The sequence below is a fragment of the Papaver somniferum genome, chromosome 5 (genome assembly GCF_003573695.1).
Source record: "Papaver somniferum cultivar HN1 chromosome 5, ASM357369v1, whole genome shotgun sequence".
NCBI lineage: Eukaryota > Viridiplantae > Streptophyta > Magnoliopsida > Ranunculales > Papaveraceae > Papaver > Papaver somniferum.
Window position 1 is genome coordinate 30,121,461 of NC_039362.1, and position 288,358 is coordinate 30,409,818.

General features: G+C 36.8%; 8 protein-coding genes and 1 long non-coding RNA gene across 10 annotated transcripts; 5 read left to right on the top strand and 4 right to left on the bottom strand.

The window, feature by feature from the left end:
* Window positions 1-30,307: 30,307 nt before the first annotated feature.
* On the top strand, window positions 30,308-33,195 carry LOC113277357. Of its 2 annotated transcripts, XM_026526479.1 has the most exons (3): window positions 30,308-30,943; window positions 31,199-31,440; window positions 31,581-33,195. In XM_026526479.1, the coding sequence occupies exons 2-3, from the start codon at window positions 31,406-31,408 to the stop codon at window positions 32,776-32,778; spliced, it is 1,233 nt and encodes a 410-aa protein (XP_026382264.1). In that variant the 5' UTR covers window positions 30,308-30,943; window positions 31,199-31,405; the 3' UTR covers window positions 32,779-33,195. The 2 variants fall into 2 exon arrangements, with proteins under 2 accessions (XP_026382264.1, XP_026382263.1); XM_026526478.1 differs by having other exon boundaries at window positions 31,199-33,195.
* A 35,310-nt stretch (window positions 33,196-68,505) lies between these two features.
* Window positions 68,506-73,559, top strand: LOC113281271. Its single transcript, XM_026529974.1, has 12 exons — window positions 68,506-68,693; window positions 68,858-68,986; window positions 69,099-69,228; window positions 69,526-69,656; window positions 69,763-69,907; window positions 69,981-70,159; window positions 70,448-70,691; window positions 70,879-70,977; window positions 71,088-71,233; window positions 71,322-71,429; window positions 71,842-71,930; window positions 72,507-73,559. Exons 1-12 carry the CDS (start codon window positions 68,625-68,627, stop codon window positions 73,282-73,284), a joined length of 2,247 nt encoding a protein of 748 aa, XP_026385759.1. The 5' UTR covers window positions 68,506-68,624; the 3' UTR covers window positions 73,285-73,559.
* Window positions 73,560-90,557: 16,998 nt separating this feature from the next.
* Window positions 90,558-95,162, bottom strand: LOC113281272 (respiratory burst oxidase homolog protein C-like). The gene is made up of 10 exons (XM_026529975.1): window positions 94,339-95,162; window positions 94,082-94,244; window positions 93,946-93,994; window positions 93,741-93,854; window positions 92,841-93,650; window positions 92,544-92,755; window positions 92,352-92,454; window positions 92,120-92,196; window positions 91,255-91,814; window positions 90,558-91,061 (listed from the first exon to the last, which is right to left on the bottom strand). The coding sequence occupies exons 1-10, from the start codon at window positions 94,961-94,963 to the stop codon at window positions 90,952-90,954; spliced, it is 2,823 nt and encodes a 940-aa protein (XP_026385760.1). The 5' UTR covers window positions 94,964-95,162; the 3' UTR covers window positions 90,558-90,951.
* A 2,985-nt stretch (window positions 95,163-98,147) lies between these two features.
* On the bottom strand, window positions 98,148-98,620 carry LOC113278910. Its single transcript, XM_026527632.1, has 2 exons — window positions 98,228-98,620; window positions 98,148-98,180 (listed from the first exon to the last, which is right to left on the bottom strand). Exons 1-2 carry the CDS (start codon window positions 98,618-98,620, stop codon window positions 98,148-98,150), a joined length of 426 nt encoding a protein of 141 aa, XP_026383417.1.
* A 14,336-nt stretch (window positions 98,621-112,956) lies between these two features.
* Window positions 112,957-188,155, bottom strand: LOC113278911 (uncharacterized mitochondrial protein AtMg00810-like). Its single transcript, XM_026527633.1, has 2 exons — window positions 187,892-188,155; window positions 112,957-113,700 (listed from the first exon to the last, which is right to left on the bottom strand). Exons 1-2 carry the CDS (start codon window positions 188,153-188,155, stop codon window positions 112,957-112,959), a joined length of 1,008 nt encoding a protein of 335 aa, XP_026383418.1.
* A 20,200-nt stretch (window positions 188,156-208,355) lies between these two features.
* Window positions 208,356-214,029, top strand: LOC113281273 (acetyl-coenzyme A synthetase, chloroplastic/glyoxysomal-like). Its single transcript, XM_026529976.1, has 18 exons — window positions 208,356-209,168; window positions 209,269-209,415; window positions 209,529-209,684; window positions 209,794-209,916; window positions 210,014-210,182; window positions 210,426-210,508; window positions 210,661-210,762; window positions 210,837-210,925; window positions 211,049-211,139; window positions 211,444-211,557; window positions 211,983-212,059; window positions 212,144-212,222; window positions 212,332-212,400; window positions 212,486-212,661; window positions 212,760-212,816; window positions 212,994-213,084; window positions 213,333-213,431; window positions 213,549-214,029. The coding sequence occupies exons 1-18, from the start codon at window positions 208,698-208,700 to the stop codon at window positions 213,732-213,734; spliced, it is 2,379 nt and encodes a 792-aa protein (XP_026385761.1). The 5' UTR covers window positions 208,356-208,697; the 3' UTR covers window positions 213,735-214,029.
* Window positions 214,030-219,028: 4,999 nt separating this feature from the next.
* LOC113281274 (heparan-alpha-glucosaminide N-acetyltransferase-like) lies at window positions 219,029-225,023 on the bottom strand. Its single transcript, XM_026529977.1, has 13 exons — window positions 224,414-225,023; window positions 221,941-222,078; window positions 221,737-221,818; window positions 221,517-221,593; window positions 221,251-221,357; window positions 220,990-221,092; window positions 220,740-220,856; window positions 220,543-220,634; window positions 220,356-220,422; window positions 220,160-220,238; window positions 219,964-220,055; window positions 219,559-219,702; window positions 219,029-219,429 (listed from the first exon to the last, which is right to left on the bottom strand). Exons 1-13 carry the CDS (start codon window positions 224,696-224,698, stop codon window positions 219,400-219,402), a joined length of 1,413 nt encoding a protein of 470 aa, XP_026385762.1. The 5' UTR covers window positions 224,699-225,023; the 3' UTR covers window positions 219,029-219,399.
* On the top strand, window positions 222,085-224,400 carry LOC113281275. The gene is made up of 2 exons (XR_003326004.1): window positions 222,085-223,944; window positions 224,104-224,400. It is a non-coding gene; the product is annotated as an uncharacterized LOC113281275 (long non-coding RNA).
* A 57,702-nt stretch (window positions 225,024-282,725) lies between the features above and the next one.
* LOC113278912 lies at window positions 282,726-283,202 on the top strand. The gene has a single exon (XM_026527634.1). The coding sequence runs from the start codon at window positions 282,726-282,728 to the stop codon at window positions 283,200-283,202; it is 477 nt and encodes a 158-aa protein (XP_026383419.1).
* The last annotated feature ends 5,156 nt before the right edge of the window (window positions 283,203-288,358 follow it).

Consider the following 288,358-nt stretch of genomic DNA (forward strand, 5'->3'; position numbering starts at 1 on the left):
TGAAGTCCGGGAACTATAGTATGCATACCCGTATGCATACTAATTCAACTGAGTTCGGTCATGAACGATAGTATGTGTACCCGTTTGCATACTGGCGAACAAGACCAATTCCGGGAACTTAAGTAAGCGTACCTGAAAAGCGGGGGTCTAACAACCACACCCAATATTTCGTTTTGCAATCTGAATAGACGAACTCCAATATACTTTCAAGAGAATCAACTAGACAGTCAGACTCAATCTATGTAAAAGTATATCAAAGAGTTTATATCTCTTTCTCTTAATTCACCGAAATCAGCAAATAGGAATTTGCGAGCCCGAATGAATATAAGAGAAATAACTTGAAAGGTACCCAAGACCAATGTTCAAGGATCAATCAATTTCAATCAACAACCAAAGGTTATATTTACCAATTGATCGATTCAACGCACAACCTATGGTATTTCAATTATATAACAAAATATAATGTGAAAAAGAAATAACACAGACACCCGAATTTTTTTAACAAGGAAAACCGCAAACGCAGAAAAACCCCGGGACCTAGTCGAGCTTTGAACACCACACTGTATTAAGCCGCTACAGACACTGGCTTACTAACAATGAACTTCAAACCGGAATGTAGTTGAGCCCTAATCAATCTCACACTGATCAAGGTACAGTTGCGCTCCTTACGTCTTTGAACCCCAGCAGGATTCTACGCACCTGATTCCCTTAGCTGATCTCACGCTCAACCAAGAGTTGCTACGACCCAAAGTCGAAGACTTGATAAAAAAATATGTCTTACACAGAAAAGTCTATTGGAATAGATAAATTTTTCCCCCATAAAAATACCTACTAGTATTGTTCCGTCTTTTGATAAATCAAAGTGCACAGGAACCAATTGATAAACCGGACTCATATTCCCAAAGAACAGCCTGGTATCATCAGTCACCTCACAATAATCTTAATCGTATGGTAGCGAAACAAGATATTGTGGAATCACAAACGATGAGACGAATATGTTTGTGACTACTTTTAATCTTACCTATCAGAGATAAATCTCAAGCAAATCTTAGCAAATATAGTACTCAATCACGATAGTAAAAGTAAGATCAGAACACGCAACTACAGAGAAAATAGTTGGGTCTGGCTTCACATTCCCAATGAAGTCTTCAAGTAGTTAACCTACAAGGTTTCGTGAAAAACCTAAGTTTAAAGGATAATCGACTCTAGTCGCAACTAATATCACACGGGAGGTGTGGGGATTAGGTTTCCCAGTTGTTATAGTTCTCCCTTATATAGTTTTCAAATCAGGGTTTGCAATCAACGTTACCTTGGTAACAAAGCATTCAATATTCACCGTTAGATGAAAACCTTATTAGATTCAAGCTAATATCTTTTAACTGTTAGATAGAACTTAGATTGTTATACACAAATGAAATGTACCCGCATTTAGGTTTATGTAATCGTGCCTAAACGTGTACACTATGTTGGCTCAACAATAGTTAACCGAGGTTAGCTATATGAACACTCTCATATCAACCTTATTCATCTTAACCATAACTAGTTCAAATGACTCAAATGAAACTAGTTAAGGAGTTGTTCAACTGCCATATTCTCATAGAAGTATACAAGAACACAATTGAAGCAAAATCGGTTTGATTCACTCGAACCAATTCATGAACATTATAGCCACGGTTTGCAAAGAATGAATTCCTTATTATATAAGTGTATTTGTTCATGTGACAACCGATTTTAGAACTTTAACCACTCAAGTATGCAAACGGGTACGCATACTTGAATAGCCGGACCAAGTTTGGTTTCCGCCAGTATGCGAACGGGTACGCATACCTCCAAACCCAGCAGAATTTTCCGGACATGAACCTTACACCAGTATGCGTACGGGTACGCGTACTTAGGCTCTCGTACTTCTCAAACCAATAGGTACGCATAGGGGTATGCATACTATGGTTCCCGGGATCACATATATGCAAGAGTGCATAACATGTCTATAATCAAATGTTGGTTAAGTGTTCCAAACTCTATTTCAATCATTGGAACTTTCTTAGAGGATGAAAATAGCCTTTTTCACACACTATTAGCATCAAAGAAATTTTCAAGTTATTGGAATAATCATAATGAAACATTCCAAGTCTACACCAAATGATTGTATCACACAAACCATGTAAGATGCTACTCGAAGATTTTCACATGATCATCTTTTGACTCTCGTCAAGAATATAAGATGAACTTGGTTGAAGTGAAAGCTTACCAACACATATTTCAAGAAATATGTAAGCGAGTTAATTAAGCTCGAAATCTCAAATGTGCATAACCGAAAACCATATAGTAATACGATTTATGTCTCAATATAGGAGATACAATAGATATAGACTTTCCAAGTGATAGATGAGTTTTAGTCTCCGCATACCTTTTGTTGATGAAGTTCCACAAGCTCTCCTTAGTAGTTCTTCGTCTTCAATTGATGAACGTCGTGAAGTCTAATGCTCAACTACACAATCTATCCTAGTCCGAGACATCACTGTAAGTAGACTAGAAATAAAGACTTATAGTTTTTATCACTAAAATTGACAAACAATCTTGACATAGCAACGCTTGCAAGTTCGGACGAGCAGTGCTCTAACAATCTCCCCCTTTGTCAATTTTAGTGAGAAAACTCTCAATACATATTGATTACAAAATAAATAAACTTTGTAGCTTCTCATTCAAATGCTTGATCTCCTTGGTTCTTCAACATTACTTGAAATCTTCATCGCTTCCAAGTACTCCAATGATTCCAAATGTGTTCAACTCAGCATCATAGTTGTTGAAGATCCATAGCTATAACAATGAGAAAACAGTTGCTCTCAACATTGTTATACAGTGTCATAGTATTATTACACAACATCAAAGTTCAATTGTATCACAACTTTGACAACAATACTATGGTGATATGTATCACTCCCCTTTAGTCAATACTTCATCTCACAATGAAAACCACTCCCCCTTACATAATGATTCGTAAACCATATGTATTTGTAGTGTGAACTACATATTAGTTCTCCCCCTTTTTATCAATATAAATTGGCAAAGGTACGAAAACTAGTGGGATCCTCATGAAATTTTCATAGAGATACTTCATGACCAAAAGATAATAACATATCAACTTGTTTAGATGTCATCATCTAGTCGAAACTAAATGCATTCATCAATGAGTTTATAAAGATACAAGTTAACCCCTACAATATTCCACAGCCGCACTCCCCACAGAGATTTGGCAATTAAGCACAAGTTCAATTAAGAACTCTCCCCCATAAAATGTCGTACCCGAAAGAACAACAAGAGAGACCTTACTTTCACAAGAAAAGAAGGATTTCTTTGGACGTTAACAAATCACATAAAACATGAGTTTGTATCCAAAAATCACAACTGAATCAACCACAAGGAAAATGATCAATTCAATCGGCCATGCTCAACATAAGAGAATTTATGGAGCAACACAGTACATACACAAAGATGTTGATCAAAGAAAGACCAATACTGCGGAATAATCAAAGATTCATTCTATTTTTCATCACTATTTGCACATTGACATATAATAGACTTAATCTTTGAAGAAAAAAAGTTCATCCTATCTTCCATCAATATTTTCATAATGACATAATAGGCTTAACTTTTGTAGTCAAAAGTTCATTTTATCTTTTACCAATACTTTCATATCGACATATAATAGAGTTAACTTTTGAACAAATATGGGACAGTCAGGGTTCACGGACGTAAACAACATATCCCATAAAAATTTGCAATATATCAAACCATAAAGATTAATACTGCAAAAATCATCTTCCAAATAAACTTTAGAATTTAAACAACTAAATCTAAAAACATTGCAAGATGAAAACGTTGGCAATAGCTTTGTGTACTCATAATAATGGCTATTCCAAACCCTAGTTATCCTTCTTAAAAACACAAGAATAAATTCTCATAAGAAGTTTACTAGACCTGAGACCTCTGAAAAATTCTTTATCGTCCCCGAACTCCTTGTCGTCAACAACCATGGGAAGATAAGGTTCATGAAGAAAGGAGTCAATTCCAACAAAGCTTTTGAACTGATGTCGAACCAGGGCCTTCTGAATTTCAAGAGTTCTTAAAACAATAGCCTTTATTTGTTGAATCTCCTTCCTTGTTTCCTTCAACTCTTCAAGAACATCAGAAAACTTCTGAGAATTTGAAGGAACAACTCTTGGCTTCCTCACATTCCTTTTTTTTCTTTTCAAAGTTGGAGGTAATGGAGATTTATCTTTTTCCTTCATGATTGATGGCTTAACAATCATATTAACATCTTTTCCATCAGAAGACATAATGCTTGGAGTATCCATACAAACGTAATTGTGAGAGGAGATCACAAGGTATACTCAACAAGCAGTCTTATGATAAAAACAGTTTTGAGGGAAGGAAAAAGGAATGTAGGGTTACAGAACCTTTAAACACACAAGTTCACATACGCGCAACTCTCAACCCTAAAGAGGGCAGAATTGTCGAGAATAACCCTCTTTTATTGATTAAACAGGAAAGTCCCTTCCAATATCAATTAGATATGAAAAGAGGAACGAATACCAGACTTGCACAGCAAAAACTAAAAAAAAAACAATCTAAAACAATTCTCTTTTCCTAAAGCCTGAGGTGTGCCCAATCTTCTCTCTTTTTATCAGGCACATGAGACAAGATGCACCAACCAACACAATCAAGTTGTGCTGGGGTGAACAATAATCTGTCCACCATAACCCTCTCGAAAGGAATTCATAGAACCCTGTTTCACATAATGTTTAGACCACAATTTTTCCTTTAGTGATCTAGTCTTTTCCTTGGAAACTAACTTCTTCGAAGAAGAGATGAGTTTACATACCTCTGATGATTTTTGAACAAGTTTGAGATTGTTTGCTAATCGATTCGCTCTTCATTGAAGTTTGTTCACATATCTTATTTTGTGTTTGTACTTGAAACACTTTGAAAGTTCATGACCTTTGAGAGAACAATAATAGCATGTCGACATGGAGGATGATTTATACGCCCGAGATGTGTAAGCTGCTAGACACATAGTGGAACCTGAAAAATCAGAAAAAAAGTTTCCAGTAGAAACATATAGATCCATTTTTTCTTCCAGGTTGGGATTTCTTCTGAAAGAATATCAGGATTGATGTATGTATAGCTACAATTATCAAAATCAATATTTTCACAAAGAAGTGCAACATTTGACTTTTTGTCTTCATTAGAATCATAGTTGTCAGATATTTCATCAAGAATTGTGAAAAAGCGGGGGTCTAACAACCTCACCCAATATTTCGATTAGCAATCTGTATGGACTAACTCTAATATACTTTTAAGAGAATCAACTAGATAGTCAGACTCAATCTTAATAAAAAGTATATCAAGGAGTTAATATCTCTACCTCTTGATTTAAATCTTACTCAAGCAATCTGCGAGTCTCGATCAAATACAAGAGAGATAAACTTGGATGGTACCAAAGACCAATATCTAAGGATCAATCAATTTCCAATCAACAACCAAAGGTTGGATTTCACAATTGATCGATACAATGCACAACCTGTGATATTTCAATTATATAACAAAATATAATGCGGAATAGAAATAACACAGACACCAAAATTTTTGTTAACGAGGAAACCGCAAATGCAGAAAAACCCCGGGACCTAGTCCAGATTGAACACCACACTGTATTAAGTCGCTACAGACACTACCCTACTACAAACTAACTTCAGTCTGGACTGTAGTTGAACCCTAATCAATCTCACACTGAGTCAAGGTACAGTTGCGCTCCTTACGTATCTGATCCCAGCGGGATACTACGCACTTGATTCCCTTAGCTGATCTCACCCACAACCAAGAGTTGCTACGACCCAAATTCGAATACTTTAGTAAACAAATTTGTATCACACAGAAAAGTCTACAAGGATAGATAAATCTGTCTCCCACAGATAAACCTAAAAGCTTTGTTCTGTCTTTTGATAAAAATCAAGGTGAACAAGAACCAATTGATAAACCAGACTTATATTCCCGAAGAACAGCCTAGTATTATCAATCACTTCACAATAATTTAAATCGTATGGTAGCGAAAGTAGATATTGTGGAATCACAAACGATGAGACGAAGATGTTTGTGATTTCTTTTTATCTTTCCCTATCGGAGATATAATCTCAAGTCAATTATTCAATTGAACTCGTACGATATAAAATGGAAAGATCAGATCGCTCAACTACAAAAGAAGTAGTTTCGTCTGGTTTCACAATCCCAATGAAGTCTTTAAGTCGTTAATCGACAGGGTATCGAGAAGAAACCTACGATTAAAGAAGAATCGACTCTAGCAAACCAACTAGTATCACACAGGAGGTGTGGGGATTAGTTTTGCACAGTTGCTAGACGTTTCCTTATATAGTTTTCAAATCAGGGTTTGCAATCTAAGTTACCTTGGTAATAAAGCATTCAATAGTCACCGTTAGATTAAAAACCTGATTTATCCAAGCTAATATATTTCAACCGTTAGATCGAAACTTGGCTTGTCACACACAAATGAAATGTATTCATTTAGGTTTGAGTAACTGTACCTAAACATGTACATTGATTGGTTCACAAATGGTTGACCAATGGTTACCTATATGAGTGCTTTCATATTAACCGTATTCATCTTTCTCATAACTAGTTCAAGTGACTCATAAGAACTAGTTCAAGAGTTGTTCAATTGCTTAGGTATTTATACATAGACACAATTGAAACAAAATCAGTTTGATTCATTTGAATAAATTCATGAACAATATACCCACGGTTTGCAAAGATTGCATTCCTTATAATTTATTGTTTTAAGTCCATGAACTACCGATTTGAGAAATAACTAGCTTGGGTACGCGTACGGGTATGCGTACCTTAACTACCGGATTTGAGTTGGTTTTAGTTTCCAAACTTAACAGACTTTTTCGGGTGAAAAAGTTCTGCCAGTACGCGTACCTAAGGTGACTGGTTTTTGAGTTTGTAAACTTCAAACTCAGCAGAATTTCACGGACGTGAACTTCCGCCAGTACGCGTACCCAGCCTGTCTCCTTCACCAATACCGCATGCACACATATGCACGCACTTGGTTTCCGGCACATGGATTTATACACTAATGTGTGAACACACTATATGCTTACATCCATATGTGATTACATATTCTCAACTCTACATTTCAATCACTGAAACATTCTTCTATAATGTTATAACAGTCGTTAGACATAAAGAGTCGACTATCGTCATCAAAGCTATTTTCAAGATTGAAACGTCATCATGAATTTCGTCACGGGTAAAGATGAAGATGCTTAAAGCAAAAGCTTACCAATACGTATTTCGAGAAAAAGATAGGCGAGTAAACTCAGCTCGAAATAACCAATGTGTATGTATGAAAACTATCATACTTATACGACTTTTGTCTCAAGAGTAGGAGATAGAGTAGATATACTTTTGAGTGACAAGATGAGTTCAAGTCTCCACATACCTTTTGGTCGGATGAAGTTCCACTGGTTCCTTGAGTAGTTCTTCGCTTTGCAAGATAATCGCCATGGAGTCTGGAGCTCAACTATTCCTAACTATCCTAGACCGAGACTTAGTCATAAGTATACTAGAAATCAATATATATAGTTTTGATCATTAACAATGACAAACATACTTGAGATAGCAACGCATGCGAGTTCGACCGAGCAATGCTCTAACAATCTCCCCCTTTGTCAATTTTAGCGACAAAACTATCAATACATATGGATTACAAAATAAATAAAACTTTGTAGCTTCTCGTCCACATGCTTGATCTCCTTGGTGCTTCAAAGTTACTTGAAAACTTCGTCTTTTCCAAGTACTCCCATGATTCCATATATGTTCAATTCAGCATCATAGTTGTTGAAGTTCCGTAGCCATAACAATGAGAAAATAAAAGCTCTCGATCATTGTTATACAGTGTCATAGTATTATTACAAAGCATCAAAGTTCTCATATCACAACTTCGACAACAATACTATGGTGATATGTATCACTCCCCCTTAGTTAATACTTTCGTCTTAACATGAAAACCACTCCCCCTTACATAATGACCCGTAAAGCACGTAAATCATATGTATTTGTAGTGTGAACTACACATTAATTCTCCCCCTTTTTGTCAATAAAATTGGCAAAGGTACGAAAACGGGATCCTAATGAAATTTCCACGAAGACGCTTCAAGACCAAAGAAAAGTACATATCAACTTGTTTAGATGCAATCATAAAGCCGAGGCTAAATGCATTCATCAAGGAGTTTATAAAGATACAAGATAACCCCTAAATAATTCCACAGCCGCACTCCGAACAAAGATATGGAAATTAAGCGCAAGTTCAAAAGAACTCTCCCCCATTTGATGTCATTCCCAAGAGAACAACAAGAACGACCTTACTTTTGCAAGAAAAGAAGGATTTTATTGGACACCAAAAATCATAAAGAAATGATTTTCTATATCCAAAATTCTCAATTAAACTAACCACAAGAAAACCCATGATTAATTTAATCGGAATACACAACCAAAATAACCACAAACGAATCTATGATTAATCTAGTTGGAAATGCTCGACATAAGAGAGCTTACGGAGCTACGACTAAGTTCTTCATAAAAGAATGATTAACTCAATCGTCTTATTCTCAATCACAAGAAAAACTTATGGAGCATTGCAGTATGCACATAAAATATGGATAGGGGAATGACAATACTGCGGCATATACAAGGATTCATTCTATTTTCCACCACTATTTGCACAATGACATACAATAGACATAATCCTTGTAAACAAAAGATTGTAACCTATCTTACATCAATAATTGACATAATAGGCTTAACTTTTGTTTATCAAAAGTTCATCGATCTTGTATCAATACTTGCATATCGACACGTAAAAGAGATAACTTTTGACATCATATGGGACAATAGTAGTTCACGGATGCAAACACACATATAGCATAACATATTGCAATATATAAAACCATAAAGATTAATACTGCAAAAATCATCTTCCAAACAATTTTTAAAATTTAAATAAATAAACCTAAAAAAATAAAGATGAAAAAACGATGGACATAACTATGTGTACTCACAATAATGACTATTCCAAAATCTAGTTATTCTTCCTAAAACATAAGAAATAAATTCTCATAAGAAAACTTTCTAAACATAATGAATAAAGTAAAACATCTACTTTAAAACCGATTACAAGCTAAATCAAAGTTCGCGTTCGGAAGCTTCGCGGGTTTCGAGGCTTTTGAGCTTGTGATTCATATTATCAACTGCGTCTTCGGAGAAGATATCCTTGTTGAGAAGTTCTTTAGCCTGTGACTTTATGAGACCAAGGTCAGTAGTAACCTTTTTCACCTCAGTTCTGATGACATCAAGATCCTTCATTGTATCAACAAGTTGCAGTTTTGCTTCCTCAAAGTACTTAAGAAAGTCATGAACCACTTCATCTGAAACCATATCCATATTCTCAACATCTTGGTGTGAGTAGGCATAGTAGCACGAAGCATTATGTGCACCTTCTTCTACAAGAGTTCTTTTCTTCCTCTCTTTTGATTCAACACCGAAACCTTTTTCAAGAAATCCCTTTGCAAAATCACCATAGCTAGATAAAGAGGAAGACATTCTTGATAACCCAGAAAATAACCTAGAGTATGCGTACGTGATACATACCTCAATAGGTCAGGTATTTAAAGGGTTTCTTAGGGAAGGAATTTTTAGGGTTTCCTTAATTGACTCGTGCCAGTTACACGAGAACCTGTACGAGAACAATCTCGACCCAAGACAAAAAGTCATGCGTACACAACCTTGTTGAAAGCTCTTGCAATCATAATGATTAAAAAAAGGTCTCATAGAGAAGCAACTTTTAGAGTACAAGAGTAGCACCTTGTTTAACCAAACAAACAAAAAGAAATTTTGATCATAACAAACAAATACTTGTGCAAGCATTTTTTGCAAGATACACATGCTAAAGACGATAAGAAGACATCATGGGAATCCGAAAAACACCATTGACAACAAGTATACCTGAGCATATCTCTCAACCAGGTTTTTTGTGTGGGAGATTTCAACCTTGTGACTAATTGGCACAAGTATGAGCTTTCAGCCCATCAAATGAAAATTGTTTATGGTTAAACCCCTTTCTTCTGTACTTTGGAAGAAGAATGTTATGATGTGACAAAATTATCATAGAATTTACTATCATCATAATATGACACATGGTGAGGATTTTACCTGAAGAGTGTTGTCTCGATAGAGTACACAATTTGTTGATAATATCCTTATATCCCTCAATAATCAACCTTAGGTTGTCATCCATCTGCTCATATCTGCACTCTTTACTAGATAAATGATTCACATCATGATTAATATTATCTCCATTTCTGATAGGAGAGAGAACATGAGTTCTTATTGTACGATAAACGTTAATAGGTTTATTATGGTTTTGTGCATTTGAGGAACTCATCGAACTGACCTTCCTGGTAGGGATCACAAGGTGTGTCCTAAAACCAATTGGTTTAGACATACGGATGTCAGTTACACCTTTAAGAATTAAATCTAAGGTGTGTTGAAGTTGAACCAACGATTTGTTTTTAAACTTCGGTTTCCTTTTTTACAGTGTGCCCTTTTGAATCACAAAAAAGGCACACTTTCTGATCACGGGAGTGATTAGAGGTTTCAGACCTAACATTATCGTTTGGAGATTTCTTTCTTCCTACTGATGTGTGAATCCCCTGCACATTAGTTTGAGTGGGAAGAGAATCTGAAGTTACTTCTGAAATTAGAGCTCTTTCAGTTTGGATAGAAGTAGATGGTATAGCAGACTTTTCTGAACATCCTTGAATGGAGAGTTTATTCAGAAGATGTTCAATATCCGAAGCATCCTTTTTAAGTTTTGCCTCGAGTAAGATACGAGTTGATCGCACTTCAGGATTTTCTTTAAAAGAAGCCTTTTCACTGGAGCCACAGTCTTTTACTACACCAAGTAGAACATTGACATGTTTTCTTAACTGTTTGAATCTATCAGCTTGAATTCTAACAAGGTTTAGAATTAGTTTACTCTCTCTAGTTGTTTCCTCTTCAATAACAGAGTCAGATTCATTAGAAAAACACATGTCAGTGTTAGTGTGTTTCATTTAAACAATGGGTTCGTCTATGATAGGTGTCTAAAACACCTTGATATTTATATATTTCTTATGCTTTCTTTACTAAGTTTTCTTGTAAATTATGTATCTTATGTTTGCTTTTGAGTGTTTAGGTACTTTGGAGTCATTTGGAACAAAAGAAGAAGAAACGTCGCTTAAAAGGCAAAAAGGTGCAACTGTTGTTGGAGACGAACTATTTCTCATTATTTGCTTTTATTTCTTCATCTCTGTCTGAAAAGCATGTCGGCTTTAGTGATGCAAATTCTGTCTGAAAAGCATGGCAGCTTTGGTGATGAAGAGACATTGAAGAGAATAAGTGAATCTGAGAAGTAAGAGACGGCTGCCGTTCGTGGAAGAATTCGAAGAAGAGCAAAAGCGGCATTTCTCACGTGCAAGTACTATTGGAAGCACAATGGAGGAAAAAGAGCTATCATTCTCTGGTGGCTCGTATCAACTCTTAGGGTGCCTAGAGTCATCTGGGTACCCCTTATCTACCTCACCAGGATGGCTATATCGACTAGCCTTATTCCTACACCCACTCTGGAAGAGAGGAAATCGTTTTTTCTCCTCTTCATTACACTCCACCTCAATTTCAAAGAACCGAGACAAGTCATGGCGGCTGTTATCTGAGATTTGGAGATGCAAAGAAGGAATTCAGGATTCACAGAGAGATGGAGATTCGAGAAGATTTTGCTGTTGCTGTTGGTCTAGTGAAGAACAGATCCCAGTTTGGATCGATTCTGGGTTCTTGACTGAAGAATCAGGTAGAAGGAGAAGAGATCGACGTAATTCAAGAAATTGGGGATGAAATCTGTAACAAGAAGAGCAGCTAGAAGATGGGTTTTAAGGGATTCAAGTCTACAACAGATGTGGATGATTTTCAAGGGTTTGTGATCGATTCAGTTATTAGGGTTTGAGAATAAATTGGGGGTTTCTCTCAATTTGAGTCTGTTGGAGCTACATGATGAATTTGATGCTGTAATAAGGTGGAAGTTCTGATGCTGTGTGAAATGATGATTGCAGGTGTTGTATGTTGACTAAATGAAACTCAATATTGCAGGGCTTGGTGAACTTGAGTTAGCAGGGAGTTATAGAGTTGAAATGGGTTTGCTGGATTGAAGTTGCAGCTGTTGCAGGTGAGCCTGGGGTTGTGAAAAGGAAAACAAGAAGTGGGTCTTGCTGTAGATGACCAGAAACAATTGGCTGTGTTGCCGTGGCCGACTCATGGATTGATGAGAAAGCAAAGAAGCTCGTTATGAAGCTGTGATTCAAACTTGTGTTGCAGCCGTGAAATGGAGGAGTTTGTTCGCGGTTAATGGATTGTGCAGGTGATGATAAGACTGCAAGAAGAAGCTACATGTATGGCTTCAGGTCGAGTGTTGGTCTGGTGCTGTGGCTTGACTTGTAGGTAGCAGAATGAAGAATAACACAGAGAGGTGGAGGTCTACACTGAGTTTGGTTAAATGGGGCTGTAGGATTTGAAGATGCAAGAATCGAAGTTGCAAACTATTGGTGCTATAATGTATATGAAATTGCAGTCAGGTGGAGTTCCAGGGTTTTCTGCAGCTATACAGGGTATTATTGTTGCAGATTTGTGTATCGAAACTGGAGATGCAGGTGTTGCAGAATAAGAAATGGCGACGACGAAAGACTTGAGACGAAGCTGTGAACTGATGGTTTGGAAGAGAGGGAAGCTTTGTGCTGTTTTGAAGCTACAGAATGGTGCTATATTTCAGTTGAGACGGTGCCAGTGATTGTTGCAGGAAAGAGTTGTTGTTGGTTCTTAAAATAATGAAGTTGTTGACGCCATATTGAGTTCTGTGGAACAGGGAAGAAGAACTGAAGCATTTGCAGTGAAGGCAGGGTCTGATGCACAAGGGTATGGAACTGTGAACTAATGCCGCAGTTTGCTGGTGATGGCAATCGAAGGATAAGCTGAACTAAAGTACTAATTTTATATTATTTTCATGATTTTAGGGAAATATCATGAAATCAAGGAGTTTGTTGAAACTAAGGGGTTTTCCTTGAAGTGAAGGAGTTTCCATGAGATGAAGGAAACAAATAATATTAATAATAATAAAATAAGGGTGTGTGGGACCGGCTTGGGCATGGTCGTCCGGTTAGGGCCCTGTCCCGTGAGTTATCCCTAATTTTATGTATTAGTTCCATGATTTGAAGTAAATATCATGAAATCAAGGAATTTCATGGGATGAAGGAAATAATAATAATAATAAAATAATAAGGAATGCAAGGTGTAGGACCGGCCACAACTAAGGCATGACCGTCCGGCTAGTAGGCTTGGTCCTGCACACCTTTCCTAGTTATTTATCATTTTCTTGATGTGAAGGAAACACCATCAAATTGAGGAGTTTCCTTGAAACGAAGAAATTTTGTTCAAATAAGGGAATTTTCATGAGATCAAGGAAAATAATAAAAATATGATAAAATATAAAATTGGGCGTGGGACTGGCCGCGACACGACCGGCCGGCCGGTGGGCCCAGTCCCCCAGCGCCTTGATTATCATTTTATTGTTTATTATTTTCTTCCTATTTTTGCATAGGTTCATCGTTCCTTCGTGTTTTGGAATGCTCGTTCGTGCATTCAGGTGCTCGTTAGTGTATTATTGCTAAGTGCACTTGCACCATTTTGGTCGGGGCTTACTCGATAGTGGTTCAGATGCCCGTGTGTTGAATATTTATTACTAACCCATGTAATTCTGCTGGGTAGAACCATGAATTGAAGTAACGAAATATTATGAAAAACCTAGAATATTTTCCAGGGATTCAGTTAACGAATCTAATGATTTAGGAATAATTAATTGAGGGCTCTATACTAGTACGATTGTCTAGGAGCATTAATTATTCAGGAATTGAGTAATATGAGCTTGTTGAAGCATGATATTTCTTTTATATAGTCAGGGAAAACATTGTTACATCCTGAAGACGTTATTGCTCTATACTAGCAGGCAAGTTGTCTAGGAGCCGTCCAATCTTTCGATTCTATATAGAAGTAATTACTGAAATTGCTCAATATTCATGAGATATGTCGTTGCCTCAGCTAAGAGACTACACATCTACATATACTCTGAGAGACAGTATTCTCAGTCAGAGATTCTTGTGGCATGAGCTTTCACGCTTTCGATAAGAGATATGAGCCTCAATACTCATCTGATTGCTGGATCAGGAGCACATACAATTATGGGTTTACGATTTTAGCCCTTGTCGAAAATCCACCATCTACATTAAGTCTCATGCTTAGTGAGGGACAGTCATGTTCCTCAGTCAGCACTGGATGGTGATTTTCCAGTTACAAACAAACTAAGTAATTGAACTTAGTCGTAAGATAAGATGTTACCAGATTTCGATTGCGCGAGCAAACCACGGCTTGAACGAAGATCCCAGTGGCACGAAAAAGCATCGTCTAATAAGCATAAATTGGTGTTGAACCGCTGATTTTGATGACGGGACCTTGATCTCTTTAGGATTCATGGGTCGGGCCCAAAAAGAAGATCCTTGTGAAATTAGGTTTTTGGAAATAAAATATTTGATATAAAAAGGAATTAATCCTTTTTTTTTTATTTCACCTTTACACGACCGACCACCACCTTCATCTCTTCATCACCCTCACATCCGAGCACAGGAGGGAGCAGGAAAAATTCTCGCCGGAGCTGTTGCTGTTGTTGATCGTCGGCGCCGTCCGATCACCGTCCGACCACATTCCGGCCGGCACCGACCATGCGAGTAAAATATTGTTTTTTTCAGAAGTTCATGAGTTGTTCATGCCTTGATCATGCTAAAATTATATACATGTGCATATATAAGTGTGAGTTTTGTAGAAAACCCTTGTTTTTTAGAAATTGTATGTTTGTTCGATCGTTAGTTTAAGAAACTAGTAATAATCCCTGACTTAGGAGAGATTTTTTTTTTATATATATAGACATGTGTCTAGTGATAAAATTTTGTTTATGAGATTTCATGGAAACCAAAACTTTATCTTAAAAGTATGAATTTTCACAAAACCGAAATAAACCCTCGTTTCGAAGACGGACTATCGTACGAAGGAAAAGTTTTTTTTAATGAAACCGTGGAATATCCACGATTTTTTTTTGTATGTAAAACTGTGACGTGTTCGCGGAGATTTTTTTTTTACGTGAGTTTTACTCACATAACAAAATTTATTTTTACGTGAATAATTCACGTTATATATATATATATATGAATATATATTATATTTTTTTTTTTGAAAAGAAAAATCTGAATTTTGAATAATGTTCAAAGGTAAACAATTATTTATGATGAAATATTGTTTAGTTTTCATGATTCTATGGTGAATGTTCGCACAGTAGAAGTGTTCACGATTTTATGAAAACCTGAGTTTTGCTCGTCTTTTGTAGATTTTGAAGAAACGAGCAAGTTTTGAAGTGTTAACTCTCGTATTACAATCACTACTGTTAGTGGAATCGTAAAAAGGTAAGAGTCAAGAATTACCATTTTTGCAGATACTAGTTGAGCATTTTGCCATTTGCATGATTCCATCATCTTGTCGAAGTTTGCATCTGGATGATATACTGAAGTAGGATGTTATGTGAATCTTACAGCTACTTCGCAAGGATATCTGATTCCCAAGCTAATGATGCCTCCAGAGATGATACATGTGTAGATAATGATGCCTCCATGGATGATACATGCATGGATGAGACTTCTATTGGCGAAGAGGAAGATGAAACACCTGGAATCAAGAATGTTCCAAATATAAAGGATGCGTTCTTTGTGGATCAAGGGTCTGAAAAGTGTCTCAGAACTCCAGCATTTCGTCTTCTGATAAATCCTAGAGAGGTTACTCAGAAAAAATTAGTGACTCCTCAGGTAACCATTCGCTTCTATCTCGAACGAGGATGTTTTTCTGCGTCAATCATTGAATTCAAGCTTTCTCGACGGCCTTTAGAGAATTTTTCTGGATGGGCGAGGTATATGCTGGGTTTTCCTCGCGTTCGAGCCAAGTTGCATGATGCACAGATAATACGGGCTATCCAAGCTTCTGGAGACTTGTTCATTTTTCACCACGCGCGAGGTATTGTAGCTCTACTTTCTCGTTGGTGTATTCCAACTCACTCCTTCATATGCATATGGGGAGAGTTTACTATTACTTTAGAAGATGTAGTTGCTCTGTTGCATCTTCCAATCACGGGTAACCTTGCTGAAGGTCTTTCTTCCTTAGAGGAAACTGCAATCTCTAACATCTTGACAGCTGCAATGGAGGAATCAATAAGGCATCCGACTACAAAGGTTGTTATGCTCATTGGTTAATACATTGGTGGCCGAGGGATACTCCTCTGGAGTGGCCTGTTGATGGTACGTTATCTATTGCTACTTTCTTGTGTTTATGGTTGTCCAGAGATGTATTTGAAGATACTGGAAATTTGTTGAAGCCGTTCATGATTCCTTTTGCAATTAAGATGGCTCAGGGTGAGCAACTCCCAATAGGTAGTTTGTTCTTGGGTTCTTTGTACTCTAACTTAGACTCCTTGATTATAGACTCCATCATCTCGAATGGTTTTATGAAGATTGAATACTATGCCAATACAATGTTTCTTCAAGCTTTGATGTGGGAACGTTTCAAGAATTATGCACCCATTCCACGTAACATCTTGCAAGGATTGAATGCTAATGCTCGTCATGTTTTCTATGAGAAGACTAATGCCAGGATCATGCGCTGGTCCACAAAGCAACCTCGACTCAAGACTCGCTTCATTGATGTGTTAGACCGTGAATCTTAATTCAAATTTCGCCCATGGGTGTCAGTTCCTTCTTATATTTCTCAGTTGACAATTTTCAATGCTGAAGAGAGTATGACTTTGAAATCTGGTGCTGATTTGAGTGACGACGAGAGGTCTTTTATGTTGAGTTGCACTCCTGGTCACCTGATATCAATAATACATGGCGAATTCTTGGTGGAAGAATACAATATTGATAAAGAAGCTCGGAAAATGGGTATGGATCAGTGTGTTCCGATTTTTCGAAGAAGGAAACCATCGGTTGGACAGCTCATGACCAGTTTAGACCGCACACATGTGGAAGGAAGTGAATACTGGTTCCCTAGCTCTGAGCGAATTACATATGTAACTCCAGGTTACATAAACTTTTGGGATCAACAACTCGGGCATTTACTCGATTTCGTGTCGGTTGATCAACCTTTGGTGAAGGAGCCTCCTTCTGCTGAGATGATTGATACTCGACCAAGACTGAAGCATTTCCCTGGTGGTGATAAACGGAAAACATCTCCAGGATGTTCACAAGTAAGTATTCTTTGTGTAATTTTCATAAAATTATGATAATTGTGTTTTGATTATTGCATAAAAAATTTCCACAGGACGGTCATAACGTAAGATCTCGAATTGATGTATACCTCTCAGAAACTGAAGCAACTATTCATGGTGAAGAAGGCAGGAATAAGAATTATAAGATGTTACCTAACACCATAAAGTCCCCAGTGATTTCTTTGGTGACTTGTCGATATTTCTTTCACCATGACTTCTTCTCATCCATGTAATTAGGATCGCAAAACCAATGTTTGTTACTTTGTTACAGAATTTTACTCCATCAAGTATTGACGGTCTTCAGTTCTCTGCCGCTGGGCAAACAGTTTCTGGTTTGAGTGAAGAAGAGGCCGTAAGTATTTCTTCATATATCCAATTATGATGCTTTGTAGACAAAATGCTAATTGTTGAGAATATGTCCAGGAGGATGTCTCCATGGATGTGGAGAGTACTGGTGATGTCGTCCATCCTCGGAAAATGGCGATTAAGAAAATTCTCAGAGCTCAAAACCGAATGAAAGTGACGGTGCTCTTGGTGTTGATGCGGGTAATTCGGGTTCTTCGAACGCTTCAGATACCACCCAAGTAAGTATTTCCCTTAAATTAAATCCATATGAGCATAAAATTCCTGATTTATGCATGGGTGAATGAGAATTCATGTAAATATACGAAAAGTTTTGCCGAAATACGTTACCAAAAATTTCAGATCTCAGCCCTTTAGCAAAAATGCTGTAGAATCTTCATACGATGTCGGATTTTCGCAATATACCCATGTATCCTTATGCCCAGGAAATTTCCAAGCTTTTTAAAAGAATATTTTAGAGATTTGAGCACTTTTAGAAGGTGAAATAAGCGAAATAGTAAACTTCCAGAAAATTTTCAGCTGTCATGTAGTCCGATGTTTTGACCACATCGTTTTTCTCGTTCATCCGATTGTTATGAAATTATTATATGTTGTAAATAACATCCATACGAAGAGAATGTTATATAACTCAGCCTTAGATTCTTCACCAATTGCTCCCAGTTCGTCGTTTTGTACAGGGCAGTGTAAAATCTTCTCAGACGAGCTTGTTGTAAAACGTGTTTTTGTGACTTTCACGTTATTTTCTGATGTCTAGCATGTAAAATGAAGAACTTAAGTATCATTAGTTCACTTTCATGCCAAACTTTATGGTTTCCTTTGGTTTCACGCTTGGATGATCCTAATCTCATGTAATCTTCGTATTAGGTGTCAAATACCGAAGTTGAGAATGAAGGAGCTAATAATGATGAATCGAGAAACCCTAGGGTTATTGATGGAGAGACAACCATCTCTGCACTTCAAGGCCATGAGAGGGTTATCACTGATGTTGAGACTTCAATAGTTATTGCCTCAGTGGCGAAAGAAGCTGAATCGCGAGTAGAAGAAACTGTTGCCATGACCGTGGAAGTTGCTCCAGTAATCGAGAATCGTATAGTAGTACATGAATACCCGAGTGCAGGGATTGATTTTGACCCTCCATTTGATGCATCACTCCCATATCACGAACTGGTTGGTGGATTCAGCGTTCCCATTGGATATGCCGGCTTGTACGAGAAGATATGGAAGAAATTTGGTCACATCATCGTTACCAGAGATCCCAAGCGTTCTTATTCTTTTAAAAATGCAAGTAAGTGTTATCTTGCGTGTTGTAAGTGACATATGCGCTAGCGCCAGAAATACTGTCACTCCAGATGTACTCTTTGATTGGGAGTTCAACTTGGAAAATTCTGAAAGACTTGGCTTCAACGTGAAGTGGCTTCGTAAGAAGATAAATGCTATCAATGACTCATGTGAGAAGAACATACCCTTTCCAAATGATGTTGTAATGGAGAAGGAAGGCAAGATTGCTAGGCTGACTGAAGAGCTGAACATGGAGAAGGCGACCTTACAAGTCTTGAAGGATGCAGAGGAGCAAAAGTCTTTCTTTGTTGATTTTCTTTGATTTCCTTTCATAATCTCTTGAACTTCTGAGAGATGTGAGGTTTTATTTTATTTTTTGGTTTTTGATTGGTTTTGGACAAGTGGATGATTGGAATTTTCTTTGGATTTGATAGAGATTTTCTTTTAAGTAATCTGAATTTTGATAAATTGTTGGATTTAAATTACTGAATGCAAGTATTGCAAACATTTTGGAGGAATTGAAACACAATGAAAGAAAATCCTAAATGTCAAATATTTTGGGCGTTCGTGCTTTGAACACCCGATACCCCAAACGTCTAAGACCTTTAGGCGTCAAAGGTCTTGAGCCAACTCTCGTGAATTACAACCACGTTCTCCTTGTTGTCCATGTTGGTTAATTTGTAGTATCCACCAGTGACTGATTTAGAGATCATAAAAGGTCCTTCCCAGTTAGAGTTCTTTGCATAATGAAAGTTATGCTTAGTCGCTTTAAGAACTAAGTCTCCTTCCTGGAACTTGTTAGACTTGATTGTCCGTGCCCTGAATATCTTCTGTTGGTTTGGAATTCTCCGTGCAATAGAATTCCATGTTGTTGAAGCCTTCCAATTTTGTGGCACGTATGGACATTCACACAAAGGAGAATACCTGGGATACTGCTTGTCTAATTCAGCCATTATTCCAGCAATGACTGTATTAGTGAGATGTTCGATTTGGAGAGGTTTTGCGTCTAACCACTTAGTGAAATATTTCTGAGGTGAGGTTATCCATTCATAGCATTTTTCAATAGCTAAGTTGTTGGTGGAGTAAAGCCCTCGAACCAGAGCAGCATGTTTGAAAACTGATAATATAGACACATGAGGAGGAATAAGACTTGCCTGAGCGCGGAACATTTTGATGAAAGCATTTGCATTTTCTGCAGGCTTTTGTGTCAGCTCTGTCAAGGCCTTGACCTCCTCCAGATACTCGAACGGTGAAATATCTTCTTTTTCTTCTTCTGAATTAGAAGTTTCTTCAACGGAGAAGTGTGCAATTGAAGGTGTTGGTGTTAACTTTCCAGCATGAATCCACGTACGCCCTAAGATCATATCATATCCTGGATCTTCTCGGATTATGTAAAACTTTGTTTCTGTCCAAACTGAGTTTATGTTCACCTTGAGGGTAATGTGTCCATAAGCCTCTCTGGGCATTCCTTCATGATCCATAATTGATGCTGGAGCATGAATGGCTTCTTTTCTTGTGATACCAGCAACTCTGAGAGTTTTCAGAGGGATAACATTATCAGCAGTGCCGACATCAATCAATGCTCATTTGAATTCATTTCCCTTGAGATGGACTGTGGTGAGAAGTCCCCAGTCGTACATTTCTTTGTTTGTTGTTGCTGAAGGCTCATGTGGCGTCTCCTGGATCGATAAACGCTTTCCTGACATAATGAGGTTCAATGCAGCAAACATGTCTCCCCTTTGAGCTTTTGATAAATACAACAATTCGCAAACATGCTCAATTAAGGATTGAACTGCTTCTTTGACAGGCGGTTCAGAAAAAGTGAAGGTTCTGACTGGGAGAGGATCCTTGTGGACTCCTTCAGTCCCCAAGTTAAGCTCTCCTGATCCAATCTTTTCTTTAAATATGCGCTTCAAAGTTCTGCAATCACTTGTGGGATGGTTGACGAACCTATGAAAGCGACAGTAACGAGGATTTTCCATGGCCTCTTCAGTTGGTTCTTTCTTGACATATGGAAACTTGATTGCGCCGTCTTGAACCCATGCATCTAGCAGTTCAATAACTTCTTCAATGGAAAAGGGGAATTCAGGTGCCTCTGGATCAACTTATGTGTGTTGAGCACGAACTTGCGTATTATCCTTCCTTTGCGCCTTTGAAGGAGTTGAGGAAGTATGCTTGCGTTGTGGCACGGCTTTTCGTTTTCCCCCTTCTGCAACAACGTTTGTGGAAGGTTGGAGGTTGTATTGTTTGTTGATCAAACGTCTGCTACCTCGAGTCTCCCGTGGTTCTTCGGTTTTTGTAGTTTTAGCCCTCTCCAGTAAAGCAGGTGAAATAGTTGCCGACCTCTTAGCCGCTTCATGAAGTTTAGAGAAAGTCTGGAACCTGAGATTTTCCAGTGAAGCCCTATAAACTGGAATCATTCCGCTGACGCACAAGTCCACAAGTTGTTGTTCTGTGACATTTGGATCATGGAAGTCCAAAGCTTGAACTCTGAACCTTTTCACATAATAGTTAGGATGTTCGTTGCTCCTTTGAAACATCCTTCCGAGATCAGAGAGGGTGATTTTCTCTGAAACGAAGAAATATTTTCTGTAGCAAGCGTTAACCATTTCTCCCCAACTCTTGATACTTCCTAGTGCGATGTTGTTGTACCAGGTATATGCTCTGCCTTTCAGAGACTTTGAAAATTTATTCAGTCGGACAGTATGGTTGTGCTCATGTTCACCCAATGCTTCCAAGAATCGATAGACATGTTCTCGAGCGTTTCCCGTTCCATCATAAAGGGTGAATGTTGGAGAGGTGTAACCTTTTGGCAGAGGAATCCTTTGCGTAGCAATAGGGTATGGAGGTTGGTGACGGTGGACAGAAGACGTCTTGTCTTTCCACGATCCTCCAAAAGGCGTTTCAGGTCTTCACGAGTGTGGATTGTCTGCAGCCTTAGGGATTTCTTCATCATCTACTACATGGATCAGAGTGACTTCGGGATCAGCGTCTGAAGACGTTTCTTTAGATTTTCCTTTCTCCTGAGTTTTCTCTGACATATTGTCTGTAAGAGTCTTGAGATAATTGCATAGTTCCTTCTGAGTAACATCCATGTCAGTCTTATTTTTGGCAAGAGTCTCCTGCACCTTCATGAGATCACCAATGGTAGGTGGATTTTCTCTGATTTCTTCAGGAGACCGACCAAATAGTGGATTGTTGATGGCGACAGTGCCGTCACTTGCAAGGGTGATCACCGGAGCACTTGGAGGAGTAGTAGTGGCAGGTTGCGCCGGAGGAGTGGTAGTGTAAGGTGGCACTGGAGGAGAGGTAGTGGCAGGTTGTGCCGGAGGAGTGGTATTGGAAGTACCACTAGAGCTTGCAATGTTGGGGTCGGGTATTGAACCAAGATTGGTAACTAATCCATACCTAAGACCGACCATTTTTGTGAGAATTGAGATTGCAACCAAGAGAATGATCTCCCACTGTGGTCGCCAATCTGTAGATGGGGAAAAACGAGTTGCTGGTTTTTACGGAAATGAGAAGACGACCGTGCGGAGAAAACTCCTTAAACCGAGTGAACTGTTAAACCTCACACAGATGCACTACAAGAAGGGGGTGCTTTGAATTCGAGAGATCAATCTGTAGGACTCCGACCTAAACCAAGAACAATGGTCGTTCCATAGTCAATTCGGTCACAAGAGAGGATGGGTCGATCTGTAGGAGGGAAGCTGAGAAATGTGTGAGATCAATGGTGATCGAAGATTGTAGGTGTATTATGTATTCTGTGTGAAGAAATAAAATTAGCTCTGATTGATTGAATTTGATCTGTTGAGAGTAATTGCTCAGACGTTGAGTTGTTAATCTCGTGTTGTCTGTTTGACAAAAGATTGTCTTGTTTTCAATCATGATTCAGAGACTTATTTATATTGCTAGAATTGTAAACACCTTGATCCCATGAAGTGTGACAGTTGCTCATCGTGCGGAGACTTGGTTGATTTTCCACCCACTACTTTGCTAACTCCTTCAACTAATTGCACGACTTGCTCACATTCTCATCGTGTGTATGAACACACGTGCCGTAGACCGCCAGACCAAAACCCTAGTTAATATCCCCCCATGTAACATGATTTATGTCTCGTGATTGTGGAGTATGCAAGGCAGACGTGTATTTAGTTAGTCAGTTGCTGACTTCATGGGACGATGAGTCCTTGTATCGCTGAGTCGAACGTGATTTGCAAATGTTCTGAGACTCATGAATCGAACGTGTCTTTTGAGACAGAAGTATAATTGTCGAATAAATGTTAATAGTTAAGGTGAACAAACATTGTTCACTTGATGAATTGTTGAATATTTATAGTTGAACCAATATTCTTTAGTATGAGAAAATATTGCTCATTTGAGCAAATGTTGCTCGTTTGATGAATTATTGGTAGCATGACTAAATAAAATATTATTTTAAGATACTGGCAACTGAACCGAGTATAATTAATAAAATGTTGATCATGGGATCGTCGTAAAATTATTAGTGTTCGAATCTGGAATTATGAATCTTGGACTCGAAACCCTAATTCGATCAATTGATGGTTCATTGAAAATTAACCACAGAGTGAAGGAGGTACCGGATACATGGGATGATGGATCGACCATGTAGCGCCCAGATGCTCGAGTGAAACAAAATACCAATGTATCTTGAAGACTAGTTGGTGGAAGGATGATTAAATGCTGGTCTAATCATTTATTAAAATAATGCTCATCTGAGCCTTAGGTGATAAAACCTAATTAATTATGAAGAGGTGAGGGACCGACCAAGAGGTCATGAAACCGGCCCTGGTTGGTCACGAGATCGACTGACGATCATTCCATGAAATTCCAAGTTGTTTGGAAGGATTCTGGACCTAATACGTGTGATTGTGCAAATTAGGTCAAGTTGTGAAAATGCGTGGGACCGGCTCCTTGTAAGCCAAATAACCAACCTTAGTCGGTCAAGGTAACATGCTCACGTCGCCAGAGTGTCCGTGTCTCAGTCCTGTGAATTTTGATATTTTCTGATGTGTGTTTGACCAACATTTTGAGAAAATATGAAGAAATCAAGGATTTTGCTGAAACTGAGGAAACTTCATAAGATGAAGGAAATAATAATAATAAAATGAAGGAATCATGAAGTGTGGTCCGGCTATGGCCAAGGCATGGACGGCCAGCCAATGAGCCAGGTCCCATGGCACTTTTTCTAATTTTATATTATTTTCATGATTTTAGGGAAATATCATGAAATCAAGGAGTTTGTTGAAACTAAGGAGTTTTCCTTGAAATGAAGGAGCTACCATGAGATGAAGGAAACAAATACTATTAATAATAATAAAATAAGGGCGTGTGGGACCGGCTTGGGCATGGTCGTCCGGCTAGGGCCCGATCCCGTGAGTTATCCCTAATTTTATGTATTAGTTCCATGATTTGAAGGAAATATCATGAAATCAAGGAATTTCATAGGATGAAGGAAATAATAATAATAAAATAATAAGGAATGCAAGGTGTGGGACCGATCATGACTAGAGCATGACCGTCCGGCTAGTAGGCTTGGTCCCGCACACCTTTCTTAATTATTTATCATTTCCTTGATGCGAAGGAAACACTATAAAATTGAGGAGTTTCCTTGAAACGGAGGAATTTTGTTCAAATGAGAGAATTTTCATGAGATCAAGGAAAATAATAAAAATATGATAAAATATAAAATTGGGCGTGAGACTGGCCGCGGCACGACAGGTCGGCCGTTGGGCCTAGTCCCCCGGCGCCTTGATTAATATTTTATTATTTATTATTTTCTTCCTATTTTTGCATGGGTTCATCGTTCCTTCGTGTTTTGGAATGGTCGTTCGTGCATTCAGGTGCTCGTTAGTGTATTATTGCTGAGTGCACTTGCACCATAGGTGTATTATTTCACGGACGTGAACTTCCGCCAGTACGCGTACGGGTACGTGCACCCAACCTGTCTCCTTCACCAATACCGCATGCACACATATGCACGCACTTGGTTTCCGACACATGGATTTATACACTAATGCGTGAACACACTATATGCTTACATCCATAGGTGGTTACATATTCTCAACTCTACATTTCAATCATTGAAACATTCTTCTATAATGTTATAACAGTTGTTAGACATAAAGAATCGACTATCATCATCAAAGCTATTTTAAAGATTGAAACGTCATCATGATTTTCGTCACGGGTAAAGATGAAGATGGTTAAAGCAAAAGGTTACCAACACGTATTTCGAGAAAAAGATAGGCGAGTAAATTCGGCTCGAAATAGCAAATGTGTATGTATGAAAACTATCAGACTTATACGACTTTTGTCTCAAGAGTTGGAGATAGAGTAAATAGAATTTTGAGTGACAAGATGAGTTCAAGTCTCCACATACCTTTTGGTCGGATGAAGTTCCACCGGTTCCTTGAGTAGTTCTTCGTCTTTGCAAGATAATCGCCATGGAGTCCGGAGATCAACTATTCCTAACTATCCTAGACGAGACTTAGTCATAAGTATACTAGAAATCAAGACATATAGTTTTGATCACTAACATTGACAAACATGCTTGAGATAGCAACGCATGCGAGTTCGACCGAGAAATGCTCTAGCAAGTTGCAGCTAGACCTTTGTTCCTAGTGTATTTTTTACGATTTGGACACTCATTTGCAAAATGACAAAAACCTTTACACTTAAAGCACTGTGGCATATCCTCGTCATCAGTTTCATCAACATCCCTGGTTTTAGGAGGAACAAGATTATGAAGTTTAACTGATGACCTAGGTTTATCTCTGGAGAACCGTTTACTTCTCTTCCAAAGAAGATCCCTAAACAGTCTTTTGATCAAGGAGACTGACTTGTCAAGATCTTCATCTGATGAATCATCCTCATAAAGATCATCTTCAGAGATGCAAACACTTTTACTTTTGTCAAGTAATTTAGTGTTCTTTTGTGCTTTGAAAGCAACATCCTTTACGGATTTGGATGTGTGCTCATGATCAAAGATCTTTAACTTCCCAACCAGAGTATTTCTGGAAAGAGTTGAAAGGTTATTTCCCTCAACGATGGCATGCTTCTTAGAGTCGTATCTAGATGGCAACAATCTGAGAATTTTCATCACAATGTCATTTTCAGGAATAGTCTTACCCAATGCAAAAGATGCATTAACAATTTCAGACACTTTGTGATTAAACTCATCAAAAGAATCTTCATCTGCCATACCAAGGTTTTCCCAATCAGAATTTAGGTTTTGAAGCCTAGCTTCCTTTTCACATGTATTCCCTTCAAATACGGTTTCTAAGATATCCCAAGCATCTTTAGACTTTGTGCAAGTAGTCTCATGATGCTGGAGCTCTAGGGTAATGGCATGAACAATAGCATTTAATCCGTCAGAATTTTGCTTTGCATCAAGAATCTCGGCAACATCATATTTACCAATATCCTTTGGAACTGTTACATCGCCTTATGTAACTTCCGGAGGATCATAGCCATTAACCACATAAACCCATGATTGAAAATCACACGCTTGAAGAAAGGCACGCATAGCGATTTTCTAAAATAAGAAATTTGAGCCATCGAAGACTTGTGGTACGTTTATAGAGATATCACTTCTGTCCATATTCAGATCGCTACAAACACAGACTTATGAGGTCTTAAATGTGTTTGCCTGCTCTGATACCAATTGAAAAGGCGGGGGTCTAACAACCACACCCAATATTTCGTTTGGCAATCTGAATAGACAAACTCCAATATACTTTCAAGAGAATCAACTAGACAGTCAGACTCAATCTATAGAAAAGTATATCAAAGAGTTTATATCTCTTTCTCTTAATTCAATCCGCAATTAGCAAATAGGAATTTGCGAGCCCGATTGTATATACGAGAAATAAATTGAACGGTACCAAAGACCAATGTTCAAGGATCAATTAATTTCAATCAACAACCAAAGGTTAGATTTACCAATTGATCGTTTCAACGCACAACCTGTGGTATTTCAATTATATAACAAAATAGAATGCGGAAAATAAATAACACAAACACCAGAATTTTGTTAACGAGGAAAACCACAAATGCAGAAAAACCCTGGGACCTAGTCCAGCTTTGAACACCACACTGTATTAATCCACCACAGACACTAGCCTACTAACAATGAACTTCATACTGGAATGTAGTTGAGCCCTAATCAAACTCACACTGATCAAGGTACAATTGCGCTCCTTACGTCTCTGAACCCCAGCAGGATTCTACGCACTTGATTCCCTTAGATGATCTCATCCTCAATCAAGAGTTGTTACGACCCAAAGTTGAAGACTTGATAAACAAATATGTCTCACATAGAAAAGTCTATTGGAATAGATAAATCTGTCTCCCACAAAAATACCTACGAGTTTTCTTCCATATTTTGATAAATCAAGGTGCACAGGAACCAATTGATAAACGGGACTTATATTCCCGAAGAACAGCCTAGTATTATCAATCACCTCATAATAATCTTAATCGTATGATAGCGAAACAAGATATTGTGGAATCACAAACGATGAGACGAAAATGTTTGTGACTACTTTTAATCTTACCTATCGGAGATAAATCTCAAGCAAATATTAGCAAAGATAATACTCAATCACGATAGTAAAAATAATGTCAGAACACGCAACTACAAAGAAAATAGTTGGGTCTGGATTCACAATCCCAATGAAGTCTTCAAGTCGTTAACTTACAATGTTTCGTGAAAAATCTAAGTTCAAAGGAGAATCGACTCTAGTCGCAACTAGAATCACGCAGGAGGTGTGGGGATTAGGTTTCCCAGTTGCTAGAGTTCTCCCTTATATAGTTTTCAAATCAGGGTTTGCAATCAATGTTACCTTGGTGACAAAGTATTCAATATTCACCGTTAGATGAAAACATTATTAGATTCAAGCTAATATCTTTCAACCACGTAGATCGAACTTAGATTTTTATACACAAATGAAATGTACCCTCATTTAGGTTTATGTAACTGTACCTAAACGTGTACACCATGTTGGCTCAACAGTAGTTAACCGAGGTTAGCTATATGAACACTCTCATATCTACCTTATTCATCTTAACCATAACTAGTTCAAATGACTCAAATGAAACTAGTTAAATAGTTGTTCAATTACTATATTCTCATAGAAGTATACAAGAACATAATTGAAGCAAAATCGGTTTGATTCACTCGAATCAATTCATGAACATTATAGACACGATTTGAAAAGAATGCATTCCTTATTATATAAATGTATTTGTTCATGTCACACCGATTTTAGAACTTTAACCACTCAAGTATGCAAATGGGTACGCATACTTGAATAGACGGAACAAGTTTGGTTTTCGCTAGTATGCGAACGGGTAAGCATACCTCCAAACCCAGCAGAATTTTCCGGACATGAACCTTATGCCAGTATGCGTACAGGTACGTGTACTTAGGTTCCCGGACTTCTCAAACCAACAGGTACGCATACGGGTATGTGAAAAAGCGGGGGGTACAACAACCTCACCCAATATTTCGATTATAAATCTGTATGGACAAACTCCAATATACTTTCAAGCGAATCAACTAGACTCAATCTTAATAAAGTATATCAAAGAGTTAATATCTCTCTTTCTCGATTCAATTCTTACTCAAGCAAATAGTAATCTGCGAGTCTAATTGAATATAAGAGAAATCACTTGAACGGTACCAAAGACCAATGTTCAAGTATCAATCAATTTCAATCAACAACCAAAGGTCGGATTTCCAATTGATTGATTCTAACGCACAACCTGTGATATTTCAATTATATAAAAACATATAATGTTGTATAGAAATAACACAGACACCAGAATTTTGTTAACGAGGAAACTGCAAATGCAGAAAACCCCGAGATCTAGTCCAGATTGAACACACACTGTATTAAGCCTCTACAGGCACTAGCCTACTACAAACTAACTTCGGTCTGGACTGTGGTTGAACCCAATCAATCTCACACTGATCCAAGGTACAGTTGCGCTCCTTACATCTCTGATCCCTGCAGGATACTACGCACTTGATTCCCTTAGTTGATCTCACCCACAACTAAGAGTTGCTACGACCCAAAGTCGAAGACTTTAATAAACAAATCTGTATCACACAGAAAAGTCTACGGTAATAGATAAATCTGTCTCTCACAGAAATACCTACGAGTTTTGTTCTGTCTTTTGATAAATCAAGGTGAACAGGAACCAATTGATAAACCGAACTTATATTCCCGTAGAACAGCCTAGTATTATCAATCGCCTCACAATAATCATAATCGACGCGGCGAAATAAGATATTGTGGAATCACAAACGATGAGACGAAGATATTTGTGACTACTTTTATATCTTGCCTATCGGAGATATTAATCTCAAACCAATCGTTACGATTGTACTCAAAACGATAGAATCAGCAAGATCAGATCACACAACTACAAGAAAGTAGTATCGGTATGGATTCACAATCCCAATGAAGTCTTTAAGTCGTTAACCTGGTTTACAAGAAGAAACCTAAGGTTAAAGGAGAATCGACTCTATCTAATACAACTAGTATCACACAGAAGGTGTGGGGATTAGGTTTCCCAGTTGCTAGAGTACTTCCTTATATAGTCTTTCAAATCAGGGTTTGCAATCAATGTTAGCTTGGTAACAAAGCATTCAATATTCACCGTTAGATGAAAACCTAATTAGATTCAAGCTAATATCTTTCAACCATTGGATCGAAAACTTAGCTTGTTACACACAAATGAAATGCACAATTTTAGGTTTGTATAACCATACCCAAACATGTACATTTGTTGGATCAACAATAGTTAACCAAATGGTTAGCCATATGAGCACTTTCATATCAACCATATGTCATGTAAAGGGCTTTTGGGAGGATGGTACCCCGTAGCCAGTCTAGTGTCTGCCGTTAGCTACTTGCTTTTATTAGTGATTAGTGATAGTTTAGTTAGCTTAATCATGTAATTAGTCGTTAATTCAGTTGTAATGAGGGGTGTGGGATGTAACCATCTGGGGCATTATTATCCGTAGGATCTATGGAGTGAGGTTGACCTTTATAAGCTCAATTCTGTAATAGTTAGGGTTAGGAATGAAAAAGAAAGTTAAGAAAAGAGCTGCTCTCTCAGGAATGAGGCAGTGACTGCTCTCTCAGGAATGAGACAGTTTTTGATTTATTGTTAGGGTTCCTATATCAACAATTTGTTTATCAGCGTAAGTCTCGATCCAATCTTGTTATTGTACACCTCAGTACATAACAATTGGTATCAGAGTAGACACGATCCATGGAGGGTTCGGTGGATGAGGAACTATTTTATGCATATGAGGAATTAAGTAATCTTAGATTGAAGTACAGCATTGAAGAACTGGGCAATTCTCCGTATCGGGACCAAAATCTCCTGAAGTGGTTGGTTCTCATCAATGAAGCAGAAAAGAAGCTGGAGTCTGCTTATTACTCCAATTTCAAAGCTTCTGAGGTTATAGAAACAACGGAGATTGAGGAGGAAATGAACATCGAAGAATTGGTGGAAGAAGACTCAACTAACTCAGAGTTGGTCACTGATTTCAGCCGTAATTCGTCAATACCATTGGAAGAACAAGGAAAACCCATCCCTTTTTCAGTCAATTGATTGATATTATGGGTTCCCAAATTGAAATTGTTGCCAGCAAGAGGGTAAGGAGCTCCGACAACCAGAATCCTGATACATCGTATGAGAGGTATTACGAGCACTTGAAGGATTCGATTACTCACCTCAAACTGAATTGTAAGAACAATCTTTTTCCCCATCTTGATTTTACTCATTCCATATTTGATCGTGGAAAATGGTTTGATGGGGTACCATCCTCCCAAAAGCCCGTTACATGACAATAGATGCCAAATCCCACCTATAGCTGTAACACCAATAAGAATACTGACATTCATATATACTGAATTCGGTTCATGCTCGTTAAGATTCAAGTTACCAATATAATTATGTTAGTGACAATTTTGAGATGGAAATACGAATTGTGCTCTACAGGTGGATGTGGTGTTGGTTTTGATAAACTTCTTACAGCGTATATGCCAGCAAAACAATTGGCTTACCAACGTATTGATGCCTCACCTTCAATTGGAAATTTGATATTGTTCCACTGTCTTTCTATGCTTCTCCCGTTAACTTGAAGTGATTTTATACTTTCAAGAAGGGGGTTAGTTTTACACTATCCAATACGTGCACAGTTTATCCATGGAGTTCTTATTATTCTTGAGGAAGTTAAAATGGTAATTCTATACTTTTTCATGTTCGATCTTATGTCTTTTTATTATGCTCTACATGAATCTGTATGCTTCTATCGACCAATGTGGGGTTTGGAATCTCAAACTGATGAGAATTATAATTGTCTTGACTGCGCCCTTGTAAGGATGGTGGGAAATCAGCTTATTTACACTATGATTCAAGTATTAAAGTTGTTGATCCTTGTGAGATGGGAGTTCAAATTGTTTCCTACAATCTTATGGGATGTTGCAAATGTTTGTGGAATGAAAGGGGATTCTACAACAGTTGAACAAATATTCCTGCTTCTTTCACGGATTCTCAAAATGGTGAAAATATTTGTTCATCTTTTGAGCTGGGTATGTCCAAGTAATTCACAAGACTTCAAAAAATCTATTCAGGCTCATGTTCAACAAGGAGGTACTAAGGTAATTCGATATCCTCCTTGGACTGTTTTTCCTACTTTCATATATTTTATGGCGTGCTGCCGCCAATTGTTGTGGGTTTTTAGAGTGTCAGACCACTTAGAGAGGAGCCTAGAGGTTGGACGTGATGAAGGTATTATGTTGCAAATCAATCCTAAGGAGTCTAAGTATCTTCCCATGATTATCTTCTCAGTTTCCTTAACTGATGGAGCTCAGTTTTACCTCTCAAAACATCTTATTTCTGACTGCAACCTGAGATGGGGTTCTTGGAATGAACTAAAGAAGTGTCTTCACTCGACTGGGGTAGAGTACTTGAGGTACAATTTCAGATTAGTCTCAGCAGAGTTGTGGAGTGCGCGAGATGACGGTGGTGTTATATGGATCCTCATTCTGTTACCTGGATCACCTTGTACTAAGGGTTGTAGTCGATGGTTGTTTGACAGAGGAAGAATGCATCAGCTATCATCATGGAATTCTCATTGGACAAGTTTCAATGCTATTTTTGTTTACAAATACCAAGAAGTGAACCGTTATGGGGAGATTTGTATGATTTCTAAAAAGTGTTTAACAGTGTGGAGATCGAAGAAATGCTTTGTAAATGGTGAACAGGGAAGCACGAATCCTGCCATGGTTGGTCTTAACTCATGTGTTTCCCAGTTGGCAGTCTTCCTGTGGTGGCAGTGGACAACAAATGGTGATGCCCAGTTTGGTGGTGTACTGGTACAAATTCCTGTAGGGATCATTACTGAAGTCTTCGTGCAGTTACCGGATACTAACTCTGTTTTTGAAGAAGCCATTATGAGTACTTACCAAGCTGTAAGTAGTGAAGGTTATGGACCGGTTTGCTGGTGGGCCTACAAACTCAAGTTATTTCTAAAATGTCAAATAAGCTTTTTACTGGGAAAGTTTGTGCTGTTGTGAAGAAGAAAAACACTTCAATCTCAAGATCAAATTTTGGTAAGAGGAACTGCTATTATAGCATGGCCATCTGCACCTGACAGGTTACAAGACAACTTGGACTGCATTCTTCATCCTTGAGGACAAGGATGTTTAAAAGGGGTAGGTATTGTCATGTAACGGGATTTTGGGAGGATGGTACCCCGTAGCCAGTCCAGTGTCTGCCGTTAGCTGCTTGCTTTTATTAGTGATTAGTGATAGTTTAGTTAACTTAATCATGTAATTAGTCGTTAATTCAGTTGTAATGAGGGGGTAGGATGTAAGCATCTGGGGCATTATTAGTCGTAGGATCTATGGAGTGAGGTTGAGCTTTATAAGCTCAATTCTATAATAGTTAGGGTTAGGAACGAAAAAGAAAGTTAAGAAAAGAGTTGCTCTCTCAGGAATGAGGCAGTGATTGTTCTCTCAGGAATGAGACAATTTTTGATTTATTGTTAGGGTTCCTATATCAACAAATTTTTTTATCAGCGTAAGTCTCGATCCAATCTTGTTATTGTACACCTCTGTACATAACACCATATTCTTCTTCACCATAACTAGTTCAAATGACTCAAATGAACTAGTTAGAGAGTTGTTCAATTGCAAGGAAATCTTATGTAACTACACAAGACACAACCGAAGCAAAAACGATTTGATTCACTCGAATCAGTTCATGAACTTTATAGCCACGGTTTGCATTTTGCATTCCTTAGTTAATATAAATATAAGTTCACAAACAATCGTCTTTAGATATAACCAACTTAAGTTCGCAGACTTAGTTCGCGGACTTAAGTTCCCGGAAGGAGTTCTCAAACTCCAGCAGATTTTCTCGGGTCGAGAACTTCCGCCAGTTCGCGGACTGAGTTCACAGCTCTTGTTCCGGTTCTCTTGATCAACAAAGTTCGCAAACTTCGGATCAAGGAAAAAAGAACTTATACATATATGTATTGCCACACAGTGCTTATATCCATAATTGGTTATATAATATGAACTCTCGTTTCAATCATTGAAACATTCTTAGAGGACGTTATTATATAGTTGTTATTCACAAACTATTTTTCGTCAAAGTAAGCAATTTTCAAAGTGATTGAAACATAACATGACTTTCGTCACTAGGCAAAGATGAACTTGGCCAAAGCAAAAGCTTACCAACACATATTTTGAGAAATAGATAGGCGAGATAAACTCGGCTCGAAATAACAAATGTGTATAATGAAAGTCTATATAACAAAACGACTTTTGTCTCAAAGATAAGAGATAGAGTAGATAGACTTTTGAGTGATAGTTCAAGTCTCCACATACCTTTTAGTCGATGAAGTTCCACCAGTTCCTTGATTAGTTCTTCGTCTTTTATGATGATTGTCATGGAGTTCTTGAGCTCAACTACACTTTATATCCTAGTCCGAGACTTAGCTATAGTAGACTAGAAATCAAGACTTATAGTTTTGATCACTAACATTGACAAACATGCTTGAGATAGCAACGCATGCGAGTTCGACCGAGCAATGCTCTAACAATCTCCCCCTTTGTCAATTTTAGTGACAAAACTATCAATACATATGGAATACAAAAATAAATGAATTAACTTTTGTAGCCCCTATTCCATATGCCTAATCTTCAACATTACTCGAAATCTTCGTCACTTCCAAGTACTCCAATGATCCCAAAGGTTGTAAGTTCAGCATCATCGTTGTTGAAAATCCGTAGCTATAACAATGAGAAAACAAGAGTTCTCAATCATTGTTATATAGTGTCATAGTATTATTAGACAACATCAAAGTTCAATTGTATCATAACTTCGACAACAATACTATGGTGATATGTATCACTCCCCCTTAATCAATACTCCATCTCACATGGAAACCACTCCCCCTTACATATTGATCCGAAAACCATATGTATTTGTAGTGTGAACTACATATTAATTCTCCCCCTTTTTGTCAATAAAATTGACAAAGGTACGAAAACGGGATCCTAATGAAATTTCCAAAAGAGACATTTCATGACCAAAAGAAAACATATATCAACTTGTTTAGATGCAATCATAAAGCTGAAGCTAAATGCATTCATCAAGTAGTTTATAAAGATACAAGATAACCCCTATAATATTCCACAGCCGCACTCCCCACAAAGATTTGGCGATTAAGCACAAGTTCAATTAAGAACTCTCCCCCATAAAATGTCATTCCCGAAGGAACAACAAGAGCGACTTAATTTCAAAATAAAAGAAGGATTTCTTTGGACATAACAAATCACATACAAGTACGAATTTGAATCCAAAATACTCAATTAAATTAACCATAAGAGAACTCATGATTAATTTAATCGGAAATGCTCAACATAAGTGAACTTATGGGGTCTCAAAAATACTCAATTAGATTAATCACAAGAGAACCCATAATTAATATAATCGAAATACACAACCAAATTAATCACAAAAAGTAATCAATTTAATTGGTCATGCTCAACATAAGAGAACTTACGAAGCAACAACTATATAATCAAACGAGGATGATTTATTTAGTTGATCATGCTCGACATAAAGTACCTCATGGAGCAACAACTAAGCTAATCATAAGAGAATGGATAACTCAGTCGATTGTTCTCAACATAAGACACCTTATATAACAACACAGTATATGCACAAAAATTGTAGACCGGAGGTCGACCAAATACTGTGGAATAAGCAAGGATTCATTCTATTTTCCATCACCATTTGCACAATAACATGCAATAGACATAATCCTTGTAAACAAAATATTTTAACCTATCTTCCATCAATAATTGACATAATAGGCTTAACTTTTGTATTGTCAAAAGTTCATTCCTTCTTTTATCAACACATGCATATTGACATATAAAGGACTTAACTTTTGACAAAGTATGAGACAATCACAGTTCACGGACGCAAATACACATATCCCATAACAAATTGCAATATATAAAACCATAAAGATTAATGCTGCAAAAATCATCTTCCAAACAATTTTAGAATTTAAACCAATAAATTTAAAAACATGAAGATGAACAAACGTTGGACATAACTATGTGTAATCACAATAATGTCTATCCCAAACTCTAGTTATTCTTCTAAAAAAACAAGAAAATAGAAGATTCACTAGAAAAACAAATCACTCTTCATCTTCATCATCGGAGACACTCCAAGATGCTTGAATCGTGTTCAATCCTTACTTGAGCTCGGGAAACTTAGTTGCAACCAATGACAATTGTTCTTGTACGCACTTCATTCTTGAATTTACCTTACACACACCTTTGTGAAATTTTTGAAGAAGACTCAAGGTGGTAGGGTCACAATCATCAAGGGAATTATCTCTTTGTCTTTTGCACACAATCTCCCTTATACGTTTGAAAGTACAGGGACGAACCAGTTTGGGAACCCCAAGTGAGTTGCCAATTGCATCAATACCACGTTCACGGTAAATTTTACCAATAAAGCATAGGTAACCTAACTTCTTGATGGGTGAAGTCATCAAGATCATTTTAGAAATGATGAAACCATAAATATCGAGACTCGGAACACCCAATTCAAGGAAATAGACCAATTCCGCAAACTCGTGACTCCACTTAGAATTCTCAATTGTGGAGGGACAAAGATTAGGGATACCAAGTTTACTAAAAGACATCAAAGAAACACTAAGAACATTAGTAGGAAACTTTCCTTGATTCCAAGCCACCTTCTTACCGCAAAGGCCAAGAGAGATGTCACCACGCGATGGTCGTTTATCACTTGATCTAGGTAGACGAACATTTCCCAATGGAATTTTGGTAATCTTCGAAATCAACTCTCTATTAACAAGAAATATTTCTATATTTATCATGTTTTTGAATTCCATTTTATCAAGATCAACATCATGAATGTTGGCATAGAAGATTCTTACGAAAGTATCAAATCCTTGACCAAGACCATCAAATAAGTTTCCAAGATTGAATTTTTCAAAGCATACCAAATCCTCTTTATGTCCACTAGAAGAATCCAATTTCTTTTCTAAAATAAAACCCATAGATGAAATCCTTTTAAAAACATTAGCACAAGAATCATTGACAAACCTAATTCTAATAGAATTTTGGTCTAAAGGAAGATCCATGCTAGAGGAACCCAAACTTTTTGAAGTTCTTTTTGAACCATTGAAATTCATCATGAGATCTAGAAATTGGAGAGGAACAAGGGGAAATTACTTACTTGGAATGAACTTTGACCACCTCCTTGTCTTGTTTTCCTCCAAGGAAGAATTAATGGAGAAAAAAGATGAACCCTAAAAAGTTCACGTACGCGGACAGTTGAGAGGAAAAAGAAGGTCCGCGTACTTCTTCTTTATAGGTTCACTAATGGGCTTGGACCCGTTTATGAACCGTGACCCACAAAAGGAATGTGGGATTTCTTTTGATGTGCAATCCGTAACAATACAAATTGTTGAGAGAAACCAGATGCCGTAGAAATCCTAAACTAAACTTAACCCAACTATACACAAATCAAACCATTTCTTGCCCCATCTTAAGATATATACAAATGGGGTAGTGCCAGGTATGTTACCAAGTGGCATGATGTGCAGAGATATTCTCATGCACCATTTCTGGTTGATATTTGTGAACAGTTCCAGTGATATAATCAAAGTAATGATGATAATCAGGGTTGTCTGAGCTTTCTATCTTCCTCTTTAGATGACTAGAAAGAAGATTCTTCCGATTTTTAGTCCGTACATTATTGTTTGATAGTTTTACATATACAGGACTTTTATCGGGTTGATTCTTAGACTTAACAAAATTAAGTTTTTCTAAGAATTTAAATACACTTTCGAAAGCTCTGAATAGATCTTTGTCAATTGATCCATTATGATAGTATTCCTCAAAGAGATTAAGAGTTAATCTACTGAGAGTCCATATCTTCGAGTGTGACGAATGTTTCCTCAATCTTCCCTTCCTTTTATTTTTTCCTTTAGATTGAATCTCATCATCTAAATTTTCCTTTTTAGATGAATTGAGATTATCATGAGAAACCTGAGTTTTTATCCATAATAATCTTTGAGCAATCTTTAAGGATTTCTGGCGTGCGTTACAGATGCCAAGAGCAAGTTTTCCAAAGAAATTTCCCATGAGAAAATTTTTAAGGACTGAACAAACACAAACTTATCAGGTTTAAGGTGTTTGCCTGTTATGATACCAATTGAAAAAGCGGGGGTACAACAGCCTCACCCAATATTTCGATTAGCAATCTGTATGGACAAACTCCAATATACTTTCAAGAGAATCAACTAGACTCAATCTTAATAAAATATATCAAAGAGTTAATATCTCTCTTTCTCGATTCAATTCTTATTCAAGCAAATAGTAATCGAGTCTAATTAAATACAAGAGAAATCACTTGAACGGTACCAAAGACCAATGTTCAAGTATCAATCAATTTCAATCAATAACCAAAGGTCGTATTTCCAATTGATTGATTCTAACACACAACCTGTGATATTTCAATTATATAGCAAAATATAATGCGGAATAGAAATAACACAGACACCATAATTTTGTTAACGAGGAAACCGCAAATGCAGAAAAACCCCGGGACCTAGTCCAGATTGAACACACACTATATTAAGCTGCTACATACACTAGCCTACTACAAACTAACTTCGGTCTGGACTGTAGTTGAACCACAATCAATCTCACACTGATCCAAGATACAGTTGCGCTCCTTACGTCTCTGATCCCAGTAGGATACTACGCACTTGATTCCCTTAGCTGATCTCACCCACAACTAAGAGTTGCTACGACCCAAAGTCGAAAACTTTAATAAACAAGTCTGTATCACACAGAAAAGTCTACGGTAATAGATAAATTTGTCTCCCACAGAATACCTACGAGTTTTGTTCAGTCTTTTGATAAATCAAGGTGAACAGGAACCAATTGATAAACCAGACTTATATTCCGGAAGAACAACCTAGTATTATCAATCACCTCACAATAATCTTAATCGACGCGGCGAAAGAAGATATTGTGGAATCACAAACGATGAGACGAAGATGTTTGTGACTACTTTTATATCTTTCCTATCGGAGATATTAATCTCAAGCCAATCGTTACGATTGTACTCAAAACAATAGAATCACCAAGATCAGATCACACAACTACGAGAAAGTAGTATCGGTATGGCTTCACAATCTCAATGAAGTCTTTAAGTCGTTAACCTGGTTTCCAAGAAGAAACCTAAGGTTAAAGGAGAATTGACTCTAGCTAATACAACTAGTATCACACAAAAGGTGTGAGGATTAGGTTTCCCAGTTGCTAGAGTTTTCCCTTATATAATCTTTCAAATCAAGGTTTGCAATCAATGTTAGCTTGGTAACAAAGCATTCAATATTCACCGTTAGATGAAAACCTAATTAGATTCAAGCTAATATCTTTCAACCGTTGGATCGAAAACTTAGCTTGTTACACACAAATGAAATGCACGATTTTAGGTTTGTGTAACCGTACCCAAACATGTACATTTTTTGGTTCAACAATAGTTAACCAAATGGTTAGCCATATGAGCACATTCATATCAACCATATTCTTCTTGACCATAACTAGTTTAAATGACTCAAATGAACTAGTTAGAGAGTTGTTCAATTGTAAGGAAATCTTATGTAACTACACAAGACACAATCGAAGAAAAAACGATTTGATTCACTCGAATCAGTTCATGAACTTTATAGCCACGGTTTGCATTCCTTAGTTAATATAAGTTCACAAACAATCATCTTTAGATATAACCAACTTAAGTTCGCAGACTTAGTTCGCGGACTTAAGTTCCCGGAAGGAGTTCTCAAACTCCAGCATATTTTCTCGGGTCGAGAACTTTCGCCAGTTCGTGGACTGGGTTCGAGGACTGAGTTCACAGCTCTTGTTCCGGTTCTCTTGATCAACAAAGTTCGCAAACTTCGTTTCTAGGAAAAAAGGACTTATACATATATGTGTTACCACACAATGCTTATATCCATCACTGGTTATATAATCTAAACTCTCATTTCAATCATTGAAACATTCTTAGAGGACGTTATTATATAGTTGTTATTCACAAATTATTTTTCGTCAAAGTAAGCAATTTTCAAAGTGATTGAAACATAACATGACTTTCGTCACTAGGTAAAGATGAACTTGGCCAAAGCAAAAGCTTATCAACACATATTTCGAGAAAAGATAGGCGAGATAAATTCGGCTCGAAATAGCAAATGTGTATAATCAAATTTTATATAGCAAGACGACTTTTGTCTCAAAGATAGGAGATAGAGTAGATAGACTTTTGAGTGATAGATAAGTTCACGTCTCCACATACTTTTTAGTCGATGAAGTTCCACCAGTTCCTTGAGTAGTTCTTCGTCTTGTATGATGATTTCCATGGAGTTCTTGAGCTCAACTACACTTTCTATCTTAGTCCGAGACTTAACTATAGTAGACTAGAAATCAAGACTTATAGTTTTGATCACTAACATTGACAAACATGCTTGAGATAACAACGCATGCGGGTTCGACCGATGATAGACACTTTTTGTGTCTAATTTGATCTCAATACTATATATTGTTGGCACTCGATTTTTGTACTAATATTTTGTTTTTATGTATTTTTGGAAATAAAATTTTTTGGAAAAATCGGCTCGAAAAGTTGTCTAAAGCACCGGGAGGAACGTGTTATTCGGACTCTCATTTTTGGATAAGGGGAACCTCAATTACTAAGGGGCACATTCTTTACTATTTGCACCCCATGGCGCAAGCTGCTATTCGCACCCCCGTAACTGTTAGGGGGAGGTCATCTTCTTCATTCAAATTCCAGTTTTGGCGGGAAGTTTTGTCAAGGTGAAGAACGGAATTAGGGTTCGTGTTTCGGAAGAGATTTAAGCAGACTCCATGGCTGAAATTGCATGGGATGACTTGATTAAGTTTGGAAGGCATAGTATGATCAATGGTTCGGGTTAAAATTGGCTGGAGCGACAGATGGAATAATCTAGGGAGTTGCGTGTTTTATTAACCCGATATTGCTGTTTTGGTTTTGGACGAATTCTAGTGAGATTAAAATGCTAGAATCAGTTGGACTGGGCCTGTTGCAGCTAAACAAGACAGCTAATTGCATCAAATTCGAAGAAATCGGGTTGGAGAATCATATTTGAGAAAAACAGGGAGGATATATCTTCTCGATTTTATTTCCGGGAAGTGTGTGCTGTAATTGGAGGTTTGCGTGTGGAAACTGGGGTTTCGGTGACCTTCGGAACGTGTTTGTAGCATGACAGCTAAGGAATAATGCGTGGGTTGATGAATCAGGGAAGAAAATCCGTGACCGACAGTGAAGAATACTATCGAGTAATTAAAGAATATATGGAGTTATGACGCTTGATTTCGGTACATGAAGGAGTATATAAGGGTGTGGTGGAGTAATAGAGAGGGTGTCGAGAGTCTGGGGGGGGGGGGGGGGTGAGGAGAGCCAGAGAAGAAGAAATTCGAGTTTTCCCAAACTCGGTTTCTGATGCTGCTGCTTCTGATGAACATGAAGAACACGAAGAACGGACCATCCAAGACCGTCGTTTTCCAACAGTAACAACGACTCACAGCCGTGGGTCGTACATCAGAGGCAGACTTATTTGCCAGCGTTTGCGACACAGAGCCGTGGGTCTTAGAGCAACAGTAACAGTGACACATCCTCTGTATCGCCTTTTTTTTTTTGGTTTGTAACAAATATAATTGTTACAAAACCCGATTTTGAATTATTTCTCCATTTTCATCATTTGTAAACACCCTTTGAGCAATAATAATGATTTTTGAGCGTGTTTTCAACATGATGAGCGGCTAATTCTCCCACAACCAAGGTAATGAGGAAGTTATTTACGCATGAATAATTGGTAACTATTTTATTTTCTCTAATATTTAATTATAATTCACTCAATCACTGCTTTTGCAGAGTTTTAAATTGTTTGCGTAATTTTCCTAATCAGTTGTGATTCAATTAGATAGGTTATGCTTTGTTTAGATAATCTATGCTTAAGGGAAAAAATTGATGTTTGAGAATTTGCTTGATTATTAGTGAGTTAATACAGGCGGGAATACTTACCACTATTTTTGGAAAAATCGGCTCGAAAAGTTGTCTAAAGCACCGGGAGGAACGTGTTATTCGGACTCTCACTTTTGGATAAGGGGCACATTCTTTACTATTTGCACCCCATGGCGCTAGCTGCTATTCGCACCCCCATCTCTGTTAGGGGGAGGTCATCTTCTTCATTCAAACTCCAGTTTTTGCGGGAAGTTTTGTCAAGGTGAAGAACAAAATTAGGGTTCGTGTTTCGGAAGAGATTTAAGCAGACTCAACGGATGAAATTGCATGGGACGACTTGATTAAGTTTGGAAGGCATAGTATGATCAATGGTTCGGGTTAAAATTGGCTGGAGCGCCAGATGGAATAATCCAGGGAGTTGCGTGTTTTATTAACCCGATATTGCTGTTTTGGTTTTGGACGAATTCTAGTGATATTAAAACGCTAGAGTCAGTTGGATTGGGCCTGTTGCAGCTAAACAAGACATCTAATTGCATCAAATTCGAAGAAATCGGGTTGGAGAATCATATTTGAGAAAAACAGGGAGGATATATCTTCTCGGGTTTATTTCCGGGAAGTGTGTGCTGTAATTGGAGGTTTGCGTGTGGAAACTAGGGTTTCGGTGACTTTTGGAATGTGTTTGTAGCATGACAGCTAAGGAATAATGCGTGGGATGATAAATCAGGGAAGAAAATCCGTGACCGGCAGTGAAGAATCTATCGAGTAATGAAAGAATATATGGAGTTATGACGCTTGATTTCGGTGCATGAAGGAGTATATAAGGGTGTGGTGGAGTAATAGAGAGGGTGTCGAGAGTCTGGGGCGATGAGGAGAGCCAGAGAAGAAGAAATTCGAGTTTTCCCAAACTCGGTTTCTGCTGCTGCTTCTGATGAACATGAAGAACACGAAGAACGGACCATCCAAGACCGTCGTTTTCCAACAGTAACGACGACTCACAACCGTGGTTCGTACATCAGAGGCAGACTTATTTTCCAGCATTTGCGACACAGAGCCGTGGGTCTTAGAGTAACAGTGACAGTGACACATCCTCTGTATCGTCTTTTTTTTTTTGTTTTTTTTTTTGGAAACAAAAATTACAAGACAACAATTTACATGGCCATGAGAGAAGGACCTTCAAAACTTGGATATTCGCAACTTCTGATGTCTTGGTATCATGGATTCTAACAACTTATATCATTTGCTTTTATAACTTCAACTTTGATTTTTGAATTATTCTTTTCTATTGTTGCTTCTAAACCTAAAACGTCTTCAACTTTCTTCATAGATTTTGATGTCGCCCCGCTTGTTGATGATGATAAGTTTCTACTGAGAGAGAGTCGCAATCCAGTAACTAAGACTACATTGTGAGGTTGCTTTGTCTTTATGGCATTTCCTGACCTACTTGCCTTTCCATCATGTATGGTTAGGTCCATCACGGTTACCCTCTAAAAGGAACAAGTTCTCTCCTGAATTTCAAGGATCTCAATGTCTTTTTCTCTAATGTCTCAAAAGGTTGTTATCCCTAGCATTCCAATTTCTATCTTTTCGGTGAGAAACAATATGTAAACTTAGCTAACCGGATACCATGTGACGCTAGAAGTTTCAAAAGTGCAACTAAAAAGTTCTTCCCACCCCCAAACTTAAATCTAACATTGTCCTCGATGTTCTAAAGATAAAATTAAAAGCATGAACAAGGAGAAACTGTTACCACTTGAAGAAAAATAGTTAAGGAAAGATATTACCATGTTGCATGATCATGGGTTACCTCTCAAGAAGTGCTAAGTTTAAAGTCTCCAGCCAGACCTAGGAAAGGATTAGTCAACTCGAACCATATAACAGTAGCCAGAATAACTGTGGGTCTTCAAAACCAAATAGAGCTGACCAAAGGAAACTGCAGTAAACCAAGAAAAAGAATAAGACTAGCATGCCCTTACCTAGTTTCCTGATTAAAACAACTACATATAATTGTGGTTCAGGTTCAGGTTCTATAAAAGGGTCTAAATATATTTATTAAGGCTGCAATTCCTCAAAAGTGAGATCCGAATTATTAGGTCCTAGAGTCTGTAAAAACTCAAATAAAAATTTAAAAGCACATAACAACAACCTGAATAATTGGGGATCCTCTAAGTCAATTAGATTTGACTCACAAAGTTGACCATAATAATGGTCATTCTTAAGAAAATGTGTCGACCCTAATATCCTAAAGTAATTAGGTTTAGTCTCAAAACTTAAATATCGACACATCTGAAAATCATATGTTACCACAATTAGAAGAAAAGTTTTTTGGGGGAAAACAAAGTCAATCTTGGTATCATAGCCTGGGTTAACCACATCAACCAGAGGACGGGTCTCTAACAACTGAGCTTCTTTCTGGACATCATTAGGTTCGATAAAACATGTATGAAGATACTCTTGTAAGATGGTTGAGGCATAAATGTCAAGTCATACACGAGGGAACTTTCTAAGAGTTAAAGAACACGGAGAATGATAATCACCCCCAAACTTAGAGTTTTCTGTGTCTCTATAAAGACTAGTCACAACTTCCCTAATTTCTAGGTCATCAGATTCCTGGAAATGGTCAATTGATTCTTCTAAGTTGGGTTCATCCTCACTCATTTCTACGAGTTTATCATCTTCTAAGACTAGTGTTTCTAAATTGCTAGATTCTAAAACATTATTCTCAGGGTAAACTCTTTCCTCTAAATCATTATCGGCTTTGTAAACAGGAAATACTACATCATCTAAAACGGGGGTATCTCTAGTCAAATCCTCATCCTTTTGAATAGGTTAATAATTATTAAAATTATTTGGATTTGTACTAGAAACAACACTATCATTATAAAGCTCAATCGGAGTAACAAATTCTTAGTGAATATAGGGTGGAAACTGGGGTTTCGGTGACTTTTGGAACGTGTTTGTAGCATGACAGCTAAGGAAAAATGCGTGGGTTGATAAATCAGGGAAGAAAATCTGTGACCGGAAGTGAAGAATACTATCGAGTAATGAAAGAATATATGGTGTTATGACGCTTGATTTCGGTGCATGAAGGAGTATATAATGGTGTGACGGAGTAATAGAGAGGGTGTCGAGAGTCTGGGGGGATGAGGAGAGCCAGAGAAGAAGAAATTCGAGTTTTCCCAAACTCGGTTTCTGATGCTGCTGCTTCTGATGAACATGAAGGACACGAAGAACGGACCATCCAAGACCGTCGTTTTCCAACAGTAACGACTCACAGTCGTGGGTCGTACATCAGAGGCATACTTATTTGCCAGCGTTTGCGACACAAAGCCGTGGGTCTTAGAGAAACAGTAACAGTGACACATCCTATGTATCGTCTTTTTTTTTTGGTTTGTAACAAATATAATTGTTACAAAACCCGGTTTTGAATTATTTCTCCATTTTCATCATTTGTAAACACCCTTTGAGCAATAATAATGATTTTTGAGCGTGTTTCCAACATGATGAGCGGCTAATTCTCCCGAAACCAAAGCAATGAGGAAGCTATTTACGCATGAATAATTGGTAACTATTTTATTTTCTCTAATATTTAATTATAATTCACTCAATCACTGCTTTTTCAGAGTTTTAAATTGTTTGCGTAATTTTCCTAATCAGTTGTGATTCAATTAGATAGGTTATGCTTTATTTAGATAATCTATGCTTAAGGGATAAAATTGATGTTTGAGAATTTGCTTGATTATTAGTGAGTTAAGATATAAAGGAATTAAAAGATAATTAGAGTTTTGGATTATTCACCATCATTAATTCATATGTAATAGTGGAATCAGTGTCTTGGTTATTTTCTCATACCACTCGCCCACTTTGTTAATATTTTTGTATATAATTTTATTAAATCTTTAAATTTAATCTTCACAAGTCCGAGAGTTTGAACCTCATTACTACAACAACAATCAAAAATATTATCAACCGAGCAATGCTCTAACAATATGCATACTATGGTTCCCGGACATGGATCACATATATGCAAGAGTGCATACCATGTCTATAATCCAATGTTGGTTAAGTGTTCTAAACTCTATTTAAATCATTGAAACTTTCTTAGAGGATGAAAATAGCCGTTTTCACACACTATTAGCATCAAAGCAATTTTCAAGTTATTGGAATAATCATACCGAAACATTCCAAGTCTACACCAAATGATTGTATCACACAAACCATGTAAGATGTTACTCGGTGATTTTCACATGATCATCTTTTGACTCTCGTCAAGAATATAAGATGAACTTGGTTGAAGCGAAAGCTTACCAACACATATTTCGAGAAATATGTAAGCGAGTTAACTCAGCTCAAAATTCTGAAATGTGCATAATCGAAAACCATATAGTAATACGACTTATGTCTCAATATAGGAGATAGAGTAGAAATAGACTTTCCCAGTGATAGACGCATTTATGTGTCTAATTTGTCCCAATTGTTTATATTGTTAGTACTATATTTTGTACTTATTTGGTTATTTTATGTCTTTGTAGGTGTTTTTGGAGAAATAAGCTTTTGCGGCGAAATTGGCTAAAAAGTGGTTTTTGCGCTCGTGGGAGAAAATTACTATACGGACTCTCACTTTGGATAAGGGGTAACCTAATTACTAAGGGGCACCCCATTTCAGGGCATGTACTAAAGGGACACCGGAACTGGATAGGGGGAGGTCATCTTCAAAGTTTCAAAACTGGATTTTGGCGGGAAAAAAGGCAGCAGCGTCAACAGTTTTGGATGAATGATTTGAGCGACCTAGGAGGCGATTAAATGGGCAAATTTGGTACCCACGGACTCTACAAGACATAAGGGACCTGTTAGAAGCGATTATACCCATCTAATTGGGCTGGATAAGTCAGAAAATCCACACAAAGTCAAGACAGTGCACACGGTTTCTGTTTAGGGTTTGAGATTAGTTTGAGAGATTTATGGGATATCTTGCGTGGGATATACATCAAAACAGTTGGGTAAAAGTCCTAGAAGATATTTGAGACGAGAGAATAGCTATAAACAGCCTGTAACGCAACAAGAAGAAGATTATTCTTCAAACAACCCGTAAAGAATAATGGAGATTTCCAAGGGGTTTGATCGAGTTTCAAGGGGATTTAAAGCCTATAAATAGTTGGTTTTATGTCAGAGAAGGGGCATGAAGAGTTTGGGGTCGATACAGAGCCAGGAGGAGCGAAGAAGAAGGAGAGAGTAGCAGCAATGTTCACCTGCTGCTGCTGCCATTAAAAAGCTTCAAGAACACGAAGAACAGACACTCCAGGACAGTCTTATTTTCAGCAGCTTCAGAACAGTCTTATTTTCAGCAGCTCAACACAGAAGAGAGGTGTCGCAGTTCGCTGCAGTTCTGTTGTCGTTCTTTCTGGACGTGTTTTGTGAGTCTCAGAACTACTATTTTATAACTTTTGACTCTTTTAATACACTTTGAGCTTTGAATTAATATGTTGAGTGCGTGATTGATATGAATAGCTAAACCCCAATACTGGGATGATGGAGGAAACCATTCTTTATGCATGAGTAATTTTATTTAATTCTTTTATGACTATTTGCACTATTATGAATGGAATTATTTTTTATTGATTATTTGTGATTTTGTCTGATGATGTATGCTTAATCCATGAGATTTGATGCATCATGCTTATGATTTACATATAATACTTACAAAATCTATTTTGGCAAAGTAAGAGTCGATATTTGTTATCAATATAAGCTTTAATTGTCTAGAATTAATAATTGAATCGCATGAGTATAAGAATTGGTGAAATCCTGAGTCCCAGTATCTCTTGATCCTGTGACAATTTTGTATATATTTTTGTTTTTAAATCTATTCAAGTCCGAGCATCGAATCCGTATTTACCGCAATAATATTACAACAAAATGGCGCCGCCGACGCGGACTTGTATATAGATTTGTTTTTAGGTTTATTATTTTATTTTATTTTTTTTACTATTATTTGTTCCTTTTTACGTTTCTTTTTGTGTCTTTGATTTACAGGTTCGAAGTGGAATACTAAGGACTTGGGAACAAAAAGCTTAAAGCTAAAAGTTAAAAGCTAAAAGAGAAGAAGAAAAAGACATAATTTTTTTTAGGATTTAATTTTTATTATTATTATTTTTTTGTATATAGCTTTTATTTATTTATTTTTAGAATTTGTAAATAGGCTTTATTTTTCATAATTTTTGTAATTTTGGACTTTTTATTTGGACTTTATTCTGGACTTTGGACATTATTTTTAAAACCCTACGGAAGGGTTATAAATTAAAAAAAAAATTAAATACAAACTGTTTGCAGGGAAGGACGACGATTACTATATCGTCTCGGCCCCTCGGGTTCGCACACGTCATAGGAGTCGTGGCCCGAGTCGACGACAACGGTTCATCGCCCGTCTGGTACGGGAGGTAAGTCCAATCGAAACACCCGCGAATCTCTGCAAGCGGGTTACTGTCTGCCTTAAGGTGATAATTGTTTGAGGACGAACCGGACTGTCTTTATTTTCCTAGTAAAGGGCAAGGCCTGGCCTAAACAAGATAAGGACTCGGATTTCATCACCGTTTCCTTCTTGCCCGCCTTAGGAAAACGAAACCAAACGCGAACCTAAGCCTAAAATTTTGAATAGAACGAGACCAATAGGGTAACGAGCTTAATAGGAAACTCGTTCGAAAAATATTGGTTGCTCTTTAAGCACATTTCAAAGTTCATGATGGTTTCTGTGAGTTGAATGCGTGACTGCGCCGCCTTGTGATAGCGGTGAGGCCTTGGGTATCAAAGCTCCACTGAGCTTCCCTCGCCTCGATTCAACTTACATTAGCTCGGATTGATTCCAGAGGGGTGTGCTCAAATTGTAACGAATTCCTTTTCGAAGGAATAGAAGCTGGTCTAGAAAACAATCTAAGTGGAGCCATCATGCTTTTTGTTTGCTAGATTCTATAGGTTTGATTTGGTCGAGTCGGACTTGTTTGTGATTGCGTAGAATTCCCCTGCAATTAAGAATGTCGAACTGGTATGATAGAAGCCAATACAATGAATATCGACCTGTTGAATATGGACATCATCAGTATTATGACCATAGTGAGAATAGTGACTGGGGACGCCAACCTTTTCAAGGTTATGGTTCATACCATGGTGAGCCCAATTACTATCCGCACGCGCATCAGTCATACGAGCAAGAAGAAGATTATAATACTAGTTCTTCGTCTTTAGAGGATACAATCAAACTTTTGAAAAGTAGTCCTTATTATGATCCTTCAGTTCCTATTCCTTCTCTAGAAGAGACTCTCAGGAATTTAGCTAAGTCATCACGTCAGTTAGCTGAATCGACGTATAAATTAGATGAGGTGAATAATGTAGTTATGGACGAAAGAACTGCAACAACAACTGAATCTGTAGAAGATATCCTCAATAGATTAACTCAAAACTTAGATCCTACACTAAGGGAACTTTCTTTGGAAGAGACCCTTGAGAGGATAGCTGAGTCGACACGTAGACTTGAGTTAGAGACGAATGAAAGTATTGCTCGAAATAACTTGAATTGCCAATATAGTGTATCCAATAATACCCTTGAGAATGAAGATACTTTTTCACATAATCAAGATAACGAGGTTATAATTGGTAACACTACTTATTTAGATAAGGTTCAATCATCTTCGTACTATTATGATGATGAGGATAGTAGTGATGAAGAATCTGAAACTGTAGGCATAGTAATCAGGAATCTAGTAATCCAATTGAGCTTTATAGTGATTATATTATTTCTACTTCAAATCCAAATAATTTTTATGATTATTCACCTATTCAAAAGGACGAGGATTTGATTAGGGATACCACCGTTTTAGACGATGTAGTTTTTCCTTTTGATTACGAAGCCGATAGTGGTTTAGAGGAACGGGTTCATTTCGAAAATACTGTTTTAGAGTCTAGCGACTTAGAAACAATAGTCTTGGAAGAAGAAGATAGACCCGTAGAGATGAGTAAAGATGCACTACCTGATAATAACTTAGAAGAATCTCTTGAATATTTTAAGGACTCTGAAGATACGGAAATTCAAGAAAAAATTAGAGGTCTATCTAGAGAAACTGAAAACTCTAAGTTTGGGGGTGATTATCACTTCCCTAGTGCCTTACCTTTAACTCTCAGAAAGTCCCCACACTTAGGACTTGACATCAATGCCTCAACCATTTTACAAGATTACTTTCATACTCGTTTTCCTGAACCTAGTGATGTCCATAAGGAAGTTCAGTTGTTAGAAACCCATCCTCTGGTTGATGAGGTTAGACCAGGCTATGATACTAAGATCGACTTTGTTTTCCCACCAAATATTTTTCAAACAATTGTGGGAACGTATAAATTTCAAATGTGTCAATTATTAAGTTCTGAGACTAAACCTAATTACTTTAGGATATTAGAATCGACACATTTCTTAAGAATGACCACTACTCTCACTGTGGTCAATTATGTAAGTCAAACCTGATTGACTTAGAGGATCCTCAATTATTTAGGTTATTATTTTGTGCTTCTAAGTTCTTATTTAAGTACTTACAGACTCTAGGACCTAATAATTCGGATCTCAATTTTGAGGAGTTGCAGCCTAAAGAAATATATTTAGACCCTTTTATAGAACCTGAACCTGAACCACAATTAGATATAGATATCTTAATCAGGAAACTAGGTAAGGGCATGCTAGTATTGTACATTTTCTTGGTTCACTGCAGTTTCCTTTTGTCAGCTTTTTGGTGTTAAAGACCCACAGTTATTCCGGCTATTATACGGTTCGAGTTGACTAATACTTTTCTTAGTCTGGCTGAAGACTTTAAACTTAGCACTTCTTGGGAGGTAACCCAATCTCATGCAACCAGGTAATATCCTTCCGTAACTCTTTCATTTCAAATGGTAACAGTTTCTCCTTGTTCATGCTTTTAATTTCATCTTTAGAACATTGAGGACAATGTTAGGTTTAAGTTTGGGGGTATGGGAGAAACTTTTTAGTATGAATAAATAAACTCCAGAGCTTAGAAATTTATGCCTATTGAGGATTGCACTAACTAATCTAAGTGGATGGAAGCATTTTGATTGTAGGAGTTTGAGGAACCAATCTGATTAGATGGAAACATCTAAAGAGTCTATTCATAAAAGCACAGAGCTCAGGTGTTAGAAATAACATGATAGTTTCACCATATCTCGTTGAGTCCTTTTCACTTCTATTTTTATTTTATTTTGTTTTTAAACTATGTTTCTCTAAGTGATAGGTGGGGCCCACGATTCAAGTTGTTACCAATGCTAGGGTGAATTAGAGTGATTGAGATACCATGAAAAAAAAAAAAGTTGAAAAAGAAAAAGAGATGAAAAAAAAAAATAAAAAAAAAATGGTAGTTACCAAAAAAAAAAAAAAAAAAAAAAAAAAAAAAAAATTGAGACCAGACCATTTGACCAAAAGGAATAAATTCAATAAAGTCGACCACTGGTACCCTTGTATATGCCAGTTGTGTTGACCTAGAGTTAGGTTATCGACCACTGGTACCCTTGTATATGCCAGTGTGTTGATATTAGTCAGACTAGTATCTCAATCCATTAGGATAGGTTCATTTTGGCGGAGGCCTTCAGACAGATATGGGAAACGTCGTTCACTTAGTAAACATCAAAACCATCTATGTTTTCTATATCCATCTTCTTGATCTATCCATGTGATTAGTTTAGACTCCGAATATGATGTCCATAGTGCAACTATCTGAGTAGAGCTCTGTCACTTTATATGAATTTTAGTATGCTTGAGTGCAAACTCGTGTACAGCAATTGGAATTTCGCATCAGGGTACTTCTTCCTGTAGTCAATAAGTATGCCAACCAAGGAGATTCTTTAGTGCCTTCCAAGGTTCTGCGTAGATAGCTAAGCTCTGGAGTATTAAGGTTTTGTGGGTACACCTCTGGTAAACCCCCCGGAGACAACACTCCGCCACTAGGGCCACCTAGTGGTTTAACGGCTTACTGCACGTGCTAAGTGTAGTCATTTTATTTTAGATTAGATTTGCTCGAGGACTAGCAAATAATAAGTTTGGGGGTATTTGATAGACGCATTTATGTGTCTAATTTGTCCCAATTGTTTATATTGTTAGTACTCTATTTTGTACTTATTTGGTTATTTTATGTCTTTGTAGGTGTTTTTGGAGAAATAAGCTTTTGCGGCGAAATTGGCTAAAAAGTGGTTTTTGCGCTCGTGGGAGAAAATTACTATACGGACTCTCACTTTGGATAAGGGGTAACCTAATTACTAAGGGGCACCCCATTTCAGGGCATGTACTAAAGGGACACCGGAACTGGATAGGGGGAGGTCATCTTCAAAGTTTCAAAACTGGATTTTGGCGGGAAAAAAGGCAGCAGCGTCAACAGTTTTGGATCAATGATTTGAGCGACCTAGGAGGCGATTAAATGGGCAAATTTGGTACCCACGGACTCTACAAGACATAAGGGACCTGTTAGAAGCGATTACCCATCTAATTGGGCTGGATAAGTCAGAAAATCCACACAAAGTCAAGACAGTGCACACGGTTTCTGTTTAGGGTTTGAGATTAGTTTGAGAGATTTATGGGATATCTTGCGTGGGATATACATCAAAACAGTTGGGTAAAAGTCCTAGAAGATGTTTGAGACGAGAGAATAGCTATAAACAGCCTGTAACGCAACAAGAAGAAGATTATTCTTCAAACAACCCGTAAAGAATAATGGAGATTTCCAAGGGGTTTGATCGAGTTTCAAGGGGATTTAAAGCCTATAAATAGTTGGTTTTATGTCAGAGAAGGGGCATGAAGAGTTTGGGGTCGATACAGAGCCAGGAGGAGCGAAGAAGAAGGAGTAGCAGCAATGTTCACCTGCTGCTGCTGCTGCCATTAAAAAGCTTCAAGAACACGAAGAACAGACACTCCAGGACAGTCTTATTTTCAGCAGCTTCAGAACAGTCTTATTTTCAGCAGCTCAACAACAGAAAAGAGGTGTCGCAGTTCGCTGCAGTTCTCTGTCGTCGTTCTTTTCTGGACGTGTTTTGTGAGTCTCAGAACTACTATTTTATAACTTTTGACTCTTTTAATTACACTTTGAGCTTTGAATTAATATGTTGAGTGCGTGATTGATATGAATAGCTAAACCCCAATACTGGGATGATGGAGGAAACCATTCTTTATGCATGAGTAATTTTATTTAATTCTTTTATGACTATTTGCACTATTATGAATGGAATTATGATTTTTATTGATTATTTGTGATTTTGTCTGATGATGTATGCTTAATCCATGAGATTATTGATGCATCATGCTTATGATTTACATATAATACTTACAAAATCTATGTTTGGCAAAGTAAGAGTCGATATTTGTTATCAATATAAGCTTTAATTGTCTAGAATTAATAATTGAATCGCATGAGTATAAGAATTGGTGAAATCCTGAGTCCCAGTATCTCTTGATCCTGTGACAATTTTGTATATATTTTTGTTTTTAAATCTATTCAAGTCCGAGCATCGAATCCTTATTTACCGCAATCTTAATATTACAACACCCAGTGATAGATGAGTTTTAGTCTCCACATACCTTTTGTTGATGAAGTTCCACAAGATCTACTTAGTAGTTCTCCGTCTTCAATTGATGAACGCCGTGAAGTAATGCTCCACTGCACAATCTATCCTAGTCCGAGACATCACTATAAGTAGACTAGAAATCAAGACTTATAGTTTTGATCACTAACATTGATAAACAAGCTTGAGATAGCAACGCTTGCGAGTTCGACCGAGCAGTGCTCTAACAGTACCTGAGTGGATTAAGTTCTAAAATCGTCTATGTATGTTTACATACTCATGAACAAAGACATTATATACTAAGGAATGCAATCTTTGCAAACCGTGGCTATAATGTTCATGAATCGATTCGAGTAAATCAAAACGATTTTGCTTCAATTGCGTCTTGTGTACTTTTATGAGAATATAACAATTGAACGACTCTATAACTAGTTTCATTTAAGTCATTTGAACTAGTTGTGATAAAGATGAACAAGGTTGATATGAAAGTGTTCATATGGCTAACTTCGGTTAACTATTGTTGAGCCAACCAAGTATACACGTTTTGGTACGGTTACCTATATCTAAATGAAAGCACATTTCATTTGTGTGTAACAAGCTAAGTCGATCTATCGGTTGAAAGTTATTAGCTTGACCCTAATTAGGTTTTCATCTAACGGTGAATATTGAATGCCTTGTTACCAAGGTAGCATTGATTTCAAACCCTGATTTGAAGACTAAATAAGGGAGAACTCTAGAAACTGGAAAACCTAATCCCCACACCTCTTGTGTGATACTAGTTGCGACTAGAGTCGACTCTCCTTTAACCTAGGTTTTTCCTAAAACCATTATAGGTTAACGACTTAAAGACTTCATTGGGATTCTGAAGCCAGACCCAACTATTTTCTCTGCAGTTGTGTGTTCTAATCTTACTTTGTTCGAATTGAGTATTATCTTCTCTAAGATTTGCTCGAGATTTAATCTCCGATAGGTAAGATAAAAAGTAGTCACAAAGCTCTTCGTCTCATTCTTTGTGATTCCACAATATCTTGTTTCGCTACCATATGATTAAGATTGTTGTGAGGTGATTGATATTACTAGGTTGTTCTCCGGGAATATAAGTCCGGTGTATCAATTGGTTCATGTTCACCTTGATTTATCAAAAGACGGAACAAAAACTCGTAGGTATTTCTGTGGAAGACAGATTTATCTATTCAATAGACTTTTCTGTGTGAGAAATATTTGTTTATCAGTCTTCGACTTTGAGTCGTAGCAACTCTTGGTTGTGGGTTAGATCAGCTAAGGGAATCAAGTGCATAGAGTCCTGCTGTGATTCAAAGGCGTAAGGAACGCAACTGTACCTTAATCAGTGGGATATTGGTTAGGGCTCAGTTACATTCCAGTCCGAAGTTAACTTGTAGTAGGCTAGAGTCTGTAGCGGCTTAATACAATGTGGTGTTCAAATCTGGACTAGGTCCCGGGGTTTTTCTGCATTTGCGATTTCCTCGTTAACAAAATTTCTGGTGTCTGTGTTATTTCTTTTCCGCATTATATTTTTATATAATTGAAATATCAAAGGTTGTGCGTAGTTCAATCAATTGGTGAATCCAATATTTGGTTTTTGATTGAAATTAATTGACGCTTGGATATTGGTCTTTGGTACCATCCAAGTTATTTCTCTTATTAATCCGGCTCACAGATTTTTATCAGTTCGATTGAAGATTGATTTGAGAAATTGAGATATAACTCTTGGATATGTTTTCCTTGATTGAGTCTGACTGTTTAGTTGATTCTTTTGGAATTATATCGGAGTTAGTCGATACAGATTGCCGAAAATAAATATTGGGTGTGGTTGTTAGACTCCCACTTTTCAATTGGTATCAGAGTAGTCAAACACATTTAAGACCTTATAAGTCTGTGTTTGTAACAAACTGACTCCACGGACAGAAACGCTATCTCTGAAAAACGCATCACCAGAGACAAAAGTTTTGTTTCTATGAAATCTATTAAAGAGAAAGACTTGTCAATCTTACATATAGATGAACATTCAGTTCCTAAGAAACAGACTTGTATTGATATGTATTACCATGATTATCTTACTGATGAATCTGATTATGAAGTAGAAAGGGAAGCATCCCAATAGAGTGCAACGATTCTAAAACTTGTTAAAATCCAGGCAGTTGAAATCAATAGGCTGAAACACAAAGTCAATACAATGGTTGGTATAGTAAAAGATCGTGATTCCCAATTAAGGATTTTTCGTGAGGAAAATACTGTAGTTTGTTCCTCCCGAATCTTACTCGAGGCCAAACTCAAGGAAGATTCCCTTGAAATAGAACGACTATTGAGTAATCTATCTATTCAAGATAAAGATTGTTTTGTGGAGTTAGTCATACCAATTACTTATGATTCTGTTATGATTTTAGAAAACATGGCTAGTTCTAATCATGTTTCTCTAATGAAACCAGCTTCAGAAGCTAAACTGCAAACTCTTCCTATCGCTAAGGAGGCGCTTGGCTCTTCCACTGATCAAGGAATTATCACATCTCATGGAAGGAAGAAATCTTCTAACGATGTTACTAATGCTACATTCTCTAATCACTCCGATGATCATAAAGTATGTCTTTTTTGTGATTCAAAAGGACATGTTCAACAGATTAGCAAACTGAAGCTGAATGACAATTACTTTGGTCGACTTCAGCATACCTTAGAATTAATTCTCAAAGGTGTAACTGACATTCGGATGTCTAAACCTATCGGTTTTAGTACTGACCCCGTGAATTGAAAGTCAGTTCAAGATGCTCATCGAACGTTCGAACTAATTGTAGTGTTAATACAAATCGGTCAAGGAGATTTCAGAAAAGTCCTCCTCAACCTAAAGCGAAGGATGATGTTCAAGATGTGAGAAAAGTACTAGTAGGTGGAAACAACAATAGAGATATGAAGGACAACCTTAATCTGATAATTGAAGAATACAGGGATCTTATCAAGAGGCTGTCAAAATCCTCCATACAAACTTCTTCTGGTAAGGATTCAAACTTGGTCTTTTATTTTGATGACAGTAAGTTTTATGATACTTTTTCACATAAAAAAGGGTTTCCTCCAAGAATTAGAAGGAAAAAAAGGATTAACCGTGAAGGATATTCATTTGATGAGCATAAAGCTCATACTTGTACTAATTAATCACAAGGGTTGAATGCTTACTCATAAAAATCCTATTGTGTAAGATTTTCTATTAATCAGGTATACTTATTGGTAAAATGCTCTCTGATTAGTTGAGTTATTTTCTTATCGTTCATAGCAAAACTATTGTCTACAAACAGCTTTGCATAAGTATTGTTTTGGTTGGAGTGTTTACTTTTTAATCTTGAATAGTATTTTTGGTTTTTGTGCTACTTTTGTGCTCTAATTTTTTCTTATGAGAATACAAAATTTATTGAGCCAAAAAATTTGGAAAGAAATTTTTTCATGTAGCAAAATTTTGTTGTGTTCTTTTTCCTTGAAAAGGGGTATTTTACAGTTTTTGTTTTGGGAACCATATTGGCTTCGTACGGGTATCCATTTGACTTGTCACGAACCAAAATTTAGAAACCCTAAAGTTTTCCTAAGAAACCATTTAAATACCTATCCTATTGAGTCACGTACGTGTACTCTAGGTTATTATGTTTGTGTTAAGAATGTCATCTCCTTCTCGCACCTGTGATTTTGCAAAAGGTTTTCTTGACAACGGTATTGGTTTCGGGTCCAAAGGGAAGAAGAAAAAAACCCTAGTAGTGTTGATGATATCAAATACCAAAATCCTAAGGATTATTTTGATTTCTCATGCTACTATGCTTATACTCATCAAGATGTTGAGAATGATGAGATGGTTTCGGCCGAAGTGGATCACGATTTTCTTAAATACTTTGAGGAAGAAAAACTGCAACTTGTTGATACGATGAAGGGTCTCGATGTGTTAAGAACTGAGTTGAAAAAGGTTAACTCTGACCTTGTTCTCATGAAGATACATGTTAAAGATCTTCTCAATGAGGATATCTTCTCTGAAGAAGCAGTGGATGCTGTCAATCACAAGCTCAAAGGTCTCAAGACTCGTGAGGGTTCCTGAAAAGCTCTTTCATTTCAGTTCATGATCGGTTTTGATGGTTTAGGAGTCTTTTCGTTTTTAGTTTATTGGTTTTTTTATGTCTAGGAAACTTCTTATGAGAATTTATTCTTGTGTTTTAAGAAGGATAACTAGGGTTTGGAATAACATATATTGTGATTACTCATAGTTATTGCCAACGATTTTCATCATGCAATGTTTTTTGATTTATTTATTTAAATTCTAAAGTTTATTTGGAAGATGATTTTGCAATATTAATCTTTATTGGTTTTATATATTGCAAATAATGTTATAGGATATGAGTGTTTACGTCCATGAACTATGATTGTCCCATATATGTTAAAAGTTAAGTCTATTGTGTGATTATGCAAATATTGATGGAAAATAGAATGAACTTTTGAATTGCAAAGATTAAGTCTATGATATCATTATGCAAATATTGATGAAAAATAAAATGAATCTTTGAGTATTCCGCAGTATTGATCTTTTTCTGATCCACTTCTATGTGAAAGTATTGTGTGGCTTCGTAAGTTTTCTTATATTGAGGATTTTCGATTAAATGAATCATTGAGGTTCCTTTTTGGTTAATTTAATTGAGTTTTTTGGATACAAATTCATGTTTAATGTGATTTGTTAATGTTGAAAGAAATCCTTCTTTTCTTGTAAAAGTAAGGTCGCTCTTGTTGTTCTTTCGGGAATGACATTTTATGGGGAAGAGTTATTAATTGAACTTGTGCTTAATTTCCAAATCTTTGTGGGGGAGTGCGGGTATGGAATGTTGTAGGAGTTTTCTTGTATCTTTATAAACTCCTTGATGAATACAATGAGTTTCAACTATGTGAAATCATCGAAACAAAGTTGATATGTTCTCTTTTAGTCATGAAATATCTCTATGAGAATTTTATTATGATACCACTAGTTTTCGTACCTTTGCCAATTTATATTGACAAAAAGGGGGAGAATTATTGTGTAGTTCACACTACAAATACATATGTTTTACAAATCATTATGTAAGGGGGAGTGGTTTTCATTGTGATATGAAGTATTGACTAAGGGGGAGTGATACAAATCACCATATTATTATTGTCGAAGTTGTAATACAATTGAACTTTGATGTTGTGTAATAATACTATAACACTGTATAACAATATGAAAACATCTTGTTTTTATTTATTGTTATGGCTATGGATCTTCAACAACTATGATGCTGAGTTGAACACGTTCAGAATCACTGGAGTACTTGGAAGTGACGAAGATATCGAGTAATGTTAAAGAACCATTGAAATCAAGCATTTGGATGAGAAGCTAAAAAGTTTATTTATTTTGTAATCCATATGTATTGATAGTGTCACTAAAATTGACAAAGGGGGATATTGTTAGAGCACTGCTCGGTCGAACTCGCAAGTGTTGGTATCTCAAGCTTGTTTGTCAAGTTTAGTTGCCAAAACTATAAGTCTACATTTCTAGTTTAGTTATAACTATGTCTCGGATTATGATAGAATGTGTAGTTGAGCTTTAAACTCCACAAAGTTCATCGATTGAAGACGAAGAACTACTAAGGGGAGCTTGTGGAACTTCATCAATAAAAGGTATGTGGAGACTTGACTCATCTATCACTCTGAAGTCTATTCCTATTCTATCTCCTATTGAGACAAAAGTCGTGTAGCTATATAGACTTTACATTATACACATTTGATATTTCGAGTTGAGTCGCTTACATATTTTTCGAAATATGTGTTGGTAAGCTTTCGCTTTAACCAAGTTCATCTTTTATTCTTGACGAAAGGCAAAAGATGATCATGTGAAAATCGCCTGGTAACATCTTACATGATTTGTGTGAGACAATCATTTGATGTAGACTTGGAATGTTTCTTATTGATAATTCGATCACTTGAAAATTGCTTTGAAGCTAGTAGTTTGTGTGACACAGCTATTCTCGTCTTCCAAGAATGTTTTAATGATTGAAATGGGAGTTTAGAACAATTAACCTTTGATTGGATACAAAACAGTATGCGTACTTGTATGCTAACTGTTGCAAGTGTATTCAGATTCCGGGAATTTAGTATCCATATCCGCATGTTTACTGATTCAACTGTTGAAGTTCGGGAACTATAGTATGTATAACCGTATGCGTACTAATTCAACTGAGTTCGGTCATGAGCGACAGTATGCGTACCCGTTTGCATACTGGCGAACAAGACCAAGTCCGGGAACTTAGGTATGCGTACCCGTTTGCACGCTTGAGTGGGTTAAGTTCTAAAATTGGTTATGTATGTTTACATACTCATGAAAAAATACATTTATATAATAAGGAATGCAATTTTTGCAAACCGTGGCTATAATGTTCATGAATCGATTCGAGTGAATCAAACCGATTTTGCTTCAATTGTGTCTTGTATATAACTAGAGTCGATTCTCCTTTAACCTAGGTTTTTCCTAAAACCATTATAGGTTAACGACTTAAAGACTTCATTGTGATTCTGAAGCCAGACCCAACTATTTTCTCTGTAGTTGCGTGTTCTGATCTTACTTTGTTCGAATTGAGTACTATCTTCTCTAAGATTTGCTCGAGATTTAATCTTCGATAGGTAAGATAAAAAGTAGTCGCTCTTCGTCTCATTCTTTGTGATTCCACAATATCTTGTTCTACTACCATACGATTAAGATTATTGTGAAGTGATTGATATTACCAGGTTGTTCTTCGGGAATATAAGTCCGGTGTATCAATTGGTTCCTGTTCACCTTGATTTATCAAAAGACGGAACAAAAACTCATAGATATTTCTGTGGGAGATGGATTTATCTATTCAATAGACTTTTCTGTGTAAGACAGATTTGTTTATCAAGTCTTCGACTTTGGGTCTTAGCAACTCTTGGTTGTGGGTGAGATCTGCTAATGGAATCAAGTGCGTAGAATCCTGCTGGGATTCAGAGGCGTAAGGAACGCGACTGTACCTTAATCAGTGGGAGATTGGTTAGGGCTCAACTACATTCCAGTCCGAAGTTAACTTGTAGTAGGCTAGAGTCTGTAGTGGCTTAATACAGTGTGGTGTTCAAATCTGGACTAGGTCCCGGGGCTTTTCTGCATTTGCGGTCTCCTCGTTAACAAAATTTCTGGTGTCTGTGTTATTTCTTTTCCACATTATATTATTATATAATTGAAATATCACAGGTTGTGCGTGTTTTAATCAATTGGTGAATCCAACCTTTGGTTGTTGATTGATGCTTGGATATTGGTCTTTGGAACCATCCAAGTTATTTCTCTTATTAATCCGGCTCACAGATTTCTATCCGTTCGATTGAAGATTGATTTGAGAAATTGAGATATAACTCTTGGATATATTTTCCTCGATTGAGTCTGACTGTCTAGTTGATTCTCTTGGAATTATATTGGAGTTAGACTATACAGATTGTCGAAACGAAATATTGGGTGTGGTTATTAGACACCTTCCCCCTTCCCCCGCTTTTTCAGCTTGTAGTATCCGCTCTCAGCCACATTTCTAACTTTAAATGGGCCATCCCAGTTTGCTGCGAATTTTTGAGCGCTGGCGTTTCTTTGCACGTGAGAGAAATTTTTAGAACCAGATAATCAATCTAGTAAATTCTCTCTTGGACACCCTGGTTGTAGTAGTTAGCCGTTTGCTTTCTATATGCCTCAGCAAATGGTTCTACTCGTGCCTTTCGTTCTTCTATTGTGTTTAGATGTGCGAAGTGACTTACCTCATCTGGTGTGGTGTGGCTGGCCATTGCTACTCTTGCTGATGGTATCACTATTTCTGCAGGTAGTATGACATCCTCGCCATAGACCAAGGAATAAGGCGATGGTCCTATCGAACTGCGTTTTGAAATTCGGTATGCCCATAGTGTGAGTGATAGTTGCTCATGCCATCCTCTATGGTGATCATGCACTTTTCTACTCAGGATCCGGAGGAGGTTTTTGTTGGTGGCCTCCGCCTGACCGTTTCCTTGGGGATAATAGGGGGTCGACGTGTGCAACCTCGTTTTATATTGTCGGAGTAATTCTATCACGTCCTTGTTCACAAATGACTTAGCATTATTCTCTCTAATTAACATGGGTGCGCCGAATCTGCAAATGATGTGCTCTTTGATGAACGCGGTTATGGTCTCTCCAGCGTAGTCTTTTAGAGGTATCGTTTCAACCCACTTGGATGCATACTCGGTGACAATTACTATGTATTTGTGGCGCTTCGAGGAGTCCGGGTTTATCGGACCTATAAGGTCTAGCCCCCAATTGTGAAATGGCCACAACGTTACTATGTTGTGCAACTGGGTGTGGGGCGCTTTGATCAACGTCCCGTGCATCTGGAAACTCAAACACTTCCTAACATGTTTAGCGGTGTCATTTTCCATGGTCGGCCAATAGAATCCTCCTTCGTGGAGCTCTATAAATAGTTTCCGCATTCCTTGGTGCTCGGCATTGTGGGATTGAGTCATGACTTCGGTCGCTTCTTGATCAGATAAGCATCGCAAGATCACATTGCTATAGCTTCTTCGGTAAAGCACATTTTCATTTATGAAGAAACGTTTTGCTTTATTTTGAATTTTTAATGCCGCTTGCCTTTCGCTAGGTAGCTTGTCGTGCTGGAGATAGTCGACATATGGTTGTCTCCAATCAACTCCTTTGGCTGAGCAAACCTATGCGGGTTGTGGTGGAGCCTGACAGCCGGCACAACTATCTTGAAAGGTTGCCGTTTTTGCTGACATACTTGGCCAATATACCCCTAGTCTCTTGAGATTTCTATATAGATGGACGACACCTGTATGCCCGCAAGTTTCTGTGTGTAGCTCCTGAAGTATTTTCTGTGTGCGAGGGACCCTTCTGCGGCACAATAGTACAAAGCTCCTTGTATTACCATTAACTGTTTTAGAACTTTGGTGACAAGAATCGGCTAAGATGTTCACGCACATTCCCTTGTCCATTGTATACTTTGAACTTTGGTGAAGTATAATCCTCACGGTACTGGTATTTTGCGATTTCGGGGGAGTATGGACTAGTCATGAAGTCGTCGTTGTCTTGTTTTACTACCCGGTAATTTTTTCTAGGTACTTGGCTATCGCCTCTTGTGACATGAATACAGGCTCTTCCTCCTCCTCTTTGATGTTATTCGTCGCTTCCTTAGTGTTTTGCTCAGCTTCGGCCGTTCTTAACAACTTCCTTAGCTCTTGTTCTCGCTGGACGTGGTCATCCAATTCTCTCTGCATTTCTTGCATAGAGGGCCGCGTGGGTGGCGCATCTCCAGATGTTGGTTGTTTGTCTTTTTCTTGCAAGGCGTTTGTTCTTCTCCCTTGTGTGATCAGGCTCGACACTATTCCTACTCTCTCGCCTTCCGGGTTTGGCGGCTGTTCGATAAACTGATTCTCTAAGGCTCCCGAGCTAGTGCTTCCTTGGTGTGTCATGGTGGGTTAGGCACGAACCTTCGGATGTGGTCGCCAAATGTTGAGGGGTGAATATGATATTGGTCCTATCCGTCCTAGTCACACCTAATGACAACACTTTTCTAGGAATGGTATGAGAGAGAGCTTGTTTTCCATTGTACTATGTACCTCCTTTTATAAACTTTCCCAAAAGTCCTTCCTTTTAAGACATCATGCCACATGTACCCAAACCTCCTTAATTACCACTAATATCACTCTTTCTCTAATACAACCTTTTCCTTTTCCGTTAATTCTCTCCTTATCCTTTCCATATTGTGGATACCTTCTAGTGGACTTGGGTTTTAGTCCCCAAGTCCCCCATATTTCACATTGGATTTGCCTTTCCTTTTGGGGCTCCGTAGCTCTGCTAAGGGGTAACTATCTTGATGTATCAACATCGTTCATCCCAAATTGAGACGAAATGAGCAAACTTTAAAATTTGAGTGTTTGCCCATCCTATTTGTCAGTTTGCCTATCCTGCTGCGGGGTGGGAGTGGACAAATCTGCTCTCTGCTCTAAGTGAACAGTTCTCCCAAAAAATGTCTAATATTGTTGTATTATCAGAAAATTAAATTGTCTTTGGCGGTGTCGATAACACGCACATTGAGATCAGGGGCGGAACTACAGCCATGCTTAAGCCCCCAAACAATTTTTTTTCATTACATTAGGCTTAAAGTTTCTCCCGTTTTAGCTTACATCCAGTAGAATCTATGATCAAGCCAGGGTAAATATATCCAAGTACACATTAAATTTTTTTGAAGCACCCCCTAGATTCAATTCCTAGTTCCGCCCCTGGTTGAGATGTCAGAGTTTTTCTTTCACAAATTTAACCAAGAAATATATAATTTAGGCTTCAAAAATTATGATTCTACACCCATTGTAAGCTGGGAAACGGAGCGAAAACGGAGGGTCCTCCGGGAGTTTAGCAGGGGAGGTTTTCAGCGGGGAAAAAACGGTTCAGTCCAAAACCCCACTAAATAGAACAGTTTAGTCCAGACCTAATTGACTAGGTACAGTTTAATCCAAAAATTGTGTAAAGACGCTGCTGACCTCCACACGTGTTTCATAAAGCACACGTTCAACGAGTGGGGACGATTTTGTAACTGACGCATTCAACCTGAAAATGACACGTCAACAATTTTAAATAATACAAAAAGTAATTAAAAACAATTTTATCTTTTAAACCGCCCGTCCAAAATCGACAAACTTTATATATTTGGAAAGCATTTTCCGAGAGCTACAAAAAGAGTACCCATATGACTATATAATTTTCATTTTTAAAAATTTTTAATTTACATTTGTGTGTACAATTATGTACGTCGCTGCAAAGATCCAAAAAAATCCAAAATCCATGATATCCAGACTGCTACCCTAGTCCGCACAGATTGAGAAAAATATCAACCATGTCAAGCACCAGTTGGATAACATCCATAATAGCCGGACTGCATTGAGGACGAAACAATGAACATAAGAAAATCGCAGCTTGAAAAGAAAGTGATTATCCTTTCACCAACATCCACGTAAGAAAAGAAAGCAAAAAAACGATCAAAATAAGAACTTAGTTTATGGTCAGAGACACAATCCATGTGGGCATTACTACACAAACTTAATATGGATTCGAAATATCCCAGTACAGTGATTCATTGCACTTTACTAAAAAGGAGATTACTAACATGCACAACAGATAAATCATACTCACACCCAGACCTACTTTTTCATGAGAAGCATATTGGTGCATCAATGTATTCATCCATGTGAAACATTCCTAAAATCAATCCTTCATAGCCACAAACAAACCTACTTTTTCATTGAAAATACACTGGTGCACCAATGTGCACACCCCTGCAAAACATGCATAAAATCGGTCATTCATATTCACTCTCGGGCACACTTTTTCATGGGAATTATACAGGTGCAACAATGTGTACATCCCTGCAAAACATGTAGAAAAACGATCATTCATAACCACACACAAACCTACTTTTACATGGGAATGACAAAGGTGCACCAATACGTACGCCGCTTCAAAACATGCATAAAGATGATCATTCACAACCACACACAAACCTATTTTTTCATGGGAATTACTTCCTACAGGTGCACCAATATGTACACCCTTGTAAGACAAGGGAAACATACTTTTTCATAAGATTTACACAGGTGCGCCAATATGTACACCCCTGTAAAACATGCATAACACCAATTATTCATATTAACAATCAACAAGTATACAACTATATACACATTAACTATCTACATGTGTATAATTATGTACACATTAAGAATCAATATGTTATTTCATTAAACGAAGGTTGTACTTATCAAATTCAACTAAGAAAGCCTAAAGCACACAATCATATTATCAGTTAGGACCAATATTAAGGTAGGAGTCATCAAGGGAACCAAAATATACAACTAGAACAAATACCTTGCAGCGTGTTGCATCATCTTGGACTGCAAGCATAGCAACATTAGTTGGGAACTCATCTTTATCATCTTGTACAATTATATACAGGCCTACAAAATGATCCGGTATTTCCATGTCCCCCCTGAGTTAACACCGCATATCATATTAAAGATGTAAACAGAAAATAACAATTAAATCTAAAATAAAAGATTCTTGTATAGTAAGAAGCATGTTTACAACTATGTACACATTAACAATTAACACGTGTACGATTATGTACACATTAATAATCAATATGTGTACAACTATGTACACATATTGTCTACACGTCTATCCAAAGCATATATACCCAAATGATCCTATCTTTCCATGTCTCTCCCAACTATCATTGGCGGCCAAAGAGAACTTACAACCAATGTTCATGCAGACATAATAATAATAATTTGAATAGCTAAACAGTAAAAAGCTTCAGGACAAGTAACAAAGAGTTTTAAAAGGAGTTAATTTTAATGTGTACACACTGTTAGTTTACGAACATAACTGAAGAGTGGTCAAAACATAGAAATTTATTAACACAAACCTAAATGTAAAAAAAAAAAAAAAAAAAAACCACCCAAGAGCTAGGTTTTACTCACATCAAAAGATAGAAGTTGGAGCCACAACAGAAATGCAAGCTTAAAGTGATAGTACATGGGACACCTGGAAACAAATAAAAATTTACATAAGCCTGAGTTTCATGCCTCCAAATCATTTCTACTCTAGTTATTTACCCGAGCATAAGTCTCATAATGCACATAGTTTCCACTTCTCTTGGACTATTATGTACACATCAATAAGTGTACAATTATGTACACATTAAGAATCAACGTGTACAACTAAGCGCACATTAAGAATTGATAAAAACATTGGATCATAATTTAAAATTTTATAATACCAAAACAAATTCAACTAAATGTATCCAAAAGCAAAAAATATATAACAAACCCCTTGAATGTCATAACTAATATGAAATAAGAACCAAAAACAAATAAAACTAAGAACCAACTAAACTGGTGCACTAAAAAGTACACTGTGTAAAACTGGTGTAAAAATAAATACACCTCATACAGTGAATACAAGTTGGACGCCCAAACCTAACAGAAACTGATAGAATATGGCATGCACCAGCGTTGATAGATTTTTAGGCTTCTATTGATGGATAATCATCAATAATTAGATGTTGTTTGGCTTCTTATCTCAACAATATTTGTTGCAAAAAAAAGTTTCAAACTACTCCTACCAACATAACTAATATGAACAAAGAACCAAAAACAAGTAAAACAATCATTCACTAGTACTGGCTAATGCAGTCGTTAAAATTGTAAAATGGTGCATCTTCTTGAGCATCTTTTATATTGCAGTACAGTAAGGCAATCAATTATACCAGCATCCTGAGTGAGATTTCATATCAAAATGTAAAGTAGTCACACATTTTTATTAGCGAGACTCGAAACCACGACGTTAAGCAAAGTTTTACGGTGATGAAATCATAAAACAATATCTCAAATACTAGATCATGGATCCTAGTAATGGCTCACATAATGTACAAACAATCAGATTTATATACATAAAATTCAAAAAACTTCAAATACATAAAAAAATTACTTGTACAATTATATAAAAAAATCATTCCCTCTATGCATCCAAAGCATATAATACAGATAAAATAATATTGTTGGTTAAAGAGATATCGGTATTCAAATCTCAACTTGAGTTACTTTTTGACCATAAAGAACCAGTGCAATCATTTCTAATAAAACGAACCTAACGTAGTAATTATGCTTAGGTTATGCTATTTTCATTCACTATCCATGTATCAGTTTATGAATCCAGATTTAAATAATCAAATCTCTTGTATATCTTCCACTGTTTCAACTCAATCAACCCACCACAAATTTAATTGGCATCAAATCGCTCTGGATGCAATTTTTGTGTGATTAAATCATACCAAAATTCAGAATTTAGATCCAAATTACTTTTACAAATCAACAAAAATATACCTTCTCATCTTTGAAAATTGTTAGATGGAGAGTAAAATTAAAATGAAATCGAGATGTTTCAAACATTTTTTGCTCTTAAATTTGGGATCTCTGTAAACAGATCCAACCAAAAAAATGAAGAAAAAGTAAAAAAAAAATCAATCAATCAAATAAATATAAAATGGAAAGATCAAAACTCTAACTTGTATTACTTAAAAACACTAATCGTAATCGTCTCTGTGCTCCGCCTTCATCTCTCTCTTCAGAAAAAAAAATCTAAGATGTCAAAAATGAATGCCGGAACACAGAAAGGGTAATCAGGGTAGTAAGAAAAAGTTTATTTTCTGGATCGGCAGAAATTTGGAGTAACTCGTCCAAAATTTGGATCAAACTGTCTGTCCGGGGAATTTTTGGACTAAGACGTACTAGGCTTGGAAGGGGTGGAATAAAGCGTCCCAAGCCCAGTAACTTTGGGACTAAACGTCAATTTCTACTTTTCAGCGTTGTGGTGGGGCCCACTGTGACTTGTCGCGCGGGTTAATCGGGTGTACTCTAACTCACGATGGGTAAATAAAAAACTCTCCTATGGACTATGGTGTCTCTCTCCTTTCCTTGTATACACCAAGGTAGTCAATTTCGGATTTCGGATTGTCTCGGTCGACACCGAGATACTGGTACAACTTTGTCTCGGGGAAATTCCGTTTTAAAATCTCGGTAAAATCTCGGTTTCATATTTTATATCCTCGTATCGATAATCACTTAAAACAAACATAGTATTAGTAAATCTGGTTGTTCACCTTCCTCATCATCAACACCAAATAATAATTTTAGCTCAAGAAATTCAAACACAACAACAAGCAATAATATTAGTGAGTGAATTAATCTTTTTAATTTTTGTACGTGAGATTAGTCTACTCAATTTAGAAAGAAAAAAAAAATCCGGTCAAGACAAATCAATTCCGACCGAAAAACGCGTTTTCAGGCGAAATTTTCTCAAAGATTTCGTCCGACCGAAATTAACAAAATCGTGTTTTCTTGGACCGAAATCCGGAATTTCGCAGAAATTTCGGCGGAAATGACCGAAATCGACTACATACGGATACACTAATAAGAAACGCAATTCAAATTTCACTCGCCTCATCATTTTTCACTAGGCTTATTATCGCGGGAAAAAAAGATCTGCCATCATACTAATCAAGTGTTCAAATTTCGAAATCTTAAGGATACATTTGATTTTCTTGGGTTAAAAATTTCACACAAGAAAGATATGGTTCTTCTTTGTTTCATGCTCGATCTTCGAACAATTTCCCCTCCTCTTCTCAAAGAATTGAAACAGGTAAAATTCCATACAGATTTCGCTTCAATCGATCGATTTCTGTTTATCGAACAATTTTTTTCCTGATTTTGTGGATTTTTGGTTATGATTTTGGAATTTACTTGTTGATTCGGGGTAATGAAGCTCGATTTTGAATATCTGTGTCGTTTTTTATTCTTCGTCAGTGTTTACTGCAACTAGCAAATCAATACGCAATCTCTACAGGAGGAAGAGGAGATAAACAATCAGAGATCCTCACTGATAGAATAAGCTTATGTTATCTTCAGAGGAGGAGAATTTCTTGCTTTGATGAGGTAATTACTACAAAAAGTGTATAATCATCTAGGGTTTTTCTGCATATCTGAATTGTTTTTTCAGCTAAACCTGGATCTGTGTGTTTTGTCTGATACGTGGATTTAACATCAGTTGAAGATTGCGTATAGTCCGAGAGGAGATTTTAGTTTACGAGATTTTCACCATGCTGTAAACAACTTACCTACTGATGGATTTTTACCTGAAATGATGAATTCTTCAGTTACTAGAATCAGTGATGGTGGTGAGTAATTCATTTCTTCGATTTCTGGAATCTGTAGAGAATTTGTGTTGCCATTTTGTTAAATGAGTAGTGTTATTAGTAGACAGATATATGTAGTTCTAATTACTAATTAGAGAGGCCGAGACATGTAGCAAATTTGGAATGCACTCCTTAACACATGGAGAGTGTAGGCCATGTGAGTTTCATACTCGACAACAAGGATTCATTGGTCTCCGGAGTGTTTTTGTTGTCAAAGTCCTTTACATTTTCACTTGTTCTTGGGGATAATAATTGATGTGTATGCTTCTTAATAAACAGATGTGACGTTTGGGGAGCTCCTAAGGGACGAAGTTCTTTATTCGTGGGGTGGTAAAGATATTGTTAGAAAAGTGATTTGTGTCAGCTCTTGTTTAGTGGAAGGCATTGAATCTGCTCGGGAAACTCTTACAGTAAGCTGATAATGTCACCACTACCTTTGGATATTTTTTTCCTTACCTGTCACTATTGAAGGCAGAGCTAACGATTTCATTTGGACATTAACCTTTTTGCTGACAGGATGCAGCAGATAAATGTGTTTCAGTCGAGTTTATACTGTTAGAGCAAGAATCCTGTCAGCCTAAAAGTATGTCTGAGGATGTCCAGAAGTTCAGTAACAGTATCTCTGATCTTGAGAACTGTTCTTTTCGAACATATCTTCCAGGTAAGAAGCACTATGAAGATTCAATGTGAAATTTAGTTTAAGTGTGGATGTCTTAATTAGTATCAGCATGCAGATGCAAGGATATTGTGTGGCCTTGTAAAGCAATGGCACCAGGAGCTGAAGGATGACTTTGAGGAACCGTTGCAAGCTGTCTTTCACTTTAAGAATAGTCTCGTTGGTTCTACGGACAAGGTTTTTTGCAATTTGGTTGCAACGATGAGCCCGATAATTGACGGATTCAGCCCTTGTGAGGTACTATATTTTATAAGTATATAAAACTTGCATTATAGTTTTATCATGAACCTCAAGGACAAATTTTTCGGTCCATTTGTTATTTAACCAGTTAATAAAAGGAAAAGAGATAGACTGATGCAGCAAATGTGGTTGGCACAAGTATAGGCTAAATCTCGATGGTATTTGTAACTTTATTTGCCAATTTGCTAGTAGGAGTTCAAGACTATGAAAATAAAAACGTTTAAGATGATGATGGTTTGGAATATCATTACACAGCAAATCATGCTCATTGGTGTCTTTATGTAGACATGTAGGTGTCATGACTTGCCCTTAGATGGTTCAGGAGGAAATAAGACGAAGAAGTCCTCTGTCTGCCCACTAACACGCCAGGACCTTGGCACATGTAATCTGATTGAAACTGCAGTAAAGGTTGGAGAACAAACGATTCTATTTTTGCCTTCTTTCCAGAGTTGTCCGAACCTCCAGCAAATTTCTGCACCCATCAGCTTTACTGTTATTGAGCGCACCAAATTGTGCTCTCTAAGTGAAGGTTTGTACTATCTCACTTTTGGCCATTGTGGGTTAGAAGAGTATCTGGATTCACGGGAAACCCCCCTTCCAGCAATATCTCTTAAGCCAAAACAAATTCATAAATTGATCTTTTCTTAGCACTTTTCAGCAAATTATTTTTCATATATACAGTTTGTACATATTTCCTTTTCGGTGAACATTTGCAGGTGTGATGTTTGGGGGTTCCTATATCGTTACCCCATCAGCATGTCATGAGATGGAAGCCAATTCAGATGAATCTGATAAATCAGAACTAAACGCCCAATGTAAGTGGTAATGTCGAGTGAGGTCCTAGTTCATTGGTTCCTGGTTTTTACATAATGATGTCTCAAGTTTATTGGTATAATTGTAAGTTTGCTTCTTATCTTTGTTGCAGTTTTTCAAGGGCTTTGTGGAGCTCTACATTCTCTGGATCAGGGACTGATATGTTCTTCAAACTGTAATATGGAAACTAAGAGATATGCTACCTTCCAGTGCTTTTATATTCTCCAACCATCAGAAAAAGGGCCAATGCTACTCAGGGTACCTTCTGTCCGCCTGTCTCAGTCTCTGTCCTCTCTATATCTGTTCATTTGTATTTCTACCTTCCGACTCTTAAAAAATATTGCAGAGGCTAGCAGGATCAGAGGAAATCCTGCCCTTTCCTGATGCCACCGGGTTGATTGACTATGCTGTACCTTTGGAGGTAGAGAACTCTATTCGATCCTCTTTATTAAGGGTAAGATTTTGTTTTCTAGAATCTTTGGAAGTTTACTTATGTTCATATTTTTGGTTTTTGCTTAAAAAAATACTTCTGGAGTTGTGAACAATCCATATTAATTAACCTGAATGAAGCCTCGTTTAAACTGTTAAATAGCTCTTCCTGTCGAATTACTTTGAAAAATTTGCATCATAAAAGAGGATTTGGGTCATGTATGTTATATGGTCCATCTAGTCAGAAACTTATTAAACGATCGGTCTGAGATCTGACAGTAAATGTGGAAAACTACATAATTAGAATGGTTATCTGCAGATTGAGTTTTCTTGTTAGATATAGATTGTGGCAATTAGTTATGTCATCCTTGCAAATATTTCCATCATCATTTCCTCCAACATAACAAGAGCATTTCCTTGTGTTTTTTTCCTTCCAGATGGAACTAAGAGACTACAACCCTCTTTTGCATGAGCGAGGCTTCCACCCCAAGCTAAACTTGCTTGTAAAAGAAAGCTTACATTTTGGGTAATCATTTCCACCATTTTCATTGCGTGGACTCTTCATGATATATGTGCTAAGATTAATGTATTCTCTAAGTAAGCTTGTAAATGTTCATGAGTTTTTCTAACACAGACACAGAGATTTTTATCAAATCCACAAGTATATTTACATAATCATCTATTTTTGCTAGCCACGACTTGAATGGAGAAACCTTCTTACTGGCAACAACTACTAGTAGATAGAAAATGCTTGTGCTTGTGGAATGACTTTTCACATGAACCTCAGGGTAAACTTATGCTTCCACATTATGGTATTTGTAGTAACTAGTAGAACATTACTCATCAAATAATAGTAGAAGTATTGATCTGACCTCAAGTAGTCATAGAGAAATACCTAAACTCTGTCAGAGTCAACTTGGTTGCCTGGTCTGTGAGTAATAGCAGTACACTCGACAGACCTGCTAGTAAAGAATTGTGAAGTTGCTATCAAAGAGTGGCTAACAACTTGTCATGAGGCCAACCATGATCGGTTCTAAATCATTCTGCGTGGATTTCCAATCTCTAAATGAAATGTCGATCTAAAGAATTGATTCTGTTGCAGGTCAATACCACAACCAAGACGAAAGGAAATTGACTCTGAACTCATCTTGCCCAGGCCAGAGTCATTAGACATGATGGCAGCGGTTTCAACACCACAACCAAAACGAAACGAGATTGACTCTGAACTCATCTTGCCCAGGCCAGAGTCATTAGATATGATGGCAGCGGTTTCAACACCACAACCAAAACGAAACGAGATCGACTCTGAACTCATCTTGCCCAGGCCAGAGTCATTAGATATGATGGCAGCGGTTTCAACACCACAACCAAAACGCAACGAGATTGACTCTGAACTCATCTTACCCAGGAAAGAGTCATTAGAGATGTCAGCAGGTTCAACGCCAATGATTACCGTTGATGTACCAGACTGCACTTGGCAGCAGACTCAAATAACAAAAATCGAGGATTTGACTGCTGCTTGTATTACAGAAGAGTGGGAGCAACTGATTGTGGACGAAGAGGGCAAAATTTATGCTCCCAAAGGTGTATCCAGACCGAAGACAAAGACGTCTACCATTTTATCCCCTGTTAATGGTAGTAAGCAGTTGGATGAGAAAACCTCTAGGATTTTAGAGAGATTGGAGGGTCCAAGACGGGGAAAAGGAAAGGAAAATGCACCTGTTGGGAAATGCAATTTTGAGTTCACAGATGCATGTGCACCAAAAAAGAAACCTCTAGTTCCATTTGGACCAAACCATGCTACAGTAGACCACCAGAGTCAGAACTCGAGCCAACCAATGAAACCCATTTTCCAGAGGCTTAAACGAAAGCACAGGTAACCACAGGTAGCCTAGCGATTCTTTCTCACTTCAGAATATTCTGATTAAAACGATGCATGCAGTGGTTATGATTCTTCTATCTGCTTCTGATATCATGTAGACGTAGTTAACCTGTTTCAACTACCGCTCTCGCTCTAAGAGCGAGTCCTAAACAGTAAACACCATCCATATTAGCATGTAATTACATGAGAAGAATTGGTCTTTACAAGAAGCACACGTCAGGTGAAATTGATATTGGATAGTAATATTAATAAAGCATTAAACAAAAATAGAAATGTAGATCGCTTATATATATATATAGATCAGTATTCACTGATCCAGCTGTTGTGCAAATTTTTAAAGACTGCACTTTGTCTTAGTAATTCATCATGCTAGGTATTTGGTTTAACTTGATTAGGTGATATTGACGCATCTATTTACTGGTATTTGAGTCATATGCATGAATCTCCAGTCAAATTTGATGGGTAATGTCGGTTACTGCAGATTTTTTGATTTCACAATCACCTTTTAACTCAACACCGCTCACACATTGACATTACAAACTCACACACAATTGCGGTTATAATGTATGAGAATGCGGTGGGGAGATGATTCTCCTCGACCGCAATGAAGCCATAAAGGTAAACAAAAGCAAAAAGAAACTGAACTCGTCAATAGGTAGAAAAGGTAAACAGAAAGAAAATCAATTACGTTTAACAGATGAGTGAGACCACTGCGATGCTTATGTAGGGCTGACGATTCCAATAACAGTAGTTGAAGGTGGCGGCCAAGTTGATGACAGTGGAAGATGCACTAAATCATCCACACATGTGGGTTAGGTTTGTCTTAGGTAACCAGTATCCGTACAGTATTATATAGGTTTAAATAACAAAAGCCAAACACATCATTGAGTAAGATCAAGTGTTATGAGACCTTATATGACCAGTGAAGAAGAGACCTTATATGACCAGTGAAGAAGAGACCTTATATCTCTCTAAATAACTCACAGTTAAACAAGGGAAATATGTGGAGCCTTGGGTAAGAAAGAATACGCACTTAATTAACATGATTAGGCATCCACTAAAATTGTCAAATTGCATTAAAATATAAACTGGTAATGTTCTTTTGTTGAAATATGTGATAGGCTCAAGTGGTCTAAGTCATCAGTTGCTTTGTCTAACGTAGTCATCTGTTGTTTTGTCTGTCTGAAAGTCTCTATTTGGATAAAAGTGTTTGTTTTCCCTGTATTTTATATATTATCTGAAATATGAAACTTCAAGTTCGAAACCGATGGTGTAAGAAAGACTGGCAGTGGTGCTAGCAATATGAAACTTCAGGAAAAACAAAGACATTTTCCGAGAAAACAACTAAGCAGGAATATGCAAAACAGAAAGAAAGGAGGGAAGAATTGTACATGGATGGCTCATGATGCTAATGAACACATATGTGTTGATTTCCTTGTTCTATGGATAGATAATCTCTTGAAATTATTGGTGTTCTTTTTGTATTTATGAAAAAACTACTGATAAAGGCATAGAAATTGCATTTATGAAAGACAGGAATATCTAAGAAATTTTGATCAAGTTGTATAGTGGATTTCATATTTCCACATTTTACCAAAGAAATCAACTCTTATGGACCTATGGTAAGTTTTTTCTTATAAAATCTAAAATTTGATAAAACCAAAAATCTTTTTTGAAAAATTATCCTGAATAGCGATTTCCTGATAGGCAAACACCTACCAAAGGTTCTAGAAGGAGGAAACAAGGAATAGGACAAGGATGGCTCCCCATTACTTTTTCCCCAAATGCGTGTTGATTTTTGAGGTTAAAATATATTAAAACCAAAGAATAGCTGTGGTCACGGCTGACCATATAATGTATAATGTGGCCATTAACATCAACCGTGAAAAGCAAGCCACCTTAGAAGAATACAAGCTAGAAAAGCAAGAAGTTGCACCATAAAACGAGTTTTTCAAATCCAAGTATCGGAAAGTAGGACTTTTTTTTTTTTGCACAATCCATCCATTGATTGAGAAGGGTTGTGTTTTTCTTCCTCATAATTTGACGCATTTGTTAAATTTGTCGGTTTTGATTGTTGCAATAATACCCTACATTTTTTAGCCGTTTCCTTGTTTTACTTTCACCTGCTCCACCTAATCGGATAAACTTAGGGAAAATGATTTGGTTTGCTTGTAGCTCTTGCATCCGTCAAATCATCTAACACTAGATAGATAGGCGTAAAGATAAGATAGCTAGCCGGAGATTTTTATGGCTTCACAGGTCATACTCCTTGTCTATAAGGCACGGCACGCCTTTTACAAAAGGCTTAGAGTAACTGTAGTGGTGCGATCATAACCAAAGACCAAAGATAAAAAAAAACGACCAAATTTAAGTTTAGTCCGTGGTGTTATATTAGGGTGGAAGAGTAATTTTGGTCGCTAGGAAAAAGTATACACCAGGATCACATTATATGCCCGCCCCATCACCAGGATCACATTATATGCCCGCCCCATCACCAGGATCACATTATATGCCCGCCCCATCACAGGATCACATTATATGCACGCCCCATCAGCCATCAGGCGAACTTTATATGTACGCCTCATGAGGATCACATTATATGCCCGCCCCATCACCAGGATCACATTATATGCACGCCCCATCAGCCATCAGGCGAACTTTATATGTACGCCTCATGAGGATCACATTATATGCCCGCCCCATTACCAGGATCACATTATATGCACGCCTCATCAACAGGATCACATTATATACCCGCCCGGTGACAAACGAGTATTATACGTTCGCTCGACTATATATAGTTTTGGTCTTGGTCCCAGACCAAATATAGTCTGGAATTTAGTTTTGGTCCGGCTTTTAGTCTTTACTCCGTCCCGTTATGTCTCGTCTCTGGACCATAGTTATAGGTTTGATCGTCCACTGTGGACGCTCTTAAAAGTTCTGCATTTCTAAGAAATTTTATTCTCATCCAAATCTCCTCTGACTACCAGCAACAAGAGTACCCTGTTCAATATCCACCCCCTAGTGTGCAGATATTTAACCATCAACCACGTGTTTATGAAGAAACACATGGAAGGCATGTGAATCAAGCCATCAAAACATGATGAGACACGCTTACAACCAAGAAGCATGTCCCATCAGCATCAGATCTTCGTCCAGATAATCCGATGGTAGAAAATTAAGGTGTACCGAAGTATGATGTTAGTGCGGAGCACCAAATAGCTCCCAAAGATCTACTTTCTCTTATCCCAGAAAGAGCCAAGATCAACGGCGAGGAGAAATCTGACTGACACGGATGTGACAGGGGCAGAAGACACTTGTCTGACACGAGCAAACGTCTCAACTGCCCGCATTAATCACTCTGAGCAGTGTACGTGTCAATCAACCCATAGGACGAACGAGAACAACCCTTCGTGATCAAGCATGGAACGCAGGGGGCATTGTAAAGGACGAAGACCTCTGCGTGACGGACACAAATCACAAGAAGATAAGGTTGCAACGGCTTCTCAGAAGTAGGACCCACGTTTCAACCCTATAAATACCCCTCTCCACCAAGAGAAAAGGGGTCGACCAATCCACAATCCTTAGAATAGAAGAGAAGAGAGAGAAATAGGAAGAGTAAGTAAATCCCCTGCTTCCGCAGACTAATGTATATTCAAAATTCATTCGTCTTTGTAAACATTCAATACATAGTGAAACACCAACCCCCGTGGATGTAGGCCTTAGTGCCGAACCACGTAAATATCCATGTTATTTATATTTCAGCACTTTTATATTCATCCCATATCCCTTATGATTCGTATTTATGTTCGTATTGGTAGTCTTACTCTTCATACGATCATTTTCCTGATATTATTCGACTAGGCAGTGATGATCCCGAGGGCTTTGAGTCGATGAACCGATAGTATCATCTATTTTATGCTTGTGCCATTTAATTCAAGAGTTTTTAGTATGTGTGAACATTTTTTGTGAACACGTATTAGCCCTCGTGATTTATGTGTTCACAATCTGGCGCTAGAAACAGGGACTTTGTCCCGGTAAAAGATTTATCTTATCCTGTGATTTCACCTTAAACGCGCATTATGGCTGTGCTCTATTATTTTTAGCAGCACTTATCTGTTTATTAGCCAATTAATACTAAGGCTTCAGCGTGCTTTCAAAACAGTTTTTATTCTGGGTTTACGGTCTTTATCTTCAGGGATACCATTTCAAAGCAGACAAATCCACGGTTATCTATCACAGATTTGCACGTGCGGCGTATTTTAAACTAAGTAAAAGACTTAATAATCAGATTCACGAGTTTTCTCTACGGATCTGCCTTTTCAAAAGATTTCTTTTTTTTTTATCTTCACTGCGGATATAGATCCATGATTGTTTATTAGAGGATTTGTATTGCGAAAACAAGACCGTTGAAATTTTTATGTTTTTTCTTTTATTAAGGCCCTCGGGCAACTCTTTTCTTTCTTAAGGTAAACACTTTTTATTCCATACATTTTTCGGGTACGAATGACACTAACCCGATCCACGTGGATATCTCTGGTTCTCTTTATTTGAAATTCCCCTATGCAGAAAGGACCCAAGATGGAAAAGACACTAGAGGCAGGAAAAACCAAAGCCTTATCAAAGGAAACACCGAGGACTACCCCGGTCATGACCCGAAGTAAGCAGAAAGGAGACAAAGCTAAGACAGCTAATCAGAGGCAGGACGCTGCGGAAATCACCTCACCTCTGAACACTAACTCCATTGCAGCCGTGGCTCTCAAAGCAGCAACGACGAAGAGTAGTGAGACTGCTGCGGCCTTTCAGGCTGCAGAAGCTAACAAAAATTTGGTTACAAACCAAGTCCATCAACAAAGAGAACGGGCGTCAAAATCTATGAAACATCATCCCGCACACCCTCCAGCCTTCGGAATGACGCCAACGAATGGTCAGAATCAAACTATACCAGTGGTTTTAGCACCGCGGGTGGAAACTCTACCGAGGGGACCAAACTTGGAGATACCAACAGTCGAAGATTATCCTCCACCACCCTTAATACACATAGTAGATGAAGGGGGCACCATGGCCGTAGGGGTACACGCAGGAACTCCCAATCAGAGGTCTAACCAGTCCCATCGACTGATGGCAGAGCTCGAAGAATTGAAGAAGAGCCAGCAGGTCTACGCAGATGCCGGAGCTCTGCTGGCCAGAGAGAATCAAGACTTAAAAGATTGGATTGCCCAAAGCACGAAGACCAACGAACAACTAGACGGAGAAAATTCTAAGGTACCGGAGCCTAATCGAGACCGAAAAATCATCCTAGCAAACGCCTCTAGGGGAAGCAGTGCATCTGATCCGGATTATGCCGCCGAAGACTCAGATTATTATGACAGTGAGGACCGAAGAAAGAAACGCTCAACTGAGCACGAGAACGTGGGACATTACCGCGCGATGGAAGAGCTGCGTGATGAGATGATGGCTGAGATCAGGCAGTTAAAAGCCAGACAGGGCGGAGGAAGTCTAGAAGAGGTGATGAAAGAGGCTAACTCCACGCCCCTAACTCATCGCCTGGCAAACACCCCCATTCCGCTGAAGTGCCATGTCCCAACTTTTGAATGCTATGATGGATCCAGTGATCCCGCGGCACATATCCGGTATTATAATCGTATCTTACCCCAATGGAGTCAAAATGACGTCGTCCTCCGTAGGTATTTCCCATCAAGTCTGAAGGGGTCGACTTTGTCTTGGTTTGACAACCTGCCACCTGACTCCATCAATTCATACGATCAACTCGCAGAGAAATTCTTGAGAACCTACATGTACAACAAAGCTGTCAACACCGGAATGGATAAACTCTTTTCACTGGAAATTGGTTACAAGGAGAATACAAGGGGATACACCAACAGATGGCATAAGATCTGCCAAGCTATAGGGATTGTAGATCCCGTAGTAAGCATCAACTGCTACAAATGGGGATTAGACCGAATGAGTCCACTGTTTGTCGAGATCCACGGAAGCGTACCTAAGACAGAAGGAGATCTTCGAATAATTATTGAGAAGTATGCTCGTCTTGAAGAAATCCAGCATGAGAACCCGAGGGCACAAACACAAAGTTATCGCCGTACCAATTCCGCAGAACAAACCAACGGGGCCAAAAAGAATAACTCAGTTTAACGACCGCACGAAGATAGGAAGGAACGAAGAGATGAACGACAAAAAGGCGATGGAAAATTCGAAGATCAGGTTTATACGAAGCTCAATGCTAGCTACGCTCGGATCTTGCGAGAGATCAAAGGAAGGGAAAATTTGGAGTGACCATGGTCTAAGGGAAAACATCCCCCAAGGATCGAGAAGTCAAAAGATTACTGTGAGTATCATTGCTTCAATGGTCACCAGACCGATAAATGCAAAAACCTCAAAATAATGATCCAAAAGTTGATTGATGCTGGCGAACTCAAGCAATACATACAAAAGGAAGTCACCGAGGATAGATCCAAACGAACCAAGCAAGTCCAACTTCCAGAGGGAAACCGCACAATCAACACCATTTCGTGTTCCGAAGCTGTAGGACCCTCACTTACAGCGCAGATAGGAAAGAGGCTAAGAAAGCAATTCGAAGATCACTGCGAGTTATATAAGATTGATGGCGTAGAGGTGGACGAGCACGAAGAGTGGATGGACGCACCTATCATCTTCGATACTGAAGATATCGAAGAAGATATGGAAGACCATAACGATCCCTTGGTCCTCACACTACCAGTGGCCGGATGTAACCTCAAAAAGATCCTCATCGACGGGGGAAGCTCAGTTAACGTTCTATTCTACGACACCTTCAAACGGATGAAGCTCAATGATGAACAGTGATGTCCTCTTATTACACCATCTACGGGTTCAACGGAGCACCCACAAAGCCATTGGGAGACATCGTGTTGCAGGTGAACGCCGGTCCCATGAAGGTAGAAACACGGTTCAGCGTGGTAGACGCCCCATCCCCCTATAACGCCATTATTGGCCGAAAATGGGTACACAAACTCAAGGGAGTGGCAGCAACTTACTACCAATATCTCAGGTTCCCTACACCCGAGGGAGTAATGGAAATCAAGGGAGATCGAGTCTCTGCAAAGGAGTGCCAGGCCACTCAGGATCGTATCAACAACGAACAGGAAGAGCAGCGAAAAACCCGAAGGACCAAAAACAAAGAAGCTGCGAAAGAAAAGGCCATAGACCTGTTCCTCAAGGAAACCGCGGGGAAGGGCTTGACAAAGAATGATAATATTCTTAACACAGAGGCAAGTACTTCAGCAGCCAGCGAAGACAGAACATACCAAATAAATTAAAGAATGTCCCTGTCCTTGGGGACCCAAAGCCGATGTTCACACCAGTGGAGCCCGTAAAAGAAATCAACATAGGAACGGAAGAAAATCCGAAGATGATCAAAATAGGGACCATAATGGACGAAGAAAGAGAAGCTTCCTTAACCAAACTACTTAAAAATACGCGGATGTATTCGCCTGGAAGTTAGGAGACATGCCGGGGATTGATCCAAAATAATCCAACACGAGCTACGCATCAAACCAGGCACGCCACCTTTCAGGCAGAAAATAAGAAAAGTTGCACCGGAGTATCATAAGGCAGTAGAGAAAGAGCTCCGAAATTGCTAGAAGCAGGCTTCATCAAGGAAGTCAAGTACCCAACATGGATCTCGAACATGGTCATCGTTCCTAAGAAAAACGGAGGGGTTAGAATATGCATCGACTTTACTAACCTCAACAAGGCATGTCCAAAAGACAGCTATCCACTACCGAGCATAGATCAACTGGTTGAAGCAGTGGAAGGGTACGAAGAGCTATCATTCATGGATGGATATTCTGGTTACAACCAAGTAGCCCTGGCAGAAGAAGATCAACAACACACACACATTCTACACCCACACCGCACGCCTTTATTGCTACACTAGAATGCCCTTCGGACTTCGAAACGCAGGGGCAACTTACCAAAGAATGGTCGATGCTATCTTCAAGCCATGGATTGGTAGTACCCTGAAGTCTACGTTGACGACATGCTCGTCAAAAGTAGGCTGCGCAAAGATCACCACCAAGACTGAGAGATATTTTTGAAGCAATGAGGAAACATCACATGAAAGTAAATCCAGAAAAGCACCTTCGGTGTCACCTCAGGGAAATTTCTCGGATATCTGGTAACAAAAAGGGGCATTGAGGTAGACCCCGCAAAGATTCAGGCCATAGTGGAAATGCCATCTCCGAAGAATTTGAAAGAAGTGCAAAAGCTCAATGGATCCTTAGCACGCCTTGGGAGATTTATTGCCCGATCCTCGGACAAATGCAAACATTTTTTCAATATTCTCAAAAAAGGGAGTAAGTTTGAATGGACCGCAGAGTGTGAAGAAGCCTTCCAAAAATCAAGGAATACCTGGCTTCAATTCCGATCCTACAAAAACCTGATCCGATGAGGTTTTGGCGCTGTACATAGCAGCGACGAAGACGCAGTTAGCGCAGTGTGGTCAAAACCAATACGAAGATAGAACAACCTATCTATTATGTCAGCAAGACCCTCAATTCTGCGGAAAGGAATTACACGAAGATCGAACAACTCATCCTGGCATTAGTGTGGGCTACTCAAAAGCTGAGAACCTATTTCCTAACTCACTTCATCCGCGTCCCATGCAAAGCACCATTGGAAGCAGTCCTCAAAAGCGCGGGGAAAGTAGGAAGAATAGCCAAGTGGAACACCCACCTGGACCAATTCAACATCATCCATGAAATTCAACACTCCCAAAAATCCCAAGTATTGGCGGATTTCTTAGCAGACCTCCCCCTGGACAACGATGAAGAGATTAGGGGCATACCAGAAGCTGACGAGGAAAACAAGGATCCAGTTGATGTCCTCGAACCCGAGCCAAACGATGGGAAGTCTTCGTCGATGGTTCCAAAAATAAGGAAGGGCGGAATAGGCATTGTCATCACCACCCCAACCGGAGAAAGGATCGTACATGCACTCAGGTTGGAATTCAAAGAGCATACTAACAACATCGTCGAATACGAGGCAGTCGTACATGCCCTCCGCTTGATAATAGAGATGGGGGTAACTGATGTAAGACTGACAAGTGACTCGCAGCTTGTCATACGAAATAGGGTTCGAATACAATGTATACGACGACCCCCTCAGCTTACATGGCCTTGGTCCAAACATTGGCATCACAAATTCCGAACATCAAGTTCAGGCACTTATGCAGGAGAGATCTCAGGCACGCGGATGCCCTAGCATATATATCATCCATGCTGAAGGACAAGAATATCGAAGCTATCAAAATAACAAGGGTATACGAGCCTTCAATTGCATCACAATTCTCCTTTGCTACCAATCAAGATACAGTGGAAGAAAATATCGAAGATCAGGTGGGAGAAGACATCCATAACGATTTCGACGAAGAAGATATCCTGTCAAGAGCAAATCAAGACGAAGATTTCAGCAACGAAGATGATTGGAGAATGGTGATTCATGCGTTTCTCAAGGATGGAACCTTACCCGCGGATCATAAACAAGCCAGGAAAATACTCTCCAAAGTAGGAAGATATGATCTTCGGGATGGGGTCCTGTACAAGAAATCTTTCCTCGGACCGTTACTACGTTGCTTATCCAGGAAAGAGGGGCATCGAATTCTAAACGACATCCATTATGGTGACGCAGGGAATCATAGCGGCATGAGATCAATAGCCGACAAAGCAAAAATGCAAGGATATTACTGGCCCACAATGATACAAGATGCCGCAAGAATGTCCCGACGGTGTGAAAAATGTTAGCGTTTCGCCAAAAAGATACACGCGCCAGCAACAACGCTAAATTCTGTGGATAGTCCGTGGCTATTTACAAAATGGGGCATAGATATCGTTGGGCCTTTCATCGAAGGGTCAGGGGAAAGACGATTTTTGATAGTAGCCACGGACTACTTCAGTAAATGGGTGGAAGCTAAAGCCTTAGCCAGGATCAGAGACGTGGATGTGTTTACTTTCATATTCCAAAACATCATTTGCAGGTTCGGCATACCAGCGGAAATCATGTCCAATAATGGTAAACAATTACAGGGGAAAAATATAGACATGCTCTTCGACACTTTCAAAATAAGGAAGAACAAATCCACCCCCATATACCCTCAGAGCAACATACAAGCGGAAGATACTAACAAGACCCTCGCCCTTATCCTCAAAAAGAAATTAGACGAACATAAGGGGCAGTGGTGTGAGAAGCTACACAATGTATTATGGGCATACAGGAAAACACGAAGATCTTCCACCGGGGAATCTCAATTTCTCCTCACTTATGGAGCTGAAGCAGTCATCCCAACAGAGATCCTCATGCCAACCACAAAGACCGAAGCACGGGAGAAAAATCTTTCAACAGACATGATGTTAGAGAGACTGGACGACCTGGAAGAAAGGAGGGAAGCAGCATTGCAAAAGATGAAAAATTATCAACGAAGATTAGCGAGAGAATACAACAAAATGGTTAAGCTTCGAAATTTTGTAGAAGGGCAGTATGTGCTAAGAACAATCCCGCAGTATCAACGAGAGAAGAAATGGGGCAAGTTAGCACCTACATGGGGAGGACCTTTTATAATACACGACATTGCGGGAAACGGTTCCTACTATCTTCGCAATCTGAAAGGCGAGGTCCTCCGACACCCTTGGAATGCTAAATGGCTCAAACCGTACTACCCATATGAGAAGCGCAACTTTGCATCTGCGTGAAGAATAACAGAAGAAAAAGGCAGCGTAACCGCTCTACATGTTTCTATCTCTGGACGAGGAGTAGTAGGCCTCAACCTATCAATCAAACAAACTTTTTGCAAAATCTTCAAGCAAACGAAATGGTCAAAAGGCCCGTTGTGTGACCGCATGTACATTACATAATAAATTAACAATATTGGGGAAAGTAGTTAATCTACAATCTCTCAGGGCTCCCCTATCAGTGTCTATGAGTGTAAGACCATGGGGAAGGCACCCAGCAGAAAGAGATACCCAACCAATTTTAAGGCAGCGGGTCGATGGAATGGGTGCATGTAAATATTTCAAATAAGCATCCCATATCCTAGAACGCTGCCTCGGCCCCCACCGTTTGGGAATCCTCTGGCCCAGGATTCGCCAGCGGGGTGACAGGTCTCAAGACGATCACGAAGGTACTTACCTTCGGTGTCGCACCCAAACACTCTAACTTTTTACAAAGTAAGTTATTTCTAATTTAACGCTTCACAATACTTAAAATAAAAATGAATTGATAATGCAGGTATGCCAAAAGGATGATCCATTCCATAAAGAGTTGATTACAAGTTCAGCAAATAAGATAGAGCAGGAAACACATCAAAAAATGATCCGAAACTATATAATCAACAAGGATCAACTTTCTATGACTAATAAAAGAAATCTACTTGGACGATACAGCTCCATCAGCAGGCCTCAACTTTCTATGAAGAAGGCACGCTACCACCTGAAGAAGGCACGCTACCACCTGAAGAAGGCCCAGAAGAACCAGGCAAGGGCGCGGGTGGGGGACGACGCGTATAATTCTTGACAATACCATGTTCGGCTTTAAGATCAAGTTCGATCTTGTCTAGGACTTTGTTGGTCTCCTCAGATAACTGACATCGAGCTTTATATGTGATAACAGCGGTCCGCTGGTGGGCCTAAGACAACAAGGAAGATAGGCGTTCCGCCTCTTTGAAGGCAATCTCTGCTGCTTCCTCGCGAGACGCGGTCAACCCTTTGAAATAGTTGGTTTGTCCCTCCTGTTGCACTAAGGCAGATTGAGCTTTTTTAAGCTCATCATTTGCTGCGTAAAGCTGTCCCTCGAGCGCTGAAAACAAGAAATATCAAGGGGTTAAAACAAAGAAATAACAGAATCACACTCGATAAAATGAGGTTATACCTTCGACATTATCCGAAGCCTCTTCATACTCATTAACAACTGCGTCCCGTGCCTCATCAAGAAAGTCATACTCGTCGGATAATTTCTTATAATCCATTTGAAGGTTCGTAAGAGCAAATTGACTCGCATCTAAGTCTACCTGCTTCACTGAATCCAAGTGACGAAGATGGTTGACTTCATAATTCATCTCCCCCATCCTTTTATGGAGTCGATACACATTTACTTCAAGATCTATCTCAGACTCCACTTGGCGGGCAACATCAGCTCGAGACGCTTCTAGGGCTTTACTAAGAGCGCCGACCTCAGCCCTAGTATTATCTCTTTCTTCAGTAAGATGCAGCATACTATCCCTAACCTCGGGGCCTAAGAAGGAACGAGCCTGTCGTAACTCTTCTTCCAAAAGGCGCACTCTAGCCTCTAAGTCCGAAGCATGTCCTCGAGCCTCCCGCAGGTTATCACGCGTCCATAAAAACATACCATTGAACAGATGACGGTCATGGTTGTACTTATTTTGCATATCAACCATTTGTGTTCACTTTTCACGCCACTCAGCTGCTAAGGCTTTGTGCTCATCGGCACGAGCGTTCCACTTTACGACTTCGCTTTTCAACTTCCCCGCCAACTTTGCAATATGGGATTTCTGTCGTTCCCTTTCTTTCCGAAGCCATATCAGCTCGGGTACTCCACCCACTAAAGATAGGGTGGGGAGACTCAGACAGAACACCAAAGTACAAATAGGGAATCACGAGGAGTGAAAGATTGGTAAGATACGAACCTGTGAGGCACGAGACATTTCTGCGAGTCTGCTCCAATTCGTTGCGGACTGCATCAAGCTCTGAACAAAGACTCTCCTCAGCGTTACCCAACTATTATTTTTCCTTAAGACGTCCCCTCAGTTCATTTATCTCCACTTCAACCGCAGACAGTTCCTCTTCTCTATGACGAAGCTTAGCCTCCAACTTTAAAGACTTTGCTTTGAAAAATTGGTACAAAACATGATTACAATGTTCGCTCCTCATCATCTATGTATCAAACAACAAACATTATTACACCGAAGGGTTCGGATATCACGAAGAAAAAAGTACAAGGATTTACCTCCAAGACACGCTGCTGGGGAAAACCGTACTGGTACCCATCAGCTATGGCCATCATATCAGCAACAGAGGATGGAGGGTCAACTACCAGGTTAGCTTCCGAAGCTCTCAAATTCTTCTCCCACATCTCAGCAACACGGTCCTCAGAAGACAATTGCATCATCTGACGAGTATAAGTGTCGGAATTCTTCTCACCAGTGACCACTGGGAAGGATTAGAGACGAACATCAGATTCTTCTTTTTAAGCCAAGCCAAGATGGCATCTTCACCCTCAGGCATAAGCGAGTGAGGGAAATCTTCCGAAGGAGACTCAACCGCAGACTTCTCCCTGGATGTTATTTCCTCGTCCGCGCCAGTTTCAACATCACAGCCCTCGGCATGACCCCCTGCGTTTTCAACCTGCTGATCAGTGGCACCCTCTTTACCAAGATTTCCAAGCACATCCCAATAATCATTTGGGGAAAGCAATGAGAAGTCTTCGGCAAGATACATAGCAACGTTTACATCAAAGGATTCCCCTGCGGAATATATCCTACCAAAGGAAAATTCTGGGAAAATAACAGGCAGAGTACCCACAACCTCATTCCCACCAGTATTATTGCCAATAGCGGCATATCCCTCCTCGCCGGTACCACCTGCGGTAATATTACCCTCAACTTCATCATCACCACCCGTGAAAACTTCTTCCTCACCTATACCACCCTCGTCATCAGGGGGAGAAGTATCACTGCGTTCTTCTCCATCGGACATTTCTTCATCCTCGGCAAAACCTTCATTCACAGGACTAGTAACCTCCTCATAAACCTCAGCCTCACCAGTCACAACAGTAGAAGATTGCGTGGGTCCAATTTTCTTCTTCTTCGACACCTACAAACCAGTACATGTCCCAACAAAGGCTCATTTTCTCCCTCACTTAAATTTTTTTTTTTCAACCAAGGGAAAAAGGGTGCAAATAGAATAGAGAATGTAAGAAGAAACTCTACCTTGGCAGTAGCGGCACTCTTCGGAGGAAGGGTAGCACCAGAACCCTCCTCCTCATCTCCATCAACAGCATCAAGAGCGTAAGGAAAATTCATACCCGCAAAATTCAGACGCCAAGGGAAGAAATCTCCATAATGAGCAGGAGGAGTTTCACGAGGCTTGCTGTTTTCAGAAGGACGCCAACCGCGCGGACCAGGGATCCAACCTTAAGCCCAAGGGCCAACAATTTCAATGACAGTAGCATGCCACTCATAATCATGATCACGCTTAATCCTTTCACGAGCAGGATAGAGTTTCCGTTTAACAGATCCCTCAGTGCCAGGAACATACTTCAGTTTGGCATCACTCACCTCACTTAAAAGACGAATTTCACCCCGAGGAGCAGCAGTGTTACGAAGACTAACACTCGACGGTTTACGGTTACTACTGTTGACATAATCCCCAAAGGAACTATTAAAATTTTGAGGAGTGTACCACTCTCTCTCAGCAGGATTTGGAACGTAGCAGGTCATCATCGTCTCCCCCTTGCTCCGCAGATAACATTCCTTCAGTGCACGAAGATAACTCCCAGACAATTGCGACACGGAACGATTATGAGTGTTTGTGGAAGAACCTTCACGACTAGCCATCACATCATAATAAAAGGAGTCACCCGACTTATACAGGGGCAACATGAGACCCGCCTCGAAGGCTCCAACCGTAGTCAACAGATGGAACTCATCAAACTGATACTTAGAGAGGAGTTCGTAAGTGATATCATCATCAGGGGCATAGAAGCGAACCTCAAAGGCTTGAAGATCATGTTTTTCCTGGAACATCTCAAGATCAATATGCTTGAAAGTGACCTTCTTCTTACCAACTGAAACGCTGTGTATCACGGGGGAAGCCTCTTCCTCGTCTGCGGAATCTGACGTGGGACTCAATTCTGAAGCCTTCCTTTTGGAAGGAAGATTTTTAGGAGGATCAGCTTTCAACGTAGTGCCCTTGGAGTACTTCCCCTTGAAAGAAACCGTTGGAGGAGGCGGCAAAGAACTCTGCAGGGGCACTGAAGGAGGAGCCATGGAACGAATGGGTGGAACATCCAATGTTTCACTACGAGGAGGAGGAGCCCGCGTACTCCTAGAATCTTCACGAGGACGAGAAGGAGCGCGGTTAACATCGTACCTAGACCCAGAAGGACCCTTCGGAAGATCCCCTTTCTTAGTAGGCAAAGCCTTCGAAGAAGATGAAACCCTATGACCACGAGGATCCGATTGCGAAGATTTTATAAGAACCTCCCCCAAGTGGATATCTTTCAGAATCTCTACGCGGAGGGGATCTTGGCGGACTAGACGGCGGGGTCTGGTAAGGAACCCGCGGACGATCAGACATAGCTACGAGGAAACACAAAAACAGTTTAGAGGTGAATACGAGGGGGCCACCAAAGATCAAAATACCCATAAAATGACAGTTCATCTTAGTCTCTCCCAAAAACCCTAGAGCTAGAGAACAATCAATCAATCAAAATACTGGCATATTCGCTTTGTAAAGAAGAACAGGGGCAAGCATATATGCTTCGACATATGTGTTCTTCATCACAAAACAAACAAGTTACAGCAAAAGAAGATAAACAAGTCGATACAAACAGCGGAAGATGGAAAAATCAATAACAGAAAAAGTGTAAAAACCCCATACCTATATAGAAAGAATTCACAACACCACTAAGAAGAAAACAAACACCAACGAACAGGCAAGGACAGAAGAAACAGAAAGAATCAGGAGCAGAGTGTGATCAATGAAAAGACAGGAGCAGTTAATAGCTAGAGAACAAGGAGAAAGAACAAAAATCTCTGAAAAAATATATGAAGACTGACAGGAAGAGAATGAAAGGTATTTCTAGAAAATTTTCACATTCTCTCTCTTATTAATAAGCTTGGGAGCAGAACCGTAACCGTCCCCTCCTTTTAAGAATGCAGTTATTACATGGGTTGGGAAACGTGCCCGAATATTTAGGGGAAGTTATTAGGAGAGAGATGAGGAATATGTAATGTTATTTTTCTTCTAAACTCCCACTAATACCCAAGTCAGAAGAAAAGGGAAAAATTGTGTGTACATATTTAACCATCAGCCATGTGTTTATGAAGAAACACATGGAAGGAATGCGAATCAAGACATCAAAACATGATGAGACACGCTTACAACCAAGAAGCATGTCCCATCAACATCAGATCTTCGTCCAGATAATCCGATGGTAGAAAATAAAGGTGTACCGAAGTATGATGTTAGTGCGGAGCACCAAATAGCTCCCAAAGATCTACTTTCTCTTATCCCCAGAAAGAGACAAGATCAACGGCGAGGAGAAATCTGACTGACACGGATGTGACAGGGGCAGAAGACACTTGTCTGAAACGAGCAAACGTCTCAACTACCCGCATTAAACACTCTGAGCAGTGTACATGTCAATCAACCCATAGGACGAACGAGGACAACCCTTCGTGATCAAGCATGGAACGCAGGGGGCATTGTAAAGGACGAAGACCTCTGCGTGATGGACACAAAGCACAAGAAGATAAGGTTGCAACGGCTTCTCATAAGTAGGACCCACGTTTCAACCCTATAAATACCCCTCTCCACCAAGAGAAAAGGGGTCGACCAATCCACAATCCTTAGAATAGAAGAGAAGAGAGAGAAATAGGAAGAGTAAGTAAATCCACTGCTTCCGCAGACTAATGTATATTCAAAATTCATTCGTCTTTGTAAACATTCAATACATAGTGAAACACCAACCCCTGTGGATGTAGGCCTTAGTGCCGAACCACGTAAATCTCCATCTTATTTATATTTCAGCATTTTTATATTCATCGCATATCCCTTATGATTCGTATTTATGTTCGTATTGGTAGTCTTACTCTTCATACAATCATTTTTCTGATATTATTCGACTAGGCAGTGATGAGCCCGATGAACCGATAGTATCATCTATTTTATGCTTGTGCCATTTAATTCAAGAGTTTTTAGTATGTGCGAACATTGTTTGTGAACAAGTATTAGTCCTCGTGATTTATGTGTTCACACCTAGTGTTTAAGCCTTTAAGGTGGTGGCGGAAATGAAGAAGTGTGTCAGATACAAATGTCTCTTCTGAAGTGCCCAGCTAAAGGGAATAGAAAGATGTAAATATTAAGTGAAAAGCGTTTATTAGTGGCGAAGATTAGGTATATGAATCATTTGAAGAAGTATTTAATCAAAAGAATGCAATTTATCATTACTATTTCTAAATTAAAAAAAAAAAAAATGAAGGCAGACAACTTTAATTAAATTGTCATCATCTTCCCTTTTACAAACATTTTACAATTACTAAACTCAATGAATGGAAATTTAATCAAAAATATCATTGTCAATTAAATAAATTCAAAGGAAAACCTATATACGTAGTAAGTGAGGGTAGATATCCAACTTAGACACGAAAACCTCTAGTAGTTTAGTAATTTAACGTAATTCTATATATAGTTATATACCTATATATCCGTACATGTGATCACACCGTGGAGAGGACCTTGCACAATCCATATACCCGGTCTGCGGACATGTGACCAATTCTAGCGGTTCTGCTTGAATTCAAGAAACTCATTGAGAAACTCTGTACATGATTCTTGAACTGAATAATTCATTTCATTCATTTCTACTAAATTTCCTAGAAATTCTCCTTGTGGAAATCAAATTTGGTGCTTGTTTTGCGAGAGAAATCTGATGCTAGCTGACGTAAATCTTTTGTCAATGCTGGTGCTCCACAATAGAATACTCCTGTTCAATAAAATAATGAGCAAAATCAATAATGGAATTATACGTATTTATTGGATATATAATATTATGCATCATCTTGCCCATTTCCATCTTTGAAAATTAGTAGTAGTATTGTAGTAATGCTCCAAAATAATGAACCATCCAGGTTATTATTGTTTATATGCAATTGGTAACAAGTAAAAAATGAACTTACCAACTCGTGAATCTTTGTGATTGAGTGCGATCCTCTTGTAAACGTTTCTCCAATTAGGCTTTGCAAAATGAGACTTAACACGCGTACCAGAAACAACATCGACACCGTTCTTCGCATGGTTAAGGTCCTGCAACATAGCAATCAAGGCAGACCTAGCATCACCTTCCTCGTACACGCTGGTACAGTAATTGTGAAGTTCAATAACTTGTTGAGTATCCATCTCGGCCACTTCATTCATCACACCTTTAAACCAGTCGAAAGAGCCTTGTTCCCTCGTGACCCAGTAGAAATAAGCTCTCTTGGTCTTGAATCCTTTCCTAATGTTGCTAGAGCTACCATTGTTACTATGATCGTTCTTGGGTGTTTCCATACCCAATGAATTATAAGACGCTTCGAGATCGTCTTCTTCTTGGATGGCTTTCATGTTGTTCACAATGTCTTTTACAATGCTGATCATTGGTGTGGCTCCGATCCCTAACCCAACCAACAGTACTACCTCGTATTTCTTGTAGTCTTGTGCTGGTGCACCGTACGGTCCGTCTATCAGCACCCTCGGGAACCTGCACGTAACCACCGTTTGTTTAAATGTCTAAGTCAAGTGTGCATCATAAATTGCATGTGTATGTTGTGTTGTCTTTGTTGAGTACAAAACCAGTTATGTAATCCCGTGAATGTGCCTAAGCTTAGGAAATTCTATCAACCACACAGTACACATCTGTCACATTCGGAAATTGGCTTATTCTGTGATCTATCGCATTAGAAAGCCAAAAGAACCAATGCAGCTGTAGTTGGCCATCCATTGTCGACATTGTTATTTTTGTGAGGCTATAATTATTGAATATAGAAGATAAAAATGTTTGCTTACGGTGGATTGTTTCCGCCAGCTCCATGGAAATCTGCCCTCAGTAGTCCACTTTTATCGCCGGTTGGAGGCTGACAGACCTGTGAATATATTATATGCATTATTATCAAGCGTAATTAACACCATGTTCATGGATCTCATCCGATCCGTGATTAACTCGACTCAATAAATCAATCTCGAAACAATTTATTATTCTTAAAATTTCAACGGTCTTTATTTAAAACACTGACTGTACCTCAGAGAAAACAGTTTTGAGCTGTCTTGTCCAGTCTCCCAGAGTTCGAATGTGGACACTCAGGTAATTCTCTCCTGGAGCTGAAGTTATGGAGAATGGATGCCTGTTTTCATGAATTAAACATTTTTTTATTAGGTACAACAATTCGCAGACGCATTTTTGTTTCTATTGAAGCAGTAATTCTATATTTACCATTCAAAGGGAGAGACAGCAGAGCAATTGACAAACATGTATTGCCCGCTCTTGTATCTGAATCCTTGTGGTTTGGACATATGCAGTGACAACACATTTCCGGGATACACAGCAACCTTGAGTATTTTAACTGGCTTGATACTTGATCTCAGAGCTCTAGTTAATCTTTCGCAAGCGTACAGGGCTACTGGGACTGCCAAATACATCCATGTCTGCAAAACCCCATAACAATGAACGTCAGCTAATTACAGTGATAATTAGACGAGCAAATTAAATATCGGGGGTGGGATAACTAACCGTTTTCTTGTACCATTCTTTGGTAAGGTAGAGCTTGATTCCATGGACAATGAGAAGAGTGTAGACGATAATGAACAAGTGGTGAGTGTACCAGAACATGTTGAATCCTGTTAATCCGGTGAAAGGCCATGGTAATTTGATTCTGTTGCGTCGGAACCATGGACTGGCGAATGTGAATGCTATTATCATCAAAACCACCATTATGATTCCCGTTACACCTTCAATTCCCTTGACAAACCACCAGTAACTTTCAGGCTGTTCTTTTCCAAAGAATGGCTCCATAGGCTCATACGCTTCTTCTGAAGCGCGTAGGAGACGAGGGAAATCACAAGCCAAATGAGCTATCACGTGAAGCGCAGTTCCAATCGCAATTCCAACCGCAATTACCTTATGGAAATTGAGATTATCGTCAAAAGGAACGACAACACCTAGCTTGGTCTTGTTTCTGAGCCAAGTGATAGTGTTGCGACAGACCGGTAGTAAAATCAACGCCATGTTGAACTTGAGCGTCTCGGCAGCACCCTTAGCAGTGCAAACACAATACCCCATGACTTCATAGGCTGCTTTGTTACGATACTGAACGAACTTGTAAGTAAAAAGACCGAGCAAGATTCCAAGCCAGAGAGTGAAAACCCAAATCCTTTGCCAGTTATCTAAGAAGAAGTACTTAGTGGTGTTATACGATCGTTTAACCGGATTCGTCTCTCTAGTTGCTATAAGTTTTTGACTTAACATTTGGCTTAGAATTCGACTCTCTCCTCCTCTAACTGTCTGTGGAGCTTGTAACAATAGCATCTCCAAGTCCTCAATCTATTCATTACACAGACAAAATCTTCATTTAGCTGCAAAATAGTAACTAGTACAAGTTATTCATTGTTAAAGCTTAATTAATGTAATTACCATGATGTAACCCAAGTTGTCTAAATCAAGCTCTTCCATGATCAAGGCAGCGTATTCTTCGGCTTGTTTTTGAATGTTCGTTAGCTTGTTCGCTGAAGCACTTAGACTAATAATCTGCAGTTCAACATTTTTTTTTTTTAAAATTCCTTTTGATTAATCAGAATTCTGGCACTGAAAATTTCAGTTGGTTTACTAAGAAACTTACCTCTTTGACTTCTTCCTCGGTGATTCTTCCATCAGCATCTTTGTCAACCCTGCATTTGCAGTCTTGCCTAAATTAGTAAAAATCAACATAGACTTAAAAGGGATTATTTAATGGAGAATTAATCACTGAATTTTACATGTCAAAGAACGTTTGGAGCCTAGAATCGAAGCTCTGATCCGATATTTGCTCCCAGAATTCTTGCAATTCATGCTTGTTAAGTGAGTCTGTTTTGATATGCCTCCTCCTAGCAAGTGCATCAAAAAGCTCAAGTGCAAATTCTTTAGACTCCTTGTTCATCCCTGTACAGAAGAATTCCAAATAAAGTCAGAATCCCCATGTTTGATTTGATTCAGTCACCGTGACTGTGTAGTACTAAATCGGAATTAATGTTACCTATGCATTCGGTGAACTGAGAACGGTGTAATAAACCATTAGTTGAAGCAGTTAAAGTATCAAATCTTTTCTCAACGGCAGCCCATCCGGCACCACCGTCGGTTTTACTAATGAATTTGAGTCCTTTCAAAGCGTATGCAGCTGCGGATTTAGTTCTGTCTAAACGACGTACAGGAACAGACCGTTTGTTGATAGAAGCAAGACGTTTGAGTTCCTGAGAAACTTGTTTGATTCTGGAAGAAGCATTTCTCATGATAGATGAACCAAATGATGATTTCTTCTCTAAAGTTCTCGCTAGCAATGTCACTTCAGGATCTTCATGGTCTGCAACACCTCCCGCGGTTTTAACACTATGAACAGCAACGGAATCTTCGCGGACGTCTAGAGTAATCTCAACATAAGCTTCATCGTCGTCTTCGTTATTCGTAGCTGAAGACCTTCCAGTACCATTAATGGAATTCATCATCGTTTCTCCTGGTATATTAAACCTTGCACTTTTTCTTGCTCTCTTGTTTAGAACAAGTGGTCCGCTAAATGGACCACTATATGAAGCTCTCTCGCTCCCAACACTCTCTGTATCAGAATGATGATCCTCTGTCCCCATATTCTGCATCTCTTTGATCATAAACCCAAATTCGTTTTCTTCAATCTTTCGATTCAGTAGAACTTCTAGAATGCAGAATAACGCCTCTGGAAACCGATATTTGCGTCCCCCAAAGATTGATTTTTGTTTTGAGGGAATGGAATGAGATTTTTGTCTGTCTGTTTGTGTTTCTGATGCTTTTGCTTGGAATTGAATTTTTCTTGAGAATGAGAAGAAGGATAATGCGAGTATTTAAATGGTTTGAAAAGATTAATTTATTGACAAACGAAATTGATTAGTCAATAAAGCCAAATCGCACTAACGAAAATCACTGTTGGAATTATTCAAAGGGATTACTTACTGGTAGTGCTATTGAAGGTCATTTTCATTTAACTAATATTTTTTAGTCTTTTACCACCAAACTATGACTCAATAATATCCTCAAATCATATTGAAAGTTACTCGCAACTCAAGGACTGAGCCAGCGGGTGTGAACAGAGCTCTCTTGGCGGGCCTTTTGCCCTCACCATGCATTTTGCCTAAGATTCAAAAAAATAAAAGATAAAGAGTACATTTGTGCTTCCACTTGGCTCAATCAAATGTAGACTAGTGGTATTATGTGCATGAGCCTAAAATGAACAAGCAATTCTTTTTTTTTTTTAAGTTTTGATTGAATTAAATGGTTTATTTGTTAAATCATTTTTGATGATTTTTTAGGCTTCAAATCTGGGGAGGGTAGGACTTAGGAGCTCAGAATTGGAGGTGAAAGAAGAAAAGTAATGGAACAGTTTGTATAGGGTACAGATGAATCCTACGTCCTTCCTACCCACTCTGTTGGTCAAAAAATTCACCAGAGACATACATAGTTCCAAGTCCTAGAATGGGAACTGATCGAAGTTTCATCCACCCGTCAAACTTTGATCAATAACCTGCGGGACGCAAAATCCGCAGGCGAAATTTGTGAGTGCCTTCTAACATGCTGCATCTGTAAAAGTGTGAGTTGACAAATTAGAGTTGGAGCTTGGAAGTTTGCAATAGTTATGCCATCATGACATGAGCAAAGCAAGGCGACGACAATATTGAAATATTGAGTCATAAAGTTTTTGATTCCCCCATTTCATTTTATTTTTGTATAAAAGTGCAGTATATTTGGGACTGCTGTAACTTGGCCATCTATTGTCACCTTAATCCGCGAGGAAGGTAAAGGCTAATACCGGCCTATTGCTCCGTCTAGATGAATAATCAAAGTAGGGACCAATTTGTTGGAACGGATCAAGGGCTCTGTGTTTTTGGCCGCGGATGCTCGGTGTCTTTTCAATTCGTGCGGTAGGTGAAGACACATTGCATTAGGAATTATGTTACGTACATACTCTTATCCAACTTTTAATTAAAAAGTTAAATTGGACCCTAACCACCAAAAATACAATAAGGTAAACTTGTTTGACCACCCTATTCTCACATGTGGACAATACTGCTTTCTTTACACGTTGGTTATTCAAGTCAATCAGGCAAGGAATAACAAAAAAGCATGCGCGCCATTGACCATTCATTTCTTTTTCATTGATAAAAATGAAAAAATGGCATGGATGGTTCCTCACATTTTCTAGGTTTATTTTAGGCTGGTGTTGCAAAACAAATAGCGACAGTAAGGTCACTGTTATGCCATATGTGTAATATTTGTGATTCAAGGCACGTATATGTTGCAAACAAGTGAAAAATGAGGGTGTTTCACCACTCTTTATTATATTTTACCAATAATATTGTAATACATTTTTATTTATCTTTGATGCGGAAATCGCGGGATTGAATCCCTAACCTATAATTCGGGGAGTTCGATCTCTGGCTAACTGATATTCCCTGTTGGTTTAGTATAATACAGACCTGTCACATATAGAGTTCATGAATAAGTGTGTAAATCGTAATTTACAGTTTGAATTTCACCCGGTGGTCTTAACTGTAAAACGAGTATATATAGGTGCGTGTGAGCTTTCCACAACCCATAGTTAAAAAATTTCCTTCTGAGTATTACGCGTCTATGCTGGCTTACTACTAGTGTTGAAAAGTAGATCATTTTCCATTAAGGCTTATACAAATTGCAAAATCTACCAACCAAAGCTGCTGATATTGGTGCGCAATTGAATTACTAGACCCATGAATGATGGATTCTAAGAATCCGTGATTGGTAAGACTTTTGCGTTGGTGAAATTAAATGGAGGAAGAAAAAATTGACTTCTATTTTGATGATTCAAAGCATTAGAAAAGAGAGATCCGTTTTGTATTTTGTTTGGGTATTATGTGAATCCGCGTCTTTGGACTCATGACTTTGTTGTTGGACACAACAAATGGAAATATGCTTAGGTAGTTATCATGATTTATGACACATCTGAATTCCTTGTTTCTATTTCAAGTTTTAGTTTCTTTCACATTCACAAAGCAAAGCAGTACATTCAAAGTAGTGATATGATATCTATCTAGTTATCTTTTGAAAGTGATGGAGGACATCTTAGGATGACTCAAAAGTACCTAATATCTCAGAGTAAAAAAAATCTTAATTTGCTTCTTGTTATCTCAATGTTTTTTTTCTATATGGGACGATGATCCATGCACCATTTCCATGAGGAAAGCGTAGAAACTGTGTGCATTATTGTTGTAGGAGTAGTCATCTGGCACATATATATGAATTACGATAATTGAACCTGTTAAGGGAAAGGAGACAATAATTATGCACCTCCGCCGTTTTTGATGAATATTTTCTTTTATTTCAAATAGAAGGTTATATTAAAATGAGAAAAAGAAACCAAGGATCAAACCAAGGTTAATACAGCGAATTCTACATACGCATTAGAGTATCCCAATTATTCCAAATTAAACTAGGAACAACATACTTAAAAGTATCGTTGTCACAAGACCATAAGACTACCAATTGCTTAACCAAATCAATATTTTCTTGCACACTCTTGTGCCTACCTCCAAAAACTCTTCCATTCCTCTCATTCCACAAAATCCAACAAACCGCATAATGTAAGGTTTGCCAAACATCCTTACCTCTCCCTTGCAACACATTGTTAGACCATGCTTCGAACAATTGAAGCAAAGTACTTGGTAATGACCAGGCTATCCTAAAGGATCTGATGAAATAATTCCAAATCTCAAAAGAGTACTTACAATGAATGAACATGTGATTTGCTGACTCCTAACGTCGTTGCACAAAACACACTGCTCGCTATCAATATTTACACCCCGATGTCGTAACATATCCCTGGTAGGTAACAAATCATGAAAAGTATCCCAAATGATAAAACTTACCTTGTTTGGAATGTTACCTTTCCAAAGGGACTCATCGAAGCCGCACTCTTCAAGGTTGCCTGAAAGTCTTTCATAACATCTTGAAACATTGAAGTTCCCCATAATCTCCATTTTATCGTCCTCTTCTACAAGCTCGGGAACCTGATTTAAGTCACTCCTCAGTAGGTCCCATTCTAATTGCTCATTTGAATTTAATGGTCTCTTAAAATCCCAAACCCAGACTTCATTTGCTATCATGTCAAAAATTGTTGCGTCCTTAGCCTTCACCGCCTTGTAAATTACTGGAAACAAGTCCTGCAATTTTCCCCTGTCTAGCCAACGATCCTTCCAAAAGCAGATGTCTTTACCATTTCTTACCGTAAAAGTCGTCATATTCTGAACCATCGTCACCATATTAGTAACGTTCTTCCACAAACTCATACCATGTGACTTATTATCCACATCGGGAATTAACAAATCACTATTATCAACAAATGTTTCATTTACTAACTAAAAAAGCGGGGTTCTAACAACAACACCCAGTATTTCGCTTAGCAATTTGTATGGACTAACTCCGAAATACTTTCTAGAGAATCAACTAGACAATCAGACTCAATCTAGGTAAAAGTATCTCAAGGAGTTAATATCTCTCTCTTGTTTTGATTTACTCAACCTAATAGAAATCATCGAGTCTTTAATTAAACACAAGGAATAACTTGGATGGTATCAAAGACCAATATCCAAGGATCAATCATTGACAATCAACAACCACAGGTTGGATTACTCTAATTGATGATCTAATGCACAACCTGTATTATTTCAATTATAAAGGTAAAACAATATAATGAGGAAATTGAAATAACACAGACACCAGAAATTTTGTTAACGAGGAAACCGCAAATGCAGAAAAACCCCGGGACCTAGTCCAGATTGAACACACACTGTATTAAGCCGCTACAGACACTAGCTTACTCCAAGCTAACTTCGGACTGGATTGTAGTTGAACCCCAATCAGTCTCCCACTGATCCAAGGTACAGTTGTACTCCCTAGGCCTCTTATCCCAGCAGGATACTGCACACTTGATTCCCTTAGCTGATCTCACCCACAACTAAGAGTTCCTACGAACCAAAATCGAAGACTTGATGATAAACAAATTTGTCTCACACAGACAAGTCTATCGAAGGATCAATCTGTCTCCCACAGATAAACCCTAAAAGGTTTTGTTCCGTCTTTTGATAATAATCAAGGTGAACAGGAACCAATTGATAATCCGGTCTTATATTCTCGAAAAACAGCCTAGAGTAATCAATCACCTCACAACAATCTTAATCGTATGGTAGCGAAACAAGATGTTGCATAATCACAAACAATGAGACGAAGATGTTTGTGATTACTTTTTATATCTTGCCTATTGGAGATATCAATCTCAAGACAATCAATATGATTTTACTCGTACGATAGAAGATGCAAGATCAGATCACACAATTACGATAAAGTAGTATCGGTCTGGCTTCACAATCCCAATGAAGTCTTTAAGTCGTTAACCTGGTTTTAGAAGAAGAAACCTAAAGGTTAAATGAGAAACGAATCTAGCACGCAAACTAGTATCACACGTAAGGTGTGGGGATTAGTTTTGCATTGATGCTAGATGTCCCCTTATATAGTTTTTCAAATCAGGGTTTGCTATTAGGTTACCTTGGTACAAAGCAATCAATATCCATCGTTAGATGAAAACCTGATTTAGATTCAAGATAATATTTCTCAACCGTTAGATCGAAAACTTAGCTTGTTACACACAATTGAAATGCACGCTTCTAGGTTTGTTAACCGTACCCAAACATATGCACTTGTTGGTTCAACAATATTTAACCAAAAGGTTAGCCACATGAGCATTTCATATCAACCATGTTCTTCTTCACCATAACTAGTTCACATGACTCAAATGAACTAGTTAGAGAGTTGTTCAATTGCAAGGAAATCTTATGTAACTACACAAGACACAATTGAAGCAAAGATAATTTGATTCACTTGAATTGGTTCATGAATTTTATAGCCACGGTTTGCAAACTGCATTCCTTATTCTTTTTAAGTTTAAGTTCAGAAATCATTTTCAGATATATAACCTTCTTAAGTTCGCAGACTTGGTTCGCGTACTTAAGTTACCGGGCAGAGTTTACAAACTCCAGCATTCGGGAATGAGAACTTCGTCGGTTCGTGCACTGGGTTCGCGGACTTAGCTTCACGCACTAGTTTGTCAACTCCAGCAGAAATTCTCGGGTTTGAGAACTTCGGCAGTTCCAGACTGAGTTCGCGGACTTTGCACTTGCCATTCTTCCGGTTCTCTTAATCAACAAAGTTCGCAAATTTTGGTTCAAGGAATAGGACTTATACATAAATGTGTTTCCACAACAATGCTTATGTCCACCATTGGTTATGTAATCTAGACTCTCATTCCAATCATTGAAACATTCTTAGAGGACGTTATATAGTCGTCAAAGCAATTTTCAAAGTGATTGAAACATATCATGACTTTCGTCACTAGGTAAAGATAAACTTGGTCGAAGCGAAAAGCTTACCAACATATATTTCGAGATATAGATATGCGAGGTATACTCGGCTCGAAATACCAATTGTGTATAATCAAAGTCTATATATAGCATACGACTTTTTGTCTCAATAAGTAGGAGATAACATAGATAGACTTTTGAGTGATAGATAAGTTCAAGTCTTCACATACCTTTTTGTCGAGAAGTTCCACCGGTTCCTTGAGTAGTTCTTCTTCTTGTATGATGAATCACCATGAAGTCCTTGATCTCAACTACACTTTCTATCCTAGTCCGAGACTTAGCTATAGTAGACTAGAAATCAAGACTTATAGTTTTGATTACTAACATTGACAAACATGCTTGAGATATCAACGCATGCGAGTTCGACCGAGCAATGCTCTAACACTAACTTTCTCAAAAGACTTGTTTTGGACTTCGAAAATCTCCAAATCCTTTTTACTAACAATGACTGGTTAATTCTCCTCAAATTTTTCACACCTAAACCCACATTCACCTTAGGAACACAAAGCTTCTTCCAATAAATCCACACCAATTTCTTTCAACCTTCCACCGCACCCCCACAAAAAGTTGCGCATAATCTTAATCATTCTTTTTTCCATGCTCACAGGTAAGTGAAAAAGAGACAAGTAATAAATCGGTAAGCTTGCAAGACAACTCTTAATGAGAATTAATCTACCTGCTTTATTAAGTTGCATTTTCTTCCATGACGCTAGCTTTTGCTCCATTCTAATCAAGACATGTTCCTAAACTGATGTGCTAAGCCAATGTGCATCAATCGGCATCCCAAGGTAAGTAAACGACAATTTCTCTTTCTTGCAACCTAGATCTCTCTAGCTAAAGCATCAATTACCCCATCGGCTCCCACACTAATCATAGTACTCTTATCTAAGTTCAGCTTCAAACCCGTAATAGTTTCTAACACAGTCAGAATGATATAGAGAGGTCTGACTTACTCCACCGAAGCATCAAGGAAAATCAAAATATCATTCACAAATTGAAGGTGAAAGATAATAGTACCATGATCCACCACTTGGAAACCAGAAAGCTGACCTCTTTCAACCACATCATTTATTAGCTTGGAAAGAATTTCTACCACCAGAAGAAACAAATACGGTGATAATGAATCTCCATGTCATAAACCCTTATTAGGTTTAAATTTTTCGGTCGAACCACCATTCACAAGAATATAGAGAGATGTGTAGAAGTTATACACCATTTGATCCAAGAGATCCTTCTGACGCCAAATTCGAGCTTTTGTAAGATTGTGAATAAGGCTTGCCAATTAACATTACCCAAAGCTTTCTCCATGTCGATCTTACACAGAATTCTCGGTTTCCTAGCCTTCAATCTGCTATCCACACATTCATTGGCAATTAAAACAATATCAAGATCAGGGTTCCATCTCTACGATAATAAGCACAATGATTCGCATAAAAGAGTGCATGGTATTAAAAGTACTCTTCATAATTAAAGGATATTCTCAACTACATATAAATTAAAGGATATTTTCAAGAATATATGAATAATAATATATATATAAGAAAAGAAAAAAAAATATTAGAGCTAATTTGACATCAGTTGAATTCCAATTAAGGAATATGTTGTCATGTACACTACGTACATGCCTCTTATATAATGAAATTAAGACACTACAAAAATACCATCAAGAAAAGCAGCAACCATCAGCATTATACTTAGTTTTCAAGGCTGCTAATTCTTCCTAATGTCAAAATCATCATTTCTAGTTTTGGGGTCTGCTTCTACCATCTTCATCACTCTTTTTGCCTTATCGTTATTCTGTGCAGAATCTGTTGATGGTACTACTATTTGGAGCAAAAAGACTGTTATTGTGGAAAATGATATCGATCAAGGATAGCTTTAAAAATTCATTGCAGATCAAGTGAAGATGATTTGGGTGAGCATACACTATATTACAAAAAAAAAATTCAGTGGAAATTTAATGTTACTGTTTTGATGACAACTACATTTTCGTGCGATTCAGGTTGACATGATCCTAATGGAAAAAAGGACCATATAATGAAGTTTAATGCTTACAAAGCACGAAGAGACTGGCAGGTACATTGTCTAAATGATTGTTCGTAGAGCATTCGTCAAGATGGTGGCTATTATGGGGATGGCTATCCTGCAGCAGTATCTGAGCATCAATTCGAAAAGATGTTTTCTTATTAAGAAAAGATAGCTTGATGATATTTATTTATAGCTTCATTATGATAAATTTGCATTTTTTGATGTATTTAGTTTTTACAGGAATCAGATATCAATTGAAAAATTAATAAAAAAAACTATTATCTTATTTACGAGCTTTGTGGATTTTCTCTTCCTGATTTTTTTTTGTTTCGTATAACTTCATAATGTCCTTTTTTAAAAAAAAACAAACAAACAAACTACTATCAAGGGGTGCATTTGGTTCTGCTGATTTCTTCAGGGAGAACTTACCAGGGGTGTACAGGATGCCCGGAAGCCTACCATGTACCGTCTGGGTCCGAAGGAGCTCATGGGCTCCCGATAGCTTGTCATGGGCTTGTCCGGCCTGCCCGACAATTATAAGTGGGTAAACCCGGGTTTTTGTTCAAATACTGGAGTTCGACCTGTTAGCCTGCCCGATAGCCTGTTTAGTTACACGGCCTGCCTGATTGCCGATATTCTGGAATAAAGTTTTTCAACTAGTGTGATGGATTTCTCATGAACTTAAATTTCAAATTTGGACAATTTATTGGGGTTAGAGAAATTTTGAATGACGTTTCACAATAATGAAAATGAATTGCTTAAATTACTATTTGAACGAGTTACAGATATATCATCATTCATCAACCCAAAAACAAACCTATATACTTTTTAAAATTTTGAATTATCTCTTGGGCCCGTGGCCTGCCAAGCCTGACCTGGACTGGCCTGTATTGTTTCACGAGTACGGACGGGCCACGAGCATTGAATTTTTGCTATTGCTCAGCCTGTTAAACTTAATGGGTAGTAAGGACTACAAGCCCGTTCGGGCGAGCCTGTGCTATAATCGGGTTTGGGCTGGCCTGCCCGGCCCGATGTACACCCTTAGAACTTACTCAACATGCATGCATTTGTTTTTGAAGATGCCTATTTGCGGAAATGATTGCCTTGAAAAAGTATGGTTTTCATTAACCATGCTCGTATTCTTCATATCCATATCTGAGCTACTTGTTGCTGGTTTCTGCAGGGAGAACATGTGAATTTGCGTTTGAGGATCCCTATATACAGAAAGGTTATCTTTTACAAACGTGACTTCTTTCCCATCTTCCAAGCTCACGTTTCGTATATTAAGTGTTTATCCAGATGCAGCAATAAAAACACAGGAAGACATCTCATCAGGTGATTGAGGAGCGGATCCAATGTACAATCCAGGTGTGCAATTGCACATCCAACCAAACTGGCTCCCAAGCCTAAATTTATCCAGTGTTCATGCCCTTTTTTTCTTGGCTGCACCCCTTATTTTGAGATGATGCTTTCCCATGAAAGATTTCTGACTCCACCCTTCTTGCTTGGTTGCACCCCTTATTTTAGAACGATTTTTGAGGGGACCATGGTTTTTTTGAGGGGACCATGGTTTTATTAGGCCACCTTCCCTATAGTTATAAGGGGTGTCCTAAAGTATTGAAATGACTAACCTACCCTTAACCTAATTTAATTTAAAACCAACCCAATAACCACCTATCTATATTATAACAAGAAGTGGTGTGTGTAGCCTTACAAATCCGACCATCGATTTCGTCATCCCACGATGGAGATTGATCGGTTATATGTCCTATATAGACGTTCGTCCGATCCCTTGGCTTCCTAATAAAAATATGATTCTAAAGATTATTTAACGGCGTCGAATCCTTGGATTTCTTAATTTGACTGTAGCGTCGGATTTCCTAATTTGACTAAGTTTCCGTTCTTAATTTGACTGTAGCGTCGGATTTCCTAATTTGACTAAGTTTCCGTTAATATGGGCTAATACTAAGTAGATGTATTTATAGAACAGAAGAGCATCATGCTTTAACGGTTTCACCAACAGATGGTCTTCTATCTATAGTTCTTCCCCTCCATTAACGACTTCTAATTCTTAACTTCGTCTCTCTATATCATAATAATACTGAGTTATTAATACTAAGTTATTATTATGGATGATTTAAATGATAGATATGGTGAAATAAAAGAAAACAGAGCTGATGATTTAAAAAAAAATTGGTCTACAGAGGAAAGAAGAAGAAAGAAAACCTAATAGAGGAAGAGGAGTGAATAGGGTAAGAGGTTTTATGTTTAATGCAACCAAATATCTCCTTACTAATACATCTTCACGGAAAACATATGGCTAAGGGTCTGTTTGGCTTATGTTTGGTGGATGACCCTCCATGAAGATTATTCGTATACACCAGATATACTCTGGTCCATCGAACCTTCAATCATCCAAAAAGCATAATGATTTGTACCATAACTTTCTCAAGAAAATTTATGTGCGAGATTTAAGTGTCACAACCCCGACCAACAAAACATTAGGAAATGTTTAAGGGCCACGGTCGGGGCTGTAAGCCCCGGCTAATTTTACTTGACCAACAAAATACTATAATATTCTCAAGGGACCACGACCCCGGCTAATTTGACCCGATCAACAAAATACTATGGTATCCTCAAGGGACAGTCCCGGCTAATTTGACACAGCCACAAATACTAGGGATGCAAGTCCAAACTAACTTATAAGCTCGATGTTTGACCGTTATAATCTAATTAGTTTTGGGAATGACTAAAAAAGATTTTGGTAGAATACGGACCAGCCGATCAAACAACAAAACGAAAACGAAAAAGGTTGAGCCCCGGCCATAGGCCGGGGTGATACCTAGTATATATATATAACCGCCACCTCCTCCCACCACCACCTTCCACCATCGCCGATTACCACCACCACCACCTCTGATTATCACCACCACCGCCCACCACCTCTGATTATTACCACCACCAACCACCGATTACCACCACCACCACCGCCCACCATCGCCGATTATCACCACCACCTCCTCCGATTATCACCACCACCAACCACCGATTACCACCACCACCTCTGATTACCACCACCACCAACCACCACCACCACCATATATATATAGCTCAATTTAAAACATTAACAAAGATATTCTCACAAACCCATTACTTTTCATTCGTTTTTGGTTGAATAAATGAGAAGTAATCATTAAAATGAGTTGAAAATGGAAGTTGCAGAGAGGTTTAATGGACGGTTTTTTTCAGAGAAAAGTTCGGTTATCACGAATTAATTTTTTCTTAACAGAACTCAGAGTTCGGTTGATTCGCAAAAAAAAACTTTTAACCGAACTCCTTGTACTAGAACAACACAAGTCCATAAGTTCGGTTCCTTCGCAAAATAAGGATATCACCGAACTTTAGTTTACGAAAATAATGAGAAGTCCACAAGTTCGGTTCGTTCGCAAAAATGTTAAGTTTTCTTTGTAACCGAACTCTACCTTTGAAACTTCGTAACCGAACTCTACCTAATTCGCCAAGAAATAAATTTCGTAGTAACCGAACGTTTTCCTAATTGCATATATGCATATATAAGCCCAGTTCGGTTGATTCGCAAAATATGTTGAAGTTTGCGAACCAACCGAACTCCTAACACTAGGTTACTTTTAACCTGCAGTTCGGTTGGGAACTTGGTTGCTTTGAAATTTATGGACTAACCGAACACACAAGATGTACCCAAATAAATTGTTAAGTTCAAAGTTCGATTACCTACCATTTTATCCTAGGTAACCGAACATTACACTATACGACCAAAACCTCCATTAACGAGCGAGTTCGGTAACCTACCATGGTCCTTTTGCATAGTGTAATGTTCGGTTTATTCGACGGTATCGGTTGTGAGCCGAATATATAGGATCGGCTAATAATTTTGCATGTGCGTAGGATCGGCTTGTATGGTAGTATTAGTTTTGTGCCGAATAATTGTTGTTTGAATTTCAGAATTTTTGCATGTGCTTAGGATCGGCTTGTATGGTTGTATTAGTTTTGCGCCGAATAAAGGTTTTGATTCATAAGTCTAGATTCGGCTTATTCGATAGTATTAGTGTTGCGCCGAATATTATTGTTAAAATTTCATAAATTTTACAAGTGTGTAGGATCGGCTTATCTATATTATATCATGTTGTGCCGAATACATGTTTGAGTTCATAATCATAGATTCGGCTTATTCGACGGTATCGGTTGTGAGCCGAATATATGGGATCGGCTTATAATTGTTTTGTGGTATGAGCCGATCCACTCTCTGTGTAAGCTAATAAAAATTTCAAGACATGATTCGGCTCATATGTGTTATTTCGGGTAAGCCGAGCCTTCTTATTTTCTTACAAGTTTTTGGCTTTCCAAATCTCTTTGTTGTTCGAATTAGTCTTATAACTTTCATACTTGTGTCAGGACCAATGCAGCTACAAAGAGGAAGAAGATGGAGGTAACACCTTCTACTTCAAAAACTCCCGATCCTAGACGAGGAGGTAAGAAAAAATTGGGAGCGGGAGGTAGAGGAGGAACTTTAGAAGAAGTAAGAATTGAAGGACAAGTAAGAATTGAAGGACAAGTAAGAAGGAATAGCTGAAGATGAAGAAATTTATGATAATCAAGAAGTTCATCAAGAAACACAACCCCAAGGAAAACCCAAGAAAGACAAGAAAGGTAAGAAGGTGGCAGAACCCGAGAAAGAGAAGAACGATGATGATCGACGGATCACTGGTTTACACATTCCTGATGAAGATGACGTAATTACACCTCGATCAGATGGTTTGCCTCATGGTCTTCCGGAAGATGGAGGAAATGTGTTGATTGGTTATGCCGATTCTTGGGCGAAGAGAATTTATGAGACTCCTGATCACAACCGTGCAGTCCGAGTATTGAGACACCAGAGGGCAGCGGAATGGAGTCTTGATGAAGAGGTTCCTGAGGTGATTGCTTACGTACAAGCCAGTGCTTTATGGCCTGCTATCAATTATGGACATAAGGAATATGATAGTGTGTCGGCCTATGCATTTACCGAGCGCTTTTGTCCAGAAACTTACACATTTCAATTACCTTTTGGAGAGATGTCAATCACTCCTGATGAGGTTAGTAAGATTACAGGTCTTAAAGCAAGGGGTGTAAGTGTGGATGCTGGTTTTTATGACATGAGTTGGGATGAGCTATACAATTTGTACCTGGAATTCCTTGGTTGGGGTTCAATGAAAACTGAGTTGGAGTTTTGTCGATCAGTTAAAGATGTCGATACCGTTTTCATACCAGGTGGCAGAAATAAGAAGAATAAGAAGATCAAGTTGACTAACTTGAAAAGGGAGTTTGAGAACACAAAGGAAAGAGTCACACAAGGTTCCCGTCAAAGTGAAGCAAACCGGAACTGCCTACTTGCTTTATACTCTTGGTAGAGACATGTTTCCCGACACTACCGGAAACAAGGTAAATGCTAATTATCTCCAATTGGTAAAGAATCTTGAAACTTGTAACAAGTTTGCTTGGGGAACGGCTACGCTCGCTTACCTGCTGGACCAACTTGCCACCGTGTCTAGGTTGACAAGTACAAACATCGGAGGGAACTTCACTTTGCTCCAGGTAACTTTTGGGAGTTCAGAGTATGGTTCGGCTTATAACCATAAAACTTTTTAAGCCGAAGTTTTTTCTTACTTGGTTCGGCTTATAATACTTGATCCATACAAGCCGAACAGTTCTCTGAGTTTGCAAACTTTAGTCTTACTTTGATGTTTCCAAGTAAAACTTGTTTCTATCAATTCAATTCCTTTGATTTTTTAATGTGGTTCTTTCGATGCAGGTGTGGATATATGACCATTTCCCAATTTTGAACTTGGCCAAAGTATTTGAGAAAGATGTCGATTATGTTGATACTGAGCCAACTGCAGCACGGTACGCGTACGAGGACTCCAAGAAAAGGAACAAAAAGAAGTTGGTGGCAAGTTTGAGAGAGACGTTAGACTGTCTTGGTGTTGATGATGTCGCTTTTCAACCATATGATAATGAAGATGAAGAAGATGAAGTTGTTGAAGATGAGGATATGCCGGTAGGTATGTATCATGGGCCATTGTGGTATCCCGGTGGTTATGTTATATACGATCCTAGGCGAGTACTCCGTCAATTAGGATGTGTCCAAAAGGTTCCTTTGTTTGACGAGAAATTCAGGTTGTTACCAAAGAGTGGTAAGGGAACTAAAAGCACCACTTCGTCTTGGGAACCAAAGTATGATCCTGATCCCACCGTTGAGTTTTGGAATAATTTAGACAATCACACATTAGATGCGTCCAAGTTAACACCTTTACTTGATGATCCATGTGAAGAGGATCCGGGCTATATGGATTAGTATAACCAAATTTCTCATCCCTTCATTATCAATAAGAAAAGGAAAAAGATATCTGATAAGGGGAAGGCGAGGCCAATCAAGATCACCAACAAGTCTACTTCCGAAGATGTAGTCAAGGCTTTCAAGGTTATGGTAAGAATGACTTCACTTTATACTGTTTTCATATATTAGTTATGGTAAAAATGTCTTCAACCTCATGGTTATAAGTTGTTCTCAAATGAAAAATAGGTTGCCGCGGGTAGGGAGATGTTGAAGAAAATGAAGGCCAAACTTGGTTGCAAAACAACAATGACCGTGGAAGAACAAAAATACCTCATCGACAGTGGGATGCAATCATCAACAAAGGACAAGGACCCGAGGAATCCGAACAAAGGCCTACCACTAAGAGGTCTCGACAAGTTGGTGAAGGTACAAGCCAAGTTGGTGCTACCGTCCAACCCAGTAATGATGCGTCGGAAGATGAAGACCAAGGTGGAAGAAGAGGTGGTCGTGGAACTAAGAAGAGGGGTCATGGTTAAATGCCCTTTTATGTACACTTTTATGGTACACTTTTTCTTAAGTTTTAAGTACACTTTTATGGTGTTGCAAACACATTTGCTTTAAGGTGCTGAACTTTGTTTTTAATGGTGCTGGGATTGGGTTATGGACACCGTCAATTTCATGTTTTAATGAATAGCTTAACAGTTATGTGCCGAATTTACAGAGTTCGGCTTATCCTCTAATGTTAGTTACACGCCGAATCATTTGTCCTTCAGGTTCGGCGCATTCGATAATCACATTATGTGCCGAACTATGAACATTTATAGGTTTTGGCTTATACGATATCCTCAATATGTGCCGAACCGCGAACAATATTTTAAACCAAAAATTAACAAATTCATGTTCGGCTCAGACGATAATCATATTATGTGCCGAACCTTGAACATAAGAGGTTTCGGCTGATACGATATTCTCCATATGTGCCGAACCAGTAACAATATTTCAACCCAGAAATTAAAAAATTATGTTCGGCACATACGAATTTGGATATGTAAGCCGAATTAGTAATGATTCTATTCCGGGATATTCAGGATGTTGTTCGGCTTACTATGAAACTTTCATATAAGCCGAACTAGTGTCTAGCAAAAGGGTGGGAATTGGAAATTATAGGTTCGGCGCATGCAGTAAACAGATTCAGTAAGCCGAACCGTTCATCAATTGGTAGATTCGGCTCATAGATGTGAGCCGAACCTCAACCTGTTTTGCCGAACCATGATTCATAATCTAAGAAATCAGCCATTTGGGAATCATTGGTGTAGTTGATGTGTATTTTCCTAGGTTTTTTAGATGATATATGACCCTCCTCATCCTCCATTGAATCAAGAATTATAATTTTCTCATTTTCTCCTTCTCTTTCTCTCCTTCTTAACTAAACCAAAACTTTGATTTTTTTTTCCTCATATTTTTCATCTAAACAAATCTTATAATTCTGAAAATTATCTTAATCTCTAAACAAAATATTTAATCACTAATCAAGATTATTAACACTAATACGTAAATGGAAGATTTGCCATTAAAAAAAATTTGGGTTAAGGGGTTATCTGAGTTTGCTATTCAACAACCTTTTTTGTCTTCATTCAGTATGCCTTGAAAGATTTTGGTATGCCCAAAATTATGGTTCTTTTTTAGACTACAACTGACATCGATTCCCTACCCAATACGACACCATGGAAACTTCCAGCTTATCAGTGTTGTCTTCGTTTCGGCCTTTTGCCGTTTGGTTGTTGGCTTGCTACTTGAAAGTTTAAACTACATAATCTATTGTATTTTGTGTGGGCGCCTATATATTTGGGAACGATTAATTGGGAGATATCGGTATTAGTCGGGGATATGAAATATTCTCATCTATTTCGTCAAGTTATGGGTTTTTTTTCCGTATCAAAAAAAAAAAAAACTACGGGCAAAATTACTAAACCGTCCTCACAATTAATCGAAAACCTAAAGGAAAAGAGTACGATACCCTTCCACCCAAATAAAATCCTAAATCTAACAACCTAAAATCATTTCATTTCCACCCATTCACTTCTCCTCGCTTCTCTGCCAGCTATATTATTGGAAAAAAAAAATTATCGTCGATTAATTGCCACTTCACAAAAAAATACTTCGTCGATTAAACGATTCTATAAACATGCCTCCCCGAAAAAAATCCAATCCTGCAAAACCTGCATTGTAATAAGTAAAAGAAGCAAGGTTGAGGCGGACTGCTCTAGAAGAAGAAGGATCAACCGCTCAATCAAATGGCTTCCATGAGAATGTATGTGGTTTATATTCGTTTATAAGTGTTTTAGTAGATTTAGAATAGTGGGTTTAGGTTATAATCTGAAACCCTAACCGAAAATTTGCGGTTACACCAATTAGCCCACATCGAATGTGTGTTGAATACAATGCCGGCAATTAGAAACGACATTGAATACAATATGAATTCCATGCCGGATTGGATTTTCGGCATTGGTTTTTTATGAATTCCACTCCCGCGTAAATCTTAATAGTCACCAGATTTTGCATGCATAAATCTGGCATTGGTTATAGGTTGAGTCTCATGCCGGTGAATAACATTTTGTATACAGACACCTCGTAGGAATGTTATATACGCCGGCATCGGTTATAAGTTGAATTTCATGCCGGCGTTGTAAAGTTCTTCTTGAATGCCGACAGATGCTACTTGGTTTACAGAGATTTTGTTATATATTTCGGCAAAATATATATTTTTAATTTGAATACCGGTTTTCTTAGTCGGCATTGGCTTGAACTTGGTAATCAATACCGGCAGGACTTCCTTTGTTTACAGGAAACTCTGAAGTTTTTATAGGGTAGCCTCATTGGCATTGTTTCGATGTCAATGTCGACTTCTGTTTCCGGCATGCTCAACATAAATGCATTTTATGTCGGCTATTCTTTTTTCATGCTGGTTTTTGTATCTGAATGCCGGCTGAATATTTGGGTGTTGTCTTTTGTTAATTATTTTTATGTGTTATTATGTAAAGCTAAAGCAAAGGAAATTAAGAAAGGAAACAGTAAAGATGTTACCACTAAGAAAGGAAAGAATATAGATGTTGGAACTCCTAAATCTCTGCCTCCTCGAGGTGGCCGTTATAAACATTTGGGGTAGGCTCTAATAGAGGGAAAGATTGGGTACCTAGGGACCGTAGTAAACTACAAACTCGTGAACCTACTGGTGAAACAGATGATGAGGATGATGAAGAGGAAGAACCAACTCAAAAACTTAGACAAGATGAAGATTCAGAGAAGAGGCTGAACCAAGTCAACAATAATTTCATGGGGAACAACAGGTAGAAGGATATGAAGCAGTGAAAAAAAGAAAGAAATAAAAAGGGGATCACATTCCTCATAAAGATGACATGTTACCTGAAGGTGATGACATAAAATTTTGGGGTCAGCCAGACGAGCCCAAACCGCAATTCTTATTTATATACAAGGACTCTGTCGAGTACAAGCTTGATCTCGACAAGACGAGGAGTGATAGGCGAGTAACATGAAGGACACTAATAGCTTTGGTAACCTCTACACTCAGTTGTTAAAATAAAAGGAAAAACACTAAGTAATGGCAGAAGCAGTAGAAGAAGTAGGTTGATAACTGATAGACAAATCCGAAGAAGGAAACCGAAATCTTGTGTCCATCAAGCATCGTAACAACCCGGAGAAGGTAGGAAAACAAAGACCCCTGGTGAAGATGTCAGCAATTTGGTCTTCACTGGAAACATTGCAGAAATCCATTCTCCACCAATTATCTAACAGTATGATATTGTATCTCTATATGCTTTGTCCTAGCATGAAAAACAAGATTAGATGCTAAGGACAAAGCACTTGTATTATCACAAAGAAGTATTGTCGGAGTTAAGACAAAAATATGTAGTTCAGACAATAAATCAACAAGACATTTTAACTCTGCAGAAGCAACAAATAAGCACTTATACTCAGCCTTAGCTGAAGACTTAGAAACAGTAGGCTGCTTCTTCGAAGACCAGGAAACTAAATTGGAACCCAAGAAAACTTTATAACCTGAAGTTGATCGCCTTGTATCTGGACAACTTGCCCATTCTGAGTCTGTATAAGCTTTCAAAGTATGCAAATTGTCTTTTCTTAAAGTAATCCCTAGACCAATTGTGCCTTTTGAATATCTGAGTATTCTTTTTACTAGTTGTAAATGTACATCAGTTGGTGAATGCATTAATTGTGACACATAGTTCATTGGGAAGCAAATACCTGGCCTAATAATAGTTAGATAGTGTAAACTGCCTACAATAGATCTATATTCACTTGCATTCTGCAATTTGGTACCATCATGAATAGAAACTCTGGCACCCTTAATAACTGGTGTATCACAGGGTTTACTATCAACCATATTTGCTTTAGACAATAACTCTAAAGTGCACTTCTTCTGTGTCAATATAATAGAATCAGAATTTCTAACAGCCTCAGTTCCAAGAAAATAAACCAAGTCTCCTAGTTCTTTCGTAGCAAATTCTTTCTTCATAAAACAAATTAAATCATCAATCATTGTATGAGAGATACCAGTCAGCAAAATGTCATTAACATATAATAGTAGAACAATCATTCCTATGTTGAGAAGAAAATACAAACATTGAACAATCTGATACTGACTTCTTAAAACCATAAGACATGAGAAAAGAGCTAAACCTATGAAACCAAGCCCTTGGAGCTTGTTTCAACCCATACAAACTTTTCTTGAGATGACAAACATAATTTGAAGGATAATTAGGATCAATAAAACCCTGTGGCTGTGAAATGTAGACATCTTCATCTAAAAATTCATGCAAAAAAGCATTACTTACATCTAATTGTCTGACTTGCCAATTATATGTAATAGCCATGCAAAGAAAAAATCTCACTGTGGTGGACTTCACAACTGGACTAAAAGTTTCATTGTAATCTGAAAAAGCGGGGTTATAACAACCACACCCAATTTTTCATTCGGCAATCTATATGGACTAACTCCATTATAATTCTGAGGGCACCAGCTTAAAAAGTGAGCTCAATCAAGAAATATACCAAAGAGTTATATCTCAATTTCCCAATACAATCTGCAATCGAACAGATAGAAATCTGTGAGACCGATTGATATGAGAAATAACTTGTACGGTACCAAATACCAATGCCCAAGTTCCAATCATTGCTATTTCAATTATATAAACAACTATAATACGGAAAAGAAATAACACAGACACACCAGAAGTTTTGTTAACGAGGAAACCTCAAATGCAGAAAATCCCCGGGACCTAATCCAGATTTGAACACCACACTGTATTAAGCCGCTACACACACTAGCCTACTACAAGTTAACTTTGGACTGGAATGTAGTTGATCCCTAACCAAGTCTCACACCGATTAAGGTACAATCGCGTTTCTTACGCCTCTTGAACCACGCCGGATTCTGCGCACTTGATTTCCTTAGATGATCTCACCCACAACTAAGAGTTTCTACGACCCAAAATCGAAGACTTATAAACAAATATGTCTCCCACATATAAGTCTATTCTGATAGATAAAATATGTCTCCCACAGAAGTATCTATGAAGTTTTGTTCCGTCTTTTGATAAATCAAGGTAAACAGAAACCAATTGATAATCCGGTCTTATACTCCCGAAGAGCAGCCTAGAAATATCAATCACCTCACAATAACTTAACTATATGGTAGTAGAAGAAGTTATTTTGGAATCACAAAGAATGAGACCTAGAGCTTTGTGATTACTTTTTATATCTTACCTACCGAAGATAAATCTCGAGCAAATCTTAGAGAAGATAAAACTCAATATGATAGAACAAATAAGATCAGATCACGCAACTATAGAGAAAATAGTTGGGTCTGGCTTCATGAATCCCAAATGAAGTCTTCAATTCGTTAACCTATAATGGTTTTGGAAAAACCTAGGTTAAAGGAGAATCGACTCTAGTCGCAACTAGGACACTGGAAAGTTTCGATATTAGATTTTCCAGTTGCTAGAGTTCTCCCTTATATAGTCTTTCAAATCAAGGTTTGCTTTCAGTAAAAGCTAAGATAGCTTAGTAACAATCAATATTCATCGTCAGACGAAAACCTTATTTAAGATTCAATCTAAGTCTGCTTAAAACCAAAGCAATATCTCACCACAGTAAGATGGTCTTAGCTTGTAACACACAAATGAAATATACTTTCATTTAGATATGGGTAACCGTACATAAACGTGTATATTGAGTTGTCTCAATAATAGTTAATCGAAGTTAGCCATATGAACACTTTTGTCTTAACCACATTCATCTAACACTTCTAGAGCAACTATGATGATCAATCAACCATGAAAGATAATCAAATGAATATAATTGTGTTTCAAATAGAGTTGTTCAATTGTTCACTATTTCACAGAAATATATATGAACCAACTGAATCAAAATCGGATTAATTCATGAGAATAAATTCATGAATATTAAGCCAAAGTTTGCAAAGATTGCAAAAGGGTACGCAAACTATAGCTTCCGAACTTTGGTCTTGTCCAGCAAAACGGTATGCATACTGCTGTAGAACCGTTCGCATACTGGTATGCAAAATTGGTTCCCGGACTTTAACAGTTAAAACCGTTCGCATACTAGTACGCAAACAAGGTTTCCGGACCTGAATCATACCACAACAGTTTGCATACTGGTATGCATACTGTCTTGTATCCAGACAAAGGTTAATTGTTCTAAACTCTCATTTCAATCATTGAAACATCCTTAGAAGACGACAATAGCTGTCTCACACAAACTATTAGCTTATAAGTAATTTTCAGGTGATTGAATGATCAATACGAAACTTTCCGAGTCAACATTAAATGATTGTCTCACACAAATCATGTAAGGTGTTTCAAGGCAATTTTCACATGATCATCTTTTGACTTATTATTTAGTTTCCAAAAAATAAATTGTTTCCAACTAAACTTGTCAAAAATATGATGAACGTAACTAAAGAAAAAAGCTTCCAACACATATTTCGAAAAATAGATAAACGAGTTAAACTCAGCTCGAAATATCAAATGTGTATAATATAAAAGTATATATAGGTATTAGCTATACGACTTAGTCTCATTAGGAGATACAATATAATAGATTTTCTGAGTGATAGATAAGTTTCAGTCTCCACATACCTTTTGTTGATGAAGTTCTTCCAAGCTCTCCTCAGTAGATCTTCGTCTTCAATCGATGAACGCCGTGAAGTCTAAATCTCAACTACACATTCTATCCTAATCCGAGACATAGCTATAAGTAGACTATACATCAAGACTTATAGTTTTGATCAACTAAACTTGACAAACAAGCTTGAGATAGCAACGCTTGCAAGTTCGACCGAGAAATGCTCTAACAATCTCCCCCTTTTTCAATTTTAGTGACAAAACTATCAATACATATGGATTACAAAATAAATATACTTTGTAGCTTCTCATCCATCATGCTTGATTTCCTTGGCTCTTCAACATTCCCTGAATTCTTCGCCACTCCAAGTACTCTGGTGAATCTGAACGTGTTCAACTTAGCATTATTGTTGTCGAAGATCCGTAGCCATAACAATAATAAAACATATGAAAAACATATGTTCTCAATCATTGTTATATAGTGTCATAGTATTACTACACAACATCAAAGTCCAATTGTATCACAACTTTGAAAATAATACTACAGTGATATGTATCACTCCCCCTTAGTCAATACTTTCATCTCACAATGAAAACCGCTCCCCTTTACATAATGATCCGTAAACCATATGTATGTAGTGTGAACTACCAAATAATTCTCCCCCTTTTTGTCAACATAAATTGGCAAAGGTACGAAAATTTCGGGATCATAATGAAATTCTCAAAGAGATAATTCATGACAAAAAGAGAACATATCAACTTTTTTTAGATAATTTCACATAGTCGAAACTTTGTGTATTCATCAAGGAGTTTATAAAGATACAAGATAACTCATACAATATTCCACTGCCCCACTCCCCACAAAAATTTGGCAATTAAGCACAAGTTCAATTAAGAACTCTCCCCCATAAAATGTCATTACCGAAAGAACAACAAGAGCGACCTTACTTTTACAAGAAAATAAGGATTTCTTTGGAACTTTTGATACCTAACAGAAATAAAATACAACTATTAGAAAGAAATGTGAAACTGAAACAACACTACACTGGAGCTTCAAGCTTTCATTTCCCAAAAGATATAGATAGATCCAAGGGCAAGTAAAAAGCTAGAAACTTAATGAACCAAAACCACACCAATAGACTGTCGTAAGTGTTGAACGTAGCAGTATCTAGAGGTTTAGTGAGAATATCAACAAATTGTTGTTCGGAAGGCAAAAATTCCATGTTAATGATACCGTTTTCATAGAGATCTCTAATAAAATGATACCTGATTTCGATGTGCTTAGTTCTTGAGTGCTCAACAGGATTCTCAGTGATGTGAATCGTATTTGAGTTATTCCTCGACAAACCGCTTGTGTAGTCAAGAAGGATTGTTGAGAGGTGATTGATTAATCTAGGTTGTTCTTCGGGAATATAAGACCGGATTATCAATTGGTTCCTGTTCACCTTGATTTTATATCTTCACGGAACAAAACCTAGGGTTTTTCTATGGGAGACAGATTTATCCTTTGATAGACTTTTCTGTGTGAGACAGATTTGTTTATTATCAAGTCTGCGATTTTGGGTTGCAACAACTCTTAGTTGTGGGTGAGATCAGCTAAGGGAATCAAGTGCGCAGTGTCCTGCTGAGATCAGAGGCGTAGGAGTACAACTGTACCTTGGATCAGTGGGAGACTAATTAGGGTTCAACTATAGTCCAGTCTGAAGTTAGCTTGTAGTAGTCTAGTGTCTGTAGCGACTTAATACAGTGTGTATTCAATCTAGACTAGCTCCTGGGGTTTTTCTACATTTGCGGTTTCCTCGTTAACAAAACTTCTGGTGTCTGTGTTATTTCTTTTCCGCATTATATTTTATATAATTGAAATAATACAGGTTGTGCGTTAAGATCATCAATTGGAAATCCAACCTTTGGTTGTTGATTGCTATTGATTGATCCTTGGATATTGGTCTTTGGTACCGTCCAAGTTATTCCTTGTGTTTGATTAAAGACTCGCTATTGTTTTAGCTTGAGTAAATCAAAACAAGTGAGAGATATTGACTCCTTAAGATACTTTAATCTAGATTGAGTCTGACTGTCTAGTTGATTCTCTAGCAAAGTTTTTTGGAGTTAGTCCACACAGATTGCTAAGCGAAATATTGGGTGGTGTTGTTAGACCCCCACTTTTTCAATTGGTATCAGAGCAGGCAAACACGTTTAAGACCTAACAAGTCCGTGTTTGTAGCGATCTGACTCTATGGACAGAGGTGCTATCTCTATTAACGTACCACCAGTCTTCGATGGCTCCAATTACTTATGGTGGAAAATTATTATGCGAGCTTTTCTTCAATCGCGTGATTTTCAATCATGGGTATATGTGGTTAATGGCTATGATGCTCTTGTTGTGGCAGTTGGTGATGTAAACGTTCCCAAACCTATTGGTGAATACACCGTTGTTGAGATAACTACTGCAAAGCAAAATTCCGACGGTTTGAATGCTATCATACATGCCATTACCCCAAATCTTCAGCATCATGTGACAAACTGCACTAGATCTAAAGATGCTTGGGATATCTTAGAAACCGTATTTGTAGGCAACTCCAGTGAAAAGGATGCTAGGCTTCAAAACCTTTATTCCGATTGGGAGAACCTTCGTATGGCAGATGAAGAAACATTTGATGAGTTTAATCACAAATTTTCTGAAATTGTTAATGCATCTTTTGCATTGGGTAAGACTATTCCAGAAAAGGACATTGTGATGAAAATTCTCAGATCGCTGCCATCTAGATACGAGTCTAAGAAGTATGCCATCGTTGAGGGGAATAACCTCGATAATCTTTCCAGAAACACCTTGGTTGGAAAGCTTAAGATCTTTGACCATGAGCATACATCCAAAGTCGGTAAGGATGTTTCCTTTAAAGCACAAAAGAACACTAAATTACTTGTCAAAGGTAAGAGTGTTCATGTCTCTGAGGATGATCAGTCTGAGGATGATTTTTCGGATGAAGATCTTGACAAATCAGTCTCCTTGATCACAAGACAGTTTAGGGATCTTCTGTTGAAGAGAAGTAAACGGTTTTCAAGAAACAAACCTAAGTCATCAGATAAACCTCACGGTCGCATACCTCCTAAAAACAGAAATGCTCACGAGGCTGATGACGAGGACATGCCTCAGTGCTTTAAGTGTAAGGGTTTTGGCCATTTTGCTAACGAATGCCCAAATCGTAGAAAATACACTGGGAACAAAGGTCTAGATGTAACACTTGATGAAATGTCTGAAACCTATGATTCCGATGAAGATAGGAAATCAAGTGTAGGGCTTCTTTGTGAAAATATCGATTTTGATACTTGTAGCAATACATATATCAACCTCAATGGGTTCGGAGAAGAGGGAAACCCAATCAAGCTAGAAGATTCACTGAATCTGATAACTGGAAACCCTATCGGTGATGTTTCAGGATCAACTGTATGTCTAGTTGCTTGCACATCTCAGATGCCTAAATACTATCCAAGATTGACGTGCTCGTTTTTTTCAATAAAGGGACACGAACTATCAAGGTGTTACAAATACAAGCACCAAATAAGGCACGCCAGCAAACTTCAACGAAGAGCAGATCGATTAGCAAGGAAGCTGAAATTTGCTCAGAAGACCGCCGAGGTATGTAGGATCTTATCTTCGTATAAGAAGTTGGTTTCCAAGGATAGAATAAGACCATTTGAAAAGAAAATATGGTCAAATCGTTTTGATAGACAGAGATCAGAGGATTCCTCCCATGAGAAAAAAGATGGACAAATCGTTGTTCATTGCAACACAACTTGATTGTGTTGTTGGGAAAATCTTGTCTCATGTGCCTGTTCGAAAAGAGACAAGATTGAGTGTTGATCCAGGATTCAGAAAAAAATTTCCTTCTTTTCTTAGATTTGTTATTTTTTTGTCTATCAAATAAAAGAAAGGGTTATTATCGACAATTCTACTCTTATAGGGTTTTAGAGTTGGGCGTATATGAACCTGTCAATAGGTTTCAAACCCTACATTCCTTTTTCCTTTTGACATCCTTTATAAGACTGCTTGTTGAGTTAAGTGATTCCATCACACAAATCCAGTTGTTCATAACTGTTCTCAAAGCACTATGTCGTCAGATGGAAAGGATGTCAACATGATTGTTAAGTCTCCAATCAAGGAAAAAGAGAAATCTCATGTTTCTAAGTCCCTGAAAAGAAAAAGAAGGAATACAAGAAAACCCAGGGATGTTCCTTCTAACTCTCAGAAGTTTTCCGATGTTCGTGATGAGTTAAAGGAAATAAGAAGGGAGATTTATGAAATAAAGACGTTTGTGTCTAAATCTTTGGAAATTCAGAGGACCCTAATTCGACCTCTTCAGCCAAGACAGTTCGTGGGTATTGACACTTATCTACGTAAACCTTATCTCCCGATGGTTGTCGATAACAAGGAGTTCGGTAATGATAAATAATTTCTCGAAGGAATTGTTGCCTAGTATGTCTTATTTTTGGATTAGTTGGAAGAATAACTAGTGCTTTGAATAGCGAAGATTGTGACCAGACATAGCTATTTTTGTTTTCATCTTCTTATGTTATTTTTTAGGTTTATTTGTTTTAAATTCGAAAAATAGTTGGAGGATGATATTATTGCAGTATTAATCTGTTTTGAAGTATTGCAATATTTTTATGGGATATGTATTGTTTGCGTCCGTGAACTTGAAGGTCCCATATTGTGTCAAAAGTAAAGTCATTCATAAATTGATATTCGTAATGATGAAAGGACGAATGGACTTTTGACAATTACAAAAGTTATGCCTGTGCAGTCATTTATTTGATGGAAAATAGGATGAAATATTTTGTTTGACAAGGATAAAGTCTATTATGTCGTTATGCAAATAGTGATGGAAAATAGAATAGATCCTTGTATGTTATCCACGGTATTGATCTTCATTGATCCGTTTTGTTATATTTTACCGTGAAGGCTCCATTGTGTATCTTATGTTGAGCACCTTACAACTATGTCGATTAATATTGGCCTTGTTGGTTGTTCCATGAGATGCTATATGTTGAGCATTCTTGAACTAAATTAATCATCTTGATTGGTTATTTAGTTACTTGCTCCGAAAGTATTCTTTTGTCGAGAAAAATCTTTTGACAATTAAATTGATTGCTTCGGTGATTAGTTTGGTTGTGTATTCCAATTAGATTAATTAGAGGTTCTCTTGTAATTAATCTAGTTGAGTTTTCATATATTCCACAAGTTGTTGTGTTGAGTATATGAACGGCTATACTAATCATGTTCTATTGGTTGATGTAGTCGTATATTCCGTAAGGTTATCCTTATGTTGAGTATTTGAACGATTAAGGTAGTCATCTCCGTGTGGTTATCTTAGTCGTAGATCCGTGAGTTTTCTTATGTTGAGCACAATCAATTAAATTGATTAGTTTTGTGGTTTGATTTAGTTGCGTATTCCGATTAAATTAATCATGGGTTTACTTGTGATTAATTTAGTTGAGTTTTGGATATAGAAAATCATTTCCATGGTTTTTGGTGTCCAATTAAAAAATCTTTCTTTTCTTTCGAAATTAAGGTCGCTCTTGTTGTTCTTTCGGGAATGACATCAAATGGGGGAGAGTTCTTTTGAACTTGTGCATAATGGTAATATCTTGCGGGGTGTGCGGTTGTGGAATTTTATAGGGGTTATCTTGTATCTTGAAACTCCTTGATGAATGCATTTAGTTTCGGCTTTATGATTGCATCTAAATTAAGTTGGTATGTATTTTTATTTTAGTCTATGAAATGTCTCTTGTGGAAATTTCATTATGATCCCATTCTTTTACCTTTTCCAATTTTATTGACAAAAAGGGGGAGACTACAAATACATATGGTTTTCGGATCATTGTGTAAGGGGGAGTGGTTTCCATGATCGAGATGGAGTATTGACTAAGGGGGAGTGATACATATCACCATAGTATTGTTGTTAAAGTCGTGATGCAATTGGACTTTGATGTTACGTAATGATACTATGACATTGTATAATAATGATCGAGAATCTCGATTTCTCTCATTGTTATAGCTACGGATCTTCAACAATGGTGGTGCTAAACTTACAACCTTTGGGATCATTGGAGTACTTGGAAGGACGAAGATTTCAAGGAACGTTGAAGATTAGAGTATGTAATAGGAGCCACTAAGTTTATCTTTTTTGTATTCCATATGTATTAATAGTTTTGTCACTAAAATTGACAAAGGGGAGGATTGTTAGAGCATAGCTCGGTCGACCTCGCATGCGTTGCTATATCAAGCATGTTTGTCAATGTCAGTGATCAAAACTATGAGTCTTGATTTCTAGTCTATTATAGCTAAGTCTCGGACTAGGATAGAAAAGTGTAGTTGAGCTCAAGGACTTCATGGTGATTCATCACACAACGACGAAGATCTACTCAAGGAACCGTGGAACTTCATCAACAAAAAGGTATGTGGAGACTTGAACTTATCTATCACTCAAAAGTCTATCTATTCTATCTCCTACTTCTTATGAGACAAAAAGTCGTATGTTATATAGACTGGATCATACACATTTGACATTTCAAGCTGAGTATTCACTACTTATCTTTTTCTCGAAATAGTGTGTTGGTAAAGCGTTAAGCTTTGATCAAGTTTATCTTCACCTAGTGATGAAAGTCATGAAAAGTTTCAATTACTTTGAGAATTTCTCTGACATGAAACGGAAAATAATTATAAAATGAAGGAATATGTGGCTTGGGACCGTTGGAGCCAAGGCATGGCCGGCCGGCCAGTGACCACGGTCCCATGGTGCCTTTTCCTAATTTTATAATATTTTTCATGATTTTATGAAAATATCATGAAATCAAGGAATTTTGTTGACATTAAGGAGTTTCCTTAAAGTGAGAGTTTCCATGAGATAAAGGAAGCAAATAATATTAAAATAATAAAATAAGGGCGTGTGGGGCCGGCTAGGGCATGGTCGGCCGGCTTGGGCCCGGTCCCACGAGTTTCCTTAATTTTATGTATTTTATGTGTATTTTTCCATGATTTGAAGGAATTTTTATAATTTGAGAGAAATACCATGAAATCAAGGAAACCTTAAAATAATAATAATAAAATAATAGGGCGTGTAGGACCAGCTGTGGCATGGCCGTCTTGCTGGGGCCCAGTCCCTCGGGTTTCCCTAATTTTATATTATATTTTCCATGGTTTTGTGAAAATACCATGAGATTAAGGAGTTTTCATGAGTTTAGGGAAATAATAATAAAATAATGATGAACCATGAGGTGTGCGGACGGCTGGGATCAAGGCATGGTCGGTTGGCCAATAATCACGACCCCATAATATTTTCCCTAATTTTATATTATTTCCTTGGTGTGAAGGAAACACCACGAAATCGAGGAGTTTCCTCAAAACGAAGGATATTTGTTCAAATGAAAGTATTTTCATGAGATCAAGGAAAATAACAGAAAATATGACAAAAATATGAAACTGGCGTGGGATTGACCACGGCACGGCCGGTCAGTCGGTGGGCCCATGCTCCCAGCGCCTTGGTCAATATTTTAATTATTTATTATTTTCCTTCCTATTTTGTATAGGTTCATCGTTTCGTCGTATTCTGAAATACTCGTTCGTGCGGTGATTGTTAGTGCATCATCGTTGAGTACACTTGCACCTTTTGAGCCGGGGCTTACTCAAAGGTAGCTTAGGCGCCCGTGCGTTAAATATTTATTACTAACCCATGGAATTCTGCTGGGAAGAACCATAAATTGAAGTAACGAAATATTGCGAAAATTTTTGAATATTTTCGGAAATTCAGTGGATGAATCCAAGAATTTAAGAATAATTAAATGATGGCTCTATACTAGCAGAGCAAGCTGTCTAGGAGCATTAATTATTCTGACATGAGCTTGCTGGAGCTTCATATCCTTTATATAGTCAGGGAAAACTTGTTGCTTGTATCCTGAAGACGTTATCGCTCTATACTAGAAGAGCAAACTGTCTAGGAGCCGTCAATCTCTTGATTCTATATAGAAATAATTACTGAAGTGTCCAGTATTCATTGAGATATGTCGTTGTCCAGCCGAGAGACTACATATCCGCATGTATTCTGAGAGAAAGTATTTTCAGTCAGAGATTCGATGAGAGACTCATATCTCAATACTCACATCTGATCGTTGGATCAGGAGTTCGTATAATTATGGGTTTACGATTTTATCCTTTGTCGAAAATCCACCATCTACACTAGGCATCATAGAGCTTTCTCAAGTCATCTATAGAGAATTCCTTCTTATTATTAAAGAACCCATTGATTATGGGATCATTCAATTCCTCTGAATCTTCGGAAATATCAGTTAACTCACTGAGTTCTCTTTTTAGATCACGCAAGGTGTTCTTGGTTAGAGACAACATTTGTTCATAGTGAGTTATCTTTTCCAAAGAGGAAACAATTTGAGATTTTAAATCATTTCTCTTGTTGATGAAATCTTTCACCATGCCTCTAAAATTATTATCAAAATGACAAACAGATAAAAGACAGTTAGAGGAAGAACCTTCTTCATTCTTTGTCGACTTCTCTTTCATCACTTTTGAGGAAGTGATTCCTTTGCAAAGATACACATTAACTGCTTCAACTGCATCTCTTTTCGTAATACCTCTAGTCACAGGAGCCATGAGATAGTATCTTTTTGGATAAAAAAGAAGTGACACAAGATTAAAAGGATTTATGAATATCAAACCCTAGGAAGACTTTGAAAGAGTCTTTCAAGATTTATTATTCACCATCCATCTTCTTAGAAGAATATTTTCTTAACAAATATAAGGAAAATATTTACACAAACACTGACTTGAGCCATTTTTAGTGCAAGCCTCATTTTCCCCAAGCCAAAAATAAGAATGCGGACGTCAACATCATTAGTTGGTGCCGAAATGAGCCATATTCTCACACTTCTTATTTTTTGTGGCTTATCACTGTTAGTTGTGTAAACAGAATTCTTACCTCGTCTAGATTTGGATTTTTTTAGAGATTGGTTATCCGGTCCCAGATTCATTTTTTGCATGTTTTCTTCAGGTTTCGTGATTTTCTTATTGCTTCTTCTGAATCTCCAACAAGTGTTCTGAACATGCTTTGAATGTCCACAGAAGGAACAAATCAACGAGGATTTTTCGTCTCTATGCGACTCTGCCTGTTTAATAGAACGAACAACAATTTTTGTTCCTTGATTAGTTGGAACGGACAAAAATGAGCTTTGAGTTTTGCTTTTGAACCCTAAATCATTAGTGTTTCCAAAGGATCTCTGACCAAATAACATTGCTAAAATTTTGTCAGAGCTTCCAGATAACCTTTGCAGGTCATACTTGAGAGTGTTAATCTCTTCTTCCTTTAGAGTCATGGTTCTGACGAAATTATCATTAAGACACTATATCTCAATATTTTTCGCTTGGAGTCATGATTCAACTTTCTTCAAGGACGCCTTTAGTTGAAGGTTCTCTTGAAGAATCTCTTTATTCAAGAGATCAAGAAACTTTGTGTCATATTCAAGTTCTGAATCAGAAGTTGAAGAGGAGAGATCCAGAGAAGTGAGAGCAGTAAGTCCCTAGGATTTGTAAGACTCGTCTGAGACATCCAGCGTAGTTTTGTCTTCTATTGAATCATCAGAAGCATTAACTGAAAATGGATATTCATCATATCTACTCTTTCTCTTTATCAAATTATTGAACTTTCTGATTATCAAAGATTCATCAAGATCAACATGATTGGAGCAACATTCATCATCCCAAGACAAGTGAGAGGATGCACCTGTTTTGGTCACAGCATTGAACGCGAACGTTCTGCCTGTGTCAAGATCAAGAATTTTTAACTTTCATATCCGAGTGTTTCTGGAAAGTGTATCAAGGTTATTTCCCTCAACGATGGCATGCTTCTTAGAGTCGTATCTAGATGGCAGCGATCTGAGAATTTTCATCACAATGTCCTTTTCAGGAATACTCTTACCCACTGCAAAAGATGCATTAACAATTTCTGACACTTTGTGATTGAACTCATGAAATGTATCTTCATCTACCATACGAAGGTTTTCCCAATCGGAATTAAGGTTTTAAAGCCTAGATTCCCTTTCACTGGTATTACCATCGAATACGGTTTCTAAGATATCTCACGCATTTTTAGCCCTGGTGCAATTTGATACATGGTACTGAAGATTTGGGGTAATGGCATGTATGATGACTTTCAAACCGTCGGAATTTTGTTTTGCAAAAAGTATCTCGGCAGGGATGTATTCACCAATGTTTCCTAATGCCACAACGGGAGCATCATAGCCATTACCTACATATACCCATGATTGAAAATCACTTGCTTGAAGAAAAGCTCGCATAACAATTTTTCACCATAAGTAATTCGAGCCATCGAAGGCTGGTGGTACGTTGATAGAGATAGCACCTCTGTCCATAAAGTCAGATCGCTACAAATACAGACTTGCAAGGTATTGTATGTGTTTGCCTGCTCTGACACCAATTGAAAAAACGGGGGTACAACAACCACACCCAATATTCCGATTAGCAATCTGTATGGACTAACTCCAATATACTTACAAGAGAATAAACTAGAATCAATCTTAATCAAGTATATCAAAGAGTTTTAATATATCTATTTCACAATGTAATCAGCAAATCGAACAGATAGAAATCCGTGAGCCTGATTATTATGTGAAATACTTGATCGGTACCAAAGACCAATGTTGAAGTTTCAATCAATGTAAATCAACAACCAAAAGTTGGATATTCTAATTGATTGATCTTAACGCACAACCTGTGAAATTTCAATTATATGACAAAATATAATGCGGAATAAAAATAACACAAACACCAGAATTTTGTTAAAGAGGAAACCGCAAATGCAGAAAAACCCCGGGACCTAGTCTAGATTGAACGCACACTGTATTAAGACGCTACAGACACTATCCTACTACAAACTAACTTCGGTCTGGAATTTAGTTGAACCCCAATCAATCTCACTCAAGGTACAGTTGCGCTCCTTACGTCTATGATCCCAGCAGGATACTATGCACTTGATTCCGTTAGCTGAACTCACCCACAACTAAGAGTTGCTACGACCCAAAGTCGAAGACTTTAATAAACAAATATGTATCACACAGGAAAGTCTACAGAATAGATAAATCTGTCCCCCACAGATAAACCTACAAGTTTTTGTTCCGTCTTTTGATAAATCAAGGTGAACAAGAACTAATTGATAACCCAGACTTATATTCCCGAAGAACATCCTAGTATTATCAATCACCTCACAATAATCTTAATCGACGCGGCGAAAGCAGATATTGTGGAATCACAAACGATGAGACGAATATGTTTGTAATTACTTTTCTATCTTGCCTATCGGAGATAAAGATCTCAATCCAATCGTTACGATTGTACTCAACATGATAGAATCAGCAAGATCATATCACACAACTACAAGTAAGTAGTATCGGTCTGGCTTCACAATCCCAATGAAGTCTTCAAGTCGTTAACCTATAGGGTCTCGATAAGAAACCTAAGGTTAAAGGATAATCGACTCTAGCTAATACAACTAGTATCACACAGGAGGTGTGGGTATTAGGTTTCACAGTTGCTAGAGTTCTCCCTTATATACTCTTTCGAATCAGGGTTTGCAATCAATGTTAGCTTAGTAACAAAGCATTCAATATTCACCGTTAGATGAAAATCTGATTAGATACAAGCTAATATCTTTCAACTGTTGGATCGAAAACTTAGCTTGTTACACACAAATGAAATGCACGATTTTAGGTTTGTGTAATCGTACCCAAAAATATACATTTGTTGGTTCAACAATAGCTAACCAAATGTTAGCCATATGAGCACTTTCTTATCAACCATATTCTTCTTCACCGTAACTTGTTCAAATGACTCAAATGAACTAGTTAGAGAGTTGTTCAATTGTATAAATCTTATAGAAGTATACAAGACACAATTGAAGCAAAAACGATTTTATTCACTCGAATCGATTCATGAACTTTATAGCCAAGGTTTGCATATTGCATTCCTTAGTTAATATAAATATAACTTCACAAATAATCGTCTTTAGATATAACCAACTCAAGTACGCAGACTTAGTTCGCGGATTTAAGTTCCCGGAAGGAGTTCTCAAACTCCAGCAAATTTTCTTGGGATGAGAACCTCCGCCAGTTCACGGACTGAGTTCACAGCTCTTGTTCCGGTTATCCTGATCAACAAAGTACGCATACTTTGGTTTAAAGAATAAGGACTTATACATATATGTGTTGCCACACAATGCTTATATCCAACAATGGTTATATAATCTAAACTATCATTTCAATCATTGGAACATTCTTAGAGGACGTTATATAGTTGTTATTCACAAACTATTTTTCTTCAAAGCAATTTTCAAAGTAATTGAAACATTACATGACTTTTGTCACTAGGTAAAGATGAACTTGGCCAAAGCGAAAGCTTACCAACACGTATTTCGAGAAATAGATAAGCGAGATAAACTCGGCTCGAAATAGCAAATGTGTATAATCAAAGTCTATATAGCAAAACGACTTTTGTCTCAAGATAGGAGATAAAGTAAATAGACTTTTGAGTGATAGATAAGTTCAAGTCTCCACATACCTTTTAGTCGATGAAGTTCCACCAGTTCCTTGAGTAGTTCTTCGTCTTGTATGATGATTGTCACATGGAGTTCTTGAGCTCAACTATACTTTCTATCCTAGTCCGATACTTAGCTATAGTAGACTAGAAATCAAGACTTATAGTTTTGATCACTAACATTGACAAACATGCTTGAGATAGCAACGCATGCGAGTTCGACCGAGCAGTGCTCTAACAATAAGCATATGCGATACTTGGATTCAAAAATAACTTAGAGAAAATTGAACCCATCTTCGTAAGAATGTTGGAAAACATACCGACAGAGGACCCCTCCCTCATCAGTCTCACTTCATTAATATCATTTCAGTATCACCCTCCTTATCTAATTGAGATCCATAGGATCCCTCTTGTAGTTGCAGGAAATCCTACACTACACCCCTCACAAGATTTAATTAACATTCAACTCATTTTTGGATTAACAATCTTAATTTTATTGATGAACCTTTGAACAATCTTACAAGAAAAGATAAAGGAATCAAGCATAACCACTGCTCTATATTTTCTCTCTCCTATTTACTTGCTTCTCACTCAGAAAAGATCTCTCCCCTTTTATTTACAACTGAACGACTATTTATATGGAATTACATAGTGGATGACAGCTAATCTGTCCTTTATTTTCGGATATGGCTTGTGACATTCTCGCAACCTTACAAATGCTAATCTCGCAAACTCCCTAATTTTCGCAGGACCATCACATTTTTCTCATGATATAGCTGACGTCATTTATTATTTCGTTTCTGAAGTTGTTCTGCGACACTGTTGTGTTGTGTTGTTAATAATTTCGCTGAGGCATTATTGCTGCGAGATTCTGATCCTACATATTGCCTCTTCTCATATCTTCTCTGCGAAGTAGAGAACGATGTGAGAAATACCGCAGCTGTCCATCTCTTCATATTCTGCATTTATCACACGTACCCTTTCTTCCATCTATTTCTTGACACTTCTTCTGTAACTGATGTTTTTCAACCGCTCACGTCTTTTCGCATTAATGGTGTTTATTACTTCGATTAAAAAAAATCTTCTTTATATATTCTTCTTACTCTTCTTTCCATTTTCTTTTTACTTTCTCTTCTCTTTTTACTCTCTCATCTCTGCAACTCTATTGTTCTTCCGTAAGTTCTGCTACTATAATTCTTCCCTCTTCAATCTTCTTACTTTTCATCCATTCTCATACTCTATATTCAGATATGCCTCCAAGCGGTCAAAAGCATGAGAAAACTTTTAAGGAAACCCAAAAAGATCTCGACGAGAGAGGTTTTACACTTTCTACCATTCCTGGTGAAAGTGCCAAATCAATTCTTTCTATTAAACTTTTTTCTGATCAACACTGTGATGATCAGATAATCATAGTTTCGCGGGGTCAAATTCTCGCCCATCCAAACTTCTCACGAGCTATCTTTCAATTAAGTGGGGATTGTATCCTTCTGATGCTGGAGTTCGCTAATCGTGGTGCTGGTAAAGGATCTCTTTACTCTAAAGAACTTAGGGATCCTATATTCGCAGACTTGGAGATAATCGCTGAAAAATACACAGTAGCGAGTTTCTTTGAGAATTATGAATTGATCTTCATGAAGAAAGAGAATACTCGCTGGGGTATTCGCTTGAAAAGGAAAGATAATATTGATGAAGGTAAAATACTCATGCAAGACATTGATTGGCACTCTGGTAAGAACACAACCCCTCGCCAATCCAAAGATGATAAATGGTGTGTTTTTCCCTTGATATTGAAAGGACCTTACGTTGCTGGGTCAAATGTTTTTCTTGAGAATCTCGCTACTTATCAACCTTGGGTATTCTCTTGGACCGAGAAGAAGAAAGAGGTATGTTTCTTCCAGTTTCGCCCACTTTACATTTCTTTATTTATCTTTATTCTTTTGTTCGCTGACTCTTGCGAAATTCTACAGATCCAGAAACTGAAAGATAGCTATCACAGGACTGGTAAGGCTAGTACCTTGTTAGCTCTTCGCTCATACACAGATGAGGTAAGAAATATTCTCTTATGATTTTAAACAATATATTGTTGCCTCTATTTCTTATTTCTATCTGTGTGTGAAGGTTATTGCTGAAATAGAAGAGCCTGCCAATGTTGCAAAGACTGGTGATAAAGGCAAAGGTGCTCTTCGCGGGGAAAAACCAACTGCTCCTCCTTCAAAGAAGAGAAAAATCCGTTCTTCCTTGATTAAATATTTTTCGTGGTTGTAGTAATGATGATAAGGGGTATCGTTCAAACTCGGACTTGTGAAGGTAATGGATTTTTAGATTTATAAAACATTATATACACAAAAATATTAACAATGGTGCAAGAGGTACTGGGGTTTAGGATTCCACCGAATTCATTTCTTAAGGTTCAAATAATGATTCTTTTAACAATTATAGCTCAGTAAATATATAAAATATATTGACTCTTATATTTGCCAAGATAAATTCTCCAAATATTAGATGTAAATGTTATGCATGAGGCATCAAATCATCTAAGCTAAGCATGCCGCATCAAATCAAATGACAACTAATTTTTTCAAATCATAATTTCAATTAAAATTAGTGCAAAAGTCATGAGAAGAATTAAATATAATTACCCAAGTGTGAAATAAGGCTTCCTCCATCACCCCAGTGTTGGGGTTTAGCTCATCATGGTGTAATTCATCTCAAAATATATTATTATTGCTCCAAAGTTGATTACAAATGAGTAAACAATGCAACAGAGAAATCGCAACAGCAGTTCCTGTTGCGAAGACGATGTTGGACTGATACAGAGAAACAAATGGTGACGGAAAATGAAGTTCTGTGGCTGAATATGCTGTTGCAAATCGGTTGAAGAAACTGTTGCGAAGATGAAGAAACTGTTGCGCATCGGATGAAGAAACCGTGGCCGATTCCTTGTTCTTCAGACAGCAGCAGCAGCAGCTGAATTTTTCTCAATTCCTGTGGTCTCCCTCCTCCTTCGACTCCCAACTCTACAGCCCTTCCCTGTGATAGTAGAAACCTATTTATACACCTAAGCCTCATTGAATCTCGCCATAACTCCTCAAAAATCTTCACAATGAAGAAAAATATTTTTGAGAATAATTTCTTATTTCTTCCTCTGTGTACGTTAATTGTCTTGGAAATCTTCATAAACTGATTGATACGCATCCTAGGAGAATATCTGGGCTTAACTACACAAACATGCAACATCTTTTACGTGATTTTCTTTCCAAAAATGAGACGATATTCTTTTCTCTGTTTTGATTGGGAATTGATTTTCTGGACAAATTTGATCGATCCCAACCACCATAATATCTTCATATACTCATCACATATACCCATTAAGTCTCAGCTCTTTAATCTCGTTAAAACACCTTCAAATGTCGAATTGAAAATCTGCCAGTAAAGGAAAGAATTTTCCCGCCAAAACAAATTTTGAATTTTGAAAGAAGGTCGCCCCTTATCCAGTGGTCGCCCCTTATCCAAAAGCGAGAGTCCGAATAACACTTGTCCTCCGGGTGCCAAAATCAACTTTTCGAGCCGAATTTTCTTAAAATATTTATTTCCAAAAAATACCTACAAATACATAAAATAACAAAATTAGTACAAAATCGAGTGCCAACAATACGGACATTGAGGACAAATTAGACACAAAAATGTGTCTATCAAATACCCCCAAACTTATTATTTGCTAGTCCTCGAGCAAAATTTATTCTTGAAAAGTGACCGAGTTAATCTCGGGTGGGTTTATCAGAGGTGTACCCACAAAAACCAATACTCCAGACCCTAGCTATCTACGCAAAACCTTGGAAAGCACTAAAGAACCTCCTTGGTTGGCATACAATTATTGACTCTAAGAGGAAGAACCCTGATGCGAAATTCCAATTGCTGTACACGAGTTTGCACTCAAGCATACTAAAATTCATATAAGTGACAGAGCTCTACTAAGATAGTTTCACGATGGACATCATACTCGGAGTCAGACTAATCACATGAAAAGATTAAGAAGATGGAAAAAGAAAAATGTAGATGGTTGAAAAGCGAACGGTGTTTCCCATATCTGTCTGAAGGCCTCTGCCAAGATGAACCTAACCTAAATGACTGAGATACCGGTCTGACTAATATTAACACACTGGCATATACAAGGGAACCAGTGGTCAATAACTTAAATCTAGATCAACAAACTGGCAAATACAAGGGAACCAGCAGTTGACCATTTTTTTTTTTTTTTTAACTTAACGGCATGAATAGATCTTTTGGATCCAAGCGCATGCTTCTTGTCAGCAGATTACACGATAGTTCCCACGGGTCCTGCATTCCACGCTTGCTTAGGCGACGGAAACAGGGAGAACACACGCATATTGCTATCCAAGTGTTAATACTTATTCCGATTGGTCTAACTGGTCCGGTCTTTTTTTTTTTTTTTTTTTTTTTTTTTTTTTTGAAAAGGTAACTCAGTCACTCTATTTCACCCTAGCAAAGGTAACAACTTGAATCGTGTGCCCCACCAAATCACTTGAAATAAAAGAAAACTAAAAATAGAAAGTGAAAAGGACTCGACAAGATATGGCGAAACTATCATGTTATTTCTAACACCTGAGCTCTGTGCTTTTATGAATAGACTCTATAGATGTTTCCATCTAGTCAGATTGGTTCCTCAACTCCTAAAAAAAAATGTTTCCATCCACTTAGATTGGTTAGTGCTATCCTAAATACGCATAAATTTCTAGGCTCTGGAGTTTATTTATTACGCAACTAAAAAGTTTCTCCCAATACCCCCAAACTTAAATCTAACATTGTCCTCAATGTTCTAAAGATAAAATTAAAAACATGAACAAGGAGAAACGGTTACTATTTGAAGTAAAAGAGTTAAGGAAGGATATTACCGTGTTGCGTGAGATTGGGTTACCTCCCAAGAAGTGCTAAGTTTAAAGTCTTCAGCCAGACTTAGGAAAGGATTAGTCAACTCGAACCATAAAGTAACAGTCGAAATAACTGTGGGTCTTCAAAACTAAATAGAGCTGACCAAAGGAAACTACAATAACCCAAGAAAGTGAACATGTACTGCATACCCTTATCTAGTTTCCTGATGAAGATACCTATGTCCCATTGTGGTTCAGGTTCAGGTTCTATGAAAGGATCTTGATAGAATATTTTCATTGGCTGCGTTTCTTCATAGATGGGATCCGAATCACTAGGTCTTAGAGTCTGTAAAAACTCAAATACGAACTTAGAATCACGAAGTAATAACCTAAATAATTGCGGATCCTCTAAGTCAATCAGATATGACTTACATAGTTGACCACAGTGAGAGTAGTGGTCATTCTTAGGAAAATGTGTCGATTCCATTCCTAAAGTACTTAGGCTTAGTCTCAGAACTTAATAAGTGACACATTTGAAATCTATACGTTCCCACAATTGGAAGAAAACTATTTGGTGGGAAAACAAAATCAATCTTGGTATTATTGCATGGGTTAACCACATCAACCAGAGGATGGGTTTCTAACATTTGAGACTCTTGTTGGATATCATTAGGTTCTGGAAAACGATTATGAAGATAATCTTGTAAATGGTTGAGGCATTGATGTCAAGTCCCAAGTGAGGGACCTTACTAAGAGTTAAAGCACATGGAGAATGATACTCACCCCCAAACTTAGAGTTTTCGGCGTCTCTAGATAGACTAGTCATAACCTCCCTAATTTCTTGGTCGGCAATTGATTTTTCTAAGTCAGGTTCATCCTCGCTAATCTCTACAAGTTCATCTAAGACTATTGTTTCTAAATCGTTTGACACGATCTCAAGATAAACTGGTTCCTCTAAACCATCATCGGTTTCGTAAACAGGACATACTACATCGTCTGAAACGGGGGTATCTCTAGTCAAATCCTCGTCCTTTTGAATAGGTGAATAATTTTTAAAATTATTAGGATCTGAATCAGAAATAATATAATCATTATAAGGCTCAACTGGGGTAACAAATTCCTGATCACTATTCCCACATATTTCAGATTCTTCATCATCACTATCCTCATCATCATGATACAATTTTTGAAATTCAAGAATTCTCAATCTTTGTTCCAAACTACATGGTCTATGTTTTAATATTTCTCATAGATCGTTAGAGGTGATTCCTCAATAAAAGTTGGAGTATCCATATATCGCTGCCCACGCATATATTCACCAAGAGTCATTTCCGAAGACGTCTCTTGATAACGAGAATTTCTAGACATATATTCTCGCAACGTCATCGCAGGTGGCGTCTCCTCAAAAGGATTCATCACCGAAGAAATATAAACTACAGAGGGATTCTATACAATCACAAACAAGGCCGACTCGACTCCACCAAAGCAAACCTAAAGATTTCTAGCAAACAAAAAGCATGATGGCTCCACTTAGATTGTTTCTAGACCAGCTTCTATCTTTCGAAAGGGAATTCGTTGCAATTTGAGCAAACCCCTCTGGAATCAATCCGAGTCAAAGTAAGTTGAATTGAGGCGAGGGAAGCTCAGTGGAGCTTTGATACCCAAGGCCTCACCGCTATCACAAGGCGGCGCAGTCACGCATTCAACTCACAGAAACCATCATGAACTTTGGAGTGTGCTTAAAGAGCAACCAATATTTTTCGAACGAGTTTCCTATTAAGCTCGTTACCCTATCGGTCTCGTTCTATTCCAAATTTTAAAGCTTAGGTTCGCGTTCGGTTTGTTTTCCTAAGGCGGGCAAGAAGGAACGGTGATGAAATCCGAAGTCCTTATCTTGATTTGGCCAGGCCTTGCCCTTTACTAGGAATAAAGACAGTCCGGTTCGTCCTCAAACAATTATCACCTTAAGGCAGACAGTAACCCGCTTGCAGGAGATTCGCGGGTGTTTCGATTGGACTTACCTCCCGTACCAGACGGGCGATGAACCGTTGTCGTCGACTCGGGCCACGACTCCTATGCCGTGTGCGAACCCGAGGGGCCGAGACGATATAGTAATCGTCGTCCTTCCCTGCACACAGTTTATATAATAATTTTTTTTTTTTTAATAATAATACCCTTCCGTAGGGTTAAAAAAAATATAAAGTCCAATTGTAAAGTCCAAAGTCCAAAATAAATAAATAAAAAAAATTACAGTTTTCCTCACACACTCTAAAAAAAAATTAAAAATTAAATCCTAAAATTGTCCTTTTTTTCTTCTCTTTTCGCTTTTCGCTTTAAGATTTTTCCTCTCCAAGTCCTTAGTTTTCACTTTGAACCTGCAAAATAAAGACAAAAAGAAACGTAAAAGGAACAAACAATTCTAAAAAAAAATAATAATAAACCTAAAAAAAATAAATCAATCTATATACAAGTCCGCGTCGGCGGCGCCATTTGTTGTATATTTTTCAAGAGGTAAGTAAAAGTTCGTTGCTCGGACTTGAATAGATTTTAAAACGAAAATATATGTACAAATTTGTCACAAGATGTTCGAGAGGTATTGGGACTAAGGACTTGGCCAATTCTTCATGCATGTGGTATATTTTATTTGTTCTTAACAATTACTGCTCAAAACATAAATATATGGACTCTTATTTTGCCAAAATAGATTCTCAGAATATTAGTTATAAATCGTAAGCATGGGACATCAAACATTTAAGCAAGCATGCCGCATCAAATAAAATGATAACTAATTAATTTAAAATCATTTTTCAATTTTTAATCAGTGCAAAAGTCATAAAAAGAATAAATTAAATTTACCACAATGACGAAAATAGACTCCCTCCGTCGTCCCAATGTTGGGTTTAGCTCCTCATATTAATCATAATCTCAAAATGTTTTATTATTGCTCCAAAGTTGATTACAATTGAGTAAACAATGCAACAGAGAAATCGCAACAGCAGTTCCTGTTGCGAAGACGATGTTGGACTGTTACAGAGAAACAAGTGGTGACGGAAAATTAAATGCTGTGGTTTACTTCTCTGTTGCAAAATATGATGAAGAAAACTGTTGCGATGAAGAAACGTTGCACAGCAGTTGAAGAAACTGTTGCGATGAAGATAAACGTTGCAGAGCAGTTGAAGAAACAGTTGCAAATGGATGAAGGAACCGTGGCCGATTCCTTGTTCTTCACGGGCAGCAGCAGCAGCAGCAACAGAGTTCTGAAAACTCTGATTTCTGCTCCTCTGGCCCTCCTTTCGACTCCCAACTCTCGACAGCCCTTCCCTGTGATAGTAGCAACCTATTTATACACCTAAGCCTCATTGAATCTCGCCATAACTCCTCAAAAATCTTCACAATGAAGAAAAATATTTTTGAGAATAATTTCTTATTTCTTCCTCTGTGTACGTTAATTGTCTTGGAAATCTTCATAAACTGATTGATACGCATCCTAGGAGAATATCTGGGCTTAACTACACAAACATGCAACATCTTTTACGTGATTTTCTTTCCAAAAATGAGACGATATTCTTTTCTCTGTTTTGATTGGGAATTGATTTTCTGGACAAATTTGATCGATCCCAACCACCATAATATCTTCATATACTCATATCACATATACCCATTAAGTCTCATCTTTAATCTCGTTAAAACACCTTCAAATGTCGAATTAAAATCTGCCAGTAAAGGAAAGAATTTTCCCGCCAAAACAAATTTTGAATTTTGAAAGAAGGTCGCCCCTTATCCAGTGGTCGCCCCTTATCCAAAAGCGAGAGTCCGAATAACACTTGTCCTCCGGGTGCCAAAATCAACTTTTCGAGCCGAATTTTCTTAAAATATTTATTTCCAGAAAATACCTACAAATACATAAAATAACAAAATTAGTACAAAATCGAGTGCCAACAATACGGACATTGAGGACAAATTAGACACAAAAAATGTGTCTATCATTCCTCTCCTTAAAATATTCCTTCTCATGAAAACTCCGAGAGTGATGAGGATGATGAGGATAATGATGATCTTGCTGCAAAGGAAGATTCTCCATTTGAATCTTCTATGGCTAAACTCTCTGGCATCTTTTCTAATTCTTGGCAAGGAATGGGAGATAGTCAACTCGCTAATACCTGCAAAGCTCTCGCTACGATTTGCGATGTTCATTTATTGGATGGTGATAATTCTCTTCGCGGAGTTTCTAGATCGGTGACTCCCAACTTCCTGCATTCTCTTAATAGTCTGGTATGCTTTCATCTTTTTACTTCTTCACTATTATAACTCAAAATCTCTTTCTATTTTAATATTTTTTACATTTTCTCGCAGGCTGGAAAAGCTTCTTTCGCTGTTGCCTCAGATCTGGAGAGGAGACGCGAAATTCTTGAAAACAAGAATCTTCAATTTCGTACAAAGAATGAGGAACTGGAAGCTGAAGTCAAAGGTCTTCGCGAGAAGAACAAACAACTATAAATTGATTCTTCTTCGCACAAGAATAAAATCTCTAGTCTTCAGCAAGCTAATAATCAACTCTATGGTTTGTTACTTTTCTCCTTTCCCTTCATTCATTCATCCTGTTATTTTATCTTATTTGATTGATCCTTTTTGCAGACATTTATGGTCTTTCTGATGAAGCTACCGTTCTTCGTTCATTTCCTAATGCCTTGGATAGTGACACCCTTCTTGAGCATCTTAATAAATCTTTAAATAGTTTCTCAAATGATAAAATTTCATCTCTTTCTTTGAATGAATTGAGATCCAAATTTCGCCTCTTAGAGATTGACCATAGATCTAGCTTAGGCTTAGCCAACCAATTTAAGCGTTTCTTTCTTAATTCTAAAGAGAAAATCAATGAGCTAAGAACCAAAATTAGCGGTCTCATAGATGATAAGGATCGCATTTCTAACCAAGGTGCTGAGACGTTGGCGAAATTCCAAGAAATTCTTCTTGAAGTTCAACTTGAACGGGGTGAAGCTAACCACCAAAATGCCGTGCTTAACGAGAGAGAAAACCAAATTCGTTCTCGTCTCCTTATAAATAATGAGGACGAATTCACTTGGGCTGCGAAAATCTTAGATGATGCCAGAAAAGATTTAGGTGTAAATGTTAGTCTCCAAGTTGAGCATACAACCTTGATTAGAGATATGATTTCTGACAGAGAAGGTTATTAACTGTTCTTCTTCACTAATCTTTCGTTTCTTATGAATTTTCATCAAGTTATTAATTGATTGCCTTTTGCTCGCAGATTCTGAAAGTATATATCGCAAAAGAATTGAGGAACTTGAAGCTTAAAAAGAGGAACTCGCAAAGAATCTTTCTTCTCGCAACGATAAGTGTTCTAGATTAAAGAATCAAATCAAGATCACTGTTGCGAACTTTAAGAACGACGCTCTGCATTTTCGCAATCAAACTATTCAAATGGTTTGTGATAACCATAGTATTCCTCACTCTGATTATCCTTGTCTCTTGGAGGAGATCCCAAAGAACATTCCTAGTCTGACCATCTCTGATAGCGAAGCTGATGATGAAGAATCTGATGGTGATGAAGGTTCTGATGGAGATAAAAGTTCTAATGCAGATGAAGAAGGGAACAAGTCTGATGAAGATGATGAAGGATCAATTAAGAAGTAGTCTTTGTTTCTTTCTTTGATCTTCTGTAATACTTTTACATTTATTCCTTCTTCCTGTATATTTGCGAATTCTTTTGGTTCCCCATATTCCTTAATATATGAGTTTCTTTCATTTTGACCTGCATTCATTAAAACAATTCTTCCTTGAAATACGGTTAATCAACATAATCATTAATTTTTGAATTTTTGCGTAAATCTATCATATGGAGACAAATAACATTTTCTAATTTCATTCATTCCCATACTTGCCTCTGTTATTTGTATCCAAATAAGAGATTTTGCAGATTTTTCTTATTTTGTGCCTCAACTTCGCAGTTGTTTATGTATAATTTCGCAATCATATGCGAAGTGAATTTTGATTCTTTTCAAAATCTCATCCATGTATGGTCTTATTTTGCCTTCCTAGTTAAAGGTCTTATTATGCCACCTCTTGTCATTGTGACAAAATCGCAGGACGTCCTTGCACTTTCATGCAAAAACCCATTGATCTTGCCTTAACTTTTTCTTTTGTATTATGGCCTCTTCAGGAATGTTGCGACAATATGACAGGCCTAAGTATTCTTGCAAAAATAAAGTCCCATGACATTGTCGTCTTGCGACGAAATCGCAGGACGTCTTCGCACTTTCATGCGAAAACCCATTGATCTCGTCTTATCTTTTTCTTTTGTATTATTGCCTCTTCAGGATTGTCGCACAAATATGACAAGCCTTAATACCCTTGAGAGTAAAAAGCCTCATGACATTTGCGTCTTAAGACACTTATCATCTCCCTAATGGAGGGTGCCGCCCTTATCTTCCCCCTGGTTGCCCCTTCAAGGAGGCGTACCTCTACCATACAAGGTTGGCGCCTCCCATCCGGTCTTAACAACAACCAGTTGTTTTCGCAGCCTCTTATCCCTTTTACCTATAGGGCTTATGGTTACGAGACTGCACCCTAAGTGGGGTTTTCTTCGGGACGAGCGCAGTATAAGCCAAGACTTGTCAAGAATGGAAAGGTACGCTCCAGACGCCCCTGACACTCTTGACTCAACCGTGTACCTCGGCGCCTTGGTCAGATTCTGCACTCCTTGGGAGAGTCCTTATTACTTTAGTCGCCCAACCTAAGTCATATGCTTAAGATGAGAATCCAAGGTTCCTCTCCCGGATGGGCTTTATTGACCCCAAACCTCCATGACTCAGGTTCCGGGGGCGGTGTAGCCTTTCCTTGATCCATGCAACAGGTACCCCCTTATATGACGTACTTTAGGTCTTACATTTGCCTCTTGCGAAATTGTATTCGCGAACTAGAGTGTACGCCATAAAGGTTCGCCCCTTTCTCTTTTGTCATTGTTCTCTGATTGTCTTTTGTAGAATTCATTATCTCTGCGAGATTCTCGCATATCATCACATCGTATTTGCACTTCTCAATCTCTTTTTTATCATTCAGTAAAATGTACTTTTGAGAATTTTATTTGTTGCGAGAGTGTCGCAACAAATCAATCATTCATACACTTCTTATTTTTATTACCTTTGCCATTCTCTGCTTCTTTGTTATTTTCTACTACTGTTTCCTTGGTAGTGGTATGTTCACCATTTCTTATTCTGAGCTAGCATTAGTTTTGCAACATTTCTTCTTCTTTTCGTTCGATTGCATCCACCATCAATCTCTCACTTCTTTGTGTCTCTTTGATTTTGCGTCGCCAACTTTCCTTCTTGTTTGCTCTTCCTTCGCAGGATTCTACCTCAGTTTCGTAACATTTCTTTCCTTCAACCCAATCTCCTTTTATGATTCCTACACCGTTGGGGTGAGGGAATTTGATGCATTGGTGGAAATTTGAAGCTACACCAAGAATCCCATGTTGCCAAGGTCGACCAATTAATGCATTGTAGGGTGACTCTACGTCAACAACACAGAACAGTAATTCAGAAGATATTCCCTTCAATGGAATTCGCATAGTAACCTCCCATTTAGGCTTGTTGGCAGTACCACTAGAACCATATATCTTATATGTAGATGGTATAAGATCGTCATCTCTTCCTCCCATAGTTTTATAAGTATGATAGAATAAGATGTTCACAGAGCTTCCGATATCGATTAGAATCCTATTAATTTCCCATGAGTCTTCAACTTCATCATCTTCATCTTCTTTCGGTTTTGGATTAATTTATAATTTTACCACTAATGGATTTTCATGTACTTCTCCACCTTCAGGGACTTCTTCTGCGGTAAAAGAAATAGTCTGTTTTTGCCATTCCTCTAGCGGCGAGATTTTCGTAATATTCATAATTTCTCTTCCATCATTATCTCTTGCGAACACTCTACTCAAAATATTGTCATGAAAATCTTCAACTGTCTTGTATGTATGTACGGTAGAGTGACAGAATAGATTTTTTTCTTTTGCTTCAACTTCTACAAGAATGTTTCCTTCTCTTTTACCGTGTTTACTCTGTGATGCTCTGTTGGCGGTGGTAGTAATGGTTGAGATTGTGGGTGCCCTACCATAAAGTGGTTTAGTTTTCCTTGATCTATCATTCTTAGAATAATTCTCTTTACATTTCTGCAATCATTTGTAGTATGTCCATGAAAATGATGATAAGAACAGAACTCATGACTTCCGCGGATTTGAGGTGGTTTTGTTCCCATGTTCCATGGTGTTGGTATATTCTCCATCAAAATTATAGCTTCCCATATTTTCTCCACACTTGCATTCAGAGGTGGCATCTTGATTTCTTCCCATACTACCTTGTGACCTCCCTGTCCTCTATTATAATTTTGTCTTTGACCTCCATAAGTTTCTTGCGGTTGATCAAGTATTTGAATCTTATTATTTCCACCACGATTGTAGAAATTTCTTTCTCTTTCATACTCCTCTTGATCTTGGCTTCCCATAGCCACCAGTTTCTGTTGGTTGTTGCCCGTAACCTTTTCTTGTTGTACTTGCGAAGTGCTCGCCACTGTGTTTATTAGTTTAGGTAATAAGCTTGCATTCGCTGCTTGTGAATTGGTGTTCGCAACTGGGTATGATTCAATTTCATTTTGTCTTTCCTCTAGAGCAATGTACTCTTCCTGAAGTTCTCGCAGTTCGGTCATTGTGATGGTGTTCTTGACTCTGAAAATTTGGACATATAATAGATTGGTTGCGAACATAGCATTGATAAATGATAAGAGAAGATATCTCTCATCCACACGGCCAGCCATCTCACTACACATAGTCCTCCACCTTTTGGTCAGATGCTTCAGACTTTCGCCAATCTTTTGTTTTAATCCAAACACATCTTCAATACCAGGTCGCGAAGAATTATTACTTATATATGCCCCCAAGAATGTGGTCTACAAATGGTTGAAAGATGTTATTGTATTTTTTGGTAGACCTTCGAACCATTTTAACGCCTCTCCTGTTAGACTGGATGCAAAATACTTGCACAATACATCATCATGATTTTCCCACTGTAACATGCATCTCACATAGGATTTAATGTGTTGAATTGCACAAGTTGTTCCATCAAAGATGTTGGTTAATGCGGGAAAATTGCATTTCGGAGGTATTCCTCCTAGTTGTACTTCTCTTGTAAATGGAGTTTTCGCAGCTTCTTCTATAGCTTCATCTAATTTTCTTCTGCCTACTTCTCCTCTATTATTTAGCATTCCTCTCATTTCTTCCAATTCTTTCAAGATTTGTTCATTTACGCCTGAATTTTGATCCATTAGTCTTTTTAATTTCGCCTCCCTTCTTCTGCGTTCATGTCTTTCTTCTCTCGCGAAATTTTTCATTTCTTCTTCATCATCCTCATCTCGTCTTCTCCTGTGATTCTCTTCCTCATCTCTATCTTGAATTCGCATATGATGATGCCTTTCATTTTTCCCTCCATGATTTTGTTCATTCTTATCAATTCCATTCGCTGTCTTTCAGCCATCCTTTGTACTCTATCATACTATTCATTGAGATTACCATTATTCCGATTTTGTGTACGCCTTCTTTCTCGATTGTCGTGATTGTTCTGGCGAATTGTCTCCTGAAGCTCTTGTTCTTCCATTTCCGCTCTCAATCTTTCACGTTCGCAAATTAAACGTGCTTGTTCAGCATAATGTGTTTCAATTTCTTCTTCAATAGTTTGTTGATTTCTTTGAGCTTCTCTCTCATGTAAAATTCTCCTTCCTTCCTCTCGATTCTCTTCGCCATCTTGATTATTTCGTCCCTGACGTTGTTCATTCTCTTGATTTCTATCATTTTGCCTATCATCAAAAATTTCTTTTTGTGGAACGTAACGATCATCAGTCCTTTCTCTATCTTCGCAATGTTCTTCATTAGGATTTGGTATTTCTTCTCGAATATTATTTTCAGCATTAGCTGTGGGTGAGTTTCGCCTCATTTCTCTTCTAGTCGATCTTGAATATGATCTTGTAATACTTCTCGATCTTCTACTCTGTAGTCTCATATTTTCCATCCTCAATTCGTGATTTTGCCTTGTTAGATTTGCACGTTCTTCCGTCTCAATTCTTCTTTCTTCATGTATTCTTCGTCTCAGCATTTCTAACGCTCCAATTTCCTCATCTCCATGAATTATTCCTTCATCTGCTTCTTGATTTATCTCTACCTGTCTATGGTTCTTGGTTTTCTGCTCTTCTTCTATTTCTTCTGCTGAATTTGATCGCCAAGTGTGTATGCTCACTCTATCATAATCCATAGTCCTATTTTGTACCGGTGTTTGTTGAACTGGTTGTTGAATTTGATTTTCTCCACCATTTCTCCTTCTAGTAGATTCTCCCATTTCACTTCTCCCCCTTCCAGCAAGTCTTTTACTTCTTCTTCTAGCAGTTGTCGGTTGTTCCGATACATTTCTCCTTCTAGCCATTCTTCCAATACTAACAAATTGTAAGAGATTATGTAAGTTTTTTCACCAATTACTTTCAATTCTAATAAATCACAATATTAATTTTTAACTTTTTCTAGGACAATCTTCAATCCTCAACTCCCTGTTTCTAGCGCCATTATGTAGTTGCAGGAAATCCTACACTACACCCCTCACAAGATTTAATTAACATTCAACTCATTTTTGGATTAATAATCTTAATTTTATCGATGAACCTTTGAACAATCTTACAAGAAAAGATAAAGGAATCAAGAATAACCACTGCTCTAGATTTTCTCTCTCCTATTTACTTGCTTCTCACTCAGAAAAGATCTCCCCCCTTTTCTTTACAACTTAACGGTTATTTATAGGGAATTACATAGTGGATGACATCTAATCTGTCCTTTATTTTCGGATATGGATTGCGACATTCTCGCAACCTTACAAATGTTAATCTCGCAAACTCCCTAATTTTTGCAGGACCATCACATTTTTCTCATGATTTAGCTGACGTCGTTTATTATTTCGTTTCTGAAGTTGTTCTGCGACACTGCTGTGTTGTGTTATTAATAATTTCGCTAAGGCATTATTGCTGCGAGATTCTGATCCTACACCTCTAACAAGAGATACACCTATCCTCAATTATCTTTGTATAATGGAATTTGTAACGCTCGTGAACGTGTCCCTCGGTTTTTCAATTCATTGGGAGAATGTGACTACAATCACGTGTTACGTATCAATGAGTACTCAAAATATCTCACATGAAGGGCGTATACTTGATATAACAACCTTGATCTTAATAATATTTCTAACTGGTGCCATATAGTTAGCATTTTTTATAAGAAGTATTTATTTGTCTCTGAAAAAATCACACACACAGACCTAGGGAGAATATTTCATAACTAAATCTCTAGATTGTCACAACTCGAATGTGACGGAACCACAACTTGTATACCTCTGCATCAACCGGATGTCACTAATATATTTGCGCAATTATAATTTTTCCGATTCTTTTGCACATAGCTTCTTCATGCGGCCTCATAATAACCTCATTTTTCGTGTTGACTTTGTATTTTAATTATCTTCAAGATAATAAGAAAAACTCATGCATTTTAACGAGTTGAACTTGGTATTTGGCTTTCCTTCACTTGTAGAATTTGACTTCCTATGTTTATTTCATGATGCAATGAACTCATTTCTTCTTTTGGCTGAATTAGCTTCAAAACTCCTAAAGTACTCAAAAACAAACAAAATCAAAGCATAATGATGTGAAAACTAACAAGAAAACAATGAATTAGAATACCAAACAAGTGCAAATAATGCACCTATCATTGGTGATTAGTAATTCTAATGAAATATAAGTATACTAATTCACTTAACATTTGGTGACCGCGAAGGATTTCAAATCATATTTTCTTCTTATTGTCTTTTTTTATTATTTTCTTTATTAATCAACCGATCCCCTAAATATTTATTTTTATTTTTGCTTTTCTAATCTGAATAATATCTCAATTGCACAATTTTATGTGGGAAAGATCTTACTACCGTTATATTACTAGTTAGTATTAATGGGAAATATCTTGAGTAATCCTTTCCAATTCAGTTTTCTTTGGAAGTTGAACTATGGGCTTGCACTTATTTTAACATTATTTCATACATAAGAAGGTGCAAAGAAGTTTATGTGCATCCTGGAAAACCTTGTTTATTGTATTCATCAATGTAATATCCTTAATTGTTTTCATTGGATGCAAAGCTAGTTGTGGAGGCAGTCAATGGAAACTACTAGAAAGTAGCTTGGGAAAACCAAACACTAATCTTAGATATTACTATTAGATTAATAAATTAGTCTCTACGTACTTGCAATATCATTAAAAGAAACTGTAATAAGCCTACGGACAAACTAGCAAGTCATGTAAGAGTCTTTAAACTTTTGAAGGTTTGAAACAATCATCCTTTAAGTTTTATTTCTAGTGCAATATTGGAGGATGTAAACACTGCCAGTATAATTTTTTGAGTAATAAAAGATATACTAGTTTGAAACAAATTAAAAACTATATTTTATTAGGTTTAAGATTTTTTAAAATTAAAAAAAGTTATTTTGCGAGAATAAATTCCCATAAAGTCTTTTTTTCCCTGTAAGGTATGGAGGCACATTCCAGAAAATGCGGATGAAGAGTAACTTTAGGCCACAGTTTTTAACATGTGAACTTTCTTGTGAAGGTACATAAGACCTGACCTAAAAACTCACAATCTTTTAACTAAAGATAAATAGGAGGTTCTACATCACATATAACTAACAGGTACCGCTGATATTGCAGTTGTGTACCCATTGCTATTTAGGTTATTACTGAATGGTTAGAACGAGTCATGTAGAACTGGGGAAAATTGACCATCTGGTAGTCCACGTGGATGGGCAGAGTCATTTTCTCACAATAAGAAAATAACTTATCATTGATAATTAAACATATCGTCCCAGTCATGGCCAATATGTTCAATTATTACCGGTAACAACAATATTCCAATGGTAAAAAAAAGGACTATATTTTCACGCCTATGAATTACACTCACTTTCAAACAATCAACTCGCACCAAAATTCATTCTTCTCAAAAAAAAATTATACTAAAATTTCTTCTAATTTTTCTTTTAGTTCTTTAAATTCCTCAATTGAAGTGTCTCAAATTTCTGAAGCCAAACTTGAAGTTTCCATGGATATAGTTTTAAAATTTTGAGAATAGTAAAAGGTAAGAAGAGTGCAAGTTTTAAAAATGAACCTAAGAAATTTATTGCTACCAGGTAAAGAAGAGCTCAGTTTTCGAAAGTTAACACCTAATGTTAGAAAACCCAAGGAAAGACCGTTCAAAAGCACATTGGATGAAAGTTAACTAGGAGGCCAAAGATTATCCGAGATTTTTTTGAAGTCTTTATTTAAGTTTTTATTGTCTAAGATTATATCTTTTAAAAAATGAGGCAGTACTATTAATTTATTCGAAAATTTTAGAACTTAACAATTAGACTTGTATTTTTAATTAATCGGTACTTGTTACATTTAAACTTACATTTAATTAACTTAGTTATATTTGATAACACCTATATTTTGAAAATTACTAACGATTATATAACGACTATGTTTTCTCTTATATAAAACTATGCAATGCTAACAAGTGTTTTTCAAAACACAACCTATAGAAACTATTCTCAACCCGCAACATCAAAATGTATTGAAGAACCAAAGGAAAAAAGTAATGTGTATACAAGCAGAAGAGGTTCGTCTGTTATGTTATGTAGATAATCATAGTCTGATGCAATGCCCTTGGATGTTTTTATAAGTGTCCGTAAGTAGGTTGTTCATGCATAAAAATGGTCAATGAATTACAATTGGAAAAGATTGGATATTTGAAATGTCAATATACCAATTGTCTTGAAGAAGCACAACTGCTATATGATGCTATAAAGGCTCTAGATGATGAAAAGGTAGTCATAATGTGAAAAAACTTAAGACTTAAAGCTAAATTGAATAAGTTACAGTGCGACCACTGTGGATAAGAATATCACTAAAAACACATTGTCCCAAAGAATTATTGGACGCTCAAACCCTTAATTTCAATGGTTATATGCAAATCCATACTTTTACGGAAAAAGACACATATGGAAATCATTTCTCAAAATTTCCTATGTGTTTTATATTGGAGTGGAATGATTAAGTGTATGTACTGATTAACTTTGGTTTACGTTTTAGTTTAATGTTATGTTGTGCTATGTTTAATCAATGAAAATGTCTTTGTATTCTCACTATCAGATACTATCATAACTTATTTAAACCTTTCATATTGCAAAGCAAACTACATTAATTAAAGCAACTATATTAGATTAAAGGAAACTACAAATATATACGGTACTTTGTTAACATATGACTAATCTATCATTTGATTAAAACTTAATTATATAACTCTTTAATTAACTTCCTCCTTCAGTGCCCTGGTGGTGGAGCATCTAGTAAGCAAAAGTGAAAAGAAGAGGGTACCAAGTACTCCACCAAGTTTTTCATTCGACAACCTATACGGACAAAACCTAATATAGTCACAATTAGATCAAAGCAAAGACCCTTGTAGAAGATTGTATATAAAGTTTTGTTGTTTATCTTCCACAATCACCATGTTTAGTGATTGAAGTTTTTGAGAGTCGTCGTTGTAGTAAATAGGATTCGAACTCTCGGACTTGTGAAGATTAAATTCAAAGGTTTAATAAAATTATATACAAAAAAAAATATTAACAATGGTGAGAGGTACTGGGACTAAGAATTTCACCAAATTCCATTCATGTGATTCAAATAATAATTCCATGCAATTATAGCTCAAATATTAAAAATATGGACTCTTATTCTTTGCCAATATAGATTCTCAAAATATTAGTTATAAATCGTAAGCATGGAACATCAAACATTTAAGCAAGCATGACCCATCAAATAAAATGATAACTAATTAATTCGAACCATAAATCAATTAAAAACAAGTGCAAAAGTCATAAAAAGAATTATTAAAATTACCACATGCGTGAAATAGGGCTCCATCCGTCGTCCCAGTGTTGGGATTTAGCTTCTCATATTAATCACTTGCTCAAAATACATGTTTGTTGCTCAAAAGTTGATTAAAATGATAAAAATGAGTAAAACAGTGAATGTACGACCCATAGAAGGCGTCACAAAAAGAACGATAAGAGACAGGTGCTGCTGATGTTGAGACTGCACTGCGACCCTTTAGTGTGCGTCTTAGACACTGTTGATTAACGACTTTTCTTCGTGTTCTTGGTGTTCTTCATCAGCAGCAGCAGCAGAAACATAGTTTCATCAACTCGTGATTTCTTGCTCCTGAGCTATCCTATCGACCTCCAACTCTTGACACCTCTTCTATGAGTCCCCAGCACTCTATATATACTCCACTGGATCAAGAAGTCTCGCTATAACTCGAGATAATTCTCTCTTAACTCGGTTTGATGAAAAAATATTCTGGGGATATTTTCTTCCCTGATTTAGCTTCTCACGCGTAGATTTCCATCCTGGTCACTCTAGAAATGTTTACACACGACCCACAATGTTTCTAGATACCTCATGCATGAGCAGAACACACTCAAATCTTCTCAAATCCCGTGTCCAACCCGTGTTTCCCTGTTTTGCATTCCGTGAATTATCCAGCTAATTCTGGCCAAATTTGATCGAACCAAATGCCCAAAACGTGTTTGATATGACATATCACAACTTCCTACCAAAAATCATCCATTGAATCGCCCTAGAACACGTTCAGAAATTCCAACAAAACATCTGTCAGTTGATAGTATTTTTTTTCCCGCCAATTTTTGGTTTTTGAATTTGGGAAGAAGATGTCCTCCCCCTAACCAGAACTGGGGTGCGAATAGCAGCTGCCTTTGGGGTGACCTGGGGTGCCCTTAGTAGTTGAGGTGCCCCTTATCCAACGGTGAGAGTCCGAATAACACGTGTCCTCCGGGGCTTTTACCAACTTTTCGAGCCGAATTTTCCAAAAAATGTTTATTTTCCAAAGGTACCTACAAACACATAAAACACCAAAATTAGTACAAACTCGAGTGCCAACAATATATAATATTGAGATCAAATTAAACACAAAAATGTGTCTATCAAATACCCCCAAACTTATTATTTTCTAGTCCTCGAGCAAAATTTATTTTTTGAAAAGATAAAAAGACTACACTTAGCACGTGCAGCAGGCCGTTAAACCGCTAGGTGGCCCTAGCGGCGGAGTGTTGTCTCCGGAGGGTTTACCAGAGGTGTACCCACAAAACCTTTTCTCCTAGTTGGCCACAAGTATCCAAAGAGCTATGAGGACATACATATTCTCAACCTATCTTCAAGTAAGTAGAATGCCAGAGAAATTAAAGGTGTCAGCTCTAAAGCTGACTGAAGAAAAGGGGAGACACATCCACACCACTGCTAGATAAAGATATATCCGCTACACATCTAGATAAACATTGTAAGATGCGTCCGCTGCTTTACAGCTGGATAAGATTAGGAGAGAGATAAAAATGAAAGGGACATCTGCTACACAGCTGGACTAATTACGTGTGATGAGTTAAACCAGTGCTAGAAAGATTTTGTGCCAGATTGAAAGCAGACTAACAAAGCAACCAAAATGCATTTTTCTTCGACTCTCTCACAGTGATCAGTAGAAACAACGCCTTCTTCGGTCTTCAACTGTTGATGATAAACTCTCGAACCTCATAGAACCTTGACAATTAACTCTTCTCTTCGATTTCTTGCTTGACTTATAAATTTCTTCTTCCCTATGGCCTTATTGAACAAAAAGAACGTAATGATATTTCATATTTTCTTCTTTTTTTCATTTTTCATTTTTTTTTCTTTTTTTTTTTTTGAAAACAAAAAATTACAAGACAAAAATTTACATGGCCATGAGAGAAGGACTTTCAAAACTTGGATCTTCGCAACTTGTGATGTCTTGGTATCATGGATTCTAACAACTTATATCATTTGCTCTTATAACTTCAAATTTTATTTTTGAATTATTCTCTTCTATTGTTGCTTCTAAACCTAAAACATCTTCAACTTTCTTCATAGATTTTGATGTCGCTCCGCTTGTTGATGATGATAAGTTTCTACTGAGAGAGAGTCGAAATCCAGTAACTAAGACTACATTGTGAGGTTGCTTTGTCTTTCTGGCATTTCCCTGACCTACTTGCCTTTCCATCATGTATGGTTAGGTCCATCACGGTTACCCTCTAAAAGGAACAAGTTCTCTCCTGAATTTCAAGGATCTCAATGTCTTTTTCTAATGTCTCAATAAGTTGTTATCTATAGCATTCCAATTTCTATCTTTTCGGTGAGAAACACTATGTAAACTTAGCTAACCGGATACCATGTGACGCTAGAAGTTTCAAAAGTGCAACTAAAAAGTTTCTCCCATACCCCCAAACTTAAATCTAACATTGTCCTCAATGTTCTAAAGATAAAATTAAAAGCATATGAACAAGGAGAAACTGTTACCATTTGAAGCAACAGATTTAAGGAAAGATATTACCGTGTCGCATGAGATTGGGTTACCTCCCCAGAAGTGCTAAGTTTAAAGTCTTCAGCCAGACATCGGAAGGAATTAGTCACCTCATAGAATCAAAAAGTAACAGCCGAAATAACTGTGGGTCTTCAAAACCAAAAAGAGCTGACCAAAGGAAACTACAATAACCCAAGAAAGTGAACAAGGATAGCATGCCCTTATCTAGTTTCCTGATTAAGATACTTATATCTAATTGTGGTTCAGGTTCAGGTTCTAAGAAAGGGTCTAAATAAAATATTTTCATTGGTTGCGTTTCTTCATAGGTGGGATCTGAATCATTAGGTCCTAGAGTCTGGAAAAACTCAAATATGATCTTAGAAGCGCACAATAATAACCTAAATAACTGAGGATCCTCTAAGTCAATAAGATTTGACTTACAAAATTGACCACAATGAGAGTAGTGGTCACTCTTAAGCAAATGTGTCGATTCTAATTTCCTAAAGCATTTAGGTTTAGTCTCCCAACTTAATATTCGACACATTTGAAATATAAACGTTCCCACATTTGGAAGAAAACTATTTGTTGGTGGGAAAACAAAGTCAATCTTGGTATCATAGCCTGGGTCAACCACATCAACCAGAGGATGGGTTTCTAACAACGGAGCTTCTCTTTGGACATCATTAGGTTCAGGAAAAAGTATACGAAGATAATCTTGTAAGATGGTTGAGGCACAAATGTCAAGTCCTACACGAGGGAACTTTTTAAGAGTTAAAGCACACGGAGAATGATAATCACCCCCAAACTTAGAGTTTTCTGTGTCTCTAGAAAGACTAGTCACAACTTCCCTAATTTCTAGGTCATCGGATTCCCGAAAATGGTCAATTGATTCTTCTAAGTCGGTTTCATCCTCACTCATCTCTACGGGTATATCTTCTTCATATAATACTATTATTTCTAAGTCGCTAGACTCTAAAACATCATTTTCGGAATAAACTCATTCCTCTAAACCACTATCGGCTTCGTAATCAAAAGGAAAAACTACATCGTCTAAAACAGTGGTATCCCTAATCAAATCCTCGTCCTTTTGAATAGGTGAATAATCATAAAAATTATTTGGATTTGAACTAGAAATAATATAATCATTATAAAGCTCAATTGGATTAATAAATTCCTGATTACTATGCCTACATATTTCAGATTCTTCATTACTACTATCCTCATCATCATAATAGTACAAAGATGATTGAACCTTATCTAAATAAGTAGTGTCTTTTATTCAAACCTCGTCCTCTAGATTAGACAAATATTCACTATTGATATCAAGGGTAGAATTAGAAACCCTATTTTGGAAATTCAGATTATTTCGAGCAGCATTAGCCAACTGTTCATTTTCTGCCTCTAGACGTGCCTGAATTTCACTGAGCATAACACTTATATGTTTACCACTCTCGTTTATCATCTCAGAATATCGTGTAAACTCTTCTTTTGAACTATTCATTTCAACTAAACGTTTATACGTCCTTTCAATCCGTTGTTGGGTCTCTTCTAGAGATGGAACAGGTTCAGAAATATCATAATCAGGACTAGTTTCCAAAAATGACTAACCAATACTACAGTGTTCCTGATTTTCTTGCTCGTAAGACCAATTCGCGTGTGGATAGTAATTGGGCTCACCATGGTATGAACCATAACCTTGAAAAGGTTGGCGTTCCCAACTACTATTCCCACCATGGTCATAAAAATGATGATGTCCATATTCAAATTCAGATCGATACTCATTGTATTGGCTTCTGTCATACCAGTTCGACATTCTTAATTGCAAGGGAATTCTACACAATCACAAACAAGGCTGACTCGACCAAATCAAACCTACTGATTTCTAGCAAACAAAAAGCATGATGGCTCCACTTAGATTGTTTCTAGACCAGCTTCTAATCCTTCGAAAGGGAATTCGTTACAATTTAAGCAAACCCCTCTGGAACCAATCCGAGTCAAAGTAAGTTGAATTGAGGCGAGGGAAGCTCAATGGAGCTTTGATACCCAAGGCCTCACCGGTATCACAAGGCGGCGCAGTCACGCATTCAACTCACAAAAACTATCATGAACTTCAAAGTATGCTAAAAGAGTAACCAATATTTTTTGAACGACTTTCCTACTAAGCTCGTTACCCTATCGGTCTCGTTCTAATCAAATTTTAAGCTTGGGTTCGCGTTAGGTTTCGTTTACCTAAGGCGGGCAAGAAGGGAACGGTGATAAAATCCGAACCCTTATCTTGTATTGGCCAGGCCTTGCCCTTTACTAGGAATTTAAAAACAGTCCAAATTCGTCCTCAATAAATGAATCACCTTAAGGAATACAGTAACTCGCTTACAGGAGATTCGCGAGTGTTTCGATGGACTTACCTCCCGTACCAGACGGGGGATGAACCGTTGAAGTCGACTCGGGCCACGACTCCTATGTCATGTACGAACCCGAGGGGCCGAGACGATATAGTAATCGTCGTCCTTCCCTGCACACAGTTTATATATATTTTTTTTTTTATATAACCCTTCCGTAGGGTTTAAAATTAAAATAAATTTTCCAAAGTCCAGTCCAATGAAAAGAAATACAAAAAAAAATAAAATAATAATTACAAAAAAAAAATGGAAAGTCTCTTAAAAAAATAAAAAATTCTCTCTCTCTTTTTTTTCACTCTTTTTTCTTTATTTTTTTGCTTTGTCTTTTTTCCTTCTCTTTTAGCTTTAAGCTTTGATTCCAAGGTCTTTAGTATCCAACTTCAAACCTGTAATACAAAGACACAACCAAAGAGACGTAAAAAGAACAAATGGAATAATAAAAAATAATAAAAACCTAAGATTCTACCTAAGCACAAATCCGCGTCGGCGGCGCCAAAATGATTGAAGTTTTTGAGAGTCGTTGTTGTAGTAAATAGGATTCGAACTCTCGGACTTGTGAAGATTAAATTTAAAGGTTTAATAAAATTATATACAAAAAAAAATATTAACAATGGTGAGAGGTACTGGGACTAAGAATTTCACCAAATTCCATTCATGTGATTCAAATAATAATTCCATGCAATTATAGCTCAAATATTAAAAATATGGACTCTTATTCTTTGCCAATATAGATTCTCAAAATATTAGTTATAAATCGTAAGCATGGAACATCAAACATTTAAGCAAGCATGACCCATCAAATAAAATGATAACTAATTAATTCGAACCATAAATCAATTAAAAAAAAGTGCAAAAGTCATAAAAAGAATTATTAAAATTACCACATGCGTGAAATAGGGCTCCATCCGTCGTCCCAGTGTTGGGATTTAGCTTCTCATATTAATCACTTGATTAAAATACATGTGTGTTGCTCAAAAGTTGATTAAAATGATAAAAATGAGTAAAACATTGAATGTACGACCCACAGAAGGCGTCACAAAAAGAACGATAAGAGACAGGTGATGCTGATGTTGAGACTGCACTGCGACCCTTTAGTGTGCGTCTTAGACACTGTTGATTAACGACTGTCTACGCTAGTCTGTTCTTCGTGTTCTTGGTGTTCTTCATCATCAGCAGCAGCAGAAACAGAGTTTGATCAACTCGTGATTTCTTGCTCCTGAGCTATCCTCTCGACCTCCAACTCTCGACACCTCTTCTATGAGTCCCCAGCACTTTATATATACTCCACAATATCAAGAAGTCTCGCTATAACTCGAGATAATTCTCTCTTAACTCGGTTTGATGAAAAAATATTCTGGGAATATTTTCTTCCCTGATTTAGCTTCTCACGCGTAGATTTCCATCCTGGTCACTCTAGAAATGTTTACACACGACCCACAATGTTGCTAGAGCCCTCATGCATGAGCAGAACACGCTCAAATCTTCTTCAATCCCGTGTCCAACCCGTGTTTCCCTGTTTTGCATTCCGTGAATTATCCAGCTAATTATGGCCAACTTTGATCGAACCAAAAGCCCAAAACGTGTTTGATAGGACATATCACAACTTCTTACCAAAAATCAGCCATTGAATCGCCCTAGAACACGTTCAAAAATTCCAACAAAACATCTGCCAGTTGATAGTATTTTTTTCCCGCCAATTTTTGGTTTTTGAATTTGGGAAGAAGATGTCCTCCCCCCTAACCAGAACTGGGGTGCGAATAGCAGCTGCCTTTGGGGTGACCTGGGGTGCCCCTTAGTAATTGAGGTTCCCCTTATCCAACGGTGAGAGTCCGAATAATACGTGTCCTCCGGGGCTTTTACCAACTTTTCGAGCCGAATTTTCCAAAAAATGTTTATTTTCCAAAGGTGCCTACAAATACATAAAACACCAAAATTAGTACAAACTCGAGTGCCAACAATATATAGTATTCAGATCAAATTAAACACAAAAATGTGTCTATCATTTAGCCCAAAGGTGGTGAACCTAATTGTGTAGAAGAGTTCTTAGACAATCTGAAAAGAAACGAATATCCAAGGTCGATCTAGTCGTATCCAAATTCTAACAAGTATAAAACTTTTGATCTATCTTCCGAGATACAAATTCAACAAAAATAATTCTTCTTTTTATACTCAAATAGTAAGGACTTAAATTATCTAGATTGATTACGTGTTACCTACGTTATGTCTATTATAAAGATCAACAATACAATGCGGAAAAGGAAAAACTGAAAAAGCGGGGGTCTAACAGCCATACCCAATATTTCGCTTAGCAATCTGTATGGAAAAACTCCAATATACTTTCAAGAGAATCAACTAGACATTCAGACTCAATCTTAAGAAAAGTGTAGTTGCAGGAAATCCTACACTACACCACTCATATGATTTCATGGATGATCAGCTCATTTTTAGATTTTCATTCTTAATTTTATTGATTAATTTTTGAATGTTCTTACAAGAAAGATAAAGAAGTCAAGAATAATCTCTGCTCTGAACTTTCTCTCTCCTATTTACTTGTTTCTTACTCAAAAAAGATATCTCTCTCTCTTTACAACTCGAATGACTATTTATAGGGAAATACATAGTGGATGACAGTTAATCTGACCTTTATTTTCGGATATAATTTGCGATATTCTCGCAACCTTACAAATGTTAATTTCGCAAGCTCTCTAATTTTCGCAAGACTGTCACATCTTTCTCATGACTTTAAATGACGTCATTTATTCTATCATTTCTAAAACTGTTCTGCGACGCTATTGTGTTGTACCATTGATAATTTCGCTGAAACATAATTGTTGCGAGATTCTGATCCTACATCTTGCCTCTTCTCATATCTTCTCTGCAAAGTAGAGAATGATGTGAGAAATGTTGCAGCTGCTTATCTTTTCATATTCCACATTTATCACACGTACTCTCTCTTCCATTTATTTCTTGACACGTCTTCTGTAACCTCTATTTTTCAACCGCTCACGTCTCTTCGTCTTAATGGTGTTTATTTCTTCGAGTAAAAAAATTTCTTTATATACTCTTCTCCCCTCCTTTCTCCACTTTTCTTTTTACTTTCTCTTTTATTTTTATTCTCTCATCTCTGCAACTCTACTATTCTTCTGCAAATTCTGCTGCTGTAATTTTTTCTTCCTTAAATCCTTTTACTTTCCATACATTCCCATACTCTATATTCAAACATGGCTCCAAGTGGTCATAGATATGAGAAGAATTTACAAGATGTCCAAAAAGATCTTGCTGATAAAGGTTTTACACTCTTTACCATTCCTGGTGAGAATGCCAAATCAATTCTTTCTGTCAAGCTTTTCTATGATCAAAATTGTGATGATCAATCAATCATAATTTCGCTAGGTCATATTCTCGCAGGTCTCCCTATTCCTCTTTATAAACCATATCTTCCTTTATTTTATGAAATTCTCGCTCATCCGGGATTTTCGCGAGCCATACTTCCAACTAAGTGGGGACTGCATCCGTCTGATGCTAGAGTTCGCTAATCGTGGTGCTGGTAGAGGATCTCTTTACTCCAAAGAACTTAGGGATCCAAAATTCGCAAACCTAGAAATAGTTGCTGAGAAGTATACAGTGGTGAATTTCTTTGAAAACTACGAACTTATCTCCATGAAGAAAGAGAATACTCGCTGGGGTAATCGATTAAGAAGGAAAGATAACATTGATGAAGCCAAAATTCTTATGCAAGATATTGACTGGCATTCTGGTAAAAACACAAATCCTCGCCAATCCAAAGATGATAAATGGTGTGTTTTTCCTTTAATGTTAAAGGGACCCCACATTGCTGGATCAAACGTTCTTCCTGCGAATCTCGCTGCATATCAACCTTGGGTTTTCTCTTGGCCCGAGAAGGAGAAAGAGGTATGTTTCTCCCCTTTAACTCATTTTATATTTCTTTATTGATTTTTAGTATTCTGTTCGCTAAATCTTGTGATATTCCGCAGATCCAAAAATTGAAGGATAGTTATAATAGGACTGGGAAATCTAGTACTCTGTTAGCTCTTTGCTCATACACAGATGAGGTAAGAAATTTTCTCTTATGACTTTAAATAGTAGTGTTACTTTCATGCTTCCATTTCTTGTTTCTATCTATGTGTGAAGATTATTGCTGAAGTAGAAGAATCTGCTGATGCTGCGAAGATTGGTGATAAAGGTAGAGGTTCTATTCGCAGGGAAAAATCAACTGGTCCTCCACCAAAGAAAAGAAAAGTTCGTTCTCCTTCTCCTTCAAATGTTCCTTCTAACGAAAATTTCGAAAGTGACAAGGGTGATGAGGATAACGATGATCTTGCTGCAACTGAAGATTCTCCACCTGAATCTTCTATGGCTAAGCTTTCTGGCCTCTTTTCTGATTCTCTACAAGGAATGAGAGATATCCAATTCGCAAATACCTGCAAATCTCTCGCTACCCTTTGTGACGTCCCTTTACTAGATGGTAATAGCTCTCTTCGTGGAGTTTCTAGATCAGTGACTCCCGACTACTTGCATTCTCTCAATAGTCTGGTATACTTTTATTTCTTTTACTTATTCATTGTTATAACTCAAAATCTCTTTCTATATTAATATTTTTTATTTCTTTTCGCAGGATGGAAAAGCTTCTTTTGCGGTTGCCTCAGATCTAGAGAGAAGACGCGAAAATCTTGAAAAGAAGATTCTTCAATTTCGCAAGAAGAATGAAGAATTGGAAGCTGAAGTTAAAGGTCTTCGCGAGAAAAATAGACAATTAGAAATTGATTCTTTCTCGTACAAGAACAAAATTTCTAGTCTTCAACAAGCTAATAATCAGCTTTACGGTATGTTACTTTTTTCTTTTCTCTTTATTCATTCATCCTGTTGTTTTATCTTATTTACATGATCCTTTTTGCAGACATTTATGGTCTTTCTGATGAAGCTACCCTTCTTTGCTCATTTCCTAATGCCTTGGATAATGATACCCTTCTTGAACGTCTTAAAAATTCTTTAAATAGCTTCTCAAATGATAGAATTTCATCTCTTTCTCTAAATGAACTTAGATCGAAATGTCGCCTCTTAGAAATTGATCATAGATCCAGTTTAGGCTTAGCCAACAGATTTAAGCGTCTCCTTATTGATTTCAAAGAGAAAACCAATGAGTTAAGAACCAAGATTAGCGGTCTCATAGATGATAAGGATCGTATCTCTGATCAAGGTGCCAAGGCTTTGGCGAAATTCCAAGAGGCTCTCCTTGAAGTTCAACTTGAGCGAGATGAAGCTAACCGCAAGAATATTGAACTCTGCGAAAGGGAAAATCAGATTCATTCTCGTCTTCTCATAAGTAGTGAAGATGAATTTTTCTGGGCTGCGAAAATTTTAGATGATGCTAGAAAATATTTAGGCGTAAATGTTAGTCTCCAAGTTGAACATACAGCCTTGATTAGAGACATGATTTCTGACAGAGAAGGTTGCTAATTTCTCTTCTTTACTAATCTTTTGGTTCTTATGAATTTTCATCAAGTTAATAATTGGTTGTCTTTTGTTCGCAGATTCTGAAAATAGATACCGTGAAAAGATTGAAGAACTTGAAGCTGAAAAGGAGGAACTCACAAAGAATCTTTCTTCTCGCAACGACAAGTATTGTAGATTAAAGAATCAAATCAAAATCACCGTTGAGAATTTTGAGAATGACGCTATGCATTTTCGCAATCAAACCATCCAGATGGTTTGTGATGATCATAATATCCCACATTCTGATTATCCTTGTCTTTTGGAAGAAATCCCACAGAATACTCCCAGTTTGATTATCTCTGATAGCGAAGCTGACGATAAAGAATCTAATAGTGATGGAAGTTCTGATGGTGATGAAGATTCTGACGAAGATGAAGAAGGAAACAAGTCTGATGAAGATAATGAAGGATTAACCAAGAAATAGTCTTTACTTCTTTCTTTGACTCTTTGTAATACTTGTATATTTATTCATTCTTTCTGTATATTTGTGTTTCTTCCATTTTAACCTGCGTAAATGAAAACAATTCTTCTTTGCAATACAATTAATCAATACAATCATTAATTCTTGAATTTTTGAGTAAATCTCTCATATGGAGATAAATAACATTTTCTAATTTCATACATTCCCATACTTGCCTCTGTTATTTGAATCCAAATGAGAGATTTCATAAAAAAAATTCTTATTGTATAATTTCACAATCTTTTGCGAAGTGAATTTTGTTTCTTTTCAAAATCTCATTCTTGTGTGGTCTTATTTTGCCTTCCTAATTAAAGGTCTTATTATGCCACCTCTTGTCATCGCGACAAAATCGCAGGACGTCCTTGCATTTTCATGCAAAAACCCATTGATCTTGCCTTAACTTTTTCTTTTGTATTATGGCCTCTTCAGGAATGTTGCGACAATATGACAGGCCTAAATATTCTTGCGAAAATAAAGCCCCATGACATTGTCTCTTGCGACGAAATCGCAGGACGTCTTCGCACTTTCATGCGAAAACCCATTGATCTCGTCTTATCTTTTCTTTGTATTATTGCCTCTTCAGGATTGTTGCACAAATATGACAAGCCTTAATATCCTTGCGAATAAAAACCTCATGACATTTGCGTCTTAAGACACTTATCAGCTCCCTAATGGAGGGTGCCGCCCTTATCTCCCCCTGGTTGCCCCTTCAAGGAGGCGTACTTCTACCATACAAGGTTAGCTCCTCCCATCCAGTCTTAACAACAACCAGTTGTTTTCGCAGCCTCTTATCCCTTTTACCTATAGGGCTTATGGTTACGAGACTGCACCCTAAGTGGGGTTTTCTTCAGGCCGAGTGCAGTATAAGCCAAGACTTGTCAAGAATGGCAAGGACGCTTCAAACGCCCCCGGCACTCTTGACTCAACCGTGTACCTCGGCGCCTTGATCAGATCTGCACTCCTTGGAGAGTCCTTATTACCTTAGTCGCCCAACCTAAGTCATATGCTTAAGTTGAGAATCCAAGGTGCCTCTCCCGGATGGGCTTTATTGACCCCAAATCTCCATGACTCAGGTTCCGGTGGCGGTGTAGCCTTTCCCTGAATCATGCAATAGGTACCCCCTTATATGACGTACTTTAGGTCTTACATTTGCCTCTTGCGAAATTGTATTCGCGAACTAGGGTGTACGCCATAAAGGTTCGCCTCTTTCTCTTTGTCATTCTTCTCTGATTATTTTGTAAAATTCATTATCTCTGCGAGAGTCTCGCAAATCATTATTTATCTGAATTTCGCAATCTCAATTTTGTTGTTCAATCAAATGTATTTTTGAGAATTTTACTTATTGCGAGATTATCGCAACAACTTAATCATTCATACATTTCTTGTTTTTATTACCTTTGCCATCCTCTGCTTCTTTATTATTTTCTGCTACTGCTTCCTTGGTAGTGGTATGTTCATCCTTTTTATTCTGAGCTAGCATTAATTTCGCAACATCTCTTCTCCTTTCTTTTCGATTGTATCCACCATCAACCTTCACTTCTTTGTACATCTTGATTTTGTGTCGCCAGTTTTCCTTCTTGTTTGCTCTTCCTTCGCAAGATTCTATCTCAGTTTCGTAACATCTTCCTTCAACCCAATCTCCCTTTATGATTCCTACACCATTGGGGTGAGGGAATTTGATGCATTGGTGGAAAGTTGAAGCTACACCTAGAATCCCATGTAGCCAAGGTCGACCAATTAATGCATTGTAGGGTGATTCTACATCAACGACACAGAATGAGATTTCAGAAGATATTCCCTTCAATGGAATTTGCATAGTAACCTCCCCTTTAGGCTTGTTAGCAGTACCATTAAAACCATATATCTTATATGTTGATGGTATAAGATCATCATCTCTTCCACCCATGGTTTTATAAGTATGATAAAATAAGATGTTCACAGAGCTTCCAGTATCGACTAGAATTCTATTGATTGCCCATGAATCTTCAGCTTCATCATCCTCATCTTCTTTCGGTTTTGGATTAATTTCTAATTTTATTACCAATGGATTGTCATGCACCTCTTCTCCTTCGGGAATTTTCTGCGGTAAAAGAAATGATCTGTTTCTGCCATTCCTCTAGTCGAGATTTTCGCAATATTCATAATTTCTCTTCCATTATTATCTCTTGCGAACACTCTACTCAAAACATTATCATGAAAATCTTCAATTGTCTTATATGAATGTACGATAGAGTGACAGAATAGATTTTTTGCTTTTGCACCAACTTCTATGAAGAATGTTTCTTCTTTTTCATCGTATTCACTTTGTGATGTTCTGGTGGTGGTGGTAATGGTTGAGATTGCGGATGCCCTACCAGAAAGTCGTTTAGTTTTCCTTGATCTATCATTCTCAAAATAATTCTCTTTACATTTCTGCAATCGTTTGTGGTATGTCCATGAAAATGATGATAAGAACAAAATTCATGACTTCTGTGGTTTGGGGTGGTTCCGTTCCCATGTTCCATGGTGTTGGTATATTCTCCATCAAATTATAGCTTCCCATATCTTCTCCACACTTGCATTTAGAGGTGGCATCTTGATTTCTTCCCATATTACCTTGTGACCCTCCTTGTCCTCTATTAAAGTTTGGTCTTTGACCTCCATAAGTTTCTTGCGGTTGATCGAGTCTTTGAATCTTGTTATTTCCTCCACGATTGTAGAAATTTCTTTCTCTTTCATACTCTTCTTGATCTCGGCTCCCATAGCTACCAATTTCTGTGATTGTTACTGTCACCTTTTCTGTTGTACTTGCGAAGTATTCGCCACTGTGTTTATTAGCTTGGGTAATAAGCTTGCATTCGCTGTTTGTGAGCTGGTGTTCGCAACTGGATATGATTCCATTTCATTTTGTCTTTCCTCTAGCAATGTATTCTTCTTGAAGTTCTCGCAATTCAGTCATTGTAATCGTATTCTTGACTCTGAAAATTTGGACATACAACAGGTTTGTTGCAAACATAGCATTGATAAATGATAATATGAGATATCTCTCATCTACACGGCCAGCCATTTCGCTACACATAGTTCTCCATCTTTTAGTCAAGTGTTTCAAACTTTCGCCAATCCTTTGTTTTAATCCAAACACATCTTCTATACCAGGTCGTGAGGAATTATTACTTATATATGCTCCCAAGAATGTGGTCTGCAAATGATTGAAGGAGGTTATTGTATTCTTTGGTAAACCTTCAAACCATTTTAACGCTTCTCCTGTTAAGCTGGATGCGAAATATTTGCACAATACCGCATCATGATTTTCCCATTGTAACATGCACCTCACATAAGCTTTAATGTGTTGAATTGCACAAGTTGTTCCATCGAAAATGCTGGTTAATGCAGGCAAATTGCATTTTGGTGGTATTCCTCCTAATTGTACTTCCCTTGTAAATGGAGTTTTCGCAGATTCTTGTATTGCTTCATCCAATTATCTTCTACCAAATTCTCCTATGTTATTTAGCATTCCTCTCATTTCTTCTAATTCTTTCAAGATTTGTTTATTTACACCTGAATCTTGATCCATTGGTCTCTTTAATTTTGCATCTCTTCTTCTACGTTCACGTCTATCTTCTCTTGCGAAATTTTGCATCTCTTCTTCATTATCCTCATCTCGCCTTCTTCTGCGATTCTCTTCCTCATCTCTATCTTGAATTCGCAAATGATGATGCCTTTCATTTTCTCCTCCATTATTTTGTTCATTTTTTATCAACTCAATTCGCTGTCTTTCAGCCATTCTCTTTACTCTATCATACTCCTCATTGAGATTATCATTATTCCGGTTTTGTGTACGCCTTCTTTCTTGATTGTTATGATTGTTCTGGCGAATTGTCTCCTGAAGTTCTTGTTCTTCCATTTCCGCTCTCAATTTTTCACGTTCGCAGATTAAACGTGCTTGTTCAGCATAATGTCTTTCAATTTCTTCTTCAATTGTCTGTTGATTTCTTTGAGTTTCTCTCACATGTAAAATTCTTCTTCCTTCCTCTTGATTTCCTTCGCCATCTTGGTTATTTTGTCCCTGATTTTGTCCGTTCTCTTGATTTCCTCCAATTTTCCTATCATCAAAAGTTTCATTTTTTGGAACGTAACGATCATCAGTTCTTTCTCTATTTTCACGATTTTCTTCATTAGGATTTGATATTTCTTCTTGAATATTATTTCCAGCATTGATTGTGGGTGAATTTCGCCTCATTTCTCTTTTAGTCGATCTTGAATATGATTTTGTAATACTTCTCGATCTTCTATTCTGTAGTCTTATATTCTCCATCCTTAATTCGTGATTTTGCCTTGTTAAATTTGCACGTTCTTCTGCTTCAACTCTTCTTTCTTCATGTATTCTTCGTCTCAATGCTTCTAACGCTCCAATTTCCTCACCTCCATGAATTATTCTTTCATCTACTTCTTGATTTCTCTCTTCCTGTCTATAATTTCTGTTTTGTTGCTCTTCTTCTATTTCTTCTGCTGAATTTGATCGCCAAGTGTGTATACTCACCCTGTCATAATCTGTATTCCTCTCTTGAACTAGTGTTTGTTGAATTGGTGGTTGAAGTTGATTTTCTCTATCATTTCTCATTCTAGTAGATTCTCCCATTTCACTTCTTTCTCTTCCAGCAATTCTTTTGCTTCTTCTAATAGTAGTCGGTTGTTCGGATATATGTCTTCTTCTAGCCATTTCTTTAAATTTTCACGAATCTCAATATCAATCTTCAGCTTTTTCTAGAATAATCTTCAACTCAATCCCTGTTTCTAGCGCCATTATGTAGTTGCAGGGAATCCTACACTACACCACTCATATGATTTCATGGATGATCAGCTCATTTTTAGATTTTCATTCTTAATTTTATTGATTAATTTTTGAATGTTCTTACAAGAAAGATAAAGAAGTCAAGAATAATCTCTGCTCTGAACTTTCTCTCTCTCCTATTTACTTGTTTCTTACTCAAAAAAGATCTCTCCCTCTCTTTACAACTCGAATGACTATTTATAGGGAAATACATAGTGGATGACAGCTAATCTGTCCTTTATTTTCGGATATAGTTTGCGATATTCTCGCAACCTTAAAAATGTTAATTTCGCAAGCTCTCTAATTTTCGCAAGACTGTCACATCTTTCTCATGACTTTAAATGATGTCATTTATTCTATCATTTCTAAAACTGTTTTGCGACGCTATGTGCTGTACCATTGATAATTTCGCTGAGACATAATTGTTGCGAGATTCTGATCCTACAAAAAGTATATCAAAGAGTTATATCTCAATTTCTCAATTCAATCCGCAATCAAACAAATAGGAATTTGCGAGCCCGACTGAATATAAGAAATAACTTGGACGGTATCAAAAACCAATATCCAAGTGTCAATCATTTTAATCAACATCCAAAGGTTAGATTAATAATTGATTGAACTTACACACAACCTGTGATATTTCAATTATATAACCAAATATAATGTGGAAAAGAAATAACACAGACACCAGAAATTTTGTTAACGAGGAAACCGCAAATACAGAAAAACCCCGGGACCTAGTCCAAATTTGAACGCCTCACTGTATTAAGTCGGTACAGACACTAGCCTACTCCAACTTAACTTCGGACTGGAATGTAGTTGATCCCTAACCAATATCACAGTGATCAAGGTACAATCGCGTTCCGTACGCCTCTAGAACCACGCATGATTCTGCGCACTTGATTCCCTTAGGTGATCTCACCCACAACTAAGAGTTGCTATGACCCAAAGTCGAAGACTTGATAAACCAATATGTCTCACACAAAAAAGTTTATTGAATAGATAAATTTGTCTCCCACATATAAACCTATGAGTTTTGTTCCGTCATTTGAAAAATCAAGGTGAACATGAACCAATTGATATACCGGACTTATATTCCTGAAGAACAGCCTAGAAATATCAACCACCTCACAATGATCTTTATCGTATGGTAGTGAAACAAGATATTCTGGAATCACAAACGATGAAACGAAGATGTTTGTGACTACTTTTTATCTTGCCTATCGGAGATTAAATCTCGAGCAAATCTTAGAGAAGATAATACTCGATCATGATAGAAAATAGCAAGATCAGAATACGCAACTACATAGAAAATAGTTGGGCCTGGCTTCACAATCCCAATGAAGTCTTCAAGTCGTTAACCTACAGGATTTTGGAAAAAACCTAAGGTTAAAGGAGAATTGACTCTAGTCGCAACTAGTATCACACAAGAGGTGTGGGGATTAGGTTTCCCAGTGGCTAGAGTTCTCCTTTATATAGTCTTCAAATCAGGGTTTGCAATCAATGTTACCTTGGTAACAAAGCATTCAATATTCACCGTTAGATGAAAACCTGATTAGACTCAAGCTAATATCTTTCAACTGTTAGATAGAACTTAGCTTGTTACACACAAATGAAAAGTGACTTCACTTAGATATGAGTAACTGTACCTATACATGTACACCTTTGTTGGCTCAACAATAGTTAACTGAAGTTAGCCTTATGAACACTATCATATCATTCATATTCATCTTAACCATAACTAGTTCAGTGACTCAAATGAAACTAGTTCTAGAGTTGTTCAATTGTTTATATTCTCATAGAAGTATACAAGACACAATTGAAGCAAAATTGACTATGATTCACTCGAATCAAGTCATGAACATTATATCCACGGTTTGTAAAAGATTGCATTCCTTATTATATAAATGTATTAGTTCATGAACAAACTGATTTTAGAACCTAACTTACTCAGGTATGCATACGGGTATGCATACCTAAGTACCCGGACTAAGTTTGGGTTCGCCAATATGCAAACGGGTACGAATACCACCAAACTCAGCAAAAAATCCTGGACTTGAACCTCACGCCAGTACGCGTACCGGTATGCGTACAAGGTTCCCGGACTTTCACTAAACCAACCAGTACGCATACGGGTATGTATACCATGGTTCCCGGACTTGGACTACATATATGCAAGTACGCATACTATGCTTATATCTAGTTGATCTAAGCTCTCATTTCAACCATTGAAACATTCTCGGAAGACGATGATAGCTGTCTCACACAAACTATTAGCTTCAAAGAAATTTTCAAGTGATTGAATGATCAATACGAAATGTTCCAAGTCTACATGAAATGATTGTCTCACACAAATCAAGTAAGATGTTACAAGGCTGAAAAAGCGGGGGTACAACAACCACACCCAATATTTCGCTTAGCAATCTGTATGGACAAACTCCAATATACTTTCAAGAGAATCAATAAGACTCAATCTTAATAAAGTATATCAAAGAGTTATATCTCTCTTTCTCGATTCAATTCTTACTCAAGCAAATAGAAATCTGCGAGTCTAATTGAATACAAGAGAAATCACTTGAACGGTACCAAAGACCAATGTTCAAGGATCAATCGATTTCAATCAACAACCAAAGGTCGGATTTCCAATTGATTGATTCAAACGCACAACCTGCGATATTTCAATTATATAACAAAATATAATGCGGAATAGTTTTAACACAGACACCAGAATTTTGTTAACGAGGAAACCACAAATGTAGAAAAACCTCGGGACCTAGTCCATATTTAATACCACACTGTATTAAGCCGCTACAGACCCTAGCCTACTACAAACTAACTTCAGTCTGGACTGTAGTTGAACCCAAATCAATCTCACACTGATTCAAGGTACAGTTGCACTCCTTACGTCTCTGATCCCAGCATGACACCACGCACTCGATTCCCTTAGATGATCTCACCCATAACTAAGAGTTGCTACGAACCAAAGTCGAAGACTTTAATAAACAAATCTGTATCACACAGAAAAGTCTATAAAATAGATAAATCTGTCTCCAACAGATAAACCTACAAGTTTTTGTTCCTTCTTTTGATAAATTAAAGGTGAACAGGTTCTAATTGATAATCCAGACTTATATTACCGAAGAACAACCTAGTATTACCAATCACCTCACAATAATCTTAATCGACGCGGCGAAAGAAGATATTGTGGAATCACAAACGATGAGACGAAGATGTTTGTGATTACTTTTCTATCTTTCCTATCAGAGATAAAAATATCAAGCTATTCGTTACAATTGTACTCAACACAATAGAATCATCAAGATCAAATCACAAAACTACGCGAAAGTAGTATCGGTCTGGCTTCACAATCCCAATGAAGTCTTTAAGTCGTTAACCTGGTTTGTAAGAAGAAACCAAAGGTTAAAGGAGAATCGACTCTAGCTAATACAACTAGTATCACACAGGAGGTGTGGGTATTAGGTTTCCCAGTTGCTAGAGTTCTCCCTTATATAGTCTTTCAAATCAGGGTTTGCAATCAATGTTAGCTTGGTAACAAAGCATTCAATATTCACCGTTAGATGAAAACCTGATTAGATTCAAGCTAATATCTTTCAACCGTTAGATCGAAAACTTAGCTTGTTACACACAAATGAAATGTACTATTTTGGGTTTATGTAACCATACCCAAACATGAACATTTGTTGGTTCAACAATAGTTAACCAATGGTTAGCCATATGAGCAGTTTTATATCAACCATGTTCTTCTTCACCATAACTAGTTCAAATGACTCAAATGAACTAGTTAGAGAGTTGTTCAATTGCAAGGAAATCTTATGTAACTACACAAGACACAATTGAAGCAAACCCGACTTGATTCACTCGAATCGTTTCATGAAATATATAGCCACGGTTTGTATTTAACATTCCTTAGTTAATATGAATAAGTTCACAAACAATCGTTTTTAGATATAACCAACTCAATTTCGCAAACTTAGTTCGCGGACTTAAGTTCCCGGAAGGAGTTCACAAACTCCAGTAGATATTCTCGGGTAGAGAACTTCCGCCAGTTCGTGGACTGGATTCACGGACTGAGTTCGCGGACTTAGCTAACGCCACTATTCCGGTACTCCTAATCAACAAAGTTCCCAAACTTCGGTTCAAGGAAAAAAGACTTATACATATATGTGTTACCACATAATACTTATATCCATCATTGGTTATATAATCTAAACTCTCATTTCAATCATTGAAACATTCTCAGAGGACGTTATATAGTTGTTATTCACAAACCATTTTTCGTCAGAGCAATTTTCAAAGTGATTGAAACATAACATGACTTTCGTCACTAGGTAAATATGAACTTGGATAAAGCAAAAGCTTACCAACACATATTTCGAGAAATAGATAGGCGAGATAAACTCGTCTCGAAATATCAAATGTGTATAATCAAAGTCTATATAGCAAAACGACTTTTGTCTCAAAATAGGAGATAGAGTAGATAGACTTTTGAGTGATAGACAAGTTCAAGTCTCCACATACCTTTTAGTCGATGAAGATCCACCAGTTACTTGAGTAGTCCTTCGTCTTGTATGATGATCGCCATGGAGTTCTTGAGCTCAACTACACTTTTTATCCTAGTCTGAGACTTAGCTATAATAGACTAGAAATCAAGACTTATAGTTTTGATCACTAACATTGACAAACATGCTTGAGATAGAAACGCATGCGAGTTCGACCGAGCAATGCTCTAACAATTAAATTAATTGAACTTTCTTAAATAACGAACTTTCTTTGTGTAAGTATTGTGCGGCTCCATAAGTTCTCTTATGTGAGCATTTCCGATTAAATTAATCATGGGTTCTCTTGTGGTTAATTTAATTGAGTATTTTGGATACAAATTCATTTCCAATCGTTTTTGCTTCAATTGTGTTTTGTGTAGTTGCATAAGATTTCCTTGCAATTGAAAAAATCTCTAACTAGTTTATTTGAGTCACTTGAACTAGTTATGGTGAAGAAGAATATGGTTGATATGAAAGTGATCATATGGCTAACCATTTGGTTGACTATTGTTGAACCAACAAATATATAAGTTTGGGTACGGTTACACAAACCTAGAAACGTGCATTTCATTTGTGTCTAACAAGCTAGTTTTCGATCTAACAGTTGAAAGATATTAGCTTGAATCTAATCATGTTTTCATCTAAGGGTGAATATTGAATGCTTTGTTACCAAGCTAACATTGATTGCAAACCCTGATTTGAAAGACTATATAAGGGAGAAATCTAGCAACTGGGAAACCTAATCCCGACACCTTCTGTGTGATACTAGTTGTGCTAAGCTAGAGTCGATTCTCCTTTAACCTTTGGTTTCTTCTTCTAAACCAGGTTAACGACTTATAGACTTCATTGGGATTGTGAAGCCAGACCGATACTACTTTCTCGTAGTTGTGTGTTCTGATCTTGTTGTTTCTATCATACGAGTACAGTTGTAATAATTGGCTTGAGATTGATATCTCCGATAGGCAAGATATAAAAGAAATCACAAACACTTCGTCTCATAGTTTGTGATTCCGCAATATCTTTTTTTGCCTCGTCGATTAAGATTATTATGAGGTGATTGATAATACTAGGCTGTTCTTCGGGAATATAAGTCTGGTTTATCAATTGGTTCTTGTTCACCTTGATTTATCAAAAGACGGAAGAAAACTCGTAGGTATATTCGTGGGAGACGAATTTATCTATTACCGTAGACTTTTCTGTGTGATACAAATTTGTTTATTAAAGTTTTCGACTTTGGGTCTTAGCAACTCTTAGTTGTGGGTGAGATCAGCTAAGGGAATCAAGTACGTAGTACCCTGCTGGGATCAGAGACGTAGGAGCATAACTGTACCTTGGATCAGTGTGAGATTGGTTGGGCTTCAACTACAGTACAGACCGAAGTTAATTTGGAGTAGGCTAATATTTGTAGCGGCTTAATACGGTGTGTGTTCAATCTGGACTAGGTCCCGGGGTTTTTCTGCATTTGCGGTTTCCTTGTTAACAAAATTCTGGTGTATGTGTTAAATTTGAAATATCACAGGTTGTGTGTTGTTCAATCAAATAGAATATCCTAACTTTTGGTTGTTGATTTAAATTGATTGACACTTGGATATTGGTCTTTGGTACCATCCAAGTTATCTCTCTAGTATTTGATAAGACTCGCAGATTTCTATTTGCTTGAGTATATATTTAATCGAGATATTGAGATATAAACTCCTTGATATACTTTTTATCTAGATTGAGTCTGACTGTCTAGTTGATTCTCTAGAAAGTTTATTGGAGTTTGTCCATACATATTGCTAAGCGAAATATTGGGTGTGGTTGTTGTACCCCCACTTTTTCAAATGGTATCAGAGCAGGCAAACACGTTCAAGACCTTACAAGTCTGTGTTTGTAACGATCTGACTCTATGGACAGAGGTGCTATCTCAATTAACGTACCACCAGTCTTCGATGGCTCTAATTACTTATAGTGTAAAATGGTTATGCGAGCTTTTATTCAAGCACGTGATTTTCAATCATGGGTATATGTTGTTAATGGCTATAATGCTTCCGTCGTGGCAGTGGGAGATGTAAACGTTCCCAAAGATATTGGTGAATACACCCCTGCTGAGATAAATGCTGCACTGCAAAAATCCGACGGTTTGAATGCCATTACCCCAAATCTTCAGCACCATGTGTCAAATTGCACTAAGTCTAAAGAAGCTTGGGATATCTTAGAAACCGTATTTGAAGGAAATACCAGTGAAAAGGAAGCTAGGCTTCAAAACCTTAATTCCGATTGGGCAAACCTTCCTATGGCAGATGAAGAAACATTTGATGAGTTTAATCACAAAGTATCTGAAATTGTTAATGCATCTTTTGCATTGGATAAGACTATTCCTGAAAAGGACATTGTGATGAAAATTCTTAGTTCGTTGTCATCTAGATATGAATCTAAGAAGCATGCCATCGTTGAGGGAAATAACCTTGATAATATCTCCAGAAATACGCTGGTTGGGAAGCTTAAGATCTTTGATCACGAACATTCATCCAAAACTAAGGATGTTGCGTTCAAACCACAAAAGGACACCAAATTACTTGACAAGAGTAAAAAAAGTGTATATCTCTGAAGATGATCACTCTGAGACAGATTCATCAGACGAAGATCTTGACAAGTCGGTCTCGATGATCACAAGACAGTTTAGGGATCTTCTGTTGAAGAGAAGTAAAAGGTTCTCCAGAGATAAGCCTAAAGCATCAGTTAAACCTCATAATCGTATTCCTCCTAAAAACAGGGAAACAGATGAAACTGATGATGAGGATATGCCTCAGTGCTTTAAGAGTAAGGGATTTGGTCATTTTGCAAACGAGTGCCCAAATCGTAGAAAATACACCAGGAACAAAGGTCTTGCCTCAACTCTTCATGAAATGTCCGACAACTATGATTCCAATGAAGACGAGAAATCAAGTGTTGCACTTCTTGGTGAAAATATTGATTTTGATAACTATAGCAATACATACATCAATCTCGATATTCTTTCAGAAGAAAATCCAACTAATCTGGAAGAAAAAATTGTCCGATTTCTTGGAAACTCTGTTTGTAATATTTCAGGTTCCACCATGTGTCTAGCTGGGTACACATCTCAGAAGCCTGACTTTTATCCCAGTTTGACGTGCTCGTATTGTTCTCTAAAGGTTCATAAACTTTCAAGGTGTTACAAGTACAAACACCAATTGAGGCACGTCAACAAACTTCAACAAAGAGCAAATCAATTAGCAAATAAGCTTAAACTTGCTCAGAAGACCGCTGAGGTATGTAGGATTTTATCTTCTTCTAAGAAGTTAGTTTCCAAGGATAAACCAAGACCATTAGAGAAGAATGTATGGTCGAGTCGTTTTGATAGACAGAGGTCTGTGGATTCCTCTCAAGAGGAAAATGGCGGACAAATTGTTGTTGACCACAACGCAACATGATTGTGTTGTTTTGGAAATCTTGTCTCATGTGCCTGATCAAAAGAGACAATGATTTTGTACCTCTCAGGCTTTAGGAAAGTTTTTTTTTTTCTCTTTTTTTCTTAGTTTTGTTCTCCCATGTCTATCAACAAAGGAGGGTTATTATCGACAATTCTACACTTTATAGGGTTGTGAGTTGGACGTGTACGAACCTGTTTAAAGGTTTCGAAACCCTACATTCCTTTTTCCTTCCTGAAAACCTCTTTTTATCTCCAGACTACTTGTTGAGTTCTATTTGTGATTTCCTCTCACAAACCCATACGTTATGGATACTCCAAGCATGATGTCTTCAGATGGAAAAGATGTTAATATGATTGTTAAGCCATCAATCATGAAGGAAAAAGAGAAATCTCCGTTATCTTCCAAATTGAAAAGAAAAAGAAGAAATGTGAGGAATCCAAGAGCCGTTCCTTCAAACTCTTAGAAGTTTTCTGATGTTCTTGAAGAGTTGAAGGAGATGCGAAAGGAGATTCAACAAATAAAGGCTTTTGTGTATAAGACTCATGAGATTCAGAAGGCCCTGGTTTGACATTATCAACCAAGAAGGTTTATTTATATAAACTCCTACCTTAATGAACCTTATGTCCCAATGGCTGTTGACGAACAGGGGTTCGGGGACGATAAAGAATTATTCAAAGGTATTATTGACTAGTAAGTCTTCGGATAAGAATTCTATTTTTCTTGTTTTTGTTAGAAGAATAACTAGAGTTTGGAATAGCCATTATTGTGATTACACATAGCTATGTCCAACGTTTTCATCTTCATGTTTTTAGATTTATTGGTTTAAATTTTAAATTTGTTTGGAAGATGATTTTTGCAGTATTAATCTTTATTGGTTTTATATATTGCAATATTGTTATGGGATATGTGTGTTTGCGTCCGTGAACTATTATTGTCCCATATGATGTCAAAAGTTATCTCTTTTATATGTCGATATGCAAGTATTGATACAAGATCGATGAACTTTTGACAAACAAAAGTTAAGCCTATTATGTAAATTATTGATGGAAGATAGGTTAAAATATTTTGTTTACAAGGATTATGTCTATTGCATGTCATTATGCAAATAGTGATGGAAAATATAATGAATCCTTGTATATGCCGCAGTATTGATCATTCCCTGATCCATATTTTATGTGTATACTGTAATGCTCCATAAGTTTTTCTTGTGTTGAGCATAAGACGATTGAGTTAATCATTCTTTTATGGTGAACTTAGTCGTAGCTTCGTAAGATCTCTTAATCAACAAACCAAAGCTCGGATTTCCAATTGATTGATTCAAATGCACAACCTGCGATATTTCAATTATATAACAAAATATAATGCGGAATAGAAATAACACAAACACCAGAATTTTGTTAACGAAGAAACCGCAAATGCAGAAAAACCCTGGGACCTAGTCCATATTGAACACCACACTCTATTAAGCCGCTGCAGACACTAGCCTACTACAAACTAACTTCGGTCTGGACTGTAGTTGAACCCCAACCAATGTCACTCAAGGTACAGTTGCGCTTCTTACGTCTCTGATCCCAGCAGGATACTATGCACTTGATTCCCTTAGCTGATCTCACCCACAACTAAGAGTTGCTACGAACCAAAGTTGAAGACTTTAATAAACAAATATGTATCACACAGAAAAGTCTAAAGAATAGATAAATCTGTCTCCCACAGATAAACCTACAAGTTTTTGTTCCGTCTTTTGATAAATCAAGGTGAACAAGAACTAATTGATAACCCAGACTTATATTCCCGAAGAACAACATAGTATTATCAATCATCTCACAATAATCTTAATCGATGCGGCGAAAGAAGATATTGTGGAATCACAAACGATGAGACAAAGATGTTTGTGATTACTTTTCTATCTTTCCTATCGGAGATAAAGATCTCAATCTAATCGTTACGATTATAGAATCAGCAAGATCAGATCACACAACTACGCGAAAGTAGTATCTGTCTGGCTTCACAATCCCAATGAAGTCGTTAACCTGGTTTTTAAGAAGAAACCAAAGGTTAAAGGAGAATCGACTCTAGATAATACAACTAGTATCACACATGAGGTGTGGGGATTAGGTTTCCCAGTTGCTAGAGTTCTCCCTTATATAGTCTTTCAAATCAGGGTTTTCAATCAATGTTAGCTTGGTAACAAAGCATTCAATTTTCACCGTTATATGAAAACCTGATTAGATTCAAGTTAATATCTTTCAGCCGTTAGATCGAAAACTTAGCTTGTTACACACAAATGAAATGTACTATTTTGGGTTTATGTAACCGTACCCAAACATGAACATTTGTTGGTTCAACAATAGTTAACTAATGGTTAGCCATATGAGCACTTTAATATCAACCATGTTCTTCTTCACCATAACTTGTTCAAATGACTCAAATGAACTAGTTAGAGAGTTGTTCAATTGCAAGGAAATCTTATGTAACTACACAAGACAAAATAGAAGCAAAACCGATTTGATTCACTCGAATCGGTTCATGAACTATATAGCCACGGTTTGCATTTATCATTCCTTAGTTAATAAAAATAAGTTCACAAACAATCGTTTTTAGATATAACCAACTCAAGTTCGCAAAATTATTTCGCGGACTTAAGTTCCCGGAAGGAGTTCAAAAACTCCAACAGATATTCTCGGGTCGAGAACTTCCGCCAGTTCGCGGACTGGGTTCATGGACTGAGTTCGCGGACTTAGCTTACGCCACTATTCCGGTTCTCCTGATCAACAAAGTTCGCAAACTTCGGTTCAAGGAAAAAAGACTTATACATATATGTATTACCACACAATGCTTATATCCATCATTGGTTATATAATCTAAACTCTCATTTCAATCATTGAAACATTCTCAGAGGACGTTATATAGTAGTTATTCACAAACCATATTTTTTCTTCAGAACAATTTTCAAAGTGATTGAAACATAACATGACTTTTGTCACTAGGTAAAGATGAACTTGGAAAAAGCAAAATCTTACCAACACATATTTCGAGAAATAGATAGGTGAGATAAACTCGGCTCGAAATAGCAAATGTATATAATCAAAGTATATATATCAAAACGAATTTTGTCTCAAAATAGGAGATAGAGTAGATAGACTTTTGAGTGATAGACAAGTTCAAGTCTCCACATAACTTTTAGTCGATGAAGATCCACCGGTTCCTTGAGTAGTCCTTCGTATTGTATGATGATCGCCATGGAGTTCTTGAGATCAACTACACTTTCTATCCTAGTGCGAGACTTAGCTATAGTAGACTAGAAATCAAGACTTATAGTTTTGATCACTAACATTGACAAACATGCTTGAGATAGCAACGCATGCGAGTTCGACCGAGCAATGCTCTAACAAAGGCAATTTTCACATGATCATCTTTTGTCTTTCGTCAAGAATATAAGATGAACTTGGTTAAAGCGAAATCTTACCAACACATATTTCGAGAAATATGTAAGCGAGTTAAACTCAACTCGAAATATCAAATGTGCATAATTGAAGTCTATATAGCTATACGAATTTTGTCTCAAATAGGAGATAGAGTAGATAGACGTTTGAGTGATAGATGAGTTCAAGTCTCCATATACCTTTTGTTGATGAAGTTCCACCTCCCCTTAGTAGTTCTTAGTCTCCAATCGATGAACGCCGTGAAGTATAATGCTCAACTACACTTTCTATCCTAATCCGAGACTTAGCTATAAGTAGACTAGAAATCAAGACTTATAGTTTTGGAAACTAAACTGAACAAACAAGCTTGAGATAGCAACACTTGCGAGTTCGACCGAGCAGTGCTCTAATAATCTCCCCTTTGTCAATTTTAATGACAAAACTATCAATACATATGGATTATAAAATAAATAAACTTTGTACCTTCTCATCCAAATGCTTGACTTCCTTGGTTCTTCAGCATTACTCGAAATCTTTGTCACTTCCAAGTACTCCAGTGATTTTGAGTGTGTTCAACTCAGCATCATAGTTGTTGAAGATCCGTAGCTATAACAATGAGAAAACAGTTGCTCTCAATCATTGTTATACAGTGTCATAGTATTTCTTTGGACATTAACAAATCACATGAAACATGAATTTGTATTCAAAATACTCAATTAAATTAACCACAAGAGAACCCATGATTAATTTAATCGGAAATGCTCACATAAGAGAACTTATGGAGCCGCACAGTACTTACACAAAGAAAGTTCGTTGTGTAATAAAGTTCGATTAATTTAATCGGAAATGATCCCCGGCAGCGGCGCCAAAAAATTTGATGTAGTTTTGTATAGTGGTAAATAAAGTTCGTTCAAATACTTGTAAAGATTTGATTTCAGACTTAATAATAAAAAAAAATATACAGAAGATGTCACAATATCGAGAGATACTGAGACCAGGATTCCACTAAACTCATAACATAAGGTTCAAATATTAATTCTTTAGTAATTATAGCTCAATAAATAAAGACATGGACTCTTATTTTTGCCAAGGTAGATTCTTAAAATATTAGTTATAAATCCTAAGCATGGGACATCAAAACATCTAAGCAAGCATGGCCCATCAAATGAGATGACAACTAATTAATCAAAATCATAATTCAATTTTAATTAGTACAAAAGTCATATAAGAATTAAATATAATTACCCATATGACATTAGGCTTCCTCCGTCGTCCCAGTGATGGGGTTTAGCTCCTCATAGTGAAAACACACTCAAAATAATTAGTCATGGGTTGAATAGGTGTTTTATTGAAGAAAAATAATATTACAGTGAATCTGTAACAGATATAATTGTTACAGAATCCACTGCTACAGAAATTGTTGCAAACTGAAGATGATTGTTACTAATGGACTGTTACAGGATTTGAAATTTAAGACTCTAAGAACGACTGTCCTGCACTACTTTATGTTCTTCAACTTCGTCTTCTTCCTGTTGTTGTTGCAACTCCTCCTGCAGCTTGAATTTCGGCTCTGCAGCGTTACATAAACTTCCCCAAACTCTCGATTACCTTTTCTGCTCAAACCACAGGCTATATATACCTCACAGGCCGGCTTAATCTCCACAAAACCTCTGATTTATTTTTGTTCTTTTTCTTTTGCCGGAAGTTACGAATATTTTCCTCATTTATCTTCACGCGTTCAATTTATTTAAAGATTTCCTATCAAGTCTAACAAGGAGATATCCTTACCGTTTCTACGCATGCTTTCCAGTTTTGAACAGAGATAAACCCAAGAAAAGATTTCCCTGTTCTATCGAGATATAAGTGGAAATCTCCTTTAATTCTTTGAAACAAAATACTCTACTATCTTTGTTTGTTGGTAACCAAATCTCACAGAATCTGTTTGAAAATGCGGGGGTCTAACAACCTCACCCAATATTTCGATTAGCAATCTGTATGGACCAACTCTAATATACTTTTATGAGAATCAACTAGACAGTCAGACTCAATCTTAATAAAAAGTATATCAAGGAGTTAATTTCTCTATCTCTTGATTTAAATCTTACTCAAGCAATCTGCGAGTCTCGATTAAATACAAGAGAGATAAACTTGGATGGTACGAAAGACCAATATCCAAGGATCAATCAACAACCAAAGGTTGTATTTCACTATTGATCGATACAACGCACAACCGGTGATATTTCAATTATATAACAAAGTATAATGCGGAATACAAATAACACAGACACCAAAAATTTTGTTAACGAGGAAACCGCAAATGCAGAAAAACCCCGGGACCTAGTCCAGATTGAACACCACAATGTATAAAGCCGCTACAGACACTAGCCTACTACAAACTATCTTCGGTCTGGACTGTAGTTGAACCCTAATCAATCTCACACTGATTCAAGGTACAGTTGCGCTCCTTACGTCTCTGATCCCAACAGGATACTACGCACTTGATTCCCTTAGATGATCTCACCCACAACCAAGAGTTGCTACGACCCAAAGTCGAAGACTTTAATAAACAAATTTGTATCACACAGAAAAGTCTACAAGGATAGATAAATCTGTCTCCCACAGATAAACCTAAAAGTTGTGTTCAAGGTGAACAAGAACCAATTGATAAACTGGACTTATATTTCCGAAGAACAGCCTAGTATTATCAATCACCTCATAATAATCTAAATCGTATGGTAGCGAAACTAGATACTACGGAATCACAAACGATGAGACGAAGATGTTTGTGATTTCTTTTTATCTTGCCCTATCGGAGATATAATCTCAAGTCAATTATTCAATTGAACTCGTACGATAGAAAATGGCAAGATCATATCGCTCAACTAAAAGAGAAGTATTTTCGTCTGGCTTCACAATCCCAATAAATTATTTCAGTCGTTAATCTACAGGGTCTCGAGAAGAAACCTACGATTAAAGAAGAATCGACTCTAGCAAACCAACTAGTATCACACATGATGTGTGGGGATTAGTTTTGCACAGTTGCTAGACGTCTCCTTATATAATTTTCAAATTAGGGTTTAAAATCTAAGTTACCTTGGTAACAAAGATATAATCACCGTTAGATGAAAAACCTAATTTATCCAAGCTAATATCTTTCAACCTTTGGATAGAAACTTAGCTTGTCACACACAAATGAAATGTATTCATTTAGGTTTGAGTAACCGTACCTAAACGTGTACATTGGTTGGTTCACAAATGGTTGACCAATGTTTAGCCATATGAGTGCTTTCATATTAACCGTATTCATCTTTCTCATAACTAGTTCAAATGACTCATAAGAACTAGTTCAAGAGTAGTTCAATTGATTAGGTCTTTATACATAGACACAATTGAAACAAAATCGGTTTAATTCATTTGAATCAATTCATGAACAATATACCACAGTTTGCAAAGATTGCATTCCTTATAATTTATTGTTTTAAGTTCATGAACTAGCTTGGGTACGCGTACGATTATGCGAACCTTAGCTACCGGATTTTGAGTTGGTTTTAGTTTCCAAACTTAGGAGACTTTTTCGTGTTAAAAAGTTCCGCCAGTACGCGTACCTAAGGTGACTGGTTTTTGAGTTCGTAAACTTCAAACTCAGCAGAATTTCGCGGACGTGAATTTCCACCAGTACGCGTACCCAACCTGTCTCATTCACCAATACCGCATGCACACATATGCACACACTTGGTTTCCGGCACATGGATTTATACAATAGTGTGCGAACACACTATATGCTTATATCCGTAGGTGGTTACATATTCTCAACTCTACATTTCAATCATTGAAACATTCTTCTATAATGTTATAACAGTCGTTAGACATAAAGAATCGACTATCATCATCAAAGCTATTTTCAAGATTGAAACATCATCATGACTTTCGTCACGCGTAAATATGAACATGGTTAAAGCAACAGCTTACCAACACATATTTCGAGAAAAATATAGGCGAGTAAACTCGGTTCGAAATAGCAAATGTGTATGTATGAAAACTATCATACTTATACGACTTTTGTCTCAAGAGTATGAGATAGAGTAGATAGATTTTTGAGAGACAAGATGAGTTCAAGTCTCCACATACCTTTTGGTCGGATGAAGTTCCACTGGTTCCTTGAGTAGTTCTTCGTCTTTGCAAGGTAATCGCCAAGGAGTCTGGAGCTCAACTGTTACTAATTATCATAGACCGAGACTTAGTTATAAGTATACTAGAAATCAAGACATATAGTTTTGATCACTAATATTGACAAACATGCTTGAGATAGCAACGCATGCGAGTTCGACCGAGCAATGCTTTAACAATGTCCCCCTTTGTCAATTTTAGTGACAAAACTATCAATACAAATGGATTACAAAATAAATAAAACTGTGTAGATTCTCGTCCACATGCTTGATCTCCTTGGTGCTTCAACGTTACTTGAAAACTTCGTATTTTCCAAGTACTCCCATGATTCCATAGATGTTCAATTCAACATCAAAGTTGTTGAAGTTCCGTATCCATAACAATGGGAAAACAAAAGCTCTCGATCATTGTTATACAGTGTCGTAGTATTATTACACAGCATCAAAGTTATCATATCACAACTTCGACAACAATACTATGGTGATATGTATCACTCCCCCTTAGTCAATACTTTCGTCTCAACATGAAAACCATTCCCCCTTACATAATGACCCATAAAGCACGTAAATAATATGTATTTGTAGTGTGAACTACACATTAATTCTCCCCCTCGTTGTCAATAAAATTGGCAAAGGTACGAAAATGAGATCCTAACGAAATTCCACGAAAACGCTTCAAGACCAAAGAAAAGTACATATCAACTTGTTTAGATGCAATCATAAAGCCGAGGCTAAATGCATTCATCAAGGAGTTTATAAAGATACAAGATAACCCCTAAATAATTTCACAGCCGCACTCCCGACAAAGATATGGAAATTAAGCGCAAGTTCAAAAGAACTCTCCCCCATTTGATGTCATTCCCAAGAGAACAACAAGAGCGACCTTACTTTTACAAGAAAAAAAGGATTTTATTGGACACCAAAAACCATAAAATGATTTTTTATATCCAAAATTCTCAATTAAACTAACCACAAGAGAACCCATGATTAATTTAATCGGAATACAATAACCACAAACGAATCTATGATTAATCTAGTTGGAAATGCTCGACATAAGAGAGCTTGCGGAGCTACGATTAAGTTCACCATAAAAGAATGATTAACACAATCGTTTTATGCTCAACACAATAAAAACTTATGGAGCATTGCAGTATACACATCAAATATGGATCGGGGAATGATTAATACTGCGGCATATACAAGGATTCATTCTATTTTCCATCACTATTTGCACAATGACATACAATAGACATAATCCTTGTAGATAAAAGATTTTAACCTATCTTCCATCAAAAATTGACATAATAGGCTTAACTTTTGTTTGTCAAAATTTCATCGATCTTGTATCAATACTTGCATATCGACATATAAAACAGATAACTTTTGACATCATATGGGACAATAATAGTTCACGGACGCAAACACACATATCCCATAACATATTCCAATATATAAAACTATAAAAATTAATACTGCAAAAATCATCTTCCAAACAATTTTTAGAATTTAAATAAATAAACCTAAAAAATAAAGATGAAAAAACGATGGACATAGCTATGTGTACTCATAATAATGGCTATTCCAAACTCTAGTTATTCTTCCTAAAATATAAGAAATAAATTTTCATAAGAAGACTTTCTAGACATAATGAATAAAGTAAAACATATACTTTAAAACTGATCACAAGCTGAATCAAGTTTCACGTTCGACAACTTCACGGATTTCAAGACCTTCGAGCTTGTGATTGACAGCTCCTCTACTTCTTTAGAGTGGATACCCCTGTTGAGAAGTTCTTTTACATGAGTTTTCATGAGAAAAAGGTCAGAATTAACCTTTTTCAACTCAGTTTTTGCCATATCCAGACACTTCATTGTGTCAACAAGTTGTTGTTTTGCATCCTCAAAGCTTTTGAGAAAGTCAACAACCACTTCATTAGAAATCTCTTCGACATCCTTTATATCTGAGTAGGAATCAGGAGATTGAGGAAAAGACCCTTCCACTTCAACAAAGGTTCCCTTCTTTTCATCGAACTCGAAATACACGGCATTATCAATGAAATCTACAGGTAAATCCCAAGAGCAAGAGGAAGACGCCATTGATAATAAAGAGCCTAGAGTGAGATATCTCAACTCAATAGGAAGGGTATATAAATGAATTCGAAAATACATAGGGTTTCTAAGTTTGTGGAGATACCTAGAAACCGTACGTCTACCTATAGGAAGGAGGGTCCACAAAAACCTAAACAAAAAGGTTTTTAATAAAGATAGACTTCTCTGTACTTATTTGTAAGAATATGCAACTTAGCATTAGGAGCAAAAGCAAAGGATACCAATGAAACCAAAAGACAACGAAAGAACATGCATGGACATATACTTATGCAAAAGTGTTTGGAACTGACAATCCATCTAAGAACGATAAGAAATTAGCTAGATAATCAGGGACACTTTTCCAAAAGTTTACCTATTCAATTTTTCACTCAACTGGGATTTTTGTAAGTGAGATTTCAATCTTGTGATTAATTTGCACAAGTATGATCCTTCCGCTCATTAAATGAATATTGTCTTTGGTTATCATTCTTTCTTCGAGACTTTATAGGACACCCAATATGATGTGAACAGTTGTCGTTACTGCTATCAAGATATGACACATAGTATCGATTCTTACCAAAATATTTTCGGTTGGGGAAGATTGACAGCCTGATGACGATTTCTAACCTTTATTAACCCACTTTAGGTTGTCATCCATCTGCACAAATCTGCATTCTTTACAAGAAACATGATTCACGCCATTTAAACTTCCCGAAGACCATATTGGAAACAAACGATTTAAGAAGAAAAGGAGTAGTAGATGAATACTACAAAACTTTTTACTGAAACAGATTGTAGATTACCCTGGATACACATCATATCAACACATTACTTGCCCCATTTCAAGTTATATACACATGGGGAGGAGCCTTCCTTTAATCAAGGGGCATGATATGCAGAGAAATTCTCATGCATTTCACTGGGTTGATATTTATGCCATGTACCAGATATATAATCATAGTAATGATGATACTCATGGTTACTATAATTATTTCGTATCCTTTTCTTAAGGAGTGACCTTTTCTGACACTTAAAGTCTACATTTAACTCACCGGAAGTCTTTTTATCAACTTCTAATGAGTTGGTAGAGGAGCAAGTACGTACATCATGAGCGCCTGATTTGATGGGTACATAACTTTTGTCAGAACAATTCTTTCCCTTAATCGAATGGAGTTTTTCTAATAGTTTAAAAACACTTTCAAACGCTCTAGATAGATCTTTGTCAATTGATCCATTCAGAAAATATTCCTCAAAAAGATTCAGAGTAAATCTAGTGAGATTTCATTCCTTTGTGCGTTGACAACGTTTTTTTAACCATTTTTTCTTAGAAGAACAAATAGTTTTTCCTTTGGACTGTTTTTCACCATCTAGGATATGATTATTATGAGTGAACATAGGTTTCGAAAATAATAATCTTTCAACAGTCTTTAAGGAACTCTGATGTGCGTTACAGATGCCATGAGCAAGCCTCCCAAAAAGATTTCCCACAGGGATAGACTTTTGAGGATCGGGCAATCACAAACTTATAAGGTCTAACGTGTTTTCCTGCTCTGATACCAATTGAAAATGCGGGGGTCTAACAACCTCACTCAATATTTCGATTAGAAATTTGTATGGACCAACTCTAATATACTTTTATGAGAATCAACTAGACAGTCAGACTCAATCTTAATAAAAAGTATATCAAGGAGTCAATTTCTCTATCTTTTGATTTAAATCTTACTCAAGTAATCTGCGAGTCTCGACTAAATACAAGAGAGATAAACTTGGATGGTACGAAAGACCCATATCCAAGGAACAATCAATATTCAATCAACAACCAAAGGTTGGATTTCACTATTGATCGATACAACGCACAACTTGTGATATTTCAATTATATAATAAAATATAATGCAGAATAGAAATAACACAGACACCAGAAATCTTATTAACGAGGAAACCGCAAATGCAGAAAAACCCCGGGACCCAGTCTAGATTGAACACAAAATTGTATTAAGCCACTACAGACACTAGCCTACTACATACGAACTTCGATCTGGACTGTAGTTGAACCCTAATCAATCTCACACTTAATCAAGGTACAGTTGTGCTCCTTATGTCTCTAATCCCAGCAGGATACTACACACTTGATTCCCTTAGCTGATCCCACCCACAACCAAGAGTTGCTACGACCCAAAGTCGAAGACCTTAATAAACAAATCTGTATCACACAGAAAAGTCTACAAGGATAGATAAATCTGTCTCCCACAAATAAACCTAAAAGCTTTGTTCTGTCTTTTGATAAAAATCAAGGTGAACAAGAACCAATTGATAAAACGCACTTATATTCCCGAAGAACAGCCTAGTATTATCAATCACCTCACAATAATCTAAATTGTATGGTAGCAAAACTAGATATTACGGAATCACAAACGATGAGACGAAGATGTTTGTGATTTCTTTTTATCTTGCCCTATCAGAGATATAATCTCAAGTCAATTATTCAATTGAACTCGTGCGATAGAAAATGGCAAGATCAGATCGCTCAACTACAAGAGAAATATTTTCGTCTGGCTTCAAAATCCCAATGAATTCTTTTCAGTTTTTAATCGAGAGGGTCTCGAGAAGAAACCTACGATTAAAGGAGAATCGACTTTAGAAAACCAACTAGTATCACACAGGAGGTGTGGGGATTAGTTTTGCACAGTTGCTAGACGTCTCCTTATACAGTTTTGAAATCAGGGTTTGCAATCTAAGTTACCTTGGTAACAAAGCATTCAATAATCACCATTAGATGAAAAATCTGATTTATCCAAGTAATATATTTCAACCGTTAGATCGAAACTTAGCTTGTCACACACAAATGAAATGTATTCATTTAGGATTGAGTAACCATACCTAAACGTGTACATTGCTTGGTTCACAAATGGTTGGCCAATGGTTAGCCATATGAGTGCTTTCATATTAACCGCATTCATCTTTCTCATAACTAGTTCAAATGACTCATAAGAACTAGTTCAAGAGTTGTTCAATTGCTTAGGTATTTATACATAGACACAATTGAAACAAAATCGGTTTGATTCAATTGAATCAATCCATGAACAATATACCCACGGTTTGCAAAGATTGCATTCCTTATAATTTATTATTTTAAGTCCATGAACTACCGATTTGATAAATAACTAGCTTGGTTACGTGTATGGGTATGCGTACCTTAGCTACCGGATTTTGAGTTAGTTTTAGTTTCCAAACTCATCAGACTTTTTCGGGTGAAAAAGTTCCTCCAATACGCGTACGGGTACGCGTACCTAAGGTGATTGGTTCTTGAGTTCGTAAACTTCAAACTCAGCAGAATTTCACGGACGTGAATTTCCACCAGTACGCGTACCCAACCTGTCTCCTTCACCAATACCGCATGCACACATATGCACGCACTTGGTTTCCGACACATGGATTTATACACTAATTTGCGAACACACTATATGCTTACATCCGTAGGTGGTTACATATTCTCAACTCTACATTTCAATCATTGAAACATTCTTCTATAATGTTATAACAGTCGTTAGACATAAAGAATCGACTATCGCCATCAAATATATTTTAAAAATTGAAACGTCATCATGACTTTCGTGACGGTAAAGATGAAGATGGTTAAAGAAAAATCTTACCAGCACGTATTTCGAGAAAAAGATAGGCGAGTAAACTCGACTCGAAATAGCAAATGTGTATGTATGAAAGCTATCATACTTATACGACTTTTGTTTCAAGAGTAGGAGATAGAGTAGATAGACTTTTTAGTGACAAGATGAGTTCAAGTCTCCACATACCTTTTGGTCGGATGAAGTTCCACTGGTTCCTTGAGTAGTTCTTCGTATTTGCAAGATAATCGCCATGGAGTCTGGAGCTCAACTATTCCTAACTATCCTAGACCGAGACTTAGTCATAAGTATACTAGAAATCAATACATATAGTTTTAATCACTAATATTGACAAACATGCTCGAGATAGCAACGCATGCGAGTTCAACTGAGCAATTCTCTAACAATCTCCCCTTTATCAATTTTAGTGACAAAACTATCAATACATATGGACTAAAAAATAAATAAAACTTCGTAGATTCTCGTCCACATGCTTGATCTCCTTGGTGCTTCAACGTTACTTGAAAACTTCGTATTTTCCAAGTACTCCCATGATTTCATAGATGTTCAATTCAACATCATAGTTGTTGAAGTTCCGTGGCCATAACAATGGGAAAACAAAAGCTCTCGGTCATTTTTATACAGTGTCATAGTATTATTACACAACATAAAATTTCTCATATCACAACTTCGACAACAATACTATGGTGATATGTATCACTCCCCCTTAGTCAATACTTTCGTCTCAACATGAAAACCACTCCCCCTTATAAAATGACCCGTAAAGTACGTAAATCATATGTATTTGTAGTGTGAACTACACATTAATTCTCCCCCTTTTTATCAATAAATTTGGCAAAGGTACGAAAAGGGGTCCTAATGAAATTTCCATGAAGACGCTTCAAGATCAAAGAAAAGTACATATCAACTTGTTTAGATGCAATCATAAAGCCGAGGCTAAATGCATTCATCAAGGAGTTTATAAAGATACAAGATAACCCCTAAATAATTCCACAGCCGCACTCCCCACAAAGATATGGAAATTAAGCGCAAGTTCAAAAGAACTCTCCCCCATTTGATGTCATTCCCAAGAGAACAACAAGAGCGACCTTACTTTTACAAGAAAATAAGGTTTTTATTGGACACCAAAAACCATAAAAATGATTTTTTATATCCAAAATTCTCAATTAAACTAACCACAAGAGAATCCATGATTAATTTAATCGGAATACACAACCAAAATAACCACAAAAGAATCTATGATTAATCTAGTTGGAAATGCTCGACATAAGAGTGCTTACAGGGTTACGATTAAGTTCACCATAAAAGAATAATTAACTCAATCGTTTTATTCTCAACACAAGAAAAACTTATGGAGCATTGCAGTATACACATAAAATATGGATCAGAAAAATGATCCATACTGCGGTATATACAAGGATTCATTCTATTTTCCATCACTATTTGCATAATGACATACAATAGACATAATCCTTGTAAACAAAAGATTTTAACCTATCTTCCATCAAAAATTGACATAATAGGATTAACTTTTGTTTGTCAAAATTTCATCGATCTTGTATCAATACTTGCATATCGACATATAAAAGAGATAACTTTTGACATCTTATGGGATAATAATAGTTCACGGACGCAAACACACATATCCCATAACATATTGCAATATATAAAACCATAAAGATTAATACTACAAAAATCATCTTCCAAACAATTTTTAGAATTTAAATAAATAAACCTTAAAAATAAAGATGAGAAAATGATGGACATAGCTATGTGTACTCACAATAATGGCTATTCCAAACTCTAGTTATTCTTCCTAAAATATAAGAAATAAATTCTCATAAGAAGACTTTCTAGACATAATGAATAAAGTAAAACATCTACTTTAAAACCGATCACAAGCTGAATCAAGTTTCACGTTCGACAATTTCACGGATTTCAAGACCTTCGAGCTTGTGATTGATAACATCCTCTACTTCTTTAGAGTGGATATCCTTGTTGAGAAGTTCTTTTACATGAGTTTTCATGAGAATAAGGTCAGAATTAACCTTTTTCAACTCAGTTTTTACCATATCCAGACACTTCATTATATCAACAAGATGTTGTTTTGCATCCTCAAAGCTTTTGAGAAAGTCAACAACCACTTCATCAGAAATCTCTTCAACGTCCTCAATATCCGAGTAGGAATCAGGAGATTGAGGAAAATACCCTTCCACTTCAACAAAGGTTCCCTTCTTTTCATCGAACTCGAAATACACGGCATTATCAATGAAGTCTTCAGGTAAATCCCAAGAGCAAGAGGAAGACGCCATTGATAATAAAGAGCCTAGAGTGAGACATCTCAACTCAATATGAAGGGTATATAAACGAATTCGAAAATACTTAGGGTTTCTAAGTTTGTGGAGATACCTAGAAACCGTACGTCTACCTATAGGATGGAGGGTCCACAAAAACCTAAACAAAAAGGTTTTTAATGAAGATAGACTGCTCCGTACTTATTTGCAAGAATATGAAACTTGGCATTAGGAGAAAAACAAAGGACGCCAATGAAATCAAAAGACAACAAAAGAACATGCATGGACATATACTTATGCAAAAGTGTTTGTAACTGACAATCCATCTAAGAATGGTAAGAAATTAGCTAGATAATCAGGGACACTTTGCCAAAAGTATACCTATTCAATTTTTCACTCAACTAGGATTTTTGTAAGTGATATTTCAACCTTGTGATTAATTTGCACAAGTATGAGCCTTCCGCTCATTAAATGAATATTGTCTTTGGTAATCCTTCTTTCTTCGAGACTTTAGAGGACACCCAATATGATGTGAACAGTTGTCATTACTGTTATCAAGATATGACACATAGTATCGATTCTTACCAGAAGATTTTCGGCTGGGGAAGATTGACAGCCTGATGACGATTTCTAACCTTTAATAAACCACTTTAGGTTGTCATCCATGTGCACAAATCCGCATTCTTCACAAGAAACATGATTCACACCATTTAAACTTCCCGAAGACCATACTGGAAACAAATGATTTAAGAAGAAAAGGAGTAGTAGATGAATACTACAAATTTTTTTACTAAAACAGATTGTAGATTACCCTGGATACACATCATATCAACACATTACTTGCCCCATTTCAAGTTATATACACATGGGTAGGATCCTTCCTTTAATCAAGTGACAGGATATGCAGAGAAATTCTCATGCATTTCACTGGGTTGATATTTATGCCATGTACCAGATATATAATCATAGTAATGATGATACTCAGGGTTACTATAATTATTTCGTATCCTTTTCTTAAGGAGTGACCTTTTATGACACTTAGAGTATACATTTAACTCACAGGAAGTCTTGTTATCAACTTCTAATGAGTTGGTAGAGGAGCAAGTACGTACATCATGAGCGCATGATTTGATGGGTACATAACTTTTGTCAGAACAATTCTTTCCCTTAATCGAATGGAGTTTTTCTAAGAGTTTAAAAACACTTTCAAACGCTCTAGATAGATCTTTGTCAATTGATCCATTCAGAAAATATTCCTCAAAAAGATTCAGAATAAATCTAGTGAGCTTCCATTCCTTTGAGCTTTGACAACGTTTTTTAACCATTTTTTCTTAGAAGAACAAATAGTTTTTCCTTTGGACTGTTTTTCACCATCTTGGATATGATTATTATAAGTGACCATAGGTTTCGAAAATAATAATCTTTGAACAGTCTTTAAAGAACTCTGGTGTGCGTTACAGATGCCATGAGCAAGCCTCCCAAAAAGATTTCCCATAGAGATAGACTTTTGAGGATCGGGAAAACACAAACTTATAAGGTTTAACGTGTTTGCCTGCTCTGATACCAATTGAAAATGCGGGGGTCTAATGACCTCACCCAATATTTCGATTAGCAATCTGTATGGACTAACTCTAATATACTTTTAAGAGAATCAACTAGACAGTCAAAATCAATCTTAATAAAAAGTATATCAAGGAGTTAATATCTCTATCTCTTGATTTAAATATTACTCAAGCAATCTGCGAGTCTCGACTAAATACAAGAGAGATAAACTTGGATGGTACCAAAGACCCATATCCAAGGATCAATCAATATTCAATCAACAACCAAAGGTTGGATTTCACTATTGATCGATACAGCGCATAACCTGTGATATTTCAATTATATAACAAAATATAATGCGGAATAGAAATAACACAGACACCAGAAATTTTGTTAACGAAGAAACCGCAAATGCAGAAAAACCCCGGGACCTAGTCCAGATTGAACACCATACTGTATTAAGCCGCTACAGACACTAGCCTACTACAAACTATCTTCGGTCTGGACTGTAGTTGAAACCTAATCAATCTCACACTGATTCAAGGTACAGTTGCGCTCCTTACGTCTCTGATCCCAGCAGGATACTACGCACTTGATTCCCTTAGTTGATCCCACCCACAACCAAGAGTTGTTACGACCCAAAGTCGAAGACTTTGATAAACAAATCTGTATCACACAGAAAAGTCTACAAGGATAGATAAATCTGTCTCCCCACAGATAAACCTAAAAGTTTTGTTCTGTCTTTTGATAAAAATCAAGGTGAACAAGAACCAATTGATAAACTGCACTTATATTCCCGAAGAACAGCCCAGTATTATCAATCACCTCACAATAATCCAAATCGTATGGTAGCGAAACTAGATATTACGGAATCACAAAAGAGAAGACGAAGATGTTTGTGATTTCTTTTTATCTTGCCCTATCGGAGATATAATCTCAAGTCAATTATTCAATTTAACTCATACGATAGAAAATGGCAAGTTCAGATCGCTCAACTACAAGAGAAGTATTTTCGTTTGGCTTCACAATCCCAATGAATTCTTTCAGTCGTTAATCGACATGGTCTCGAGAAGAAACCTACGATTAAAGGAGAATCGACTCTAGCAAACCAACTAGTATCACACAGGAGGTGTGGGGATTAGTTTTGCACAGTTGCTAGACGTCTCCTTATACAATTTTCAAATCAGGGTTTGCAATCTAAGTTACCTTGGTAACAAAGCATTCAATAATCACCGCTAGATGAAAAATCTGATTTATTCAAGCTAATATCTTTCAACCGTTATATCGAAACTTAGCTTGTCACACACAAATGAAATGTATTCATTTAGGTTTGAGCAACCGTACCTAAACGTGTACAATGGTTGGTTCACAAATGGTTGGCCAATGGTTAGCCATATGAGTACTTTCATATTAACCATATTCATCTTTCTCATAACTAGTTCAAATGACTCATAAGAACTAGTTCAAGAGTTGTTCAATTGCTTAGGTCTTTATACATAGACACAATTGAAACAAAATCGGTTTGATTCATTTGAATCAATCAAAGAACAATATACCCACGGTTTGCAAAGATTGCATTCCTTATAATTTATTGTTTTAAGTCCATGAACTACCTATTTGAGAAATAACTAGCTTGGGTACGTGTATGGGTATGCGTACCTTAGCTACCGGATTTTGAGTTAGTTTTAGTTTCCAAACTCAGCAGACTTTTTCGGGTGAAAAAGTTCCGCCAGTACGCGTACCTAAGGTGACTGGTTCTTGAGTTCGTAAACTTCAAACTCAGCAGAATTTCACGGACGTGAATTTCCGCCAGAACGCATACGGGTACGCGTACCCAAACTGTCTCCTTCACCAATACCGCATGCACACATATGCACGCACTTGGTTTCCGGCACATGGATTTATACACTAATGTGTGAACACACTATATGCTTACATCCATAGGTGGTTACATATTCTCAACTCTACATTTCAATCATTGAAACATTCTTCTATAATGTTATAACAGTCGTTAGACATAAAGAATCGACTATCGTCATCAAAGCTATTTTCAAGATTGAAACGTCATCATGACTTTCGTCACGGGTAAAGATGAAGATGGTTAAAGCAAAAGCTTACCAACACGTATTTCGAGAAAAAGATAGGCGAGTAAACTCGGCTCGAAATAGCAAATGTGTATGTATGAAAACTATCATACTTATACGACTTTTGTCTCAAGAGTAGGAGATAGAGTAGATAGACTTTTTAGTGACAAGATGAGTTCAAGTCTCCACATACCTTTTGGTCGGATGAAGTTCCACTGGTTCCTTGGGTAGTTCTTCGTCTTTGCAAGATAATCGCCATGGAGTCTGGAGCTCAAATACTCCTAACTATCCTAGACAGAGACTTAGTCATAAGTATATTAGAAATCAAGACATATAGTTTTGATCACTAATATTGACAAACATGCTTGAGATAGCAACGCATGCGAGTTCGACCGAGCAATGCTCTAACACTGTTTGCCCGGAACTTCCCAGTTTTAATCTCCAAAAATCCCGAGACTTTGTCACTCCCTGTTTCATCGTATTTATGTGATATCTTTCCTTTTCCTACGAAACTAAACATGTACCAACCCTGTTATATCACACAAGATTTGTCTGACTTTATTTCCTGCACAACTCCAAGCAAATCTCTCTCAAATCCGATCCACTAAGATTCGCTGCTACTGAAATTTTGAATCACATTTTTCCCGCCAAAATGACTTGAAGATGAAGAGGGTGCCCTTATCAATCTGACGGGTGCCAATAGCAACCAGTGTAGCCCTTATCAATTGGAGTGCCCCTTATCCAGAATGACGTCCCTTTAGAAATTTTCTAGGTGCCTTCACAATTTTCTCCCATGGGCGCAAACACCACTTTTCGAGCCAATTTTTGCTGCAAAAGCTTATTTCTCCATAAACACCTACAAAACACATAAAATAATCAAATAAGTACAAAATCGAGCACTAACAATACACATAATTGAGATCAAATAGACACATAAATGCGTCTATCAGACATTAACAAATCACATGAAACATGAATTTGTATCCAAAATACTCAATTAAATTAACCACAAGAGAACCCATGATTAATTTAATCGGAAATGCTCACATAAGAGAACTTATGGAGCCGCACAGTACTTACACAAAGATGTGGATCAGGGAAAGACCAATACTGCGGAATACTCAAAGATTCGTTCTATTTTGCATCAATATTTGCATAGAGACATGTAATAGACTGAATCTTTGTAGACAAAAGTTCATCCTATGTTTCATCAATATTTGCATAATGACATAATAGGCTTAACTTTTGTTGTCAAAAATTCATTCTATCTTTTATCAATATTTACATAAAGACATATGATAGACTTAACTTTTGAGCAAATATGGGACAATCATAGTTCACGGACGCAAACACACATATCACATAACAAGTTGCAATATATAAAACCGTAAAGATTAATACTGCGAATTCATCTTCCAAATAAACTTTAGAATTTAAATAAATAAATCTAAAAACATTGCAAGATGAAAGTCGTTGGAAATAGCTATGTGTACTCACAATAATTGTTATTCCAAACCCTAGTTATCCTTCTTAAAACACAAGAATAAATTCTCATACGAAGTTTCCTAGACAAAATAAAGACAAGAGCAATTAATCATCATCTCCATCATCGGAGATCATCAAAGTGGCTTGACTCTTATCCATATCTTCCTTGATTTCGAAAACTTGGTAGCAATCACACAAAGTTGTTCTTGCACACATTTTACCTTAGAATTGATTTTACACACACCCTTATGAATTTGATGAAGAAGATTCAAGGTGGTGGGATCGCAAGAACCATCAAGGGTATGACATCTTTGTATCTTGCTTGCATTCTCCTTCATACATTTGAATATACAAGGACGAACAATCTTGGGAATTCTAATTGAGTTTCCAATAGGAGCAATGGAATGAGTGTGACAAATTCGCTCAATCAAACAAGGATAGCCTAACTTCTTGTTGGGAGATTTCATCGAAAGCATTTGAAGAATGATGAATCCACAAATGTTGAGACTTGGAGTACCCAATTCAAGGAAATAGACTAACTCCGCAAACTCACGACTCCACCGAGAATTTTCAATTGTGGAGGGACAAAGATTAGATATATCAAGTTTTCCAAACGACATCAAGGCTAAGCTAAGATAATTGGTAGGAAATTTTCCTTCAATTCAATCAACACTCTTACCACGAAGACCATTAGAAATGGTTTCATAGGATGGTCTTTCTCCACTTGGTCTTGGAAGGCGAAAATTTCCCAAAGGGATTTTAGTAATCTTTGAAATCAAATCTCTATTAACAAGAATCCTTTCTCTATTTATCATGGTCTTAAATTCCATATCCTCGGGATCAACATCATCGATGTTAGCATAGAAGATTCTTGTAAGAGTATCAAAACCTTCAGCAAGACCATTAAAGATGTTTCCAAGATTAAATTTTTCAAAACAAACCAAATCTTCTTTATGACCACTAACTAAATCAAATTTCTTTTCTAGAATAAAACCACTAGAAGAAATCCTTTCAAAGATCATACTACTAGAACCATTGACAAATCTAATTCTAATAGAATCTTAATTTTGAGGTATAGTCTTGCTAGAGGAAGAAGAATCCAAAGTTTTTGAAGCCTTCTTTGAACTCTTGAAATTTCCCATGAGACCTAGAAATTGAGAGTACAAGAAGAATGAAGAACTTACTTGATTTGATCCTTGAAAAAGAATAAAACCCTTAGTCACTTTTGAGTCTCCAAAGATGAACTTTAGTGGAGATGATACATGAACCCTAGAAAAGTTCATGCACGCAGACAAGAGAAGGAAGAAAAAAGGTACGCGTACCATGCTTCTTATAAACCCAAATATGGGATTGGAACCGTTCATGAACCGCGACCCACAAATGGAAAGTAGGATTTCTTAAGGCGTTCAACAGCCAAAGTTCACACACTAACAGGATCTGTACCGTGCAGTAAAGGGATAGTAAAAAAAACTACACCTCTTTAAATAACCTTGGGTAGAAAGAGAAAAAAAAACTTGTAAAGGAATTTTTATCAAAGAAAAAAAGATTAAAAATAAATTAACCCAAACACACAAAATAATCAAACTGTTAATTGCACATGCTCAAGTTATATACAAATGAGATAGAGCCAAGCTTGTTACCAAGTGGCAAGATATGCAGAGAGATTCTCATGCAACTTTCCGGGTTGATATTTGTAAAATGTACCATAAGTATAATCATAGTAATGATGATACTCAGGGTTAATATAATTTTTTGAAATCTTTTTCTTATGACCAAGGAATGAATTTTTCCGACAATTAGAACTTACGCCGAACTCACCAGAAAACTTTTTATCAATTTCAAAAGAGTTGGTAGTAAGCATCGTTCGTACATCACGAATACATGATTTGACATGTACAGAACTTTTATCAGAACGATTATTTTCCTCAATCGAATGAAGATTTCTAAGAATTTAAAAACGCTTTCAAAAGCTCTAAATAGATCTTTGTCAATTGATCCATCACGATAGTATTCCTCAAAAAGATTAAGAGATAATCTAGTGAGATTCCATATCTTTGAGCGTTGACCACGTTTCCTCGAACGATTTTTCTTAGAAGAACTTTTAATTTTTCTTTTAGACTGTTCCTCATCATCTAAGTTTTCCAAAGTGTTAGAGCGTAGCTCGGTTGAACCCACCAAGCGTTGGTATGTCAATTTTTGTTGTCATATTTTAGTGAATCAAAACTCATTTAAGAGTCGTTTGATTATGTACTAAAGTCAACTTCGTATAGGTTAGCTTGAAAGTATTAGGATATGATACATTACAAGTATTGCAAAGACTTGAAGAAGTAAGAAGCTACAACGACAACATCATCCTTCCACTTGAGGTTAGTAATATTTGACTTGAACTGTTTCATTCCCTAACGTATCTTTCAAGTCGTGCATATTGAAAACAAAACTGCGAAGCATGTTTGAACTCTAGATAGACATAGTATTAAGGAATACAACATGAAGTTTATTGCTCAACCATTAAATTTTGTAGATAAGACATCGACATAATCGTTTAAATGCTATTGTGATTATGTATGGGAATGAGGTGAGGATTTCATCCTCGGAAACAATGTTTTTACATGTTTTTTAAGGAAGTAAGTTCATAAACTTGTTTACGAATCGAAAAGGAAACCGCCAGGCGTTATTAGAATTGTTATTCATTGCATATCTTCTGAACATCCAATATGTGTGATTTAGTATAACCGCTCACGACTTGTTTGTGTTCTTGGTAGAACTATTCACATAGGCCTGACTTATGTATTTGTATGACTTTTATTAGTAAAACCAATCTTAAGTAATCACCTGTGAGGTATGATCGAGTTTGTGATTGACTGGACCAAATCTGGGTAAAGGGGAACCGATCCTATGGAGAGGTGCAGTACATCACAAAGGGGAATCGATCCTTGTATGGGGTGCAACAAGGTTTATAGCAGAAAGGGGAACCTATCCTATGACCATGTGCAACACTTTTTTAGGTAAAGGGGAACGGATCCTATGGACATGTGCAACACATATAAGTTAGATACCATATATATGTGGGGAACCGATCCTAGTACCTAGTCAACCGAATTTTGGAAATCTAGTGTGACTATGCACAATACTCACATGGAGGTAGAACCGAAACTTGTTTTGGTAGAACCGTTAAACCCATGATTTGTGATTGAGTGTTTCTTAATCAATCACATAGTTCTTGAAAGTCAGATGAACCAATTCTAAACTTGTTTGGAAGTGTGGCAAATCGGTTTCAAGGGTGTAAGTATGAAAGAGGACTTACAAAGTAAGGATGTCGACACACTTTGAACACATGCAGTATTGTTTATCTTTTATTGCTCAAAGTTATTCCTTAATAGCTAGAGGAAGAAAATCCCGGGATCAAAATTAAATAAGTTAAGAATCTTTTATTAAGGTTGTTAATTTTATATATGGAAAATAAGAATTAGTAATGCGCATTTACTAGTTAGAGATTTTCCAAGGAGATTTTCGGTCATTATTTTGGACAGAGCATTTCCAAGAATTATGAAAACCAAATTTGGAATGTATAGAATATCTTTGAGAATATTTTTGGTTTTGGAAATTCCTTGGTTTCCAAACTTCCTTGTCTATAAATACTTGAAGTTTGCATTTCTAGCAAACTAATCCTTCGTGACAGCAAACTTCCTCGGTTGTGTTGTTACTGGTGTATCCGCCTATTCGGAGAGGAGAGTAACCTAATTAGGCGAAATCTCTTAAGGCCTCTCAGTTTAAAGTCTTATTTTGGATTGAGAAGCTCTACGAGTACCGTTGGTAGGAAACTAGATAATTGCGGTTTATCTTGTGTTTTCGGTTGATTTGATTGACTAACGGTGGTTGAACTTTGGTTGCACCTAGTTTGTTTATGCTTGAGAATATTCTCTTCTGATATAAGATTCACTCAAACTAGATCGAAGTTTCGACAGGGATCTTTAGACTGTTGTTAGTGCTAAAGATGATCTTGTAATAATCCATTGTTAATAGACTCCCTTCTGTGTGTGATTGATCACAAGAGATTCAAGTTGTTGTGTGCAGGTGTTTATTGAAGATCTAAGAATATTTGAAGACAAAGAAGAGATTGAAGATTTCTGACTTGGGTTTATAATCTTTGGTGTGTACAATACTTGTTTCGGTATAAGAGGATCCAACTATAATCGGTTTATCCTTGTGGTATATTGGATTGATTAATTGTGTAGATCGGCATCAATACAATTATTTGTGATTAAAAGTATTGATTGCAAAATCTTAACGATTACCTTTGGTAATTGAACATAAGATAGATCTAAGAACCTGGCGAAGGAGTTTAATTATGTTAAGATAAACAGAAGAGCCTTTTTGTCCGACTCATATCACTTGGTTGAATAGAGTTGATACCAAACAGATTTGTTTTTCCTTTACTGTTTGGAATACGAACCAAAGGAATTTTTCCAAGTACGTGACTTATTTATAAGTTGGAGGAGTGGGAATAAAGACGGAACTAGGTGAACTATAGGTTTAGTTGTTTGGTCTCAACTATACGAAGTTGGTGTAATTTTGTGTAGCGGCTTAATCCTGAGAGTATTCAATTCTGGACAAGGTCCTGGGGTTTTCCTGCATTTGCGGTTTCCTCGTTAACAAAATCTTGCTGTGTCATTTACTTTATATTTCCGCATTATAATTGGTTTATCATAATTAAAGTAAATTACACAAACCTTAATTCTTATTTACTTGATAAGCAATCTTATTGTGTTTGGTTAAGTTCAAACCTTTGTATCAAGTAAACATACTTCGTTGTTGTATTATCTCGATCTTGTATCCATAGACGATCACACGAAGTGTGAACCGATTAGTAGTATTGTCTCGACTCAGTCAATAGACAATCACTTTCGGAGAAAGGACTTATAGGTAGGAAAAGTTTTATCTTGAGGTACATTTGGGTACCCTCGCCTTTTCAATTGGTATCAGAGCAGGCAAACACAAAAAGATCTAACAATTTGTGTTTAGTGCGATCCAACTTATAAGAATGAATCTAATAAGTGATTCAGTTAACGTAAGTCAAGATGAAAAATCTGCACTTGAAGATTAACATCTTCAGTGAATCTGCTGAACAGGTTGACCCCTATAATGTAGACTCTGGTGATTGGAAAACTTTCCTACAAAAGAAACTTGATGAGATTTCTGAAGATGGTGACTCAGAAATTGATCAAGATGTTGAAGATGATTTATCTGAATTTTCTACAGCACTTGGAGCAGTCTCCACAAGAAAACTGTCTTCCTCAGATGTAATTGGACTTCTTGCTCCTCTTAGTAGAGAAAATAGGAAACTAAGAAAAATATTTTCAGGCTTCTTCTATGGATATCAAAATTCCAGATATCTACTTAAAGACTACAAAGAAATTCTACACTCAAAAACTCTTGAGTTTGAGAATCTCAACAGAAAACATTACTTGTTGAACAAGAAACTTGTTGAGTTAGAAGCAAAGTTAAACTCTCAACAATCATCGAGTAACGAACAACATGAGTCGAATTTCCTCACAAAAAATCCTCTTGAGGATCAACTTGCTGAAGCTCTTGAAAGAATCAAGGTCTTAGAAGAGGAAGCTGTAAGGCTAAAAAGACTCGATGATAGCACAATCAGTTTATCTTCCTTGTTGGATGCGGGAAGAAGTCATGGGGACAAACGTGGACTAGGATATGATTGTATCGATGTGCTGCAAATCAACAAGGAACTAAAATTCGTAAAAGCTGTTAGCTCAGTCACCCCAGAAAATCCACCTGAACAAGCTTGTACGCCTGCGATACCCAAGTGCTCAATTGAGATTCCAATAGAAACCATCTCCGGAAGTAGTCAGAAGAAGACTCCAACCAAGGACCAACATAGTAGCCGAACATCTCATAAAGGTAAGACTATAAGCTTTGTTCCTTTCAATAAGCATTGCTATTGTTGTATAGATAAAGGTTATATGCAACGAGATTGTAAAATCCGAAAGATACAAAACGCCCTATCTTTTGTATCTAGAGAATTGAATAGTGTCATCTCCAAAAACCTCTCAGATCATCAATGTCCTGTGAGACAAACGAATTTTTACAAAAATTCAAAAACATATCCTAAAAGAAACTTTTCCAAAAGGAAAAATAATAGAAGAGGTGATACCTTTATCAAAGGGCATATGAGATCTGATGTTACAAGATGGAATGATGCTATGGCACAAGAAATGAAGAACCTTCATTAAAAATCTATCTGCAAATTGATACCAAAATCTGAGAAGGTATCCAAAAGAAAATTATCTAAAACAGATTCTAAGGAAAACAATCTTGTTTTAATCTTAGACAAAGACGACTATGAAAGTCTAGTGCTTAGACTCAAAAAGGATCTAGAGATATCCAGTGATATCAATGTGAAAGCATCTTTTGATAATTTTCTAAACTCTAGAAAAACAAAAGGGGAGTTAACCTTAACTCTATGACCTCTCAGAACTTTCGGTAGTAGCCTTGTAAATTTTAGGCTAGGTCTTTGTTTCGATTCTTGTGTAGAAAAACTTTCCTATTCCGAGCTGTTACCTTGAAAAAGGGAAACCAAGGGATTATAAATAGGTGCGATTATGCTCTTACGATATCACAACCCTGTGATACAATGCTTTCAGGAAGTGAAGAAGATTTAACTGGTGAACAGAGATCCAATCTATGTATGGCTGTTCAGCATCATGACTGGCTCAAAGAAAGAGTTATACAAACAAAAGGAGTTCTTGCTGAACTTAAGGTTCTAATTGAAGAACTTGAAAAACAGGAAGTGGTTGATGACAAGTCTCTTGAGACATGCTTTAAAAGTTTGAACACTGAAGAAACCTCAGTGAACAACAAGAGCACCACTAGAGATTAAGTTATTTGCTGTAATACTTAATCTAGAAAAATAGACATCAATTTTTGATTTCTTTCAATGATTGTATCAGGTCTATTATAAATAAAACTATTATGAATAAAATTATTTGATTTATAATTTTTCTTGTGATGGTTTTTGATTTACATAGCCTGTGCTTGAATGCTTTATTATTGCTATGGATGTTTATGGTATGTTTGATTTCGGTTTTATTACCTAGATATTCGACCTCATAATATTGTGAACCTTTATGGTTTGGGTGACTTTTTGATTTAGCAGGATTAAGTTCTAGCCCATATTGGTAGAAACAATATGTGAAAAAGTCACAGTATGTTGAATCGGTTTTTGTTTATCATAAAAGCATATGTGTTTCAACGGTTTTTAACTTTTGCTTGCAATTGTTAAAACCGATTTTCAACCTTTCTCTAGTACAGGTTGAGGGTTGTTGTTATTCTTTTGTTTTGCATAAGGATGACAACATAAGGATATTTCGATATCAATTCTCCCTGGAAGAAGAATGCAAACATATTGGAGAAGTGGATGCGAAATTTGAGGTAACAATATTGTTAGTTAATTGTTTTCCTGTTTAAGAAAAGCCTGATTTGTATTTCATATATATTTTGCTTTTTCTTAACAACATTTCGGTACAGTTGATGTTTATTCCATGATGTGTGTGTGGACATGTGTGTGATTTAATTGGTTCCGGTTAAGAAAAAAAATTGTTATCTTGCTTTATTGTGTGGTATCAGTTGTTTAGGCTTACAAAATTTCGGTGCAATTGCGGTGTTTTAATGCTTATGTTGATTCAATTACTTCCGATTGAGGTGAATAATTTTGCAAGTTGATTTATTTGGTTTGTATGAATTATTTATGGCTTAACAAAAGAAAAGGTTTACGGGATGAGTTGTTTAGTCCAATTCGATTCCTGATAAGAGAAACTAAGTTTACCTTAGTTAGACTTATCAAAGTGGAGGTTTCGGTTATTCAAGTCTAATCGAATTCCTTAACAAGAAATGCTAGTTAACTAACCTAGTATTTGGCTTGTTTAAAATTCAAAGGTCTAAGTTATATGGATAATTAGAACCTAAAGAGAAAAATAGAGTTATCTTTATTTTGGTCTTATCGTATGAAGCGGTTGTATTTGTACAATCGGTTTAGCAAAGGGACTAAGTTGCTTAGTTGATTTTTGGTTTGCTAAACTAAATTGGGAAAATTGCTTCGGGAAATTATTTCCGTGGTAACATATCAAAACAAATTACTTTGTAGTTTCGGTTTTGATATTGGTTATCAAAAATGGTGTGTGGAACCCTCGTGCTTAACTCTATAGGTATGCAAGTCTATTTTGGAGATTTGTAAGATTCTTTTCGTGTTGTCATTTATTTTTTTGTTTCTTTGTCATTTTGTGACAAAAAAGGGGGAGAAATATATGGAGTAAACAAGTGATACTGGTATTGATTTTATATTGATTGGTATTACTAAGGAAAAGAACAATTGTGCTTAAACGTTTATCTAACCAAAGAGTGAAAGCATAGACTAAGGGGGAGTAGCATACCATTTTGATTGGTATAACAAAGACGTGCGGATTGATGAAATCTACCTATATCACCTTTAGGGGGAGCATTATATTTGTTATTATAATGTCAACAACGACATTTTAAGGATTGAATGAATGCAGGTTATTGGGCTGTTGAATTCGGGAATCAAGCGTATGTTTAATGAATTCTTGTAATTTGTTTATCCATATTATGGTAAGAGTTTTGTCACTAAAATTGACAAAGGGGGAGACTGATAGAGCATAACTCGGTTGAATCCACCAAGCGTTGGTATGTCAAGTTTGGTTGTCATATTTTAGTGAATCAAAACTTATTTAAGAGTCGTTTGATTATGTACTAGAGTCAACTTCGTATAGGTTAGCTTGAAAGTATTAGGATATGAGACATTACAAGTATTGCGAAGACTTGAAGAAGTGAAGAAGTAAGAAGCTACAACGACAACATCATCCTTCCACTCGAGGTTAGTGATATTTGACTTGAACTGTTTCATTCCCTAACGTATCTTTCAAGTCGTGCATATTGAAAACAAAACTGCGAAGCATGTTTCAACTCTAGATAGACATAGTATTAAGGAATACAATATGAAGTTTATTGCTTAACCATTAAACTTTGTAGATAAGACATTGACATAATCGTTTAAATGCTATTTTGGTTATGTATGGGTATGAGGTGAGGAGTTCATCCTAGGAAACAATGTTTTTACATGTGTTTTAAGGAAGTAAGTTCATAAACTTGTTATGAATCGAAAAGGAAATCGCCAGGCGTTATTGGGATTGTTAATCATCGCATATCTTCTGAACATCCCATATGTGTGATTTAGTATAACCGCTCCCGACTTGTTTGTGTTCTTGGTAGAACTATTCACAAAGGCCTGAATTATGTATTGGTATGACTTTTATTAGTGAAACCGATCTTAAGTAATCACTTGTGAGGTATGATCGAGTTTGTGATTGACTGGACCAAATCTGGGTAAAAGGGAACCGATCCTATGGAGAGGTGCAGTACATCACAAAGGGGAATCGATCCTTGTATGGGGTGCAACAAGGTTTATAGCAGAAAGGGGAACCTATCCTATGACCATGTGCAACACTTTTTTAGGTAAAGGGGAACCGATCCTATGGACATGTGCAACACATATAAGTTAGATACCATATATATGTGGGGAACCGATCCTAGTACCTAGTCAACCGAATTTTGGAAATCTAGTGTGACTATGCACAATACTCACATGGAGGTAGAACCGAAACTTGTTTTGGTAGAACCGTTAAACCCATGATTTGTGATTGAGTGTTTCTTAATCAATCACATAGTTCTTGAAAGTCAGATGAACCAATTCTAAACTTGTTTGGAAGTGTGGCAAATCGGTTTCAAGGGTGTAAGTATGAAAGAGGACTTACAAAGTAAGGATGTCGACACACTTTGAACACATGCAGTATTGTTTATCTTTTATTGCTCAAAGTTATTCCTTAATAGCTAGAGGAAGAAAATCCCGGGATCAAATTAAATAAGTTAAGAATCTTTTATTAAGGTTGTTAATTTTATATATGGAAAATAAGAATTAGTAATGCGCATTTACTAGTTAGAGATTTTCCAAGGAGATTTTCGGTCATTATTTTGGACAGAGCATTTCCAAGAATTATGAAAACCAAATTTGGAATGTATAGAATATCTTTGAGAATATTTTTGGTTTTGAAAATTCCTTGGTGTCCAAACTTCCTTGTCTATAAATACTTGAAGTTTGCATTTCTAGCAAACTAATCCTTCGTGACAGCAAACTTCCTCGGTTGTGTTGTTACTGGTGTAGCCGCCTATTCGGAGAGGAGAGTAACCTAATTAGGCTAAATCTCTTACGGCCTCTCAGTTTAAAGTCTTATTTGGGATTGAGAAGCTCTACGAGTACCGTTGGTAGGAAACTAGATAATTGCGGTTTATCTTGTGTTTTCGGTTGATTTGATTGACTAACGGTGGTTGAACTTTGGTTGCACCTAGTTTGTTTATGCTTGAGAATCTTCTCTTCTGATATAAGATTCACTCAAACTAGATCGAAGTTTCGACAAGGATCTTTAGACTGTTGTTAGTGCTAAAGACGATCTTGTGATAATCCATTGTTAACAGACTCCCTTCTGTGCGTGATTGATCGCAAGAGATTCAAGTTGTTGTGTGCAAGTGTTTATTGAAGATCTAAGAAGTTTTGAAGACAAAGAAGAGATTGAAGATTTCTGACTTGGGTTTATAATCTTTGGTGTGCACAATACTTGTTTCGGTATAAGAGAATCCAACTATAATCGGTTTATCCTTGTGGTAGATTGGATTGATTAGTTGTGTATATCGGCATCAATACAATTCTTTGTGATTAAAAGTATTGATTGCAAAATCTTAACGATTACCTTTGGTAATTGAACATAAGATATATCTAAGAACCTGAAGAAGGAGTTTATGTTAAGATAAACAGAAGAGCCTTTGTCCGACTCATATCACTTGGTTGAATAGAGTTGATACCAAACAAATTTGTTGTTCCTTTACTGTTTGGAATACGATCCAAAGGAATTGTTCCAAGTACGTGACTTATTTATAAGTTGGAGGCGTGGGAATACAGATGGAACTAGGTGAACTATAGGTTTAGTTGCTTGGTCTCAACTATACGAAGTTGGTGTAATTTTGTGTAGCGGCTTAATCCTGAGAGTATTCAATTCTGGACAAGGTCCCGAGGTTTCTCTGCATTTGCGGTTTCCTCGTTAACAAAACCTTGATGTATCATTCACTTTATATTTCCGCATTATAATTGTTTTATTATAATTAAAGTAAATTACACAAACGTTAATTCTTATTTACTTGATAAGCAATCATATTGTGTTTGGTTAAGTCCGAACCTTTGTATCAAGTAAACATACTTCGTTGTTGTATTGTCTCGATCTCGTATCCATAGACGATCACACGAAGTGTGAACCGATTAGTTGTATTATCTCCACTCAGTCCATAGACAATGACTTTCAGAGAAAGGACTTATAGGTAGGAAAAGTTTTAGCTTGAGGTATATTTGGGTACCCTCGCCTTTTCACAAAGTCTTAGATGGAGCGATATTATCATGAAAGACCAGAGGTCTAATAAATAATAAGGTCTGAACAATCTTTAAGGAATTCTGGCGTGCGTTACAGATGCCTAGAGCAAGTTTTCCAAAGAAATTTCCCATAGGGACAGACTTTAAAGATCATTCAAACACAAACTTATTAGGTTTATAGTGTTTGCCTGCTCTGATACCAATTGAAAAAGCGGGGATCTAACAACCACACCCAATATTTCGCTTAGAAATCTATATGGACAAACTCCAATATACTTTCAAGAGAATCAACTAGACAGTCAGACTCAATCTTAAGAAAAGTATATCAAAGAGTTATATTTCAATTTCTCAATTCAATTCGCAATCAAACAAATAGGAATTTACGAGCCCGATTGAATATAATAAATAACTTGGACAGTATCGAAAACCAATATCCAAGGGTCAATCAATTTAATCAACAACCAAAGGTTGGATTCACAATTGATTGAACTTACGCACAACCTGTGATATTTCAATTATATAACCAAATATAATGCAAAAAAGAAATAACACAGACACCAAAAATTTTGTTAATGAGGAAACCACAAATGCAGAAAAACCCCGAGACCTAGTCCAGATTTGAACACCACACCTATTAAGCCGCTACAGACACTAGCCTACTCCAAGTTAACTTCGGACTGGAATGTAGTTGAGCCCTAACCAATCTCACACTGATCAAGTTACAGTCGCGTTCCTTGCGCGGGCCGGAACTTGGGTTTAGCAGCGGTCAAGTGCGGTTTCTCCATAGAGTACAGACCCCCTATCGAACTTGCTTATCAAACTTCCAAATGAGATTTTTGGGTATGACGTCATGTAATTGTTCTCCTTGTACCAATAAAACGTCTTATTACATCACAATTTTTTCTTGATGTATTTAAATTTAGGTGAAACAGTCTGGATTATTGCCTTCTCATCAACAATAACCATATCAACGCTGGTAACATCGTTGGTCGACATGAAGTCAAAACCTTCCCATTTTCTTATAACACGAACGATAATGATTCTTGGTTTAGCAGCGGTTAAGTGCGGTTTCTCTATAGAGTACATACCCTCCGCTCGAATTTGCTTATCAAACTTTTAAATGAGATTTTCGGGTATACCGTCATGTAACTTTTCTCCCTGTACCAATCAACGTGTTAGTACATCACAATTTGATCTTGATGTATCTAAATTTAGGTGTGTGAAACAATCTGGATTGTTACCTGCTCGTCAACAATAACCATATCGACGCTAGTAAGGTTGTTGGTCGACATGAAGTACAACTCTTCCCATTTCCTGGTAACACGAACGTTAAGCGATCATAATCTCTTGAGTGTGTCCTTTGTGACTGAGGATCCAACCTTTTGGATTTTGAAGGTCACATGTGATGCCATTTCGCTCTTTGTTTGGGTATCTACGAGCATTAAAAAAAAATAACATATCACATATTATGATTGATCAAAACAGTATGATATGGAACATTAGCATGTAACAACATGCAAAGATATTTGGTAAATGAATTTTTGAATTAAAGATAATTAAAGCCATGACGAGCGTTTCCTATGGTGTAAATTTCAAAAATAAGTCAACCTGAATGGAAATATCATAAAGAGTGGAAACCTTAAACCCTTACTGAATTAGAAATTGAAAAATTGATTGACGGGGAATTTCCAGCTATGCTGGTAACTGAATGAAAACAATGAATCAATGGATACCAAATTGGAGGTATTCGGTTTAGAATTTCTTGCCGCTAAAAAGATAATGGAAAGATTGAATCGGACATAATAGATTGGAATTTTACTTGGGCGTTACAAGTGAACGGGGATTCTTTAATCATTCCTAGGATTTGTGGTCCACAATAATGATGGATTCCTAACATTCATTATTGATATACAAATTTAAGTCGGGATGAAATGGGACACACAACGGCCATAGCCACTTGATCAACTAAATTTAGATTGAACTGGAGGGGAAGGGGAGATCATAACCACTAGTTGAGTAAAACAGATGTATCCTGGCCGCTGGGTGACTCACCAAACATAAATTTAGATTGTCTTGTAAGCATAGATAAATCAAATGACCAACTAGAAATCCCTAAATGTCGGTGAGCTAAGCAGACTTGGGAGCACTTAAAATTGGACCAAACCATAATTTCCGATCAACCAAAAAACCCGATAGTGAACTTTGAGATCACTAATTTTGCTTTTCAAAAACTTCGGCCGCAGATATTTGCACAGATTCAAGATTCTGAGTGTATTTAACGCACATAATTACCTTACAAACATAATACCATATTTTGTTGCCTAAAGTTGGCATAAGATCTTAAAAGATCCGGGTACATTTAAATAAGAATCCATATTTAATATGAATGGACTTGGAATAAGTTGTCCTGCTTTTGATTTTCTTTGATCTATCCGAGATATTCATGATATTGGTTATTTTGAATGATATTTGTTCTTTAATATGAGTTAGTGTACATAGTACGTGTGTTGTTAAAGACGTGATATCCCAACCAAATTAATTAGCTAAAAACTAAAGAAAAAACAACACATATTTTTTCATGGTTTTAAGTATAAGAAATTTTAAAATAAATCAGTTAGTTATCAAATTTAAGAAATGTAACTGTTAAATCTAGAAAAAGATTAAGATATTCTAAATTTTATATGAAACTCCAAAACTCCACCTTTTTAACCTCATAAAATTTAGGTAGATATACGCTTATCCTAAGATAGAATAAAAAATCCACACAAACACATTATATGATTATTTAAAGAATAACCCAACCTGCCAAACATGACCTAAGTATCTAGTTAGCTGAGCCTCACAAGTCTTAGATTTGTTTCTTAAATTAGATTTAGCAGGAATGCTAAGAGCAATCACAGTCATCGACCAAAACCAAAAACTTGGACCAGAAATCAACCACAGCGGAACGGAGTAAAGATCAAATACCAGACTAAAACCAAAAACCAAACCATATTTGGTCTTTAGTTTGGTTTAGGTGGAGCGTAGTTTAAAATTACGTCTGTCACCATGCGTAGGTATAATTTACGTTTGAGGTGTGGCGTAAGTATAAAGTGCGCCTGATGGTGGGACGAAGATTATATTTACGGTTGAATAAAAAAAAATTAAACAAGTATAAAGTGGGGCGAGAGTTTAAAGTGAGCCTAATTTGGCGAACATTTAAGTTGCGCTAGACCAAATTTTACTCGTGTACCGTAGCGTAGCACCACAGAGTAAACCAATTTGTTTTAGTTTTTTTTGATTTTTGCTCGTTGACTATACTCGCTCCACTGCGGTTGCTCTAAGCAAAAGTAAATGGAATAAACAGGTTTTAACCACAGCATCGACCGCGGTCACCGCACGATAAAAATGAGGGTAAACGTAACTTTGAACGTGGAGGGGAGTGAGAGATGAATCACACCATTTAGGGTGTCAATGATGATTTCATATAAGTACGAGGTGTCTACATCAGCGACTAACTTCCAAACGTGTAACATTATTACTGTGGCTGTGGGTACACCTTGTTATTACCGAATGGTTACTGCATCGATTTTACAATACATTAATCCATCCAAATGAAAAAAAGCAGCAGGAGTGGATTACCAATCTTCATCTTCTTCGTCGTCATCTTATAAAAGTGGAATCGTCTGAAGCTTCTCTCAATTATCCTTTCACCTCCACCTTTCCTATAGAATATTTTCATTTCCGTCCATCTCTTGATAAAACATACAATCACAATAAAACATAACTGGTAATATATATACATATAATCTTGGTTGTTCTCACCACGTTCTCAATCCTCATAATCAAAGAACAATAAGATAATCAGCAAAGCTGGATTGCTTACATTGAGGCATTGACTTATTAAACGTTTTTTTCTTCTTCTTTTTTTAACTGTTTATCTACAGTCTGTAAGTTATACTATATGAGTCACATGGCCCAATCTTGTTATTTATATGGATCCTCCTCCTCTATCTTCTCATCATCTTCAAAGTCCAAATACTATAATATTTTCCAATCTATAAACAATAACACCTCATCACCACCACATCAACTACCCGGTTTCTTTCCTATTTCTTCTTCAAACTCATCCAAATCATTCATTCCGTTTTCTTTTTCTTCCTCCTCTTTTGGTTCTGGATCAAAACGAAGAAGAAGAAGAAGGAAGGAAATATTGCCACCGGTAAATATGGCTGGTTCACCAGGGAAGAACCAGTTCGCGTCATCAGATCATCTCCGGCACGTCGAGTCTCTGTCTACTCTTCCATCAGGTGCTGGAAAAATCCCACACTTGAACGCCGTCATTCTCGGGGAAGCTCTTGCTTCTGAAGAGAATGATCTGGTTTTCCCTAGTCAGGAATTCTCTAGTCAAGCCCTCGTTTCTTCTCCCGCCCAGGTATAACTAACTCACTGATTTATCAAAATTCAATCACTATGATGAATCATATTAGGGCTTCATACATTTATCCTGAATTTACTTTGTTGTTTGTTATTAGTATTTGGAGATGTATAAAAAGTCAATTTTGGATCCTTCTGGATTCTGGTCAGAAATTGCTTCTGAATTTTACTGGGAAAAGAAGTGGCCACAACAACAAGTCTACACTGAGAATCTAGATGTCAGGAAAGGTGATATCAAGATCGAGGTAAAGTAACCGTAGACTAATATGTTTTTTTTTTTTTTAAATAAATTTTGAAAACTAATGATAGATAAAAACTCATACTGAATTTGGTGGTCTGTTGCCTGCGAATTGAGCAGTGGTTTAAAGGTGGTATGACCAACATATGCTACAATGCACTAGATCGAAACATAGATGCAGGGAATGGTGATAAAATTGCTATGTACTGGGAGGGTAATGAATTGAATCACGATGGGAGTTTAACCTACACTCAGTTGCTTCACAAAGTTTGCCAAGTAATCATTTATTGCTTTTCTAAAGCAAACCATTCTTTTTTTTTTTTTTTTTTTTTGTTAGTTCTTTTGGTTTAGATTCATGGTTGAGTTTTGCTAATTATTTATGTAGCTTGCAAATTATTTGAAAGATATTGGTGTTAGTAAGGGAGATGCAGTTGTCATTTATTTACCAATGCTCATGGAATTGCCAATAGCAATGCTGGCTTGTGCTCGAATTGGTGCCATTCACTCGGTAACACTCTCCATATTCACCTTTTCTTATTTTCTTTGGGGTAGTCTCGTATCTTTCCTTTCATTTGTTAATGAGTAGCTGTTTTCTCTTATGTTAGGTTGTATTTGCTGGGTTCTCTGCAGACTCGCTGTCCCAAAGAATTGTGGATTGTAAACCAAAAGCTGTGATAACTTGCAATGCTGTTCGAAGGGGGTCTAAGGTCATACAACTCAAAGATATTGTCGATGCTGCACTTATTGACTCAGCCAAAAACGGCTTCTCTGTAGGTAAATAATGCCATTGTATTCGTCCTTATTGCTCAAATCCTATAACTTATAAAGCTTATTGGCATCCCACTTCTAGTTCTTAAGGTATTTTTGAATTCTTCAGATAAATGTTTGTCCTAGACTCGTGTTTGCTATTATTATGGTTGAATGGAACGTATAAAGCATATGTTATTGTTTGTGGTCTCTGATGTACCCTTTGATTATTTTTCTTATACATGATTGATTTCTTCTTATGATGTTCAGGTGTCGTTTTAAATTACGAAAATGAATCAGCCATGAAAAGGGAATGTACAAAATGGACTGAAGGTAGAGATGTCTGGTGGCAGGTCAGTCTGTTGATTGGTGAAACAGAATCTACGTTATGAGATCTATTTAGGGATATCATTTAGTGAACACACTTGTAGAATTGCATCTAGTTCGATCATATATGGAGTTTTTCCTTCTTCATACATACGCTTAAGGATGGGCTTTCTTGCAGGATACTGTCCCGAAATATCCGACAATATGCGATGTGGTGTGGGTCGACGCTGAAGACCCACTTTTCCTGTTATATACCAGTGGAAGCACAGGAAAGCCCAAGGTGATCTAAGGGGTTGGTAATTTGAAAGTTCTTAATCTTCCATCTGTATTTGAAACTAACATTGTTACATGCAGGGTGTTTTGCATACAACTGGGGGTTACATGATATACACGGCAACTACCTTCAAGTACGCCTTTGACTACAAGTCATCGGATATATACTGGTATGCAAATATTGACAAAAAGTGGTTGATTTTCCTTATTTCAGAACCTAATATTAGAACTTTGAGGAGAGGTATCTCCAAGTATTCATTGAGAGCTAGTAAAACTTCTTCTCCTGATTTCAGGTGCACTGCTGATTGTGGTTGGATTACCGGACACAGCTATGTAACTTATGGTCCTCTGCTAAATGGAGCTACTGTTGTAGTTTTTGAAGGGGTAACTAGCTTATAAAATTTCTGCCATTACTCAGATTAAGGAATGGTTAACAGTTTTTTGTCCTCAATTATTAATTGACCATAGTGAGATACATGGAAGAACTCAATGTTACATATCATGTGTATTGGGGTACAAAGTGCTGTTCAGTTTCTCAGCCGTAAATATATCAAATACTGGCTAACCATTGTTGTTAGTCTACAGTCCTTTCAACTTGTTTGTGATTACTATATTTATTTGTTGAGCGAAACAGTTCCAGATGTTGGTGTGGTCCTATGTTCTAACTGATTTTTGTGTATATCTGCAGGCTCCAAATTATCCTAACGCTAGCCGTTGTTGGGACATCGTTGATAAATATAAAGTATCGTTATTCTACACCGCACCAACTCTGGTGCGGTCCCTCATGCGGGATGGTGATGAGGCAAGTTTTTTTGTTTTTTACATGCATATCAGTGTCAACTCTAAGTGAATCTTTTAATTATAAGCATAATTACGGGTGGGAACGTGTGGATATCAGTGTCAACTCTAAGTGAACGTTTCACGGGTGGATATAAGCATAATTACGGCTTGCTTGGAAAGTAATCTTTCAATTTTCCCTCTAGTTCAAAATTCTTGCTGGGAACGTGTTACTTTTACCTCTAACTCTAAGTGTATCTTCTAAGAGATGTTTTCTTATTCCACTTTATAATATCTATTGTCCAATTCCGTTAAAATTTTAGGGTGGGGTACTGGGATGGGGCTGTCAACTGCCATCTAATGAGTTTCTTATATCTAGAACATAGATTACATATTTTTTTAGTTTATATTGTTGATCGTTCACTGATTACAGACATTTTGCATTTGCAGTTTGTTACTCGCTATTCTCGCAAATCGTTGCGAGTCCTTGGAAGCGTTGGAGAGCCTATTAACCCAAGTGCTTGGAGGTATCTAGCTTTAATTGTAATCTGATTTGGAACATATCATGTTCTCATAATGTGAAGGATTTAAGTCATTGCTTTGTTTATTAGGTGGTTCTTCAATGTGGTTGGAGATTCAAGATGCCCTATCTCAGATACCTGGTGGCAAACTGAAACTGGGGGCTTCATGGTACCATTTTTTGTTTTGCTCAATATACGTCAGTGTTTCACATTTTCCTTCTTACCAACTCATCTACATGATTTTAATGTGCATGCTTCATCCTTTCTGTTCTATGCAGATTACACCCCTACCCGGTGCTTGGCCTCAAAAGCCTGGTTCTGCTACTTTTCCTTTTTTTGGAGTTCTGGTATGTGCCAATTACTAACACACTAACTAGCCCCCCTTTATAAAAATTTACTTCGAACTGTAATATAATGGAATGAAAATTGCAGCCCGTAATTGTTGATGAGAAGGGAACTGAGATCGATGGTGAGTGTAGCGGATATCTTTGTGTGAAAAACTCATGGCCAGGTGCATTTCGTACTCTTTATGGGGATCATGATAGATATGAAACAACATACTTTAAGCCATTCCCAGGCTATTATTTTACTGGTGATGGTTGCAGCAGGTAAATATGAGAAATGGTTGAACTGCTTTTTGGTAGTCTCGTACACAACATCTGAGTAGTTTTAAATTTATACGGACTTGTTTGGTCCTCTTTTATAGGGACAAGGATGGCTATCACTGGCTCACTGGAAGAGTTGATGATGTTATCAACGTCAGGTACATTCTGCGCTTTTGACTTTTTCTGTAGCGTTTTTTGGTATTAGGCCTCGTAAGTAAGGATTTGGGTTACGGAGAAGATCACTCTTAGGTGTCTAATTAGGGTGTGGAGAAAGTAATTTGATTACTGTCTCTATGATAATTGCTCTGTTTGTTTTGTTGCTGATGATATATCAGTGGGCACCGGATTGGTACAGCAGAAGTTGAATCTGCTTTGGTCTCACACCCCCAATGTGCTGAAGCTGCTGTAGTTGGTGTTGAACATGAGGTTCTCTCTCTCTCCCTCTCTCTCTCTCTCTCACACACACACACACACATACATTTTTTTTTTGTTTTTGCCTCCTACAATTTGTAAAAATGTTGTGCATCTAGTGCTGTTCACTACCAATCTAGACTTCAGAGTTCGTGTTTGAAAATTGAGGCCTATGCCCTTCTTCTTAGTTGAAAAAGCCTCGAAGTGCACCTCGATTTGTCACAAATATTGCTCCTGATCAACTTTCTGTTGCTATTTGCTAGGTCAAAGGACAGGGTATATATGCATTTGTCACACTAGTGGAGGGTGTCCCTTACAGTGAGGAACTCAAGAAAAGCCTCACACTAGCAGTTAGAAAACAGGTATGATTCCGTTGAAGAAAGATATATCAGCACATTGTCCTAAAATATGATTTGCTTTGTTGTATACTCGTGATTGCTCATGGATGACTGTAACCCATTTTAAACGCTCTGTATCAGATTGGTGCATTTGCAGCCCCCGACAAGATTCATTGGGCACCTGGACTCCCAAAAACAAGAAGTGGAAAAATTATGAGAAGGATCCTTAGAAAAATTGCTTCGAGGCAGTTGGATGAACTTGGGGATACAAGCACTCTTGCGGATCCATGTGTAGTCGAACAACTTATAGCACTCAGTGATCAGTAATGAATATGAAACACTTAGTTTGATTTTAGGCAGATCGATAGGCACTCTCTTTGATCTTTACTCTGATACTCAGTCCAACCTCAGAAAAACTGTAAGGTTGTTTTATTTTTTCAAATGAGCTAGGTCAAGTAATTTATTTATAAGGGAAATCTATGTTTTTGTATTTTTGTATCTATAGTTTTTCGCAGAATGATGCTCTTATTATTATTTAAACAATTGTCAGAGGATGAAACTTAAAGAAATTACATTAAGTAATTGAATAATTGAATTCCGTCGTTGGAGGACTGGTTTTGAATTTTGTATTTGGTTATAAACTTAAAATTATTCTTATTTGCTTGCCTCCTGTTTCCAGTACTTGATATTACCTTGGGCAGGAGATTCTCAGTTCAAGTGTCCTTACTACTGCAGAGTGCCAGTTGAAGGAAATGTGTGCACAAATAATCTGCCATTATACTCACTTTTTAGGGCGGTATATTAACTATATTATTGGTAAATATTGAATGTTTAGCATAAATCTCTGTTCTCTGCAGAACAAGAAGATTAGCATCTCCTGGTCTAGTCTGAGCAAGAAGCAATGGTTGAGCAAGAGTTCCGTCTCCTTTTTATTTTATTTTATTTTATTGCTTTGTCATAGATACCAGTGCAAGCAAGGAATCATCAAGCAGGTATTTTACTCGATTTGCACTCAGTATACAAACATCAAATACAATTGCTGCCATCTTTGTTTTCTTCTTTCTTCTCAAAGTTAGAATAGCATTGGTTTAATATTTTCACGATGAACGCAGATTAAACCAAGAAACCATGGTCAAGTAGTGTAAGTCCACAAAAGAAGAGCACTTCGTCATTTTGTAAAAGAGGGGGCGAGCCCGTTCAGTCCTATAAGCTGGCACTATTAAAAGATGTAAGATATTAATAGTCCTTCGTAAGTAAATATTCAAAATTGCCTGCTTTTCTTATCTTTTGTTAATTCGATTTTGAACTTTCCATGTGAAGATTTGAATAAGATAGTGTTTGATTAAATAGTTACTGCTCCTCAGGGAGTCTCGGCAGCTGCAGAAGGAGTGGGTAGAGGATAATTGATTCGCTGAGCTAATGATCCAGGACAGATGCTTCATTCTTGAATTTTTGGCTGCTGTGGCAAACTACCACGGTACGACAGTTGACTATAATTCTGTGATGCATGACTTGTTGCTGGTGGAGAATCAACTGCCTTGTGTGGTGCTATTCACGTTGTGGTCTATTAGTAGTGGCTCAAGTGAGAATGGTGACTGATTAGGAAGAATTAGAAGTAATTTCAATTTGTCCTAGTTATTCTTTCTAACCTTCATTGTAAATATGTTTTAGCTCCAATATATATTGCTGCCTAACTATAATGTTATACTTGGCATGTATTTTTTTTTGGCTGTGCACCAGGTAAATTGCGTATTATCCTGGATGATGTTTGCTCCTAATGAAGGTCCAGGGCTTCACCTGCTCGACATGTATATGAAAGGACTACTTAGAGGAGGCAAACAATTTGAGGAGGAGATGATCGTATAACAATGTGCATCAGAGCTTCATCACCAGTCTGGTGTCCAATTTAAAAAGGCCTGGAGTTATCAGGGCTTCAAATTCGACAAAAACATTGCAACTCCGCAACTTCCCTCCATAATCATCAATGACTACAATGCGTCTACACTCCTGAATTTGTTAGCATATGAGCTTCGGGTGGGAATCGGAAGAGATATGAACTCGTACAATTACCTCATAGGCACTCTTGTAGACTCAGCTGAGGATGTCAGGTTGCTCTAATCCCAAGGCATTACAGTTAGTTCCCTGGGCAGCAATGAGGTTGTGGTAAAGGTGTTGAAGGAGCTTGCCGGGGAAGCTGGCAAGTCTTATGTGGTGGTAGGAGAGTATGAACAAGTAGTGGAGGAGAAGGTTTCGTGATTGGCATTCTAAACTCTATTTGAATTACTTCAGCAATTCCATGGACTTCCACCTCGGTAGCTGGAGTGGCTTTTCTCCTGGCACTGACTGTGATCCGGACGATTTACACCGTGCTCTCATTTTACTCAGAGATCACCCCCTTGGGCAAGAAAAAATAAGAATGGTGCAAGGGCAAGTAAACTAAGATCGAGAAAGTCGCACCAGCACTAAACTTCACATTCAGCATCTAAATCTGTCTTGTACATCGGATATTTCATGAGAACATCTCCAACTGAAGGTGCAAAACATCCTACATAGACCCTTTATGTACAGGGTCTGCGCATACAGCAAATATATAGGATTTTAAAAGAATTTCATATGTGGATATATTTTAAAAGAATTTAAAATCTAAAAAAATATATATATATAATTAAAAGCTTAAATATGAAAGGTAAAATCATGGACGTCCGCCAAAACAAAATTCCCTGTTAAAATTCCTAGCCAACAAATACACGATAAGATTAAGAAACTTAAAACAGAATCGCCAATAAATTTCCTAACTAACAAATAGATGATAAGATTAAGATTTATCCCCTATAAAAACCCTAGGGTAGAAACACCAAAGTGAAATTGTTTCTTTTACAAATAAGTTTGTATGCTTCACTTTCTTGTTTTCTCTCCTGTTCACGTTTAGATTTTGTTTCCGTATTTTATTTTATTTTTCCTTTTTATCATTCTCGCTAGCGTTATGATAGGGTTTACTATCCGTATTGCGCCACGTCAATTGGTTTTGCCCTTTTTTCTTTTTCTATCAAGTTATGCTACGAGTACTGTGAATGTTTGACGATAGAAATACTTTGATTGTTCGTCTAAGGTTTTCTATCCCTGCAGCCCCAAAGTTAGTTTTTTTTAATGAGCAGATCCTCTTAAAATCCTGATGTGCTTTTGATAAGCGAGTCATTGTGCGCATAAAACTATAAAAGAATCAAATGGGTGGTGATACTAGTGATTTGAGTTCGAAATCTACTGTACCAAATTTTTTACCAGTTCAAAAAAATATAAATAAATCGAAAATAACATTTGTTCAACTTGGTTGTGAGTGTTGGTGGTCTGTTTTCGTTTGTTTATATTCAAGCACGAATAGGCAATTTCAATCGGTTTCGTGCAGATTTGTGAAATTTAATTTTCCTAGTAACATGTTATGTAGCGAGTTTACGATTTTTTGTTTTTTGTTATTAATGCCAAGATCTCAAAATCGTGTTGCTTTATATGTAACTGTTGGTTTTTATTTTATTTTGCAGCTTGATTTACTAGTTCGGTAATCAAAATGCAACCCAAGAACATCAGTCAAACAATCCTGGTAACCATGTTACGGTCACATCTCCTAATGTTTTTGACATGAATTCCCAAGGTTTCATCACTGCACCCGCGACCTCCAGGCAGCCTAGAAGCAAAACAAAAAAGAAAAACCACTCATCAAACCAGAAAAGACCTGGGAGCCAACAAGCTAACCATTGCAATTGGTCTGCCGAAGTGGATATTTCTCTAACTAGGGTTTTTCTGTATGCAGCCATGGATACAATAGTAGGAACTGAACAATCAAGTGGAAGCATGTGGCATCGTATTCTTGAGGTGTATAAAAATACTGTTATTGATTATGTTAACTAGGGATGAAATAGCTAAAAGTGTCGTTGGAAATCATACAAGAGCTTGTCTCAAGATTTCATGGAAATCAAACTTCTGATGTGGTACATTTTTTTTAGTATCTAATGCTCCAAAAAGATCACTTATTTTCTATGCAAACGTGAATACATTTTTGTTACTAATCTTAGTATATATGTGTGCAGAAGCAAAGTTTTTGTACGAGAGAATATAAGGATTTCCATTCAAGTTCGAGCACTATAGGGAGATAATGAAAGCGAGTCCGAAATGGTGTACCCTACAACTGAGCAAGCCATCTTCAGAGAAAGAAAAGGTAACTGATAAGAGCTCGGTTGTTGCTCTAGCTAATGAAGAGTGAAAATATCATGCTGGTTATTTTGGAACTGATGACGACAACGACCGTCCACTAAGAAGAAAGTCCAGCAAAGAAAATAAGAAATGAATGAACGATCAAAAGGCTTTGGTCGATCGTCGTTTTCTTATTTTCTTTGCTGGACTTTCTTCACATCGGACAGTCACGTCGTTGTCGTATTCAGTTCCAAAACCACCAGCATTGTTTTCTTAGTTGTAGGGAACACCATTTCAGACTCGCTTTCATTATCTCCCAACAACGCTCGAACTTGAACGCCGATCCTTCTATTCTCTCATACAAAAGCTTTGCTTTTCTTTTCTGCATGCATATATACTGAGATTAGTAACAGAAAAGTATTCACGTTTGTACAGAAAGTAAGTAAACTTTTTGAAACACTAGATACTAAAAGAAACATACCACAGAAAGGCCGTAAACTTTTTGAAACACTAGATACTAAAAGAAACACACCACATCAGAAGTTTGGGGAGCTCTCTCTAGACCTTTGTTAAGTCCATGAAATCTTGAAACGGAACCTGGTATGGTTTTCCATGACACTTTAAGCTATTCCATCCCCGGTTATCATAATCAGTAACATTCTTCTTCATTTTTTAAAAAGCTGCCACATGGTTCCACTTGATTATTCATATCCTACTCCTACTATTGGATCCATAGTTACATACAGAAATGCCCTAGTTAGAGTAATATCCTCTTAGGTAGACCAATTGCAACGGTTAGCTTGTTGGCTAGAAGGCTTTTTCTGGTTTGACAGGTTGTCTTTCTTTTCTATCAGGCTTCCAGGCTACTTGGAAGTAGTGGGTGCAGTAGTGAAACCTTGGAGAAGAAGTGGAATGATCCTCCTTCATCCCAACCTCCTCGTCCACCCCGCCTCCGTCACTAACCAAATTCATACAAAAATTAATTACTTCCGGAGGGGCTTGGATAGTTGCAGAGCTTCTTGATTGATACAGTATTTCATTAAAAGGTATTGGATAGTTGCAGAACTTCTTGATTGATATTTCATTAAAGGGCTTTCTTTTCTTGTGCAACCATGCACTAGATAGGAGACAATCATTGGCCTTGGAAATGATAAAAAACAATAAAAAAAAAAATTGGGAGACGATGTATTTCGCATATTTCGCAAAGTTTCGCATTTGCTTGAATTATATACTCCCTTCATTTTTGAAAAAGAGACCATCACTTTTTCAGTTTGACCTAGTGAAAAATCAAAGATTGGAATTCATGTTTCAAAATAATTTGTCGTCTTTTGAGGTTCACCAATAACGATATTACGAGTAAAAACATGGTCGCTCAATTGAGGTCAGGTTCACCAGGTCTATAGTTCAATGTTTCTGAAAGAGTAAGCTCCCAAACATAACTAATTTCTCTCTATATATACTATGATGACGAGAAAAATATGGCAGTCTCCTTGTAGATTCAACTTTATACAAACCCTCTTGAGAAAAGAGGGTGAATGAATTCCACCAAGTGGAGGATACAGAGAGGAGGGAAATATGTAAAGGAAAAATTCTATAAATATTGCCTCTACATGTACAAAAAATTCCTGGATCAGGCTTCTGTATGTTGTTTCTTTTTCCTCCCAGTAGTAGGACAATGACCGGATGTGCCAATGTTGTTCCATTAAGTTATGGTAGTTACGGGGGAGAGATGAAATATGCCTTTTCCCAACGGTCGCAAGAAATATGAGCCAAACAACCGTCATCTGTCCTATACTCCACAAGTCGACTATGATCGTCCAATACCAATTAGTCTCAACTGTTAGAACACAAAATGAGCAAAATGACCAATTAAAAAGACTATACTGATTATCTTGATCGTACTACAAGAGGTTTGGATGTATAATACGTGGAAAAGAATCAGAGAACAGAAACAAAGATCACTTACAATGTTGTTTTCGGGTTTTTTCCAATAGAAGCCCTGTAGAAGGACTGGCAAAACATTGCAGGCTGCAAAGATATAGATCATCAGGGCATGCATCCCCATCCATTCGAAAACTAGAGTTGGTTTTCTAAACCCAAATACATCAACCTGCAGGAGAACAGAAATAATTTCGTTAAGAAAGATGAAAGAACCGAGTATCATTCACTTTTCATTTAACAAAATATACATAATCCTCTTGCGTAATACTCCCTCCGTTTTTGGAAAAGAGAGGTAGTAAGAAATTGTGAAAGCAAAAAATTAGATGACCTTTTTCATTGAAAGTAACCAATGCTTTTAGGATAACTGATCTCATGGAAATCAAAAGTAAGATTCCCAAGCGAGATGATAAACTTTAAGAAGATGTCTCACCATCACATAAATACCAACAAAAAGAATGCCCGCGGCACCAGTGGTAACACATGTGTAGCTCAAAGAATAGAGGGCTTTGTTAACATGCATCCCTACAAACGAGTTAGAACATTTATACATTAAACAACACAATTTCACAACAATTTTACTTCGTTGCACTGAAAATACAACTATCAAAACATGTACATTCTCTTACCACAGAAGTCCAGAATGAAACCCACAACAACTAGACCAGCGGCAGGGACCATCCAAGACATCATCCTATCCTTGTGATCCTGTGGGAAACCAGATACATGATATATATAGTGAAATAAGTACAATAGAGGCTTGATTCTTGTCTCTTTTTACTCTTCTTAACTGAGAGCTCCAAGGGATGTGGATAGATTACTTACATTGAAGTGTACAATTATATGCCCAAAATGCAGGCCAATCATGCAAGTAACAATTGCCATCACAGAACTGCAAGATACAACACGTGATTAGAGTTCTTCCCGAGATAGTAAGCAGAGCATATTTATGTAATTATGAGAACCTCACAAAAACCAAATGGATAAAAGAGAGATGCAGAATGCAGTAAACCTTAAGATTCCTTCAGGATCAAATGGAGCTTGACACCAAGTAGGCGCATTAGGTGGAAGTGGGCCATAATCTGGTGAATTAATGCTGCATTCCTGACAAAAGAAACACCTTACGTTAACATAATATGATATCAGAGTACATCTGGCAAAAATGAAACTCAGACATTGATGTTATAAAAGTATTTAAATAATACGAACCGTTGTCCGTGCATAGGTTGGTCTCTTATATAGGTGTTGAATACCTAACAATTTACGGTCAATCATTCCAACGGCATTACAAGCAGGTCCAGTGTCTCCACGAACTCCACATTTCACCTTCAGAAGGAAAAAACAAAAAAGCATTAGTCATTGGAGCATGTTCAAACAAAAAGGTTATCGCAACATAAAAGCCGTGAACTTGTGTTCCCAACCATTTGTACGATAAAAAAAAGAGAAAGTTAACACTCACAGAGAAAGAAGAGTTATCACTTGGACTTTGATACTCCCAATCAGGAACATATAACCCATACATGAGTACAGTATATGTCACAGTGAGCACGAGTACAAATATCCTAAAGAGAAGAATAACACAATGGAAACGGTTAATTATGCTAACTTGTATAATAGATAAAGCAGATCGCAAAGAAGAGGAGAGACTATAAACTCAACAACTACAATAAACGTAGATTCCAAAGCTTAAAATCTCTAGCGTGTTAAATCCATCACTTACCACTGGAACTGATACTTCTTAAGCAAGGATCGTTCTGCTTTCACAAAATCATCACCCTTGAGCCAAATCTCACAAATAGCTGTCAATAAATACGCTATTGCAATTCTCTGAATGCAACAAAAAAGAATTTCAATAATCCAATGACTTCAGTAAAGGACAAGCATTTATAGCTAGATACGAATGAGGATCGGATGCATATCAATAATTGCTATTTAAATAATAAATTTCACTAAGCTGACTAAGCTAAGTATCAGAAAATTTTATACCTGTAGGGTACCCGTCCATCTAATGCGTTGTATATCAACACCATAGGTTAGATTGTTGATGCCATGTAAGTAGCCACCTAAACAATAAAATGAAGCAAATCAAAGACGATTCTTAGATATTACAAGCAAACAGTTGTCAATTAGTTGTAACATATCACATTCTATAACATGTTCTTCTTATGTTCTGCAGTAGGGGGGGGGGCTTGTGTGAGGGGTATACCTTGAAGCACAAGGCCAAATATTAAGAGTTTAAGTGCCCGAAGAACAGCCTTTTTGGTTGCATCAACTCTGCAAGGAACTTTCTACAATGAGCAGTGAAAAAGAAAATGTGAGCAAACCACACTAGTGTATTAATCTTGGACATAAGTACTAGTATCACTGTTCCAAAAGAGGTTGGGTCAGGGGAGTTGAGTTAGATAAGTACCTTATAAGTGAGTCCTAGTGCAACTCCGACGATGAACAAGAAAAAAGGCATGACAAAATCAGCAAGAGTAACACCATTCCATGGCGAATGATTAATTGCAGGAAAGATACCACCCGCATCATCTACAAGTACCATAAGCTGCAATAAATTTAAATTAAAAACATAGCCAATATTAGTCTACATTGACAAAAAGTACACTGTGCAAGTGCTACGGAGTTAAGAAGGATACAATTCGCAAGAAAGGAAAAAAGTAAAATAAAACTCCAGACGTTAAAACCATGATTTACTGGCTACTAAAGACCAATTGTTAATTCTAAAAAGAACACATGTTCCACTGCAACATAAGTTACATAACCCTTTCAAGAGTCAAGTCCAGATCCCGAATTAGGTGTGGAATTTTGCAGGCATGAGGTAGGTATTAGTATAGAGTTAATAATGCTCCTGACACTACACTTCCTTGTTAATGATGTAATCCCCCTTGCTAAAAGATTAAAAGTCAAAATCTAGGACCACCACCCAGAAATATCTGGTGCAAAAGTCAACTGATCAAATTTTCAGCCTACAAAGATCCAGACCCACATCCGAAAACCCAGACCCAGAAATGTGGTTCTAACTAGTATTTGATTTAGAAATATAATACCCATCCCATGCCTTATCTTTAAAGGTCGGTCGAAAAGACTATTGTCACTACTATCTGTCATGACTGTTTAAATCAGCTCCAGATTAGTACATAAATAACAAATAATAATAATAAAAAGTCAGAACAATTTCCATCTGAGTGGTGTTTTGGGACTCAACAGGCACAGTAATGCAAGCATGCAACATACGACACGAAGCCCAATACAAAACAATAATCAGAAAGATAATAGTGCACTATAATTTTGTCTATAATTATATGTAACGAAAGTTCTACAATAACATGGTGCGGCAGGAATCAATCTAATAGAGAAAAAGGATGGCACTGTCACTAGGCAAAAACAACAGCATAAACTTGGCTGAAGTTAGTGCTGTTGATTATTTTACTTTCAACGAGACCTGGTATATGCATGTGAAGTCCCACACTTTGATAAGACAAAGTTTAAGCAAAGTGAGTGAGTGGTTGAAATAATAAGGTTGTTTGTTTTGCTTATCAAATAAAACTATAAAAAGTAAGATTAATAATCATTTTGTTTCTTTGTTTAATTTTCTTTCAAAAGAAGGCTCGGTGGTAGACACGTTCTCAAACAATAAAGAAACCTAACCAAATTCCCAACTTCTCAAGCCAAACCAAAGTATGGATAATAAGTTAGCTAAACCTAAAACTAAGCTACCTGATCAAGAGGGCTGACAGGTTGCTTATCTACGGAATCTTACAATCTATCGATAATTATCATTCAGCACATATGAAATCAGTCAGGTGGTATGGGACTTCAGGTAAATGATTTCTTTCTCAAACTTTAAAACAAGAGAGCTGACATTTCACACCCATATACAATAATCTAAGTCCTGGAAGTTGCATTATAGTTAGGTATGTGGTGTTTATTAAGCAAGACAATAGGGTTGACAAGAAACAAACAAAAATCCAGAAAATGGTAATTACTTGTTACTTTTCCAAAAAGGCAAACTGAGTAAGTTGGCCAACTCGGCCAAACAGATACATACAGATAGCTTTGGCAATCTTTGTTGAAGAGACAAAAAGAGTTAATCTCTAAAGAACAAATGATTAACAATGCATGGTCTAGTGGAATCCGTCTTTCTCCATAGATATCTCCCTAATTACAAAATGACCTCAGATTTTAATGGATGGACATAAGCATTAGGCAGTAACTGAGAAATCTAAGATTGAGATTCACACAAAATAAAGTCTACCTATCTATTTATTTTTGGCCGTACAAGATACCAAGGAAAAGTGGTGGTGGTGGTGGTGATCATTTCAAGAAGAAAAGAATTGTTTCTATCTTTTAATCAAAATAATAATGGAAAAGATAAACAAAAATAACACTTTTATCACGCCCTCCGTGAACGGTAAGCTTTATTCTGTTTTGTCATTTTTCTCAACTAAATCTTCTGAACTTACTACTACTTAACATCTGGTAAAATACTTTGAAACAGAAGAAGAAGATGAAGAAAGAAGTACCAAATTAAAGAACCTAATTTGAAATTTAAGTTTTTTTTTTTTGTCAGATGTAGTTTCCAGAACAGGAAGGAGAAAAGAAAAAAAACTCTTTTTTGTTCTTTTGTTGATTTTGTTTGTTTCCAAAGGAACTGGATGAATGAAGGGAGGGGACTGATTTTATTTCCGGGGGGAAATCAGAAATTGATACCTGTCTACACTAAAATGCCAGTGCCTAAGAATTTACTACGGCGAACAAGAGGAAGAGTTTGATCACCAAATCTTAAGAAGAATTAAAAAAAAAAAAAAACGATCTTTCAATGTAAACTCGGAAACAGAAGAGCGCAAATACAAAATAATCGAATAAATTTCAGATCTTACCGCAACCGTGAGTCCTCTAAATACATCAAGAGAAACAAGGCGCCGCGATTTCAGAGCACCACCACCACTATTATCATTATTATTGATTACTGTATTTTTTAGAATCTGTATGGGTGGTGTAGAAGAAGACATTACTGATAATTCCTTATCAGTAGTATTCAATCCTTCCTCCATCTCCACATATTTCTGATTCTTACTATCTGTTTTCATAAGATCTCCTCCTTCCATTCCTGTGTTCTTCTTAATGTTGTTGTCTTGTTGATTGATAAGTTCATACATTCCCATCCCCAAACTCCCCACTTTCTAAACAGTGTGGGAGAAAGAGTGAGAATGAGATTATTAACAAGACCCCCTTTACTCCTCAGAAGAAGATGAATAAAAATGTGCAGTGCTACTATCACTTGTTCTTCCTCTTCTTCAGATTATGATTTTCTTTGCTTGTTTATATAGAAGAGGAAAGTATTTCTGATTTTGTCTTCCACCTCCACTCCTCTTTTCAAGGAAGGATTTGGAAAACAAAAACAGGAGTTTTGGTCACAGGAAGAGGAAATAAAAGAGATTTATGACAACAGCCTCTCTTCCCCCCTTGGGCCTTTATTGTTCTCTCTCCCACCCACACACACACAGCTTTCAGTTTCCTGACCCGTTCTCGGTCTCTAATAACCGCACCCTCTTTCATAATATGCTATGGCATGGATACTCCGGTGTACATGACGTGTTTGTGTTGTGCGCTAATCAGGTATCGACATGCACCATATGCATATGGGGATATGTATGTGTTTATGCACCCATGTGACTTTGTTTTTTAGTTATTTTTACTTTTATTTTCTAATTATTTTTATAATTTGAGTGTACAATTCTTTTTGAATCCACATAATGAGATACTTTCTTTAACTAAGGGATACTTAAAAAAAAGAAAATTAAAAAATTGTGAAGTAATATGAAGAACTCCTTATCCAAATATTAAGATAATAGCTAAATTATTTTTGATTAATTAGTGTTAGTTAAGATTAATTTGTTAAGCTTAACAAGACAATAGATTTGTACGTTAAGATTAAAATTGAAATTTTGATTTTATCTTTTAGAGTATCTCAACAGACTGTGAAAACTTTATTTTCTTATGACACATAGAATTTTAGACCCTCGTTTAAGTTAAATTTATCTCAAAACAGTAGGTCCTCTAAAATAGGAGCGATGTCAAAATAAATACAAAGATTTTAGAGAAAGTTTTGTCTAGACCTTCAAAATGACATGTCTATCATCTTTTTAACTACTTTTTAAATTATCATTTTTAAATAAGTTTTCATGAACCAATGGGGAAAAGTAAATCACTTTTATTCGTTATCCATAAAAACAAATACTAAAAATAAGACTCACACCATTGGAGATGGTTTATGAACAAAACATTGTATCTTTTACCACATATATAAAATCCCATAACTAAGGGTCTAGATAAAAACTCCACTTAGGATTTTTAGCACCCACTATTGGAGATGCTCCTAAGGTAGAAGTAGAAAAAGAAGGATTTTTTGAGATTCTAGTGAAGGATTTGATGTTGGGGAATCCTCATCTCACCAAAAATAAGAAGGTGCTTATATTGATGTATGTGTGTTGATTCTTCAAATATCAGACAACACTTAGCAATGCCGATTTTTGGTATTCCCCCATGTCCAGGTACAATCGATATAGCCGACGTTTTCTTACAATGTTGACTGCTTCACAGTCGTCATTGGTTACATTCTAACTAATATGCCGACAGATACGACTATTTACCACGATAATACTGATAGAGACCAATTCCAATACAAAGATAAGATTCAATATTAGCCAACACTTTCAGTATTGCGTTCATAACCAAAGCAATGTCGGTTGCTGAAGTCGGTATTGATTTCATATATCAAGCAACGCCGACTGCAAAAGTCAGCATCGCAATCATACTTCGAGACATACTGATTTTTAAAGTCGGTGTTTCATTCAACAATCGAGCAATGCCGACTGTTTATTTATAACTTCAATTTGATTGTCCTCGTTGATTTGCAATTGCATGTAATTTATCTTAAGAAACTTGTTTAAGTCTCTTTTGAGTCGTAATTCCGCATCCAGTATCAATTGACGATGCAATAAAGAAGTTATGGAAGAAGAAGAAGAAGAGTCGGCAGTTGGGAAGAAGAGTGGGATACTTGAGTTAGGTTTTTAGTGTTTTGTATAGGATGAAGGGCACTATAGTCATTTCATCATTAACAAAAAAGCCCCCTTAGCATATAGGAAGTATACCAAGAGGAAAATGCTAGGCCTATTGATATCCCAGCTAAGGAGATTACAAAAATAATCAAAGTTATGGATGGTGATAAATCACCGGGACTAGCTAGTTTCAACTTAAGGTTTGGTTCAGATCCCTTCTAAGACACTGACATTATAGCCATGGTTCAACAATTCTTCAGAACCGGCTATCCGCTTAAGGAAATAAATGATACTTTCCTAGCTCTTATACCTAAAGTATAAAATCCACAGACACCTGGGGAATTTAATCCCCTAGCTTGTGAAATTCCACCTATAAGATTATCTCCAGAAATCCCCACAAATAGACGAAGGCCAATGCTATCAAAAATTATTTTTATTGTTCAATCAGCTTTCATGCCAAATAGGAAAATAATAAACAACATTATTCTGGCCGAACAAGTCATACACACTATGAATAAGGACAAAAAATAAATATAAGAACAATGTGCATAAAGTTAGATATGATCAAAGCTTTTGATGAGTTTATTGGGATACTTGATACAAATAACGAACAAAATAAGTTTTTCTAATTATTGGTGTCAGGTGATAATTATGCAAAGCATTGATACTCTGAATATTGATGTTTTAAGGAATGAGGTGCCAGTGGAATTTTATTTCCGGACTAGAGGATTTAGACAAGGAGACCTATTATCCCATATCTATTTCTTGTATGTATGAGAGGACTCTCTAGACTTTTCAGGAACCTGAGGTTCTGAAAAAAAAGGGTAGTGGCATTAAAGTAATCAAAAACACCTTAGCTATAACTCACCTTTTTTTTTGTTGATGACAACCTCTTTTCCAAAGCTATTCTGTTTGATGCTAGAAATTTCCTAAATACCATCAATACATTTACTGTTGGCGCTGGACAAATGATCAATTTCCAGAAATCAAGGATGTTATTCAACAATGCAATGCCTAATAAATTTTGGAAAATGATAATCAAGATCTTCAAAATCCAGAAATTTTAATATCTGATAACTACCTAGGTACTCCTCTTTTTATTGAAAGATCTAAGATCCACTGCTTTGACTAAGCGGTCAAGAAATATAAGAACAAATCGCAAAATTAAGTAGAAAAGATGCTCCTTCCTGCTCCATGAACAATAATGGTTAAAACCATTACGAAATCTATTCCCATATACGAGATGGGATACTATGAGATTTCAAAAACTATAAATAGCAACTAATTACTTCCCACCAAAGAAATTTATTATGTGTGTGTGTGGTGTTGACGGTGGTGGTGTGGTGGGGTGATGAAGGATGCAAAGGTGGATACTTTAGAGCTTGGAAAGCTTTGTTGGAAACCAATATACCCCCCCCCCAACCCAACCCAACCCAACCCAAAGGGGACTAGGTTTTTGGAACCTACACACCAACAATCTGGCTTAGTTAGGCAGATTTTCCTGGAATTTACACGCAAACCCCACATATATATGGGTTATGGCTTTGAAAGCTGTATATTACAACAAATGTAAGCATCTTCTAGACTCTCGGATCGCTAAAGCAGGATCTTGGATATGGAAATGCATCCAAAAAGGGCTGCACCAAATAAGATCCCACTGCATACGGGAAATAGGCAGTGAGGAGCTGATCCACATATGGGAGGATAGGTGGTTCCCATTTACGCCACAGACCCCTACCGATTTTTCTCGTGAATTCACTGGAGTGCTAGTAAATGACCTAATTGTATATGGTGACCTAACATCTGATCAATGAAAGGTAAAAGAAAGTGATCCTTTCGGTTTGCAGTATTAAACTTTTTGTAATCTATGCACACTCTCCATCCTGTTTGAACTCTTTTGGAAACAAGTTCGTCATCTTGATTTCTAACAACGACGCCTGATTTCTTAGGTACCACTTGTAAAAGGATAACCCATATGTTGTCAGAAATTGGGTAAATCACCCCCACACTTAGCAATTTAAGGATTTCTTTCTTCACAACCTCCATCATTGGGGGGTTAAACCTACACTGAGCATCACGTATTGGATTGAAATCATCTTCCATTAGGATTCTGTGCATACACATGGATGGAATAATGCCTTTGATGTCGGAAATTATCAAAACAATATCCGTTTTGTACTCTTTTAGAACCCTAAGTAGATGTTCTTCTCGTATTGGGGTGATATTCTTTGCAATAATCATCAGAAGTTCTTATTTATCACCCAAGTAAGCATACTTTAAGTGGTCCGGAAGCGGCTTCGATTCTAGTTTCAGTACTTGCATAATAGAAGGTAACGGAACCTCATTAGTTACAAGTAAAGAAATATAAGAAATATTACCCGGTTTAGGTTCTTGTAATGTCGTTAAAGCACCACACATTTCCACCATTTCTTTGGCTAATTCAATGTCCAGGTTCTGTTGTCCGTGAACGTCCAAATCAATGTTATTTCGCAGCACAACTCCAAGTTCATCCTCATTACTCAAATCAAACATTTGTTGCACTAACGAACCAATAATATCGATATAGAAAGCGGAGTGCACATCACTAGGATAACGCATGGCTTCAAATATGTTGAAGCGAATAATCTCCTTATCAAATTCCATAGTGGGTGTACCATTGTCAACATCAATCTTCGTTTTTGCAGTTTTCATAAACGGTCTTCAAAGTAACAACGAAGTAGATGAACAATTATCTCCATTTTGCATATCCATAATGTAGAAATCAACCAGACATATTGACTCATTCACTTGAACTAACACGTCCTCCACGAGTCCCTTAGGATATATTGGACTTGTTTGTTAATTGAATAATAATCCTTGTCTCTTTTAAAGGTCCGAGATTCAAAGAATCATAAATATCGGCTGACATCACACTTACGGATGTTTCCAAATCAAGCAAAGTACTCTCAAATCGTCGGCTACCAATAGTAATTGGTACTGTGAAGCCCCAAGGATCTTCACACTTTGCGGGCATCTACTTCATTGACATCGAGGAAGCACTTTCTCCCACTTGAGTAATCTTGGCAATCAACTTATCCTTCCTTGTACATAAATCCTTTAAAACCTTAGCATACCTGGGTACTGTTTTGATGGCCTCAATAAATGGATTTTAAATTGTATTATGCTAAAAATCTCCATGATTTCCTTGTCTTGAGCTTCTTTCTTGGATTTACCAAAACGACTAGGAAAATAAGGTGGTATGGTAAAGGTGGGAACCATGCCCTTAGGTTGGCTGGTTGGGGTTGGTTTTTCCTTCTGTATGGTTTCTGCCTCTACTTCCTTTTCGATGTCGTTTCCAACCTTTTCTTGTTGTTGCGGCTCTTCAATTTCCTCCCCACTTCTTACAGTTACGGTATTGACGTGCTCTCTTGGGTTCACAAAAGGTTGTTATGGCAACTTTGTTGATGCTTGTGCCTTCAGTTGATTCACATCCGTAGCCAATTGTCTGATCTGAGTATGCAAATCTTTAATGGCAGAGTCGGTTTTCTGCTGATTTTGTTGAAACAACGAGTTAATACCTTGTATCATAGCGTTAAGCTTATCACCAATGGAAGAACCCTGCTCTTAATCTTGTTGTGGTTGTTGGAAAGCATTTTGTTGCACATAAGTTGGCACATAAGCTGCATCTTGCTTGTTTGCATAACTAAAATTTGGATGATCTCTCCAACCAGGATTATTTGCGTTTTACCTATTTGTTGCTCCATATGTGATGAATCTCCCATCTCACTAACTCTTCTGACTATTGAGGACTCTCGAGTATAAAATTGTTGAGTGTTTGCAGCCATGCTCTCAATCACTAGTAGCTTCCTCGATGGTTTTATTAGCCAATGCGCCACTGCTAGCCGCATCAATCAAGTGTCTCTCACGAGGTAGTAACCCCTCGTAGAAGTGCGTGATGATAAGTTGTGTTGGAATTTGATGGTGAGCACAGCTAGCCAATAATACTTTGTACCTCTCCAATATTCATACAAAGATTCTCCCGTAATCGAATTCTAAAACTATTGCAGATGTCGATTAGGATCTTCACCCGGTAGTCCCTTGAACTTCAGAAGCCAATGAAAGAGGTTTGATTTAAGTTCCACTGTGTCAGTCAGAGTAATACGCAGTGGTTGAGAATCCAAACATGGGGATGTTATATCTCTCAACGTCTTCCTCTCTAGAGGTGGAGGTGGTGGTGGATTTGCATCGTTCACCATATATGATGTAGACGGTTCTTATTGCAACTGCTTACGTGCTTGCAGTACCATTCCCTTGCGAGTTTGAATTCTGCACCTCGCGTAATCCCAATCCTTCGATACCAGAGATTAAGTACCTGAAACCAAAAATCTAGAAAAAAAAAATCAAAAAAAAAAAAAAATCTAAAATAAACAACTAAAGCTACCGGTTTCTCCCCAATAGCGGCACCAAAATTTGATGCGTGTCATAGGCACAATAAATTAGTGATTTTATTTTCCACTCAATTATAAATAATATAATAGAAATCAAGTTCGTTGCCACGAAGAGCAGTGAGTTTTAGTTGTCAAAGTGTTACAAAGTGGTTTTTGTTTTAGATTTTAAACATGATAAAATAAAGCAATTATAAAGATTAAGTTGTAACCAATAAATAGAGAGATGAACGGGGAATCCTTCTTCGTTACTAAACTGTCAATGAGTTAATATGTTCATCTATTCATAATTGATCATAGATTATCACAAACCGTAAGAAAGCAGCTAGAGCAGTGTTATCCTCTAAAGTCCTTTGGTCACTGGATACCGAAGCGCTTGAATACAAGATTCTATTCGTCCAAACCACCAAGAAGTAGCGCACTCAAGGTGTAGCTTGGTCGAATGCTTTATGTTTTGTGACTTTGGTCAATCCTTGTAGTTAAACTCTTAGCGCAAGGTCCACTTTCTAGCATTGTTTCTACACGCGATTGCTCCACAGAATCCCTCTGCAAGGTTTCACGTTTTTTACTTGTGTAAGGGTTATTCAACAATTATAAGAATATCCTAACCCTTTACTAGACACAAACGATAATCATATGAAGAAATCAAAATAGATTCATATATTAATTCAAATCAAGTTTATAACTTGGAATTAATCCTCAATCAATAGATATTTAGATACTCATGGATGTAGAAACATCCATGGTATACATATAAGAAAAGTAAAGAGATAACGTTACGAAAGATGACGGCTCTGAAACCCTAGCTTTCGCCCCTTGTGTTATTTCTCCTCTCCAAACTTACAATTTTGTGATCTCACTCTACATGGCCTAATACCTATTTATATAGGTTTACATTGCTTGGTCTTCAACTATCTAAGTCGGTTAAGGAACCCGACCCTAAGCTATGAAAGAAAGACCTAAAAAATAGTTCGTGAATTTTGGCCTTCATGGTACACGTACCAGGTACGTGTACCCCCCCTTTATAATAGAGTCTAGGAACTTTTTAGTATGTGTGCCAGGTATGCGTACCCTTCCAGTCACGAAATTCTTGTTTACCTCTCCAATCTTCAATATTTGATAAACTTGTTTTGCCCGTAAAGTCTTCGTCCGAACTCGGAATGACCTCATTTTTTTTAAATCTCTTTGTAATTGAATTCTTTTCAAGATGGTGATAAGAAATCATGAATGTGGATGAGTTAAGCTTGGTCGTTGGACCGTCTCTTGATTTTGAGCACTTCTTACACTTGTATTCGACTTAGGCACTTGGAATACTTCTTTTCTTAGCTTTTTTTTAGCACCTTTTTACTTTTCTTGAGATGATTCACCTAATATAAACAAATACAAGAAAAAAAGAGTAATAATACGAAAATATGCAAGAATAATAGCTAAAACAAGTATGGAATGGACACTAAAATCATATGAATTATGTACTTATCAGTTAGCAACCTGGAAAACTCGGCTATCCCAGTTGATTAGACGTTTTTTCATCTTTGTACAAAACATAAGCTCCACGCTCCCTTTAAGCAAACAAACACGTTGAAATTTGAAAAATATCCTAAAAATAAATGTATTTGTGTTTTCATTTATATGCATGGTTTCTCGTGTATACCGATATGGGACCTATATGCGGTACGTATTTGTGTTTATCTTTAGTTTATATGTATTCTCGTGTATCAGTTTTGTATCAGGCGATACATGCTGCATTTATGCCCTATCGACCTATATTGGCCGATATGTATGAATACAACCCGATATAGACTGAAATGGAATATAAAAGATGTTAGAGCATTGCTCGGTCGAACCCACAAGTTTTTCTATCTCAAGCTTGTTGTCAATGATAGATGATCAAAACTATATCTTGATTTGTAGTCTACTAAGTCAAGTCTCGGACTAGGTTAGAATTTGGTAGTTGAGTATCAGACATCACCCTTGAAGACTGAAGATCGACGAAGACATTTGGAGAACTTGTAAATCGGGTATGTGAAGACTGAACCATTCAATTTTACTAAACTAACTTACCATTCTATCTTTTTGAGACGATGTACGACTTCTAGTAGATTTACAAAGAAGAAGTTTCAAGTCATGCTTGTCTTGTTAAAAATCTCGAAATATGTTTCTAAGCAAAGATGTTCAATGATCCTTAACAATATTAGTTCTAAATAATTTATTATGTGAATTAATTTGTGGATCAATTAAAAATTGCCCACATAAATGATTTTATCATGCGAGAATGTTCAAACATATCATAAGAGAGAGATATTAAACTTACTGATATTTCTACCTAGTGTAGGTTGGCGAGTCAGTTCGCAAACCATAGATATCTGAGTTTCAAAAATACAGGAGGGTTGGCGAACCTGTTCGCAAATCGCAAGTTCAGTGGGGGATTGTTCACGAACCAATGTGAATTGAAATTTGAAAGTTGGTTTTAAAGGCTAGCGTTGGCGAACCCGGTTCACGAACCATGATCAACTGAGCTCGGTAATCTAGTAGGGTTCACGAACCGGTTCACTGATGCTATAATTAGCTTGAATTACAACATTTTCCGGATTTAATGACTTAATTAGCTTCATTTAATTAATTTATTATTTAAACTTATAATATGTGCAAGCCTATATGATGATGCTAATACCTTAATCAAACAAAAAACTTTAATTATGATCAATATTGGTCAGTTTGGATCAGTATCACTCATACCACCGTATCGTATTTGTATCAGCAAAGACCGATAGCTATATCGGTACAGGTATGGTGAACCATATTTCCATGGGACATAAAATTACGGTAGGCTAAACAAGCCATCAGTGGAGAAGCATTAACGGAGTGGGTCAAAAGTTTTCGGCTCACTATTTATCACATGAATTTATTACTCTCTCCGTTTTTTGGAAAAAAGTTACATAGGCTAAAATCATCCTGGTGAAAAACCAATATGATGGGGAAAAGTTACTATCCTAGGCTAAAGTCATTCAGGTGAGTATACTCTTGAAAAATGTTGTTATCATACGCTAAAGTCATCCCGGCGAATTACCAATATGATGAGAAGCAATTATTATCCTGGGCTAAAGTCATCCGGATGAGTGAATATGATTGAAAAAAATTATTATCCTAGACTAAAGTATCATTCGGTCATGGATAACCAGTAATTTGGGTGACACCTCCCATACATAAGGATTTTCGTTCTCTCGTATATCATGGTAAAATCTACGCGCATCCACTTCAAAGTCAATTATAGGGTGTTTGGATTCCCATATAGAAGTTACTTTTTAACTTATTTAAGTCAAAAAGCCGAAAATTAGTATGGGTAACAAGTTTTGAAATAACTTATATAAGCAAAATAGCTGCTTCAAAACGAAGCCAAATATTTTTGCTTCTCGTTTTTGTGAGAAGTTGCTTCTCCTGTAGAATCTAATGGGTCCACTAATATTTTTTTCTTCGTTTTCTCACCTATGAGTCACGAATCCTTCTGTTTAATCTTACTTCGAAATCAAAACATACCATCATATTTTTAATACTATCTACTCCTATCCTAATCATTTTTGAGAAGGAAACTCGCCTGGCTTAGCTCGAAATCGCCAAAATTAGAAATAATGGCTGAGAACTCACAACAAAGGGAAAGCAAGTAGAGAATGATTTCTAACCTTTTTCCTTTTTGTAAGTAAGTAAAAAAAGAACCTCAATCGTTATCTAAGTTGATAAGTTTTTACTACGATGAGTCGTACGGTGCAGGATCGAGTCAAGTGGGGAATGCAAATGTAGAAGAGTAGAGTAGTAGATCTCGAGAGAAATATCTTCTTCTTCTTCGGAATATATCTTTGACTCAAACTATGCTTCGTTCAGTGTGTTCCTTACCACAACTCAATTTTCAAAAAGTCCAAAAGTGTACTGATATTATAGGATTATTATAGGAATTCAGCACTGTGGATTGAAATTGACGATGGTACAGTGGTACACTATGTTATACATTATTATTCTACATTCCAGTACAGTAATCATTAGATTAGACTAGACTAGACTAGACTAGTTTCGATTTGATTTGAGTGGGTCTATATTCGCCGTGTGATTATCCTGTGGTGGGCCCCAGTCTAGCAGGAAGTTATTTCAGGGATGGAGCTCATATGAATGATTCCACACCCGCCATGAGCTGGGCATCGTGATAATCTCACGGGACCCGCACCGTCACCCCTTGGAGTGCAAGGGCAGGCGGGCTACTAGGGTTGGGTGGATCCCACCGTAAGTGTGTCATGCGGAATTATCCCCGTCGCCCGTCTCACGGTAGATAAATCATTTTCGAGCTCATATAGGATAATTTCGATTTAGTTTTGGGAAATTTTTTATTTACATGAGATTGTCCACGGGATAATCTCGATTTAATTTTGGGAGATTTGTTAATAGGTTCTAGGCCCATACAGTTAGTTTTCCTGGGGTCCACTCATATTTTACGTTTAGCCGGGGGTTCATGTTTGTTTAAAACAAGGAAATGACATAATAAGCCCCTAGCGCCAAACGTGTGTGGTGTACACGATCAGAAATCCACCCGTTACACCAACATAAATTAGCGCTTCTGTAACTGAAAAAGCTGAAACCTACCAGAGAAAGACAAAGAAAGATAAAATCTGAAAACCAAATCACAGAAGAAATAAAAAATTATCGTCGTCTCTGAATGAAGAATTTTAAAAGTTATCATCATCTCTGAAAATCTATCATCGTCTTTGATCGATGAAGATTGAAGAAAAATTACCAAATCAGAAAAAACCTAATCAAATCTTCACTTCTACTCAAAAATCAATTCAATCAAACCCAAAAATTACTTCAATAAAACCAAAAAGAAACTTCAATTTTACCGAAAATGTACTAAAAAATCTCGTTCAATCTATTCCTATATTGAACCTTCATGAGAAATGGTGGAAACAAGAAGACAAAGTTCACGAAACTCACAAGAAAAAGGGAAAACGGTAGAATCAACATCTAAAATCTCAAAAAATCAATAGCAGAAGCCAAAAAATCTCCAGAACCGGTAACAAAAATACGTATGTTCCTCTTTAGATCCAACATTTTATTCTAATTTTAATGTTCTGTTATGTTCTAAAAGTGTAGATACCATACCGTGTTGATCTACGTCGGATTTTATGTGATTTTTCATACATGCAAAGGCAGATTCTAGAAGTGCAGATTGCCTATATTTTATTGATTATTTTCTACTATGTTATATTCTAGTGATTATTTGATTTTATGTGATTTTTCGTACATGAAAAGTGCAAATTGGCTAATACTATATAAGGTGTTATATAGTTGTTTTGAGTGTTACATTTATGTGATATCTTAGAGCATCTCCAATGCTAGGGGTGAAGGTCTTAAAAAGACATGACACCTAAGATTTAACACTTTTCTAACAAATAATTTATCTCTGATGCCAAGATCAAGGTAAAGGTAAAAGCATGACATGGATGCCATCTCATGAGAAAGGGTAAAGGAGAAAGTCATATCTTTACCTTCTCCATGACCCAAGGTCTTTTGACACATAATCAATTCTTTATTCTCAAATTAATTTGTCTCTAAGTTCTAGGGTAGTATTATCTTAGCATTGGAGATGAAGTTTTAGATAAAGAGTATAGATTTTATTTATTTTTAGCCATATAGGCATGACCCACAACAAAAAGGTATTAATAGGACCTCCACCTAGGATTACCTTCACCCCTAGCATTGGAGATGCTCTTAGAGGTACAAAATGTCTACACTGTTTAACGAGAGTGCGGAATGCATATATTGTTTTGATTTTTAAACTTGTGATATTTTAGCAGTACATATTTCCTATATTGTGGCTATTCGTTCGATTTTTATACATGTGAAGGAATAGTAAAGAGAGATTTAAGCTCTTCTTTGTGTTCTGTATCTTCGCATCCCTAATCAATTTCTTATTGTGTTTTACTATATCTATTGTATTTAGTAGAGTACGCGATAGCAATATGATCCTAAATTTATATGTGCGTATATTCTAGAGAGTGTATATAGATTATACTTGGTTTGTAGCATATGTTAATAAATTTTGAAAATGTAAACAGTGTATAAACTCTTCAATGTAAAAATATGTGTTTATGTTATTAATATTTGAAATTCAGATGAGTATATATAATCTGCACTCATAAATATGTGTATTTATGTTTGTATTTCAGTTTTCGTCGAGCATGCACGATAAGATTACTATCATCGAGCAGAAAGCTTTGGAGATAGGTTGCAACGACAACAAAAAATGAATGCCATTGAAGATTAAGGAGTAACATAGGTGAGAAAAATAAGTGTTGTTGAACAAGGAGTCCCATAGGTGCAACAATAAGGAAAAATATATGTTTTATGAAGAGGAAAAGTACGAAAACTTGAGGTTGATAAACCGTCAAAGGTATACATATTCATAATTTTTACCACTCTTCACAACAATAAGCATGTTTCTTCAGTGTATACCATGTTTCTTCGGTGTATACATGGTCACTTGTTTTAATGACCCGGCCGTCCACCGATACTGACCCCACTTAGCCGCTGCGGTCATCCGCCAGTGTGGGGTTTTCAACATGCACCGCTGCGGTCATCCAACATCAACTTCCCAATGCACATAACTGTAAAGTTTTTTGCCAATTATGGAGTCAGTTGTGCTGAAAAGGACTCAGTGTTAGGAAAGGACAAACCATTATCTTTATTCCATTCGACCAACCACTGCCGAATATCGGGGTATTACAACACCGCCACTTTAAATTGGAGACGTCCTCGTCTTGTGAATATAATTAAGCTCAGATCTCCGACGTTCCCTACCCCTTATGATACAAGCACTTGGAGAAACCCCGTTCAGCGTAGCTTCCACCATCAACAGGTGACCGTCGTCGGCTCTGATACCATTTGTGATGACCCGACCGTCCACCGATATTGTCCCCACTTAGCCACTGCGGTCATCCGACAGTGTGGGGTTTTCAACGGGCACCTCTATGGTCATCGAGCAACAACTTCCGGGGAGAGGTCACCCATCCTGGATTATTCCCTCCCGAGCACGCTTAACTGCAGAGTTTTCTGCTAATTCTGAAGCAAGTTGTGCTGAAAAAGACCCGGTGTTAGGAAAGGACAAACCATTACTTGTATTCCACTCGGCCAACCATTGTCGAATATCGTGGTATTACACTTGTTATCCTTTTTGTGCTTTCTTATCACACTGGTGAAGAGAAAATGAACCAGATCATCAACTTCATGCTTTGTCATTCTTGCTTGGTCATTATATTAGGACTAGGCGGTCTGATGTGGTTTAGATGTTTTGTTTTCCTGTCAAATAGTTGGGTACTCATTATGGTAACTAGCTAGATTGTTTGGTACACTGCCACAATACCTTTGGCCCGCAATACCTAGAGCTCGCAATCCACATGTCATTGGGGTCGAGATGCTTGTCTAGTAGTATTTTTCACATTATGATTCAACAGTGTAGATAACCTATACTGATAAAACCTAGCTATTTGGGGTTATTTATTTATTTTTACAGATGCACGTATTGTTTTGTCTTTATTTTTATGAATAATCCTCAAATACATATATGTTGTACTGACAAAAAATATAGTTTATTTTGAGAATATGATCCCTGAGACCTGAGTGCATATGTATTATATTGTACTGTGATTTTGCAGAGTACATCATGTATACACTGGGGTAAGTATTTTAGAACATTTTTTTATATACTAAAATACTATCATGTGATTTGTAATGTTAAAACTTGTTAATTTATCGTATTTCAAATTCGATTCGAATAGATTGTTAGTGATCATTTTGGCAGGCATCAACCAATCTCCCGGCTGCTGCAAAATTCTTAAAAATAACGAAGGTAATGACCAAATTTGAAATTTGTGGATGGAAATATATGCATAGTAATCTTTAAGGATCGAATATTTCATGCGAAGATGCTTTCTATATGGATATGAAAGCGTAATAATAGCCGCAAAAGGGGATATTGGTTCTGCAGCAGCATCATAAGGGGATATTGGTGGTTCTTCGTTATTTATTTTGTGACTGTTCATTTTTTTTTCTATATATATATATATATTGTTCCACCCAAAGTTTATATTTGGAAATTTAATTTGTCTATATGTAACCTTTTGTATGTATATGGGTGTTTGGTAAAATGTGTCACAGATTGCCTTCGATGAATTTTCGCATGGCATATCAGATTACCTACATCAACCCGAAAAATAGATGCTATAATTTTTAAAATAAGGCTATGTACCTTTGGTTTTTCCACTATCATTACCACCATAACAAACAGAAGAAGCACAACATTTTGTGACAAATTTATTGTAGCACAACTTTAAGATCTTCTCAGTGTTATTAAAGATCACTCATCACTCTTAATCCTGATGATTTTGAAGCTAGGGTTTATACTTAAATATTCTTTTTTTTCCTTCATTTTAATCTCCGATAAAGTTATTGGATTCTTACTATTTTGTTAAATAGAAAGCAATTCGTGATTTGTTAAGTTGTGATGGAAAAGAAACATTGGAGGTTGTTGTGATGGCGATACTTCATAAAAGTCATCAAGGGATTTGTTGGTGTATCGTCGATTAGACGATTACAATATTTATTGGCCGGTATTTCTTTTTCGAATAGAACATTTCTTTCTTACTTTTTGGTTTATGTATTTGTGGATTTTGTTTTGTCTTTGGTGAACTTCGTGGAGGGAAGCAAGACAATGCTTAATCATAAAAGTGGTTTAGGTTAGTCATGTTTATACAATACTCAAATACTACGATTAGGTTAACTTGAGGACACAGTACTATACTTCTTTGTTTTCATAAGGAGAAAGTCAAATTTTTACTCCCCCTTTAATAATTCAAATCTACCATAGTCAAACAATTTTAGGTTTTCACCTAAACAAATTGGATTTCCCTATAACAAAAATCTTTTTTATATGTCCAACATTCTATTTGGTCTGTCTTTTTTATCTATCCGCTCTGTTTATAGACATATTTCCACTTAAGCTATCAAATATACTATTATTTTTTTATAATTATAAAATATATTTAATATAAACTCAACCAAAATCTTAAATAGTATCACCATATACAAGGTAAAAAATCTATTTAATATCTTTCATATTAATCGTCAATACATTTTTAAATAAAAAATATTTATGGACAACTATATTGATGAGTTGGCAGAATCTTCATTTTGGTATCAACACCAAGAGCTTGCGCATAGGATATTGAAATGCACCAAGCTACAAGGAAACATAATGCTAAGAAGGCTATTTTTCGTTTCACAACTGTCAGTACTTGTTGGCTACACTCATATTTTTACTGAGTATCAGGCATCATAACTGAGATTGTATAATAAAAGACAACTAATTTTGCCTAAAACCTATGTATAATGTTAAAAAGGAAATTCTTCCATTTTCAACAGTCAGTACATATTTACTACACTCATATTTTCCGTGAATTTTAAGCATCATAATAGGGATTAATTAAATTCATAAAAGACAACTAATTCCGTATAAAACCTATGCATCATCTAAGAAGGCTATTCTTCCTTCACCGCTGTCAGTACATATTGGATAAACTCGTATTTGCAGTAGTTTTAAAGCATTATAACTAGTACTGCATTTAAAAAGAAATCTAATTCCGTGTAAAAGCATAATGTTAAGAAGGCTAATATTCCTTTCACAATTATCAGTACATATTGGATATACACATATTTTCATAGAACGCCCAAATGGATCTATATCTAGTTGTTAATCAATACAAACTAAAAACATTACATGAATGGCCCAATAAAACACCTTCATTTAAAATTGAAAAGATGAAGGTACCCAAATATACCACAATCTTAAACTTTTCCACCTATAAGTCCTCTTACCAAAAGTGATTGTCTATGGATAGGGTCGAGACAATACAACGAATCGGTATTCAAACTTTGTGTGGCCGTCTATGGATACGATATCGAGACAATACAACAATCAAAGTGTGATTACTTGATAATAGGTTCGGACTTAACCAAACTCTATAGGATCACTATCAAGTAATACTGAGTTAACTTTTGTGTAATTTACTTTAAATTATAATAACAACAATTATAATTGCGGAAAAACAAAAGTAAATGACACAACAAGATTTTGTTAACGAGGAAACCGCAAATGCAGAAAAACCCCGAGACCTAGTCCAGAATTGAATACTCTCAAAATTAAGCCGCTACACAAAATCAAACCAACTTCGTATAGTTGAGACCAAACAACTAAACCTATAGTTCACCTAGTTTCTTCAGTATCCATGCGCTTCCGACATTCGATAAGTGCACGAACTGGAACAATTCCTTTAGTTCGTATTCCAAACAGTAAAGGAACAACAAATTTGTTCGGTAACAACTCTATTCAATCTCAGTGATATGAGTTAGACAAAGGCTCTTCTGTTTAATCCAATAAGCTCCTTTGTCGGGTTTAGATCTATCTATCCAACAACTACCAAAGTAGCAGAGTTTAGATTATGCAATCAAATATAGAATCTACCAAGATATTATATATTGATGCCAATTTACGCAACTAATCAATCAAATCTATCAAGGATAAACCGATTATAGTTGGATCCCATCGGATCAAGTTTTGTGCACACCAAAGATATGAAACCAATAAGAAATCTTCTTTGTCTTCAAATCTTCTTTAATCTTCAATAAACACCTGCACACCACAACTTGAATATCTTGTCATCAATCACGCATAGAACGGAGTCTGTTAACAATGGATTATCACAAGACGTCTTTAGATCTACAAACAGTTTTAAAGATCCCGTTGACAATTCGATCTAGTTTGAGTGAATCTTATATCAAAAGAGAAGATTCTCAAGAATAAACAAACTAGGTGCAATCAAAGTTCAACAATCGTTAGTCAATCAAATCAAATAAAAAACTAATAATACTGCAATTATCTAGTTTCCCACCAACGGTACTCGTAGAGCTTCTTGATCCCACAAAAGTCTTTAAACGTGCGGTCGTAAGAGATTTCGCCTAATTAGGGTACTTTCCTCTCCGAATAGACGACTCCACCAGTAAAAACACAACAAGGTAGTTTTGCTGGCTTTTAGGATAGTTTGCTCGAAATGCAAACTTGGGTATTTATAGACCAACGAAGTTTGGACACCAAGGAATTTTCAAAACCGAATTATTCTTAAGATATGCAACAAATTCCCAAAATAGGTTTTCATAATTTCTGGAAATGCTTTGTCCAATATTACCGAAATCTCACTAGAAAATCTCCAATTAGTAAATACACATTACCAATTTTTATTTTCCAGAGATATGCATTTAATTGATAGTAATTAAAAGCATATAAAACTAACAACCTTAATTAAAAGATTCTTAATTTATTTTGGCCTGGGATCTCCTTGAGTTATCAAGGAATATCCTTGAATAATAAAAGATAAAAGTTACTGAGCATGTTCAAAGTATGTCGACATCTTTTTCTTTGTAAATCCTTTTTCATATTTACAATGTTGGAACCGATTATACCACACTTACAAACAAGTTATAATTGGTTCATCTGAATTCCAAGAACTATGTGATTGATAAAATATCAATACACTAATCATGGGTTTACGGTTATACCAAACACAAGGATCGGTTCTACCTTAATATGGTTACTAGGACCGGTTACATCAGTTACCAGGATCGGTTACGTCAATTACCAGGACCGGTTACCATATTCTCATGGTATCACTTGTGATCGGTCACACTGGTCACTAGGATCGGTTACACCAATTACTAGGACCGGTTGCACCAATTATAAGAATAGGTTACACAACTCTTTTGTAATTGGTCATACCAATTACCAGGATCGGTTACACCAATTACAAATATCGATCATACCATCTTAGGTGATTACTTAGGATCGGTTATACTAATAAAAGTCATACCAATACATAACTCAGGCATTGTGACTAGTTTTACCAAGATACATAACTAATTATGATCGGTTCCACTAACTCAGGCATATTGGTAATCCAAAGATATGAAATGAATAACAATACCAATAAGCCTAGCGATTTCTCTTTCGATTCATAAAACAAGTTCATGAATGTACTTCCTTTAAACAAATGTAAACATTGTTTCCTAGGATGAAATCTTCACCTTTACCCATACACATAATCACAATAGCATTCATACGATTATGTCGATGTCTTATATACGAAGTTCAAAAGATAAGGGTTATACTTCGTATTCTAATTCATTAACAATATGTCTACTAGAGTATAATCATTCACAGCTTCACAGTTATGTTTTCAATATAGCACGACTTGAAAGATACGTTAGGAATGAAACAGTTCAAGTCATAATTGAAAATGCGGGGGTATAACAACCACACCCAATATTTCGATTAGCAATATGTATGGACTAATTCTAATATACTTTTAAGAGAATCAACTAGACAGTCAAACTCAATCTTAATAAAGAGTATATCAAGGAGTTAATATCTCTATCTCTTGATTTAAATCTTACTCAAGCAATCTGCGAGTCTCGATTAAATACAAGAGAGATAAACTTGGATGGTACCAAAGACCAATATCCAAGGATCAATCAATATCCAATCAACAACCAAAGGTTGGATTATACTATTGATCGATACAACGCGCAACCTGTGATATTTCAATCATATAACAAAATATAATGCAGAATAGAAATAAAACAGACACCAGAAATTTTGTTAACGAGGAAACCGCAAATGCAGAAAAACCCCGGGACCTAGTCCAGATTGAACACCACACTGTATTAAGACGCTACAGACACTAGCCTACTACAAACTAACTTCGGTCTGGACTGTAGCTGAACCCTAATCAATCTCAAACTGATTCAAGGTACAGTTGCGCTCCTTACGTCTCTGATCCCAGCAGGATACTACGAACTTGATTCCCTTAGATGATCTCACCCACAACCAAGAGTTGCTACGACCCAAAGTCGAAGACTTTAGTAAACAAATCTGTATCACACAGAAAAGTCTACAAGGATAGATAAATCCGTCTCCCACAGATAAACCTAAAAGTTTTGTTCCATCTTTTGATAAAAGTCAAGGTGAACAAGAACTAATTGATAAACCGGACTTATATTCCCGAAGAACAACCTAGTATTATCAATTACATCACAATAATCTAAATCGTATGGTAGCGAAACTAGATATTGCAGAATCACAAATGATGAGACGAAAATGTTTGTGATTTCTTTTTATCTTACCATATCGGAGATATAATCTCAAGTCAATTATTCAATTGAACTCGTACGATAGAAATGGCAAGATCAGATCGCTCAACTACAAGAGAAGTAGTTTCGTCTGGCTTCACAATCCCAATGAAGTCTTTAAGTCGTTAATCGACAGGGTCTCGAGAAGAAACCTACGATTAAAGGAGAATCGACTCTAGCAAACCAACTAGTATCACACGGGAGATGTGGGGATTAGTTTTGCACAGTTGCTAGACGTCTCCTTATATAGTTTTCAAATCAGGGTTTGCAATCTAGGTTACCTTGGTAACAAAGCATTCAATAATCACCGTTAGATGAAAAACCTGATTTATCCAAGCTAATATCTTACAACCGTTAGATCGAAACTTAGCTTGTCACGCACAAATGAAATGTATTCATTTAGGTTTGAGTAACCGTACCTAAACGTGTACATTGGATGGTCCGCAAATGGTTGACCAATGGTTATCCATATGAGTGCTTTCATATTAACCGTATTCATATTTCTCATAAGTAGTTCAAATGACTCATAAGAACTAGTTCAAGAGTTGTTTAATTTCTTAGGTCTTTATACATAGACACAATTGAAACAAAATCGGTTTCATTCATTTGAATCAATTCATGAACAATATATCCACGGTTTTCAAAGATTGAATTCCTTATAATTTATTGTTTTAAGTTCATGGACTACCGATTTGAGAAATAACTAGCTTGGGTACGCGTATGGGTATGCGTACCTTAGCTACCGGATTTTGAGTTGGTTTTAGTTTCCAAACTCAACAGACTTTTTCAGGTGAAAAAGTTCCGCCAGTACACGTACAGGTATGCGTATCTAAGGTGACTGGTTTTTGAGTTCGTAAACTCCAAACTCAGCAGAATTTCACGGACGTGAATTTCCGCCAGTACGCGTACCCAACCTGTCTCCTTCACCAATACCGCATGCACACATATGCACGCACTTGGTTTCTGGCACATGGATTTATACACTAATATGCGAACACACTATATGCTTACATCCATAGGTGGTTACATATTCTCCACTCTACATTTCAATCATTGAAACATTCTTCTATAATGTTATAACAGTCGTTAGACATAAAGAATCGACTATCATCATCAAAGCTATTTTCAAGATTGAAACGTCATTATAACTTTCATCACGGGTAAAGATGAAGATGGTCAAATCAAAAGCTTACCAACACGTATTTCGAGAAAAAGATAGGCGAGTTAACTCGGCTCGAAATAACAAATGTGTATGTATGAAAACTATCATACTTATACGACTTTTGTCTCAAGAGTAGGAGATAGAGTAGATAGAATTTTGAGTGACAAGATGAGTTCAAGTCTCCACATACCTTTTGGTCGGATGAAGTTCCACTGGTTCCTTAAGTAGTTCTTCGTCTTTGCAAGATAATCGCCATGGAGTCTGGAGCTCAACTATACCTAACTATCCTAGACCGAGACTTAGTCATAAGTAAACTAGAAATCAAGACATATAGTTTTGATCACTAACATTGACAAACATGCTTGAGATAGCAACGCATGCGAGTTCGACCGAGCAATGCTCTTACAATCTCCCCCTTTGTCAATTTTAGTGACAAAACTATCAATACATATGGATTACAAAATAAATAAAACTTTGTAGCTTCTCGTCCACATGCTTGATCTCCTTGGTGCTTCAACGTTACTTTAAAACTTCGTCTTTTCCAAGTACTCTCATGATTCCATAGATGTTCAATTCAGCATCATAGTTGTTGAAGTTCCGCCATAACAATGAGAAAACAAAAGCTCTCGATCATTGTTATACAGTGTCATAGTATTATTGCACAACATCAAAGTTCTCATATCACAACTTCGACAACAATATTATGGTGATATGTATCACTCCCCCTTAGTCAATACTTTCGTCTCAACATGAAAACCACTTCCCCTTACATAATGACCCGTAAAGCACGTAAATCATATGTATTTGTAGTGTGATCTACACACATTAATTCTCCCCCTTTTTGTCAATAAAATTGGCAAAGGTACGAAAACATGATCCTAATGAAATTTCCACGAAGACGCTTCAAGACCAAAGAATAGTACATATCAACTTGTTTAGATACAATCATAAAGCCGAGGCTAAATGCATTCATCAAGGAGTTTATAAAGATACAAGATAATCCCTAAATAATTCCACAGCCGAGGCTAAATGCATTTATCAAGGAGTTTATAAAGATACGAGATAATCCCTAAATAATTCCCCACAAAGATATGGAAATTAAGCGCAAGTTCAAAAGAACTCTCCCCCATTTGATGTCATTCCCAAGAGAACAACAAGAGCGACCTTACTTTTACAAGAAAGGAAGAATTTTATTGGACACCAAAAACCATAAGGAAATGATTTTCTATATCCAAAATTCAAAATTAAACTAACCACAAGAGAACTCATGATTAATTTAATCGGAATACACGACCAAAATAACCACAAACGAATTTATGGTTAATCTAGTCGGAAATGCTCGACATAAGAGATCTTACGAAGCTACAACTAAGTTCACCATAAAAGAATGATTAACTCAATCGTCTTATCCTCAACACAAGAAAAACTTATGGAGCATTACAGTATACACATAAAATATGGATCAGGGAATGATCAATACTGCGGCATATACAAGGATTCATTATATTTTCCATCACTATTTGCATAATGACATGCAATAGACATAATCCTTGTAAACAAAATATTTTAACCTATCTTCCATCAATAATTTACATAATAGGCTTAACTTTTGTTTGTCAAAAGTTCATCGATCTTGTATCAATACTTGCATATCGACATATAAAAGAGATAACTTTTGACATCATATGGGAGAATAATAGTTCACGGACGCAAACACACATATCCCATAATATATTGCAATATATAAAACCATAAATATTAATGTTGCAAAAATCATCTTCCAAGGAATTTTTAGAATTTAAATAAATAAACCTAAAAAAATAAAGATGAAAAAACGACGGACATAGCTATGTGTACTCACAATAATGGCTATTCCAAACTCTAATTATTCTTCCTAAGACATAAGAAATAAATTCTCATAAGAAGACTTTCTAGACATTGATATCTTTGAGAAATTCTGCATCGTTCCCAAACTCCTTGTCGTCAATAGCCATTGGAACATAAGGTTCGTGGAGGAAGGAGTCAATACCAACAGACCGTCTTGGCTGAAGATGTCGAACCAGTGCCTTCTAAATTTCCAAAGATCTTAACACACAAGCCTTTATTTGTCGAATCTCCTTTCTTATCTCTTTCAACTCATCAAGAACATCAGAGAACTTCTGAGAGTTAGAAGGAACTGCCATTAGCTTCCTCACATTCCTTCTTTTTCTTTTCAAGGATGGAGACACCAGAGATTTTTCTTTTTCCTTGGTGATTGATGGCTTAACAATCATATTGATATCTTTTTCATCTAAAGACATGATGCTTCGAGTATCCATGAAAGCACGATTGTGTGAGAGGAGTTCAAAATCCAACTTCAACAAGCAGTCTTAAGATATAAATAATATCAGAGAAGGAAAAAGGAATGTAGCGATTTGAAACCTTTAAACAGGTTCGTACACGTCCAACTCACAACCCTATAAAGAGCGAAATTATCGATAATAACCCTCTTCTTTTGGCAAATCGGTCCCTTCCAATATCAATAGTGATATGAAGAAATTTCAAGGCCAAAAAACTCAAAGCTAAAAAAGAAATATATATATTTTTATTTTAAAGCCTGAGGTGTGCAAGATCTTGTCTCTTTTGAACATGCACATGAGACAGGATGCACAAAAGCAACACAATCAGGTTGTGCTGTGGTGAACAATGATTTGTCCACCATGACCCTTTTGTACGGAATCAATGGAGCTCTACCTTTCCGCATGATTATACTAGGTTTTCCTCTCTAATGGTCCATATCTTTCTTTGGAAACTAGTCTTTTCGAAGAGGACAAGATCTTACATACCTTAGTCGTTTTCTCCGCGAGTTTAAGCTTAGTGGCTAGACGATCTGCTCTCCGTTGAAGCTTGTTGACATATCTCATCTTGTGTTTGTACTTGAAATACTTTGAAAATTCATGTCCCCTGAGAGAACAATAGGAGCATTTCAACACAAAGGATGGTTCATGGGCCTTTGAAACGCAAACTTCTAGGCACAAAGTAGATCCTGAAACATTAAGCAAAGGGTTTCCGAAAGACGGGTCAATTCATTCTTCCATCTTGATTGGGATCTCTTCTAGAAGATTATGAAGATTGATGTACGTATTGCTACAATTATCAAAATCAATATTTTCACATAGAAGAGCAACACTTGATTTTTTGTCTTCATCAGAATCATAGTTGTCAAACATCTCATCAAGTGTCGCAGCAAGACCTTTGTTTCCAGTATATTTTCTACGATGCACAAAAGCAACACAATCAGGTTGTGCTGTGGTGAACAATGATTTGTCCACCATGACCCTTTTGTACGGAATCAATGGAGCTCTACCTTTCCGCATGATTATACTAGGTTTTCCTCTCTAATGGTCCATATCTTTCTTTGGAAACTAGTCTTTTCGAAGAGGACAAGATCTTACATACCTTAGTCGTTTTCTCCGCGAGTTTAAGCTTAGTGGCTAGACGATCTTCTCTCCGTTGAAGCTTGTTGACATATCTCATCTTGTGTTTGTACTTGAAATACTTTGAAAATTCATGTCCCCTGAGAGAACAATAGGAGCATTTCAACACAAAGGATGGTTCATGGGCCTTTGAAACGCAAGCTGCTAGGCACAAAGTAGATCCTGAAACATTAAGCAAAGGGTTTCCGAAAGACGGGTCAATTCATTCTTCCATCTTGATTGGGATCTCTTCTAGAAGATTATGAAGATTGATGTACGTATTGCTACAATTATCAAAATCAATATTTTCACATAGAAGAGCAACACTTGATTTTTTGTCTTCATCAGAATCATAGTTGTCAAACATCTCATCAAGTGTCGCAGCAAGACCTTTGTTTCCAGTATATTTTCTACGATTTGGGCACTCGTTTGAAAAATGACCAAATCCTTTACACTTAAAGCACTGAGGCATATCCTCGTCATCAGTTTCATATGTGTCCCTGTTTTTAGAAGGAATACGATTATGAGGTTTGACTGATGCTTTTGGCTTATCTCTGGAGAGCCGTTTACTTCTCTTCAACAGAAGATCTCTAAATTGTCTTGTGATCATCGAGACTGATTTGTCAAGATCTTCATCTTATGAATCTGTCCCAGAGTTATCATCGTCATAGATATACACATTTTTTACTTTTATCAAGTAATTTTGCGTCTTTCGGTGTTTTGAATGCAACATCCTTAGATTTGGACGAGTGTTCGTGATCAAAGATCTTAAGCTTCCCAACCAGTGTATTTCTGGAGAGATTATCAAGGTTATTTCCCTTAACGATAACATGCTTCTTAGAGTCGTATCTAGATGGCAGCAATCTGAGAATTTTCATCACAATGTCCTTTTCAGGAATAGTCTTACCCAATGCAAAAGATGCATTAACAATTTCATACACTTTGTGATTAAACTCATCAAATGAATCCTCATCTGCCATACGAAGGTTTTCCCAATCGGAATTAAGGTTTTGAAGACTAGCTTCCTTTTCACTAGTATTTCCTTCGAATACGGTTTCTAAGATATACCACGCATCTTTAGACCTAGAGCAATTTGACACATGGTGATGAATATTTGGGGTAATGGCATGTATGATGGCATTCAAACCGTCGGAGTTTTGCTTTGAAGCAAGTATCTCAGCAGCATCGTATTCGTCAATATGTTTTAGAACATTAACATTACCTACTGCAACAACGGGAGCATCATAGCCGTTAACAACATATACCCATGATTGAAAATCACGCGCTTGAAGAAACGCTCGCATAACAATTTTCCACCGTAATTAATTAGAGCCATCGAAGACTGCTGGTACGTTAATAGAGATAACACCTCTGTCCATAGAGTCAGATCGCTACAAACACAGACTTTTGAGGTCTTGAACGTGTTTGCCTGCTCTGATACCAATTGAAAATGCGGGGGTATAACAACCACGCCCAATATTTCGATTAGCAATCTGTATGGACTAACTCTAATATAATTTTACGAGAATCAACTAGACAGACAGACTCAATCTTAATAAATAGTATATCAAGGAGTTAATATCTCTATCTCTTGATTTAAATCTTACTCAAGCAATCTGCGAGTCTCGATTAAATACAAGAGAGATAAACTTGGATGGTACCAAAGACCAATATCCAAGGATCAATCAATATCCAATCAACAACCAAAGTTTGGATTTCACTATTGATCGATACCACGCACAACCTGTGATATTTCAATTATATAACAAAATATAATGCGGAATAGAAATAACACAATCGCCAGAAATTTTGTTAACGAGGAAACCGCAAATGCAGAAAAACCCCGAGACCTAGTCCAGATTGAACACCACACTATATTAAGCCGCTACAGAGACTAGCCTACTACACACTAACTTCGGTCTTGACTGTAGTTGAACCCTAATAATTCTCACACTGATTCAAGGTACAGTTGCGCTCTTACGTCTCCGATCCCAGTAGATACTACGCACTTGATTCCCTTAGCTGATCTCACCCACAACCAAGAGTTTCTATGTCCCAAAGTCGAAGACTTTAGTAAACAAATCTGTATCACACAAAAAAGTCTACAAGGATAGATAAATCTGTCTCCCACAGATAAACCTAAAAATTTTGTTCTGTCTTTTGATAAAAATCAAGGTGAACAAGAACAAATTGATAAACCGGACTTATATTCCCGAAGAACAACCTAGTATTATCAATCACCTCACAATAATTCTAAATCGTATGGTAGCGAAACTAGATATTGCGGAATCACAAACGATGGGACGAAGATGTTTGTGATTTCTTTTTATCTTGCCCTATCGGAGATATAATCTCAAGTCAATTACTCAATTGAATTCGTATGTCTTTAAGTCATTAATCGGCAGGGTCTCGAGAAGAAATCTACGATTAAAGGAGAATCGACTCTAGCAAACCAACTAGTATCACACAGGAGGTGTGGGGATTAGTTTTGCACAGTTGCTAGACGTCTCCTTATATAGTTTTCAAATCAGGATTTGCAATCTAGGTTACCTTGGTAACAATGCATTCAATAATCATTGTTAGATTAAAAACCTGATTTATCCAAGCTAGTATCTTTCAAACCGTTAGATCGAAACTTAGCTTGTCACAGAAAAATGAAATGTATTCATTTAGGTTTGAGTAACCGTACCTAAACGTGTACATTGGTTGGTTCAAAAATGGTTGACCAATGGTTAGCCATATGAGTGCTTTCATATTAACCGTATTCATCTTTCTCATAACTAGTTCAAATGACTCATAAGAACTTGTTCAAGAGTTTTTCAATTGCTTAGGTCTTTATACATAGACACAATTGAAACAAAATCGGTGTGATTCATTTGAATCAATTCATGAACAATACACCCACGGTTTGCAAAGATTGCATTCCTTATAATTTATTGTTTTAAGTTCATGAACTACCAATTTGACAAATAACTAGCTTGGGTACGCGTACGGGTATGCGTACCTTAGCTACCGGATTTTGACTTGGTTTTAGTTTCCAAACTCAACAGACTTTTACGGGTGAAAAAGTTCTGCCAGTACGCGTACGGGTACGCGTACCTAAGGCGACTGGTTTTTGAGTTCGTAAACTCCAAACTCATTAGAATTTCACGGATGTGAATTTCCTCCAGTACGCGTACGGGTAAGCGTACCCAACCTGTCTCCTTCACCAATACCGCATGCACACATATGCACGCACTTGGTTTCCGGCACATGGATTTATACATTAATGTGCAAACACACTATATGCTTATATCCATAGGTGGTTACATATTCTCAACTCTACATTTCAATCATTGAAACATTCTTCTATAATGTTATAACAGTCGTTAGACATAAAGAATCGACTATCGTCATCAAAGCTATTTTCAAGATTGAAACGTCATCATGACTTTCGTCACGGGTAAAGATGAAGATGGTTAAAGCAAAAGCTTACCAACGCGTATTTCGAGAAAAAGATAGGCGAGTAAACTCGGCTCGAAATAGCAAATGTGTATGTATTAAAACTATCATACTTATACGACTTTTGTCTCAATAGTAGGAGATAGAGTAGATAGACTTTTGAGTGACAAGATGAGTTCAAGCCTCCACATACCTTTTGGTCGGATGAAGTTCCACTGGTTCCTTGAGTAGTTCTTCGTCTTTGCAAGATAATCGCCATGGAGTCTGGAGCTCAACTATACCTAACTATCCTAGACCGAGACTTAGTCATATGTAAACTAGAAATCAAGACATATAGTTTTGATCACTAACATTGACAAACATGCTTGAGATAGCAACACATGCGAGTTCGACCGAGCAATGCTCTAACAACAATATTACTAACCTCAAGAGGAAGGATGGTATTGTCGATGTAGATTGTATTCAAGTCTTCGAGTAATACTTGTATGTCTCATAATCCTAATTTTTCTATCCTAACCTATACAAAGTTGTCTCTAGTATATAATCAAGCGACTCTTTAATTGAGTTTTGATTCACTAAAATATGACAACCACACTTGACATACCAACGCTTGGTGGGTTCAATGGAGCTATGCTCTAACAGTCTCCCCCTTTGTCAATTTTAGTGACAAAACTCTTATTACATATGGATAAACAAATTACAAAAATTTATTATACATACGCTTGATTCCAAGTTTCAACAGCACAATAACCTGCATATATTCAATCCATAAATGCCGATGTTGACATTTAAATAACAAAGCTAATACCCCCCCCCCCCCCTTAAAGGGGAGATAGGTAGATTTTCAATCCACACATCTTTGTTATTTCCCTTTTGTAGTCGAAATAACTACAATCATTATATGATATGTTTCTCCCTTTTCGTTAGATATAATGTTTAAGCACAATCGTCCTTTCCTTAGTGATTACAAATCACTTGTTTACTCCATATATTCCCCCCCTTTTGTCACAAAATGACAAAGGTCCGAACAAATACCAAACTGAAAGGATCTTACAAATCTCAAAGAATTGTACAACTTATAAGAGTTAAGCACGAAGGTTTCACATACCATTTTAGATAACCAATATCAAAACCAAAACTACAAGTAATTTGGTTTTAATATGTTATCAAGAAAACAATTTCCCGGAGCAATTTTCCCTGATAGTTTAACAAATTGACTAAGAAACTTAGTTCCCTCGATAAACCGATTGCACAAATACAATCGCTTATTCGATAAGACCAAAATAAAGATCAGAATTAACTTTATTTTTCTCACCAGGCTCTAATTATTCAGATAATAACTTAGACCTTACACTTTAGACAAGACAAGTACTTAGTTAACTAATATTTCTTGTCAAGGCATTCGATTAGACTTGAATAACCGAATCTGAAAAAGCGAGGGTCTAAAAACACCACCTAATATTTCGCTTAGCAATCTGTATGGATAAACTCCAATATACTTTTTATGAGAATCAACTAGACAGATAGAATCAATCAATAAAAAGATGTATCAAAGAGTTTATATCTCAATCTCTCGAATTGATCTTTACTCAAGCAAATGGAAATCTGCGAGTCTTTATCAAAGAGAGATAACTTGGACGGTACCAAAGACCAATGTCCAAGGATCAATCAACAACCAAAGGTCGGATTTCCAACTGATGATCACAAACGTACAACCTGTATATTTCAATTATATAACAAATATAATGCAAAAATAGAAATAACACAGACACCATAATTTTGTTAACGAGGAAACCGAAAATGCAGAAAAACCCCGTAACCTAGTCCAGATTGAATACACACTGTATTAAGCCACTACAGACACTAGCCTACTCCAAGCTAACTTCGAATAGTTGAACCCCAATCAGTCTCCCACTAATTCAAGGTACAGTTGTACTCCCTACGCCTCTGATCCCAGCAGGACACTACGCACTTGATTCCCTTAGCTGATCTCACCCACAACTAAGAGTTGCTGCAACCCAAAATCGCAGACTTGATAAAAAACAAATCTGTCTCACACAGAAAAGTCTATCAAAGGAAAAATCTGTCTCCCACAGAAGAACCCTAGGTTTTTGTTCTGTCTTATGATATGAAATCAAGGTGAACATGAACCAATTGATAGTCAGGTCTTATATTCCCGAAGAACATCCTAGATTAATCAATCACCTCTCAACAGTCTTACTTGTATAAACAAGAGGACGTCGAGGAATCACAAACAGTGAGACGAAGATATTTGTGACTTCTTTACCTTTCCTATGGGAGAACTCTCACGATCTCAAGCCAATCAATAAGATTGTACTCGTACGATAGAAGATGCAAGATCAGATCACACAACTACGATAAAAGTAGTATCGGTCTGGCTTCACAATCCCAATGAAGTCTTTAAGTCATTAACCTGGTTTTAGAGAAGAAAACCAAAGGTTAGAGGAGAATCGAATCTAGCGAGCGCACTAGTATCACACAGAGTGTGGGGATTAGTTTTGCCCAATGCTAGATGTCTCCTTTATATAGTCTTCAAATCAGGGTTTTGCCTTAGGTACAAAGCAATCAATATTCACCGTTAGATGAAAACCTGATTTAGATTCAAGCTAATATTTCTCAACCGTTAGATCGAAAACTTAGCTTGTCACACACACTTGAGATATATGTTTACTGGGTTTTTGAAAACGATGCCAAAACGTGTACGTGCATGTTGGTTCAACATAGTAACCCAAAAGGTTAACCATATGAGAATTTCATATTAACCGTGTTCTTCTTCACCATAACTAGTTCAATTGACTCAAATGAACTAGTTAGAGAGTTGTTCAATTGCTATGAGATCTTATGTAACTACACAAGACACAATTGAAATAAAGATGATTCAATTCGATTTGAATCGGCTCATGAACTTTATAGCCACGGTTTGCATACTGCATTCCTTAGTAATTTAAGTTTCATGTTCAGAGCACATCTTTAGATCATAACCCACTCAAGTTCGCAAACAAGTTCGCGGACTTAAGGCAACCGGCAGAGTTTTCCAAACTTAGCAGAAAATCTCGGCAAAGATACTTCCGCCAGTTCGCGGACTAGGTTTGCGGACTGAGTTCGCGGACTAAACACGCAAACGATTTTTTGGAAATTCTAGTAGAAATTCTTGGTAAGAGAACTTCCGTCAGTTCGCAGATTGAGTTCGCGGACTTGGCAAAGCCAATTCCTCCGGTTTCTCTCAATCAACAAAGTTCGCAAACTTCGGATTAAGGAATAGGAATTACGCACATATGTGTTACCACACAATGCTTATATCCATCATTGGTTATATAGACCTAAACTCTCATTTCAACCATTGAAACATTCTTAGAGGACGTTATATAGTTGTTACACTATTTCTCGTCAAAGCGATTTTCAAAGTGATTGAAACATTATGACTTTCGTCACTAGGTGAAGATAAACCCGATCAAAGCGAAACGCTTTACCAACACATGATTTCGAGATATAGATAGGCGATATATACTCGGCTCGAAATATCAAATGTGTATGATCCAGTCTATATAGCATACGACTTTTGTCTCATAAGAAGTAGGAGATAGAAGAGATAGACTTTTGAGTGATAGATAAGTTCAAGTATCCACATACCTTTTTGTTGATGAAGTTCCACGGTTCCTTGAATAGATCTTCGTCGTTGTATGATGAATCTCCATGAAGTCATTGAGCTCAACTACACTTTTCTATCCTACTCTGAGACTTAGCTATGTAGACTAGAATTCAAGACTCATAGTTTTGATCACTAACATTGACAAACATGCTTGATATAGCAACGCATGCGAGGTCGACCGAGCTAAGCTCTAATAGAATCCTTTACTTTGATAAGTCTAACTAAGATCAGAATTACCTTAGTTTATCTTATCCGGAATCGAATTGGACTAAACAAAGGATCCCGTATTTTGTTAAGCTATTAACAATATATACAAACCAAATAAATTGACTTGCACAATTATTTCTCTTAACTGGAAGCAATTCAAACAAACATAGACATTAAAGCACCGCAATTGCACTGAAATTTCGTTAAGTCTAAAATAATTGATACCAAACAATAAAGAAGGATATCAAACCAGTTTTTCTTAACCAGAAACAATTGAATCACAAACACACATTACATACATACATACATACATACATACATACATACATACATACATACATACACACATAATGGGATCAACATCAATTGTACCAAATTTTGTTAAGCAAAAGCAAAATATATGCAATAACCTCAAGCTTTTCTTAAACAGGAAAACGATTAACTAACAAATTCGTTACCTCAGATTCCGCATCCTATTCTCCCCCAGAAAGATATATCATTAAGCACAAGTTCAAGTTAGAACTCCCCCCCCCCCCATTGTGTTGTCATCCTCTCTCAAGAACAAAAGAACAACAACAAAAGCAACCTTTACCAGAAAAAGGTTGAATTGTTTTTAACTAATGCATGCCAATAGAAAAAATTGAAAACTCGAAACACATATGCTTTTATGTTAAACACAAATCGTTTCAACATATTGTGACTTTTTCACACATGATCTTCAATCGGAACACCTTATGATCCTTTGAAAAAGCCTACCAACATGGGCTAGAACTTAATCCTACTAAATCAAAAAGCCACACAAACCATAAGTATTCACACATCATATGAGATCGAAGATTAAGGTTAAGAAAACCGAAATCAAACATCCCATAAACACATAGCAAAAATATAATTCAATCACAGGCTATGTAATCGAAAAACTATCATAAGAAAAATTATAAAATAATAATTTTATTCATAATAGATAGTTTTATTCAGAAATAGATCTTACACAATAATTGAAATAATCAAAAACTGATTTCTATTTTCTTGTTTGAATCAGAACCCTTCATGATCTTGGGATCTCTTTCGCTTGATGGGAATAATTCTCCGAATTCCCTGAAGACATCCTTGATTGAAGAATAATTCCTCAACCTTGTGAAAGTTGGGTTCCTCTTCGTATACTCTTTTGGAGAGTAAATCTAGTTGTTTGAGAACTTGAGATTGAACAAGTAAGGATTTTTCAAGGCTACGTTTCAATATTAATACTTCCAAATTAGTTTCTGCACAAGTTCGAGCCATCTTGTGAAATTCCTTTTCGTAATCGATCATAGAGGGTGAATGATTCATATTCATGTAGGAGGTGGACCCGTTTCCATTGAAATTAAGAAGTCTGAAAGATTCACATGCCATCTTTTCAGCATACCTTTCTGAAACCCTTGTAGAAAGCTTTGAATGGTAATCTGTATTGTACATGATTCTTTGTTCCATAGGAATGATCGAAAAACTCAAACATTACCGAAGCTTTATACATAAATAGTTTCCAAAAACTTGTTCATCGATTATGAAAATCAAATATTCTCCCTTAATATAAAATAACCGAAAATTTAATATTAAGGATTTTAGGAAAGTGTATTCCTGTGAATATCTTCATGAATCTCGCAAGTTTTGAACTATTGTTCAATATACACTGAACTCATTAAACAAGAGTTTGAGCACTTCATGAGTCAATGTATCTTCCCAAGATACTAGGTATCTGGTTGAGACAAATTATTTTTTCAGGAGTGATAGAGAATTTCTCGTTATCTGTTTTATTAAGGAACTTACTTCGTTTGGAAGACAAGTCAAATTTATCATAAAAATGACTATCATCAAGATATTTAGTTATTACCTGTTGTGTTGATGATCAAGAGAGTTTGCCAGATTCTTCTCTGTTTAGTTCCATGGTCTTCTTTGGTATCCACTTCCAGGAGTTCCTAGTCTTCTGATCCTCTTTTATTATATGATGATTTTCTCTAGAAGAGTTAGTTCTTTTGAGAATTGTTTGATCTAAGAAAATCAGGTTTATGTATGATTTCTTTAGAAAGAGATCTCATGTTACACCTTAGACTAGAGGTGATTTTTCAGAGTTTGAATAAGATAGTCGTTGATAATCCTTGATAACATGACCTTTGTTTCCACAATGAAAACATCGTTTGTAATGATGCTTAAGATGTTGTGACAAACTTTGATGTGAGTGGTTCATCTTGTGATCCCCTGAGAATACAGATCCCTTTTAAAAAGATGAAGTCCCTTTTTGAGCGCTTTTAAAAACGACATTCTTCTTTCCTCTTGAAGGAAAGATCAAACCGGATTTTTTGGATTTATCCGGGAAAGATGTAGCCAACTGATTTTCAGACAGTAATGAACACATATCATTCTTCAACCTTTTGACATGTTCGGAGACCGTCTTTATCTCAGAATCATATGAGATTTTTAAGGCATTGTATTCAGTTGTTGTTGTCTTTCTTAACGACCCAGTATTCTTTTCTTGATCAATACTTTCCTTTAGCATTGATTTTAAGGATTGGATCTTCGAGGAAGAACTGATCTTGAGAGATTCTAAGTCAGTTTTAGGAGATGATAGATCAAGATTGAGCTTATCATTTTTATCTTTCATATGACATAGGTCTTTAATAATTTTTTCCTTCTGTTTTTAGTACAAGTGTGAGTTCAGTTGCACATGATAGGAATTCCTTGCTCAGTTCATTTAGCTGAGACATTTTTATTTTCACATAATCAATATCTTCTTTATCATCATGAAGTGATTCAGACTCAGAAGCAGAGTCATTGATTGTGAATATAGAGCTTAACTTAACTTCTTCTTGAGAACACAAGAACATATTTTCAGAAGAGTATAGGATCAGAATCTCGCAACGACAACTTTTCAGCGAAATTATCAATGACACAGCACAACAGCGCCGCAGAACAATTTCAAGAATGATAAAATAAATGACGTCAGCAAAGATCACGAGAAAGATATGATAGTTCTGCGAAAATTAGAGAGTTTGCGAAATTAACATTTGTAAGGTTGCGAGAATGTCGCAAGCCATACCCGAAAATAAAGGACAGATTAGATGTCATCCACTATGTATTTCTTTATAAATAGTCGTTCGAGTTGTAAAGAAAGGGAGAGATCTTTTTTGAGTAAGAAACAAGTAAATAGGAGAGAGAAAGTTCAGAGCAGAGATCATTCTTGACTTCTTTATCTTTTCTTGTAAGAACATTCAAGGATTTATCAATAAAATTAAGAGTGTAAACCTAAAAATGAGTTGATCAAAAATGAAATCATATGAGGGGTGTAGTGTAGGATTTCCTGCAACTACATAATGGCGCTAGAAACAGGGAACTGAAGATCGAAAATTGAAGATTGTTGTTGAGAATATTCAAATCAAGAAAGTGATTAAATAAATCAGTGAATCGGTTAGAAGAAAGATGAATAGAATTAATGTAGATGACAAAATTGGAGTGTAATATGATAACAAAAACGATGATTAATGAATTCCATGAAAACATCAAAGGAAGAATACATAAACGAAATTTTGAAGGAAAAGTTATGGCGGTAGAAAAGACATCACCCTTGAAAGATTGGGAAAAGCAAAAAATTACATTCATGGCGGCAGAAATACCAAAAGAAAATTTGAACCACACATCTCCATGTTGTTGTCACATGCCTATTACGAAAAAAGGAGACAACGACAAAATCCACAGGATGGATATTGAACAGAACTTTAATCGATACAGGAAGTTCAGTGGATATAATATTTTATCACGCATTCCGGGGAATGGGATTTAAAGATGAAGAAATGTCCAGTTCAACATATTTTGTTCACGGCTTTGGAAAATCCACAACAAAACCTAAAGGAGAGATAGTGGTACGAATTCCACTTGGAGAAATCGAAACACATGTAACGTTGTGCGTGGTGGATATGGAATCGCCATATAATATGTTATTAGGAAGACCATGGATACATGCGATAAAAGCTGTGGTATCAACGTTGCATCAATGTATTAAATTCCCCACACCAAATGGAATAGGTGAAATCAGAGGAGATGTTGACAATGCGAAATTATGTCATCAATTGAAGTAAAATTATGAAGGACAAGCAAAAAAGAAACAATTTCGCAGAAAGTTGGCAAAGGAAGCAAAGAAAGAAGAAGAATTTAGAGTATATATGATAAGGGCAAAAGAAGGCAAAGGAATACCCAGCGAAATTTCGGAAGAAGGAGAAGGACCTATGAAAAAATAAAAGAACCAACACCAATGGGAGAACCTAAACCCAGTTACACTCCCCGCAGAACCAACAAAAGAAATAAACGTTGGGACTATAGAAGAACCTCTAATATTGAGAATTGGAACCAAAATGGATATGGAAGAAGAAGAAAGAACTGTTAACTTGTTGCGAGAATATAAAGATGTTTTCGCAGGAAACATGGATGAGATACCGGGAATAGATCCATCAATTGCATGCCACAAGTTGGAGATTAACAAAAATGTGAGACCATTTAAACAGAGAATAAGAAAAATTGCAACAACTTACCATTCCCAAATAGAAGAAGAAACAACAGAAAATGCTTGAGGCGGAATCATAAGAGAAGCTAAATACCCAGAATGGATAGCGAATATGGTCATTGTCCCAAAGAAAAACAAAGGAATCAGGATTTGCATAGATTTCACTGATTTAAACAAAGCTTGCCCCAAAGATAGTTTTCCGTTACCAGATATTCCTCAAATGGTGGAATCCGCAGCGGGAAATGATAGGGTATCATCTTTAGATGGATACAAAGGGTATAACCAAATCCCTCTCGCTGAAGAAGATCAAGAACATACTGCTTTCTTTCCCCCTAGAGGTTTATATTGTTACACGAAAATGCCATTTGGTTTGCGAAACGCGGGAGCGACATACCAAAGAATGGTAGAGAAGGTGTTCGCAAAATGGATACACAAAACATTAGAAGTATACGTGGATGACATGTTAGTAAAGAGTAAAGAAGCTAAAGACCATGTACAAGACCTGAGGGAGATTTTTGAACAAATGCGGCAGTATAACATTAAATTGAATCCTGAGAAGTGTACTATTGGAGTTGCATCGGGAAAATTTTTAGGCTACATTGTATCAAAGAAGGAATACAGGTTGATCCAGAAAAAGTGCAAGCAGTTCGTGACATGCCAACACCAGCAACAATAAAAGATGTACAGAAGTTGAATGGGCTTCTAGCTTCGCTGGGGAGATTCATTTCGCGATCATCAGACAAATGCAAATATTTTTTCGATATACTCAAGAAGGGTGCGAAATTTAAATGGACTGATGAATGTGAAAAAGCTTTTCAAGGAATCAAAGAACATCTTATGAATACAACTATTTTACAAAAGCAGAATCAGGAGAAGAATTATTGATCTATCTTGCGACGACGTCGCATGCATTAAGTGTTGTTTATTGCGAGTAGACGCAGGAGTGGAGAAACCCATTTATTACATTAGCAAAACTTTTAATACTGCAGAAGAATTACTCAAAGATTGAAAAGTTAATCTTAGCATTAGTTTATGCATCATTTAAGCTCCGCATATACTTTCAAGCACACAAGATAAAGGTATTAACAAAAGTACCAATTGAATCAGTGATGAAGAATTCTAAAAGATCAGGAAGAGTGGAGAGATGGAATGCACAAGTAGGCCACTTTGATATTAAATATGAAATTTTGTCTTCACCAAAATCACAAGTTGTTGCAGATTTCTTGGCAGAATTTCCTTTAGAAGAAGATGAAGCAGTAGAAGAAATGATGGATTAGAAGAAGAACATGGAGATCCAAAAGATTTATTAACAGAACCAAATAGATGGGAGATATTGGTAGATGGATCATCAAATGGAGAAGGAAATGGAGTTGGAATTGTTTTAATTTCGCCAGAAGGAATAAAATGGCTTTTTCATTCAGATTGGAATTTGCATCCACTAATAATGAAACAGAATATGAAGCTGTGATACATGCCTTAAAATTCGCAATAGAAATGAAACTAGAAAATGCCAGGATCACTAGTGATTCGCAGCTAGTTATTCGCCAAATAAAGGAGAGTATACTACAAATGAACCATCCTTGAAGAAATACAAGAAGCTGGTTGAAGAATTGTCAGCGAAAATCCCAAAAATAAAATGGAGGCACATTTCAAGAAAATAACAGACTCGCAGACGCTTTTGCTTTCATCTCAAGCATGATGACAGATCCAACTGCGAGATGCATAAAAATACAAACACTTCTGTCACCATCAATCAATAAAGAAGAAGAAGACGTGGACGTGATGATAATAGACAATGAAAAGAAGAACAAATGAACAATATCGCAGACTGGAGAATGGAACTTCATGCATATTTGGCGAAAGGAGAAACACCAAGAAATAGATTGGAAACACACAAGTTAAAAAGCCGTGCAACGAATTATGAATTAAGAGATGGGTTTATACCGAAAATCCTTTAATGGACCATCACTCAGATGTTTGACACGAGAGGAAGGAGAAAAGGTGCTAAAAATGTTACATAGTGGGGATGCTGGCAATCATAGTGGAGGAAGATCTTTGGCACATAGAGCAAAAATGCAAGGTTATTACTGGCCATATGCATGAAGATGCAAAACAAATATCAAGACGTTGCGAAGATTGTCAGCGGCATGGAAAGAAAATACATGCACCTGGAGCACCATTGTCATCTTCAACCAGTGTGTGGCCTTTTGGAAAGTGGGGCTTAGATATTGTGGGGCCATTTTTACCAGGATTGGACAAAGAAGATACTTAATAGTCGCAACAGATTATTTCACAAAATGGACAGAAGTGAAGGCAGTACAACATATTCGCGACAAAGATATCTTTACATTCATATTCGAAAATATCATTTGCAGATTCGGAATTCCTGCACAGTTGGTATCTGATAATGGGAAACAATTTGAAGGACAGAATATAGAAATGCTACTTAATGCATTCAAGATAAAATGTGGAAAGTCTACTCCTTTGTATCCACAAGCTAATGGGCAAGTAGAAGCAACAAACAAAACAATTGCAGATATATTAAAGAAGAAATTGGAAGGACATCACAGAGCATGGTGCGAACAAGTACATAATGCAGTATGGGCTTATAATACAACTAGAAGAGAAGCTACTGGAATGTCACCTTTTTGTTTAACATACGGAGTTGAAGCGGTGTTACCAACAGAAGTTGTTATTCCGACAACAAAAAGAGAAGCTTGGGAGAAAAATCTTAGTGCGGGCTTGATTTTAAATAAACTTGATGAATTAGAAGAAAGAAGAGAAAAAGCTTTACAACATATGGAGAATTATCAGCGAAGATTAGCCGAGAATATAATAAACGTGTCAAAATACGCGAATTTCAACCAGGAGATTTAGTTCTGCGAGAAACACCAATATATCAGCGAGAAAATGGTGGAAAATTAGCGAAAAAAGGGATGGACCTTACATCATTAAGGAGATAGTTGGAACAGGCTTATAGATTAATGGATCCAGAAGGAAGAGATGTTGGTCATAGATTAGACAGACCATGGAACAGGTTGTACTTAAAAAGATATTATCCGTAAGAAGCTTTGAGAAGTTATGGATTCTGAAAGAATAATTGCAAGATTACTCATATCAAAAAAGATCATGATGTGCGAAATTTTCGCAGAGATAATCACAGAATGACATAAAAGAAAGGGGCGAACCTTTATGGCGTACACCCTAGTTCGCGAATAAAATTTCGCAAGAGGCAAATGTAAGACCTAAAGTACGTCATATTAGGGGGTACCTGTTGCATGGCTCAGGGAAAGGCTACACCGCCACCGGAACCTGAGTCATGGAGATTTGGGGTCAATAAAGCCCATCCGGGAGAGGCACCTTGGATTCTCAGCTTAAGCATATGACTTGGGTTGGGCGACTAAGGTAATAAGGACTCTCCCAAGGAGTGCAGATCTGATCAAGGCGCCGAGGTACACGGTTGAGTCAAGAGTGCCAGGGACGTTTGAAGCGTACCTTGCCATTCTTGACAAGTCTTGGCTTATACTGCACTCGGCCTGAAGAAAACCCCACTTAGGGTGCAGTCTCGTAACCATAAGCCCTATAGGTAAAAGGGATAAGAGGCTGCGAAAACAACTGGTTGTTGTTAAGACTGGATGGGAGGAGCTAACCTTGTATGGTAGAAGTACGCCTCCTTGAAGGGGCAACCAGGGGGAGATAAGGGCGGCACCCTCCATTAGGGAGCTGATAAGTGTCTTAAGACGCAAATGTCATGAGGCTTTTTATTCGCAAGGATATTAAGGCTTGTCATATTTGTGCAACAATCCTGAAGAGGCAATAATACAAAAAAAAGATAAGACGAGATCAATGGGTTTTCGCATGAAAGTGCGAAGACGTCCTGCGATTTCGTCGCAAGACGGCAATGTCATGGGGCTTTATTTTCGCAAGAATATTTAGGCCTGTCATATTGTCGCAACATTCCTGAAGAGGCCATAATACAAAAGAAAAAGTTAAGGCAAGATCAATGGGTTTTTGCATGAAAGTGCAAGGACGTCCTGCGATTTTGTCGCAATGACAAGAGGTGGCATAATAAGACCTTTAATTAGGAAGGCAAAATAAGACCATATGATAAAACAAAATTTATAAGTATTCGTAACAGATTATTTTTTGCAAGAAAGATAATGAGAGGCAAGTAGGGTATGGAATCATACACAAGAAGCATTATCTTTCTCATCAACAAAATATTAAAAGGAAAAGTTGACTCCAAAGTTGGTTGAAAAATGTAACTCGCAAAAGTGATAAAAATAAGACAGTTCAAGAAGACAAAGCTAAATAAGAAGCTCAAGCTTCAGTATTAATTTCAGTAGCAGGAGATAACAGAAATTCTTCGCCAATTCTCGCAAGCCTCTCCTTCATTTCGGTTTTGATTTCGCCTTGACTAGATCTTGATTATCGCCATTACTTCTTCAGGAGAAATTTCTTTCTCATTCTGATTAACACCAGCAATGCTTCTTTAGAAGGAACTCTTCTTCATCTTCCAAGAAATTATCCTCTGCACCGCTTTCGTAATCATAATCACTATCAGCAGGACGAGGAACTTCATCATCTACTTCTAAAGGATCAATTGATGTAGGAGGAAGAGTTGGACAATAAAATGTCATTTACAAGGACTTCAGCCCGGAGATGAACTTGGCGAAGAAGTGCTCTCTGATGATTCCTATCTTGAATATCCTTAAAATAAGCAAGATAATCAAGTCTTCTTTCTGCTCGGTCGTGCGAGAACCAGTAAGGGTAGAGACGAGCAATGCATTTTCTTTGCGAATTTTGGCATATTTAGCCTCCAAAAGAAATAGAAGAATGAAGATTCTTCTCAGACTCTGCGAAAAAAGAATACAAAATTTTAAGATAAGGATTCAGAGAGATATGACAAAGAAAAGATAATTAAGGCAGTCAAACTATTATGACTACCTTCCTTTTGCGAAATAAGGTGTTGAATCAAGGACAACAACTATTCTCCCAACGGTCCATTGCGTCATCAAATTTATCTCCAACTAAACCTTTAAGTCGAGACTGAAGATTTTTCTCTTTAGAAATAAGAAAGGCATTTTTCTTCGCAAGAGAAGAATAAGATTCTTCTAATTTGGAATATTGTTCTTTAAGCTGATTCGCCTTTACACTTAAAGCTATTCTACCTTGAATGAGTGTATCTCTTTCAGCGATAGATGACTCTGTTACTTCTTTAAGTTCATTTCTCAAAGAGCGAAGAGATTGCTCTTGGTCATCACATACTTTTTGAAGAATACTAAGTTGTTGCGAAGATATCGCCATCTTGTTTAAAGTTCTCTTCTCTTGGATAAGGTTTTATTCTCATCTGATAAAGTTTCCATCCCTAAATTAGCTTTAGTTAAAGAATAAGAAAGACGAGATACTTCATTACTTAATAAATCTTTCTTGTCTTTGAATAATTGGGTATTTTCATTGGTAAGATTATTTATTGATCAAGAGAATATGAATAGAGGTTATCTAATTGGTTATATTGATCCATCAAGATTTCTTTATCAACACGGGCTTCTTCAACAGCAGATTCAAATTGATATCTCTCCATTATTCGTTTCTGGTTTAAAGCTTAACATGCGAAAGAGGGATTTCAAGGATAATTAAATATGGGAAGGATAAAACCATTAAAAGGCAAATTAAAGACACAGATAAGAAAATATACCTCTCAATTCATCATTCTTCTTGCGAAGATTGTCACGATCCAGTAAAACATTCTGAAGCTTCTGATTTTCGAGACGAAGAGCATTACATTCTTTTTCCAAAGCTGTCTGCGAAGCAGCTCTGTCAGAACCCAAATGCTTGCTCAGAATTTCGCAAACATTAGACTTGATAGGATCATAGAAGACTTCTTGACATCATCCAGAACTTCAGATAAAACTTTGAAGGCAATATCTATCCCTTCCACGGTTTCTTTCGAAAGAGGAAGAGACTTAGGTAAGAACTGGTAGAGATAGAAGGTTGAGAAACATTCTCAATGGGAAGAGAAGAGGTTTCATTCACAACAGGATCAACAAGGGGGTTTCAATCATTGAGAGGTCAGCTGAAGAAATGAAGTCTGAGGCAGCTTTTTCGCGAATTGGAGATAAAGGTTTATCTTGCGAAGATGTCGCAGAGATTTAGAAGAGATGAGTAAGGGAAGGGAACAGAAGTTGGAACAGTTTTAAGGTGGCGAGATTTCTTGTTTGGTTTATTAACATCTTTATCACCCTGCGAATTACAATCCAGATAAGAAACAGAGGCAACAATATTGTTATTATAAAAGGATAGTGTTTCTTACTACCTTCTCATTCGCAGACTTTCTTTTATGCGCAACAACCTTATGCTGCGACTTGGGAATGTTAGGGTTCTGAACTGTAAATCTAGTGTTGGAAGCGCTTTTGCTGAAATAGCAAGAGTATGGGAATCACATAAACAAGATCAAATAAGGCAATAAACAAGTTCAATTTCAGCAAAACTCATAAAGAAGAAAAAAGAAAACTAACCTTGATGAATCCATGGAAGATAATAGCAGGGAGATCGTTTCGAAGAAAATTATGAACTATGAAGATTTGCAGAAGAAATAGTATGAAGATGAAGAAGAAATTAAAAAGATTGAAGAAGAAAGAAGAAAAATTGCAATAGTGGAATTTGCAGAAGAACGATGAAGTTGCAGAGAAGATAAAAAGAAAAAAGAAGAGAGTGAAAAGGAATATATATAGAAGGAATTTATCCTCGAGAAAATAAACACGATTAATACAGAAAGATATAAGCGGTTAAAAAGTAACGGTTACAAAAGACATGTCGAGAAATAATGGAATAAAGAATACGTGTGATAAATGCAGAATATGAAAAGATAAGCAGCTGCGGCATTTCTCACATCATTCTCTACTTTGCAGAGAAGATATGAGAAGAGGCAAGATGTAGGATCAGAATCTCGCAACGACAACGTTTCAGCGAAATTATCAATGACATAGCACAACAACGTCGCAGAACAATTTCAAGAATGATAAAATAAATGGCGTCAGCAAAGATCACGATAAAGATATGATAGTTGTGCGAAAATTAGAGAGTTTGCGAAATTAACATTTGTAAGGTTGCGAGAATGTCGCAAACCATACCCGAAAATATATGACAGATTAGCTGTCATCCACTATGTATTTCTTTATAAATAGTCGTTCGAGTTGTAAAGAAAGGGAGAGATCTTTTTTGAGTAAGAAACAAGTAAATAGGAGAGAGAAAGTTTAGAGCAGAGATCATTCTTGACTTCTTTATCTTTTCTTGTAAGAACATTCAAGGATTTATCAATAAAATTAAGAGTGTAAACCTAAAAATGAGTTGATCAACAATGAAATCATATGAGGGGTGTAGTGTAGCATTTCCTGCAACTACAAAGATCTAGTAGAACTTGTAGAAGACATCCCTTCTAAAAAATTTCTGAAGTTAAAAACGCAACGAGTATTACTCAAATCTTGTGGTACGTTGACAAAGTCTATTTTTGGCTTTGCCTTACCTTTTTGTAGACTCATTTCTTATAGGTTGGATCGTACCAACAGATTGTTAGATCTTTTCGTGTTTGCCTGCTCTGATACCAATTGAAAAGACGAGGGTACCCAAATATACCACAATCTTAAACTTTTCCACCTATAAGTCCTCTTACAGAAAGTGATTGTCTATGGACAGAGTCGAGACAATACAACGAATCGGTAATCACATTTTGTATGATCGAGATAATACAACAATCAAAGTGTGATTACTTGATAATAGGTTCGGACTTAACCAAACTCTATAGGAGCACTATCAAGTAATACAGAGTTAACGTATGTGTAATTCACATTAAATTATAATGACAACAATTATAATTACGGAAAACAAAAGTAAATGACACAACAAGGTTTTGTTAACGAGGAAACCGCAAATGCAGAAAAACCCCGGGACCTAGTCTAGAATTGAATACTCTCAGAATTAAGCCGCTATACAAAATCAAACCAACTTCGTATAGTTGAGACCAAGCAACTAAACCTATAGTTCACCTAGTTTCTTCAGTATCCTGCGCTTCCAACATTGGATAAGTGCACGCACTGGAACAATTCCTTTGGTTCGTATTCCAAATATTAAAGGAACAACAAATATGTTCGGTAACAACTCAATTCAATCTCAGTGATATGAGTTAGATAAAGGATCCTCTGTTTAATCCAATAAACTCCTTTGTCGGGTTTAGATCTATCTATCCAACAACTACCAAAGTATCAAAGTTTAAATTTTGCAATCAAATACAAAATCTACCAGGATACTATATAGTGATGCCGATCTACGTAACTAATCAATCAAATCTATCAAGGATAAACCAATTATAGTTGGATCCCAGCGGATCAAGTTTTGTGCACACCAAAGATATGAAACCAATAAGAAATCTTTTTTGTCTTCAAATCTTCTTTAATCTTCAATAAACACCTGCACACACCACAACTTGAATCTCTTGTGATCAATCACACACAGAACGAAGTCTGTTAACAATGGATTATCACAAGACGTCCTTAGATCTACAAAAAGTTCTAAAGATCCCGTTGACACTTCGATCTAGTTTGAGTGAATCTTATATCAAAAGAGAAGATTCTCAAGAATAAACAAACTAGGTGCAATCAAAGTTCAACAACCGTTAGTCAATCAAATCAAATAGAAAACTAATAATACTGCAATTATCTAGTTTCCCACCAACGGTACTCGTAGAGCTTCTTGATCCCACAAAAGTCTTTAAACGTGCGGTCGTAAGAGATTTCGCCTAATTAGGGTACTTTCCTCTCCGAATAGACGGCTCCACTAGTAACAACACAACAAGGTAGTTTTGATGGCTCTTAAGATATGCAATAAATCCCCAAAATCGGTTTTCATAATTCCTGGAAATGCTTTGTCCACTGTTACCGATATCTCACTAGAAAGTCTCCAGTTAGTAAATGCACATTGCCAATTTTTATTTTCCAGAGATATGCATTTAATTGCTGGTAATTAAAAGCATATAAAACTAACAACCTTAATTAAAAAAATTCTTCATTTATTTCGGTCCGGGATCTCCTTGAGTTATTAAGGAATATCTTTGAACAATAAGAGATAAGAGTTACTGAGTATGTTCAAAGCATGTCGACATCTTTTTCTTTGTAAATCCTTTTTCATATATACAATCTTGGAACCGATTATACCATACTTCCAAACAAGTTAGAATTGGTTCATATGAATTCCAAGAACTATGTGATTGATCAAATATCAATACACTAATCATGGGTTTACGGTTCTACCAAACACAAGGATCGGTTCTACCTTAATATGGTTACTGAGACCGGTTACATCAGTTACCAGGATCGGTTACGTCAATTACCAGGACCGTTTACCATATTCTCATGGTATTACTTGTGATCGGTCACACTGGTCACTAGGATCGGTTACACCAATTACTAGGACCGGTTTCTCCAATTACAAGGATCGATTCCATAACTCTTTTGTGATTGGTCATACCAATTACCAGGATCGGTTACACCAATTAAAAATATCGATCATACCATCTTAGGTGATTACTTAAGATCGGCTACACTAATAAAAAGTCATACCAATACATAACTAAGGCATTATGACTAGTTTTACCAAGATACATAACTAATTATGATCGGTTCTACTAACTCACACATATTGGTAATCCAAAGATATGCAATGAATAACAATACCAGTAAGCCTAGTGATTTCCCTTTCGATTCATAAAACAAGTTCATGAGTGTACTTCCTTTAAACAAATGTAAACATTGTTTCCTAGGATGAAATCTTCACATTTACCCATACACATAATCACAATAGCATTCATACGATTATGTCGATGTCTTATATACGAAGTTCAAAAGATAAGTGTTATACTTCGTATTCTAATTCCTTAACACTATGTCTACTAGAATCTAATCATTCACATGTTCGCAGTTATTTTTTCAATATAGCATGACATGAAAGATACGTTAGGAATGAAACATTTCAAGTCGCAATATTACTAACCTCAAGAGGAAGGATGATGTCGTCGATGTAGCTTGTTACTTCTTCGCATTCTTCAAGTCTTCGAGTAATACTTGTATGTCTCATAATCCTAATCTTTCTAGCCTAACCTATACAAAGTTGTCTCTAGTATATAATCGAACGACTCTTTAATTGAGTTTTGATTCACTAAAATATGTCAACCAAACTTGACATACAAACGCTTGGTGGTTTCAACCGAGATATGCTCTAACAAAAATCATCAACCCAAAACATTGGCATTACACTATGCACGCCAAATGATGCATGGCTCATTAAGATAACGCAATGCTTTCATGAAGTGTGGTGATCTCTAAATAAAAAAGATATAGGTACATTTTTGTATAAGCATGCCCAACCTACTCACATGAATGTTACTGTACCTAAAGAATCGCGGGCAGTTTTAAAAAATTTATTAGCTGAATGTTTCGGTAAGTACTAATATATAAATCATGTATAGTCTATATGTTTCAGTTAGTGTATATTTAAAATACATAGTTCACATACATGAGTGTAAGTATAATCAAACTGCACTGTTGGCAGTGACTTAAAATAAATATACATAAAAATAATGAAAATAAACATAAGGAATGATAATAAATAATGAAAATAAACATAATATATATATAAAAATCAAACATGACGTTTCTTTAATTCCATTTACTAGATCCACATGCATGATCCTTGACCAATCTATTCCCATCCTTAAAACACAGTATAACATACATACATTTATTTTTCCTAGAGTGCAACGTTTATACACTAGTTTTTCAGCAGTGCAGCATATATAAATTGTGTTTTTTCTGCAGTGCAGAGTGTATACACTGCGATTTATTTGCCAACCTGATATTGCGATTTGATGGAAAGAGACTTTTTAGCAGCAACTCGGACGAGTTACGCTCTGCAACTCGGGTGACCAACTCGTTTCTCTTTCTTCGAAAAATCTTCTCTCCTAAAGTTAACAATCCATTAAAATCAGGTGTTTTCATTACAATTTCACTAATGATTGGCGTTTCAATTGCTATTTATTCCGTTTTTAGTCAGTTTTTTGGGTTTTGGTATTGTTTCTTTAATTTGTTTGGTAATATTTTTCTAGGTCTACAATGAATCCTTTAATTGTAGATCTTTCAAAAACTCCTGAGATTCATCCATTTGTTAATCTGGTAGCAGATATGGATGATTCAAGATATGATGCTTGGAAGTTTTCTTTAATTGATCGTCTGGATTTTGTCCATCTTAAATTTTCAGATGTTGCTACTAGTTTGAGAAATCAATGGAAGCTGAAGGATAAATACCAACTTATTTCATTGGGTAAAGGTTTTTTCACTATTAGATTATCAAATATTGAAGATAAGAACTATATTATTTCTGGTACATGGGAAGTTCATGATCAAATTCTTAGAGTAAAGAATTGGTGTCCGAATTTCAGACCTGAAAGTCAGAGGACATCAAAAGCCATGGTATGGGTTCAATTTCCTGGTCTCAGTCTGGAATACTGGGATGAAGCTAGTTTATTTACTATCAACAGAGCTATTGGAATACCTATTAAGGTTGATGATGCTACACTTCAATATCAAAGTGGTTATTATGCTAAATTATTGATTGAGATTGATCTTGCAAAAAAAATTCCTAACAAATTTTGGATCATTACTAAATTTGGTGCTTTCTCTCAAAGGGTGATACTTACAAAGCTCCCAAAATTTTGTACCAAATGCAAGATAGTTGGACATCTAACATCTGAATGCAGAGCAACTCAGCAACAAGGTAGCTCTGTTCCAATGGAGAGGGAAATCTTGATTGAGCAGAATCATACTTCTCGAAAAGAACAGGCTACTCAGCAAACCACACAAGGTAATTCTACAAGCTCTGGTAAGCCTCCCACTCAAAACAATGTGGAAATGGATAAGTCTTTTCAAGATAATAATGTTGAGCATATAACTGAAGTAAATACTATCATCCCAGTTTTAGAAAGCAAATCAGTCTCCTGGTATTAACATTACAGTTAATCCTTTTGAAGTATTACAAGAAAATGAAAATGATCTGTCCGACTCTAAATATGGTGAAATTAAAGAAGTTAGTGCTTCAAATGTTCTTGAATTTGGTACTATTCCTCAACAGGTAACTATTGTTCCAAAAAGTGCTCAATCATCTGATGAAGTAAGTTCTAGTAAGACTGCAAAGAAAAAGCCACCTTTAAAACCAGCAGTTACAACTAGAAAAGCTAGTAAGGAATCTCTTAAACATATGATTGATAAGGGGAGTACCTCTCCTTAACCTCCTCCTTTTAAATGAAGACAATTTTTTGGAATATTAGAGGCATTCTAAGACAGAAGGCCCAAGATAAGTTGAGAAGTATAATTCAGTCTAATAATCCTTCTTTGGTTTGGATTGTTGAACCCAAAATTAAAACTAAAAAATTTCACTTCAAGCTCCCAGGTATGCGTCATCAAATTATTCACAACTCAAAGGATTATTCCAAAGGTAACATTTGGCTTTTCTGGAATTGTTCTTTAAGTACTCCTTCTATTATCAAAGTTACTAGTCAAAGCATTACAGTTGAAATTGGTGAAGTTCTGGTTACTGGTGTTCATGCAAGTTGCTCTTCAATTAACAGAAGAGAATTATGGCAAGATATGTGTGATATTAGTCTCATGAATAAACCTTAGTTAATTCCAGGGGATTTTAATACTTTTCTGTTTGTTGATGGAAAAAAAGGTGGTAGACACCCTAATATATCTGCAATGAATGAATTTCAAGATTGTGTGGATTCCTGTGATCTAAAAAGTGGTATGGAATTCTCTTGGTGTAATGGTAGCGCTGGGAACAAAAGAATCATTTGTAATCTTGATAGAGCTCTTTTTAACTTAAAATAGTTAGAGAAATTTAATGGCTGGAGTTACAAGGTTGGAACAAGAGGAATTTCTGATCATGAACTTATTATTGGTTCAGATGCTATCATCCCTAAAGCTCTAAACTCTCCTTTTAGATTTCAGAAAATGTGGCTGAATTTCCCTGACTTTATTCAAGTTATCCAAGATTCCTGGAATGAAGAAATCTGGTAATCCCATTTACATTTTTTATGAATAAGTTGAAAAGATTAAAGAAGTTCTTAAAAGTGTGGAATTGGGAGGTCTTTGGGGATGTTAAAGAAACTCTCAGGAAAGCTGAAGAAAAGGTGCTTGAAGAAACTTTGAAATCAGATAATGATCCTTCTAATATTAGTCTTTTGAACAATTTGGTTACTGCTAGAGGGAAATGTGATCTTGCTGCTCAAAATTGTAATAATTTCCTAAGAGAGAAAGCTAGAATCAACTGGATTCAAGATGGTGATGTTAATTCTAAATTCTTCTATACAAGTATAAAGCTAAGACAAGCTCAAAATTCCATCTCTGAAATCGAAGACTCATCAGGTAACATTATCACTGATCGTAATGGTATTTCAAATGTTCTCATTGATTACTTTAGCACTAAATTTGCTCATCAAGATATTACTGTAAGTGATTCCTTCTTTGAAGCTGCTCCAAAAGTTATTAATGATGAAGATAACTCCTTCTTAGAAAACTTTCCCACTGAAGATGATATCAAAAATGCTACTTTTGATCTAAATCCAGATGGTGCTCCTGGTCCAGATGGATTCACTGGCTCTTTTTACATATTTGCTTGGGAGGTAATAAAAAATGATCTCAGTGCTGCAATCCAGTATTGTTGGCAACACAGTATCATCCCTATTGGGTTGAATTCTAATTTCCTGAATTTGATTCCTAAAGTGCAAGGTACTAAGAATGCAAAGCAATTTAGACCTATTGGCCTTAGCAACTTCTGCTTTAAAATAATCACTAAAATTATTACCATGAGGATTAGTATATTCCTTCCAAAGACTGTCCCCCCTCAGCAATGTGCATTTATTAAAAATAGAAACATACATGAACATGTGATTCTTGCTTCTGAGCTTGTCAATGAATTGTCTGTTAAAAGAAGAGGTGGTAATTTGGGACTTAAATTGGACATTTCTCAAGCTTATGACACTATGAGTTGGGATTTTCTTTATAATGCTCTAACCAGTTTTGGTTTCTCTGGCAAATTCTGTGATTGGATTATGGTGCTGCTCAAGACTACTAAAATTTTTATTCTACTCAATGGTGGTGCTATTGATTTTTTTGGAGTTGGCAGAGGGCTTAAACAAGGTGTTCCTCTTTCACCTATTCTTTTTATTATAGCTGAAGATATTTTAAGTAGGAATATTCAAAAATTGGTAATTGGTAAGAAAATTCAGCCTATGGTAATTAGAAATGGTATACACCCTACACACTTATTCTTTGCTGATGATATTTTCTTATTCTGCAACGGAAATATGAGGAGTATAACTAATCTAAGAAATATTTTAATGGAATATCAAGCTGCAACTGGTCAAACTATCAATACTTCTAAAAGTAGATGTTTTTTGGGGGGGACTTCTTCTGTGAGGCAAAGACAAATTGCTAATTTTTTTCATATGGATATCTCTCAGTTCTCTGATAAATATCTAGGGGTTAATCTGGTTCAAGGGAAGATTAAATCCACTCATTTATGGCACTTAGTGGAATATATGCAACACAGATTGTCTTCTTGGAGTGGTAAACTGTTAAGCTTTCAATCTATACTCACTCTGGTTAAGTCTTTCCTTTGTAGTATTCCAGTGTATAATATGTCCATCTACAAATTGCCTAAGAAGGTGATTAAATCCTGTGAAAGAATTATAAAAAACTATCTATGGTCAGGTAATGCTGAAGAGAAAAAATGTGTGACTTTAAAGTGGAATAAAGTCTGTACTCCTCTTGAAGAAGGAGGTCTGGGAATAAGGAGACCTGAAGATTTCAACAGAGCTTTATTAATGAAATTCCTTTGAAAAATGCTTCAATCTAAGGAAGAATGGGCCCTTTTCTTCTTAGCTAAATACACTGATAAAAATGGCAGCTGGATTACTTATTATAAAAGATATTCAATTTGACCTGGAATCAAGTGGATAATACCAAGTTTCAAAAGTCTTACTAGATGGACTGTTGGAGATGGTTCTCAACTTTATTTTTGGTATGATAAATGGATCTTTGAAGAGTCTTTAAGTAATATGTTTCCAAAAATTCTCTTATGACTCAATATTCAAATTTAAAAGTTAGTAGTCTGATTATGAATGGTCAATGGAGAATCCCTAAAGATCTTCTCCATTTTTCCAAATTGAGCAATTACCTGTTATTGGAACTGGTGCAGATACTTTAGTATGGAGCAGTAATCATACTGGCATGTTTTCTGTTGCTGATGCAGTGAAGAATACCTGGAATCCTCTGTCTAAGCTACACTGGTATAAAAAAATATGGAATCATGCAGTTTTGCCTTCTACTTCTGCTAATATATGGAAAATTACAAGGGAAGCTTGCGCAACTGATGAGAACTTGGAAAAAAAGGTTTCAATATAGCTTCAAGATGTTACATCTGTCATAATGATATTGATTCCTTAAATCACATACTGTTGAACTGCAGCTTTAGTAGACAACTTTGGAATTGGCTGGGAGGTATATTACATTTTCTTCCTCCTTTATCCTTTGAAGAAGTTCTTAAAAGGTGTAAATCCACCAGCCCAATGGTAAAAGAGCTATGGTACATTTGTTCTTACACTCTGATGGCTGAACTTTGGTTCCTAAGGAATAAAATCTGTTTTGAAGATGAGAAGCCTTATTTACACAAAATTAAAATCAGAATTTCAAAGACTGTACAGGAGTGCACAAGAAGAATAAAAGGCTGTAGATGGGGCTCTTCATATGAAGACCAGGTTCTCAATCACTTTCAAATACAGTACAGCAAATTCCAGAGATTGAGAATCATTGAAGTCTTCTTTTATTTACCTAACATGGATGAAACCCTTTTGTGCTGTAATGGTGCTTATAGAGGTAATCTAGGGTAAGCTGGTTATGGATTTATTGTCAAAAATCATATTGGTAACTTTGTGTATGCTGAATCAAGTGGATTGGGAGTTCTATCTAATTATATTGCAGAATTTATAGCCAGTATAAGAGCTCTTTAATGGGCTCTAGAAAATCAGAAGTTTAAGATCATTCTGCAAACTGATTCTAATGCTTGTGCTACAACCTTATTGAATAAGAAGATACCATGGTTCTTGATGGCTAGATGGAAAAGAGTTTTAAGTGGTCTGTACAGTATTTCCGTCAGACATGCTTACATGGAAACAAAATTTTCAGCTGATCATTTTGCTAAAAAGGGTGTGCATCTTCCAAAGGGTATTATCCAAAACTACACTGAGAGACCTTCTTCCCTTACTCAAATGGAATTCCCAGATAGGCCTTATTACAGATTTGAGTAATGGTGTATCGTTTCACTCTTAGTTCTGTGTTATGAGTTTTTTTGTTTCTTTATTTTTTGTTTCTCTTCTTTGATAATGGGCCTTGTTTGATCTTGTATTTTTGATCTATGATTTTTAATAAAGCTGCCTTTTGTAAAAAAGATAAAACATAAAATAATTTGTCAACCTTACATAAGACCACGTGGTGAATATGACCAGATTTTTAATTACAGTACAAAACCACTTAAAACCACATTTTGATGATTCTGTATTTAACATCTACAATGGCTACCTATGCACAACGACAATTACTTACCACCCACCCATTGATAAAAATGACAGTATAATAATAGTATATAACTAAAATCTTACTAAAAAAATACTTTCCACCATCAAAATGTTGTTCCCATCCATCCAAGATCACCAGATGATAAGCTTCCTGCGTGACATAGCAGATGCAAAGAAAAACTGCCAATAATTGGAGTAACATATCAATTTATCAGGACCAGTCTGTTACTAATTTAAAGTAAAAAGTTTCATAAGAATACAATAATACACATGCATATATATATATATAGGTAAACCATATCCAAAAGAGTCTTTTGGTTACTGAATAGTTAAAACATATGAAAAAATTCTTTCTTTAAAAATTTCAAGTAAAATATACAACTTACAGAACTGAGGGACGTTTAGATATCTTGTTTGATCATGAACAACTTGTAAAAACTAGTAATAGTATAGTGTACATATACTTTAGGATTATATATAGAAATAAAGAACAATACAATTTATTTGTAATACCAAACTTCTATCGAACAATATAGTTGTTAATGGGTGAAAACGATTTGCTAGTTTTTGAGAGAAAAGTAGAGAGATGAGCGGTCGGTCCCTCGAATGAGCAAATTGCTTAAACCTTTTGCAAACAGATGCACTGCACGGGAGTGCTTTGAGTTCGAGAGATTAATCTGTAGGACTCCAGCCTAAACCAAGACAATGGCCGTTCCCGAGTCAATTCGGTCACAAAGAGGGATGATGGTCGTTTTGTAGGAGGGAATATGAGAAGTGTGTGTGAGATCAATGATGATCAAGGATTGTGGATGTATTGGAGATTTCTGCAAGTTTGTGAAATGTTGAGTTCAGATAAATAAATTCTGATCGATTGAAAGATAATTTCTTGTTGATCGAAATTATTCTTGTTCAATTGTTAATCCATAAACTTATTTATATTGCAAGAACAATAGACACATTGATCCCCAGTAAGTGTGACGGTTGCTGGAGTGAGAGAGTGGGAAAGTGGGAAATCGTTGTCAAACCAGTTTCACGTGCGTGGGAGAATTGGTTGATTGTCCATCTACTACTCTGCGAACTCCTTCAACTGCTTGCACGACTTACTCATATTTCTCATCGTGGGTGTAGACACGTGTGGCAGGTCGCCAGATCAAAACCCTAGTGAATATCTCCCATTTTGACATGATTGATGTCTCATGAATATGAAGTCTGCAAGGAAGACGTGTTTTTAATTAGTCAATTGTTGACTTGGCTAGACTATGAGTCTTAGACTTGATGAGTCGAGCATAATGAACAAATGTGATATGCCCTGAAATTCATAGATTGAAATAAGATGTCTGTTGTGACAATAGTGATGCTCAGACGTTGAGTCTTGATGAATTCAGATATATCATTTTACCAGTTGCGGTAATAATGATGTTCTGATAATTTGGATTGACGCGCGTCCGATGAGATTGCTTGATCATGGACTTATTCTGATATGTCGAATATTCGACAAGAAATCAAGTATGTTGTTGAATTATGCAGAATGCTCATTACTGATCTAATATGTCATGTTCGAATGACAAAGTAGTAATCGCATAAATGTTGAATGGTCGTTCGTTCAAACCGTGTTGTTCAGTCGAGCAAAAATCTTAGTAGCAGGATTAAACATTAAATATAAATTAAAATATTGATTGTTGGATCAATATAAAAATTATCGAATTATTATAAATTCGAAACCCTAATTTGGAGATGTTAGAGCATAGCTTGGTTGAACCCACCAAGCTTTGGTATGTCAAGTTTGGTTGTCATATTTTAGTGAATCAAAACTCAATTAAAGAGTCACTTGATTATATACTAGAGACAACTTCGTATAGGTTAGGCTAGAAAGATTAGGATTATGATACATACAAGTATTACTCGAAGACTTGAAGAATGTGAAGAACTAACAAGCTACATCGACGACATCATCCTTCCTCTTGAGCTTAGTAATATTGTAACTTGAACTGTTTCATTCCTAACGTATCTTTCAAGTCGTGTTATATTGAAAACATAATTGCGAAGCTGTGAATGATTATACTCTAGTAGACATTGTGTTAAGGAATTATAATACGAAGTATAACGCTTATCTTTTGAACTTCGTATATAAGACATCGACATAATCGTATGAATGCTATTGTGATTATGTGTATGGGTAAAGGTGAAGATTTCATCCTAGGAAACAATGTTTGCATCTGTTTAAAGGAAGTACATTCATGAACTTGTTTTATGAATCGAAAGGGAAATCGCTAGGCTTATTGGTACTGTTATTCGTTGCATATCTTTGGATTACCAATATGTGTGAGTTAGTAGAACCGATCATAATTAGTTATATATCTTGGTAAAACTAGTCACAATGCCTGACTTATGTATTGGTATGAATTTTATTAGTGTAACCGATCCTAAGTAATCACCTAAGATGGTATGATCGATATTTGTAATTGTAGTAACCGATCATGGTAATTGGTATGACCAATCACAAAAGAGTTGTGTAATCGATCCTTATAATTGGCGCAACCGGTCCTAGTAAGTGGTGTAACCGATCCTAGTGACTAGTGTGACTGATCACAAGTAATACCATGAGAATATTATAACCGGTCCTGGTAATTGACGTAACCGATCCTGGTAACTGATGTAACTGGTCCCAGTAACCATATTAAGGTGGAACCGATCCTTATGTTTGGTAGAACTGTAAACCTATGATTAGTGTATTGATATTTGATCAATCACATAGTTCTTGGAATTCAGATGAACCAATTCTAACTTGTTTGGAAGTGTGGTATAATCGGTTCCAAGATTGTAAATATGAAAAAAGATTTACAAAGAAAAAGATGTCGACATACTTTGAACATGCTCAATAACTCTTATCTTTTATTGTTCAAAGATATTCCTTAATAACTCAAGGAGATCCCGGACCGAAATAAATTAAGAATCTTTTAATTAAGGCACTCATATTGGATACTTGTTACTCCAACCTCTCAAGCATCTCAGCTCCTTAGACTTTTTGAACACAAAAAACAAAATTATTGACACCCGTTTTGAGTACAACAAATACCAACACACACCCGTGACTATTTTTCAAATTAAAGCATGTCTTATTTACCTCTCTCTTGAAAACTTTCACATTACCTTTTTTATCCCCAATGAACAACACTCCCTTTACCACTACCTTCTCACTCATCTCTACTTCATCCCCATGGCCTCCTCTTCTATCTCTAGCCCAAAAAAATATTGATAACTTAGTTACCAAAATGAATTCAGCTCTCAATATCCCTAAATATTTTTTTCCAAAAGTCTTCCTCAACCCTGACAATGTCAAAACCAAACAACTCATAAGTTGGAAATGATGCTTTATTGGAAAACTTTGCAGCAATATCTGCTTTCAAACATCTAGAGTTAGTAATTTCATAAACGCAAATTGGGAATTACTGAGTAGAGTTGAAATTGATATATGGAACAAAAGAACAAATTACTACATCCTCAGGCTTACCCATGAGGAAGATTATCTCACTCTGAGGAAAGGAGGCACTAGAGGGGTCTTTGATAAGCTTATGGTTTAGTGGGTGTCCCTGAGATGATTGATGAAGAACTTTTCTCAAAGGCCATGATTTGGTTACTAATTAAGAGAATCCCAATACACATCATTCCTGATATCAGAAACATAGTCAAACCAGTAGGTGTTTACCAGGATGCTAAAAAGCCATATGGAAGAGATAGATTTGAGAAAAACTTGGAGGTAAAACTCACTGTGAATGTCACTAGACCAATCAAGTTTGGTATTGAATCTTTTGAAACACCTACTTTATCTCACTGGCTGGAAATTGCTTATGCTCTGAATGGTATTAAGTTCTGTAAGGTTTGAAGAATCCTTGACCATACAGGACCTCTTTGTGCAACACCAACAAACCAGAATCACCCCCAACAACAATCCTTACCAACCCCACAACCAGCACCACCACCAAGAACACCACAACAAAAAATTGTCCAAGCTGGAAAAAATATTATTTACAGACCTTACTCAGATGCTGATGCTGCTGCAGAATTTGAAGCAAAGATGAAGCATGCTAAGAAATTGGAACTTGAGAAAGTTATAGCAAACATTGCTTCTTCTTCCAACAATCCTGTCATCTTTGGAGCTCAGTCTTCTCCACCTAATGAACCAAATTCCCCTCATCCTGATGTCCTTGCTTGTCAAATCAGAAACAAAAAACTTGCTTTGGTCAAGAAAAATCCTAGCACCAGTAAGAAAAATCTTCCTAGGATGAAAACTATTGCAAGATCCAACAACACCAGCTCTTCAACCATACCTCAACAGCCAGTTGCTGCTGATGCTAATACTTACTTTCCTGCCACTTCCCCTCCAAAAGCTTTCCCTTTCAATCACTCCCCACTCTAGCTCAAATTAAGAATACAATGGAGGCTGAAATTTCTCAGAAAAAGAAAGAGGCCTGGAAAGAAAAGAAAAAAGCTCATATCTTTGAAGACACTAATTCAAATTCTCTTTGGTCACTTTTCCTGATGCCAAGAGAAAAAACCCAATCTACAATGATGATGAGAACAACGTCAACAACACTAACACTGAGAATCTCAAGAGATTCAAGGAATTAGATGTATCTTCTACAGATCTCACCAACACTCTTCTTCTGGCTAATGGTACCTTGGGAAACTCCTCATCTGCTAGCATGGTAAATTGCTACTTACTCTCTTTAACTATTATGGCTTATCTTTACCTGATCTATTATTGTCAGAGTCTCATTACCATATTCTATGATAATATCACTAGAAGACTAACATCCAAATATCCTAATGTGTCATATTTTTGGCAATTCTTCACTGCTCTGACCTGAAATTGCCAAGTATTAGGCACTAGAGATTCCAAGAAATACTTGAATGACATACTGAACAAACTTAATCCTGATATTATCTTCATCTCTGAAACTAAGCAAAAACAGGAAGGCATAAGAAAAGTTATGCATGAGGTTAATGTCAACAACTTCTGGTATGTTAATCCAGGAGGGGCAAGTGGCAATGCTGGAGGCTTAACATGATATGAAAAAGTAATATCTCTATTGACATCATTGATTTCTCTTTAAACCATATCAATGCTATAGACAATACTGCTAATAGCCCCCCTTAGCTTTTCACTGGCTACTATGGTAGTCCTTATGATACTACTAGCAAAATTGATTCTTGGAAATTGTTGGATAAAACAGCAGCCACCAATCAACTTCCTTGGTTGATCATTGGTGACTTCAATCTTATCCTTCATGACTCTGAAAAATTCAGTACCCATCCAATACTCTACTGAAGCTTCTTTAATTAATAGCAAAATTCTTGATCTGGACTTAGTGGATCTGGGTTTCACTGGTTGCCTATTTACTTGGTCAAACAAAAGAAAAGGCTTTGCTCTTACTGAACAAAGACTTGATAGAGGGTTGGCAACTGAAAGTTGGTTACTCCTATATCCTAACACTACCATCTCTAGCATGTTGGTCATTGGGTCTGACCACCATCCTATATTGCTTAATTCCAATCCCAATTGGAAGAATGACAACATCCCCTTCAAGTTCTTTGGTCCTTGGTTATATCATGAGGACTGCAAGAAAATCATAGAAGAATGCTGGAACAAAACTCACTCTGGGTCTAATGCTTACATCATTGCCAGAAGATTAAAGGATATCAAGCTTCAAATCAGAGTGTGGAATAAGGAAGTATATGGCAACATCAAGACTAATATAGAATAATTCTAGCAACATCTACATTGGCTACATAAAAACTACTTCAGGATGGATAGAGGGCAGGCTCTAGCTGATGCAAGACAAAGTCTCAAATATTGGCAAGACACTAAAGAGAAATTTTGGAAAACCAAGAGTAGAGATCAAGTTATTAAACTGGAGATCAAAGTACTAGCTACTTTCACAGAACAACCAAAAGTAGAACAAGGAGAAACAAGATTGATACAATCCAAAATTAAGAAGGGGAATGGATAACAGACTACCAAGAAGTGAAAAACTGCTTCACATCTCACTTCTCTAGAATGGCTACTGCTGAAATCACAAACATAAACCAAGAAATCATTAACCTTATACCCACTACCATTACCACAATAGACAACAACATGCTAAATAGGATTCCTGATCAAAATGAAGTTAAAACCATCCTTTTCAGTATGGCAAGTGATAAAGCTCCAGGTCCTGATGGATTCACTCCAAACTTTTTTCAAACCAACTGGGGAATCTTGGGGAATGACATTGTCAAAATGGTACAACACTTCTTTATTTCTGGTCACATACTCAAAGAGATGAACTCCGCCTTTATAACCCTCATCCCTAAAATTGATAACCCAACCTCCCCAAGCCACTTTAGACCCATAAGCCTCTGCAACACAACCTACAAAATCATTTCCAAGCTCATAACCCAAAGAATGAAACCTTACCTAAACAAAATCATATCTCCTTACCAATCTGCTTTCATTCCTGGAAGACAAATCTCTGACAATATTGCAATTTCTCATGAGATAATTAACACTATAAGAACTAAGAGAGGTAAACAAAGGTGAAAATGGAAGCATGAGAATCAAAATAGATATGGAAAAAGCTTTTGACAAAGTGAACTGGAAATTTCTAAATACCATCATGAAGAAGATTGGGTTCAATGATCAATGGTGCAGTAAAATTCAACAATGCATCTCTACCACCACTTCAACTATCCTTATTAATGGCTCTCCTGATGCCTTATTCAAACCTTCTAGGGTCCTGAGACAAGGTGATCCCCTATCTCCCTATCTCTTTCTTTTCTGCATGGAATCCCTATCTAGAACTCTCATTCATGCAGAATAATTGGGTCTCATCACTGGATTAAAAATCCACAAGAATGCACCTTCTATCAGTCATCTTCTCTTTGCTGATGACTGCATGGTCTTCTGAAAATCTAATAAGATTGAAGCCAAAAATATTATGGACATTCTAAACATCTTTGGGAGAACCTCAGGTCAGCTAGTCAACTTCAACAAATCAGGAGTCTTCTTCAGTAAAAACACCAACCCTGAACTTATTCCTAACATCAGCAACGTTATGGGAGTACAAGTGCTCCAGGTAGATGACAAGTACCTAGGCTCTCCTCTTTTCACTCACAGAAGCAAAATAAATTCTTTCAAGCCAGGTGTTGACAAATTAAAGATAAAACTATCTAGCTGGAAAAATGTTCCCCTAAATCCAGCTGGGAGAGAAGTTCTCATCAAGTCTGTCACATATACTTCTAGCATATATCAGATGAACTGTTTCAGGTTACCAAAGCAAACCTGCTAAGATCTCAACAAGCTTCAAAGAGACTTCTTCCGGGGAAAAAGCTTAGAAAACCCAAAATGTTACTATCCAAAGGCCTACAGTCTGCAAGCCTAAAGATCTAGGAGGATTAGGCTTCATGAATATGGAATTATTCAACAGCTCTATGATCACTAAAATTGGTTGGAGGTTAGAACGGGATAAAGATTCTCTATGGTTTCAACTAATGGATGCTAAGTATCTACTTGGAAGGAATGTACTCAATATGGACATCAAGCCAAAAGATGGAGATTCTTGGATATGGAAAGGCATCTTAGAAGGCATTAACAACATTCAACATCATTGTACTTGGAGGATTGGCAATGGGAGGAAGATCAGAATTTGGGAGGATATCTGGATTCCAAGTATCTATGCAAAACTTATCAAAACTGTTAACTGCTCACACTTAATTGAGACAGCTTCTAATATCCTTTTACCAAATGGTCACTAGGATAACACACTAGTCCAAACTTATTTCAATCACCATACTGCTCAGGACATTCTTGCTCTGGTCACTCATCCAGGGGAGGAAGACAAGATTCAACGGAATCTAAATGACACAGGAAAATTCTCTGTCAAATCCTTATACAAGGCCAAGATGGAGAACCTCTACAGAAATGATATTGTCACAAGAAACTGGGGAGCTATCTGGAATATGGATATTGTCCCAGTAATTAAGATCTGTATTTGGAAATGTGCTCATGAAATCCTTCCCACCAATGCAAAAACAGCTAGCATACTGCGTTACATTGATCTTATTTGCCAAATATGCAAAAGTAGGGAGGAAACAATGACACATTTGTTCCTAGATTTCCCTACTGCTACCTCTGTCTGGCAGGAAACTATTGACACTAATCATGCTCTTTTTGATAACACAACAACCTTCATAGATTGGATGAACTCCTGGTACCTACCTGGAGATGCTAATAACAACTGCAGCCTTTATGCTACTATTTGTTGGTTCATCTGGAAGGCCAGGTGTGATCTGGTTTTCAGACATATCCAGCCAAATGCCAGACAAATAACAAATAGTATTAGGCAGCATCTATGCAATCATAACAGAATACGTAAGCTCCCAAGCCATACTATGAATATTTTCTCCCTAAACTATGAGGAACATGATTCATCTGATGATTATTCCAATGGAGGAGACTTTGGCATAATCATCAGAATTTGCACCATCCAAGACCTTGACATTCTAATCTATTATATTGCGCTAATTTCTACAGATTTTGCAGAAAATCTCATTGGAAAAAAGAGGTCACCCAGGCCACTCTGGAATTGGGGGAGTAACATGAGGAGCAGACTTAGCACTCAAATGGGGAAAAGAAATGCAACATACCAACGTGAAAATACAAGGTGAATCCATAGAGATGCTGATCCGTTTCAAGTTACTATATCATAATGCCGTCAAAGGGAGATTTCATATGAACTTTCATGAAGTTATGAACAACGAAGACGAAGGCAATACTATCAGAATCAACCCAGTTAATTTTGTTTTAATTAGCCTTAAAGTCATCCATAAATTTCGGGATCTAGAAACTTCTAATATGACTATTTCTAGTAGAATACTATGAGTAGGATTGTTGACAGCAGTCCTACTAATCTTTTGTATGTGCATTAGGTATTCCTTGGCCTAAATTTTTCTATAAAAAAAAAGTGTTCGAGATTTATTTAAACATCGGTCTAGTATGTCAACTCTTTTCCAAATATTAATCAGCAGATCCGATTCGTCACAATCACATCATCCTTTTCATCTTGGATATAGATATTGAGTTCCTGAGATTCTGCTTAGGCTCCCGCAGTCGCAAAATGACTAAAGAACAAGATCCATTCACACATCTAGCTATGCAGACAAACACTTCATTTCAATATATATGCTAGCGTTTGTTATCTTTTCATTCATATGTTATTTAATCAAACCACTACTCAGCACATGAGATTAATTAATTTAACACTTTTTGATCCACATTTTAAACTACTGACCAGAAGATAAGATATAAAAGTTAGTTTATCAATATAGTACATCTTTTCACAAGAAACTAAGGAATGATGATAATGAGAAAGCGAGGTAATTAGGTCACTCCAAATAGACGAAGCGAGAGAGGACATGTCCTCCACAACCACAAGAGGTGTGCACTTGCCCGGCATGCCCACCTGACTCCAAAGCCTATTTTAGATCCAATTTGATTTTTTTAATATATAAGCCTATTTTTTCTTTTTGTTTCTTTGCACCCCTACACCCCATCCCATAAATCTTGCCTCCGCCCTGGACGGTGTATGTAACTTCTAGCAGGACGCACAAGAATAAAGCCAATGATCTGTATACATAATCAGATCGACTCCAATACAAAATACATTACCGCAGGAAAGAAAAAGTTAGGTTGAGATAAGTTCTTGAAATATTTATTGAAAGTTGAATCCGACACTAGGTTAGTTACAGAATTTACCTAACAAAAATGATGGGTTGATCGGGAAAAAAACGCGACCATCAAATAGAATCTTGGACGTTGTAAAAGAGTCTAGTGACGCCCATTACACGTAAGCGGATAGTAAAGTAGTCCACTTGTTTTAAGTGTAAAAAATGGACGACATACTTGAATAAAATATAAGAAGTTCATTCTGATGTCGATGGATCGACTAATTGATACAGATCAATCCCATGATGATAATCAATCCGTCCAAATAAGATAAGATAAATCCCATTGATAACTGATCGCTTTTTAGGGGAAAATGTTGGCTGCATTGTTAGAAGTCTAACATTTCTAATACTCCATACAGGTACGGACAAGTTAAGTGATCCAGGCAAGGCTAACCAAACCTACCCGGAGGCGCCGGCTAACCAACCTTGTGCTTGAAGAGAAACAAATACGCCTTTTGGCCTGTGTGCTACATTAAATGCGAACTCGTTAACCAATTAAACCATTCTTATTAGGTTGGTTTAAACTTTTATGTAACACAAGTACCTGTTGGAATGTCTGCCGTTCAAGGGCTGCGGTCATAATGGACCACAAAGTCTAGAAGTATTAAAACATGGAGTAGTCATATCTAAGAGCCTTTATCTAAGAGCCAATAACAGAGCAGTCGGGGTCATATGATCATAAATTTCTCCATCCCTATTGGTTTACACATCTCCTGGAACATTCGAAAGCCATAAACAATCTATAATGCACAAGAAACTGAGGATTTCAGCGAATGACGACCAAACAACGATTGAGAGCTACATTTCCTAAGTCTCATTTTGGCTTTAGCTATTAGAAGTGAATTTACATTACATGCATCATCTCACTAAAGTTTAAGGGCATTTCTATAAATTTTAATGTTCTCGGCCAACGTTATATTTTTATTTTTATTTTGATGGAAAAAGGTTAGCATATTAAATAAATCAATATAATACAGAAGATTTATAATTTCATTTTCATCTGTATCTTTTTTGTTGATAGAATCCGTCAGGAGTTTACGGTATGTGATTATATAGACGATAGAAAAAATATTATTTACTAGCCAATTTAAATCCTTTATAAGAGCTTTTGCTTTGCATGTAACGTCGAGGAAGCCTAATCAGAGTCAGCTGAAAT

Coding starts and splice junctions, on each gene's coding strand:
- LOC113278911 (XM_026527633.1), bottom strand. CDS start 188,155: ATGGCGTCTTCCTCTTGCTCTTGGGATTTACCTGAAGACTTCATTGAT. Junction 113,701..187,891: donor TAAAAACTGAGTTGAAAAAG/GTTAATTCTGAC, acceptor TGTTTTATGAAG/AAAGAATTTGCTACGAAAGA.
- LOC113281273 (XM_026529976.1), top strand. CDS start 208,698: ATGAGTCACATGGCCCAATCTTGTTATTTATATGGATCCTCCTCCTCT. Junction 209,685..209,793: donor TGCTTCACAAAGTTTGCCAA/GTAATCATTTAT, acceptor TTATTTATGTAG/CTTGCAAATTATTTGAAAGA. Junction 213,432..213,548: donor CACTAGCAGTTAGAAAACAG/GTATGATTCCGT, acceptor GCTCTGTATCAG/ATTGGTGCATTTGCAGCCCC.
- LOC113281274 (XM_026529977.1), bottom strand. CDS start 224,698: ATGGGAATGTATGAACTTATCAATCAACAAGACAACAACATTAAGAAG. Junction 222,079..224,413: donor TTAGAGGACTCACGGTTGCG/GTAAGATCTGAA, acceptor AATTTATTGCAG/CTTATGGTACTTGTAGATGA. Junction 220,857..220,989: donor GTGATAACTCTTCTTTCTCT/GTGAGTGTTAAC, acceptor TTCCTTCTGAAG/GTGAAATGTGGAGTTCGTGG.
- LOC113281271 (XM_026529974.1), top strand. CDS start 68,625: ATGGTTCTTCTTTGTTTCATGCTCGATCTTCGAACAATTTCCCCTCCT. Junction 70,978..71,087: donor ATCAGAACTAAACGCCCAAT/GTAAGTGGTAAT, acceptor TCTTTGTTGCAG/TTTTTCAAGGGCTTTGTGGA. Junction 71,430..71,841: donor TTCGATCCTCTTTATTAAGG/GTAAGATTTTGT, acceptor TTTTCCTTCCAG/ATGGAACTAAGAGACTACAA.
- LOC113281272 (XM_026529975.1), bottom strand. CDS start 94,963: ATGATCAAAGAGATGCAGAATATGGGGACAGAGGATCATCATTCTGAT. Junction 93,855..93,945: donor CCGAGGAAGAAGTCAAAGAG/GTAAGTTTCTTA, acceptor GTTGAACTGCAG/ATTATTAGTCTAAGTGCTTC. Junction 92,455..92,543: donor GCTGTCTCTCCCTTTGAATG/GTAAATATAGAA, acceptor TCATGAAAACAG/GCATCCATTCTCCATAACTT.
- LOC113277357 (XM_026526478.1), top strand. CDS start 31,438: ATGGTAATTCTATACTTTTTCATGTTCGATCTTATGTCTTTTTATTAT.
- LOC113278910 (XM_026527632.1), bottom strand. CDS start 98,620: ATGGTGACGATGGTTCAGAATATGACGACTTTTACGGTAAGAAATGGT. Junction 98,181..98,227: donor AAGGTAACATTCCAAACAAG/GTAAGTTTTATC, acceptor GTTACCTACCAG/GGATATGTTACGACATCGGG.
- LOC113278912 (XM_026527634.1), top strand. CDS start 282,726: ATGACTCTGAAAAATTCAGTACCCATCCAATACTCTACTGAAGCTTCT.